The sequence below is a fragment of the Drosophila rhopaloa genome, unplaced genomic scaffold, assembly GCF_018152115.1.
Source record: "Drosophila rhopaloa isolate 14029-0021.01 unplaced genomic scaffold, ASM1815211v1 contig_115, whole genome shotgun sequence".
NCBI lineage: Eukaryota > Metazoa > Arthropoda > Insecta > Diptera > Drosophilidae > Drosophila > Drosophila rhopaloa.
Window position 1 is genome coordinate 9,999,194 of NW_025334990.1, and position 246,295 is coordinate 10,245,488.

Sequence of the window (246,295 nt, forward strand, 5' to 3'; positions counted from 1 at the left end):
CCCAGGCCCCTTTATTTATGCATGGAGTCCGGTCTGAAAGGATGTCGAAGTGAGGCGGCAACTCTTGTTGTGTTCCAAGTAATTTTAACAAATTTGCGAGACATTTTGTGGCCTCCTAGCAAATATTTTAGGCCTGACCTAACCACCCCATCATCGTCGTTTCTCCTGGCCTTTTGCGGACAAAGGCCAATTAACTTAAATAATTAGCCAAAAGTTTTGCCGACGAGATGAATCTCAGCCTACCAGATGTTTAAATAATTTCAATAGAACGTTATCATTCTGCTCCTGTCGAGTTGCCCATGAAAATCCAATCAATTATTACCGTAAAGGGGGAAATTCGAAGCTAAAGTTGAAGTTCCAGGGGAAATGGGAAATAAGCCACGCCGCCAACCAATAAACAGAGTTGAAGTCGACGAGGAGGTGAGGACAGAGCGTCCCCAGAAAAAGCAGCCAACGTCATGGCCCTTCTGGCGTCTGCTCTACTGGCTGGGAGTCCTGATCCTGGTGGCCAGCATCGGAGTGGGCATGTACTTCACCCTCAAGTCGGACTTTGGCGAGTGCTCCGCCTACGACGTGCGCTGCGATTGAAAGCTCCCGGCGATATACGAAATTTCAGAGAGATGCCAGTAGTACTGGCTTTTCACAGCCTCAGTTCAATTAGACTTCAATTAATTAGGACTGCTGTTTGCTGGTGGAGACCATTATTCTTAAATGAACAAAGGTATGTGAGCTATACGATATATTATCCAAATTTTGTAACTGAAAAACATACTTGGCGATTGTGAAAAATTCAAGCTGTTGTTAAAGCTTGCCCCTCTTTCATAGGTAGATTCCTAATTTATTTGGCAAAAACTTATTAGCCCAGATTCAGACAATAATTATTATTGTCTTAAGTCTATAAAAATATATTTTATATTTGCTAATTGTTTAGTGCTGAATATTACTTGAATTATCAATTATTATTAATTACAGCTTAAACATCGTTTGTCAATGTTTTTTACAGCCGGATTTTAAAACCAGGAGGTCACGGGATCGATTAATTTTGAAATATTATGTTATTCTACTCGATGTGATCATAATCATAGCCCACATATTCTGCTTATATGATATATACTCTTTAAGATCACTAAATATAGTCAATTTTGGGTAAGAAAAATTTTTAAAATATAACAAATAATTGTATACCTCTTTTTATTCCCTCATAGATTTATTTGTAAAATTCCTGTCATACCAACAAATACTTATGGTATTACTTTTTCGTTTTGCTATGAAGCATTAAGTTTCCTTATTATATTCCTATCAGCTCATTGCATTCCCTTACGTTTTATATATGGACTCTTCCAGCCAGATATTAATTAAGGCCCGACCTCCCACTCACCCACCCTCTTCATTGTTAACAAATACAAAAGCAAGGACGAAGCCACACTATATCCTGTTCAACATGCATATACGATTTGTGTATGTAGATGAGTGTATCTGTGATGCTATTCAAACTTATTGGAGCGCTTCCTTTTGATGGCGTCCTGGTTGACTCCTCAATGGCGAAATACTTTTTAGTTGAATGAAGCTTGTGAATGCACATATTTGGGCATAAATAAAAACACCATTTTGGTGCTCGGTCGATATTTATTTTGGGGTTAATTAATAGTCATCAATGATGCAAAAGTACAACGTTTTTATCTATATTGGAACGGCCATATTTTTATTAATAATGTTTGTACCTTTGCTTTAATAAACTGCTTTATTAAAATTCCAATTTAAGTACTTGGAAGGTTAGTTTCATTTAATTTTGTTTTTATGTAACAATTAACCTTTAAAATTTTACATTTTCAGAGCGCAGTTTGAGGAATTCATTCAGTTTATTTTTCTGTTTACTGCTACTTTATTCTTAAGAAAAAAAATTTGTTCTAAATTTATCCAAATGACTTCTTATGAGAGGCCATCAGTCAAGGTCAAGCTTAACAAAGATTTGTCGGCAATTCGAGCTTTTATTTCTTTGACACTTGCGAGACTTCTTTCCCTCACTCACAGCAGGTGAAATATAAATAAACTTTTTAATGAACTTCAAGATTTATTGCCGGCAGCAGGCGGAGCATCAAGTCTGACACTTTGTGGCTTGAAATTCTCGGTAGAGAATGTGTTGCTTAAATAAATTATACAACACAACAAACCCTAAAGACTCCCTTGAATGACTGAAATATTTAAGAGCTCCCCGCTTCCAAACTAAATACATATTCTGCAAATAATTGCACTCGGCATTGGTTGGATGAAGGAAAACCACAAATAATATATTAATGCCAGCTCTGCGTTTTACGAGCCTCTATTGGGTGCACACACTGCGTATGCGTAATACCGAGATAATAGCATTAGTATAATTGAACAGTCTTGCTGGCTGGGATTTAGACATCAGAGGTGGAGATCTAAAATTCACAAGGCGAGCTTCTAATAAGCCCCTTACAAAACGGATGTGGCTGTGGATGTGGAAACCAACTTTGAGGATAATTAACAATTTTCAGACATCAATTATACCAATCACGCAACGTAGCTAAAATTGAACTTGAAAAACTCAAGGACTCGGGTATTATTTCACTGGCTTTGACTCCTGCGACTATATATCTTTTCCTGTTCTTGTAGCTGTTTCCACTTCCCGTTGGCAACAAATCCCTGCCTTGTGCACAAGCGATTTGGCAGTGTATTGACCCAATTGTGCTTACTTCTCTCTTACCAGAAAACGAATGCGAATAGAAAAAAACTTTTGGTTGCAAGTTAAGTCGGACAAAACTTCAGGTTGAAAACGGTCGCCCAAGTGCTTAGCCAGCGATTGCTGAATCGAGTGCTTTTGGCCAGGTCCTTGATCCGGGCTTAATTTGTGCTCGATTGGCCAGTAAAAATGCGAACTAAATCCGAGCTGTGGCGCGCCAATTCAACAGGCACGTAGTGTTCGCCAGGACGAAAAACAACGGGCGTTGACATCTCTTCTCCCATAAAGGACAAACAAAACATTTGACATAATGTGAGATTTTTTGTGTCGCATATATCTGCTTTATAAATGGTGCCACAAATACAGTCGCACGTGCTGTGGTATGTAAATGTAAATATCATGAATGTGAATGTGAGTGTGAGTGAGTGAGTGTGCGAGTGCTTTGTTTGCGTTTCCGTCTGTCAGGATGTTGCTGCTGTGTTGTTTATGCTCATCGTCCTTGTAATGATTGTCGCCAGCCGCCTGCACGTGTTTCCCTTTCGATATTTGCGTTGGTCCTGCATTGTTGCCATGTTGTTCCATGGAAATGTGCTTAAAGTCGATCCCCGGCCCAAGAATGCATGAAAGAGTTCTGTGATTGTAAATGCGATTGTGTGCATTTAAATTCATTTCAAGTGACGAATTTTATGTTGAACTACAATTCTCAGCCTGTATTCTCTTTAAATTTAAGCAGGCTAACAAATATCCTGGTTAATAAATCGTTTAATTAACTTACTGACTCATAAATTAATTTCGAACATGCCTTATCAACAATCCTGAAAACAGCAAAACCTCAATTAATTTATTTTTAACTTTTAAAGACATTTTTTTTTTAGCGACCACTAAAAATTAAAGGTTAACGATAAATGAAAGGTGAAAATATAATAAGTTATATATATATCGCATAAAAGCGACAATCAGCACATGATAATATTAACATAAGCACCGTCAACTGAAAAAATGTTGAACAATTTTTTTATTGTTGACTTTTTGTATCAAACAAAATTTGGTGGCAATATTTCATCGGTTTAAATGTGGTTTTTGGAGAGAACAATGTTCGGTATTAATGTCATAAAATTTGAAAGTGAAACCCCGCGGAAGGTAAATATATATTGTTTGAAAATATTGCTCCTAAAAGTGCTTTTGGCTGATAAGTAATTTTTTATTTTCCCCAAATAGAAGAGGTATAACTTTTCACTTACTTTCACATCTATTTTTTGGCATTTACATGGGTTAACAAATATATTACCTTAACTGAAAAAAGATATTTCGGTGCTTTTGGGCGCTCGCATAAATCATATTCCCCAGCTAGAACTAGAGCTGCAGCTATTTTCTATCCATCATCAGCAAGCAGATAGCTTAAAGACCACTCAAGCACTCCAGAGCAGATGATTACCCAAACGAAACCGAAGGAACACATCCTGCTGAGTCTGCCCCTGCTGAATCCTGCTGCTCCTTGTGCTCCTTTGCTCCTTGTGCTCCTTATGTCCCCTGGTCGACCCATTGTGGCCTGCCCATGCATTTGTTGGCCTGCATCGGAAACAAGAAATTGTAAAGTGCATGAATACAAAATGAACTGCGAGTACATTAAAGTCTCCCAACTCTCTCTTTTGCAGCTAAAGGGGAATGAATACACTCGAGCGTAGTTCGCAAATACTTCAAATACTTCACATGCAATAAAATCGCAAAAAGAAAGCCAAAACGGAAACCGCAGTTACAGATACAGATACAGCTACAGAGGTACACATATAGAGATACAGATACAAAAGTGGAGATTCAGAGGGCGGCACTCAAACAATTTGCATTGTCTGCTGCCGGCCATTGCGGTTTGTTCGGGATTTCCGTTCGACGTTTTTTCCCTGCCTTCTTTTACTTTGTTTCGCCCGTTTTTCCCCATTTTCGTATGGTGTTACGGGGGCGGAATGAGAGATAAAACCATGAATTGAGGCATTAATTGAATTGATTGAAATTGGCATCAGTGTCGTGGGCAAAAAGATTGGACAACTCCAGCACCCAATCGGCCTTATGCAAAACCAAAAAAGTGTCCCATGATTTTTTTAAATAAACTGCTGCGCACAGTGGATGTTTGCATTAAAGGGATTTTTCGCCATAAAAAGAATTCAAAATAAATAAATAGTTTAATGCCGGGCGGGGAAAGACAACTTTGCTGTATGCTATTTTTTGCAAGCCAAATTACCAATATATAATTTATGGTTAATAAATATTATGAATCTTAAAAAAACATCCCTCACTTAACCCTTAAATTAATTTTCACTGTTCTGTATTTTAAAGTCTGGATTCCCAAAACTTTGATTGTAATATCTGATCAATATTGCCGTACATTGATGGCTTCTGCTCCCTTTCACTATATCATGCATCTATCCACCTTCCGGCTCTGCTCTAATTCCCATTTAACATAAAAAGTTTCATTTCATTGTTGAAATTTTCACAATCTTGAACTTTTATGCACTGGAGGCTATAGTACTATGGTACCATCGAAAATGATACCGCATCGTATGCATGGTGGGAAAAGTTTTCGCCAAAGCACTTGAACCGCTTCCCATATTTCGATTATTTACCAAATGGTTTCGATTGTTTAGGCCGCTCTCATCCTGGCCACTTCCTTGGGGCCATAACAAAATCCTGTCGATTTAGTGGGTAGGGTTTGTCATGGCAATGATTGCGGGCTGCTATTCAGTATTCTGTGGCTTGTCATACTCATAGTGCTCTATTGTTCTCGTGGCAAAGTTAATCGAAGCTTAATTAGTTGCCTTTCCAGTTGGGTTTGTTTTCGTGGGATTTTGGGCGTTCTTGTGGCTGTCAGCTGAGCGAAGCACAATTGAGTCACTGTTGTTAACTTAAGCAGCATAATGAGTCGGAAAACTGTAGCCAACTCGCAAACAGGAACAGCAGCAAACCAAAGATGCCCAATTAGGACCTGATATTGAGCGGAAACAAAGTTTTTCATCTACTTTTCTCTCCTTTCGGGCTTAAAGCTTAATTTGTTGCCAAAAACATGGCAAGAAGTTAAAGTTGAAAACTCCATAGACTTGAAAGGCAACTTAAACATGTTCAGGATTTTACAAGTTATACCTTTTTTGAATTATTCGGCATTTATATAAAAATATGTATTTAAAAATAATTTACCTTTCTATTTTTATTTATTTAACAAATTAAGCTAAGCATAACTTAATTGCAAAATTACCAAGCACTGGCTGCGGTGGCTTTCGACTAAAATTACTTTTCTAATTTAAATTGAACTATTACCTAACTAAATACGATGTTATTTTATTTAACCGGTTAAATTTATATACTTTCATATACATAATAATATATTTACTGCTTAAAGATATCAAAAATGTGAATTCTTTTATTATAATGTCGCATTATTTGGACCTGAAAAGATAAAATATAAAAGATTACCAATCGATCGGGACTTTAAATTATTTATTGGTTTTACGGTAGGAGAGAGTTATGTACATACATTATTTGGGATACTTACCCAGGAATTTTCACAAGAACTCAAATTTTTCCGCGAAAAACCATACAACAAAGGTGGGCTATGAATTATATAAGCAAAAATGTACGAAATGTACTCACTTGTATTTGCAATGTTCCCACGCACATTCGAACAAATTTCTTTTTGTTTCAGCATGTATGTATATTTAATGCATGGCTTTGCCTTGACTCAGACATAAGGGCGTCTCGGAAATATATATGTATAGAACCTTGCATGTACACATATAAAAATAGCTGACACGTTTTCGCCTCGGAGACAGCTGCACATCGTACAAGAAAATGAAATCGCTCAGAGTCGCATCCTTATGCTTACGCCTTAAATTCAGACCCAAAAAGTATGCCATTAAATGTTAAACTCTCTGGGAATTAAGTGAAAATGCTGATCAGATGCGGAGTGGAAATAAAATGAAAAAATAAAAACAATTAAATGACAATGCCACGGCCCATGGAGTTGATGGGTGACACACATTTTAACATCATTTCGTGCATCATCATTTCATTTGGGCTGTAATTTCTTTACACAAAAAGCAGTCATTAAAAATGACTGAATTTTATGGGGCTCTCTAATGAGGTTACATGCCACCCACACACACGCTCTCGTAAATTAGCTTAAATACGTGCACAAAGTTCTTTCATCTGTTGTTATTGCACCAGAAATCATCTTACGCACTGTTAATTTTATATATTTTTTTCTCACTCGAGTATTTTCCATTTTAAGACCAGACTTTTTCACATGCGTTTAACACTTTAATGGCATTCATTTAAATAAAATGCCACATATAGGATAAAATGGGAAAATACGGGACGAGCCGAATACAAAATCAGAAGCAATTTGTTGCCCTCAGACAACTGGGGGCCATGTGTTAGTCGACAGGATCTTCTGCTTGGATTTTTTAATGCGGAAAATGCATTTTATGTTTCACTCCACGGGGAGAATGGAAGGCTAAGGAGTAAGCAGTGGAAATAAGGACGAAGCACAGCTGTCGAAAGCAGTAGGAAACTGCAAACCAGTAACTGGCAGCGGCAGCTACTCAGATGCTCGCTCGAGTTGAGCTGAAAGGCAGTCAACAGGACAGTGTACCTAAGGCCAACATCTCTTTTTCCTCCCTGTTTCCTTTGGCTTTTCTGATTTGCTCCTGCCAGCTGACCACAATATTATTACCCCAGACGTTTCAGGAGCTTAGATGGCAGGCCAATATCACATTCAATTTTTCTCGAATGGCGGACAGGGTTTCCATATTTAATTAACAGCAAACAGGGAACCAAATGATGTGTAAATATTTCATATAATTGCGCTTTCAAATTTGCCTTTTGGCCTTTGAATAGTATTTTACCGAAAATCAACAACAATAACAACATCAGGCGGACTCAGCAGCCATAATAAACAAATTGTGCATGAGCCAAAAATATTCATGCAATTAGGCAATGAGTAAACAAAGAGCGAATGCCAGACGCGAGTCCTCACTCCTTTTTCCAACGCAATCACAACAGTAGAGTCGATTGCCAAAGGCTTGCCAACGCGTCGTATACGCAATGGTGTGTCAACTGGGTATCAAGAGGTATAATAGGGACCAGAAAAGGATATTTGGTTATCATAAAGGAAAATTAATAATTTTAAAAGGTTTATAATATCAGTAAATCCTTTTTTTGATATTTGAATTTAATAGATCAAGTTTAATATAAACTTTTAACATTATACAAGATAATACAAATGATTTTAGAAACATATTCATCGTTTTGGCAGCGTTAAATATTAATTAGTTAATGAAGTCAATTAGAATGTCAATTTAGAATGAAGAGCATTAAATAAAAATTAAGAAATATATTTTCTAGGTTATTTATAGTATGATCCCATTTAAATAGCAATCATCCGATATTCATTTATGCGTGCGCAAATAATGTTGTTGGAATTCGGCTGTGCACAACTAAATTAATCGCTGTTGCTGGGAAAGTCACAGTTTTTCAGTAGGAAATTGGAGCCAAATGGAAATAAATTAGGCGACAGAATTGATTGCCTCCAGACTGTTGACATAAATACGAGTCAACCACCAGAATAAGCCCCCACTCGACCCTTTCCTGGCAGACTCCTGATTATTATTATTATTATTTTTATTATGTCAAGCAAATGCGGGCAGTAAACGTAGCAGAAAACTGCACAATAAATGGAGAGAAAGCAGCCAACAAAAAAACAGCGGAAGAATTGAGAAAAAATGAGAATAAATTCGCGACGCATTGAAAATTCATTCACAGAAAGGACGACGACGGCGATGGCGGCTGCGGTCGTTTCCGCCAGCTGAAGCACAGGATGCGATTTTCATTTTTATTTCCGGCAATTAGCACTCGAATCGAGAGCGCAACTGCAACTCCTCAAAATGATTTTAAATTGCATTTTTCTTTCGTCTGAACTGCATAATTTTTAATGCCGCGACGGCCCTTAAGGCGAGCTTTTCCACTTTCCCAGCGATTTTCGCACTAATTCAAAGTTCTGTCTGCTAGCCACTTTCTCTTGGCCATTATTTTGGGGCGAACCTGACCGAATTCATGTTGCCAACTGTCTGTCCGGCTGTCTCGCTCACTTCCGCCGGCATTAGTATTTGCCGGAGAAGTGCCGAGCAGGACTTCCGCTCCAATCTGGGGTATAAGCTTTGACCGAAAATTTCAAGTGGCATTTTTGCTAGGTACACTTAAAGAAAGTGTGGTCTATGATATGTGATGAGTATATAATACGTTGAAAATAAAATAACTTTCAGAGAGAATTATTTAGTGTTGAAATATGTAACTGAATAGTATGTCTTTTATAAAACACGGTAACATTCACATTAACAGGAAGTAAAATTAAATAAAATTTCAGTTGCCAATTTCAACTGATTAAAGTACAATGACATATAATTAAAATTATCTTCATGTGGCATCACTTTCAATTGTTCTTATAAGCTAAAATACCAAACTTTTTTATGTGGTACCATTTATCTTCCCAGCAGAGTGTCAATTTTTTTCTCTGTAACAAAGCAAATATATTTATATTTCAAATTTATATTTTTTCCTTGTGTCTGTGGAAAGTCAGAATGAATATAGTGGCGAAACGTTCTGTATTCCGTGTGGGCATCTTGTGACAAACCGACTGCCGGGGCCAAATTGATGCCCGATGTCGGGAAGGAAGTTTGCCATAATTAAGGCAGCACATATCCCAAAGATCCAAGGCGAGGAGAAAGGAGCGAGGAGAAAGGAGCGGAGAGGAAGGAACGAGGAACGAGGCATATCAGCACGGTGGGTCTGGCATATTTATCAACTGGCCGCACAGACCGACAATTTGTTGCGCGCCGTGAACTACAAACCAGGCAGACAGCCGCTGATTTATGAAGGAGCCATCGCCAACCATCGCTGGTCGACCGAGCGTATAAAATATTAAAGCGAAAACTTCAGGAAGAACTAAAATTAACAGTCTACTGCCATCGAGTTTAAAATTACTTAAGCCAAAGGATTGCGGAGAGGACTTCAAATGGAGCTCTAAGGCAAGCTTACAAGACCAAAGCCAGATGTTTCGCCCCGTCCTTGTCTCACGGTTCTATGCCCCTCTCTTTCTCGTTCGCTGGGTCTTTCCGTCTGTCTGTCTTAATTGTAGCAACATTTTGAGTTGAGCTTCACAGTTTGGCACTTCATTTGGCGAACGGCATTTTGAACGGCAATCAAAATGAAAATAAAGCGCCAAGGATTTTCCACAGCTTAGAAGATGCTTTTCCACCCACTTTTCCTCCTGCCGCTGCTGATTCTGCTGCTGCTGTTGCAGTTGCAAAGAAATTTACAGCATCAAAGCATTTTACATGGCATTAGTTCTGTATGAGTGTGCTTTACGACTGAAACCCATTTAAGTGAATGTCGTGACATTGGGGAGCTAAAACCAAAACGAATATGCTTTGGCATCAAACCTTTTCTCAAGGGGTAGCCGCCGTCAACGGTGCGTATGTGTAATGCGCTTAGAGTATTGGGCTTTGGACCGGCGAACGAAAACGGATCCAAATGCTTTTCTAACCCAAGGGCAAGGGTTGATATGGCTTCCTGGGACATCTTGCCTTTGAGGGGCTTTTGTTTGGATTATCCGATGAGTCTCCCTTTTTGAGCTTAGATTTATTCCATAACAATCAAAGTGTTTAGTTTGCAATATATTTTCAAGTTCGCTGTGCTGTTGGAAAAAGCTAAATACCGGGGTCATAAGTCTAAGTTAAGTTGACTGACTAAATTATATCTTGCTTTAAAAGATGTTCACAATAAAATTACAATTCATTAATAGAGCTCTATATAGAGTTTAAGACTTTTTCCTATATAAACATTCTTTATCTTTATTTGTCAGAAAATAAAAATATATAGAATATAACTTGCGTTTAAATTTGCGGTTGCTTATTAATATTACTAATGTACGTATAAAAGTCAAATAGCCAAGTATTCGAAGCTTCATTCTCATAGTTTACTTAAAGAAAAGATTGAATTTTGTCTTTAATAGATTTTCAAACGTCTATTACTTAAAGCTCTTAAAACTTTCAAATATTTTTATTTCTTTTCAATAGTTCCTAAATGTCAGCCTATCTTAACTGTCAGAAATTATGCAATATGTCTGTTGACTTCTTGCAACACAGACGGTAGAGTAAATCTGTTTTTTGAAAATGTAGCCTGCTCTTTAACACCACATTGCACGTTGCTCATATTTGCATTTAAGACTGGCAATCTGTCATCAGCATCGGCATTAGCAATAGTTTTTTGCAGGATTTTTGTGTGCCATTTTTCAGCATATTTGCTTCTGCCTGATAAAACTGAAGAATGAACGAGCTGAGCACACGTGTGCCTGGAAATCCAAGTGACAATTGAATGCAGCAGCAGGTCCTGGGGTGAAAAGTGGTGCAGAATGGGAGTTGGAAGTTGGAAGCAGGACTCACACAAGCCGTTCCGACATCTGCTTGACAGGATTTTCAAACTGGCATACCAAAATATAGCTTATGGCTGGACAGTAAGATGTCCTTACTGCGCTGGCACACACACACACACACACACACATAATGTATACTGCTATACTTCTGAGCACGGAGTTGTGCAAAAATCGACAATACGACAAAATATTGTACGTTCGACGCATTGTCAATCGAACGGGTTGAAGGGGTTAAGGGGTTAAGGGGTTTTGGCCAGAAGATGAGAAGCGGGTGGTGTTGACTGAACGTGCCTGGCCAACATATTGACATGACACAAAAATGCTCGGCTATGATTTCTGGCTTATGCACACGAAATATGATTGCTGAATTTACAATAATTTGTCCAATTTCGAGTTAACAATAATAAAAGTATTTTCGTCAAGTCGAAATGAACATGTTTCGTTATTATTATTATTATCAACTTTTCCCCTTCGCCAAAAAGTCATTTTCAATTTGCAGTAGCCAAAATCCCACAGGTCTTGCCATTCTCATTATTATTTTTGCGCCAGACCGACAAAAGTGACAACAGTCAGTGGAAGAGAGACACAAAATATTAAAATTTAAATTTGTTTTCTAATAAAAATGAAAACAGGGCCAGAAAATCCCAGCGGTGGTGGGAAGGGGACGGAAGGGGGCGGATGGAGTCGGGGACCAACGAAATAATATTTACCCAACGTGATTTTGTTTACCTATCTTTTCAAGCCCAACTGCGAGCACCTGCAAAAAGGGCCTTGTATACCAAAAATGGAATATTTCAGGCAACCGCAAATTGTTTATATTTTGTTATTAGTTTGCTCCGCCCCCCCTGAGAGATGTTTGCATTTTGATGAAGTAAACTAACGTTAATCCAGTTCCAGCAACGACATTCCGATTCATTTCGTGAGGCGAAAAAGGAGGAGGGACTTAAAGTTTGGCCGACTTCACTTCAAGTTGCAGGAAGTTCTTAGTTGCACAAACGCATTGCTGGCCAAAAACTTCTGCCCCAGACTGCTACAAAAAATGGCAGCGACTTTATTTAATTAAAAACTTGCCGCACGCATGCAAAGGCAAAAGTTTTTTTTTTTGGCCCCCGAGTGTTGGATTTTTCATTAGGCGTCCTCGTAATTAGCCCCATCACATGTTGGCAAACTTTTATGGCTCACTTTGATGGACAGCGAGTGGGTCTGGCCAAATCCCGCCCAAAACAACTGTCGGAGTTAGACAACTGGCTGCCAAGGAACTAAGGAGCCAAGGACCATTCGCTTAGCCTTGTAAAAGTATCTGGGGAGCAATCTCTTTTGATGTCATGAGCTGAGCATTGCCAGTCTCTTTATTGTCTGCTCTAAATCTCTATTACAGTCCAAGGTGTACTTCGGGGTGTACTAATTTAATGCGGATAGCATGTAAACGGCACACCAGATGCCGCCCCCAATGAAGGTGAATTGGGCGTGGCAAATTTCCAGGAATTGCTCTAAGTAACTACCATCGCCTTTGGTATAATTCACTGTGAAATCTTGCGGTCAACTTGATTTAAATTGTGTCTACCAGCCTCGGGCTCCCGTGGGGTCAACAAGGCATCTGAAAAGTGGAATGATTTATCCAAGGAATCCAATTGGAATTTTGTCATTGGCATTTAATTACGCGTCAAAGGCATTTTATTACCTTAATGCCTGAAAAGTTCATGAAAATCCGCGTATATATATGCATATCGTACAGCGATGGAATGTTGGCAGCCGCCATCGAACTCTGCAATTCATTTAATTGATGGTTTTCCATGTTCGAATGCTTTTCTTGATAGCGGAACTTTTGCAAATGTTTTTATTTTTTCAATTTCATTTTATACCTCTGGTTAAAAAATATATATTTTTTTAGCTTTTGGCAATTTAGGTACAAATCTATTGAAATTAAATATTGAATAAAATTGTTTAATGAAATGTAAAAAATATAAGAAAAAGCTAATTACTTCAATGAATGTTTATATTATGTAAGGATTTCACTATCCTGCATTGTTTACGAAAAATTCTGTATAAATTGTACATTTATTTTAAGTAATGATGTGTATTCAAACATGACTTAAATGTCTTTTATTACTTTATAACCCTTTTGATGATGATTTATTTTACTCATCAGACATGATTTTCATCAAAAGAGACTTAAATATGATTATTATCCGCATTGATAGTTATGCTGCAATCGTATCATTTTCTTAAGAACCCTTAAGGATTCTTAGTAAAATGTCAATCAAATAAAAAAGGGAAATCACTTTTGAAATACTCCAAATTGCTTTTAAATTGTCTACCTTTAAATTTTAAATATATTTTTATTGCCATGGATACAAATCACATTTTGCCTTTTCCCTTTTGTTTATCTTATTGCTTCGCTGGAAAAACTCCTCCCGCCTTTTCCCGTTTTCTGATGACCTTGTCGGAAAACAAACATATGAGCATTTATGTATTTTACAGTATTTGTTTGCAGCTGTTGCGCGGCCAAAGTAAATGGTTTATGATTGCAACAAATGCGAATTGTTGAACTTGGTTATTTAAATTAAAACAAAGGAATAATGGGTATTAATGTGTATGATTTATGAGCGGCAAATGCGGCGCCTTAAAATATGCAATATGAAAATTAATAAAGCGCGAGGCTTAAAGCTTTAATACAGAGGTACAGATGCAAGGATAAACAAAACGAGGCACATATGCCTTGGGGAATTTATTACCCAGTCACCTGACCCGACCCCTACCACCCCGCAAAACCCCGCCCCCCACAGCTGCCACAATGTTTTCCGTAGATTTGGAAAATTATTCACATTTTATGGCATTAATTATGCGCTTTCAAGTTGCTCACGTTGCTGCTTCGTTGTTGTTGTTGACATTAATAAACGCGCATTTAATGAAATTGCAAACGTGCAGCTACATAATTAATTGTTTGCATAAATTAAATAAATGCTGGCCAAATTACAATCCGCCGGCGAAAGGATTGCCACGGCCATGAATTTCAAAGATGACTTTAAATGCGAAAATATTATTTAATTATTAACTTTGTGTTGCTCTTTTAATCCAAACTATTTTACAATTATTGCTTTTAATTTGTTTTTTAAATACCTTGTAATAAATCTCTTTCATCTGTAATAACATCTTATAACCTTAAACTTTAAGCTTTATAGTATTATATTAATTTATACAATTACCTAATAATATTATGCTATTTTCTTTCTATTATTAGTTTCCAATAAGAAAAGGTTTCTAAGTTGTGTTTTATACTAAATATCTTTTAATTTAAACCTTGCAATAGTTTCCTATACTTATATAACCATTAGCCCTAATTTAATTTGTTAATAATTTAAAATTGCAATCTACTTTTTCTATGCCAAAATTTGGCCAGGAATCCAATTTAAATGCTCTGCCAGAGTGGCGGAAACTCTTGTGCAATTTTTACCATTCTCATTCAAACAATTAGAACACTTACCTGGCCCTAGACCGGTTAATGAAAACTTTTCTGCGCATCGGGCCTGAATAGAGACCGGGGCAAACTTGAATAAGTAATAAACCAGTTGGCCTGGCCGACAATGAATGGCCTTCGTGGGTCGAGTTGGTGGCGGTTGCGGTACGGAGAATTATTTGCAAAATGCTTGACCAACTTCTGAACTTTGAGTAACTCTTGATGCGATTGCAATTGTTGTCGAGTTGAGTTCGGCCTGGAGACTTGGGCAATTTATTGTTGCAATCGCAAGTCCCCCTGGGCCTGTATATATTTCAGTGATGAATTCGCATAATATAGCTAATTTCATGGAGTGTCGTAGGCATGTGGAAAAGCATACACACAAAATAAAGCTATTCAAAGTGATTATGATGGGTTGATTTAGACTTAATGAGATGCCAAAACTAGATATATTGTCATTTAGATGTCTGGCCTGAGGCACCCCTGGATTATTATATAATTCTGAATGATTCACTGGCACGAAAACTGAAACCTATTGATTTTACTAGCTTCTGTAAAAGCTTAGCGTATGCAAATGCTATGAAACCAAATCTACAATTTATTTTCATATATTTCAGGACATTTTTTTGTTGTGTATAACAACACATCCCAACACATTCTCTTCCGATTAGATTACCTCGGCTTTATGGCCTGGAGGTCAATTGGCAACAGATGGCTTTGGAGCTGCATGTGGACTGCATTATAGCAGTGGGTGTCTTTGTCGACATATAATCAAAATCCTGCACAATTCGCACAAATTCTCCAAGTCGACAATAAATAATAACAACTTGATGCCGGACCCAAAGGAGATTGCAATTAATCTTTATTTAAATCGCACAACAGAAGAGACCAATATGAACTATGGTAATTCAATTTGCCGCTTCATAAGCCACATGAGCAATTAAATATATCATTTTATCCCTTTTTATTTAGCAAGTTGTTCATTTGCCGGCCGACAATTCCAACTTTGTTTATGAAATAGAAATTTGCTGAGGCTGATCGAATGCAGCTGTATCCTCTATCCCTTTATTTGGGTATAAACAATGAAAATAACATAACATTCGTTGTATTCTCACAAGTTTGGCATTTGCATAATATAAACATGCAATTTCAGCTCTAGTTCATTTAGTCCTGAATTTTGATACGTTCATGTGGGAGGACTGGTTGTGGGTGTTATAATTATAATTTGCATATTAACATCAGGTTTAATTCAAGTACTTCTTGTTGCCAACCGATTACGCTTTGATGTATGATGTGAATGAAATCAAATCAACATCATGGGACTTGTTTTGCCTGAAACTCCGGTTCATAGAACACAACTCTGAATTGACAAAACTGAATAATTAAAGTTGATAAATTTATGTTTAATCAGGTAGGAGATTCAATTTATTTTTAAAGGTGATGAAGGCCTTATTTATGTGGACAGATAAGTTGACTTTAATATTGGACTTTATATATAGTTTTCGAAATAAGAATTGAATAATCCTGCTAAACTGTGCAAACTTGCGGATATTGATGTTCTTTTAAGATTAGAATAATTTGTTTTTGAATATTTATTGCCAGACAGGAAGAGCCATTAATATAAAATTGAATTTCAAAGAATTTTATCGACAGCTTTATATGTATTCTATATGGAATTCCACTTTTTACGAAGTACGTTGAAATTTAATTCAAATTCTATATGTAAGTACATTTTCTTTGCGTTGCTGGAACAGGTATTTATTTAATGCATTTAAATTGAATGAAAATGCCAATTTTTGTTGCTGCCTTCGGTGAGTTGAAACCCCAGAGCTGTCAATCAAAGTCAGTGGCAAGTTTATTGCACTTGTAACGGAGGAGAAAGCCTGTGAAAGCGGTGAGTTCTGAGGTCTGTAAGGGAGGAAGTGTCTGTAGCCACAGAGTTATTTGTTTGCACATAAAAATAAGACAGGACGGAGCGTCCTGGGAGTCCTTGGAGAATCGAGACGAGGTAGCAGAAGACTCAGTCGTGTTGGCATTCATATATGTACACATGTGGGGCTCCACGACAAGTGCCTTCTCCCAAAAAAAGGGCATACATGTATACTTTATACATTTTAAATTAAACAAAAAAACATTTAAATATTACAAAAATATATATCTTCGCAGTTTACTAGGTTTACATTTTGAATAAAACATAAACCACTAAATCAAACAACTCTCGAGGTAATTGTATTATTATTTATTTACATTTAACTTCAAATTTATATTAATTTATCGAACAAACCCTCATTATTATTCCCAATTTGCACAAATAGGGCATTATATCAGATTTACACAGATTTATTATTAAACATATGGAAAGTTATATTCGCTTCTTGGAATTTTTGTATGAAAGAACAAGTCGCGTACCAAACAAACAACCACAAACCCCTTCCTCCAGAGGAAAATAACAAATAAGTTAGAAATAGGCAAAGATCAGATGAAAACTTGTAGACGGAAAGCGCTTTGTGTGAGTAGCTAATTAAAATTAATTAAGTGCGTATGCTTTCGACTGAAGTCATGGCTGATTGCCACAAGGAAATTGCATTTGTTTTAGCAAAACTTGGCTAGAACAATTCTGCACAATCAACACATTTAACCTTTTGCGCTATGCCCTTTCATCTGCTGCGCAGAATAAAACGAAGCACTAATTTATTAAAGCCTCGGACCAAAGGTCGCCCCCAACCCTCATTAGGAATCAAGTTGGTAAACAACTCATCTGGCCGGGGCTTAATTTTAAAACTCAACTTTATTGGACGGGCCAGTGACCGAGTTGACACCTTTATATATTTATTTCGCTAGACTTGCGACGACGTGACAATTTTAGCAAACGGGCACCCAAGTAATCCGCCGTCCTGATGAAGGTTCATGTTCAATGCCAGGCAAGCAATTATTATTAACTGTGCCCCAGGGAGCAATACCCCCGGGTCAACTGTCCACTCCTCAATCCATATCCTGCTTCCAGTGCTGCCCAACATGATATTTTGGATATTTTTGGAGTTTCAAGACTGAAAAAATATATTTTTTTAATCCCACTGCTAAAGGTTTTACGATAAAGTACATCAAAGGATTAAAATTGTTTTTCTTGGAATTGAAAGTATAGTATTAGATATTAACTAAAACGAAGTAAAAGTGTCAATCTTTAAATTTACCTTACCAGTTATGAATTAGAATAAAAATAAACAATATATAAATCCGTTGCTTAGAACTTTTAACACTACGATGTTTTATTTGACAACTAAATAAACGTTTTTAAGCGTGTCATTCGATATGTTATTATTTACTTTGCACATACCACAAAAGTTGTTTTTCTACAACCCATCTTCTGATGAATTATTGCAAACAATATTCTGGTTATTTTGTGGTGCATCAAACTAAATTCAAGCCTTAAGTGGAATGTTTATTTAAATGTTAAAATGTTTATGTTTATTCAACAAAGTTTGTTTTTCAACATTTATTTTTAAACAAACATTCAGTTTTCGTTGAACTCACAAATACATTGTGCCATAGTTTAGTTTCTATCATTCCTTCAAACGTAGCTACTTCCTTTAGCTGTACCTTAAAGTAGACATCTCCGATTACGTCCCGCTCCCAGCGAATCTGGCATTGACATTGTGAACAAACAGTGGAGCTAGGGCAGAAGTACGTGCCCGGAATTAGACATCACTGTAGGCGCAACTGGTGGACGGGATTTGCAATAAGCCCGGTGTGAGGGATCGAAATGAGCCTGCAGCGACACTCTAATTATGCAACTTCAAGCGGCAAGATGGCTTCAAATTTACCCGGTCTGCAACACCGGGCTCAGCGCTCATTACGCATACGACACGTAAGCCGGAAAGTGAGCAGGCTGGCAAATAGGTAAACGGTAAACGCTAAAAGCTAACCAGATTGCCGTAGTAATTGGCCATAATGGTTCATTATTGCCGGCCAACCACGAGTGTAGAAAATAGGAAAAAATGAAATCAATGGAAATAGAAATGGGAAAGGCATTGAAAATGGAAAATTCGTTGCAGACCTTGAAACATGGTTGCCAGGGCGATGATGAGGCCAGCTGCAGTTTAAATGAAAATGCCTTCAACATTTCCCAGGCCATTCGAAGCCGTTGGAGCGTGAAACCTGCCTGAAACTCATTCAAAAATATTGGATGGAGGAGTTCAAGCCAGTGGGAAGGCATTAAAGTGCCTTTAAGGTCGCCAGCCGGTGAATATTTGCATAAATAATTCAGTCAGCATAAACAGGAAGAGGAAGTCCAGGGCAAAGTCCTGAGCGGCCTTTTCTATGTTCCTACGATTTTTCCTTTTCCCACAATCCTGATTGTGCCCAACTCCTCTAGTTGCAGTTTCCGCCGACTAGAAAATTGCGGATGGTGAAAAAGGGGGAAATATTGCAGAAACTATGCAAATCGGAAGCTAAACGAGGGCCGTGTGTCCCCTTCTATTTGTTTTATCTGCTGATTAATGTTATTTATTATTATGGAATGCAAGGACCGGTTCCTGTTTCTGTTCCTGTTCCTCTTCCTGGTCCTGTTTCCCTTTGCCATCTCCTCACTGGCTCTATTCTAATTACATTTTCATGTTTAAGTCCTTTCTGTTCCCGGGATCCGCTGGAAAGTGCTTGCAAAATGTTTTTATTAAATTTTCCACTTGCTCTTCCATTGACGAAGAGCCATCAGGAGGAAAGCGAACACCCACTTATACATCCACACCCGGGCACACCCGCAATACATAAATTAAACGATATATCATGCTGACATCTTAAATATTGTTAAAAACTGTCACGTTTACGGTTTTCTTTGCTTACTCATTCAGTTGCCGCCGTCGGTGGGTTCACCTTGGCTCCTTTGGCCCAGGATCTGCTCGTTTTGGCCGGAGGATTTCGGTCCTGACAGTTAATGGACCATAAGAAATTCAATTAGAGACGTTATGCCGCAGCCAGTGGCAAAGCTGTTTTTGTTGCTGCCGCTTTGTATGAGCCCTATTCTTCTTGTGGCATTATTTTTATTAATGATACTCTATACCCCGCCGCATTTGTCTGGCCGCATTACAAAGCCAAGCCGAAAAGAGGCCAAACGGACGTCTGTCTGCTCCATCATTCAGATCAACAATGCTCGACTATCTGAATGGAAATTCCATTTCAAAAATAGACAGCCGCGCAGCAAAGTATGCTATGAATGTGGAATAAATAAATGCAGAGATAAGAGTTTTCTATGCTAGCGAAACTAATTAACCCTGCAACACCTAGTCGGGTTGATATCCATCACTGGGAGAAAAAAAAACATAATATATCAAATGGGTATGCCCTAAGGTTGTTTTGAATTAAATGATTAATTATCGTATTATACTATTTTAAACATAATTAAATTAAATGGCTATCATAAACAAGCTGTAGGAACTATTTCTGTTTTTAGATCTTGATAATAACATTTTATATTAAAATCTATTCTATTTTACTTATAATTTTTGAAAGACCACTTCCTTGAAGCATTATTTGTTTAATAGCATTATTTTGCTTATATATTGAAAATTAAAAATCATTTACATAACCTACTTTTTTAGTTTAGATTTGTAGCTTAGAGTAATGAATGTATTATCATCAAAGAGGAATAAATAATATCAATAAATTAGTGAATGGATTCCTAAATATTAATATCTTTTTTTCCCATCTTAATTTCTTTTGTGTGTACGTATGTGAAGCATTTGACACTTCCCCCGCAATTGGTAGAGAAATCAAAGCCAAACTGGCAATTGGCGAAACGTCAAGCGCTTTAATTAAGCTAAGCAGCGATAAGCTAAACGGCAAACAAAACTCTCAGCCCCTCGGAACATTGAAATACCGAAATACCGAAACACCAGACCAGCTGAACACCTGTACATCCCGAAACACCTGAAAAGGCTGACTCACCTGGCGGCTTGTTTGCTTATTTGCTTTCGTGATTGTGCGATGGCGTCGGCGGTTTCTTCGGTGCCTTCATTAGCACCCCGTCAGCGCCTTTCCCTTCGCACCTTTTCCCACCTTTTTCCACCTTTTCCAATGCGTGGGCCGCTCATTTACATAGCTCCCATTTCGGGATATGGGATGTAATCCCACCCGCCAGCCTGCGCACACGTTAATCAAGTGCTATCGACTTCAATCTGGGCGTTTGTCTTTGTGCTTTATGCGGTCATAAGTTCGGGCCAAGTCATCCGCAATGAAACTGGCGGCCAGATGATACGAAAGTGGCCGTAATCCGGGTCAAGTAGAGTCGGAGTCCGCATTATCGCCTCCTATTTATGGTCCGCAATTATATGGCAACTTCAACTGCTGGGCAAACATCACACAACACACAACAAATCGATCAATCGGTGCCACTTTGCCCGCTCCATTCGCAGCTTCGTTTTGATAGCTGCAAATTGGTTTTTCTACTTGATGCAATTGCAATACGATACAAAAAAATGAAAAAAGGAGGAAAATTGTGGTGGAAAATGGGGCAAAAGGGGTGAAAGAGACAAGCCAGAAAGCAGAAGGAGCCAACGCAGCGACAATGAATGCAATTTATAATGCAGTCGAGTTCTTAGAATAAGTACACAGCAATGCCGCCAATAGATAGAATCCTTTGACTCGACCTTTGAGTACCGATTAATTACCTTAAAACCACTATTTTTAGCCTATTATTCATACCATATAAAATACTTCATTACTTAAGTACTTAAAGAATAAATATTACTTTACTTTTTAAAGGTTTTTTTAAAGGATATTTAAACTCAAATAATATAAATATTTATGGAATAACATTTGCTTAAGCATTAGTAATGCAAAAATAAAACATCTGCTTATTTTGTAATTTCTTATTCATGTGTCCTTACTCGATCCTTCCAATTTGTTATAACATTTTAGTAACTTTTTTATGCTTTCCATTGCAGAAGTTTTCCTCCCCTTTAGATTGCCATTGCCTATGATGATATATAAAATATACGTGAATATTAAATTCTGTCATTCATGTGATTGATTGATTACTTGAGGTAAGCCCCTGTAAGTTAAAAGCACATTTTTCCAGCTAGTCACAATCACAATATACCCACCCAAAATGCCAAAAGGGAGTTTCTGAATGCTGCGCAGTGGAAGCACTTCACACTTCACGGCATTGGCATTTCAATTATGGCCAAAAGCAAAGTAAACTACTTAGCGGAAAGTGGCAAACGAGTAGGAATTCACTGACATTGTTATTTAAGCTAGTGAGATGGAGAAATTCCATTAATATTTATAAATTTATTGTTACTCCGCCAATGATTTCCAATTACAGAGGGCGAAGAGCCCGTCAAACTATCCCCACAGCATATCGCCATTGTTCAGGTCCAACCAACGTCGTTAGATTTGTTCAGTCAACTGTGCCGAATGTCGAATACTTCAATTAAACAAAATATTCGATTCGATAAGCAGACCAGGACCCGAATTCACATAATGTGGCTGTCGTAGCCGAAACGGAAAAGGAGCGACTCTAAAAAAGAAACCAATATTTTTGGCTGCCTCGGAGTTTTCGCTTCCTTGGAAATTGCAGAGGGGGCCAAAACCATTTCACCACTGTTCACTGAACACGAAATAACTTTCTCCCTTAATAATTCCCCTGTTTAAATTCTGAAAACAATTAATAAACATCAACAAATGCCAGAACTAAAATATTCCCTTTGCATTCCATATAATGCAGTCAGTTTGTTGCCTGCCCCCAAAAACTTGCAAACCCAAATATACATTGCGATAACCCACTTTTCCCAGCCAGTCCTCCCACATCTATTACATGTTTCCACTTAGTACAATTTCGCCAACTATTTCAATTTGCATAGGAAACATTTAGCAGGCCAAAAGTCTTTGTAAGCTCCTTCAACTTAATTTTGTTTATTTGCACTAATGAAAGTTTAATTTCCATTCGAAACCGGTAAACAAAGTAGTTAAGACGGCCTTTATTGTTTTCTGATTGACCAAAAGTACTCAAGCTTTGTTCTTTTTTTTTTTCTACAACTATTCATATTGCTAACGAACATTTTCTGACCACAAAATCACACGAAAGTGCAAAAAGTTAACTTTCCTTCCGAGTAATTGCGCATAACTCTCGTTTATGGGGCTATGTGCAAAAAGTTTCGAGAGCTGACCAGGAAAAAAACAAAGCTCCATTTATTTATTGTTGAAAGTGCCACAGTTAGTTTTTTGTTTTATACCCTCATAAAATAGGGATTGAGTGTGTAAAACATTCGGAAAAAGTAGTTAAGTCGGCGGTTTGTCCATACCGTATTTAAAAGAATTATGTATACAATCAGTCATTTATTATTTATTACTACTAAAATACAAAAAATCGAGAGATTAAGTATTCACAAATTGTTGAGCCATTTATGTTGTCTGATGTAATGGAATACCAGTTTTATCAGCACTTACTGAACAAGCAAATGCAATTGAATGAAAGAAAAACTTGTTTATTGCCAAATGATTCAAAGGAGCTGATATTCTTCCAGGTATTTAAGGATTTTGATAAAAGATGTTAAGCTTTTATAGAAATAACAAGCAACCATTTTATAAGAAAGAAAATGTTGAATAAAAAGGGAATTTATATTTATATTTTGTTAAGAATATTTACAAAGTTGGCCTCAAAGCTTTTTAATTGACCTACAAAACAGTTTGCAAGCGAAAGGTAACCCAAATAAGGTCTATAGAATTTTAAAGTATATGAAAATATTTACCTTTAGAAAATATATGTTAATAACAAATTAAAGTGGCAGAAAATTCAAATGACTCAACCAGAACAAATAAATATATATGTTTCCTTTTCCATATATAAAAAATAAAATAAATTTAAATTTAAACTCATATATATAAAGGTAATATTGAATATCACTGTTGATTAACTGAATTTTTAGATTTCTCAGCTTAAGTATTGATGTCATTTGCCTCTGGGGCCAAAATCGAAATTCAACCTTTGGCAAGTAGACAACTTACTTGCAACAGTCTAAGGATATTGAAAAAAACTGAAAATATTGCACTGCCTTGGGCAGAAAGATAATATTAGAGGGCCAAACAGGGATCAAGTTAAAGGGAAAGTGGACAACAATGGCTTAAACTTTTAATGGCAGCCATTTCAGCCAATTGAAGCAGGAGACTGGCTCAAAGGAGTGTGGCATTTATAATATGCCTTTGTGCCCGAGAGAGAAGATGTCGAAGGACTAGCATGGTGTAACCAAAATTGAAACCAACAAAGCAGACAGCCACAAAGCAAGAATCAATTGAAATCAACATATGGCAAGTGGGCGAGGGCAAAAATCATTGCCAGTGCAATTGCGATACAGCCGCATGCAGACTCTTGTGGTAATTCCGCAATTACCAATGCCCCCAATGGTCGGTTGTTTCAGCTGCAATTGCAGCAGAAAATGCAACAGAAACTGCTGCAATAGTTACCCATGTGCAACTGGGGCATGCGGGCTTAATGCGCACTTGAATATTTCATTTTGCGACGGCAGAAACTGGTCAACCGACCATCCAGTCATTCAGCCAGTAGCCAGTAGCCAGTAGCAGTAGTCCCGGCCATAACAATGACGGCCAACAATGGCAACAAATAAGCCCAAAAATAAACAGGAACCCAGCTAAACAAATAACAGTAAATAACAGCAGCCACATGGCAGTCTCTCTTGGCCAAGAGTGTATATGTGTGGATGACAATAGCTCATAAAATTACGTTTATGCGAACGAGAATGGCTACAAATTAATATGAATGCACTAAAATTAAGCTCTTTGCCCTATCACTAATTCAATTTAGAACTTCAAATTTAATTTTAGATAAGTTAGACTCATGGAACTGAATAATTCTTGGTTTTTTTTAAGATCTTAAACTTTTTGGCCATTAGACAAAAAGTACAAATAAATATATGCTTTTAGACTTAACAAAGATTTGTATTGTAGGATCAAATAATATATAAGTCGTCTGCTTGAAACTTATACTTCAGTAATAATAATTATAGTCTTATTAAATATTATTTTTAAAATTATTCTAATAATATCTGAATGCCAAGAAGATAAAAAATACTGTTAAGTACACTTTAATAATGATGTGCTTGATATCTCATCCTCATGATAAGCTAAACGTAGGTTTAGGCTGGATAGTTTAAAAACGAAAAGAGTCCTTAGTTTAATTATCTAATAGAACATTTAGCAGTGAAAAGGATAGATACTATCGTTTGAAAACAGTAAGCTCACTTTCAAACAAATGGTAATCTGCTTTCCTACTTTATCACTCATACGCACTGTTGGCACGTATCGAAAAAACAAGATTACCCCTTTTCAGTAGGGCTTTAATTCAGGTTTCCCCACCTTTTCTATTTTATCTCTAAGATAAATCTCAACTTTCCGCGCCGTATAAACAGTCGCTTAGTAAACGCCAGCCAAATGGTGCACTAATCGCCTGTGCATTGGTCGTAGTTTCAGTCCTGGGAACATTCGCCCATTCACATTGTTGGTTGGCTGGCAAAAAACTTTGCATGCAAAAGGGTTATTCCCTTTTAGGTGAGTGTGTGTGTTTGTGTGTGTGTTTGCTAGAGTATCTGTGTGAGCTTGGCTTTCGGCCTGGGCAGATACTGCGTCGAAATGGGTCAATGGAACTTTATAAAGAGCGCTGCAGACACCAATCTCCATAGCCATCGCCAGTTGTACGTAATCGTTGCAGCAAATAAATTTCAAAGGCTGTCACATAAATTCGAATGTTTTTTTTTTTTTTTTGGAAGCGCTTGTAGCTAAAATTAAATTTGACTGCACATTGTTAATAGGTCTGCAATGTGGCCATAAATGCCCCATAAATTAGTCTGGGTCGCCGGACAACTACAAGCGCGATAAGGCTAATGAAATATGAGGAGGAGAGCCAGGCCAAAAGAGTAGTAACCTATATACTTTATCCTGTTCTTTTTTTTTTTTTGGTGGCAGGACGCAGCTGAAAAGTGTGCAACGCCTAGGCTAGTTAATTACGAGGCTGCCACATAAACTGCGGCGAACACACAAAGAAATCACTTACTGTCATAATCAAATTGGCCAACTTGGAGGCCAAAGTTTGGCATAACTTGAATGCGCTTATTAAATTTATTTGCCCTCAAAAAGACAAACTTTGACGTGGGCCACGTAGCCTCAAGTGTTTCTAGACTCTTTGGGCCAAAAGTTGTGTTGGCAAATTTAAGGTTATCCACCTGCAAAAATCAATAGGCCAAATGACAGAAGTCCCGGCAACATGAGGCAAATAAGCCCCGGGCCCTTAAATAACAGTTTTCCCCAGTTGACTTTCCCAGGTTCGTGCATATATGGGGGGTAGTACCGAAAAGCGGGGAAAACGGGGGGGGTGGGGGGGGGAAAGTGAGCCTAGGCAAGGCAAAAGTTTTCCAACTCTATCATTATTTGTGCAATTTCAGCTTAGTGGGGATATTTGCAGAGACGTCGTCTGGCTTGATTTGCCTGGTATTTCTGTTTTAATTATGCCAACTAAACATCCTCAGTCGTGCTAAGCAGACATACAGCAAAGCCTCGGGGAAATGCAAACTCCCAGAGTTATTCGTGAAATGAAAACTAATAATAGGTGTGTGATTTTGCCTTTAAACACGACGTTGGTAAATGTACTATTTAAATTGGCAAATAAATTTAAAACGCTTACTATATTTGGTTATCCACTGTAGTTTTTAGCAGCTGACAATCGTCGTTGTCACTATGTCAACGCTGAATTTGTAATATTTGTAATAAACTGATTTAATTACTTCACAAGCACGTGTCTACTCCGATTGTACACAATTAGACACAATTGACTGCATATATTATATTAAATTAGGTTAATTGAAATTCCAAATAAGCAATGACAGAGAGTGCAGGAGAAGGTGTGAATCAGTACGCTATCAGCCCCACTATTGAAAGATGAAAACAAACACTCATCCTAATTAAAATGCTTTATTAACACAAACACCTTTGTTTAATTAAATACATTACCAATATTATCGTTTGGAATTCTTTGTCAAATTAAAGGTAATATAAATTACACACAGTTTATAAAATAATATTAGCTAATTAAAATTCAAAATAAAGGAAAATTGAACAACAATTATTATATTATACAATAAATGATTTAAAAATTGATAATTTTAGGCTGTCAAGGTTTAGTGCTTAGTATGCAATCATAAACAGGGCTTTATATATATTCCTTTGGCCACATCCAAATTCAATTAACTTGCTAATTCGCCGTTATTACTCTTGCCAATTGCAATCAAACAAGGCACCGTTATTCAGACAAACCAAAACAATTTAAATTAATTGTGTGTATATTTGAATATGTGGTCAAATGGTAAAAAGCCAAAATAGGTAATAATAAAATTGATTCTTTTTGTTATTTGTTATTTCTTTTGTACATGAAAAACCCCAGGGAGACAAAATCCAATAAAATTAGAAATTAATTATAAATATACGTATTTTCATTTGCTTACTTTGTTTAGCTGGAGGCCAAAACCATGTGGAGAAAATGAATGTATTTAAAAGACACAAAAGCGTTTTTAAACAGGCTTAACATAATCCATTGAAAATTACCTAATTTTGCTGGTAGTTTGCAAGCTGAGAAAACTATGGATGAATATAGGCCAGTAATGTGTATAAAATATGTATTTACAACTTTAATAATTAATGGGAAATAAATGGTTACAAAATGTTTTATTAAATATCAAATTAATGGCCTTACATTAATGAATTTATAACTATAATTGTGGGAATATCACATTTGCAAAATACGTTTGCTTATCTGAAGGTAAAGTAATCATAAAACCGAAATCAACAAGCACAATCTCAGTTTTCCAAATTTTATTTCACAACTTTAATAATTGATGGGAAATAAATGGTTTCAAAATGTTTTATTAAATATCAAATTAATGGCCTTACATTAATGAATTAATAACTATAATTGTGGGAATCTCACATTTGAAAAACACGTATATAAAGGGCAACTGCCAAAGTAACCATAAAACCGAAATCAACAAGTTTCCCAGGCGTTAAACACAATTTTCAGTTTTCCAAATATGACACGCATTTGCGTCATATTATGAATATTACGTGTATTTTAAATAACTAAGCGCAAACACACAGGCAAACCCGTAATAATGGAACCAGCCAACGAGCGGCGCTTATGCAAATTTTCTAGTTTCGCTTGTTTTCCGAAAACTTACCCTCGAATGAGGGAAAAGTGTAGAGAGAAAGCGACACTAATGCAAACATTTGCCGCCTTTTAGCAGCATAATTTTCACATATGTATGTAGGGGAGTACAAAAGAAAAGCGTGTGTTTATGTTTCGGATGCGTTGCAAAATGACATCCTGTCACATTTCCCGACCGCTTTTCGCATGTGTGTGTGTGCCAGCATCCGGCGTAGGTTTATACATATAAATATGTATATATATATATATATATATGCGTAACTCTCTGCGTGTGTGGGTGCGTGACTCTCAACTGTCAGTCCTGCCGATCCTTCCGTCGTCTGTCGTCCTTCGCCCCGTCACTCCGGTGAAAGACCTCAGCACGGCGGGAAAACGGCAACAGCTGCTCGACAATCGCACGTTTTATTTAAATTTCACGCACCCACACTCCGCAAAAAGAAAAATTCAGCACCTTGGGCCAAATCTAAAAATATTATGTAAGTCAAAAGAAATTATATTTATATTTTAGCTTTAACCTCACTACTGAATTTAAGATCATGATTTTTACTTTTAAAGTGCAATTCATTTAAATAGAAACTAAGATTAAAAAAAACATGGGCTTAAAATAAAATGCTAAAAAACAACTGATTTACAATTACACCCAATTCAACTAAATGTAACCTACTTTGGATACTTAAAATATACTCTTAGATATTTGGATAAATTAGGATAAGACTTACCTAATAAATGGAATTATTTTTAAATAATCCTTTTTCTTATTATATTATTGTCTCCCTTTTAACACACGTAGTTCCACTGTTCATTGGGGCCATCGCATTGAGGCAGGTTAAATGAACAAATTCCCCGCTTCCTTCCATCCGGCCATCACGAAATTTCTTTCATCACACACATGCTCACCGGCTGGAGTTTTATACACATTTAATGAGACAATATTGAAATTAACATTATTTTTTATGATTTTGATTTTATAAGTAGGCACTTTGGGCTGTCATAAAAGGCCGGAATACGGAAGCACAGGATGCCGGGATGTGTGCGTACATGTATTTATAGCCGGTCTTTTGGAAAATAAGGGAAATAATAAAAGGACAAAACGGCCCAGAGAGCTCCAACTAATCCTGTACAATATTGTTTTTAGGTTCAAATCGAAAGTCCAGGAATCCCATAAAACGTAAGCTGTGAAATGAATGGTCGCTTCGGCGAATGAGTAATAACCCGTCAATTTGTATCATTCAGATTATAATTCCCTTAATAAAGTCATGCATCAATTTAAATAAACTGAGTACGCGGATCATGTACCCAGTCTTCACACATTCACCCAACAGGACATAAATTATTTGCATAAAATTTTAATGTGTCCTGCCATGAACAGGACTCCTGGTGGGCAATTTGGCTAAGTAGTGGCAAAGGCCACGGAACAATAATCCAACGAGAGCCCGGCATTTGTGCAAAACCGCAAACTGCCAACAATTGGCTGTATATTAACTGCGAAACGTTACTGTAAATATATATCGAATATGCATATATTTACATGGGATATGCAAAGGCCAAAATTTGTGAATTAAATTAATTGCTTTGGCTGCAGGTTGTCAATAGTTACCGCTACACACTTCACCCATGCAAAACGAGTTCAAAGTGGCTTTAAGCCGTAAATGCAATTATTTCAATTAGGCCGCATCATTGTTAATTAAATTTGTGTTCATAAAATTTGATGTCACATAAAATAATCATCGTGCATCTATCAGAGCAGGCAAATATTAAACTAATAAAGGTTTTGAAATGAATATCCTTTTTTAATAAATATTAACATTTAAAATATTTAGATAAAAATAATCACTAATATTTTTTGTAATTATTTTTACAGGGGACAACATTTTCTTCCCTTTCTCTGATTGATATGTTACTATCAGTTTATAGTTGTCCTTTGATAATCACATGTTTAAAATGTTAAAGCTTATTCATTATTCTGATATAATTCCTTTTAAATTAAGTTTACAACAGCAGGGCATAAAAACGGAATATATAAATATCCATCGGCCTTAAAAACACACTCCCTACACATAAACCATTTAATTTTGCTTCGTAAGCCCTATTACTATCCCTGTTGAATACGATATAAAAGACACATCTAACTGCCTCTCCTACGATTTTATATACGCACATTTTTGTGGAAAAACTTTCCGCTACATGCGGCTTTTGCGAGAAATGCAATGACATTGCTGCCAGGACGCGCCGCACTCACGTTCATAAATGTAATGCAATTTCGAGCTGAACTTTATTTAATTGAGTATTTCGGTGTTAAGGTTGTCCCCAGCACACAATCTCAAACTCCCACGCGAACACAGAGATTCCGGCACATGTCAGTTTTATGAGAATAGTTGGAGCTTTGTCGAACTTTGCGTTTAATTTCCAGCAGCGACATGCTCTCAAAGCCGACGTTTGTGGTTATCCCACATTTTATGCGGAGGTTGTGTAATTTGCACGAGTTTATTGGATATTTATCTTTATGCAGCTCATTCTATTTCCCCGATTGCATCTTCCATTCGATTATTATTTCAATTGGTATTCCGTTGAAGTAAACTGCAAAGCGGATTGCAAGTGCATCAGGCAATAATGTGGGCCATAAATAGTCGCAGCAACTTGCGGCTTGGCCATAAAAAATGCTCAGCGATAAATAAGATACAAAAAGCGTTGCATTCACTGAGGCGCTTACAAGAGTTTATAATACCCGTACAAGGCATTATCCTCACATGGTCTCTGTTTCTTCTTCTGGGCCTGTGTGTGCAGTGGAGCATCGTTTTATTTATGCTCATAATGCTGCGCAATGAATAATTATGCAAATGGAGCGGCTTATGGTCAAGCCTCCTCGGTTGTTCCCATGTTGCCTTGGCCATGTAAGCTAACAAATTGCTAGATTTTCCACAATTTGCCGGACATTCGGGGATGGAAAATCTTGTAGTTTTCTGCAAAGAAAATAAAGATCAACTTCAGTTATGTGAAGCTGACCCAAATACATTCGGAAGAGAATGGGATCTTTAAGGCATAGTGGCTGTTTGACTTTCAGCTGAATACATTAAGTTTATTATGCTTTCTATCTATAAATTTCTTGTAGATAATCACAGCCTATTAAACTCTTATTTATAATTTCCTTCCTTTGTTTTCAACTTTACCTTTTAGTTATAGCTATTCGCTTTTATGATGCTTAACAAAATTAAAAAAGTGGTTAATTAAAATATTTGTTTTTAATTTAAAAATATTCTTTGAAATAGTTCATATGGCTATATTAATATCAGTTTTTTTATAACGATAAAAAAGTAAAAACCATTATTGAAAAATCTATTTTCGTTGTCCCATTTAACTTTTTCTTTCTAAGCTAGACAAATTCTTAAACGTCAGTGGCAAGAAAAATAATTATCCGCTGCGTTCAAAATGCAAAACGCAAAGAAAAAGTTCAACTTTCTCGCGCCTGGCAAAGTTTTGTTGTTTCCCTTGAGATGGAAAGTCTAGCACCCACTTCTTCCCAAGGCTATTTAGCCCCAACCAACTTTAAGCTTATAAAACTTAGCCAAAAGTCTGGCCGGATCAAAGCTTAATCGCTGGCCGTTTTATAAATCAAATCTGGGAATCAAAACGGAAAGTTTCGACTTGGACAACAAGTCGTAAGATTTCAAATATGTATTTGAGCTGCATAATATTTATTATCTCACAGCTGTTGACTGGCGAATAAATCAATATCGTATTAACTGCTCAGGCGGGCCGAAAAACTTTTACCTAAATACCCTCAAAGCACATAAATAACGAGAATGTCAAAAACTTTTGGCCCCTCAGCTGCTCACAGTCCGGAGTTTTTGTTTTTCCGGCGTCAAGTGGACCGGACAACCAGCGAGCGGGATTTTCCAGGGCGGTGCCTGTCACCAGCACTTCTTCACCATATTTTTCCGATTCCCTCTCGATTAACTTAAGACATTTGCGGTGCACTCCCCTGAAATTAATTAAATAAATCCATCCACCCTCCCATCAGTTGATTAATGGAAATTTCTGTGCGCTGCATTCGAGCTTTAATTGCAAAACCGCAGGCGATTAGTTGGCTAAGATATATGCCATTTTACTGACGTGGCTTGAACTTCAGCCAAAAGCCATCCTTGGGCTTAAGGCCATGTCCTCTGATGTCGTCCAGCAAGTTGTGGGTTGTCTTTTCGGCCGGGATTAAACTGAAGTTCAACACCAATTGATAGACAATACACTTGATCTCCATGAGCGCGAGTCGATTGCCAATGCAATTGCGAGGACCCACTCCAAAGGGCAGGAAAACACTTCGCTCAACCCTGCGATCCTCTGCAAAACGCTCTGGGTTGAAGGACTCCGGATCCTCAAAGTTCGCAGGATCGTGGTGCAGAGCAAAAATGGGTATCTGCAGGACATCACCTTTTCGGGCGGAGAATAACTTTTGACCATTCTCATCGCACAATTCGATATCCGAGCAGCATTCCCGATCTGTGGAAATAGCTGGTGGCCACTTACGCAGACCCTCTAGTACCACCATGTCCAGGTACTTCATCTTGGTCAGCTTGTCATAGTTCAAGGGTTGACCATTGAGCTCCTGGTGAACGGATAGGATCTCCTCAAAGAGCCTGTCCTGCACCTCGGAATTCAGACAAAGCTCATGGGTGAGGAAACACAAGGATGAGGAGATTATCTCGAAACCAGCGAAAAAGAACAACAGGCACTGGGCCAACAGGTCCTCGTCGGTGAATTCGGCATAGTATCGAGCATCCTTCGACTGATCCTGCAGATCGGCCAGCTTCTGCTGCTTGGCTTCCATCAGCAGGTGGATCATGTCTGGTCTGATCACTTTGTGCTCCTGTCTGTACTTCATCGTTACATTGACCAGACTGCTGAAGTAATCAACGTACGTGGAGTCCAACACCTGGATGCGAAGTAACTGAAGATAACAAAAAAAATGTTAGAAAGGAATAGCCTGAAAGGCGATCTGAGTTGTCATAAAATTAGGTATAGAGTTTAGGATTGCAACTTTACAAAAAAACAAGAAAGGAAAGCTAACTTCGGGCGGAGCCGAAGTTGATATACCCTTGCAGAATACTCTGTAAATTATATTCTCCAAAATTATTCATATGATGCATTCTTAATACTCATAAAAAATCCGAACTTCCTAACTTTAAGAACAACAAAGTTATGGCATTTCCAATCGTTCAGTTATATGGCAGCTATAGGATATAGTCGGCCGATCCTTATGAAATTTGGTAGGTCGGATTGATTGGCCAAAAATAAAATCCATAGAAATTCCCAACTTCCTAACTTTACAAACACCAAAGTTATGGCATTTCCGATCAATCAGTTATATGGCAGCTATAGGATATAGTCGGCCGATCCTTATGAAATTTGGTAGGTCGGATTGATTGGCCAAAAATAAAATCCATAGAAAATCCCAACTTCCTAACTTAACAAACACCAAAGTTATGGCATTTCCGATCAATCAGTTATATGGCAGCTATAGGATATAGTCAGCCGATCCTTATGAAATTTGGTGGGTCGGATTGATTGGCCAAATATAAAACCCATAGAAAATCCCAACTTTCTAACTTTACAAACACCAAAGTTATGGCATTTCCGATCAATCAGTTATATGGCAGCTATAGGATATAGTCGGCCGATCCTTATGAAATTTGGTAGGTCGGATTGATTGGCCAAATATAAAACCCATAGAAAATCCCAACTTTCTAACTTTACAAACACCAAAGTTATGGCATTTCCGATCAATCAGTTATATGGCAGCTATAGGATATAGTCGGCCGATCCTTATGAAATTTGGTAGGTCGGATTGATTGGCCAAATATAAAACCCATAGAAAATCCCAACTTCCTAACTTTACAAACACGAAAGTTATGGCATTTCCGATCAATCAGTTATATGGCAGCTATAGGATATAGTCGGCCGATCCCGGCCGTTCCGACTTATATACTGCGTGCAAAGGAAAGAAGGGTGTGTGCAAAGTTTCAATCCGATAGCTTTAAAACTGAGAGACTAGTTTGCGTAGAAACAGACAGACGGACAGACGGACAGACGGACAGACGGACATGGCTATATCAACTCAGGAGGTGATCCTGATCAAGAATATATATACTTTATAGGGTCGGAGATGTCTCCTTCACTGCGTTGCACACTTTTGACCAAAATTATAATACCCTCTGCAAGGGTATAAAAATTAATAAATATTCAAATATTTACAAGAGAGTTAATTGGGTACAACATTTACAAGAAAAAATGTAATCATTTAAAATCAATTTTGCTTATTTGAAATACGATTATGATGTTAGATCCCTCGAATTACCCGTATCTTTAAGTTCATAATTTAAACTGATTTAATCTTAATAAATACTTTTGGCAGACTATAATTAGCTGATGCTGAGAAAAAAACTAAACTAAATCTTTAAATAAAACAAAAAATAAGCAATATGAATTCCCCTTTTAAAGAGTTACTATTGTGTGTGCCTATATTCTTGGGTTGAAACACCCAGCTAGGTCTAGTAGAAAATCGATAAGGAAACAATAGGCAAATACCGAATGCCTATTGACATTTCCGTGACGTCTTAACAATAGGTACCTTCATTAGCCGTGGGAAAAGGGCGTGCAGCATGGCCTTGACCACCGACCAGGCGCTAATCTTGGACAAGGACTGTCCGATCCGAAAGAACTCGTTATCTTTGCGCCTGAACGAGTTGATGCTGAGTCCGAAAGCCACGGTTGCTATTACATCGTTGGCGAATCGCGTGAAGTAATCCTTCATTTCCAGGTCGATGCCCGCGTCCCTCGTACTCTCCACCTGCTCCCGGATGTGCACGACCCCCTCCTCGCTGCAAGACTTGATCAGGTCGAACATTATCCGCATTTTGCTGCCTGTGAAGGCGGGTGTCAGGATATTACGCATCTCCCGCCAGCGACCATCTCGCAGGGAAATAAGGCTCTTCGAGAGAATCGATTCCTGCATATTATTGTGCATGCTATGATGGTTGACAAAGTGGTCAAATTCCTTGATACCAATTAGTTTGATAAGCTCGGGGTCTCTAATGAAGAACATGGGATCTCTTAGAGCATAAATCCCATATACCGGCGATCCCGTATACTTTAAATTGAGCTCGATCATATGTTTAAGCACCGGAACTCGACCAAACATGGCTTTGATGGGTATATTACCGATTAGAGGCCATGGTTTTTCATGTGCCACGCCCCTTTCACTGAATATTTCATATTTAGCCACCGACCACTTATAAAACAAAACGAATAGAATTGAAAACAATGCGACCACTATCATCCACTGATCCATGATGTCATATATTCGCTTAATTTAATTTCCAATTGAACCGCAGAAGTCGAGAGCTGGAAAAAGACTGATTTAATAGAGAATATAGCCCTCGCAAAAAGCTACATAAAGCTTTTTTCCAAAGCTGTTCCCATTTTATTACCAAGCGATCACTTACTGACAGTTTTTTTGTACTACTATCTTTAATCGATAAGCCTTATCTATCTGTAAATAAAATATAGTTTATATGCTAATTAGACTATCTTTATTTAATGTACAGCTAAAGTGCAGTTAAATTATCAGAGAAACACATTAGACAAATTGCCAATCGAAAATGGCTACCAAATTTGTTTAATGAAAAATAAATGAAAGTGCTATAAGCTGGTATAACACACGTACAGTTGGTTTGTGTTCCTCTGCTCATAATTCAAAAAGAAATCAATATGTGGAAAATCAAATGCAGCGAATAAATTCTACAATTCAATGGCAAAAATATTGCAAAATCATCGGCAATTTAGGCAGAAATTGCAACTCAACGAGTCCAGCTGGGAGTCCGTGCCAGACGCTTCAATAAAAACTAAATCGAGAAACAAAACCTTGTTTTCAATACCCTGAAAAATACACCTTTGCCTTAATATAATAACATTAATACTATAACATTAAATAAACTTAAATGAATAGTGATTAATTACACTCATAAATTTCAGCTGCAAATGCAAATTCGCTTATTAGTGTTATTTTAGCCAGAGGATATACAACAATGTTAATAAAAATAAATTAAAATTTGTTTTAAAAATAAATAAATTGAGAAAGAAAGAAAATTAAGGTCTGAAGATTAAATTGTATATTGGTATTATATTTCTTTACCTTTGTTATGGCTTATTATACCCTTTCAAAAGTAAACCAACCAATTAGTTCCCCCCTCAAAAAGTCTATAAAAGGTTCAGGCACAAGAAGGAAAGCTCAGATTTGGATTAAAAACCTTACACAAGTTATTAGTCATGTTCGAGGATATTCAGTTGATCTACATGAACATTAGGATACTGCGCTTCTGGGCTCTGCTATATGAAAAGAATATAAAATGCTATATTTGCATCGGTCTGGCTTCGTTCCACATCTTCACCCAAATGTTCTACATGATGAGCACCAATGAAGGACTCATTGGGATAATCCGAAACTCCTATATGCTCGTCCTTTGGATAAACACGATGCTGCGTGCCTATCTTTTGCTGGCTGATCACGACAGATATGTGGCTTTAATCCAGAATCTAAAAGAGGCCTATTACGATTTATTAAATCTGAACGACACTTATATAACCCGATTGTTGACTAAGGTGAATCGAGTGGGTCAGTTGATGGCCAGGGGTAATCTCTTCTTTGGAATGCTTACCTCCTTGGGTTTCGGCCTCTATCCCTTAGCCTCCAGCGAAAGAGGTGAGTACGTCGTTAATCGATATACATAAGCATTAAATTTAAAACATTACATATTATTATTTGTATAATATAATATAATATTGTTTGTATAGATAATCGCACAAAAAAACATGAAAAAAAACTTTTTATGGGAAAATTTACACAGCATGGTTTTATAAAAGCTTTCTTTTATAATTTTTGTATTGAAGTGTTCATTTTTTATTTATTGAAATTAGTATCTGACTTGACAACAAATTAATATAACAGTCAAACTTGAAATAAAGTTCTTTATAAACCTTTTCAATAACCTCTTCCAAAATTTACACAATGTTTTTCTGATATTATCGTAAATTTTTCTTAAATATTCTCTTCTTCTGCAAAGTCCTTCCCTTTGGCAGTAGAATTCCAGGGCTAAATGAGTACGAGACCCCGTACTACGAGTTGTGGTACGTCTTTCACATGCTCATTACCCCGATGGGATGTTGCATGTACATACCGTACACGAGTCTAATTGTGGGCTTGATTATGTTTGGGATTGTGCGGTGCAAGGCTCTGCAGCATCGCCTCCGTCAGGTGGCCATAATGTATCCGTATGGAGACCGAGATTCCCGGAAACTGAAGGAAGAGATTTTCGCCTGCATTCGCTATCAGCAGAGCATTATCGATTATATGGATCACATCAATGAATTGACCACGATGATATTCCTCTTCGAGCTGATGGCCTTTTCAGCCCTACTCTGTGCACTGCTGTTTATGCTGCTTATTGTTAGTATATTCACAAAGGTAACAATATGTGGGGCTCATACATTACCAATTTTCCTAGGTGAGCGGCACTAGTCAGCTGATAATTGTTTGCATGTACATAAACATGATTCTGGCCCAAATACTGGCCCTCTACTGGTATGCAAATGAGCTGAGGGAACAGAACCTGGCAGTGGCCACCGCAGCCTATGATACTGAGTGGTACACCTTCGAGGTTCCCCTGCGCAAAAACATTATTTTCATGATGATGAGGGCCCAACGACCAGCTTCGGTGAGTGATGTATACAAACACATAAGGTCTTATTTATAAATACTTAATTTATAAATACTTAATTTACCAAAAAAAACCTTAAAACCCTGTTGAAACTTTCGCAAGCATTTAAAGTACAACAATTTAGTCAGAAATAAGCATTTCTGTTCGTCAAGTTAGAATAAATATACATATTTCTTATTTAATTTCTCAGTTAAATTGGGCAATTAAAAAATACAAGCAATACCCTATTAGCCCAAAAGTATTTTTTTAGACCTGTTTATTGCTTCGAACATTGCTAGCTCCTTCTTAAAAACAAAACCAATTTTTGAGATCAAACTCTAATTATATACATTAAATACTATCTTATCAATTTAAATTTTCAGATACTTTTGGGCAACATTCGCCCCATCACCTTGGAGCTTTTTCAGAATCTGCTCAACACAACCTATACGTTTTTTACGGTCCTCAAGCGAGTTTATGGATGAACGAACATGGGAGCAAATTGAAATATTTTATTAAATAGCTTAAACACGACATATGCACAAGCTCGCACGGCTCTCTCTTTTACTATTAACTCGGAATACAATCGAGCACTTTTTACAATTGAATAAATCATTATATCAAAAGAAAATAGTTTTTCGTATTTAGATAGAAATATTCGCAATGGCTTTTTTTTGCGCACCATTTGCGGTTGCCGCGTATTTCACGCTGCGTTGGCCATTTTTTCACATCCTCTACCACCGAAAAAAATTGTACAAAACTGAAATCAAATACAAAAAAATAAAACGAAGAGGTGTGGCAAGTGCGCGATAAAAAAATTTGTTTGCTGAAGTTGTCAACGAACTTTTTTGCTTTCGCTGACTTTGACTGGCAGTCGCCTAGGTGCGAAAACAGCGATTCTGCAGGATCCAGGATGCAGGATGCACACCCGGCAGGCAGGTGCCGAAAGGAGCGGGGAAAACACATTTCAATTTGACTGCCACTCTGCAGGTGAACAGCGGCGGCGAATCAGCTTCATTATAATAATGGTGATGGCATTAAAGCGCAATTCTACTGGCTCAACTTTGATTCTTTGTTGCAAAGCAAATAATATTAAGAGGAAACCGCAAGGCGAAAAACATAATACCCATAATTCACCTTTAAGTGAAGCTACTTTGCAAAAATATGGTGCTACAAAATGATATCCCTAACCATGCATTGATACTTTTTTAAAAGAAGAGGTATATCTTCTTTTATACCCTTGCAGAGGGTATTATACGCATCGAAATTGAAATATAGAATATTTGTATAAACTTCGACTTCGAAGTTTCCTTTTATTGAATTTGTCATATTCATGCTATTTATTTCTAAGTTTTCAATGCCCTGTAAAAAAGTGTCACACAATTGCACTAAAATAGTCCATAACTTTACCAAATTTTATCTGATTGCAAAGTGGCATACCTCTTAAGAATTTTATTTTAATTCTCTAAAAAACTGCATTCAAAATTTTCATTTTAACGTTGGTCAAAATTTTGACACATTTTCATGTTAGTTATTACCAAGTTTTCGATGACTTCAAAAAAGGGTCCCAAAATTGGACTTCCAGATTCCATAACTTTACCAAATTTAATCCGATTTCAAAGTGGCATACCTCTTAAGAATTTTATTTTAATTCTCTAAAAAACTGCATTCAAAATTTTCATTTTAACGTTGGTCAAAATTTTGACCCATTTTCATGTTAGTTATTACTACGTTTTCGATGACTTCAAAAAAAGGGTTCCAAAATTGGACTTCCAGATTCCATAACTTTACCAAATTTAATCCGATTTCAAAGTGGCATACCTCTTAAGAATTTTATTTTAATTCTCTAAAAAACTGCATTCAAAATTTTCATTTTAACGTTTGTCAAAATTTTTACCCATTTTCATGTTAGTTATTACTTAGTTTTCGATGACTTCAAAAAAAGGGTCCTAAAATTGGACTTCCAGATTCCATAACTTTACCAAATTTAATCCGATTTCAAAGTGGCATACCTCTTAAGAATTTTATTTTAATTCTCTAAAAAACTGCATTCAAAATTTTCATTTTAACGTTGGTCAAAATTTTGACCCATTTTCATGTTAGTTATTACTACGTTTTCGATGACTTCAAAAAAAGGGTCCCAAAATTGGACTTCTAGATTCAAACACTTTACCAAATTTTATCCGATTTCAAAGTGGCATACCTCTTAAGAATTTTATTTTAATTCTCTAAAAAACTGCATTCAAAATTTTCATTTTGACGTTGGTCAAAATTTTGACCCATTTTCATGTTTGTTATTACTTAGTTTTCGATGACTTCAAAAAAAGGGTCCCAAAATTGGACTTCCAGATTCCATAACTTTACCAAATTTAATCCGATTCCAAAGTGGCATACCTCTAAAGAATTTTATTTTAATTCTCTAAAAAACTGCATTCAAAATTTTCATTTTAACGTTGGTCAAAATTTTGACCCATTTTCATGTTAGTTATTACTTAGTTTTCGATGACTTCAAAAAAAGGGTCCTAAAATTGGACTTCCAGATTCCATAACTTTACCAAATTTAATCCGACTTCAAAAGGGCATACCTCTAAAGAATTTTATTTTAATTCTCTAAAAAACTGCATTCAAAATTTTCATTTTGACGTTGGTCAAAATTTTGACCCATTTTCATGTTAGTTATTACTACGTTTTCGATGACTTCAAAAAAAGGGTCCCAAAATTGGACTTCTAGATTCAACAACTTTACCAAATTTAATCCGATTTCAAAGTGGCATACCTCTTAAGAATTTTATTTTAATTCTCTAAAAAACTGCATTCAAAATTTTCATTTTAAAGTTGGTCAAAATTTTGACTCATTTTCATGTTAGTTATTACTTAGTTTTCGATGACTTCAAAAAAAGGGTCCTAAAATTGGACTTCCAGATTCCATAACTTTACCAAATTTAATCCGATTTCAAAGTGGCATACCTCTTAAGAATTTTATTTTAATTCTCTAAAAAACTGCATTCAAAATTTTCATTTAACGTTGCTCAAAATTTTGACCCATTTTCTCGTTAGTTAATACCAAGTTTTCGATGTCTTCAAAAATGGGGTCCCAAAATTGGACTTCTAGATTCAACAACTTTACCAAATTTAATCCGATTCCAAAGTGGCATACCTCTTAAGAATTTTATTTTAATTCTCTAAAAAACTGCATTCAAAATTTTCATTTTAACGTTGGTCAAAATTTTGACCCATTTTCATGTTAGTTATTACTACGTTTTCGATGACTTCAAAAAAAGGGTCCCAAAATTGGACTTCCAGATTCCATAACTTTACCAAATTTAATCCGATTTCAAAGTGGCATACATCTAAAGAATTTTATTTTAATTCTCTAGAAAACTGCATTCAAAATTTTCATTTTAACGTTGGTCAAAATTTTGACCCATTTTCATGTTAGTTATTACTTAGTTTTCGATGACTTCAAAAAAAGGGTCCCAAAATTAGACTTCCAGATTCCATAACTTTACCAAATTTAATCCAATTTCAAAGTGTCATACCTCTAAAGAATTTTATTTTAATTCTCTAAAAAACTGCATTCAAAATTTTCATTTTGACGTTGGTCAAAATTTTGACCAATTTTCATGTTAGTTATTACTACGTTTTCGATGACTTCAAAAAAAGGGTCCCAAAATTGGACTTCCAGATTCCATAACCTTACCAAATTTAATCCGATTTCAAAGTGGCATACCTCTAAAGAATTTTATTTTAATTCTCTAAAAAACTGCATTCAAAATTTTCATTTTGACGTTGGTCAAAATTTTGACCCATTTTCATGTTAGTTATTACTTAGTTTTCGATGACTTCAAAAAAAGGGTCCCAAAATTGGACTTCTAGATTTCATAACTTTACCAAATTTAATCCGATTTCAAAGTGGCATATCTCTTAAGAATTTTATTTTAATTTTCTAAAAAACTGCATTCAAAATTTTCATTTTAACGTTGGTGAAAATTTTGATCCATTTTCATGTTAGTTAGTTTTCGATGTCTTCAAAAATGGGGTCCCAAAATTGGACTTCTAGATTCAAAAACTTTACCAAATTTAATCCGATTTCAAAGTGGCATACCTCTTAAGAATTTTATTTTAATTCTCTAAAAAACTGCATTCAAAATTTTCATTTTGACGTTGGTCAAAATTTTGACCAATTTTCATGTTAGTTATTACCAAGTTTTCGATAACTTCAAAAAAGGGGTCCCAAAATTGGACTTCTAGATTCCATTTCAAAGCGTACCTGAAAAAATCTGTATTTAAATTTGTCCTTTCTTCTTTATAATATTTTTGTTGGCAAATGCTATTATTTTACTAACGTATTCGCTCGTTATTAGTTTAACATCAAAATATTTTTAATTAAATCTGCTTGGCTAATGGCATTATGCTAACAAATTTAACTCTGGCGGTTTTATTAAAATTTTAACAAAAATTTAATTAACTAAAAAAACGCCATTTATCACAGCATTTAAATGGAAAAGAGAATCAATGAAAATGTGGATTCTCCTAAACCTATTTATTTTAAATAATGTATAAAACAAAGACCACCGCTGCAAGTGCTCGGTAACTTAGTTATTAATTTTAACATTGTTATGCATTCTTTTTAATATATATACATTACAAATAATTTAGATTTTTTTCTTTTGAGTTTTAGATAAACTTTTTAATTTTCGGGATTCAGCTATTTAGGCAAATAATCAAATGATTTAAATAATATACGCTTTAGGTTTATTCCTCTTGCGCCTTAACAGTTACTTATTTAAATACTAAAATTTGGGTTTGGTTTTCAACTGTTTTGCTTCAATTTCGTTTTCAGAAAAAAACTGTTTAAAGACTTTTAAATGGACAGGTTTCAGACAAAGTTTGCAGAATAAGATGTTTCTAGGGACTTGAATGTTAGTCTGATGTCTATAAAGTACCGACTCTTTGCCAAAGTGCAAGTGTAAGGAAAAGTTTCTTTTTGTATTTTCCCTACAGCTTTTCCAATTATTGGTTATTGCCATTATTCGAGTGCCCCCATTATGTACCCCCAGCCTAAGAGAATCCCAGTTTCATTTGAATCCTTTCCTTTTTATTAATATTAGTAATTGGCTGTGGAATTGCAGGATTTGCCACTTCAGAAGAGGACCGGCAGGTTGGAGGAGTCGTAGATCTCGTTGACGGAGCACAGGTTGATGAAGACCGGATTGCGTCCGCTGCGGCATTCGGTGGCCGAACGGTCGCCGCTCTGGTAGACCGGGGCATTCACATCGACCGCCCGGACAAAGTTGCAGGTCATGTACTGGTGGACACTGGGCAGCCACTGGCCCGCCTCGTTGGTGGTGTTCTTCGTCTGCCGGAGGATGCCGCAGCCCACATGGGTGGTGCTATCCCGGACGAGCTGTGTGAAGTAGGCAATGCACTTGCTGACGCGCAAGCGGAGGATTCTGGTCAGTGGTCAGGTGAGGTGGTCAGGTGCTTCCTATGAGAAGAGGGGTGAAGCCCCACCTACCTGTTGCTGGGCGGACTGAAGGCGATGATGTCCCGCATGCTGCACTCCTTGTACTCGGCGAACATCTGCTCCAGCGTGGCCTTGATCACCTCATCCTCGGTGTGATATTCCACGGGGGTGTTGGGTTCCGGATTGGGGCCACCACCATTTGGATAGCTGGGCGTCATTGGATCTCCCTGCCAACCGCCCTCGGCCACCACTTGGGCCACATTCCGGAACTGCTCGCTATTCCGACAATGATCGTTGACCAGGGCACACCGCTTCACATTGAGCTCGGCGAAACTGGCCAGCTCCTGGTCCCACTGCAAGGTGGCCATCCGGGTGGCCGGACTGAAGCCCAGAAGATCGCCCCTCGCAATCCGGTCGCGGTACTCGTTCAGCTCGTTGAGGATCATGGTGCGGCGGGCCGTTGTGATCCGCACCACATGGGCATCCGGACTGCAGGTGTCGCCCAGCTCCTGCAAGGATCAGTCATCAGGGGATGACCACTAGATATTGACAGCTCACCGATCTTACCCCGAAATTGTTGCAGGCTATGTGCCTCTCGGGACCGGGACACAAGGTCGGATCGCAGTAGTCGAAGGCCTGCAGCTGCTGGCCCAGGAGCATCAGGAGCAGCAACAGCGGCGGCCACATGGTGTCCAACATCTCGACGAGGCAGCCAGTTTAGCCAGCTCCGGCCACCTGAGGCTACCTCTTATAGAGTTCGCAGGCAAATCGATTAGCGACCAAGCGGAGCTATCAATGGCACCCACTCACTGACCCCCAAACCAATTAGCCAATTGGACATGGCCACCATTAGACACACTTTCGTAGCTTTATTGAAGCTCCATGTTAGTCTCAACTGAACTGTCGCCTTTTTCATTTATAGAGCTAAGCGGCATTTTGGTGTCCAATTGCATGCTGTTGGCATCCACCTTCTCCGCCTCGTTGCACAGGTACTCGTACAGCTGGCTCGATCCGGTGATGCACTTCTCGCCGGGATAGATACCGAATTCGTACGGCGTTTGTTCGTTAACGCTGGCACGCGAGAAGTGGCAGAGCAGGATCACATTGGCCTCGGTCTTGGATCTGTTCTTCAGGCGAATGGCGCAGCCCATCCGGTCACCGCGGTCCTGGATCAGAGGTATATAGTGGCCCACGCAGTTGCTGAAATGGAAGCGAACGATGGTTATCAATTTAAATTTACTTTGAACGATCTTAACTCGATGTATTTATTATTAATATATAAACTTCTAAGAAATGGTTATTGATCTTTAAAATTCTTAAAAATGAAAATAATAATAATAATATAAGTATAAAAGGCAATCCTTTCAGCTTAAAAAGGCTTACAAGTGATTTGAACTTGTCTATTTAAATATATTGAGAAGGACCATAAAAGTAGCTTTATCTGGGAATTTAATTTAGCAAAATATCACATTTATTTACTATTAATATAAATGGAAAGCCAAGATTATTATTCTCATATATTTAGTCCTAACATATTAATAGCTCCATCTAGTCACTTACCCATCTTTGCTGGGCAGTATTCTGACATCCAGGAACATTTCTGGTAGCAGTTTATCCAGGATCTTTCGCTCCAAGTTGCTATGCCGGCTCATCGTGCTCCGGATCTCGGTGGTGGCCACATAGTGAAAACTCTCGGTGTTGGCGCAGTATTTGCCCTTCTCGTTGCACTGACGAATCTGGTTATCGGCCAATCTCTGCAGACTGTAATCCCAGCCCATCGTCGGCATGCGAGCGGCCACGACGTAGTTACCCGCTCCACTGGCCACAAAGTTGCGCAATGTGTTGATCCTGTCCAGAATGCCGAGCTTCAGGGCTCCGTTTACGTGCAAAACTAAGTTGCCTTGCCCACATTTATTGGCTAATACCTGTAACGTCCTTGGTTAAGTGCGTCCAAAGTGCAAGATTTACAGCTCCTACCTTGTGCTGAAAGCAGCCCACATGGACCTCCGAATTCATGCAGAGATCGGGTCTGCACAGGGTCTCATTCCCTGAGGACAGGGCCAACTGTGCTGCCAAAAACAGTTGCAGATACCACATCTGCATCTCGACTAGCCAGCGTAGCAATTAAAATTCAACTCAAGTCTAAAGCTATCTTAACTCCTACATTTATTAGCCGCGACGTGACTAATTTAATTGAGGGCGCCTAATTGCAGAGCATTGGGATTGACATGCTCCTCGGGCGAACAGAGACCCTGATAGGTGGAGTGTGTTCCCGCATAGCATCGACTTCCCGGATGCGAACTCTCCCGGTAGACCAGCTCATTGGCGATCTTTCCGCGGGAAAACTGGCACAAGAGTCCGTACTGATACAGTCCGTCGCTGTGGCTCCGTCGCATCATCATGGCACAGCCGACGTGGGCGGCCAGATCTTGAACCAACTGGGTGAAGTAACCACGACATTGTCTAAAATCAAAGTTTGAGTAACCATATTCAACTTGAAACCACAAATCTCACCCATCTTTGGGCGGTCTCTCGGCATTGATGTGCGCCATAGTGCAGGCCTTCATATCATCCATCCAATATTTCAACACAAATTCCACGATGGATCTGGGGGTCTTCTCCCGGTGCAGCCACCTGCTACTGCCGTAGATATAGGACACGTACTTGAACTCATGCGTATTGCTGCAGAAATCATCCATATTCTCACAGCGCCTCAAGGCAAACTTGGCCAATCCGGCCAGCTCCTTGTGCCACCGGAGGGTCGCCATCCGGGCAGCCGGACGAAAGGACGAATGCTTTCCCAATGCCACTGTATTACGGAAATCATTCAAAACGTTCAACAACTGGGCTCTCAGATTCATAGGGAACTGCATAATGACGGCTCCACTCCCACAACTTTCATCAAAATCCTGGAAAATGTAGGCAATTACTATGGATATAGTATAAGACTCCAGACTCACCCCATAATTTCGACATGCAATATGCGTTATCTGAGGCAGGCACAGATCCTTGTCGCAGTAATCCATGGATACCGCTCCCCGGCTGAAAAGGACTATTAAAAAGGGTGGAAGAAGGAACAACATCTGGTGGCAGTTGGAATAGTAAAACTAAAAATTATAATGGGGAAAACGCATTCACTAAAACGGTGCAAAATCCATTTGAACTGCTCAAAAACAGCATGACAAATGCTCTGTTTTATTTTCTACATTGGCTATTGATTTTCACAGTAAAGTTTATACTTTCAAATTTTAATTTCGAATTCATAAATAAATATACCAATTAGATTAATAATCAAAAGCGCAATTATACACTCCAGGACGAACAATTGATTTAACTAAAGCTGAACTAAGCTAATAAAAAAACCATAATCCCAACAAATTACATATCAAAAATGATACATGCAAAATATTGATTGCAATATTGCCAACATAAAACCACCAGTAATCTTTAGAAACACATTTAAGCACAGCCCTTTCATTGGCAACAACACTGGATTGGATAAAATAATTGAAAACATGTAGTCATTTCTGGTTTTTGTGCGTAAGTGCACATCGAAACAAACATGCTTCAGGTGTATTTGATGTGCACTTCACTTGTTTATTACATTTAACACTTCATGTAGTTCAGTTTGGTTTTGTTTTTGGAGTTTCTTAATGTAGATGTATAAATTAAAGTTAGGTTGCACTTAAGTTATATGTACATTTACAAACATCACAAGGAATATAAAAATGGCTCGTTGTGCATTCGCTTTCACTTTCGTTTTCCACCGGCCGCTGGGAAATGAATCGTTGACTAATTTTGAGTTCATTTTGGAAATACATGTTTTGACGAGGTAAAGAATCTAATATATCCAGCAAAGTATAAAAGCTATATCGACACGGAAAAGAAGACTCAAATTTAGTTAATCATTCAGTTCACAGTTGGCAATCACTGGCCAAAGTTGGGATTGTATGGCGCCTGCTTCTCATAGCCGGAGGGCATGACACTGGGACCCGGATTGGCCATGGCTAAGTCATACGACGGGGGGTTCATGTTGGCAGCCCCGGCGCCAGGATACGGAGGATAGGCCACGCCGTGCGTTTGCATGCTGTGTGAAGGATATCAATTAATATTTGCAATTGGTTTCAGCTTTAAAGGCAACTTACCCGGGCATCGGCATCTGCTGGTACTGTTGCTGTTGGGGCATCGGCATGGGCATCTGTACGGTCACATTGCTGCGTGGAAAAAGGAGATGAAGCAATAGTTTCCATGCCAATTTTAATCCCAACTTACCCGGTGGTCTGAGCGGGATACGAAGCGGGAGCTACGTAGACATTGCCCGCCGGATAGCCCGGCGGAGGCAGCTGTGTGACCGGATATCCGCCGGGGGCCGTGTGCGTGGCGGAGGTCACCACCACGGGCGCTGCAAAGAGCAAAAACAGAAAAGGAATATTAGAAACGGAAGAGCTGGCGCAATAATTCTGAGTCATCGTCCCACTGCCGACCACCACTCGAGTCGCAGATCCGATAAGCTCCAACTTTTTGATTAAACTCATCAATATGAAAAAAAAATTCCCCATTCAATACCTTTTTGCACTCAAAACAATAAAAATCAATATCTTTATTTAATGTTTCCTGGTTTTTGTCCTACAAGTGCTTAACCACTACATGTTTTTTAGAGTTTGTGCTATGAATTATAACAGTTAATAACAAGATTCAAGATTCCTGATATGCCATTCTTTCAGCAAATAAATAGGAACAAATGGCATGCGAGTATTCGTTTTTTTTTAAGTGCAGTCTTTTTGCCAATCTTTTCTTTATTCAGTCGATGTAATTACCACGGCCTTCGCTGATTGTGTAGCCAACATTTCGCGCTGCCTTCTGCCTGCGCCTTATGCAAACCACAATTGAGGTTACGATAAATATGGTAAATGCTATGGATAGCGCTATCCAGAATCCCAACATTTTTTGAAATACGATTGAATTAGCTTTAGAAACACAAACGCCTTTCAGACGAACACGAAACAGACTGAAAAGCTCTCATCTGACTGAACCACTCATTCGGCCCATGTCTAATCAATGGCCGATTATATGGCCAAGTCGATAAGCGGTTGGTGACATAGCCAAATACACACATTTTTTCCGTACTCTCATTCTGGTTTGTTTGTCACTAGTATTTGCAATGCACTACAGCTTCGAAGTTACATTACACAAAAACACTTTTCTTGAAGTCAATTATTTACCCGTGGTTTTGTACTTTTTGACTACGTAAAAGAAACATAGGCACATTAAAAATGAAATCGCCACAAAGATTGAGAACCCTATGATGGGAATAAGAAACGCCTCCATCACGAATATATTTGTATTTCAATTTGACAGCTGCTTCGCCAATGAGTTCACGATTTCGACTGATTATGATATTTAGGCTTTTTTGTTAACAACAACTTTTCGAAAACCATTGGCAGTGTTATCGATATTAGAGGGTAATTCCCCGCAAACACACCTACACCCTTCGTTAGTGCTGCTCTCTGTGTTCGACCACGGGTTAAAAACACCGCCGCGGATGTAATAAAGAATACGGAAAAGGTGAAAAAGAGTATCCAGTAGATGCCCGAATCATCCATGAATTCAGTTATTTACCCGTGGATTTGTGATTTTCGACCATGTAATAGTAACCTAGGCACATTAAAAATGTAACCGCCACAACGATTGAAAACGCTATGATGAGAATAAGAATCACCGCCATTGCGAATATTTTTGAATTTCAAATTAACAGATGCTTCGCCAATGGGTTCACGATTTCGACTGATTAAGATATTTTGGCATTTTTGTTAACAACTTCTCGAAAACCATTGGCAGTGTTATCGATATTAGAGGGTAATTCCCCGCAAACACACCTGCACCCTTCGTTAATGCTGCTCTTTGTGTTCGACCACGGGTCAAAAACACCGCCGCGGATGTCATAAAAAATACGGAGAAGGTAAAAAAGAGTATCCAGTAGATGCCCGAATCATCCATGATTTTGATATTGACTGAATAACAGGTGCACAAAGACTAAACAAGAGCGAAGAACTAAAGCTGCCGGATTGGCAATCGAAAAATGTGCAAGTAATGGCCAAAGAAAAGGGCAATCGCACTCATAAAGATAGCACTTATCAGAGATAACAGCACTTTCAACGATTATCATAACTTACCTAAATCGCCGAGACCCTGGCGACGCTTCCAATATATTGCAAACAAGCCGATCAATACCAAGATGAATATTTTGCAGGCTATGGTTATGTAGACTATATAGTTTCCCTGAGATTCCAGCAGATAACCGATCACCTGGCCCTCGTTATTCATACCGGGAATATTTTTACTAATGGTTTAAAAAGTGAAAATCGTCCAAGTCACGGGCAAGTGCTAATGCATATAACACAACCAAGGCAACCAAAACTGTCAGGATTCCCGCTTCGAATGCCAAAAACATCCAGTTTAAATGAAGACGCTGAAATATATCCTCGAGCACATCGAGAATAGTGGCATTCATGCTGAAAGCCTGGAACCCAACTAAATGGGTTCGGTAATCATTTTCTAGATGACCCAGCAATTCAGAATTTACGTCACCACGTAAACCCTTAATGTGGCCATTAGCCACTACTATCTACTTATTGAATTGCATTTAACAATTAATGAACAGTTTTATCACAAATTAGAATCACAGTAAGTTTAATCAGTATACATTTCACAAATATAATAAAAACCAACCAGTCATTTCCCACTTCATAACAAGTCCTAAATCTAAATCACCAAGATAGCAGTCATCCGGACTATTTCACCATAGAAGTCATTAAGTAATAGAAGTATTACAACTCAAGATATTGAATAACAAATGCAATCGTTGTTGTTTTAAAGAGTTTTATAAATTTGCTATTTTGTATTATGGACCTTATTGTAAGAAAATGTTATTAATTAAAGGTAGTTTCAGCCCTTTCCTTCTGTTGTTACCTTTTTTTACAACGCTTGAGATTACGATTTTTAAGAAAATTTAGTTGATAACTTAAATCACGCAGCCTACAATCACAAATGCTTTGTGGACAATGACTAGAATTTTTGACCCATAAATAAAGTTGACTTTGCAGATAGAAAGTACAAATCGTATAAAGTGGGTAATACCCATAATCGTATAAATATCATTTTACAAGATCGAGTTTATAAATCGGCACCAGAAGCTCTAAATGGCGTCATCGAAAGCTTGTTTAAATCAAAAAAAATCATGTTCCCAAGAATATTTGTTGCAGTTATTGATATCAGGTTTGCTTTTCCCCACCGGAATTACCTTTATTTACATGTAGCAAATAAGCAAGAATGAAATAAGTGATTTAAACCATTTTTTAAATGGTATGACTAACGATAGGGTTGAGTGAAATTTGTCTAATGATTTTAAGGTTCAGATATTCAAACAACGGAGACCGGACTATTTTGCTTTAAATTTATATATTTTTTAACGGGTTAACTGATAAGATAAATCTCTTTCGGTTTTCTATAACAACAGAGAAAACATATACGACAATAAGTCGAATTGGGATGCAATATACCCAATTACTAGACAAAAAAAAAAAAAACTTGAATGAAGGCATACTTTTGAATATATGTATCAATAAGCTTTTAGAGAATGAGAATGAATTAATACTGAGCTTTTCCCGGATATGAGTGGGCGATAATCCCAGAACGGTATGACTCATTGAAGAACTCAGACTCAGACGATTTAAGACCAAGAATTCATTTCAAGGTATACACGGATATCACTCTAGAAACGAGTGACAGAATCACAGATTAAAAAATTATTTGTTTTTAGAAGTAATAAGTATTTACCCGCTTTAGGCTTACATATTTAGTGTTGATTTATATTATATATATTCTTGATCAGCATCACCAGGAGAGTCGATCTAGCCATGTCCGTCCGACTGTTCGTCTGTTCGTCTATCCGTCTGTCCGTCCGTCCGTTTCTACGCAAACTAGTCCCTCAGTTTTAAAGCTATCTGATAGAAACTTTCCCAAAAGTTGTCTTTCTATTGCAGGTAGTATATATGTAAGTCGGAACGAGCCGGATCGGGCAACTATATCATATAGCTGCCATATAACTGAACGGTCGGAAATGCCATAACTTTGGCGTTTTTAAAGTTAGGAAGTTGGGATTTTTTATGGGTTTTATTTTTGGCCAACAGATCCGATTTTGGAGAATATAGTTTACAGAATATTCTGCAAGGGTATATCAACTTCGGCTTCGCCCGAAGTTAGCTTTCCTTTCTTGTTAATATTACCATAAGTATCTTGTAGAATTTATAATAAATCAATTAAATAATGTACTAATTAAACTTTCTAATTGACTAAAGACACCACAGAAATTGATAAAAAACTACGTGTCACCAAAAAAATTATCTTTTTATTTTTTTTAAAGAAATAAAAATCTTATACTTCCCAATCTCTTGTTGTTCGGTTCCCTATTCCCATAAAAAGTTCTCATAAAAAATAAATATACATCCAAAATTCATCTTCAGTAGTTCCCGCGTACTTTTTCTATTTTAAGAACTATATTATATACCTCTCACACTCACATTGTTTGAAAATTCCACTTTTTAATTTGCTTCTTCTTTTTAAAAATTCTTGGCATACACAAAGAGCGCCCAAAAAAAACAGAAAGATAAAAATCACTATCACAATGATTTCTCCAAACTTAATTTCATTGGAATTATCCACAGATGAAAGATCAATATAAAGATAATTCATTATTGCACTACACACGTTGCCGGCAAACTAACAGATCAGACTAAAGTTCACAGAATAGTTGGAGATGTAAAAGTTCGCTTATCTCACAAATAAGCTAAAAAAGGTCTTTTAAGTAAATCATACCTTCTTCATCTTCCGTTTTGGGGTTGCAACACATTTTCCAGCAGCACCGGATGACAAGGCAAATAAGACCGATTATAACTATGACAGCTGTAACCATCCTTGTTTCTTTACTTGAATAATGATTACCATAGTGATGAGACATTGTGTGGATATGGCAAACACGTTTGACCGCCACGAACTGTAAAACGGAACTGATCGTTCTTTCACTCTTCGCTCTCTTCTGGAGCGCTTAGCTTTTTTATTTAGTTATATTTATATTTACATTCGATATGATAACCACACGCGCCGAAGAAGAAATGTTGAAACATTTTCTTTATATTAAATCGGCATTTCATAGTTCCGACATGTATATTTATTTACTTTATTTTAGCTTTTAATAAGTCGGACAGATTTGCTTTAAAAAATTTTGAATAAATTATAGAAACTTCTACAAATTTTCTTAGGTTAAGTAAAATTTATTCACACTCGCATGAAGCTTGAGCTTCTTGTTTTGAAAAAAAATAACTTAAAAGGCGTTATTAAAAAAACAGCAAGCCAATCAAAAAAAATAAGAGCTCAGGGCCAATCGTAAATTGAACTTAATTTAACCAATACTGTCTGCACAAATTAATTTATCAACGAACGAACTGGAATTTCCGCATTGAACACAAGAATGACAAATTTTGTTACTATGTCAATTTTTCGGTTTAATCTCTTTTATAATTTGTTTAATTCATAGAATGGATGTTTCAGGGAGAGCAATATATAAAATAAATATATGATATATAAGTCTAAAGCAATTATATGTAGTTCGAATTAAAAAATGGTGCCAATGTTACTGCAGTATCTTGCAACATAATAAGTATTTTCTAATTTAAAAAAATACGAAATTCTTGAAATTCTTTTATTTATATTTTCACCTTTTTATACACTTGCACATTTTCGACCGTATTAAGAATTAGATACTAGATTTAAAAAGTACGCACCATTGCAATATTTGATATGATGGTTGCAAGCCCAAATTAACAGATAGTAAACCAAGAGTATACAGATTACAAAAAAGATGGTTATTATCCAGATCTCAGTATATGTAAGCATTTTGAAATTGCTGAACCGAAAAGGTGGACTAATTTTTCTGGCGAACTAAACGAGAATGTAAAACGGACCCAGTCACTGAAACATATTATTTTATATTATGTTATCAGTTCTTAGTTATCAAATATATACTTTTTATTGTCGCTTTGATGAATGTTTGAATAACACGAAGCAATTAAATGTTTTGCTTTTATTCTCTGAATTTAATCTGAACATACTTGTTTCCACGCAGGCTTTAGAAAGAAATATTTGCGCTTTATGAGTTTAAGATAATCGAGATTTTATTTCTTAGTTAATATCTTAAAATGACCATCAAGGGGGGGTAAAAAGTATTCAAATTTTTTTTGCCTTAAAAAAAAATTTTTTTTTTTTGAGTGCACAACATTTGAAGAATATTGCGTTAAAATTTTAGATTGATCTGAGTAAAATATCCGAAGTTATGGGTATCCAAAACTTTAAAGCGTTTTTCTCACACTTCACGTTTTCAAAGTCGGTGCCCCTCATAACTTCAAAACTCTTCCACCGATCCTTATGAAATTTTAAACACTATTTCTGTACATATTTTACAAGGTAACGCTATGGAGTTTTTTTTTCGTTCATAATTTTGATTTTACAATGATAAAAAAAGTCTTCGAAAAAATTCAAAAATTGGAATTTAAAAAAAACTCGACGGCGTTACCCGGGGAAAACTATTATCTAACGAATGAACATGGATTTTTTGATTTCTGATGATCCAGCACCGAGTTATGAGGGGTACCGCAATTTAACTTTTGTTTGAGACACGTCCGGACAATTGCTACCATTGCCATACGTTTGAATATTTCATTGTAAAAACTTGATAAGACATTCTTCGAATGTCAAAAAGTCTTTTAAGTAAATCATACCTTCTTCATCTTCCGTTTTGGGTTTGCAACAAGTTTTATAGCAGCACCGGATGATAAGGCAAATAATAATAATCATCATTATGACACCCGAAATAAATCTTGATTGTTTACTTTCATAATGATTAGAACTACCATAATAATGTGACATTGTGTGGATATAGCAAACACGTTTGACCGCCACGAACTGTAAAACCGAACTGATCGTTCTTTCACTATTCGCTCTCTTCTGGACCGCTTAGCTTTTTTATTTAGTTATATTTATATTTACATTCGATATGATAACCACACGCGCCGAAAAAGAAATGTTGAAATATTTTCTTTATATTAAATCAGCATTTTATAATTCCGATATATATTTTTATATATAAACATAAGTAGGTAGTGTATCTCTACATTAAATTTTCATATACATATTAACTTTTTTTAAGCTTTTACTAAGTCTGATTTGCTTTAAAACGTTTTGCATAAATTATAGAAACTTCTATAAATTTTCTTAGGTAAAGATAAAATTTATTCACACTCGCATGAAGCTTGAGCTTCTTGTTTTGAGGAAAAATATCTTAAAAGGCGTTATTAAAAAAAACAGCAAGCCAATCAAAAAAAATAAGAGCTCAGGGCCAATCGTAAATTGAACTTAATTTAACCAATACTGTCTGCACAAATTAATTTATCAACGAACGAACTGGAATTTCCGCATTGAACACAAGAATGACAAATTTTGTTACTATGTCAATTTTTCGGTTTAATCTCTTTTATAATTTGTTTAATTCATAGAGTGGGTGTTTCAGGGAAAGCAATATATGAAAAAAATATATGATATATAAGTCTAAAGCAATTAAATTAAAATTAAGTCTTAAAGCAATTCGAATTAAAAAATGTTGCCCATGTTACTGCAGTATCTTGCAACATAATAAGTACTTTCTATTAATTTAAAATTTTTGATTTGTATTTTTGACCCTATTAAGAATACGATACAAATTTATTTTAAAAAGTACCCACCATTGCAATATTTAATATGATAGTTGCAAGCCCAAATTAACAGATAGTAAACCAAGAGTATGCAAATTACAATAAAGATGGTTATTATCCATATCTCAGTATATGTAAGCATTTTGAAATTGCCGAACCGAAAAAGTGGACTAATTTTTCTGGCGAACTAAACGAGAATGTAAAATGGACCCAGTCACTGAAACATATTATTTTATATTATGTTATCAGTTCTTAGTTATCAAATATATACTTTTTATTGTCGCTTTGATGAATGTTTGAATAACACGAAGCTATTAAATGTTTTGAATTTAATCTGAACCTGCTTGTAACCACGCAGGTTTTAGAAAGAAATATTTGCGCTTTATGAGTTTAAGATAATCGAGATTTTATTTCTTAGTTAATATCTTAAAATTACCATTAAGGAGAGGGTAAAAAAAAAAATTTTTTTTTTTTGAGTGCACAACATTTGAAGAATGTCGCGTTAAAATTTTAGATTGATCCGAGTAAAATATCCGAAGTTATGGGTATCCAAAACTTTAAAGCGTTTTTCCCACACTTCACGTTTTCAAAGTTTGAGGGGCACCGCAATTTAACTTTGTTTTGAGACACGTCCGGACAAGTGCTACCATTGCCATACTTTTGAATATTTCATTGTAAAAATTTGATAAGGCATTCTTCGAATGTCACACTTTAATGTTTATTTCGTTGAGTAAATACATTTTAACTGTGTCGTCAGGAAAAAAATCACAAAAACGTTGCTTTTTATTATTTGACCATTAAACTCAATTATTTTTTCTATGTAAACAATTCGGTTTACTATCTCTTATCATTTGTTTAATTCAAATTAAACACATTAGCGATGTTTTGTAAAGTCTGCTTTTGGGCTTTTGAAAAAAATGACACTAAAGCAATCGAAGATGGGATATTTTTTGAAACTAATATATATAATATTATATATTTGAATCAAAAGTCTGAAGCGGTTATATATAGTTAAAATTAAAAAATTTGGACATTAATTACTCCACTATCTTGAAACATCTTAAGTATTTCCTTTTTTTAAATAAAACAAGAGAGAACGCTATAGTCGGGTGCCCCGACTATCAGATACCCGTTACTCAGCTAAAGGGAGTGCGAGGGAGATGGAGATAGAAACTTTGATCACGCATAACTTTTTAACGAATGGTCCGATTTGAAAAATTTCTTCTACATTTCGATAGGTATTGATAAACACAATAAAACTGCATTTTTACTTTTCCGAAATATTTAAATTTTTAAAATAGTATATAAGCGATTGTGGGCGTTAAAGGGGGCGTGGCACCAGTTTGAAACAAACTTGCGCTGCGTAGGAACTCCAAAAATCTACATGCAAAATGCCAATCTTCTAGCTTTTATAGTTTCCGAGATCTCAGCGTTCATACGGACGGACAGACAGACGGACAGACAGACGGACAGACGGACATGGCTATATCGACTCGGCTAGTGACCCTGATCAAGAATATATATACTTTATAGGGTCGGAAACGCTTCCTTCTAGCTGTTACATACTTTTGCACGAATACAATATACCCTTTTACTCTACGAGTAACGGGTATAAAAACAACTGCACAACTGTTTTGAAAATATATTGTGTAAAACTTTCTCACTATTTATTCAAATCAAATGAACAACAATTGTGACAACTGTACAGCCTGCTTTTGTGAAATTCTCTTCCTCATATCATTGTAATATCTTTATACAGCTTTGGTCTTATGTTTTCATTTTATAAGATCTTTTAATTAGACTTTATTTTTATTATATAGTAGCTATACAGGAATAAGATGAAATTCTTAAACAATAACAAACATAAAGATAAATAAAAAACAAACAAAAAAGTTAAGCGAAAAGGATACTTAGACATTTTGTATAATTAACAGGATTGTTCTCCAACATTTTGGACAAAACAACACAAGGGGAACTTGTAACACAAAGATCAGTCAGCGGGCAACACGGCAAGACACAACACAGGAAGAAATCAGAGGTCTTCTCCAGTGGACCATATACTAACTTGCTTCGATCACGCCCTTGTCGGCCAGCCGTTGGTTCCTTTTCCGAATCGCCGAGCGGATAATGAGGACCAGGACTCCGCAAAGGACCACACCGAATATGGAACACAGGACAATGGTGGATACCTCCAGATCCTTCTCGCCCGGCACATGCGGCATCTTTTCGAAAGCAGTTACTACTATTTAACAACAAGTTACTAACTAATAAATTCGATTGGCAGGCAGTCTTGAAGATTTTGCGATGGGTATTGAATCTACGCCACGGTAATGCGAAATTGCGCTCCGTTCCTATTGTACATTGCGCAGACGTTCGACGATAATTGAGAAATGGATGAACCTCCTCGCCGACTTTTGTAAGAGTCCAGACCGTCTTTGGATTTCCAAAGGCAGTTAAAAGCGGAGGGTGAAAAGACCCGATAAGATTAGCACCCATCGTTGTATCGGTGATGACGGTCTACGCTTTTAATCGGCTTAAAGACGCCATATAGTCCTGATACCGGTGCCAAAAGCTAGCATAGAATCGGGGGGGACCATAAAAATTCTCAAGTGGACATTTTATTTACAGCTGGAAACCTGCGTCAATAGTCTGCATCAATCAAAAAAGAAAATGGGTCTTTTGAAATTTATTACTTTTGGGGGATCCTCTACCTGATGCGATTACCCTCTATAATTCTCACAAATCTGTGATCGGCAATGACGTTAGTAGTAATCATATAACTTAATTACGCTTATCGATACAAGAGTGGATGGTAAACAATAAAACATTCTGCAGAAACACAAGAAATACAAATTTCAAGTACTGAAACAACAATCTTATTGCTGACAATCTACCAAGAAAGTATCTTATTTCTTACCAGTGCAATTTTTAGCAAATATATTTATCCTGGGGAGATTTAACTTAATTACTTGCATTGACTATCAAGTAAGGTTTTTAAAAGGTCTCTAATGAATTTCTGGCTATTTATTTTAGATATGCTTTTAACATAATTATAAGTAATGTGAGAAACAAGCTCTTTAAATCCAGACTTTTAGAATATAATATCTATTCAAAAATGTTCGATGTAAAATTAGTTTCATATTTTTAATTTAATTGGAAAATAAAAAATAAAATTTATAAAAAATAATTTTAAAAAAACCTATTTTCCGCTGCTAACATATTGTAAAAGCAGATTGTGGCGGTTTTCCCATGAACCTTGAAGCAACTACTTTTAGGCATCTAATCAAAACCCTATCGCCAAATTGGAACACCACTAAATATAATTTAATATCATAACATTAAAAGTAAGAAGAAAAAACACGACTTGACGTCAAACGTTTGCAAATTCAGATTATCTGATTCGATTTGAGGGAAATGGCAGCATAAATGATTTGTAAATTAAAGCGATAATTAAAGGTGCTCGATGCAAATGGCGACTTGGTCTCAAAGCACTTGTGATTAGATTTCGATAGTTCAGCTGTCTCGAGCGATTCCAAGAATCGGAGATAATACCATCGGTCATCTAAAGATGATTATTTAAAGACTTGCTTTTACCGGCAGTAGTCACAGTGGCGTTTCCCATTCGAAGTTGACGGGATCGACGAGCCCGCCACAAGATCAGTATCAAAACCACTATAAAGAACACCATAATAATGGGGAACCAGACATCGAAGTATATGTAAACCATTTTAAAAGTGTTTTTTTTAACGACGCGAACGGTTTTAAAGTCGGACGAATACTGGAGAAGGTATTTCTCTATGCCTTGGATACCATTGTCAGTTGCTTATCATAAAAATAAATCAATTTGTTATCGACAACCGCTACTGAATGAGTCATTTAAATTACTAGAGAAAAATATTAAAATTAAAAAAGAAACACTATATATAGCCATATCTGCAAACAAAAAACCAAATTTTGTAGACAAAAAAATGTTAATAAAAATGGGAAAATCCTGGCCAAAAAGAGACACATCATAATGTAGGATAAGATAAGATAAGAGTTCGATACGACCACTAATTAGATAATTATTTGAACACATGCTGATAAAGTAAATTAAGTTTATGGCTGTGCATATCTGATTTTGTTTACGAATCTGAGGAGAAGCAAAGACTTCAAGAGAGACAAAGAAAAAGCTCTCTCTTCCGTTTTTAAATCCCTCTGTTCATTATGACTGTATTTTTATTATTTATCACGACTTAGCACGAATCAACAAAAGTATACTAATCTCACGCACACAAATATGTATGAAACTAAAATTTGTTTTTCAAGCCGGGCAAACTCCACCCGTTTTTTTTTCTGGTGGGGAAATGACTCATCGTGGGGTTTTATATGATTAATAGCTCTAATTATATATATACTTACTGGACAAAACGGCACCCTGGCGTCTGCTGGTACAGCAATATCCGCAGCAACTCATGATGAGGAAAGTAAGCAGAAAAAACATAAATATTCCCCAGAAATCCATGGCGAAATTATCGGAGTCCTCCAATTCAAAGTAGTCCACTGGGCGGAGAATTACAAATACAGATGTATTATTACAATTCAAGGTCAATAAACCCTTCTGAAATACTTACGTTTGACAAAGGATTGCTGCTTCCCCTGTTTTGATTATTTAAAATCAAATATTCCACTTGTTGCAGTTTAATGCACAGAAATTCACTGCTAAGCTGTCGAAGTTTCAAAAATTTTGTTCAAATCACACGTGTAACCTAATGAAATAATGCCTTACCCAATCGAACGGTCTTTATTAAAGCCTGATGAAAATCAGCTATAATATCTTATCAACGTCTAATCTGTAAATAATACTTTTTATATAGCACGATAAGTGCTGTGCTGCAAAATGCAATTATCTGAGATGCGTTTCGCAGCACTGTTTGCGAGCTGTGTTTAGTGAACTCACGAGTAGCTGTGTTATAAAACTATCGATTGCAGTTAAGAGGGCAAAAAATAAAATTTGAAAAGGTGTTTAAAATAATACCTACAAGTTTTTGTTGTTTAATAAAGACGTTTAAGGTTGCTTACTTTTCAAATGTTGTGTGCCATTCAAAAGTGTTGAACATTGAAATTAAAAAAAAATTTTATTATTGTAAGTGTCGATAGACAAAATATTATGAAGACGAAAAAATTTTCCTTCATTTATTAAAGTTTAATTGTTTTTTGCGTATGGCTTCATGCCAGTGCTGTAAGCATCGTAATTTATGAATTCAAAAAACCATTTAAAACTATTGATAGTAGTGAGCAAATGAAAAACCAAACATATTACTTAATAATTAAGAAACTTTTTTAGACTAATTTAAAGAGCTCAATATTTCTATTAACAACTTAATTAAATATATTTTCCTCGTTTTCGTTGCCACCTCGTTAGTTATCGATAGTCAACACTGACGTTTAGTACTTCCTACCAGTACTACTCACATATACATACTGCTTTGCCATTTTTATCATGGCGATTTCTTTTTGACATTTGACTACAACTGGGCGCACGTGTTTTCGGGCAAGGCTCTGTGCTAAATTATAGTAAAATCAAAGTAAATATCAAATTGTGCGCTGTTCGATTGGGGTGTTACTAATCGGTATATTGTGTGTCTTTCGTTGAACAGATGAATCCGGAGAAGCTGAAGAAGTTGCAGGCGCAGGTGCGCATTGGCGGCAAGGGTACCCCCCGCCGCAAGAAGAAGATTGTCCACTCCACGCCCGCCACCGACGACAAGAAGCTGCAGTCGTCGCTGAAGAAGCTGTCGGTGAACACCATCCCCGGCATCGAGGAGGTGAACATCATCAAGAACGATGGCACCGTCATCCACTTCAACAACCCGAAGGCCCAGGCTTCGCTGCCGACGAACACGTTCGCCATCACCGGCCATGGGGAGAACAAGACGATCACCGAGATGGTTCCCGGCATCCTGACGCAACTTGGACCCCAGGACATCAACCAGCTGAAGAAGCTGGCCACGGAGATTGCCAACAAGAGCGCCGCCGGCGGCGCAGCCGGTTCCTCGGCCGTCGATGCCGGTGATGATGATGTGCCCGATCTGGTCGAGAACTTCGAGGAGGTGGCCATTGCCGGTACAAAGGAGGAGAAGTCCGGTGAGGTGGCGGCCTCCGCTTAAGCGGGTCCATCCTTGTCCACCTGGACAAATCACCTAAAAACAACACCACACACACCGAACACAAAAACACATACAAAACATACGGCTAGGGAGCAAACTGAAGGGGCGGCATACAGGACGCACCCCCCGAGCAGTCGGAATTACACCAACTTTACCCAGTACCACTCCCCATTCCGTAACCAATTCGGAACCACTCCGGACTGTGATGGTACGTGCCTGGATGGGTCATCCTTCGGTCTCCCTTTGGCCACTTTTTGGGGGTAATGCTACACACTATACTAAAATACAAAAAATAAAGGCATCCGAGTGAGCGCTGAACAGAACACATAAGCATAATAACTATATTTAACACTAAGGGAACCCTTCAATCTTAATCTAATAGTAATAGTTTGGAACCGTCAAATGTATTTTCCAAAGCGATTAAAGCACGTTTCCTTAACCAAAAAACCAAAAGTCCAAATAACACACACATTCTAATTTTTGCCGCCCTCCCAAGAACATACACAAATGTATCTATAGATATATGCGCTCGTAATACACTATATATACTATATACAGTTTTCGGAAGAATTGAAACGAGGTGATTAGGGGAATAACGCAGACACTCCAGGAAAGTCATTGCCAGGTCGCGAAGACAGAGGAATATATTTTTAGCATTAGCTCTTACCGATTTTCCCGAATTTCCGACTTCTCGATGTAAACCCCCCCTTCAACACTCCTCAATTCAAAACGTAAACAAGCTGAAACCATAACCATTATTTGATTTCGATTCATGAACGATGTACCAAAATTGTTGAAAACGTTTTTATAATTTGTAAACTATTGTTTTAGACCATCATACAAGCATTACATTAAAAGAACTGTAAAAAACATACGAACTATTCATATTTCTGGCATTTCATTGTTAGTTAGTTTGCTTGCATAATCGACATGTGTGTGAGTGAGCCTGTGTGTGTATGCATAGCAACGCTTTTGTGTGAGGGCTTTAGGGTGCGGGAAGGGAGGGGCTGGCAAAAAAGCACGCGGCAGTCAAAACTTGTTGACATTGAAATGAAAAAAGTTAAAAATCCAGATGGTACCAAACCCTCCTTTAAAAGGAACTTTAACCCGTTCGTAACATCATAATTATCTAGCCAAATGCAAAGGTGAAAAGCTGAAACATGCCGGCACTCGTGGGTTTTGATTTGAAAATCTTCCTATGCGTCACGTTTAAATTGGCTTAAAATTGCGATTAGGCCAGTTTAACCGGAATGTTTCTTGAAGTTTCTGTGTGTGCATAAACAAGCGATTGCGGTTCCTTATCATTTTTCGACGACCCATAAAAAATTAATAAGGTTGATGCAAATGTTTGCGTTACTATCAGTTGGCGAGGTCATATGAACATGTACTACAAATTCTATATCTGGAAAAATATGGAACTTGAATTGATATTTATTATGTGTCCAATTGGTTTTTTTATTTTGTTTGATTTTCGCACCAGTTAAATTTGCCGGTTGGGCTGCCAACTTGGTTTAAAGACATATGTATACAACAAATAAATAAGAATAAATGGTTTATTAAATAAAACATAATCTTGTATTAAAAAAAAAATGTATAATATTGAGAATATTTAAAATAGTTGTTAAAAGAACTAAACCTATATTTCTCAAAACTACTGTAAAACCAAACAAACTTAAAAAAAATAAGCGTTGCCAGATATTAATAAAACATTGATTTTCTTTAGGACTTCGATTAAAATTTTGAATTTCTGAAAACTCATAACCATTTAAACACTGTTGGATTGTCTATTTGAGAAACTAATTAATATAAAATGGATTTCAAAAACAATATTTTTTTACAATACACAACCACTGTATAACACATGCAAACATAGGAAGTAGCGTAGCCAGATGGCAAAAAACGAATGGCGCCATAAATTCAAATCAATTACAAATTTTTTCAAACTCTAAAAGGGTTTTAATTTCAACAACTTTTAACTAGCTACAGAGTACGCATCTCCTTATTACATATGCTACAAACGACCTTGCAGGCCACTCGTCCGGAGACAGGAGTGTCCACGCGATGAAACACTGGGGTTCCGGCCTCCGGAATAATTCTTTTCTGCGGATTCGCACGGATATTATTGGGCTTTCGCTCGCTTTCCACGCAGCAGCAGAGGAGGAAACTGAGGGGCACCGCCTCGCCCTCGTCCAAAGTTTGGGGAAGATTTCGGTTCCGGGTTTCCGGTAGAAGAAGACTGGCGAATCCTCCGAGAATCAGTAGAGCACCCATTACAATTAGCGGCAAGACGAGCATTTGCTGGCCCTGCAATGGAAAAAGAGTGAGAAATAGGGATCCCCGTAATACCCTTATCCGCACTCACCATATGATTAATCATGGGAATCACTATAGGTCCCACCATGGCCACCACCGAGCTGAAGCTCATTCCGAGTCCTCGAACCACCGTGGGATACAATTCTGATGCCATGAGCGGGAGGACCACGAAGGACGAACTAATGCCCATTTTGCCCACGCAGTAGAGCAGTAGTGTGATGTCCGGAAAGAGAAACGTGGCTACGCAGGCTAATCCGCCCACCAGCATCGAGATGAACAGGATCCATCGCCTTCCAAAGTAGCTCAATCCTGGCCAAAGCAACAGATACGTGGGCAGTTCCACCGCTCCGGCCAGAAAGAAGTTCCAGATCTCGTCACCTCCAAGAGCAGGAGCATAGTAACTTAATCCCACGTAGACACTTGTGTTGGCAAACCAAATCAGTGTGATGATCAGGGTCTTCCGACGCATATTGGGTCCACGGAACAGGTCTAGAATTCCGTAGTGGGTACTTGACGACGAATGCGCCTCCGCAGCCCTTTTGCTGACCAATTTCCGTTGCAGACGCTCCACAAAATCACGGTTTACTCGTACGCCATTTACTCTGGCCATCACTTTGAGGATTTTGATGGCTCTCCTGGTTTTGCCCACAGCCATCAACCATCGCGGTGATTCTGGCAGCACGAAAAAGCAGGAGAAGAGCATCAGCAAAGGCATGGAAACAGCCAAACTAAGTTCCCTCCAATCCCGGACGACGTAGATGACTCCGGCAAGCACCACCAAGCCCAAGGAATAGGCTATATTTGAGACGATGGTGCAGAAGACTCGCCTCTCCGGACCCACCAGCTCGATGGCCAGGACATATGGACTGGCCAAGATCGCTGGCACCGTCAATCCCACCACAAAGCGCAGTCCCAACCAGGTGTAGTAGTTCCAGGCAAAGGCACTGGCCGCGCATGCGGTGATCTCGAGCAGCAGATAGGCGTAGAATGAAGGCCGTCTTCCCCACAAATCCACTAGATATCCGAATACATAGTTACCCAGAAGTCCACCTACACCAAAAACCACCAAGGCCAGGGTGACCAGAAAGCTTCGATCGCAAACCAGGTTCCACTTCAAGGGGAATAAATAAGGTAGAGAAATATTTATAAAAATTTTAAATGTTATAAAAGATGTAAGTACCCAGAACTCACGGATAACCAAGTACATTTCAAAATGATTATACTTATATTCAAATTAGAAATACCCACCTCCTGAACAACCGTGCTAGAGTAGATGGACTTGTCGTAGTGCCATCCATGCTGACACGGAACTATCCTCGCCGTTTCCGGCTGCAACTTAAGCAAATCCTCGGCTTGTTGACGGAGCAAATCTGGAGGCGGGCGATACTCCAGATAGCGAACTATATCGCTGTAATTCCTCGCATACATGGAGCACTCGGCATAGGCTCCATTGCGATTGCGCGGGATGCTCAAGTTTTTTACCAGCTGCACGTAGTCCTGTGTCCAGGGTTCTAGCTCCGGAACTCGACAAAAGTGCTGCGGAGTGGCTGCTATGAATAACTGACTGAAAGATCACCGTATCATTAGGTAATTGTTTACAATTACTTTTACTTTTTATAAATAGAATTATTTTAAATTATTGACATTTTTACACTGTTTCTATTTATAGGAAACATGATTATTAGCCTTTGTTAAATGTTTTGATGATAAGAAGGGTATTAAATAGAAAATTCATACATAGCTTAGTCATTAAAATGTATACATTGCAAAAAATATATGCATTATTATTAACATTAATCTATTATATGTGCTTTAGGAGTGAATATTACGAAAAAAAAGGAGCTCTTAAGGATGACCCACCTATAGGCGTGGAACGCGCAGGGAAGGGCCGCCGGCAGTAGGACAGAGCAGATGATGACCTTCTGGTAGAGTCCAAAGGAGCCAACCTCCCGCAGCACCTCGTCGAAATCCATGTCCGCCCGTTAACCAGACGCTCGCGCAACTGACGATCTCGTCGATCACCTTGTCCACATCCAATCCGGTCCAGGAACTGCCGGCGCTGCAGGGGCTGATTGGACATAATTACATTACGGCCACTCGTGCGCATTAATTAATTGGACACCGCGGCGTGGACAAGGTTCGAACTAGTTGAGCGCCCCCAATCCCAAACCAAATCCCCAAATCAAAGCGAGCTCTCGACTACGTACGGTTAGTTAGTCGGTCTGTATTTCTTCGTGGCTAAGGTGGCACTGGGCACATAAAATTAAGTTATATATCTCTAAAACTGGAATGAAAACTACGGATCAGCATGTCCTGTCTATCGAGACAATCCGATGATGCTCAGTATGTACATAAAGATGTTGATGATATCCAGGTAGAGGTTCAGTGCGGCGAAGATATATTCCTCAGGACTGATGGAGTACTTATGATTACCACCCAGCATCAACTGGGTATCGTACACCAGGTAAACGGAGAAGAGCAGAGCTCCCAGGGAAGCATAGACCAGTCCGATCACCTTGCCAGGAATGCATATCGCGATGATGCCAAAGATGACGAACACCACCAGACAGGCCACCAACACTCCACCGCACATCGTAAAGTCGTACTTGGTCTGCAGGGCGAACAGGGTGAGTCCCAGGGCCACTGCCGCCGTGATTCCCACTGCCATCATGACCTCAGACGCCTCGTACTGTCCAGCAACCATTCCCAAAAGGAAGGACTCCGCCAAGGTGAACAGGAACAGGAAGATGAAGTTCAGCGGCGTCTTTCGGCGCACGCTTTCGCAGCAGGCCATGCAAATCATGGTCACGATCAGAACGGCCTAAAAATGAAGTTTTTATTATGTTACTCTAAAGACAACTTCTCTAAATTAATATACATATGTAAATACTTACCAATGCTATCCACAAAAGGGCAGGATTTTTTTGTACCCATTCCTGCGAGGCTTTCGAGAAGGTGAACACACAAACAAAACCGAAAGTGATCAGCAGTTGGCACTAAAAATAGAACACAAATCATAGATTAATGGCTTGAAAGAAATCTATAAAGCAATAAAACGTAAAAACAAATCAATATCAAAACCTTCCCTTTGTAGGTCATAAAATTTAGAATTCTTATTTTGTATACTTTTGATAATATAAATAAAAAAATTTTTTTTTAACTTTTTTCTCTGACGAATTAAAGACTTACCATCAATATCAAGTAGACCTTCCGGATAAATCCCTTCCGGATGCTCTGGTCATCAAAGGCGAAGCTCTTGTCCGCCTCCGCATCTGTATATGCGCCAGTTTCATCGCCTGTCAGGTTGGAGGACAATTCAAGGAAATATTAAAATTAATACAATGACTAACCGTACTGAAAGTGGTTGTCGCTGCTCATGGTTAAAAGTAAAGTGTCTCTCTTTGCCCGACTGCCGGCAACGTGTAAGTATATCAGCTTAATGAAACCGAATCGCCTTTTCAGGTGTCCCCATATGGGCGACAGATTAGCCGGGACTCGACTCTTATCACCAGTCCACACTCATACTTCAGATAAGATTCATATATCGATGTGGGTGAGTAAGTTACTGATATTGCCACCACAATATTTTAAACACGGCTATGCACTCTCCCTTGAAATGAATGAATCACAGTATTGAGCAGAACCTTTTCTGCTGTCTTATCAGATGAAAGTGCGCCGAGAGAGTTACATTTCATTTGGTCTTTTACAGAGAGAGCATATTGCAGTCAACTATATATTATAGCCGTACCGATTATCTAATCAAAAAACACTTCTTCCGCAGCCAAATTGGTCTGGTTTAGCCCGACCCGGACGGTACTTGCCTTGCTGGTAGTGATACATTTTATTGCTACGCCTTGCTGGAATTCACACGAACTACTGAACAGGTGGCCGGGTCAAAAGCATGTTGTGGGGCCAACCCAAAAATTAAAACACCCCGTCTTTTAGCTGTGGTGGTGCAGATAACAAAGGAAACTTAAGCAATGATAAAGCAAACAGTAGTCGATAAAGGTCTAGTCGTAATCCGACCATCAACGTTGCTCTCCCATTGCAGACTGAAGTTGCATCTCGTGGTGGCTGGTTGGTGGAACTGGATCAACCACTGACGGAAGCCCTACAATGCTGGGGTCTGTGGCGGCTTTAATAAATAGATGCGCTTTATTGTTGACTTTAAACTCAGTGTCGCTGCACGGTTTACAATGTTCGGTACTTGATTCATAGTTGCAAATATCGGGATTCCTTGGTGATTACACACGGTAAAATGTTTTTTTTAACAATTGCAAGCCATCTTGCTTATATATTCTCACATAAATATGTTTATACGTGACTATTTATTGTTTTTCTGTGTATCTGAATGGCATATCATTTGGTATACATATATAGTTATTTTTGGGGCAATTTTGAAAACACGCGCTAGATTCAGACCTCAACTTAATCAAGAATACAAATACATACATAACGAAAAGCAATTAAGTTCATTTACCCTCAACTGACATTTAGAACTAAAAGGAAACCGGAAATTGGCAAAAAACAACGCGAAGTAGATAGATCGTAAGTATTTGAGTAGTTCGTTAGTTGAAGATTGCCTCCACTGGGGAGGGTGTAAATACCGATGAGATTACGCGACAACATTCGTATTCCGGTTAAAGCTAAACCCGGTTAAACTGTAAACAATTTATGGAAATCGAAGAGTTTAGTCGCGCGATGCGCCGATTATAGTTAGAATGTACATAAATATGTTGATGATATCCAGGTAGAGGTTCAGCGCCGCAAAGATGTACTCTTCGGGGCTGATCGAGTACTTGTGCTCGCCGCCCATCATTAACTGGGTGTCGTAGACGAGGTAAACGGAGAAAAGAAGCGCTCCAATGGACGCATACACCAGTGTGATAATCTTTCCCTTAATGAAAATAGTCGCAATGCCAAAGATTATGAACACCACCATGCATGCGATCAGGATGCCGCCCATCATAGTGAAGTCATACTTGGTCTGCATGGCAAAGATCGTTAGGGCAAGACAAACAGCAGCCGTTATGCCAACCGCCAAGAGAACCTGAAAGAAAGGGTGAATTTTAATAGTAAAATACTCTGCCATAAAGACTTAAAGCACTCACCTCGTTCGGCGCATATTTGGTGGCCGTAACTCCCATCAAAAAAGATTGAGCTGCTGTGAATAAGCCCAAGAATATAAAGTTCGTCGGTGTCTGGCGGCGCACGCTTTCGCAGCAAGCCATCGACAGCATGGTCACTATCATCACGCCCAGGGCCACCCAAAAGAGCCACCTGTTGCGACCTGCGAAATCCTTGGTGCCCTGGTGAAACACAAACAGCGCAACCGCTCCAAAAGTGACGAGGAGTTGTCCCTAAAGAAAATACACAATTAGTCGAAATAAATATGCTTGCTAAGGTACTCACCATCAGAATCAGGTAAACCTTGCGTATGAAACCGCGTCGGATGCTCTGGTCGTCGAAGGAGAAGTTCTTTGGCTGGCTCTCCGGATCATCGTATGCTCCATAGCCGCCCGCCGATGGCGGTGGTTGGATAAAGCCCGGCTGAGGAGCATAACCACCGGGTGGCCCCTGCCCGTAGGGCTGTGGATAGGGCTGAGCACCTCCCTGGGCGTAGGGCGGATAACCCTGTGGAGGTCCTTGCGGCGGGTAGCCTCCCTGAGGCGGATATCCACCGCCATATCCTCCCTGAGGCGGATAACCTCCGCCATAATTGTACTGCTGGTTAGGATCTGTGGGATAAGACATGTATTTTTAGTTCGTAATCAAAATTAGAGCGTCCAAGATTTTTTCGCTACTGCTATCTGTCTACCAAGAACTGTAAAAACTAAATGAAACGCTTCGCTGTGACGAAGAGATGCGGTAAACCAAGATAGAACTCTCGAGCAAATATGTACATACAACCATGATAAGACAGGACAAATACTGTATGTTAAGAGAAAAGTAATGGAAGTGAATCATAATTCAGGGCGGATCGGGGAATTACGGGCATTCAAAGAGCCCACAAGCCCCCAGGGACAAACAAAAGCATGCGTTCATTAACCGGAAAGCAGAAACACTCGCTTAGAAGTCAAAATAATCAACCTTGGTACTGGGGATACTGGGGAACACTTTGCCACGACATTCTCAAGGGTCTTCTCTGCAGAGATTACTAATTCCGATACCGCTGTGGAGTAGACGTAGATCCAAAACTTTCTGTTAGTTCGGCTTGTTCTCTTTTCACTCACCTTGCATTGTTTCGATGGTTTTTTACCTGCAACGAAAAGGATGATAACAAAACATTAGCTAATTAAATTAGTGACCAAGAAATGTAAATAGTTTCTAGTTTCACTCTTTGGGGGCATGCAACTTTAATTATCAATCAATTTGGCACTTGCGTACTTGGTGATAACCTTTCGCAGTTTGGTTTTGTTGGGGCCATATGACGTGTGCCTTTCAAGCTTTTATGTGTGGGTTTCGCGGAGCTCTTTAAATGGTAAGCCCCCCTTAATAACTTAACATATACGTAGAGCTTACACGCTTTAATCTAGTCGCAGCTATTGAATTGGTTCAGCTGGAGCACCACTTTCGCAAATAGTACATACACAGCTAGAATGGTGACTCACTCATTTACCAGCTTCTCGAAATTACCGGGAAAACACACTATTACAAATTCGATTGCCTTGACCTATTACCTCCCATTACCCAAATTACGCTTTTGGATTGACTTATTACCTCCGGATTCCGCTCTGGATTAATCTAAACAAACGATTGGATGTTGTTTTTCTGAATAATATAATTGTTTCTGAAAACGAAGAGAGATGCGTCTTCTGACTGTTATCGAAACGAAGATGTAACTGTCGATGGGGATGGGGGAATTTTAAGTTTAAGAAGGTCCACAATTAAGCGATGATTACAAAACAATCAATTACAAAATACAAAATTATATATTTTACTCTTTAGTTTCAGCTTACAAACTAGTTCTTAAGTGAGAGTATATTTTTTACAAATAGGAAATATTTAATAAGCTCTACAACCTTAAAGTAACATTTTCATTATAAAATGTTTTATTAGATAAACAACATGTGATTTATAACATGGATACATACCTTGAGCTAAATAAAATATATTTAAATTGTCAAATTTTTTGTAATTATTATAGATTCAGTATTGTGTTTAAAACGTCTAAACTATTTCGGTAACAAACTCAGAAGGGCACTTAAAATGTGCGTCACCCTACAAACTGGCATGCACCTATCGATATTTTTCGACAAATTCCGATTAACAATCACTAGACTGCACCGCGCTGCTGGCATGTGCAATAGTACACGACGCTCGTGAAATCTTTTCGTTTGTGTATTAAAAGGGCAAAATCTAGCTGGTAAGCAGAGTGCACTTGAATGTACAATTGAAAAAATCAATAAGTGAAGAGGCAGTCAGTGAGTGTCATCATTTATTCAGCGAAAAAAGGTCTTCAAAGTTTAGGTTATGTGCGATGCCGCTTGACAAAGAGCTCTTCGGCCCCGGAAATCTTCTACGGACATATGGAATCCGTGGGATGAGGTCGGGTGACTGAACTGCAGCCCGGTAGCCAATGTCATTTATCCGCAAATGGGGCACTTCATCCGCCGAGTGCTATTTATAAACCATGACGCAACGCACAAAGTACTCCTCCTTTCGCCTGTTGCTTATCGGAACCTGTGGTTTACGGTCTAGTTTTGTGGCCCCATATTAAAATATACACCCTCGTTTCTTTACAGCCAATTTTGTGCATTCCAAGATGGTCGAAGACAAGGAGAACGTGGAAAATGGGGAGCAGGTCTCCAAGAAGGGAGCCAAAAAGCTGGCTAAGGCTGCTAAGGTGAGTCTCCGTTTTGTAGACGTGGCGTGCGTTGATTCTTGAACCTCTGATAACAGCTCTTATCTCTATCCAAACAGAAAGCCGAGCAGAAGGCGGAGACTGCCTCCGCAGTGGCCGCCAACAATGCAGGCGGAGATTCTGCCGAAGATCACGCCAGTGGACGATATGGACTCTCCGAGATGATTCAGTCCAAGGACAAGCGCAGCGAACGCAACTTCGTTCCGGTGTCCGAGTTGAGTGGCCAGGTGGGCAAGGGACTCGTCTGGGTGCGAGGACGCGTCCACACGTCGCGAGCTAAGGGAAAACAGTGCTTTCTCATCCTGCGCCAGCAGAGCAGCACGGTGCAGTGCATCCTGGCCGTGGGCGATGTCATATCCAAGCAGATGGTCAAGTTCGCGGGCAAGTAAGTGCATATGATGAAGTTTAACTACTCATAAACCATATGTATTAGGGTCTATACCGACTGCACGATATCGAATTCCAATTGCGTAGATCAAAAGATATTTACATCATTCATTTTAATAATTCAATGTTGTGATCTTGTCATATATCCTTAAATGTCATTTTCATAGGCAGATTAATGATTAATTAAAAATAAGATTAGTTATAAATTTTAAATCATTTTTGCAAGTTTTTTTGTGTAGCTAAATAACAAAGCCAAAAGTACAATTATGAATAGATAACTTAAATAATTCATTGCCATGTATGGCATTGAAAGGATTAATTAACGCTTTTTTAATATCCGTTTGCCATGTTAAACACCAAAGACTCAAAAACCTTTATTTTGATGAAAAAAAGGTACTAACCAAATATAAACACTGTGTTTAATAAAACAGAGAACTAAATCCACAATTATTTTCCTTTTTACAGTATTCCCAAAGAGAGCATCATCGATATCCAGGCCAAGCCAGTGGCGGTATCCGGCAAGATTGAGTCCTGCACAGAGCAATCTCTGGAGCTGTCCGTCGAGCAGCTGTTTGTGATTTCCCAGGCCAAAGCTCAGTTGCCTTTGCAAATCGAGGATGCCTCGCGGCCCGAGAACGCCGATGATGCGGAAGGTTTGAATATTCGCGTGAATCAGGACACGCGACTAGACAATCGAGTGCTGGACCTGAGAACGCCGGCGAATCAGGCCATTTTCCGCCTGGAAGCGGGAGTGTGCCGCCTGTTCCGTGACATCCTTACCGAGAAGGGCTTCACTGAGATCCACACACCCAAGATTATTTCGGCGGCCAGCGAGGGAGGCGCCAACGTGTTCACCGTGAGCTACTTCAAGGATTCGGCCTATCTGGCGCAATCGCCGCAGCTGTACAAGCAGATGGCAATCGCCGCCGATTTCGACAAGGTCTACACTGTGGGCGCCGTCTTCCGGGCGGAGGATTCGAACACCCACCGGCACTTGACCGAGTTCGTGGGCCTCGATCTGGAGATGGCATTTAAGTACCACTACCACGAAGTGCTGCACACGATTGGCAACACATTTACGGCCATTTTCAAGGGACTGCGCGACAACTATGCCCGGGAGATTGAGTCTGTGGGCCAGCAGTACAAGGTGGATGCCTTCAAGTTCCTGGAGCCGCCGCTGATCCTCCAGTTTGCCGATGGCGTGGCCATGCTGCGCGAGGCCGGTGTGGAGACGGGCGACGAGGAGGATCTGTCGACGCCAAACGAGAAGCTGCTGGGCCGCCTGGTCAAGGCCAAGTACGACACCGATTTCTACATCCTGGACAAGTTCCCGTTGGCGATACGACCCTTCTACACAATGCCCGATCCGAACAATCCCGTCTACTCGAACTCCTACGACATGTTCATGCGCGGCGAGGAGATTTTGTCCGGGGCGCAGCGCATCCACGATCCCGAGTACTTAATGGAGCGGGCCAAGCACCATGGCATTGGTAAGTTTTCCTTCTCAGATTCTGCAAGTTTATATTTTAGCTGTAGTTTGTCATATTTAGTCAACATGTTAAAAATTAATTTTTCGAAAATTTTAATTTTGATTTATTATAAGCATTTCTTTTTTTAAATATAAAAAATCATGCTTCTCATTTGTGTTAAAGTCAATACTAAATGCTAGTGCATAAACTTGAAAAAACTTAAGGTTAGCTAGTCACAAGATTTCCTACAAACAATGATTAGAACTCAATGACAAAATAAATTGCAGGGTAACAGTATCACTTCAGTGCTCATTCATAACTGCTTAAGTGATAACAAGAGATAACTCGTTTAAACAAAATATTGCATTATTTATTCCTTCTCTTTTTTTAGACACCTCCAAGATTGCGGCGTACATTGAATCCTTCCGCTATGGATGTCCTCCACATGCTGGCGGTGGTATCGGCATGGAGCGCGTGGTGATGCTGTATCTGGGATTGGACAACATCCGCAAGACTTCCATGTTCCCTCGCGATCCTAAGCGGTTAACGCCTTAAACATCTTTAAACTCAAACAACTCTACTCTTTAGATGTGAATTAAATTCGATGAAACATTTATTTTACTTTACCTGTGACTTTCCAAGCATTCAATTCTTTTTATTTTTACGCCAAAACCCTTCGTGTGTTTTTGCCCCATTTCCCAAGACTAACATGCTGCGGAGTTGTTAAACAACGTGAAAAATGTACGAGAAGACTGCCTAGAGTCAAATTTATTGAAAACTCGTAAGAAAATAAATATTTGCGCGTATGTTTTGTACTTTAATAATTGAATTTTAATTATTTGGTTGGTTGTTAAGAATTGGGCGCTCTACAAGAGAACTAAAGATATTGCATATCTACCAATTTTTATGAAGTAAGTAAATCTGCTCATGGGTCGAACAGAGGGTATCTTAAAGGTGATGAGGGCGTTGTTACTTATTTCTTATTGCATAGATTTAGGAGCCATGTAAATAAGATAGTTTGAACCTCTAAAATTAATACAATACGTAATATAGATTAAAAATAAAATCAATTAACTTATATTTTAAACTTTATGTTGTTATACCCAAACAAAAATTGTCTAATAAGAATACTTAATTGAATCAGCTAATATTGAAGATAACCTATATATTTTTAAAATGCTATTTTAAAAGTCTTTCAGTATTCTATTTATGCTAGAACTGACACTAATTGAGTAGAACTTAAACACTTAAAGTAAACCTGTTTTTATGCTAGATTATCTCGACAACACCATTGTGATGACATCAAAAACTCCAGTTGGGAGTTAAAGAAAAAAGTTTCCAGTTAGATAAAAAGAATGTTATAACGCTTGCGAGAGGTTTCACTTAGGTACACTAAATGACTACAGTATTTCAATGTCAAATAAGACTAAGATCCCGTCGGTGATGTTGTATGATTTATGATTTTTAACAGGTGGCTTTTAACAGATCTAAAAATTGTTTCAAATAAATTTTATTTTCTTTTTAAAGTATTTTTGCATATTTTTGCATATTAAACTTTTGTATCTTATTAGACAGAAAGCGAGAAAAAATCCTTATTATTAAATTATCATCTTTATTAGAGGCTAGGAGCACCTTTTAAACTACAAATAGCTTACATATTTAGCAGTGGCGTATGTAAGAGGGGTGTTTGGGTTGCAAGCCTCCCCACACTTGAAGAAAATTTTGTCTTTAAAAGTATGCTACAAATTTGTATTCAGAAAACCTATGTTTTATCCATATACACGTGCGTACACGAATTTTATTCAAAGTAGCACCACCGATAATGCTTCAATGAACCGTACTAACACAATTTGAGTACCATAATTATTATACAATATATTTATTGTAGATCTTAACTATTTTGCTAAACGTATTAACCATGCTAAAGCGGAGCTGTCATTTTAACATTTGAGAAAGGTGTTTTTCTGTTCTCGGTAGCCGGTTCCCATCGCGAATCTAACAATTTAAGGAGTAGAAAACCCGTCTCTCACTTCTCCGCATCCGCACCTTGTCAGCTCACAATCCGAGGCGAAATAAAGGCGAATGAACAGCACAATAAATTGTATTCATTTGCAATCAGATTATTATCAATACGGAAACGTCACGCGGTGGAGAGTTCATTGGGGAGTGGGGGAGGTTGGAAAATAAGGACTGCGGGGGCACTGCAAACACTGTTGACACAGTTGGCGCATACTTTTCGCTGCGGAAAGGAACAAAAGGACGAAGAAGAAGGCCCGGACGAATGTGAATTCCTTTCAATCTGTTTGTCGAACTTTAAAATCAGACGCACACACACACACATACAGAGAAACAGCAGGAGTTTCGTCTACTTCAGGACACAATTGAGACGCACTCCATTTTATTTTCACACCGATGTGGCATCGTTAACTGGAACTGGAAACAACAACTGCAAACGGCAGCAATCAAGTGGGCGGTGCCTTGTGCGTTCCAACACACCAGTTGTCTCGCTCTCGCTGAGGTCATATAAGCAGCGTGCGAGGGAGACAACTTGAGATGGGAAATTGCCATTTTGTTTTCGACGCTGCGTCGACTGCGCCGCCTGCGTTCTGCATTGCATTGCTTTTAGATTCACCGCTCCTTTAGCCAGTTTGTTTTTTCTCTTCCGATTGAGCGGCAGCCGGAGCTCTTCGTGTTTCTCCCTCTCCGCCGCGCGCGATTTTCTCGTTTCAAAACGAGAATCGCTGAAATTAAAACGAAATAAAATTCGAATATCCCAGTGAGCGATCGCGGCAAGTGCAGTTCATTTGTTTTCCAAGTGCCACATCGCAGAAGATAGAGATTTCCGCGGATGCTGCCATCGCAAAACTAGTGCCGTTCTCTTTCCGCTCCTAATCCCTCCCGCTATCCCTATCTCTTTCGCGCACTGCCAAGAATTTATGGAATTTGGCATTTTGTGGATTTAGCGAAAATATTTTCATTGAGTGCGCCGGGCAAATGTTTGCTGCTCGTTTTCGGTTAAAAATATTCGCACAAAAAGCTGCGCCAAAATCTCAAGTATTCACGTGCAAATTCCCCAGCGCGTATCGTTTTAATTACTATTCAAATTAACGACAACAACAAAACGATACAAGAAAAAAAAAGTCAAGATATGTTGTGAAATTGTTGAATGTTATCCAAAAAGTGAACGAATATTCTGTTAATATACGCAAAGGAAAACTGCTAATCTAGTTGGATTATACAAACACTTCTAAGTGGTAAGTTCTCATTCATGATACCAGGGTCAAATTAGATGTAAGCACTTTTCCAATTGGAATATATTCCGCTTAAGAAAGATCAAGAGTTTTGAGAGACATTTCGATCTATGCGCTAACGTGAAAACAATATATCAAAAATTAATTACTATTAAAAAGGCTAGCTTTAAATTGGGATAGGCAAAAGGTTGTCATATTCATATATATTATAAACTAATTTTGATTTAAAATAAATCGAATACTTTTTAATTTCTGGCCAAACTTTATTCGTTTTACCATTTTCCATTTACTATTTTTCTGCGCATAAAAACCATTGAACTTGTTGCTTTTGATGATGGAATAGTAAAAGGATTAAAAACTTTAAAAAATGAAGATTTATTACAATATTTATGTCACCCCTTAAATTTAAATGATGTAAGACGTACAAATTACACTTTGTAAGGCTGAATTATAAAGTTAGCGTTCAAAAGATTCTTATTTTTTATTCCCGACGGTCCTTTAATTAAGAGCTATTAATTTTCGCCGTCGGAATACGTGTGTATTTTTTTTTTAAATTCGGACCAATTTAAGTTCAGTAAGTTTTGTATTTGTAACCAGTTTCAATTCATAATTTTAATTACATTTGGCCCCTGTCAGTTTGACAAATCTAAATTTTTCGCATATTTGGTTTAACGGGTGCTTTTATTTCCAACAGAATATAAAAAAATGTGTAACTTTTCTTGTTCTTTTAATTTTATTGTTTTTTTTTATGTACCGACGGAGTATTTTAGCATATTTATTATAAACTCGTTCTACAAAACCTTTTACATAGTTTTCTATGCATTTCAAGCAAAACATTTTGATACCTTACATTGTTGGACTTATATTTTCGTAATTAATTTTAATGTGAGTTTTAATGGCCATATTTAATCCTTGTTCATTGTTTGTTTACATGCAATTACTTTGCAACACACTTTATGGTTCGAATAATCCCATCATTAAAGTCGGTTTTTACATAAATGCCAGAAATTGGCTCTTCAGCTTTGAATTTCTTTCCACAATTAGCAAATTGTTAATGCCTTCTCTTGCACTTTTCTCCATTTTCATTGCAGTTGGCAATTCTTCGGCGGAAACGCGGATGAGAAACGAAATTGACGTTCCAACGCCAAAGGGAATGGCCGCATAAAATAGAAAAAAAAATAGAAAACAACGACTAACAGCAATCAACAATGTGGAAATGATAATTGCAATTGCCTGCACAAGCAAACAAAGAAGAAAGAAACAAGTGAAGAAAGTTGAAGAGCGACGAGGGGAAGAAACGAAAACAAAAAGAAAAAGAAAATACCCACGAACGGGAATGGCGAATGAATAGAAAGAAGTTTGCGAAAAGAGAAAAAAAGAAAAAATTAAAAGAAACATAAACAAAAAAGACGAAAAGCAATTATAGCTCTTGATACAAACGCGATGGTGTTTTACAATATGTAAATATAATTAGCCGAGCGGAGTTTTCATTCCAGGAATTTCGCCAGCCAACAAAAGAAATAAATACTACGACTGCAACAAAAAACAAAACGCGCCTTGAGTTTAGAGCCGGTTTTATAATTACTCCAAGTTTTCAGCCTCTCTCTCTCTCTCTGTCTCCGTGTATCTCTTCCAATTCCGATTCGAACTACGGGTATTGGTATCACAATTCCCCGCTCAAGTGACAATACCAATTTAACTACCATTCATCGCAAAAACCGCAAAAACAGTGATTACTCTCCGGTCGCGAGTGAGTGTGAGTGAGTGCGAGTTGCAGTTGCAAGTGCGATTGCAACTGCGACAATGGCAGTGTCCTGCCCCGAAGTTATGTACGGTGCCTACTATCCATATCTGTACGGGCGCGCTGGACCAAGTCGATCGTTCTACCAGTATGAGAGGGTGAGTAGGTCTAACCGATTAAAAGCAATTAATCCCAGGCCATTGCATTGGTAGAGTTTCAGGCGAAAAAAACTTTCATAAAATCGTGTTGGTTCATACACAAAACGAGAAACACATCTAAACGTAGGGTTCTGCATGCTTTAAGGTACAAAAGAAAATGGAGTAAAAAAGTAAAAACCACCAAAAAAAGGTCTTTACAGTTCTAAGGGCGATTCAAATTTGTATTCAAATTTTAAGGTCCTTCTCTCACCCGCTAATATTATCCGCATTAAAAGCATACCATAAGGAACTTTTTGAAAAACATTGGATTTCAAGTTTATCACTCATACGCACCATTGGCTTTAAATGACATTTAATGTCGTATGAGCAATTTTAATAGAAACTTAAATCCATTTTTTTGGTTTTACTTCAAAACCTACATACTTGAAAACCTTCCATATTAAACGGTGAGAGTATGTTTTTTAATCACCCTAGTGGGCATATTAGTTTGCTATTGTTTCAAAAAAACAAATAATAGTTAACTGCTTCAACCTCTAAAGTTGCTTACATTTATATTATTACCCAAACTTTTAATTTAAAATGCATCCGATTTTTTTTTATCAAAAGAATGCAACGCTTTTTTACTTCTGAGTGTATACTTAATTCAATAGGTTAGCATTTATTGGAGCGATGTCATTTTATAAAAACTTATTGGCACAAAAAAAATGTTCGCGAAAACTCTCTGTGCAATCGTTTTTTTCACATTATAGTACAAGTAAATTTAATGAACAAAGACTGTTTTAAAAATACCATGAAGAAATGTAATGTCAAAATATAAAAAAATAATAATCATCACGAATGTTTTAATTAAATGCCATGTTTTATTTATAAAACATGGTAAGCTCAACATTAGAGGTAGGAGAACACACACAGTGTTAAATAAAAACAAGAAAGGAAAGCTAACTTCGGGCGGAGCCGAAGTTGATATACCCTTGCAGAATACTCTGTAAATTATATTCTCCAAAATTATTCATATGATGCATTCTTAATACTCATAAAAAATCCCAACTTCCTAACTTTAAAAACACCAAAGTTATGGCATTTCCAATCGTTCAGTTATATGGCAGCTATAGGATATAGTCGGCCGATCCTTATGAAATTTGGTATGTCGGATTGATTGGCCAAATATAAAACCCATAGAAAATCCCAACTTCCTAACTTGACAAACACCAAAGTTATGGCATTTCCGATCAATCAGTTATATGGCAGCTATAGGATATAGTCGGCCGATCCTTATGAAATTTGGTATGTCGGATTGATTGGCCAAATATAAAACCCATAGAAAATCCCAACTTCCTAACTTGACAAACACCAAAGTTATGGCATTTCCGATCAATCAGTTATATGGCAGCTATAGGATATAGTCGGCCGATCCTTATGAAATTTGGTAGGTCGGATTGGCTGGCCAAATATAACACCCATAGAAAATCCCAACTTCCTAACTTTACAAACACCAAAGTTATGGCATTTCCGATCAATCAGTTATATGGCAGCTATAGGATATAGTCGGCCGATCCTTATGAAATTTGGTATGTCGGATTGATTGGCCAAATATAAAACCCATAGAAAATCCCAACTTCCTAACTTGACAAACAATAAAGTTATGGCATTTCCGATCAATCAGTTATATGGCAGCTATAGGATATAGCCGGCCGATCCCGGCCGTTCCGACTTATATACTGCGTGCAAAGGAAAGAAGGGTGTGTGCAAAGTTTGAATTCGATATCTTTAAAACTGAGAGACTAGTTCGCGTAGAAACAGACAGACGGACAGACAGACGGACAGACAGACGGACAGACGGACAGACGGACAGACGGACATGGCTATATCAACTCAGGAGGTGATCCTGATCAAGAATATATATACTTTATAGGGTCGGAGATGTCTCCTTCACTGCGTTGCACACTTTTGACCAAAATTATAATACCCTCTGCAAGGGTATAACAATGATTTCACAGTTTTTTTTTCTTTTAAACGTTAAGAATTTATTATTTATATAAAAACTATCACATTAAAAACTTCAGGTGACAACCGACTAATAAAAGTTTTGGTGTCAAAACTTGTTTTTTGGACATTTTAGGCGAGCTGATTTTCTAGCTTTAGGCAAAGCGGTTTTAGTGTTTAATGCACGTAAAAAAGGTGTCAACAATTTCCAAACTTTTAATTCTCTATCCTAAATTTAATTTTATATCGAATGTGTAAGCTCGCGACATAAGTTATGAGATAATAAATGGTTATGCCTAATAATTAAAAATTTAAAAAATTAGTTATTAGTTTGTAGAAATATAAAAATGCTTCAATATAAACCATAACCAATTAGGAGGTCCTCAAGAGTATACTATTAAAAGGCTCTTCGACAATGGTTTTACTTAATTCGATGTTGAAATGTGTTACAATTTTAAGCTTGACTTTCAAGCTAAACGTCTGGTAGGTTTACATGAAATGAGACCGTTTTGCATAAACACAGAATGGCCTTAAAGGAAAACCACAAAACGTTTTGTAAAGATTCCTGTTGATTTGTTTGCACTTAACCAAAAAAGCGAACTGCTTCCAAACAAGTTTGAGGACAACTTTAAAAAGGGAAAGCACCGATGATGAGTCACGCTGGCTTTTTTGCTAGGACCCACATCCCTCGCTGATTGATGGCTCTCTTCACTTCTTGCCAAGGCCAAAAGCTACTGCCACTGTTACTGCCACTGCGCCGTCGCCTCCATCAATTTGTTTCGACCCGGTCCCGACTGAATAATTAGACGCTTCTAACAAATCATAAGAATTCACGCAGAACGCAAATCGATTTGGGAAACCCGAAACAATAAAGAAACAAGCGGGTGAAAAAAAAAAAGTTGGCAAAATAAAGGGAAACATTTCAAGGAATTCCGCGAGTCAATGTTGGCTTTGTTTCGTCTCTCCCGTTTTTGCTAACATTGATTTCGAAGATTTCGCTGTGATTTCTGTGACAAGTACAGAAAAGTTCTCACGATCGCAAGGGCTATTGGACCAGTGTCCAGGCCCGAAACTCTGACCGTCGACTGGCCATGGCCAAAAGGCGACGACTGAGGCTGAATCTGTGGCTAAGAACCCGAGGCAGTTGCCGTTGTCGCTGGGGCACAAAGAAATTCTTGTGTCGCAAGTTCCAATTATACAAGGCCGCGGCACCAAATCGAAATTGGCCTTTTATGTAAGTAACCGATACGACACGATTCTGATTCTATGCTTTTGCATGCCCATAAAGAGGGACCGCGATAAACCCTCCTGTATTGGGTTTCGGCTGCTCCTCCGCAAAGCCAATCGCAGATTGAGTCAGCAGCTTTAGCCTCAGCTGGATGACCGGTTTATTTCGGCCCCAAAAACGCACAATTTTCGTCCGCCCTTTCAACACTTTAGCCAAACAAAAAAAAAAAAACAACAAAATAAAAAATAAACAAACAAACAAAAACCTTGGACCGTTCGGTTAATTTATTGTGTGTATCGCCATTAGTTCTTGCCGATCTCGCTCTCCTCACATCCAACGCCCATAACATAACCATACCGATCGGATTCTTGGGGCCTTTTGTCAACCGATCGCAGATAAACCAGGGAGCTGGTAAAAAAAAGAACGCTGGGGCCTCCGAAATTTTGTCGCTGGTTCGTCTGCCGATCCCGGTGATTTATGCCGTGTGATCGGCGGTCTGACTGCTCGGCATAACCGACATATCGCCTGCAGCTAATAACACTGCAGCAGATACGGATACAAATACACGGAGAAAATTACGCCAAGCGAAGGTTGATCTGATTTCATTTGGTTACACATTGGGTTTCTATGGGTTTGGAAATTGGTATAGCTAAATATTTTATTCGACGTTCGATCTAGTGCCCTTCTGTAAGAAACTGTAGTATTTTTATGACGTGTTAGAAACATTATTATATCCTCCTTGCTCAGGATCAGTTCAAAAGAACTTTATGTCAAATAACCCATAAGTTCAAGAAGTTCAAACTAGTATTCTATTCCATGTTTAATCCTCTGCTTTTTGTTTAATCTAGTTAACAAATTGTAATTTTTGAGTTGAAATTGATATTTAATAAAGATCTAAATAGTCGTCACACAGTATAGCTTCCTTAGTTACAACTTCTATAACTCAATGTTACCTTCAATGGAAATATAATAGTCGTTTTGGCAATAGGAAGTATAAGTTAGGGTAACATCAATTTCTAAACTTAAAGTTCCAAGAGTGCAAAGAAATTATTTTAGGTGTCAGATGGTGGTTTGATATCTGAAATTTTGACTGAATATATGATATCTGTTTTTTCGGTGTACCGATACAATGCGGTTGCGACTGTGCATTTTGTATCTGTATCTGCGCATTGTTTCTCCTACGCTACTGCACTTGGCCACGATCCGCCATCCGCCATCCGCGATTTGGGATCCGCGGCTTGGGATCGGCCGAACGACCATACCGCCTCCAATTTGGGCTGTCGCCGCTGATAGTGTTGGCCGATAAGGCGGAACGTATTGATTATGTGGTTAAGCCAGGTGACAGATGCAGATACATGATCTGCCACATATTTGCGGCAAGTGCCTGTGATGCTGCACCTTTCGCCGCAGCTGTATCTCAATCAATTTGTATCTGTATCTATTAGCAAGTCGCTTTCTGCTGACTCAGCGCTTTCATCTAATTAAGTGGCCTGCTAAACGGGCAGCTGTTGTATCTGCGAGATACTCAATGAACGTCGTAAATCAGGGCCGCTGTCAATGCCCAAGATGCACTCTTTCAAATGGTTCGTGCCCGGTTAACCCATTATTAACCCTTAGACACGATCATAATTGGCATGCGCCTACGAAATGGAGGAAGCATCGGTTCGCCTCGCTTGGCTGGAAGTTAATACTTAAATTTAGAAAGATTTTCGGGGCCAAATGTGGCGTGGCGGGCTGGGCAGCGATTTTCATGGGGTTATCTATCGGGTAGGGAGCCACTAATGGGCTCATTAGGAGGGGAAGTCAGGAAAGGGGGGCGGTCGAAGGTGTTGCTCGTAAATCGTTGCCAGCGCCGCATTATGTTTGACACTCCGCAAAGCAGGAGATTGCGGCGTGATTATCGCCTTCTGGCCGCTCTCCTATTTCAGCTCACCTCCTCCCACTGCCAACGCCCCCTTTCCCATCTCCCATTATGCCCCATTTGGAGCGGTGCAACCTTGGCCCGAGTCCGTGATAATATGCGCCAAACGCTCGTAAATTTAATGGCCTCACTCGCGTTTTCCATCAACATAAATTTTCTTATTGTGTCATTTTCAATTTGCTGCAACGCGTCTCATAACTCATTACTTGCCACTCGCCGACCTTTTGAGAATCTGCCAGGGAGATCCACTTTTAAATCCAGAAAAATAGTTTAAGGGAGGGTGGTCAGAAATACGTCCTAAGCTAAGAAATCTTTTCATAATGTCAAAGTATGAAGCTAAGTTTTAATTGTAATGGGATTTACTAAGCGTTTTAATTTTAATAATATCTACTTCGATAATTTAGATAATCAAAACTTTGCTTACTGAAATGTTAAATATAATGACACATTTTATCCAGCTTTGCATATTGAGTAATTTTTGAAAACCTTTAGTTCTTCGTACAATAAAATATAATAAATACATTTAACAAAAAAGATTACAATTGCAAATTATATGTTTAATAAAACAAAAGAAAATCCCCTATTAAATACTAATCATATTACTTCTATTAAGCTAAAATTAAACCATCTTTTTCTTCGCTAATGTCGCGAACTTAAAAAATCACTCTTTGATAACGAATTGCAGATATCAAGTAAACTTGCAAGAATAATTTAGAGTCAACTTTTCAAATTACAATAAATATTTATACTCACTCAGCGAAATCTGGTTAGTCCATATTTTATGATTAGCTAACTTGAAATCTTTAAACGTTTTATTAAACGAATAATGTAACTTTTTACATATTCTATTATTCATGTTTTCATAAAAAACTTAAGCTACAAGGAATTTACTTGTATTTTATAAAACATTTTATTGTGAGTGATGGCAATCTTTCTGTAAATGACTGATTTTAAACGCTTATCAAATGACGAATATTTTACTAGTAAATAAAAAATGAAGACTTTAAAGTTGTGAATGTCTTTAATACAAGAATGGAATATATTATTGAATATAAAAATAAACCGATGTTTTTGGATATTTGCAGTTCAACCAGGATTTATACTCGTCCTCGGGCGTCAACTTGGCCGCCTCGTCGAGCGCCTCCGGCAGCTCCCACTCGCCCTGCAGCCCGATCCTACCGCCGTCGGTGAGCGCTAATGCCGCTGCGGCGGCGGTGGCGGCAGCGGCCCACAACAGTGCGGCGAACCAGGCCAGCTCCTCCGGACTCCAGCTGGTCAGCGGGGCAGGGATCGGGGGCAGCGGACTGCTCGGCAGCAATGTGGTGCCCGGCAGCAGTAGTGTGGGCAGCGTCGGCCTGGGCATGAGTCCGGTGCTGAGCGGCGCTGCTGGACACTCGCTGCACAGTACGCACAGGACGCACGCCCACGGCCACGCCCACTCCCATGCCCACTCCCTCGCCCACGCACACACGCACCCGCATTCGCAGACACAGACACACACGCACCCGCATACGCACCAAACCAAAGAAGAGGATCTCATCGTGCCGCGCAGCGAAGCTGAAGGTGAGTCGCATGGATCACAAAGGATCGATATCACAAAATAGTGTGGAAACTTCAATGTTCATACAACTCTATCCCAAATCTTAAAAAGTAGCATTTAACTAATTAGAATAATGGTCAACATTGTGTTTCATGTGCGTGTTTCCTAAAATCCTTCTGGAGAATCGAATCACAGAATAGAGTAACTTATTCAAAATATCAAGCAATTCAATCTCATATTTTAAAACTAGCCTTTATTTTATTAGAGGAAACATAGTGATATAGTTTCCTAAAATACTTCCAGAGAATTGGTTCTTGAATTTGATCTTTACATTTAGCACACCAAGTGCACTTTCAAAGGTTACATATTTTGTAAAAGTATATTTAAAAGAAATCTTGTCAACAGCTTTCAAAAAGTAATTTTAAGACTAAATTAATCTTTAGCGTTATCATTCTTAAGTAATGTAATATTTCCATGTTATTATATCAAAAGAAATCTAAAGATTCTTAAGTAAAAGTATATGTAATCACCATGATCAAATGGTTTTTCTGGCATAATTATTAAAAAGAGAAAATCCAAGGCATTTCGAGTTAATTGAAATTAAATTGATGTAATGATTCATTTAAGTTCGGGGTCATAAGGTCTATTTTATAAATTATTGTATTTAACAAGTTAGTAACTTAATTAGTACTTAAAAAAATGTCAGCTCCAAAGGTCACGTTAAAAATTTAAGAGGAATTTCTAAATTGAAAGTAAAAACTCTTTGGAAATAATTAATAATTCATTAACAGAGCGCTTCGTTGGCATGTGATTAGTTTAATGCTTCTTTACTTTGGATTTTATTGCTTTTCATGTGCGTGTTCATTGATATTGGCAATGTCAATGTTTGCATAACATTTGTTTTTTGGCAACACAATGAAATTCATCCGAGTGAAAGAGCCAAAGTGAGGGAGAGCCAGATAGCCATCGCACATTCGTAGCTAATTAATTTGAAAATTCTTGAAATTGCTGACGAAGCACTCGCATTCCAAACCAGTTAGCATTCAATAAATTATATCATATTTTCCCCCGTTGGATTCTCGCTATTATTTTGCGATTATTTAATAGTTTTTCCTCCACTCTCTTTGATTTTCCAGCGCGACTGGTGGGCTCCCAACAGCATCAGCATCATAATGAATCATCCTGCTCCTCCGGTCCGGATTCCCCCCGCCACGCCCACTCGCACAGTCATCCGCTGAATGTGGGCGGTGGAGCGACCGGCGGTTCATCATCAGCAGGCGGAACGGGTTCGGGGGGCGGCGATGGAGGCGGAACCGGGGCAATACCCAAGAATCTTCCCACCCTGGAGGCGCCGATGGGCAGTGGAGGTGGAGGAGGCGGCGGAGGAGGAGGCGGAGGGCTGGGCAGCAGTGGCCAGGGGCAAGCTCAGTATCTATCGGCCTCCTGCGTTGTGTTCACCAACTATTCGGGCGACACGGCCAGCCAGGTGGACGAACACTTCTCCCGCGCCCTCAACTATAACAATAAGGATGCGAAAGGTAAGTGCATTAAACCAAAAAAATATTAGAACTACAGCTGAAAGATGGAAATAGAGAATAATGATTTCCACCTAAAAGTGTCCTGGTTAATCAAGTGAAAACAAGTGATAAATCAGAAAATTAGAATTGGTTATCGATTATTTCGATAGGCAAAAAACCACAAATATCTTCAGTCCCTGCTTGGGTGCCCATCGGAAATTGATATACTAATCTGTCTTACTAAGTGTGTGAGGTTTAAATTTATTTATTTTATTATCTGTTAATATTGTTTTAACTACCACAAACCAATGGCATTTCGCTCACAACATACAAAAATCCAATAATCCATCTTAAATGGGTTTCGAACTTTTCTTTGTGTTTAATGGGATTCAGAATTCTGCTGGATTTAAAGCATTTGTTTCTCCTCGTGTATAAACTTGTAAACATTTATCCCAAATTTGTGTTTGTGTCAGTGTAGAAGGATAATCAGCTTGTTTTCCCGGCTCCCCGCCCTCTTTTCGACTCATTTGTGGCTCCGGCGAGTTGTGATCAAAGAACCGCTCGTGTCATGTAGTTGTCCCGGCTGTCAGTTTGCGTGTTTGCCTCGATTTGCGGCGCTGCCTCACTTGTCCCCCAAATGGGGGCATAATTAGGTGAAAAATACGCCAGCAGTTCCAGCAAAGTTATTAAAATGTTCTCGGGAAATTTACAACAGGCAAATTATGCCTTTCGGAATGTGTGAGTGTGTGGGAAAGAATGAGATGGCCGGATAGAATGGAGAAAATTCAGAATTTTCAGTGTGTCAAGTGGCTTGATGTCTAAACCACTTTTTGTTCTGCTCAATACTTGATTGATGACCTTGTATTGATAGAGAGTATGTCGGTTAATGTGTGAAAACTTTGAGAGTGCAAAAATTATGGTTAAGAAAATATGCAGCTTACCCTCCAAGATGGAAAAGTTTTTAGAAGTAATCGATACACAAATGTATGTATGTACTCTTGATTAAATTAAAGTTACCCGAAAATGAAAGCTTTTTCTTTCGAGATTTATGTTTGTTTCTAATTTGTTCTGGTTTTTTTTATATCAAAATTGATTTTATAGAATAAATGTCACTTCAATAAACTGCAATATATGTATATAACTAATTTCATAATATAAATAAAGTGTTTACCATTTAAAGTGATACCATTTAAATATTTTGAAATTTAAAATCCTATAAAAATGTGCTGTAAATTATATTTCTCATAAAAATGAAAGCTTTTAATCCATCTTTTCTATTGAAAACTATTCGAAATATTTAAATTTTCGTTCTGCTTATTGTCAGCCGTTCGGTAAAAGCATAGAATCACTTTAAGATGCCACTTTATCCCCTTCCCAAGTTTGTGAAATGTCTGTGAATGCGAAAACTCACAAGCACACACCAAAAACGGGCGCACAATAAAACAAATAAATCAAGTTGCCACTTGCCACTCGCTTGTTCTTTCGATTTCAAAATTAATTACCTCCTTTAATGAAGATAAACGTTTCGTTTGTTCATGCCTGTCTGTTTTGCCTGTCCGTCTATCTGCTGCATACAATATATACTCGAACATACTCGTATGTATATAAAGATACACCAACATGTGTATAATTTTTGCGCTTCACTTGATTTTTGTTTTTATTTTTAATTGCCTTGATGCAATTCTGTTCAAGCAGAACGAATTTACCCTTGTCAAGAGAAGTTTTTCATTATGATCATCTTTTCTCGTTTGTTAATTTGCGACCATTGCTCAATCAATCAATTATCCTCGCATTTGAATGCTGAGCAGGTGCCCCGTAATGCTAATGTTCCGTACGTGTCCCGCCCACCAGATTATTTTCCATTTCCCGCCCCATAGACTGGAGCACTTTGTGGTGTATTCCTTTGCCACACCGCCAATTGCAGTTAAACCTGGGATTTTATTGAGTTTCTGTGGCTGCCATTTCCTCGATTTTCCCCCAATTGCCCCGTTTTACCGTATGCTTTGAGGAAATGCCACCACTTTGATTGTGCGAAAATTCAGTTTCCATTCAATTCCCCATTCGTTATGCGATAATTGGAAATTTTCCGCAGGCTGCTTAACTACGAATTTACGGTGATTGGCTTTCCGAAATTTAAATCAAAATCAGTTTCCTGGCGAGCAATTAATAGACCGACAAACAACCGAAAATCCACTTGAATCAAAAAGAATTTTGACTCAAATGTTAGCTTAATTTTTGTCATTTTAGTTACATACTTAATGTACTTATTGAAGACTTTATTTTCATATTAAATTAATTTAAACAATTACATATAAATAGGCTTTAAAACATTTATTTTTTAAGATTCTGTTTTTAATCTATTTCTGTGAATTTGGAATTAAAAATAGGAAACACAAAAGTTAATTAATAAATAGCTTTTACTGTTACCTAATTAAATTCAACTATTTATTTTAACTTTTGGAATTTAAGATATGGTTGTCTATTCACAACTAAAAAATGGACATTCCAATTAGTTATCAATTTAATAGTTGATTCTCAAATGACAATCTAAATATTTTCGCTGTCACCAAATACAGTAGGGTGGCTCAGTTTTGCAAATTCCCATCTCAGTAGGTTGCTCTTAACATTTTGCTGCTGCATAGTGGCACACATTGCCGATTATAGAACTGTCCCTTTAAATACAATTTTACCAAAAAGTAAACAACGAAATGAATTTTGTTTAAATTTGTTTACTTTTACGCCTCTTGTTTTTCCCCCTTTTCGATGTCTGCTTAATGGTATTTAAAGTTCATTTTGGTCATTTGTCTATTTGAGAGCAGCCGCACACAGTTAAACATTTACATTTGTGCGCTTAAAACTATTCAGTATTTATATAGATTTTTTTCGTAATGCAATGTGCGGTGTCTATATATGCTATATGTACAGATGTATATATATCGCTGGTTGGAATGTGCTATGAAATGTCGCCGGAATGCGATGCGGTCGATGCTGATGTTGTTGTTTTTGGGTAGCCAGTTGTAGTTTTTGTTGTTGTTGTTGTTATTGCTGTTGTCGGACGGTGGCAATGCCGAATGCCGCATAGATTCCTCATTACGATTTTAAAATGCATTTCAATTAACTGCTCCGCACAGAAAACAAAACGAACCGAAAGAGGGCATCGCAGAAGATGATGAGATAGCAACGGCACGCTTGCACTTTTCTCTGTTTTTCCCCGATCCGTTTTCGTTACGTTTCTCGATCAAAAAATACCCGATTCATCAGGCAGCCTTTCCGTTCCGAGGAGCATTTAATTAGATGCCCAAAGAATTCGATTTAAAATTCCTTGGCACCCGCTGCAGGCAGGAGAAACCGAAAAACAAACCGAAACTGAAACCGAAACAGATAGAGATACAGATACATTTAAAGATGCGTTTGAAGATACGAGCACAAGTGCAGGGACACACAGGAAAATACTACCTGTCACTAAAATGCCAATAATAATTTAATGTAATATTAGGTTTCGTAAAACAAACATGTATATAGTTAGAATGTTTAAAAATATAAGCCCACAAATAGTAAGCAAAACATTCAATATGTCTATGTGTCTATTGGTATTGATATATCCATATTTTAAGCTATTTATTTATATTTCCGCTGGGCTTTATATACATACAATCAAAAAAACTTTTACCTAAGTTTTTTATTCAACTAATTAAATGGTATTATTATGATTGCCTTTTGCTTTATATGTTTTTTATAAACAATATTCATGTATAATATACGATTTATTTTTTATTTCCTGGAGTGATTTTCCTCTTTAATATTTTTACTGCAACTAAGAATGTTCAACTAGAACTATGGCCTTTTTTTCTGTGTAGTACTCTATGTGTCAACGTTGGCGATCGAACCTTATCGAGTCATAAATCGCCACGCTCTCTTCATTAGGCCAAAAGGTGAAAGGTGAGACAGGTACTGCGGCTTTCGCTTTTGAAGCCCCTGTTTGAAAGTGAAATGCTAACCGAAGGAGCTGCGGAGTAAATATCTTTGGCAGTCTGCTTGTTTGCACATTAATGGGAATTCCACGGCCTCAGCTGAGCGAGTGAGTGAATGGCAATGGGATGATGACGACTTCTGGCCGGGACGAAAAAAGGCACGCGGCATGGCATCCAGTATCCAGTATCCAGTATATTCGGTATCCCAGCCGCATCATCATCATCATCAGAATGCATGGCACACTCGCCAACGTGCCGGCCAAAGTTGTCGAATCGCGACGGCAGCCAAGCACAAACATTACACATACCCACAAGCACATCCACATCCATATCCACATCCACATCCAATGGCACATCCACTGGCACATCCTCCAGCATCATTCTCATCCTCAAACTCCTCCAGTTGTTGTATATTTTTCCCTCGAATCGAGTTTGGAATGTTGTCAACGCAAATGCAAGCCTATGCAAGTTTTTGGTATCTCCTGCCGCTCAATTGCAGTTGCTATTTTTGGGCCCCCGGTCTCCTGAGGGAGCTCCATTACACATAATGGAGATGTCTTGCCGCTGTTTGCTCCTTCCGCTGGTTGGCGGCGTCGCGCGATTTCATAAACGCGTAGATTTACAACCATTTAATACAAGTGATGATCCTGAACAACAGCGCGACAACGAGCACGAACGACAACCGAAAACATTCCGCTCAGTTATTTGCAACAGGCCATGGCGCCGCCACCGAGGCGGAGATGGAGATTCACACTGAGACCGCGACTGGAACTCCGAGGAGAGTCCCTAACCAATCCAGAATCCGAATCCGAGCCCCACAATCCCCCCAAGACTCGCACGCCGGTTTGCCAGTTAATCATTGCCGCAAGTGAATGGAAATTGCCCCTAGAGGCAAAAGCATAACACCTCCTTCAGGCGATCGCTTCTTGAGAATATTTTTTTATTGGGGACACTCGTGAATTTTCAGTATTAAATACCTACCCATTAACTACTTCACTTAATCAAAAGTCTATGATATAGTTTCTTTCGTTATTCCTTGTAACTCACCAAAAATCTTTCTCTATTATATTTGATTAATATATTATATATATTATTATATTATTGATTATATTTTCTTACTAGATTGCATTTTCAAGTTTCAAAGTACAAAAGCTAAAAATTCTTATTAAAACCTTCACTTATTTCCTTTAAAATGTATTTGAGATATTATTTGGTTTTAATACGCTTTTTATATACGTTTGAAATTAAAATTTCTTTCTTAAATGTGTCAGTAAGACAAATAATTTGTAAATATTTTGTGTTCTATTTAATAAACAATTAAACCAAGAACTTATTTAAGAAACATACCTTAAATTATTTATGAAACCAAAACTGCACTCTTTTTAATCCTATGATACTTACTTGGATCCTATTGGTAAAATAGTAAAGAGTTACTTAACTATGGTTTTATATCTTTTTGCGGCTTAAAAAATGGTTAGCGAAAGAAAATATTTACAATAAAAATGTCTGAATACCCCACCTTAATCCCACTCTATTGCCTCGGTACATTTAGCACGATTAAACAATAATTCGTGCACCATTATCATTTTGTGTATACATATGTTATGCCTGAAACGATTTCCCCATTTTGTGCTTGCAGAGAGCAGCAGCCCGATGTCGAATCGCAATTTCCCACCGTCGTTCTGGAACAGCAATTACGTGCACCCCATACCCGCGCCCACACACCACCAGGTGAGCATAGTCCAATAACCAATAACAATGCCAGTGGCTAAAAGCAAGAAGCCAGAAGCCAAAAGCCGATTACCGGCAATACGTGAGGCAATTACGAGTTGAAGAAGCCACCGATCCTGCTGCTCCATTCCCCCAGTGGTAAATAAGTTGTAATCCGATCGGATATCTATCTGCAGGTTAGCGACTTGTATGGCACAGCGACGGACACCGGCTACGCCACCGATCCGTGGGTGCCACATGCGGCAGCGGCTCACTATGGTTCCTATGCCCACGCAGCGCATGCGCACGCCGCCCACGCCCACGCCTACCACCACAACATGGCCCAGTACGGCAGTCTGCTGAGGCTGCCCCAGCAGTACGCCAGCCACGGATCCAGGTGAGTCACCCGTCGAACCACTCCACAAACTGGGTCCTGACCCAAAGTGTCTTACAGGCTGCACCACGACCAGCAGACGGCCCACGCCCTGGAGTACTCCAGCTATCCCACAATGGCAGGTGAGTCAATCCGCAGGATTAGATTTACATAGGAGCTCTAAATAAATGACTTTAGATAAGTTCTACTATTGGTAGTACAATTTGGTAGTTTTATTTTATTAGGAAGGTCGGTTTTCCATATTGTTTCGAAAATTATGCATACTAGTATATTCCGTACTTTTATTTAATCATGGAGAATATTAGTTTCAGTTGTATTAAATAGTAAAGTTCTTAACTTGATATTATCAAAAAGGTTTCCAAGTGAACATATATATTCGGAACTTTTATCAACATACAAAGAATTAACTTGATGTAAGACTTATTTGTGGGATTTTAATTATTTAGAGAAGTATATTTTAATATTTTAAAGTGATACAAAAGTAGTTAGCTATCCAGCTTTTCTTGTTATGACCTCAAAGCAAATGTTTGAATTTAAATAAAATACCTTATCCACTAAAATAACTTTTATTTCAAAAAGATTTTAGTTCATAACGACATAACGACCATGACAATTAATTTTTCAAAGTGAAATAGTAATCGAATTGGCTTACTTTTTAACATTTTAGAGTGAAGTTTCAAGTTTAATAAAACCGAAATATTATATAACCATTAGTTTTCTAAAATATTCTATTACTTCTCTTTCAGGACTGGAAGCGCAAGTGGCGCAAGTTCAGGAATCGTCGAAGGATCTTTACTGGTTCTAAGCATCATTGGGCGATGGATGGCCAAAAAGAACCTTCAGCAAATGTATAAACTCTGCCTGGGATGATGTTAGAAATCGTTTCTCTCGGCAGCCTCGTATACACAGCTCGACTTTCGGTCGGGCTTTTTGAAACCGCTTCTTAAGCAAAACTGCAGTCTGTGTTTCTGTGTGAGCAAAACAATAACAAACGCAAAGGATTTTGAAATTTAATTTAATTTTACAATAATGTTTAACGTTTAAATATAATTCATAAGCTTAAAACACCTTGTAAACAAAAAAATTATCGCGCATTCGAGACCATTTTTTTCAGCGTAATTTGATTTTGTAAGTTTAGCATCCCATATCAGCAATTTAGACACATACAATAATGAATATATACACTATATATATAAATATACACATACAAATATATTGGTATTCGTAATCAGCGTTGGTAACGTTTAATAATCGACATTTCTTGTATAGTTAACGCAAACTTTGACATACACTTAAAGCAAACAACAAAGTTAGAATTTATTTTGTTTAAACTTCAATTTTTGCAAATTTCAACAAACTAGGATAACGAAAATCAAATTGAAAAAAAAGCAAAGCAGAAAATCCAACAAAAAAAGATAAATAAAATAAAAGAAAAACAATTTGAATACAATCAACAAAACGTGTGTGTATTTCTACGGTTTAAAGTGGGGAGATAAAGGTAAGAAGCGAGTATCTACATGAGTTAAAATAAGTTTTTAATTAGTTTTCATATTCCCTCTGCTAATGATTTCATTCCGATTAACCCCAGAGACACAGATAAGAGGCCAAATTTCATAATCGTCGACTTTGAATGCTTTCCACGCCATTTAGCCAGGCGCCTTATTAATCTCGGGCTATTTATCATCCCGAAAAGAAGGCAAACCGACCCAAACCGACCCGAATCAAAACAAAAACGAAACGAAACGAAATCCCCGAAGGAATCTTGCATAATTAATGAAAACACAAATCTCAGATAGTAGCCAAGTGGTGGCACAAGTCATAAATAAGACGCCAAGCTCCTGTGACTTCTCCGATTGGAACTGCAGTCGTGACTGTGACTGGAAACGGTGACTGCTACCCCTTCACTCCACTTTTTTTTAACCGGATGGACGGGATTGGGGGTATTCTTTGTGCTCTTTTTGCACTATTATACAATGAAAGTAGGAAGAGTGGGGAGCACATATTATTGACTTTCAATGACTTAACGCACAGTTGGCCAACGCACCTCACCTTCACTCGGCGGACCATGAACAGTTGGTCCAAAACCGATCCTGCTCATGAATTAAAGAAATAAAACAAACGCGCGACATGCTCCCGCTCCATATTCTTTTTTTTTCGTATTTTTTTTTCTGTACCCCCGGTGTACGCAACAAATTTATTACTGATCGATGGAAGCACTAACGTGGTGGTTCGAGCTCAGGAGCCGGTTGTGGGTCCATTATTTTAGCATAAGAATTCCATAATTCCCCGGAAGAGTAGGAGGGCGGGGCGGGGGGGCGTACCTTTCCACAAGGTGTTCAACAATTCGCCAAATGCGTTTTGCTCTGGGTTTATCGCTTTTTAATAACTTCCCTCCGCGACTCATTCAATTCACCTTTTTTGTTGGCCCTCTTTTTTTGTTCTGGACATTGTTTCTGCTGCTGCTGCTGTTGTCACTCAAGTTTCGCAATCGGGACAGATGGTTCCGTTTTTGGCGGCTCTACTTCCTTCCTTCCTTCTTTTCTTAACTTTCCACTTCGAGCGGTAGCATTTGTTGTTGTTTGTGGCAGCATTGTGTGTTAATGAGTTCAGCTTGGCGGTGCATGATCTGATGGATAAGTTGCACTGGATAGTCGTATATCTAGTGGATTGCAAATAGAAAAGGGTTTACCTGAAACCTTAAATTGCACCCCGGAGTATATATAAAAATGAAGCGTAATTGTAGTGAACTTGTAGACTTAGTTTAGAGCATAAATAAAATAGTATATTCTACCAGATATCAAACGCATTATTTTCTTTCAATTTTGATTATGAGATCTATCAAGGTACTTAAGACACTGACATTAAGACCTACTTTTTATTTTCCTGAATTTTCATAAACTCTCTTTTTATTAGTTTGATTATACCCGTTACTCGTAGAGTAAAAGGGTATATTATATTCGTGCAAAAGTATGTAACAGCTAGAAGGAAGCGTTTCCGACCCTATAAAGTATATATATTCTTGATCAGGATCACTAGCCGAGTCGATCTAGCCATGTCCGTCTGTCCGTCTGTCTGTCTGTCTGTCTGTCTGTCCGTATGAACGCTGAGATCTCGGAAACTATAAAAGCTAGAAGATTGGAATTTTGGGCGTGGTGCCACGCCCCCTTTAACGCCCACAATCGCTTATATACGATTTTAAAAATTTAAATATTTCGGAAAAGTAAAAATGCAGTTTTATTGTGTTTATCAATACCTATCGAAATGTATCCCTTTACCTGAGTAACGGGTATCTGATAGTCGGGGCACCCGACTATAGCGTTCTCTCTTGTTTTTATTTAGTTTAACTTCAAGTCAAATTGGAAACTCTGTTGTCTTACGAAACATATTCGAAACCCATTTTAAGTGCTTTCTGCTTAGAACGAATAAAACCAAATTGAATTTCTAAGATACCATGTAGTTTACGATAATTATTAGGAGAAGTGGATAAGCCCCATTTTACTTGATAGAAATTCAATCAAAATTCCTGACAATACGATTTAAGAGAACTGCTCCATTTAGACAGCTCCGACATATCTCTTCATTCTGACTTCAACAGTTGCATCTCTAGCAAACAAATATCCCAATTTCCCCATAGGTTATTGGACCAAGTGTCAACAAGAAATTAATTTTACCCCAGATAAACAAGAATCGGAGGCCAACAAATTTTCCAAATTGGTATTCGGTTAAATTATGTTAACAAAAGGCGCGGAACCAAAGTTGGATAATAAATAAGATGGGAAAACAATAATAAAAGAGCGGCCACAGGGGCGAAGTGTGGCACGTGGATATTTTAGGAGGCCCAGTTGCAACCGATAGGGGAACTTTGACTTGACTCGGCGACACTTTATGGCCAGCGAATGTGCGTGACTGGCCGCAAAATATAAATAAATATATTTTCCCAGCGTCTTTGGGGAGAAGATATCTGCCACCTCCGCTGGAGAATGGATGGTTGAGTGGATGGATGGATGGATGGAAGAGCCTTTACGTCACGTACGGCGGCATACTGAGTGCAGCTCGTAAATTTGATCAAACCGTATTGGCTGCTAATTGCCGCTTGGAGTGGGGACTAAAAGAAAACAAGAGATAAGAAGGTAAAGAAATTATATTGAATATGGTTTTCAAAAATTACTTCTTTGTTACAAGCTACGATTACCATTGGAAGTTAGAGTTTGCTTTTAGTAATGGAGAAAGAGATATCTGAAGGGGAAGCGCAAATAATTAGTTCGATTTCAAGTTTAACACAATTGTGCCTTAGAATCTTTTTATTAAATTTAAACTAAACGTCACGTTTGGCTTCTATGTTTTGCTTACATTTATATTGGATTTCTAGTTTATGTCGCACTTAAGTTTATCAATGAACAAATGAAACCTAATAAATTATCAATTACTTAACCATTTGAAATACGACATAACTTCCAAAAGATTATCTAATGTTATATTACTTGTTTGTTTCGGGATTTCAAAGGTTATTGCGTATTAGATCTAATAACTATTAAATTCGCTCAACCTCTAAGATGGATTTAATTATCTTACTATAGTACAATATCAAAATATAATAATTTTGACTCTAAAGATCTTTAAAACGGTAATATTACATTATCTGAACAGATTTCAATGGTTATACAATATGGGGGTTACAAACAATTTATTTAGCTTTACCTATATGATGAAAATAATTATTTTGCTGGAATACATTCACAAAATCGAATGATACCGATGCTGTGCAGATATTGGTTGGCTGGCATCAGAGCAGAAATCAATTTTTATAATTAACGTGGAATCAACACATTTCGAGCACATGTTGTGTCCGCTTTCGGGTAAGTCCAATGCTCCCCACATGCGGCGCTGATTACGGGGCTCGAAACCCGGCATGGGCATCGAAATCTGAATCGGAGTCGGAATCGGCATCCTCCGCCTGAAAACCGGGGCTACTGTTCAATGTGATGCGATGCGATTGTGGCTCCATGTGGCTCCGGCGATTGCGCAGACAATCAGCGGCGTTAAAAAATCCATACATCATTTTCCTGCCCGCAATCCGGGTTCCTCGATTCCCCCTGATCCCGTTCCCCGATTCCCCGGTTTTGGGTTCATTTCGGGCTGCCTGCGGTTGCATGTGCATCTGGTTGGTTTCCTTTCCATTTGACTGGCTGGTAGGTTGGTCCGGTCATGTCAGTTTGTGTGGCGTTTATTCTGTGATTTATTTGTCTGTGCCCGGCCACGTCATCTGCCTGTGAGTCCTGCGTCCCGAGAGTTACCCAAAAGTCCCGACAAGGTGACATTTCCTGTGTATCGGAGACAAAGACAGCGCCCAATGCTCCATTGATATTCTAATTAATGTGTGTAAAATATCTTGTTGCTCCCCCCCCCCAAACGGCTTCCTTTCTGAGGTATTTTCTAATTTACACGTTTAAGAAAACAGAAGAAAATTATGAAACAACATTTTGCATACAAACGAAATGCTTCAAAGGGAATCGTTGGGAATTTCAAGTGATACCCCAGCTCCCGACTGCCTGAAGCGGTTCTACCTTGGCAAACTTTTGAAATTCAGACCGCGTTAAAATACTTTTCCTCCGTTTACCGACCGTTTTTCCTTACCCCTCCCCCTTCCCTTTTTGTCCTTTTCAATTTAGTCTCAGCTCCAAGGACCTCAAAACAAAGCTGTTTGTGTGTGTTGAAGTGAATTTTCCAGAGCTCCTGCCAAGATGTCGGGTTGATTCTGCACACCCCCAACTCACAAGGAAAATGGAAAATCCCCCGCGTTGCCAGGACTCTTTGCTCTGCCAATGGCCGCACAATAAACTTAATCTGCTCATAATGGGAAAATAATTCACAAAAATGCTCGACTTGAAGTTGGTAGCTGCATTTGCACTTGCTTGTCGGTCCATCCACCACCCCACAGCGCCTTTAAACAGCAATTATATCTATAAAAGGGGCCCCCGGAGTCGAAGACAAAGGCCGCAGACAAGATGAGGTTTCTGCGGCCCAAGGAAAGCCAGGAAAAAAGCAAGCAAAGTTTATTAGTTTGACCTGGCAAAGGATGCTCCGGTTCCGGATCCGGGTTAGAACTCCCGCCCTATCCCCACAGGACTCTAAAACGTTGGAAATAAAGGAGGCAGTCGGTGGATGAACAAACTGTATTAGGAATATCCCGCGCAATCAAATTTAATTTGCCAGGAGAAAGTCCTGTTAGTTAAGTGCGGTGGAGTCTTCACTAACTTAGTGAGATTTCTTTGAAGTTTAAAATAATACCTAATTAAGTTTTATAGTTGCGTAGAATTTATTCATATTGAAATGATAATAATTGATTTTTCAGTTCTTAAAGGGAAGTTATCATAAGAATGAATTCCTATAATTAATGTTACATACTTATTAATAAAAAAAGATATTTTTAGTAGCTCGTCTTCGTTTTTAAAATATAGCTATGTTGTTAATGAAATAATCAGGATGCTAATGAAATCTCTTCAAACAGAAATCCATCCGAAAGTCGATACGAATACATAGTTGAAAGAGATTTTCTTTGTATTCCGGTCTTTGTTTTCAATTTATACATATATATGTATTATGCATGTTTGTTTGAAATCAGAACTGGACTACAGGTCGTATGAGCAATCTTGTAAACATGTCATGTAGCTAGCGATAGGTTTTCTACTTTACTCGTATAGCCCTCACCTCATTATAATGAAAATTCTGGGAATAAACTATGAATAAAGTTAATATCTGTACATTTCTGTGAATATTCAATTATACTTCACCGAAATATGCGACTCCACTCTCAATTGATAAAAACCTCAACGCGAGTTAATTTTTATTGATAATGCGTTGTTTTATTTACATTTGCCGGGCAATTATTGCAAATTCACAAAAAGAATGCAACTTATTACCACATCACGTCACATCGTCGGAAAGGATATGAAATATGTGCAGAAAAAAAAAGAAGCGTAGAGGAGAAAATGCCATGAAATTGAGTTAATTAAAAGGGAATCCACTGTGCAACGCCCACACACATTCTCACAGCCGCACACACACAAATACATAGACAAGCAAACGGCATGAAAATGCGGTAAAAAAGAAAGAAGCAGAGTGCACAGCAGAGAGATGAATATAAAATATTTGGTTAATAATGCACACACGGAGGCATGTCGTTGCAATTCGCACATTTGTGTGTGTTTGCGATATGTACATATGTACATAGGTATGTTTGGCCATATGTATGCAGTTCATAACGGCAAATGGACGGGGCATTGTTGAAATTGTTGAAATTTGGTGAAAAAATATGCTCCCTATGCTTCGGGGGGCCTTTAAAATGCATTCAAGTGCAAGTGCCGCAAATGCAGTTCACTTCGCTGAATCGATAGAGCGAGATGGGTGGTTTTTGGGCCACCCCATCCGATAAGCCACCCCCACCCCCACTCCCACATCCTACTCCTACAACTTACTACTCCTATGAACAATTGCAACATTTTGGCAAAAGTCGGAAGAAGTAGTCGGCCCTCCTGCTCGCACTTCACTTTACCTTACTCCTCAGCCTGCGACTGAGCGAGACAACTGTAGTGTACTTCAGACCTGGCGTGATGTATAATTCGCACAAGGCAAACAATTCATTTCAGGTCAGAGCGAGAGGGGAGCGGCGAGGAGTGGAAAGAGAGAGATAAGAGCAATAGCAAGCTCAAGTCTCCGCCCAATGCGAAGAGGTTGAACCCCTTGCTCTCAGGAAACCGGTTTATTTCCAGTGTATTTGTGTGTGTGAGTAAGCAGCACAGTGGCTGCGGCAGACATCTTGCCAAGGGTTGGACTTTTGCCGCAGGATTTGCCAGCTGACCTTAAGCCCAAAAATGTGCGTGTACTGCTGAAAAGGGGCGTAATTAAAATCAAGGGGGGTTGTGCGGGGGCCTCGGGTAATGGTGGTGGGGCATGCAACCGCCAGGTCGCTCCTAAATACTTTCACCAACTATGCCATGTTGTCATAATTCTTCATCCACCTATAACGCGCACACACCCGAAAACCCAAAAAACCACACATAGGCAAAAAGAATAAAGAGAATAACGAAAAGTGCATGAAATATGCGCCCTGTTATTGCTAATACGCATTCCAGCTGCAGTTTTCGGCTCAACAACAGTGGACTCACAATGGAGTGGAATGCCACTGTCGTTGCTGCCGGCATGTCAAAGTGAATAACTCAATAGCCATATTGGGTGTCCACCTGTGCGAGAGAGAGAGAGATGGAGTCCAGGAGAGTGGGAGAGCGGGTGAGTGGCAGCTCCATCCATCAGATAGTGGGGTAGGGGTGAGGGCAAAAGGGGGGTTGCAGCACTTGCAATTCCACGTAAATCCACTCGATGAGAGCACTTACATGAGCTTGCGTTTGTCACACACTCACACACAAACACTCACTCAGATGGCCGTTAAAATTCTTGACAACCCGATATGGTAATGATAATTTCGCACATTGAGCCGCAATTTACACTTCTGCGGAATAAAACAAAAGCAAAGTCGAAGGCAATCGCCAATCCACGGCCATTTACAGCGCACTCGATATATACGGGTATCAAGTAGCCAGTGGCCAGTATCCAGTATCCAGTAGCCAGTATCGAGTATCCACCATCCAGTATTACCACCCAACTGGTAAACCCGACCATCAGCCATCCGGGGAATCCCATTTCGATCCGGGGAATGCATCGGGGACACGCGCAGCGCATAATCTTTAATTAGCAATGACCACAAACGCCCAGCTGAGCAATGTGAAATGCCAACTGAAAGAAAAGAAAAACCAACAGCAGCGGCATCAGCTAACAAACAAATATGCAAAATGTTATGACACACACCGAGCTCCACAGAGAACAATAAGTATAAAAAACACAGGGGCAAGTGAGACGAGAGTCGGTTTTTTATTAACCAATTTTCAATGTGAGCCCGTGGTGTATTTATTTTAGCCATTTTTTGGCAGTGTCTAGTATGTCCATTGCAAAATTACATACTGTTTATAGATTTGTGTTTAATTTCTATTTGTCTGCTTGAAAATCTTCATTCTTAATTTAGGATCCATTTTTCGAAGAATGTTCGCTATAATACTCTACATAAATATGGATCAGACATCAACTTTTAGACGCTAAACTTATCCTATTGAATTTGAATTTGTTGATTAAACTTCCTTATCACTATTTTTATTAGGATCCTTTCTAGCACTTCTCGAGCCACATATCATAATAGCCTAGATTTCGGAAGTTTATAGGTTTCAATATAAATTTGTGTTTTATTTTTCTGAAAGTGTTAACATTTATAGTTATAGTTTTTTAATAACGAATGAAAGTAGTGAATGTTCACTGTGCTTAGTCAAATTATGATAAGCTCAAGATACATAAAAGAAGCGCATATTTAACTGAAATTCGCCAACATTTAATATTAGCTAGTACTAATTTCAAAAGCAAAATAAGGCATTTAGTTTAGTTTTCGTCAGTGTAACATACTGGGCGCTCTTTGGTAGACAAGCACTTGAAAAACGAATTTAAAATAACTCGCGGGACCTGAGAAACCTCCGCGTGGATTGGGATTGAAACTGGAGCTGGTGAACTGGATATGCAGTATGGGATATGGGAGCTGGGAACTCGAAACGTTGCGCAGGTCAGTAGCAATTAAGATAAGCCGCTACAAGTGTGCCGATTATGTCCTGTCAATGTGTCGTCGATAACTCCGGCCGGCGCCCCCGGTGGCCGGGTAAATCAGGTAAGCCAGCGGCACCTGGAAACTGGGATGTTGGCCTGGAAAGGTGCACCGTCATGGATCCAGAGGCACTCAAGCGACGGACATCGGTAGCCGTTCGTTCGGCCGCGATAAGCTGTCCAAATGGAGGGAAGCCTTAGACTGTCTCCGTGGCAGGGGCATCCTGCTCATTCCATATGCATAATGCATTCATTTGACAGCTCCGAACGCGAGGACCACCGATCGGCGGATCAGCATCTGGTTATAGAGTTCGCTTCTAATGCCGCCTTTTGACTGTGCCGCACTTCCTTTTTCGAGCATTTATCCCCGCCGCTATTAATTAGAATGTATATGGGGTTTGAGCCGTTGTCCCCGTTCCATTCCCTTAATTTTTGGCATTTCAAAAGTTAACAGCACGCGACATTTTAAATATGTATGATGCGATGCCCTCGCCCTCGGACTGCGTGAGTAATTTGGGTGGCATTCCACAAATATTATTGTTCAAATATTTGAAACTTGATTTGCATTTTTCAGCACTCGCCTCGTTTGTCGAAATGGAGGATGGCGATGACGATGGCGGACGAAAGACGAAATGGAACGTCGACGGCAGGCTGACTGGGAATGGGAATGGGAATGAGAATGGGAATCCCCGGAGCAGCTGTTGAAATTGATGCCTGGTCGCGTTTGGCATTTGTGTCGAATATGCAAGTAGTCCTGGGCATGTTAAGACAATGAACACGATAGCTGGCCAGCACGAACAAGGAATACTCTGTTATCCGGGAATTTAGTAGTTCACTTCATTTCATTTTCAGCAAATATAACCCTCCAAAGCTTTCATACTCATTTTCGAACTACTTTCCTGTTTACAAACCCTTTTTATCGTAACACGAAATGTGAAAATGGCATAAATGTTTCTTGCAGATATTCTAACTTTAGGGTTGCGTTTTAAGTTGGTAATCTAATCAGTAAGTGTTATTTAATAAGTCTACTTAGTAGGTAGTGGTATGATCCTTAAAAGAAATATTTTGATTTTGGAAGTGAGCGTCTTATTCAAATTTAAACAAACTTTAAACTTTTAGACCACCTTACATTTAAATACGCAAATAAGTTTTATACAGAAAAGAGAGGCTTAAGTAATTCAAAATTATACAAAAATTTCAGCTATAAAACTAGTTAATAACAGTAATAACTTTAATAAAATATAACCTACACTGTTGCAAATAAATTTGTTAGTTATAACAAATAAATAAAATAAATAAATAATAAGCTATTTATAAAACTAAGACGCGGATAAATATCCCTATTCAATGCAATGTAGCATTTAACAACATCAACTTTGCTTTTATTTTGATTTTTAAAATTTATTGATTAGGGTTCTAGTCACAATAGGTCCTTTGGAATATACTTTACAAATTCCAAGGGAACATGGCACTCAATAAATTGCAGGCTGCAGGTGGAAAAGTCCCTTTCCCATATTTCCTGCCGCATTGTTCGCTCTTTTTAACCTGACCTCCGTGTGTGTGGGTGCCAAAAACATCAATTTTGCACCAATAAACTCTATTTTGTGGCATTCCGTTCGACACTATATTTTTTTTGCATATTCCGCAAGGTCAAATGCCCGCCCAGCCGAAGAGCTTGACAAACTTTGGATTGCACAACCGAGCAAATTAAATGCACAAAAAGTGGTGAAAGGAGTGCCGGCGGCAAACGGTATGATGAACTGCCAGGGTTTGTGGAAAGCCTTTTGCCATGGCAACTACGGGTAATTTCGGGCTCATTACCCGGGTAAACACAGTGCCCCTCTTCCCCCTTCCCCCGTTGGCCGCGTGCCGCTTGCGATTTTCCGCTTTCCACATCCCGCCGTGAAAGTTATGAATGGCGGCCGGGACAATCAAATCAGCCAACGAGCCAGACACCCGTCAAGCAGCCAAGATGACGACGACAAATTGGAGTAATGAAAATGTTTTCGAAGTATTTGCTTTGAGGTATACGCGGATGCGCACAGAAGTATGCTAGCTAGGCCTTCCCAAATCCGAAAATCCCCATCTCCGGTCGAATTCTCATCGCACTCTCACCTCAAGTGCCTACTTAAGACGGAGTATTCCTGCACAGGGAGAAAATACCTTATAATAAATACCTAACATTGATGTGGTATTGAATTCATAGAGAAAATTACATTTTATTCACTTTCATATATCTGACTTACTCACAAATTTAAGTCTTTTAATTAAAGCATTTCAACTTTGCAACTCGTAGACTAATGCTTCAACTTTTGCTATGTGATATTATTTTTGTGGATTTAAATAAGTTTTCAATTTTTTTAAAAGTTTAAACTTTAAAGGTTAGGCCTTTGAAAAGCAATATTTTTCACATTTCACATATTATGTTCCATACTTGGCAAAGCTAGTGAACTTTATTTACTATTACTACCCATCAATATTAAACAAATCATCAGGCCTAGAATTTATATAAGTTGTATTTTAACAGAATCTAGATCAAGCGAGTAATTGATTGATATATTTAACGAATTAAGGATGTAAGCTATATAAAATACTGATTTTAACATTTTACTACCATTTTTCTCCGTGTAACCGTTGAACCACTCCCTCCTGGGCTCCACTTCTTATCGCCAGCAATGCCAAATGTTTCAATATGTTTTTATGTTAGTTCAAACAGCGTGTTGAATGCTTCCAAATCGCTGATAAACAGCGAACAACTCGCGAGGTGAGCGGCGGTGGGTGGGGTTGGGTTATAGTTGGGGGCTGGGACTGGAGTAGGGGTTCGGGTTCGGGTTGGGGGATGGGGGTCCCAAACCGGAGCTACAAATACAATACAAAACGAGGCAGACGGAAGAGACAAACCCACGAACGGGCAGGGCAACGGCAACGGGAACGGCAACAAAAGCTACATGGAGCGAAGATGGAGACGATGAATTTCGGTGTCTTTGAACAGCGCCTTGTCCCAGGGAGATGGAGTCATGGGAACCAACTTTTCACATTCCGGGCGCGCTTCTGTTTTGCAGGCTCCGCTTTGGCCCTGATATTCGGTGCGTTTTTGCCGCTCTCCACCGCCAGCGGCGAACCCGTGCAGCGTCCAAGTTGCTCGGCGGCACAAAGACAAAGCCATCCGATGGCCAATCTCTGGGGTGCCGGGACGCAGATGGGTACGGGGATGCGGATGGGGATGAGGATGAGGTCGAGCGGCAGGACGAGAATCCTAAGCCCCCGTATCGGACACGATCCGGCAGCGACTTGCCCGGACTCCAGCGCACTGATAAGGCGCTCTTCCTATCCCGCGAGTTCTCGGGAAGAACCAGAACATGTAGAAGATTCAGCCGCACCGGGTGCACAGCGAAAAAATAATATATAATATAATAATAAATAATAAACACTAATTAATCATAGAAATATTTGAAATCCCATCAGTATTGGAAACTTTTTCAAAGAATACAAAAAATGCAATTACCGAAAAACTTGATTTAGTTTTACATCTATCATTAGATCTAGTCAATTTCTAGATCAGTATTTTTTGAAAATTTATCGAACGATCCATTAAACTTATGATTTTTGAGTACTAATATAATCCCTAAATTAATTAAATTAAATTTGATTTAAATTTTACTTAGCTTAAACATAATTTTACATTTAAAATGAACATATTTAAGCATGTTGCATAGTAAAATAGTTTGGCAGTCGTAATCAACCTACATAAAGTGCTTTTTACAAAAAGTTACATATTTAGAAAGATATCTGTAAGGATAAAGACAACATAAATATAAAATACTTACCGACTTATGAAGCTATGTACGTGTTTTTTCTCTGTGTCGGTAATCAAATTGTTGCTTTTCTAGTTTTTCCCAATTGCCAAGCAAATCGCGAAATTTCTTATCTCCTTGCGTCGGCAAAATGGCCAAACGAGCCGGGGAGCAAACAACTGCGATCGTCAGCATTAAATTGTTGCCCCCCGGACCTCTTCGACCCACCTCTTAGACCCCCCCCTCCCCCATCCCCCCTATTTTCCAGCTACAAAGATGATGAAGTCTTGCGTCGGCTCGACTGCAAAATGCTTTTAAGTTGTTTTTGTCTCTCTCTCTGTGGTGCTTTTCAACTTGCATCGAATGCAGTTGTTAGCAGTTGTGTCTCTGCCTCCGAAGTCCCTCCTTCCCCCCCTCCCCCGTCCCCCACATCCACACTATTCCAGATCCTGCTCCCAAATCGAACGATCGAACGGACGAGATCGAGAACGAGTAGCCACCAAATTTGTTTCTTGACAACGGACGAGGAGCTGCAGAAAACACGAGGCATTCATATGACGCACGATCGTTTCGATCCCCGATCCCAGGCCTGGGAAACGTTTACCCCCCAACCCGTCCCTTCATATCTCACGGGATGAAGGTGCACAGAGAGAAATAATATGAAGTATTTATTCTATAAGTGTAAGTATTCTTGTCCTGTTATTTAAATGAACACTGATAAATACCATAATGATAAAATTCTCGATTACGAAAATCCTTTAGATTATATAGTTACAATAGTCGATAAAAGCACTCTACAAATTGTTTATATACTTTCCTCTTAGTTTTGTTATTCATCTAAGTGGACATGAAAAAAGGGATAATTCCTTTTAATTAGTTAAAAATCTAGTAACGAGGACAAAGCACTTGTTAAATTCATTACCGTTTCAAACATTGTGACAACATTAATAAAATAGTCATTAAAAAACTTTTAAAAATTAGTTTGTATCCACTGAATATTTTAAATGAAGTCAAATACATAATCAATAAAAATAAAAATTGTTTACAGTGTAGAGGGGGAGGGGGGTCTGGGAATGCCTCCTGTGTACGCCGGGGTATGCAACTGCAAGATGCTGATGTCGATGTGGTTGCTCCTGCCTTTGCGTTTGCGGCAAGTTGCAAAACGCTTTGGACATCGCGCATTTTTGATGATCAGTTTCGTCTATTCGGAGAAATAGAAGGAAGCGACGAAAGAAAGAGAGAGGAACTGCAAATGAGAGGGGGAGAAGACATCAGAATTTTTATAATCATTGGAAAAAATTGGTTACTTAAGAGTACTCAATAAAGCACTAGCATTCCATTTCTTCGTGTCAATTTTTTTGTAGCATACTTTCTACAGAACCACACTTTTAATAACTTTTTACTCGAGTGGGATAGTTTTTTCTTTGGTTGAAAATTCAATTTATTAATGATTTCCCTTAAACCTCCTTGTAGACCTCGGAATAAGTAATTTCTGCGACAATAATCATAAAATCGGAGAATACCGCGATCTATTTGCTGTACAACTCTATCAAGACGTTCGGTAGCTGCCCCTTTGAACCGCGATCCTCCGAAAAAAGGCGATGCATTTGTGCAACCTTGGGCCCCATCATCCATTTTGTCAACGCCATTGCACTTTTTGCTCGCTTGCCACTTCGCTTATCGACTGCCGCCATCTGTGTCTTCTGGCCCCTTCTTTCTCCAGAAGAGGAAGAGGCGGAGGATCAGGTGGACGGGGAGGAGCAGGAGGACCAGGATGGAGTGGACCAAGTGGATGGAGTGGCAACGTCAATGAGTAGATCAATCAAAAACGCCGTCCGTCGAAGACGAGGCCAACATTAAATGCCAGACAATAATGACCAATCGGAAGAATCTTAAATGCATCATCACGTTTGCCTCAGTATCCGGTGTGGTTGTTGGGTTCCCCCCGATAAGAAAAACTGAATTTCATTTCGCAAAGTTTCATGTTTGGCATTTCATGTTGTCTCACAGTTGAACTTCTTTAAGAAATATTTTTAAAAGGTCGAAAAAAAATCAAGTTTTCCAAAAAACTAACTTTAGAGCATCCATTGTTTTTAATTTCTTAAAATAAAACTTTTTAACATGATAAAATGAAGTTTTCCTAACTCAATAATTAATTATTTGGAATTTGTCTTGAAATTTTTGCCTAAAGCTGTTATTAGTTATACTATTTTTTTGTCGAGGAAAAACTTTACACCAAAAGTCACACTTTAACCTTTTAAATTTCATCTTTAATGAACTTTGAATTTCTATAGTTTATCATACCTATATAATCAAGCAAATAAGAAACAACTCACTTCTTTAAAATTATAAAATAATAAATAGGGTTCACTATTAAAAAATAATAGTTTTATATTTCTATATTATCCCAGTTAGAGAAGTGCGACTGTATTGGCCTGGATTTCTGTCAGACTCGTCAATCTATCAATTCCCCCTTCGATTGCCTCATTTTACGCGAAAAGCGAAGATTATTTGCTGGCCATAAATAGAGGTAATTGGTCATTGCAGCCATATTTCATAACGCACCAGACATTTGCGGTGCTCAATCAATATCGAACGCTTGATCCCCCTGTTTTGCCCCATTCTGGATGGGTTTGTTTGGCTAAATTTAATTAAAATTTCATTGCTGCCCCTGAACTGTGCGCCACCCCTTGTTTCAGGGTGTCCATGAGCTCCTGATGCCATGACGATTAGATTTTATTAAAAAGCCAAATATGCACAATTATTATGCTACGCCAACCACTTGACAGTCCGCAAGCACGGAATATATATGCGAGGGGTGAATGAAATGAGGACGTGAGGGCGAGGGTGGGGCATCCAGCTCATCTAGGACATGCAGCCGCCGCCACCACCGTCGTCATCATCATCCACATCATCCGACTATTAACAATGCCTCAGACGCATTGCCCCCCGCTGTCTGCGGTGGTCCTTTTCCTTTTCCCCCCACCACCACCACCACCACCCAAACCCTCGACCCCCTCCCCCCGAAATTCTGTTATTTGCTTTTTAATAAAACAGGTGCTCGACCTTCAGCCTTCAGTGGGTGGTGGTGTGGGGTGTGTGTTGTGCGTTGTGCGTGTGTCACTGCTATCTTTTATCATTTAATTTCGCATTCAAACGTTTCGCACCCTCAGCATCAAAAGGATATGCAGTGAAAGGATCACGGGGACAGGACACGACACAGAGTCCTGATTCCGCTCCTGCTGCCGAAAGTGCGTGCGGTCTTCACTCCACTCGACATTTGGACGAAGGACTCCCAACGACGGACGACCCTGCGTTGTCATTTTTCATTTCGCTCACAATCCCCCGTCGCATAGCCGAAATTTGTATATGTCGAAAAGTCCAACATTCCATGCCGGCAAAGGGACGAGGCGGTGAGGGGGGAAGGGGGGGGACGGAGGTCCTGGACGGGGGAAAAAGCCAGGCAGCTTCATCCGGATCCGGCAATTAGGCCAAGCGTAAAGCGTGCTGAAACTATTGAAAAGGACAAGAGAGATATATAGAGTCAGCGCCCGACACTGCGAATGCGTGGAGTTGCGGGGGAGTAGCGGGGCATGTGCGTGTATGCCAAATCGTTTTGTGATTGCCGAAAGCTGTCTTCGGACTTTATTGGTTTTTTGGAGCGAGATTTCATCAGCACTGTCAGAAAGATGTGAGCGTTTCTATGCTCAATTAATTATTCTGAGCTATAGCTGGGAAATTACCGCAATTGCTTATAGCTGGAAAAAATAAGTGTCATGAGCAAAAGAAAATATGCGTATATTTGCATACTTAATTTTATTTTGTATATTAAATACTCAAAAGTTTTGCCATAAAGCTATCACAGATTTACGCAAAAAAAACAATTTGTAGATATTTTACAAAAGTTCATAAGTTATACTCTTCAAAATGGAAATTTATGGAAACCTACAACCATTGTAAACATATTTCTATCATAACTAAATAAATTATTACCTAGTGAGCTGAAGGTCTCTAGAACCAATAGCAACTATTTTTTTGGAACATAGTTTATACTATAGGTTCGCTTTATATAAATAAATAATATTTCTATCATATTTAAAATAAACATATTAATGCAGGAATATATCGTTTAAGATATAAATTGAATGTTTCTTTTGCTTGCAATTTAATTTTTTCTTTATTTCCTTAAAACAACATTATCAATTTGCTAATCCTGATTTACAGACACCGGAAATAGTGGTTATAAGTTTCCTAAATCATTTCCTGAAAGAAAACATTTTAAGTATGTTAGTCCAACTTTCTCGAAGTGCACTCGCATTGAATATTGTTTGAGCATATTTGGACAATCATTCCTATTATCAAAAGTCATTGACACCCTTTTATTTATTTTTACATTTATTGTTTTTCCTCGCATCTCCCCCAGATATCCTTGCGATAATCGCTTACATGCCACTTGTCCTTGTGCAAGGGGATGCTCAAGGATGCCGGGCAAAGCGGGGTCGGCGGGGGAAGGACAATGCCGTGAAATAAGGATTAATGGTGTACACGATTATTTGTGCCGGGTGACTGAGAGACAGACAGACGGTCGGACGAACAAACATATTAAAAAATACAATACGAAAACTGTCGCGAGGGCGGCAACAGGATGGGACCCAAGGATATTCATGGGGTGGCGTAGGTCGAATTTAATAAAACGCTCCTTCCGCCGGCAACTTCTCGAGTGTTTATCCTGCGGATGCGAGGGGATGCTGGTTGCGATTTCGCCACGCTTCTGGTTGGCTGGCCGAGTTCACTTGCCATCATCCTGTCGGCTTTTCTTCTGCCGAGGGGTGCTCACTGCTCACTGCTCACTGTTTAGTGCCTGACAATTGTTTTTCCCCCGCCCGCGACTTTCCCTTTTCTCGTATGATGAAGAATTTATTTGAAAATTAAGAAGACAAATTATTTAATTTCGACTTTATGAGCTTTTCTGCCGTCCCCCTTTCGAGTGCTTTAAATTTAAATGCGAAACGGACGCGAGCGATTTCTAGGAAAAGGGTTCGCTGGCGGCCATTTTGAGCGCGGAAAAAGGCGCTTTGCATTTTATGCCCGACGCGGTAATAAACACGCAGCTAAGGCTTAGAAAACGGAACGGAACGGAGTGAAGTGAAGTGGAGTGGGCAGCGGACTTGGCACGAGCACGCCACAAACTTAATTTCATTTAGTTTTATGTACATTTCATTAAGCAAAAAATGTCCAGGCATCGCGACGGCGACCAACATTGAAGTGTCCGGAGTTCGGACTAGGTCCTGCATATAAACCGACTGGGCGACTATTCCTATAGCGATGGCGACTTGGGGACAATCAAGATAAATAGCAAACGGAATTTTTATTGCCGAAAGGATACGACGAAGGGCGAAACAAAAGGCAGCCCAAAGAGTTGAAAGTGTTGACGTGACTGCTGTGTCCTGTGTCCTGCATGTCCTGTGGCCTTTGTCCTGGATGTGTGCAGCCAGGATAGTCTCACAGTCTCAAACAAACCGAACCAACACACACACACAAGCACACACGGCCACGGAAAATTGTCAGAATGTTTTGTATTTTCTAAATTTATTGCCGGTGGCCGCATTTTGTTGTCGCTGCGACCATAGATTATCTCATCGTTTAGGAGGGCCTAATATGCGCCGGAGGCAGTCGCAATATGATTTATCGCCGACCTACCGATATATGATCGTTCCGGGTTTGTTTACCTATCCTTTACCTTCACTTTATCCTTCCACCTTGACGCTTTCAGCAGCTCCAGCTGCGAGCCGAACATTTTTAATTACGCTTTTTACAAGAAAATTAAATGGCAACATGTCATCACTAATTAAATTGTTCTTCTCTTCGGTTTCCCAGTTCTTCATGGTTATCCTGCGAGTGTGTGTGTGGAAAACAATGAAGGAGTTGGGGAAAAGGGTTGTGCTAGATGACTGCGTTGATAATCCCAGGGAAATACATTTATCAAACGAGGTGATAGTGCGGCCTAGGGCACGGGTGATTATGTTGTTGCTGAGAGGCATATTTAAACTATATCTGTCAACGGTTCTTAATGATCAGTCATTTCAATTAAAAAAATTATGCTCCATATAACTATAAATGAATGCCATTGAAACTTTATGTCCTTCATTAGTGTGTCAGCAATTAACTCTAATTAAATAGAAATATTTTTTTGGAAAATTAACGAGATCCAGGCAAAGATATATGAAATGGTTAAATTCGTATAATGAGGTCAAAATAGGTTGGGCATCATGACTTTGATAAAAATTATATCCCCAGTAAATACAATAAATTATCCATAGACTTACTAATTGCAAGTACCTAACATAGTAAATATGAGAGCAACAAATATTTTCATTTTGAGATTAAGAGGTACTCATAATAAAACAAATAAACATAAATAATTTAGTTTTAATTATTTCCCAACCTACCAAAACCAAAAGTTTTTTATAATTAATGAAGTGAATTGAAATCAAATATTTAAATTTGGCGGGCAGTGAACGTTTTTCAACTCTCCTTCTATGCGTCACCATTCTCAACACTAATTATAATCGAACTGATTCGATAGACTTTGGAGATATCGATATTTCGATAATATACTATCGGAGTTAACCTCCTATTGTAGTAGCGAGTACACCCTCCGCATTAGCAAATACACCTTCCCATACAGCGTTGCCACCTTTAATTGGAAATAGTTTGGATTTATATTTTTATTTATGGGATTCCCTGAGCGACTCATAAATTTTAAGAATTTAAAGATTAAACAAAAAATGCTATTTATGAATTGTTAAGCAGCTGACCCATGTAACTGCTTTAATGTATTTTAATGTTTCTGCAACTCAATAAATTTAAATCAAATTTAGTTTTCTGAAAATTGAATTTTTATGGAACAGCTAAGTTGTTAAGGCCCGCCACCAATCATTTTCTTATTTTCAGAAACCATGTATTTTGGGGCCCTGTTTGCGAATAATCAATGTTAGCGAGATGAATGAATTCTTGAAGAACAAACGCAATACTGTCTTTTTTTATAATTATTTTCTAAAATAAAACAACAAAAGTTTGTGAAATATAGTTACTTTTCCTTCGTAAAGGTAATATTTTACGATTTATTATTTTGCCTTTTTGCAGTCTATTTGAAATGAACGCTTTAGTTGAATTTTCAAACAGATGTTTGAATTTTTTTCATTAAAATATACTCTCTAATTAATTTAAGGGTACATAATGCGTGGTGTAGTTGTTGAATTGCTGAATTTTCTCAAAATTTAATTCTTTTGGAACAGCAGTATTACTATTTAATCATTTATGGAATACCATTAATATTCATTTAAGAAATTAAAATGGTATAAAAAGTATAAAGTTCAGACAGTATCTTTTTTGGACCTATACGTGGTCACACTGTTTTTGTTCCAGCTCTAATTTCGTGGAACCTTTGCGTGATTTGCCATACGAAATTACTCAAGTAAAGGTTAGTAAAAATAATTTAAAAAGAAGACTACGCGATCGTTTTTCGTTAAGTTTAAAGGGGAAAACAGAAAGCATGCTAAGTTTCAAGTGGGTTTTTGAGATTTTAGCCTTAAAATTTTCCACGATGTTCAAAAGAAAACCGATTAGATTGTGTGTGTATAAGTGTATGTCTGTGTGCACGTCCTCGTTTCTTCACTGCGAAAAGTCAAGCTGTGAAATCAATAAAAGTGTGAAAGCCCAAAAGATGCCCTCGTCATTCTATCGAGCCTTCAGTTTTGAAGAATAAATAGGCGAAATGGCAGCAAACATAAAGCCAACTCAATGAATCACTTCGAAAAAAAACACACAAAGAAAGTTTCGCCCGCATGAGTGTGTGTAGGTACACATATTTATGCCACAAAATGGCGGCGGCACATCGGAAAATCTCAAATGCTGTTGACGTTGAGGCTGTTCGAGTTATCTGTAGCGAACCCCCTTCCCCCTGGAAGGCAGCCACCCCTGGTGTTGGAGTTTTATTCCATTTTCACAGCTTCACTTTTGGCGTGTGTCTTTTATTTGCTCTTTGATCTCCCGCACACTCTCGTAATTTTTGTTTGTGTCGGTTTACTTTGTTCGCCTTGCCTTCGTCACTATCTGGGAAATTGATTGCCCCTCCATAAGTTTTTAAAAGTTATTTGCTCTTGAAGCCCCCAAAAAATACATTTTTTAATGTGGGTGTGCCACTTGGATAGTTAAATATGCAGACAGCGACAAACACTTGTACACGAGAGCCGAACGCTCGAATTGAGGTCAAAATCATCCACAACTGGGTCTGGGCAGCAAGGGGAGGTTGTTATTTCCTCAGGTCGGGGTCGACGCCTCGCTGCAGCAGAGGGTGGGTTCTCGCGTTGGGGGTGTTTAGTTTGGCTTTTGCCAGTAGAATACATTATTGCAGGCTCAAAAATATGTATGTACCCTCCGCGCACAAAGACACTGCAGGGTTGTTGTCGCCACAACGAACTGGAGAAATGTAAGAAGAGACCTCATCCTATCGCCAATCAATTAAGCGGAATAGACGTGACTCAGCTAATCAGCTTTCCATCCCCTTCTTGTTGGGACTTTTAATTTCCCGGGGTCAAGAGACTTTAATTCCATGGCGCAGAAGACCAGCATCGTGTGTGAGCGGGATAGCTAACTGGCTGGAAAGAGGGAGAGATCCCCAAAGCTGAGGCCATAAACCCCAACACAAAGAAAGGACACTGACACACGGACGCAGGTTCTAGTTCTTTTGAGAATGTGTGTGTGAATGTGTTTGTGGGGAGAGCGAGCCCCAAACAAAGAAAGCGGGAACAAAGAAGTGCAGGCCATAACAAATGAGTCAATCAAGCGAAAGTAACTTGGCAAAAAAAAACGTTAGCAACTGCTTAGTTGAAGCTATCTGGCATTGACTAAGCCTGTGATTAATTAGAATCTTCCCAGCACTTTGTGTACAGCTGGCAATGCCACACACACATTAAAGTGGGGAGAATGCGGCAGTTGGCGGGAGAGAGTGGGGCAGAGAGTGGAATAAACTTGAAGGTGCTCACCGAGGTTATTTCCATTAAATGCATATTTTCCAGTTTGCATGGCAGGTGCTGTTTTTGTTATTGTTGTTCGCAGTGAAATCGAGTGTAAACAAAAACAATCTTTCGGAATTTGTAATCTACTGCCAATTAAATCCCACTGGTAGGCACATCAGTTTTCTTTTGTATTTTTGTCACAGTTGTACGTAATATAGTTAATTCGTCTGGTCCTAGATTTTTTTCGTGTACCCTGTATATTTTAGTCTTTTCTATTCTTATCTCTTCTTTATTAACTGGTCACGGTTATACCGGCCTATCCTGTTTCTCCCGATTTCCCTTCAGGATTCCCCGCGAAAACGTAAGGCAATACCCAGTGTGACGTAACCGAAACGGAGAGACCAATCCCAGGTGTTACCACGCAGGACTTGTCACTTCTATCCAGGAGCAAACCAGACACTCGGACTCCAGGACTCCGACAGGAAGAAACGAAACCGGAAGCAGCAGCATCTTAATCCTTACTATCGACAGGATATCCAACTATCCAAACCCCTCGTCTCTGTGTGCGTACGCGTGTGTGTGTTAGATTTGTGTGCGTTTCGTTGAGTGACCGCAAGGATCATCAGAATCGACCAGACCAGGATCATAGGACCAGATCCAGATCCCCATTCAGCGGGGAAACCAATCAAGACGCCAAGAGGAACCCACTCCGTGCACCCCACGCACGTACCCATTTCGCCCCCGAGTCGATCCAGAAAAGCATCCACCATTCCTCTATCAACGTACGACGCCGCTCCCCTTTTGCACTCTTACGACGACAGTCCGCAGCGTTGGGACCTATCCAACGGGCACCAGGCAGGCGTCATCATAGATCAGTTCCGGGGCGGTAAAGCGATCACCATTGAGGGAGGCACCAGCACCGGTGATACGGCGAGCATCGGCGGCGGCAGCGATTTACGACTGGTAATAACGGCCAATCCCAGCGAGATCGAGCGCAATTACGAGCAGCCAACCAATCGCGGTGGTGGCGGAGGCGGCGGCGTTATCGGCGTCAGCTGCGGTGGCCAAACCCCACCGACACCCACGGTCGGCAAAACCCTGCTGAACACCAGTCCCAATCTCCTGCCGATCACCACAGCGACGGATACGTTCAACAACCTCAAGAATCTGGTGAAGATCGACAAGGGCTCCTCGCCATCATCGGGATCGAATCCGCAGGGCGGCGGCAACTACCGCAAGGGCTCCAACGGCTCAGGCTTTAAGAGCGGCGGAGGCAGCAACGGAGGAGGATCTCCGGCCATAAGCGGCGGCAACAGCGAGGGCGGCAGAAACGGCAGCCGATCATCTGGCGGACCGACCGGACACTTTTCCACTGGCTATAGTAAGAATTCCGCCAAAATTCGCCAACACGACAGTGAGGTGAGCCCAAGACCTCGACGATCTTACCAGGGTGACTCGTCGTCGTCGCGTTACTATCCGAAGAATAGTGACATTTTGGGTCAAGGCTTAAGCGGCAGCTCCGACAGCTACAACGGCGGTTCCTCCGGCAGATACCAGCAGGACCAGCAAGGCGGAGCTCATCGTGGTAGTCGCAACAACTATCACTCCAACTCCGATGGCAGCTACAATCGATCAATAAACTCAAACTCCGCTGGAGGAGGAGGATCGGGGGCAGTCGGCGGCTCTGGTGGTGGCGGCGGTGGCAGCAATTACCGCTCCGCCCGCAACTACGAGAACGGCAATGGGAGCAACGGCCCACAGCCACGTTACGGCAGCGGCAACGGGAACGGTAACGGTAACAGCAATTCCAACTCCTCATCCGGCTATAACGGATCTGCAGCGAGCTCAAATAACAGCAAGTCGTCGTACGGGCCTTCGCGCGGTGGCAACGATGGAGGCGTGAGTGGCGGATACAGCAACAACTATCGCGACAGCTACGAGGACTCGCCATCGCACCAGCGCTACACCAACAGCCTAGAACGTAACGGAGGTGGATCGGGGGCAGGAGCAAGTGGAGGACCTCGCAGCTACGGCAGGTCGGAGCAGGATCGTTACGGAGCACCGGCCAGTCGCACGCCAACCCTTCGCAACGGCAATGCGTCTGCTCAGATTTCTGGCTCCAATTCCAACTCTTCGAACATTTCTCTGAACTCAGCAGCGGCAGCAGGAGGTGCTCCGCATTCCCAGCAACAGCAGCAGGAGCGATCACAGGCGAATAAGGCAAGCACTCCGCCACCGATCACCGGTCGCTGGATACCACCTTCGCTGCGCCCGCAGCATGGACTTACCCAGAGCGAGAAGAACGACGCCGTGTTTCGGCGCGTGAGGGGTATCCTGAACAAGCTAACGCCCGAGAAGTTCCAAGAGCTTAGCGATGAGCTGCTGAAGCTAGACCTCAACTCGATTGTTATTCTAAACGGCGTGATATTGCTGATCTTCGACAAGGCCTTGGACGAGCCGAAGTACTCGTCTATGTACGCACAGCTCTGTAAGCGACTGTCCGAGGAAGCCCCGTCATTCGACAAGGAACCGAACAATTCGTGCACCTTCCTGCGCCTGCTGATCGCCGTCTGTCGCGACAAGTTCAACAACCGACTGAAGCGTGACGAGAACGACAACCGTCCGCCGCCTGAAAATGAGGCCGACGAAGAGGAGCGCCGCCATCTGGCCAAACAGCGCATGCTCGGGAACGTCAAGTTCATCGGAGAGCTCAACAAGCTCGACATGCTGTCGAAGACCGTGCTGCATCAGTGCATCATGGAGCTACTGGACAAGAAGAAGAAGCGTACGGCCGGTGCGCAGGAAATGTGCGAGGACATGGAATGCCTGGCTCAGCTGCTCAAGACTTGCGGCAAGAATCTGGATTCAGAACAGGGCAAAGAGCTGATGAACCAGTACTTTGAGACGCTTGAACGTCGGTCAAAGTCATCTGAATATCCACCGAGGATACGCTTCATGCTAAAGGATGTCATCGAGCTACGCCAGAACCATTGGGTGCCGCGCAAGCTGGGCACCACTGAAGGCCCCGTCCCCATAAAGCAAATACGCTCGGACGACGACTCGATCATTCGCACCCCGTTCCCCAATCGCAACCGAGACATGCGCAACAACGATCGCGACTCGGACAGCTGGATGAATAGGTTCCATTTGAACATCCAGCCTGGCGGCTACAATGACATGTTTAGCGGACTGAGTGTCACAGGAGCTTCTCCGATTGTCTCGCCGTAAGTACTTTATTGTCATAAGAACGGTGTTGGTATATAAACTTTGTTTTAAAATAACCAATAATACTAAATCGTATAATTATAGAAAATGTAACTCCTTTTATTAGGAAAGTATCTAATAATAGTTTACCGGATTCAATATCCACTCAAACACTTAATTTAATTTAACTTATTTTGTGTGTTTTAGGTTTGCTACTAGCAATCGTGACCGAGATCGCGACAATCGCCAGTATAACAATCGTGGCGATCGCAACAGGGATCGCGACCAAGGCGGCGGCGGCGGAGTCAACTATGGCAATCGCTACAACAAGCACAACCAGAATGGAGGCGGAAATGGCGGTGGAGGAGGAGGTTCCTCCAACAACCGGGACAGGGACGACTCGCGTCGGAACAACGATCGCGACAGGGATCGCAATGACGGACAGTATGGGGGCAATCAGCTGCTGGGTAGCAAGGAGTTGGCACCGAGGTTCAAACGCAACTTGATCACCACGAACCAGGATGCGGTGGAGAACTTGCAAATGCGCCCGGCAGCCAACTCCTTGCTTTTCCGAGCGGCCTCCCAGAACCAAAAGTTCCCGGCCACGCTGCCCATGTCCACACCGCCCAACAGCAGCAGCAACAACAATCAAGGCAGCTCGCAGGGCAAGGATCAGGGCCAGCTGTCGAATTCGCACTATCCAATGTTGGGCACGCCGACCTCCCATCTGATGAATCCAACGCGTCCCTCGTCGACACCATCCGCTGAATACGCTGACAACCGAACTCTGCTGGGAGTGCAGAACGAGAGGGGTCTGAAGGCGACCTCTTCATCGCCAAACTTTGGATCAGGAGCGGACAAGTTGGGTGAGCACTTAGATGGCCCGGCGGGCAGGAAGGGCTCTCACGATGGTAAAGATCTGGCCAAAAATGGTTCCGTGGAAAGGCCAAGCACCCCTGTCGGTGGTACCGGCTCGGCCAAGCAGCAGAAGAAGGACAAGGGTCCAAACAAGGAGGAGCTGTCCAAAAAGGCGACTCAGTACTTCAAAGATAGGTTCTACTACGAAGAGGAGACGAAGCCAGATGCTGAGGTAAATGATGATGATGAGGCCAAGACGGCAGAACCGGAGTCTGTTCAAGCTGAAGATTCCGAGGAAAAGGAAGATGCCGTCGCACCTGAGGGTACTCCAGATCGCTTCACCGAGCTTGTTAATGGATTCCTCGAGCTGAAGCTACCAGAGAAGTCGCTGAAGGATGTGTGCATCAACCTGCTGATGGATGTGCTGGACCGCGTGAACGATGTCTACCTTGAACGTGTCGTGCGACTCTTGCAAACGTTGCGCAAGCAGGCCAACATTAAGTCGAACATCGTGGTCGAGGTTTTCAAGCAGCTGGTCAACAAGATGAACGAGCGGGAGGCGCTTAACCCCCGTATTGCGACCCTCGTTGCCAGTGTCCTGGCCAAGACCGTGTGCGAGCCGGCTCTGCTGAAGCTAAACGACATCGCCAACTTCACGGACAACGGACAGCACTATCCGCTGTTCCTGCTCGTGCTACAGCAGCTGGTTAAGCTCATCGGTAAGGATGCGCTGGAGGAGAAGTTCCGGGCGAGCAAGGTTGATCTGATAAACAGCCTGCCGGAGGCGGACCGCAACAAGGAGCGACTGGCCGCGATACTCGAGGACCGTCAGCTGTCCTTCCTCTACCCACTGCTTAAGGTGCAGGCCGAGATGCTGAAACAGCTGCAAAGCGACCCCAATCCCAACAACTTCTACAAGTGGGTCAAGGCCAATGTGGACAACAAGTACTACAAGGACCCGGGCTTCATCCAAGCTCTCATGACTGTGGTGGTCAAGTACGTGACCAAGGAGACGACGCTGGCGGCCAACCTCGACCCCAAGGAGCACCCGGAGAAGTCGGTGACCCAGAAGGAGCAGCAGTTGCTGGAGAATTACAGCCAGATGTTGCAAACCTTCCTGGGACAGAACGAGCTGCAGTTGATGGCTCTGTACGCCCTGCAGTCTGTCTGCTACAATGAGAATTTCCCCAAGGGTAAGAGCAAATTAATTATTAATCCATTCGAGGTTACTTACATTGATTTTTTTGTGCTTTAGGCATGCTGTGCCGTTGGTTCAAATATCTTTACGAATCTGAAATTATCGAGGAGGAGGCATTCGTTTTGTGGAAGGAGGAGATTTCCGACAAATATCCAGGCAAAGGATCTGCTTTGTTCCAAGTAAATGCCTGGTTGACTTGGCTGCAGGAGGCCGAATCTGAGGACGATGAGGATTAAGAAGCACCAGTCCCGCATAACAACGCTATATGTTTATCACTTCCAATATTTATTCACAAATCGATAATGATTACATGATGAAAAAGAACAAAACTAATACAAAAAAAGCAAACAAGAAATAATAAGAAAAAAGAGCAGCAGGATGGAAGTTTGAAATCGCGGTTGCAAATCTTAGTCAAATTATAGTAGAAGAAACAAAAAAAAAGAAATTAATCAAAATTATTTGATATCCAACAAATTCAAAGAACTTTAACAACCAATTATCAATAAATAAAACGCAATAGACGCAAACATAAATGATATTTAATCCATACAACATAACCAACTGCAAGCGAAATTAGTAAATTACCATTGACATTTCAAGCATACGAACGTAACTATAAATTAGTGAATTTCATCTACATTTTTTTTTTATATATAACAACCGGAACTGATCTTTAAATCGAATATCTCTGATTTCAATTGTCTGCCTTTATTTTGGTACTCTCTCGCCGATTTCCCGATTGTGTATTTAATTAAGTAGGTCAAATCAAAACGACAACGTAAACATTATAGAAAACAAAAACCAATCGACGCGCGCTGAAGGGAGCAAAAAAAATCTGAATGTAATTGTGAACAAAATATCGTATATATGTATTTTAACTCAACAAACGTAAACATTAATAATTCGCCCCCATTATATAGAGCCTTAATAAAAAGCAACCAACACTGCGAACGGCGAAAATTAAAAAGTTTTTTGTGTCTTAAAGGGGGAGTATCCATTTAAATTTGGCGCCGTGGGGATTTTGCAGCTGTTAATCGATTTCTCTTATAGGGAAGCCCTGGTTGTTTTCATCTAGTTTACCAACACTGGCGCCTTGAAAACCTGCATTTCATTGTTTTGTTTTGCTTATAAATTTTCCTTGTTAAATTGTTTGTAACTAGAAATACTTAATTAATGGCGAGTGCTAATAAAGATATTGTGCCGGTGAAGGAGTCCGGTCCTTTTACCTCGCATTGCGTCCACTTGGAAGCGGGCCCTTCGCAATTTACGGTGCGCGCCCTCAAAATGCAGGGCAGCACCATGCTGTTTGTGAATCCCAAGGAATCGGAGGTTCTCGAGGAGCTAGCGGTGGCCATGCCCCCTCGTAATCCCACCAGCACTGAGCCCCTATCCTCCACCATTCTGGGCGGCCATGGACAGACCGATTCCTCTGTTCTGGCCGCCAAACTGAGCAAACGCTATCGCCGGCAGTTCTATGTGAGCCTGAACCTCAAACTGGACCGACTGGTGGGCCCTCTGTTTGAGAAATCGCTTGTCACCTACATGCACGACCATCTGGAGCACTTCGCCTGAGTATGTAGTATAAATTTAAGCCCGCAGCCACATATATTTATTTCTGGTTCACGTGCACAGGGCCCGCCACCGATGACACGGCGCCGCGTGGGGGTCACCATCTATTTCGGGGACCGGCGGCTACCCCACGGACACAACTCCACCGTACTCCAGAAATCTTGCTATCTGGGATCTCCGATTCCCGATCTCCGCTCAGACGTCAGGCGGCGGCCGAGTGTGCGCGAACTTTAAACGTATCGCTGAACCGATTTTTCGTTCAATAAATTTATTGCCCTAAGTAAGTTTACAGACCAGACCGTCTTATCAATTGTGTCGCGATAGTAGAGTGCTAAAATGTAAGGGGAGGTCACCCGCTGTGGGAGTGATCGCATGCCGCCCGCATGCTATTCATGCGCATCTAGTGGCCAATGACGTGAAGGTCAGTTCGGCATCACCGATCGATCGATAGGTGGAAAATCTCGGAATTGCTTTTAAATTTCAATCTATATTCGCAATGCCCTGATTTGTTTATGTGATGATTAGCAGGCAAAACTTTGTATGCGGTGCCCTATTGAAAGTGAATTGTGCCCATATGTTTTCTAATATTCCAATTCGATCGCTCACTACATTACTCATCTCATGATTTCAGACATGATTATCTTTCTCGGTTTGTCTCACTTTATGTTGTGTGCAAGTCCCATTAGCATAACTTGCTTATTCTCTGCGTTGGAGTGTTTTAATTAATTAATTAAAATAAATGCGAACGTAATTTTATGCAGAAATATTCTCAAAGCCCCTATTTGAATTATGTGATGATTAGCAGAAAAATTACTATTGAACACTTCCAGATTAAAAAGTCTGCATGCTCATTGTATTTATCTGTACGAAATTATTTAAGAACATTTTTATAAGTGACTTGTGGTAAATGCGCAATCATTCTTAAACAGAATGAAAATCACCTTAGATGCAAGCATACTAAGGCTGATTTTTGATTTCAGCATTATTTATCCTTTATTAGCATTGTCAGAAAATAATACCAAGCATTTGAGAAGAATGGTTAATATTGGAAGTCATCCGACTATAATTAATTCATTTTATTTATTCGATTGAGGTAATGTTATAGGAATACATATTTGTCGCCTCAGTTATCCTTTTTTAAATTCCGCCCTTGAACGTTTGCTTAAAAAAAGGAGCATTAAGAAATTGACTGCGTCATTTAAGTCACAATCAAATATTTTATAAGAAATTGTGGATCACTCCCAAGTTAAAAGCTAAAGTCATTTCCTGCTTGATAGACTCAAATTTAATGATTATGATATCCAAAATTTCAAAGTCATATCAAGTCTGGGAAACCAATTTTTCGAAATTGTTTTGTGAGTTGGTACATTGTCCCATTAATAAGTCAAAACCTTTGCATTTTGTTTAGTTTATAGAGTTTCAATTTGTTAAACTAAACACGTTTTGGTAATACCTTTAGACATTCGCAGACTGGAAGTTGGCTTCTTTTCCTGCCCGACAATCGTAAATCTAACTCGAATGATAAGGTGCCTCAATTACCCCCGCCAAGAATGCCAGTCATATATAATGAAAAAGCCCCCAGCGGCGTTGTGTAATTGTTGTTGGATCATACCGCATGTATGTGCCATTGAAACTTTTCCGCTAAACTTCGAAATAGAAACAAAAAAAAATAATAAACACGTAAAAAACGAAATTTGCCTCTCATAATAATGCCCAGTCTAGACGAGATATTGTCAGGCGTATCAGCAGTGGTAACAGAAACAATAGCATATCGCTCTTAAATAGCAACACCCATTGAACTGGTATAAAAATAGAGGGACTGCCGGAAGGTCTGCGCTCCGGGGTCTGTGGGCTCCCACGAATGTCTGGAATGTTTTTTTTTATTATTTTTTTTTTCGGTTCCCCCAGTCGCCTAATAACTTTTCCTTTTCGGCCATATCAAACTGTCTGGCGATAAGCGGCGTATAAATAATAGATCCCAGTCGGCCGAACTCGAGCAGCCATCATCTGTGGTAAACGGATTGGTTGGAGATGCGTATGGGTTCCATGCCGCGGTTGCATGTCCCTCGGTGTGATGACTGGCTGGCCGGCGGTACATGGACTTTGGAAGTCTGTCGGTGGCGGCAACAAAGTAATTAGCCTTCTGCGGCCAGCATAGTCATATCAGCTCCCAGTGGGTTCCACCACCGCAGCGATAAGCAGACTGGACTTGGTCTGGACCCTTCTCCGCGGCGACTGCACGTATGCATCTTGGCGATAAACCCCCGGCTCGGGCGCACGCTTACCGGTCAACTTGGATCGGTTCGGATGCGATCTCGGGCCCAATCCAATTTGCCTTTGCCGGCAGGGCTTATCGGACCACCAGGCCACCTATGCCAGCCATCCAGACCCCGGCGGTTATCGGTCGAGTGTTGTTAATTTGATAGAAATATTGAACATCATCCCGCCCGGTGGACTGCACACGCAATCCGGATCGATCCGGTAACCAAAGCCTCGCCTCCATCGTCGAGTGTCTGTCGCCCAGTTGGGTGCGGATTTGTTTTTATTTACGCCGAGATTCGGACCACGGAAAATTAATAAGCGCACACGCTTTGCTCCCCAACAGAAATTCGCAAGTGTTCGTGGGTATTTTATTCCTTTTAGCATGCTACTGTTCTTATCAGTGCTGAGCTTCTGGACTTTGGGAATGTCCAAGGGGGGGAATATGGATCGAGGAGGATCCAGATCGGTGGAGGAGGAGGAGAGACAATGGGGGCTTATCGACAGCCGCTCGCGCCATTCAAAGTTCACACTGCCAGCCAGAAAATCCGGATTTTTTTTTACTCATATTCTAGGGGGATTTAATTGCCGCCAAGCGCTGGCAAAACATTAAAAATTAGGTTGCGCCTGGGGTCCTTCATCGCATGTCTTCGATTTTGGGTAGCGATACGGATTATATAGAAGCATCAAGGCCGCACTTTGGAAGATTCCGCTGAACTGACCTCGCCATGCGCAACTGTACTTTAGTCGGATGGCGAGCGCTCAGTGGGCTGATTACATATAAACGTACATATATACCCCCTATCTATTTATAAATCATGATTCCGCATCTGGTCGGGGGACTGGGAATTTCGAACTGCAAGTGGAACTGGAAATGGCAATGAGTCCACGTAAACGTCCACCTGTCGCAGTGCTGATAGAGGGCAAGGGCTTATCAAAGTCCCTGATGTCATGTTGTCTTTACGTAAGCCAGGGACCCCACTCGGCGGCCCGTGCTGGCGATCGGATTACGGGTGGATGGGTGGACTGCCACTGGGCGCGAAGGTGGAGCGAAGGTTGCTCCGCCAGTGATTCACGGGCCCAGACAGCGCCGCCGCCGCCGCCGCTGCCGCCGCTGCCGCCTGATAACGCCGATGGCTGATAGCCACCACCCAGCAGAGCGCAACTCCGCTTCCCGTCGTGCCATTCACGTCATGGCGCAGAAAGTTTCGGCCCCAAAGATATGGAGCGGCGACATGTGGCGGCATTTGTTGACTTGGCGTGAGATAACCACCTTATCGCAGCCCCAGACGCAGCGCCCACACACTGAGGTGAAAACGGCGGCCAAACCCAAGAATGAATTCTAGGTTCGGTATTATACGCTCAGATATATAGAAAGTTTACTAGGCCCTGATAAAGAGATAAAATTATTAATAAAAAGATGGTTCTAACAATTCATTCTAAAAGTGATATAAAAAGGCTTGAAGCGGTCTTTAGTGTATTGAAATAGAATGTGATAAACTTATCATATTGCAATTTTTCTCGGAGTTCTTCGTTTTTTTTAATACTTAATCCCTTCTTTAGCTTTGCTATAATGGTTTAAAAAATCTTTCAACATTTTCAAACCAACCAGCCTAAAAGAGGACCAGATCGGCATTTTAAAACTATTTATAATTACTGATGACAACAAATGTTTGATGTAATTCTTTTTTAAGATAAGGGGTATATGACTTGAAATTGCAATTTGTAATCTTTTTGTATATGTAGCTAATTGTCCTTACTTAATTCTTATGAACAGGACTGGAATATCTCCAAAAGTTTAAAGTTTATTTTTATTTAACTAAAATAAACTTGTGATTGGATTCTAATTAACATACATTTTTAAAAACTTTATTTATTATATCGATTTATTACTGGTAAAAAAGTGTCCCTTTAATCTTTGATTACAAATTACAATAGCTATTGACAATAATGAGCAGTGATCTTGTTAGGGGCTGTTTATTGTTTCTAGAATATGCAATCCAAAAGCTTGACTGCTTGTTCTGGAATCGAGATTTTAGATTAAGGAAAGTGTTCTCCAAGTGTTCACCCATTAAGTTTTCTTTGAGTGCACGGGCACAGATGTTGACGTACCTTCTTGAAGCGAATGGGTGGGGTTTGGGAGGGGCGGATTGGTTTGCAGGGTGGGGTTGCAGGGAATTCGCTTCGCGGTACGAAGTGCAAGTCAGGCAGACGGCACCGGGCGATAAGGCTTGCCCCCCAAAGAGCGATCATCGGGCACACACATGTACATATGTTGACTGGCTGGATTTCCACTTGTGCGTTGATAAGCGGGCCCAGACCAGATCCCCTGTCCCCTGTCCCCCAACCACCTTTCAGTACGGAGTTTCACTCACGTAGTGTGTGCTTTTGCCCCAGATCCACTTGTGCCAGCCGATTTTTTCCACCGCCTCCGTCCGCTACGCACCTGCTCTTCTTCGCTCCAGTGTTTTGGTTCCGTCTGCCGCCCCCCTGTCGCCACGCCCTCGGCGGACCCGTCTGCAGCCTTCGCCGCTGATAAGCGCTCCCTGTCCGTCTGGACGACCCCTTATCGCCGGCCGAGTTTCGCATATTACCCGAACGTCGGCGGACGAGCGGCTCATTCGATCGGCAAGCGCGTTAGCGAAAGCAACCAATTTTCTCAATTACCAAGCACCCACCATGGATATAGTACAAAAGTCAATCTTCAACAGCGGCCCAGCCAGAGGGATATACGAGCCGCCCGTCGGCTACTATACGCCGTACAACACACCGCCGTACATAGCTGCCTACTCGGATTCCGGCAGTTGGTTGGCGGCAGATCACCATCAGCAGCAGCAGCAGATGCAACACATCAGGTTCCCCACGCCGCCAGTCACGCCGCCGCGTCCTGTCGCCGGATACGGATACCATCAGCGCACACAGTCCGTGATCATGAAGGCCCACGGCCAGCAGGACGACCTCTGCAGGAGTCCCGAGGCGTTCCACGACGACAGCAAGTCCTGCAGCAGCGGCAGCGAGTGCGGCACAGCCAGTGATTTCGTATGCAACTGGATCGAATGTGATAGGTAAGCATCAACTTATAAATACATAGTAGGATTACTCAGAAGAAGGATTACCTAGTCACTTTCATAATGTTTTTTAAATGGGAGAAGTAAATTATCTGTGAGAAATTGTAGTTTTAGATTAATCCAAAAAATATTACTAAAGTTTTAGTAATTTAAAAAAATATATATAGGAAAGAAAATAAAATAATTCATTTCCAATTATAATTTTAAACTTATGGATATGAACATATGAAATATCTATGTCAAATTTCAATATATATGTACATACATACTTTAATATATTTTTATACGAGTAAATTGGCGATCCTATCAAAGTATACATTTTAAAGCAATCAAAATATTAATAATCCTAAAAAAATTAAACAAAGGGTTCAATAATTCTATAAACAAAATCAGACGATTTTTTTTTAGTAAATATAATACACAGCTCGGTAACTTATTATTATTAAAATTGATTACGCATTCAGCAGAAAAACCAGCAGCCTGGTAATTCTTGAACTCATGGACTGGACTTTCTGATAAACAAGTTGTATGTATCGAATAGCGATAATAATATGATTTTTTGGGTCAAATTGATAGGACTAAATAAAATTTATGGTCAGAAATATGATTTGATTTTGGATAAATTGTATATGAAAAAGATTATTTGTAATGCATAAAATATGTACATAGATATTATATATATATTTTACGAATGTTGTTCCCTTACTAAAGTCCGATTTTTATCTGATCATTACAGAGTTTTCGACACACTGGAGGCCCTTGCACAGCACGTGACCCAGCGACATGCGATCGCCTCCCTCACAGACGGACTCTACTACTGCCGCTGGAAGGGATGCCAGCGCAGCGAACGGGGATTCAACGCCCGCTACAAGATGCTCGTCCACACCCGCACCCACACCAAGGAGAAGCCGCATCGCTGCCACCTGTGCGAGAAGTCCTTCTCGCGGGCGGAGAACCTCAAGATCCACATCAGGTCGCACTCCGGTGAGAAGCCGTACAAGTGCAGCTTTGATGGCTGCCAGAAGGCGTACTCGAACTCCTCGGATCGCTTCAAGCACACCCGCACCCACTCCATGGAGAAGCCGTACATGTGCAAAGTGGCCGGCTGCCAGAAACGCTACACAGATCCATCCTCGCTGCGAAAGCATGTGAAGACTTTTAAGCACAGCATCCACCTGATCGCCAGCCAGCCCCTCATCCTGCCCAGCGCCCCCTGCCTCCTGGAGACCAGCAGCGAGTCCGCCTTCACATGCCTGCCAGCCGCCGGCAGCGTGGAGTCCACCTGCTCCTCCTCCTCCGCCCGCTACTACGATGACACCAACAATGAGCCCAGTGATTACTCGCTGAAGCCCAAGCCAGATGCGGTGTTCTCACCCGGCTATTGGATAAGCGAACGGCAACATAGTTACCTCCAAAGCGAGGACTTCTTCGTTAAAATGGACGTGGAGTCGCCGCTGGATCTGCGCATCCACAGAATTTGAACTGGCTGACCAGTTCGTCTCTCGTCTCTCTTCCCCCGTCTAGTCATTGTGCTGTCTTCCAGCTCTTGTCACTACACCTAGATTATTGTTTAACCTGATTAAAGACTGTTGTATTTGAAGAGCTCTAGTTTGAAATGTGGTATTTTGTGGTTATCAATAGAAGGAAATTTGTGCATTCTAGGAATACAATCTGCTTTAGTTCTGTTTATTAAGTTAAAGAATTTATATATTAATTTTTCCAAGAAATCTTTGTCTTTTTAATTTGTTTCTATTCTCGATCAGACTTTTTTGTAAATGTGGAAATATGATTTTCAGTTTTAATTTAGAAATTCAAAACGCACTGTACTTTTAGGTCGGTCACAAGGAATAAGATTACTCAGTCATATTGAAAATAAAGAAATGACCTTATGTTGTTGAGAAGATTATATTTTTTCATCTATTCTAATTGGTATAGAGAACTTTTGTCAACTTGAGCTAACCACTTGAAATTTAGTGAATAAAAGGCTTTAACTTACAATTGTTTAACGCCAAACATTTGCAAATATAGAAATAATCAAACAGAACCTTAAATTAGCTTATCGTTTGAAAATGTAAACAACAATCAAGGATTTTCGGAACCAAAGATCAAAGTATTGGAAAAAACCAAGAAAGAAAAAGATTCACCACAAAACTGCCGACAAATTGGAAAACGCCACGTGATCTTAATCTCTTTTGATAACACTTTATGAACCTAGACATATTGAACCTCAAATAGCTGTTGTTTCGGGGAAAATCCCCAATTGTAATGGCTAGACCCACAGAGCGCTAGATATTTGAAAATATTTATTGTTTAAATGCGCATCTAGACAAGTTTTTCACAACTGTTATAACCGATTTAATCTTTTTTGCGGCTTATAGGAATGTTAGTTGATCTAAATAACCTCTCGTTTTTATACAAACAACAAGAACAAACAAAATAAATAGCAAAAGTATTTCACATTTGAAATAGATAAATACACTTTGAAAGCGGTATCAGGGTGTACACTATATATACGCATTTACATATACTGGCAACATACTACATAGTAGAACAAAATATTAAAAATATTATTATTGTTGCACTCGCGTCGTTTAAGGAAACAAATAATTTGTATCTCCGCCATCCGGATTTGCTGTACAGTACAGTACAGTTGCAGCCGTAGCTGCCTTGTGGTGGCCCCCAGCATTAAACCATGTCCAGTCACCATTAGCCGTATCATTATGCTCTAAAAAACCTTACAACTCGTACAATATATTGTCGGCATATTGGGCACTCGTTTAGCACTTTTCCACAGCTCGTGCATGTTGCCATGTGGCCGCACTCCAGGAACACGCACTCGATTGGCGCATCCATGCAAATTTTACACAGCTCGTCCGTAGGCAGTTTCTCCACAGCTGCATAAATATTTTAAAAATTTAACAAGTGTTATAAAGGGCTGAAGTGAACCGCTCACCTGGAGACTCTTGCATGGTTTTCCACAGCCTGCCGACGCGGTCCAGCAGCTCCTGCTTCTCGCAACACCCTTTGTAGTCGACGCGGTGCAGCATGAGGACTTCCTTCAACTGCTTCACTGTCAAACCCTCCAAGTCTTTTCTGTAAATAAAAAAAAATGTATATAAAATCGGTTTCAGACTCACAATGAGATAAGAACACTAACAAATCCTCAATGTCTTCCAAATTGACAAAACGCGAATCAATGCCGGCGGCCGGCTCAAAGTCCAATGGTGCCGCATACACGTGGATGCCTTCGTCGTCGTCCCAGCGGATATCATCTTCCTGCGTGGGAGAGAACTCAATGGTGGGTGTGATGGGCATGTCTGGGGATCTACCGCCAGCAGCCACACTAATCGCATCCACGCTGAGAGGAGACACCGCGTGACTGTCCGCGTCAGAGGCATCCACCGACTTGGTGCGCTGCTCCAGGTACGTGAGGAACTCCTGCAGCTCCCGTTTGATGTCTTCCTCAGACATTTGCGAGTTCTCCAGATGGCGTCGCATCTTCTCCACGTGTCGACGGATGTTTGTCTTGTTCTTACCGCAGCGCTGGCAACTCTGGCGATGGGAGTGCGCATGGAGGCCGGGCTCAGGCTGTTCGCTTAGGGTAGAAAGACCCAGGCTCAGACCAGGTCCACCGGGTGTCACGGGCGACTCGTCATCACTGGAGTGATAGCGGCGATTCAAGTAACCATCGGATCGTCGGCGGGTCACCTTCTTTGTGCGCTGCGGCACGGCGGGATTAAGCGCGGGACTTGGGTTGGCCGGACGCTGCTCTATGTTCAGGGTTTGTGTGCTCTCGCCTATCTGGCCTTCGTCGCCCTCGACTGCTGGCCTGCTGCGCAACGTCACCTCCAAGATTTCCTCGGCGGCACTCGTGGTTGGCGTCTCCTCTACTGCCTCGATCCGGTTAACCTCTAGCACCTGCCACTGATCCAGGTGGCTGCTGTTGGTGTCCGTGGTGGCCTTGCTTTCGTCGGAGATACCTCCAATGGCGCCCAGTTCCTCGAAACTCGACTGTGAGGACGCATCTGCCTTGGAGCTGCTCGAGCCCGGCTTCGAGCAGCCCGGACTAGCTGCTGTAGCGCCTCCAGGGCCATCTCCTTCGGCCACAAGGCCAGCGGCACTGGGAGCTGCGGGAGCATTGGCCCCCCGGCCACTGGTATCAGTTTTAAGCGACAGCGAAACACGCTCACTGAACGTGGCCATAATCTCGTCGTCTGAACACTCGCAGTCGGATTTGCTATGCGCCTCCTCCTGCTCCTCTGCCTTCTTCTTCTGGTGGCCCACCTGGGCCTGGCTGCTGGTGCTGGCATCGCGGTTATTCGATGCCTGCGTGGAAGTTGAGGGACTGCTGCTGCTCTGGCTGCCTCCATTGGTAGTGGTGGCCGGCTGATGGACGTGGACGCGTTGTGGCCCGCCGTTCACGGCACTGGCATAAGTGGGAATCTCGCGCGTGGACACCCGCGGCTGCTCGAAGATGTGGGAGGGCGCCTCGGGCTGCCTGTTCTCCGGCGGTTTAGCACTAGTCTTGGAATCAAACGAGGCTAGCGAATCATTTATATTGTCAGACAGGTTTGAGAAGAAGTTTTGGCACGATTGTTTGATGCTGTCAATAGGGTTGGCCTGGCTACGACCCGGACTGTTGGCAGAGGCATTTGACCCGCGGCTCCTGTCCACCTGGGCCACATGTGTGAGGACTAGGCCCACCAGTTCCTCTTTCTCTGTAAGGTAAAATGTGATTCAATGGAACTTCTTGGGGCTTTTTCGATGTGTGACTCACCCAGACAGCCTTCAGTGGAGATGTGCTTGGACTGCAGATAGAAAATCAGGTCCTTGGGCTTGAGCTTCAACAGATCCGTCCTTAAAAGCGGACGCTGGGCAAAAACAGAGCACCTTTGGCATCTCCTTGCCGCAATGCAATTGGCACAGTAGTAACGTCTGTTTGGATAGGAACACAATTTAGGTGAATCCCCGAAATTTAGGATATACATGCATAGTTACTCACTTGCAGTCGAAGCAAGCGCGCTTGCGACGGAACACCGTGAACTCCACGCCGCAGCTTTCGCAGGGCATTTTTGACGCTGGTCGGTGGACAGCTGCTCCTATCGACCGTATCGCTGCGCTTTATCCTTGCCCTTCCTGGCCTGCTTCAGCTCCCCTTGCGCCTCCTTTTCACGCCCACTGTGCTGGCATTGCATTTGTTTTTCAATGTCAACGTCGTGAATCACTGGGTGGCCCACACTCGGCACGCGGCTATCACTTCCGCCTGGCGGGGATTCGGTTTTTGACGCCGGGGATCCACTCAAAACTTAATCATAGGCGGCGGCCAGCGATCGCAATGATTTTTATAAATTTTTATCAGGCAAAATAGTAATAGGGCAAGATGCAGTGTTACCAGGTTGTGAACATTTTTTTTACCAAATGCTCTGCAAAAACCGTATTTTCCACTAAAAAATCTTTTCCCACTAAATTCAAACACGACAAATACGTGTCAAAGTCCTTTACTTTTGGGAAGGATTTGAAGGTCCTGAAAGGTATTCCATTATTTTTTTTGTGGTGACGGACCGAATGGCGATTTTAAAATGGGAAAAAATGTTGCATGGGAATCAAGCTATTAAAGGAGGACATTTTCATTAGGCACAAAATGCTTATTTTAAAATCAATTTTTTACAGAAATCACTAAACTTTCCTCTTAAAAATGATTTCCCTTAAATCTAGAGGGAAAGTCCCTAATCAGCCACGGTTGCATGGATCTGATGTTATCGTTCTAATTTGCCGAGAATTACTCAGCCATTGGGCGCTTGTTTTAAATGTAGCCCCACCACCCTATTTGATTTCCCAGAAATTACAATTTCAATTAACTCGCCAGTACAATTACTCATTTAGTTTTTATTTAATTCACATCCACTACTTACAGTTAAGTATGTAATTGTATGCATTTAAATAGTTAAGTGCCATAAAATTTTGCAATCTTGTTTAAAATAATACATCAATTACTTGCTAAGTATTATACGGTCTGCCTTCTGCTCCGCCTTCAAGTCATTAGTTATATACACATGTGGTTTCCGATGATTGAGCTTTTCCGAAATTCTTGTCGATAAGTCTTTAATTACATAAACAAATGCGTCCGTTGCTCCGGCCAGAATGTTGGGCAGCCATAATCATAAGAGCTGGCTAATGATGGCAGTTGGAGTCCGTCTTCAAGCAGCGCCAGCACCGCATCGTTCGTTTTTCAGTGGCCACGGGTGTTTTTAAGGGGGGAAACTTAAGCAGCAGCAAGAGAGAGCGAGTCGTCAGTGAAGGTGAAAATGTACATTCTTTAATTTCTATTGGCGAGTTGAACGTTGCTTGGCCCTGAAGAGACTGGAGACTGCTACTACGACACGAGACCCGGATCCTCGGCCTTCACGTGGCTCTGCAGGGGATCATCGTTGTTGTTGTCGTCGTCGTGGATGCCCGAGGACACCAGCGCACGGTTTTTCTCATAGTCGACAAAGTCGTCGAAGAGACTGGGCCACGCTTCGGTGTCGTCGTAATTTTGTATATCACATTGTTCCGTAAAATTGAGGTACATGTTCCATGTATCCTTCGGTATGCGGCGAATATTCGGGTGCTTTTCGAGGAAGTGTATCCAGTTGGAGAAGAGATCAGGTGTTTGTACAGTGAACACTAGTTTCCACAGGTCAATGGCCATCTCCAAAGAGAGGACGCGCTGATCGGGCTCCAGGCCAAAGCTATAAGCAAGAATCGTTAGATATTTGTAACATTAAAGTAGGAAAAGTACCTACCGGAAGGTGAAGCGGTATAACTGCTTGAACATCTCGGCGTCCGCCTTGAGCATCTCGATCGTTTGCTCCAGTCGCACCCGAATGGTGGCTATTGTGTCCGCTCGCATCTTGTGCAAGCCCTCGATGAACTCGGCCTTGGTGAAGCGGCACATCTGCGAGGCATCCAGGCACCAGGCCAGGACGAGTATGGCGAACTCATCGGGCTGGTAGTTAAGGTCATTGCACAGCCGCTCAATGCCGTCAGTGAGTATCATGTCCTCGTCGTCCGGGTCTTTGTACACGTCATATAGTTTGTTCAGCGCCTGATGCGACACCTCCATGGATTCCTTGACAGCTATTTGTTTACGATTGCATGTGGAAAAACAAAACTTGAATGAGTACTATATTAAAGTGACTCTAACGACCGCTGACTCACCAGTTGTTATGATATCGCTCATGGTGGGCGCACTGCCATTCAGCAAACCTAAAGACTTAAAACTATTACGCTTAGTATCACAATTGTTTGCTTTTGCTGGCTTGAGTGGAGTTCGGCTAGAGAGCAGTTCATCGGTTTCTGGTCGGGGGAAACAGAAAAGAGTTAGCCTTTGGGCTGCCTTAGTTATAAAGTGGGAAATACTTACCGAGGGCGCAGCGCTCGTTGGCATTGGGATTAGTGCCCACCGAATCGTAGCAATTTGCAAGGCTGATGGCCGTCTGGCAGGCGTTGGAATTGTGTGAATTGGGGGACAGGGACGAGGCGTTCGTTGGCATCGATTGTTCGGCGGCAGACTGGAAGCATTTCAGGCAATTGCCCATAGTGCGGGAGTGCTGGGTGCACCCGGCCACTGGCCACCGGCTGGGACTTCTCCCCCTCCTGCTCCTGGAATTGCTGCCCTAGCAGGAGCACGCGATGGCTGCCAGTTTTGATTTGGCTAAGGCTGACACTTGTGATTTGTCGAGGGCGTGGATAACTGAGGTCTGGTCCTATGGCTCCTTGGGGATATGGATATTATCTTTATTGGCTGGGCATTGGCACTGCGATTCCCTCGTCCAATCCGTTTCCCACTGGCATATGGTTGTGGCGATTCCGATTCCAAATCCGAGTACGAGTACGATTCCGATTCTTTGTTGCTACTGCGATTGCTGTTGTTATTTTGGTGCCTCCTACGCAAACGCACACTCATCTGGTGTCTGTGTATACGTGTGGCCCTCACGCGTATACATATACATGTGCAGGTTGCAACTGCAGTATAAACTGCCACCGAATCGCGCTCGTCTGGTTTATTGGTCGTTTTTCTTACATTTTCCGTTCACCTTGTTCAAAACGTTAGCCTAACTTGAATTTATTTTAATTTTTATTTATCTCTCCTTTTTCACTTGTGTTTTTCAGGGCAATCGGACCAGGGCAGCACGAGTCGACCAGGGCGGCACTGCTCAAAGGTGGTTGTAAGCGATAGTTCGTTACAATTTCGAGGCTGGCAATGTCCTATCGGTGCTCAGTGGGTGGGAGAGAGAGAAAATGAGAGCCACAGTGGAGCCCAAAAGTTACAAGTAACAGTTATTCAAATAAATTAGTAAAAAAAAAACCAATTGTTAGGTATTATGATGAATCTCGGTAATTTTAGAATATGACACTTATGAAATGTATAACTTGACACATTTGAGACTTATTTAATTTTATTACAAATATAAAATGTGATATGACCTAAAAATTTTTAACTATTACCGATACATTTCTTTTGTTGTGAGTCTTAATAAATAGTAACTCCGTTGGTAAGGCTTAGATTCTCTTGAGTTATTTATTAAGTTTTGATCAAATAATTTGAATTATAATATATTTTTTTCTCCGCTTCTCAGGTGGGCCATACTTTTCTTGCCCACTGTGCGTAATGTGAGCGCCGAAGTTTGAGCCAAGTTAACAATTTCATTCAACAACATGCAGTCGGAGCGGTAGAAAGTGCTTCCGGGTAACGGCTTATGTACGTGCATATTCTAGCGATCGCAAAAGAAAACTTTCGGTTGGCTAAAAAGAAAAGTGTCAAGTTGCCCAGTGGGAAAGAAAATCCTGCATGTGAAAAGCGGTCTTGAACCGGGACAGTAAACCCGATGTGAGTGTTTGTTGTTTATTCGGGGGCAAGAGTAGTGTGTATCCGTGGTAAACGGTTGACTGCCTCGATTTTCGGATTTTTGGGCAATTCAAAAACCAGCCAGCAAGGTTGACTGAACTTGGTAGTTGGTATACGGTATGTAAGCCAACTTCGTCGTGTGCAGTAAATGGGTAATGTTTTGTGTGTGCGTGTGTGCCTGTGATTCTTCGGCTTAAGCTACACTTTTCTTTTTCTTTTTTGGATTATTAATTCACAACGTGTGAACGTTAGTACGAGCGCTGAAAAAAAGGCCATAATGAAATATGCCCTACGAATAACTCCCGATCGTCTTCGTGCTCATTTTAATTGCCCAACCACGGTAAAGTCATAAAAAATGGAATGTGACAAAAAAGTGGCATTTTATTGAAATGACATTTAAAATCGAGCTCCATTATAAATAAGCTCAACAAAAATATCAACCTAACTAATCCCCAGATGGTGTAAAAAATAAGATACACGTCTATAAAGTTGTGCAATTGATATACCATTGTCTTTGGTATACTTCGGATCAAGACAATATAGGCCATATAAAGTTTCTAATGGATTTTTGACTATGGTCTTCTCAACTTCACCTGGAATTTATAATTATTTCGACTTTAAAAATTAAAAAATATGTAAGCTTTATTTTTCCAAGTCGAACAAGATAAAATCCCTGTGGTCTACATCAGGAGTAGATCATGTCTACCATGGGCGACATTTTCTTGGGTATAATGGCCATATTGTCCAGGTAGCAGGCCAGCTCATTGACATTTTCTTCGTCTTGGTTCTGGAATTGATCTCCTCTTATTTCATAAAATAGAACATCCTCAAGCTTTTCGCATTCGCTTATCAGGTCCTTAACGTCATAAGCGTCTTCGGAGCCTACAACCTGAGAAACTGATGGAATTTTATTAACTTTTGTCTGCGACTTCCACTCATTTAAGTTTTTCAAGCCAATCTCCTTTCCAGAATCGGAATCGAGGCACTGATTTACATTTTCGCATTCCGCTATAAAAGCCTTCATTTCATAGGCTTTACAAGAAACTGTTTTGCTACCCGGTTTTTTCACCCAGTTAGATTCCTCTTCCTCCCCGATGCCAACATTTTTGTGGACCCACTCCAGTCCCTCCGCCCGAGTTTTACCGTACAGGTAGTTAAATCGAGGCTTTCGGAGTAAGGACTTTTGCTTCATTTGGTTCTTTTTGACCCCTGATTCTTTCAAGTGGGTTTTGGGACCCTCAGATGCCTCAGTTACAGAATCATGGATCCTAAATTCTTCAATGGGATTGTCCGATATTTTCATCTTGTGGAGCTCAAAGGCCAACTTCTTGAAAGGCATCTTATTTGCAATTGTTGCTACAAGTATTGCGTGTCAATGTGTCTGGTTGGGTATATATGACCTATGTTTGAGTATCTGATATGTGGGATTGGAAGGAATTGGAAGTATTATAAAAAGCCTATTCATAACATATTGGATTCCTTTTAGTTCGATTCGAGAGTTTCCATCGTAAGTCTGATTGAAAGATAACATAGACGAGAATGTCTTCGGATCGGTTTCACAAGTGAGTACATGCAATTAATTTCGCTCTATCTTATCGCTATTGGAATGCACAAGACTCATTAATTCTTCGGATCTCTTCTTTCAGAGCCGCCAAAGATGGGCTGTTGGATGTGTTGGCTGCAGCCACCCGCAAGGACACGAATGCCAAGGACAGTGATTCCATGACGCCGGTCATGTGGGCAGCCTTCGAAGGACGTCTGGATGCATTGCGTCTGCTGTGCGGAAGGGGGTAAGTAATGGCAACTTACGGTCTTCCTTTTCTTATCAATGTTTTCTTTATCTCTGCCAGTGGTGACCCCGACAAATGCGATCAGTTTGGGAACACAGCCCTGCACTTAGCCTCCGCCAAAGGTCATCTGCATTGCGTCGATTTTTTGGTCAAATTTGGAGTCAACATTTATGCTTTGGACATCGACAAGCACAGCGCCAAAGATCTGGCGGCTATTAATGGCAGGGACGAGATCCTACGCTATTTGGATGTGGCCTTTACAAACTTCGAGGCAAATGACAAGTAAGTCAAGAATGTCCTTTTTGTACCCTTTCTGAGGGTATTAGCCAAAAGCTAAATGAATTATTTAATTTATTTTCCTTCGTGTATTATTGAATTTTCACCTTTCAGAAAGAAGTCTAAGGCCTTGAAGGAGGTAGCCGAGAAGAACTGCGAAAAACGGGTGCGGGAGTACATGAAGCGGCAGCAGCAGCGCCAGGACTCAGATTTCTCCGACCTCAGTCCACCGACTGGCACCAGCAAGTCCAGCAACATGCTCTCCACTCTGAAACAGAAGATCTGGTCCAGCCAGGGTAATCTGAACAAGCCGCCGAGGGATCCGCCCCCTCATCTCGGACCCACAAAGTTCAGCGATCTGGTGGGGAGCGGTAGCAGTAGCAGCGGAGGTTCCACGATAGCCAGTCGAGCGGGAACGGTGCAGAAGAGACCATCGCAGGTGCAGAAGCAGCACAGCAGCACGTGTCCGCACTCGAAGAGTTCCGGCGACTCGGACGGAGGCTTCAAAGTGCGCGAACTGGAGCCGGATGGCAAGCGGACAATCACCTCATTGACGGGTCTGCAGCGGGACTCCGAAGTGATGTATGTGGGCACCTTCAGTTCCAACGAGGAGAGTGTCGGTAAGCGTGGCAAGATCAGCGATGTCTTCGAATGCTTGGAGGCCGATGAGACGGATCACAATGATAACCGCAGTGGCTACAGCTCGGCTTTGGCGCGATCTTTCTCCCAGCCAGACATTCTGGGTGAGGGTCAGTTAACCCAGGAGTTGAGCGAAGAAGTGACCCTGCAGAGACCCGTCGGACTGTTCGACAGACCCACCATGTTGGGCAGCATAGCCTTCCGGCGATCCGTGACAGCTGCCTTAAGCCAGCTACAACTGCACACGGACACCAGTTCCACATCCACGATGCGAAATGCGGGCCAACCAAAGCCACGATCTGCTAATGGAAAGGGTCGCCTGTATTTAAACCTCTCGGATGATACGGACTCCGAGGGTGGAGGTCACGATATTTATAGCGAGGATGAAGATGATGATCGGGAGGCAGCCGGTAGTGCCTTGCAGCGATTCCTGGCCGTCTGGGCCCTGGAAGAGTACCTGCCAGTGTGAGTTAATTTCTCCTGGAGAAAATCTGATGACGAATATCATTTAGGACCCATTTTTCAATTTAAAGTTAACGTGTTAATTGTAATCTGCTCAAAAAGTTAAATGCATTAACCAACAATTTGTTGTTAATCTTTCGAAGGACCAGTAATCATATCGGTAGCTCCAATTCGATATTCATTAAGATAAACTCAAAAATGTTATTCAGAAAATGCATTTTTTCGAAAAAGCCATTTAATTCAATTCAAAAGCTAACATCAGCACAAATTTTTATAGTGATAACCCCTAGAATCCATCTCTTGATGAATTCATGCGAATCCCTGTATTCCTTTGCAGATTTCAGAAACAAGAGATCGACCTGGAAACCCTGATGCTGCTCACGGAGTCGGACCTCAAGTCGCTGGGCCTGCCACTGGGTCCATTCCGCAAGCTCACCTTCGCCATCCAGGAGAGACGCAATGCCCTGGCCAATCCCGGACCCCTAGTAGACAGTCGACTGTAGTTTTTGGCCTATTCATTCTATTTTGTCGTAATACTTTTACATGTTCTATTAGCCTAGTGTACATACTAAATTAAAGACTAAAGATTATCACACCCACTCCGCTGTGTTAGCCGGCCACCTGTTGCATCAGGTAGAGATTGGCGTAGATGCGGTTGAGGGCCATCAGCTCGTCGTGGGTGCCGTGCTCCACCACCACTCCGCGTTTGAAGACGCAGATGAGATCCGCATTCCGCACGGTGGTCAGACGATGGGCGATCGTCAAGCAGGTGCGGCCGGATCGCGCCTCATCCAGCGCCTGTTGCACCACCTTCTCGCTCTCCAAATCCAGAGCCGAAGTGGCCTCGTCCAGGACAAGGATTTTGGGGTTCCTGACCAGCGCACGAGCGATGGCAATGCGCTGCTTCTGACCTCCGGAAAGCTGGGAAGACTTGCCCAGTGGCGTGTCGTATCCCTGGGGCAGAGCACTGATAAAGTTGTGGATATTGGACTTCTTGGCCGCCTCAATGATCTCCTGCATGGATACATCATCCCGGAAGTTGTTGCCATAAGCTATGTTCTCAGCAATGGTGCGATCAAAGAGCACTGGCTCCTGGGAAACCAGACCCAGTTTGGAGCGCAGTGTGTCCAGTGGGAAATCGGTGCTGGGCACTCCGCTCAAATTCACGGATCCCGAAACAGGATCGTAGTAGCGGAGCAACAGTTGCACGCAGGTGGACTTGCCGGAGCCGGAAGGACCCACCAGAGCCACCGTCGTCGACTTTTTGATGGTGAGGTTTAGGCCCTGAAGGATCGGAGTGCCCTTTCGCGTCGGATACTCAAAGCCAACATTTTCATAGACAATGTCTCCCTCGGATTTCTAAAAAGATAAAGCCACATGAGTTTCAATTGAATGTTGATTTCAAAACAAATGAAATAGAACAGTAAAATTATCAAAATCTTGCAAAGCAATATAACGAACAAATAGGCAAGTACAGATTGAGTGAAAATAATAAATAAATAGATTGCATTAATTAATAACAAAGTATAACCAAAAAAAATAAACTTTGGATTTTAAATTTAGGAAAATGGTCTACTCCTGCATTAATAACTTTGCTTAGTTTCAATTTTTTTTTGATCTGCCAAACAAATATTTATGTAATGAAAATTGAACCTACCTCTACTGTGTTGTAGGGATTCTGAGGAGGATTGGGCTGCGTTGAAGTGCGCTTGAAGAGATCCATTAGGCGTCCGGCGGACAGAATAGCATCATTTACATTGGGGGCATAGGCCAGGGCCTGTCCCAACATCCAGGAGCCAAAGATCAGAGCCTCGGCCACCTTGATGATGTCCTCATAGTCCATTCGATCATCCGCCACCAAAATACCACCATAGTACATGGAGATGCCATAGGCCAGGAAAGGAGCAGCTTGACCCAGAGCGAAGACCAGACCACGGAAGCGAACCTTGCGCCTGCAAGCGTCATTCACTCGATCGATCTGCAGGACGTACTGATCCAGAACCTGACGCTCTAGGCAAAGACCATTGACGGTACGGATATTGGTGATAGCTTCGACGGCCACTTGAGAAGCCTCCTCGATGGAGACCTTTGCCTTCTGGGCACTCTTCATGATGAAGCGACCCTCCAGGTAGACAGACAAACAGACCAACGGAAGGGTGACCAGAGTGAGGAGCGTTTGTTGCCAGGAGAAGACGAATCCGACGACCATTCCGACTACCAGAGTGGCCACAGCCTGGAGCATGGTGCCAACACGAGCTCCAGTTGCCTGGAAAATGAATAGAAGATTAGAATATTAGTTATATTTGTTTAATGTTTCCTCTTCTTTGTAACTTACCCCCTGAACGTTGGAGCAATCACTGGCCAGGCGGGAGCACAGTGCTCCCACCGAATTCTGCTCATCATCGAAGTAAGCGATATCCTGACTCACTATTGTTCCAAAGGCCCGTTTGCGCAGGCGCGTTGTCATCTTGACACCAGCCGCAGTGAACATGTAGGTCTGCAGCATGTTGCCTAATCCGGCCATCAAGCCAATGCCCACGAAGATCATCGAAATTTTCAATACCTCGGATCGCACCACATCATCGTCGCCGTTCGAAAGAATTCCAAAGAAGTCGCCAAAGAACAGACCCCACAAGGGGAATGTGGCACCGTGCATCACGGAGGCGATACTGCCCACCACAATGAAGCGCCACTCGGGAGCGTTCAATTTCATTAGCTGCGTGAAGGACACCTTTGACACCACTTCCTTTTGCTTCTTCTTCTTGTTGCGACGCTGAGAGCGACCTGTAAATAAGATAGATTCCATTAGGTTTATGATTTATTCAAAGGTACCATAGCCCAATAAAGTAATATGATTTCAAAAGAAAGATTAAAGAATTTCTTAATACAACATAATTTGTTTTTCTTGAACATGATCCCTAAATGTTCATAAAGCTGATTTCTTTATCATGGCACTTGGGGCAATTGTATTAACATAAAAGGTATTACTAGATTTCTTATCTATATCTTATAATTTTTCCATTATAAAAGAGGGTGCTATGATTTTTCCTGAAGTATTGTTGATAATATTCTTATTTATCCATACAAATGTTAAATAGTCAATTGAAATACCATTTCCAATTACAAGCTTGTTATATAGAAACATGATCCCAAAGTTTTTATAAAAACTATACTTTCACCACAAAGCTAAAAGCAATTGTAGCACAAATGTGGGTTTTATTAGACTTTACTTTACTTTTACTTTAGTAATTAAGTAATTTAGTATCCCTATAGAGTTTATGAATTTAAGTGAGGCAAAGTGTAATTATGCTAGGTCTTGGCAAAGAGAGAAATTCTTTAGAATTCTAAGATATTTTGCGCATTGCCCGCCCAAAGCTTTGTTTAGATTATGTTATAAAACTGATTTCGTTATCGTTGAAAAACATAACTTTAACAACCCCAATCTGTTTTAATACTTACGTTTGCGACGTGTGCTGGCTCTGAATCCGCTCTCCCTGCTGCTGCCCGTCTGCAGCTCCGGTGCCCCCTCCTCCTCCTCATCCTCCTCCTCGTCGTCGTCGTCGGTCTCCTCGTCAGACAGGTTCTGCGACTTCTGCAGAGGTCGCACGCCCACCGCCCCCTCGTCCGCCTCGGTGGCCTCCTTGCGCCGTGTTATGTTCACCAGTTCGCAGTAGAGACCGCGTCGCTCCATCAGCTCCTCGTGGGTTCCCTGCTCGGCCACCACGCCATCCTTGAGGAAGACGATCTTGTCGGCATTTGTGATGGTGGACAAACGATGGGCGACTACCAGGGTCGTGGGTCCTTGACTGGCCAGTTCCAGGGCGCTCTGCACTCGCTTCTCGGAGGTGGGATCCAATGCCGAGGTGGCCTCGTCCAGGAGGAGCACCTGGGGCTGACGCACCAGCGCCCGAGCAATGGCAATCCGCTGCTTTTGTCCGCCGGAGATTTGGGCTCCCTTCTCGCCCACCTGGGTGTCATAGCCCTTGGGCAGTCGACTGATGAAGTCGTGGCAATTGGCCGCCCGCGCCGCCTTCTCGACATCCGCCTGCGTGGCCGATGGCCTTCCGTATCGGATATTCTCGCCAATGGTGGTGGCGAAGAGAACCGGTTCCTGGCCCACCACTCCAATCTGCGAGCGGAGCCAGCCCACATTCAGCGTTCTGATATCCCGTCCGTCCAGTTTGACGCTGCCCGCCTCGGGGTCGTAGAACCGCTGCATCAGCTGGATGAGGGTGCTCTTGCCGCACCCAGAGGCTCCCACAAATGCCACCGTCTGGCCCGGAAGCACATCGACGGTGAGACCTTTGAGGATCTCCACATCTGGCCGGGCGGGATAGCGGAAGCGGATGCCCTCGAAACGAATGTGTCCGCTGGTGTTTTCCGGTCTGCTGCCCTTCTCGTCCATGGGATCCACCTGCGAGGCGCGATCGATGATGTTGAACAGGGTCTGTCCGGCTGCAGTGGCCACGGCAATGGCTTCTATATGGGGCGAGGCAAATCCGAGATTCTGGGCACCCATGATCACAGCAAACAGGACAATAACCAGAACAGCCGGAGTGTAGACACGATCGGGGAGATCACGCTCATCGAGGATGAGGGTTACACCGTACCAGAGGGCCAGGGCCATGCACAGGTAGATGATTAGCCAGGAAAGGGCATTTCCCAGGCCCGAATAGAGACCCTTCTTACGTCCCGTGTTCTCTGCAGGTATGAGCAGCTTTCCAAAACGAGCATTCTCCTTCTCCTGACCACTGAAAGCGAATACCGTGCGAATTCCACTGAAGACCTCCTCGGCCACGTTGGCTGCATCGGAGTAGGACTTCAGTTCCTTCTCGGCCAGCGATCCCTGGAGTCGGGCCACCACACTGGTGGCTGCGATGATGAAGGGCACGCAACTGAGGACGACCAGGGTCAGCTTCCATCCATAGACGAAGGCGGAAACTATGCCGATCACAAATGTCATGATCAGGAAGACCACGATCACCACCTTCTCGCCAATGCCCTCCTTCAGTTTGTCTAGATCTCTGGAAGCGGGAAAATAATCAAGAAATTTTTTTGTTAATTGGATAAAGCAAAGAAATAAAATTTCTAACTTCCATTGAAGAACTTTTTCATTTGTTTTATTATCACAAACCATTGGAAATGCATTAATTATTAAGAATAAAAAAAAATTTTTCAATTAGAAACCAAATTGCTAGAGAAATTGTGATAAATAAAAACTAAATACTTTCCCAAGAAGCCTATTTAATATTATGTTTGCTTAAATCCACATCCCCATCATAACATACTATTTAACGAGCTCTCTTTTGTAATGCAAGCTTAAAACTTAATTATAAAGTTCACATGAAAATCGATAAGCTTTTTAATATCAGGCACCTTAAATGGCATGGAATAATTAATTATTTCAAAATTGCGCAAGAGATTTGCCTAAATTTGCTGGGAACTGCAATTGTTTAAGTAAAAACTAGAACTGTTATTATATGCCATATTGATTAAAATAAATCAAAATGCTAATATGATTGGGTCGTTTTCTAATTTTGCTTATAAATATTCAAGTAATATGACTTCTGATTATATAAATACAATTAAGATTATTTGGTTATGAGAAACTCACTCTGTCATTTTGCTGGCGAAATTGGATCCCGAACTGGTGTCGTACCAGGCGATATCCTGGCGGAGCATGGCCTCCAGAAAGAGTTTTCGGATGCGGTCGATCTGGTTGAGGGCTATCCTGTTGGCCAGGTCGATGGCAAGGGTGATGAGCAGAAACATGGCCACTGATCCCACAAGACTGCCAATTCCGAAGGCTGTGGCATCATCGATGATGGCCTGTCTGTTCTCCTCCTTGCTGGCATTTGTTCTGCAGGCGCATTGATATTATAAACCTATCCTGGATTATGGTTTTCTAAACTACTCACAATTGCTTGCCGCCACCAAACATGGTGAGGGCAAAGGAGGGCGAGGATGTGCCCACTCCAACTGTACGATCCACGAGCAGGGATGTGAACTCTCCATAGATGATCATGAAGTAGGGAATAAATATGGAGGCGCCTGTGCCCACCAGTAGACTGAATACGAACAGGCATCGCTCACATGTTGTTGAGTATCTGAACTATATAGTCGAAATAGGAAGGATATAGAACATATACAGTAATGGGTATAGTTACCACTCACCAGATCAAAGTAACTGTACTTCCGAGTTGTACTCTCTTCAAGAACTGATCCTTCCTTTGCCTGAAAATCAGACGCCTGAGGCAACTGTGAATCCTCCTTTTTCGTCATTGTGTTATCTGTTAAATTACTTTAGCAATTAAGCCTAAAAACAAAGTAAGCAATCAGTAAAAAACACTTTATCTTTGGTTTGAAATGGGGTCTATAATTTAAAGACAGCCAATAAACAAATTTAACCATAAACACACCCAGTTGTTTGTAGGTCTTTTATTTACCAAATCAGCTATAACAGTTTGACTACTATCTTAAATTCTAGTTCACACAACAAAGTTCAGTGCACCAATAGCAGATTGCTTTTAATCCTTTGCGTTTTTGCCACTCTAATGATTTAATATTGAATTCCCTTTTATAATTCCAGAAGAATCTATATAAATTTCACAATTTTTTGCACTTAATTAAATGTTAATAAATGTATCTAAGCATCTTTTGAATAAGTTATTAATTAACCATTAAAAGTGAACATGTAGATATGGCACCATTTATCACGCTTAAGTGTGTGATAATTAATGTATCTTTCCGTATTACATAAAATATTGTAGAACTTATTAGACGCGGTGCAAAGGGCTGATTATACGGCAAAAACAATTTTCCCAAGTCAATTTAAGGAAATTAGTTCGATTGCACGAATGAAAAAGTGTCCATAAATTAATAAATTAACCGCAATTGGAAAGCGAGATAGTTTTTTTTTTTATTTATTGCAGTTGTCAATTGCGAACGGCTTGCACCCAAGATGCAAGGAAGTGGGAATTGCCCACTCCTCAGCTGCACTTAGATATTCTGCGATTTAATCAGATTCACATGTTACTGGAGCACACTCTTCAAATATAATCTAATACTTGTATGTTGATAGTAATTAAATAAATATGTGGCACTTACTCAGCACGTGCCGATTGTCCGACTAACTTAACTCGCGATCGGTTAATGAATCTATATATTTTTCTCCTGGCCTTTCAGCACTGCGAAGTGCAAGAGAAGACGTCTGAAGCCGACAAGTGCGCGATCTGAACTGGACAACCATCCACTTCACACTTGCGAAGACAGCTCGGTCTCAGAATCTCGGGTCTCGGCCGCGGATCGACTTTCGGCCCGGCCGAATCCGAATCGGGGCCGCAATAAAACCCGATCGTATACCTAATCGGGACTCCCCCTGGCAACCGCCTGCCTGTTGTCTCTACCTGTTTTTGGCCCTATCCTGTAACCCAAACAGAGTATTATGGCTATAATAATGTGCCATGCAGATTAGATAGGTACCATCGATTCGGCGTTACGCTCTGCTATTATCAGTCGCATAACCGGTATTTGTTTGCTCTTGGCCGTATCTATTGGTGCAGAGGAGTCGGGCTTAAGCCAAAAGATTGAGCGCAATCCATTTGCGTGCATGGTTTTCCCCTTCGAGAAAGGTTTTAAGCAGAAATCGTAAGATCGGGGGACTAACCGAGAAGAAATCTGTATCTGTATCGCGTGCGACAGCCATGATTCATCCCGCCGCTCAGGTGTGCTGTGAAATACCTGGATGGTTAAGCGTGGTAGCGGCATTCTCACGTTTTCCAGCGACTTCCCCAATCCAAATATAATCAATCGGCTTGTTTATGCGTATGATTTCACAATTTTTGTAAGGCGAATGAGTTAGCAAGTCTGCAAAATTTTCCTAAACGTATCTCAATCTAATCGGCACTTGTAAGCACTCTTATGACCCATTATCAAAATGAAATAAAATATATGTGCTTCTATCAAACAACAAACACATCCCACTGAATATGTTTTTCTCGAAAGCCAGATAACTCGAATTGTGGCCAATTTAGACAAGGTTTGTCGAACAGATAATTGCGGCAAGGTCTGGTTATTTTGACCATTTGCAATATGCTGTTGAAATAATAATGAGAACTCTTGAAATCGACACCATAAAAATGTTTCCTTGGTTACGGACCTAGTCCAATCCGGCTATGTTATCTCTAACAAACCAAATTATTACTCTATAAACTCGTGCATATTTATAGACGTGGGAATCATTTGGACAAAATCAAATATCGTTTAAAGGCGAAAGTGTTTCTTTATTTGCGTTTTTAATATTTGGTTAATCAGTACGTCTGTATTTGACTTTTGGCCTTATTCTTTTCAAACCATTAATATTTAATGGGATCCAATACTTCATATCAGCAATGCATTTCTGTCTGGCAAGATGCATCTTTTTTTTAATGGGTTCAAACTGATAAGGTTTTTAAAAAGTGAACATTTTAAATAACAACATTTTTTTTAGTTTGAAATATACCAATTTTCTTACCGCTACAATCTAAATAACTTAAGAAATATACACAGAATAGAGTGAAGAATTAGATTAATTTAAAAACGCTTAAAATAAATTTGCAGATAAAAATCATCTTTAATAGCCTGATTGGTTTGTCTGTAACTTGCCCTTTGAAAAATAGCCATGAAAGTAACAAGTGAATTTGATTGTTTTCAAAAGATATTGGGGCACGGATTGTTAAATATTAAATTTACTGTAAAAAACGATAAATGTTTTTAACGTTTTCTGAACTTAAAATCAATCTTAGGATCCATTCTCTTTCGCCAGTGTATTTTATGAAAACAAATCATGACGCAGTCGCTCATATTTACTCTTACCTGCTCTTTCTTTCTCGCCCGTCTCTTTCATCTTGTGTTGACGTTGAAAAAAACCAGAATCGTTTAAAGAAATCTTGTGTTGACCAATAACGGGTAGTTGTGGGAAATGCCGGTTTTATCTAACGATAAACCACATTTGGGTTCAAGGAAGTTTCAAACATATGGAGTTCTTTGGTGGAAATACAGCGTTTTTAGTTCCGCAAATTAAACCCACTTTTATGTCCTACGTGATACAGTTTTATTTTGACCTTAAGCTCTTGTGGCCAGAAATCAGTTAGTCAACATCTACTAATTGCAATTTCTCGGTTAAAGCGGAAGAAATCTGGTCTTTATGGTTTAGCACATCATTTTTTGTTTTCTACAACAAAATGGTTTTATTATATATCTTTAAAGAGTGCTTACAGCTTAACTACTTGTTGTATATTTAAAAAAATAAAAAAGGTTTTAAAAGTAAATTGAAACTACTACTACTAAAACTACCCAATCAAAACCATCTTAAGCATAGGGTTGCCAATCTTCAAGTTTAGCTACTTTTGTATATTTACAAAAATAAAATAGTTTTAAAAGTAAACTGAAACTACTACTACTAAAAATACCCAATAAAAAACCAACTTAAGTATAGGGTTGCCAATATTGACATTCAATTTGTTCATTTTCAGTTATTGATTTTGTTTAATGTTTATCTACATCTTGTAATGTCCATATTATAGGGACCTTAAGCAACCTTGAAATATTACACTATCGTCAAGGTAAGATAATCCCAAACAAAATAAATAATATAATCTACAGCTAAATGCAAGTCATTTATTAAGTAACCCACTTGAAAAAGGGCGTACAGTAGAAACATTATTATTGCAACTTTAAAAGTGAATAAATATAATTAATTAATTAACTCAATAATAATAAATATGTTTATTTAAAAAATAAGTGTATACACTTACATTATCGTCAAGATAAGATAATCCCAAGCCAAGCCCAAAATAAATAATAAAATCTAAATGCAAGTCATTTATTAAGTAATCCACTTGAAAAAGGGCGTACAGTGAAAACATGTTTATTGCAACTTTAAAAGTGAATAAATATAATTAGTGCATAATAAACTGAATAATAATAAATATGTTTATTTAATAAATAATTATATACATTTATAATCATGTTTTTTGGTAGAGGTTTAGACTTTGGTTTTTACAGAGGTAGCTGCGCTTGGAAAGTTTTGAAAATATATTACAAATAGAAGGAAAGTTTTAATAGATGAATAGCATCTAAATTTGATATGTATAATGTACATATAAATAATTATAATATAAATTGCATTATAATGTAAAAGAAAGAAGGTACATTTAGCTGCTTTCAAAAAGTGTAAATATTAAAATAACAGTGTATAAAGTTACATTTAGCTGCTTTCAAAAAGTGTAAAAGTGTAAATATTAAAATAACAGTGTATAAAGTTACATTTAGCTGCTTTCAAAAAGTGTAAAAGTGGAAATATTAAAATAATAGTGTAAAACTTTGTTTCCATTTAGCTGCTTTTGAATTTCTCGAAATGAATGGGATTATTAGGGTTCACTTTAGTAAACCAGGCGAATGGCCTGCTGTCCGTGGAAAATGTCGCTCCTAACCAGAACATCGTAGCTGCTCAGCCGGATCTCCTGACCTCCGAATGGAATCTGCAGGCAGCGGTTATAGGACTCAATCACGCCGGGAATCAAGCTTCCGAGGTAGCGACCCCTTCCAATGTAAAGTGGTTCTCCGGCGGGATTCCTTCCAGCAACTACAGCTCCGGGTGGAACGTTGCCGCCGTAGGAGGGCACCCAGTGGTACTTATCCTTGCCCACCAACATTTGATACGAGGGCTCCACAATCTCCCGCCCTCCGTGGGCAATATAGGCACATCCCTGGCTGGGAATCGCCTTTCCCGGAACGTGGACACCCCGATAATAGGCTCTGCACACCAACAGTTGCGACATATTGCTGTCATAGCCTCCAATCACAGCATCGTCGGAGTAGTAGAAGCCCGGTTCAGCGGTTATCCACACATCGTAGTTGTTGCCATAGCTGTAGGCATCGTAGGCCGAAGGTCCTGCACATTCAGCCGGAGTGTAGGAGGAGTAGCCGGCTTCGTAGGGATTGTAGGTGGCAGCGGGAGTAAATGATGGTCCCGCGGGAATGGACACGGCTGAGACCTCAGCGGCAACGAATGAAGGTACTGGAGCCACGGAAACCTCTGCGGGGGTGAAAGATGGTGGAGGTGGGGGCATCACCAGGACACCTCCGGCAGGCGGTGGTGTTGGTTGGGGGGGTGGCATTACCAGGACACCACCAGCAGGCGGTGGTGGTGGTGTGGGGCGTGGCATAACCATCACACCTCCAACCGGAGGCAGTGGATCCGGCGTGGGTGTATAGGCTGGAGGCCTGTCAGAGATGGGAAAAGGCATGGCCGCCAAATTCGGATAGGGATACGGTTTGGCGGACAGCGGAGGAGCCATTGCTGGTGGAGAAGGTGGTGGCGGCGGAGTGAGCGGGCACTTTTCCGGCTCTTCTAGAGGAGGAGGAGGGGGCAGCTGCCAACCCGGCACCACTCTTCGCTCCTCCACCAGAATTTCATAGGAATCTAGGCGACGTTCGGCCCCGCGGAAAGCGATGAACAGAGCCCGATGCACGGAGGAGATCTTGCCGATGATCAGGTGACCCTCGTAATGGCCACGACCAATGTACACCGGCTGGTCCAGCGAAGTGCGGCCACAGAGGATTGCGTTCTCGGGAATCACATGATCGTAGCACTTGATCCACACCAGATTCTGACCGCACAGCACCTCGAAGATGTCCTTGGGCAGGGCCTCTCCTCGCTGCGAAATGAATCCCAGCTGCTTGCTGGGCACCACCTTGCACACCAGCATGTCGCCCTCGTGCTCCGCCCTGCCCACATAAATCATGGCGCCGTCCTCATCGTTTCCGCCCACCACTGCCTCCTCGGGAAGGGAGGAGTAGGCCGAGGATTGCACCCACTTGTAGGCTGGAATAGGGGGAAGAACTTGTTAGTACTGGTAAACAAAAACTTAACAAATAAAGTTAAGATAATATTAAATTTAGACTTCATATTCTTTCATAATTAATTCCAATTAAGCGTTTTTATACACAAAATAAAAAATATTTTTTGGGTCAAAATCCGAAAACATCAACTCATGTTTGTCTTTTTGATCAAAACCTTGGGAAATAATAGTAAAATATTATAAATGTCTTATACCGTTGAATTCGTTATAAAATTTCCAATCAATTGGCATTCCCAGCTGGAAAAATTTAATTTCTTCCAATTTTTTGCAAAAAATCGTAAAGTAACCCCTTACAAAAAATGCAAAAAAATTAACTTTTCCAAAATAACCTGAAATTAATAGTTTAGAACCTCAGCTGCACGAAAAAATCTTTATTTTAGCTTTGCGTCTTATTTTTAGAAAGTTAGAACAAAGAACAAAGAAAATAACTCAAGTTTCGGTTTTTTGATAAAAACAATTGGAAATAATGATCAAATGTTGGAGTGTTATACATCGTTGAAATATTTATAAAATTTCTAACTGATAGGCACTCACAGCTTAACAATTGTTGGCCCCTTTGTAATGTAACCTCTTAGAAAAATGAGAAAATCGATTACAAAATCAATTTTTTCAAATCAAATTTTTATTGAGTTAGCTTTGCACTTCGTTTTTTGTTACCTATCTTTAAATATAATAAGGAAGCGAACTTGATGGTATAACTCATATCTCAGTTCATAAATTGAGCTTAGTTCGTTTAATGCAATCACCAATCAGGTAATTGTTTACATTAAACAACAATTGTATATTGCCCCCAATATAATTGGCAAGCAAGAACTTGATGATAGCTTAGCTGTAAGCAGGTAAGATTTGATATTTTGTATAGACAGATTTCTTGGGTATTAACAGTCGGTTTATTGGGTGCGATTACAGTTTGATCTGGGCTAAATGCATATATGGTAATTTATGGGGTTCCGGCAACTTATTGCCTGCAAAGGACCTCGTACGAGGAGAGGCGGATCTCCCGACCTCCATATGGGATGTAGAGGCATCGCTGGCTGGCCGAGATCAGACCAGGAGTCAGACTTCCCTCGTAGTGGCCACGACCGTAGTACAGGGGCTCGCCGTTCCGAGCACGGCCCGTGGAAACGGCATTGGGTGGAATGTGGTGTCCGGCATGGGCCCAAACGTATCCGCAGCCGGTGAGCACCTCGTAGCTCTGCTTGGGGAACTCGTATCCTCCAAAACAGACGTAGGCGGTTCCCTTACTGGGCACCACTTTGGCGGGCAACATCTCGCCCTCATGCATCGCCCTTCCGGCGTAGATGGGCGTCCGATCGGAGTCGTGTCCGGCTATCACTGCACCCGGAGGCGTGTAACTGGGCGAGGCACCCACCCAGTTGTCATATTGCTGCTTGATGAGCACCTCGTACGTGTTGATCCTGACCTCCTGGCCTCCAAATGGAATGTACAGGCAGCCGTGCGAGGGATGAACTTTTCCCACAGTCAAGCTTCCGGCATGATGTCCACGTCCCACGTAGAGGGGTTCTCCTGTGCGGGTCGTTCCACTCCTAACCGCATTCGGTGGCACTCCGCCACTGGCACTGGGCACCCAGGCGAAGCCCTGACCCACCAGCACCTCGTAGTGGCTCTTCTGGTGCTCCGATCCTCCGTAGGCCACATATGCGCAGCCCTTGCTCGGAATGACCTTGGCGGGGAGGTTTTCACCCTCGTGAAAGGATCGACCCACGTAGATGGGCGTGCGGTCCGAGTCGTGGCCACCGATCACCGCGTAAGGGGGCAGGGGGCTGTGGGGAGACGAGTGCACCCAGGTGTTTTCTGCAAGGAGAGAGGCGGTAAGGCGATAAGCTTCACACGACGCGATAAGATAACCTGTCTTTACACAGAGAAAAAACTGCCAGTATTTCATTCAAAATGTTTTAACGGTTTTTTATAATTGTTTAAAAAGTGAAAAGTGAAAACCAAAGATTATTGCACATCCTTAAAGTTAAATGTATATATATATTTATTTAATATGCAAATTATCTTGCGGCTAAATTGCAATTTTGTCAGACTTTGTCAATGAAAGACAAATTCAACTTTTGTTGATAAAACTTTTATGACTGAGATTATATTAACAGATAAAATTGAAATGATTCATACTCTTAAAGCTTTTTCTCTGTGTAGACATTTGGTTTGTGGGACTGGGTGGTCTAGGGCGGATATCAAGTGGGATTTGGGGGTTCACAGAGGCGTTGGGATTTCACCCTGGGCTCACTGCACTCGTCCTACCAACGGTCACAACTGCTCCTGGATGCACGGTGCCTGGAAGAGTGCAAAGAAAGGCGGAGAACCGTAGAAGTCACTCAATGCTCTTTGCAGGGTTTTTTTTGGTGGTGATTGTACACAGCGAAAAAATAACAAAGCCACCACAATTGGTCAGCATTTGGGTATTTTTTCATCCATACGTTTGGTTTGTCTACTACGCATCAATTTGTAATTATCTGAATAATGTTCTTATCACAAATTGCTAATGAAGTAATAGTAATAGTTTTGCGACTACATTAAACACCATTGTTTCAAAATCTGGCAGTGTGGATTAATTTTTCACATATTGATTGATAAAACTTTAACTCAGATTAACACTATTTTTGCATTTTGAAATATTCGTTTTTGCAACGTTCGACGCTTACTCATTAGACTTACCCATTTTGTGTAGCTTGTTAATGAGGGGTTATTCCTCCTTGAATATTGTGAAATCTTTATAATATATATATACTCTTTTGTATCCCGTGGGTGTTTCCACAAAAGGTCTGAACAGATTGAGGTTTGCCTTTTCACTGAAACGTTGCTCAACAACAGGCGTTTAAAAACCGAAGCAGACCCTTTTGTCACCGCCTCTTATCGGCGAGCTTTTATTTATCAATGTGTATGGGTATGACAAAACATATTCCAGTGATATTGGTGCCTTAATATCTCTGTTTTTCTGCTTCCAGTCTAGAAAGCTCAACTTCCAGAAAAAGGTTTCCTTTATCGATCGAGAATGAGTCATTGTCCCGAAGAGGTACTTTTTGGGGTATGGAAGGTGAAACATGTGTTTATTGTTTCAAGTGATATTGTTGTTGGCACTCAACAGGTGGAACCCCAATTTAATGAACCTATAAAAATGTGACGCCTGCTGATGGTGAAAAATCCCCCGCTGAAGTGCCGATAAGACCCACCCAAAAATATCAACTAGAAAAAGGATCATCGAGATGTTTTAGGATAGTTTATTCTACTTTATCACAGTAGAACATATATGTAATTTAAATAAATGGATTTAGATAAGCTCTATATACCACACACTGAAATCTGAAATAGATTTAGAGGGACTCATGCTTTATTTATAAGATATAAATAAACAAAAAGATATCTCTAAAAACAAAAATCTAAGTTTATTTGTCTGAGAAACTCGAGGTTATGGATCATAATGCAACGATTTTAATAAAAATATGAAATAAATTTTAACATTAAAGGACTTCTTATAATAATTCTTATATTGACTAGAGATTGAGCACTTGAGATAACCAAGCATCTGTTGATGTAAGATTACCTTTATATTAATGAATAAAAAAAAAATTGGTTTCAAACAAACAAAAATGGATAATTTCTTTTCTCAATTAAGATTATTTTGTTTATAAGGTCAAAGACCTTTTTATTTTGATAAAACTGATTCAGCATATTGAATACAATGCATTGGTCCTTCTTTTGTTGAAGATATCAATTAAACTTTAAAAATACATCTGATTCATAGTGGCGCTTAAGATTGTAATATCAGCACAGTTCTTTGGCAATTGACTCATTTCCTATAAAAAAGGGTTTTTTTTCTTTAAAACAGATGCACAAAATAATCACAAGTCAGTTGAGTCTCCTTTAATTTGTCAGTTTCATAACCCATATCGACTCATAATCCAAACATGTACAGTTTTCAGTGCATGCTGACATGCTGGGACTTATTTTTGTTCTAGAAATAAATTCCTCAACCTTAAAGTTGATCCATGGACAGCAACATACGTGTACATATATTTTTTTTACGAACTTATTGATCAAGTTTATTTTTGACTGCCGGTGATAAGATTCGTAGGCAACTGCTTATAGATAAAGCCGGTAATATGAACACAAAAGCACACATGTATAAGATCGATTGAGTAATTGTCATTTCCCTTTCTGTTCGGCATGAAATTTAAATTGTTTTGGCCAGGTAAATCAAACAACAGACAATCTGACACACCTGTCAGTTGGCCGCAATGACGAACGCAACTGTGAAATATAAGGATCCCTTTTGTTAAAAACATATATGTGCATATAGCAAATTTAGTCTGAGCGAGTGTGACTAAGATATCTTATCAAATTCGGTTAACATTGTCGACTGATAAGGCGGCCCAACAGCTTTTAAAGCGCAGCCCTTCTCCAGTTGGAGACCAGTCGTTAAAGTCAGCCCGAACCCATCGGAGCCAGCGAGTATATATAACTACGATCCACCCCTAAATCAACACAAACAGCCAAAAACACAACAGCAACATGGGAGGTGAGAATAGTTGTGATAAGTTATTTGTGACTAAAATTATTCCTGCGAAGAACCCAGTGACATAATTAGCCATGACAGGTGGCCAAGTGTCATCGATGGCTTGCTCACCTGACAGCCGAAATCCCCTGGAGCTTTGGAAGCTTGCCGACGATCCAACGATTTCACTAGCTAAATAAATATAGATAAGAAAATAGACAGAGTGGTTCAAGTTAATGGGTACAGTTGGTCGCCAACCATTTGTAACTTATCGCCACTGACCTTGCTCCAAATATTCCATTCCCTTGCAGACTACACCTGGATTAGCACCAACGTTTACGATGCCCTGCCAGCGGGAGCCATCCTGGCTGGTCATGATTCCGACCAGGACCCCATCTATGTGGGCCGTGCCTACCACAACGGGGAGATGCTACCGGCGAAGGTTGTGCCCGGCAAGCAGCAGGCCTATGTGCCCTTTGACGGCCAGGAGATCAGCAAGCACGACTTCGAGGTCCTCGTCGGCGAACACTTCTCCTGGATCCCCTCCAGCGGCGGATCCGTCCCGCCCTTCGCCATTCGCGTCGGCCAGACCGGCGACGGTGAGCCCCTGTACGTGGGTCGTGGCTACTTCCAGGGCAGCCTCACCCCCGGCAAGATCCATCCCTCTCACCAGTGCCTGTACATCCCCTACGGAGGAGGCGAGGTAGGTCTATTTCTTTAAGTTTTTCTGAACAATTAATTTAATTTTTAAAGTCAAAAACATATTGATATTTATCGCTTTCTAGTCCCTACGTTTCATAGCCATTTAATTGGCTGATTAACGTATAAATAAAAAAAAAAAAAAATAAAAATTTAAGTGTCTTCACTTAAATTTTAACCTTCAGTTAAATTTGTTTTAGGCAATCATTAATCCTAGCTTTGACTTACACCATTGAGTTACTTCTACACCTTCTTTTCATAAGATTTTAATATACTTTTCCAAAAATGTTCATTTTTTTATTTTTGTTCTATTGATTTTGTTCAGTTTAACTATAAATCTCAAAAAGTGTAACATAAGTTAAACAATAATTACTTTCAAATTGACTGATTTGTATAAAAATTACTTTAACTTTTCAAATACCAAACAAATAACGAATTTCCCTTTCGATTTCAGCACCGCCTGGAGGCCTATGAAGTACTGGTCCAGCCGGAGACCTGGGTCTCCTCCCACGGACGTAACATTGTGCCCGGAACAGTGCTTGGCGGACACGACTGCAATGGCGATCAGATCTATGTGGGTCGCGCCTATCACGAGGGCGATTTGCTGCCAGCCAAGGTAAAGAGACTTAAAGGCTTATAACTTTCCAGATTAAATTAAATTAATTTTCCCCTTTATTCCACAGGTGATACCCAACAAGGGCTGCGCCTATGTCCCCTACGGAGGCGGTGAGGTGGTCAAGCACGACTTCGAGCTGCTGGCCGGATACGGATACGGATGGGTGCACGACAGCCATGGCAATGTGCCCGGAAACGCCGTGCTCTGCGGAAGAACTGCCGACGGAGAGCCCCTCTTCATCGGTCGTGCCCACCACCATGGCAGTTTGACCCCCGGAAAGATCCACCAGTCGCACCAGTGCCTCTACATCCCCTTCGGCGGCGAGGAGGTCCGTATCGACCACTACGAAGTCCTGGTCAAGGGCTAAACTGCTCCCCCGTTTTGACTGACTGCCCTCTCTAATTTATAATTCATCTTGTTTCATTAAAAATGTCTTTCCACTAAACCACTTTGTCGGCGTCTTTCAATTGACTTGTGTTTAGCTTAGCAAATACAATTACTTTATATACTTTGTTTCGAATTCATTGGGAATTTTTGTATTTACTTTAAAGAGGTTGCTATTAACAGATATGAGCTTAAAGATTGACTAAAGCGATATTCCTCTTCAATGCCCATAAATTCCTGGAATTTTCCCTTAGTGCTTACCAGTGAACAAAATGGGTTGCTATGGGTTGACTAATACTGTATTAATAATTTTGTCTTGGAGAGAGTACAATGAAATTTTAATTTTTTTAAATATAAGTTTGTTTTAAATTCTTAATCAGGACTAAAAGCCGAGTCAAATTAGACTCTTTATTGGCTGCAACTTTTTAAAAATTGTTATTAAATTACAGCTAATTACTGTGTCCAGCTTGATTAAACTGGATTTGAACTTATTAGTGCCAATCCATTCTCATTAGTGTTTGTATTTGAACTTATTAGTGCCAATCCATTCTCATTAGTGTTTGTATCCTTTCATGTCAATCTCTTGAAAAGTTTTCGGCTGAATCAGACGAGACTTTGAATAGCTGGGCATCCCGCAGTGATTGCTCCATTCCCCAGTTGGTGCCCCATTGAATCTTGACCAACCAACCAAAAAGTCCTTGCCGAATTTTTCGATTCCGTAGTCGACAACAAGAGCTCCATGGTTTAAATTATTTGCGATGGATTCGGGCTCTTGATAAATTCTAGAGGAGGACGACTTAATCGTTTTGTAAGCGTCAAGAATACGGGTCCAAAAAATGGCATAGGCCATTTAGGCATTGTGAAATTGCACTCGTTTTTGACTGCCTTGTAGGGATAAGACTGTTTCGTAGCTATGCCATCACTGTCCTTTATCTGGGCGAAACCAAATACGAAATGACCGATGAGCAGTCCGAGTTTTTATACCCTTGCAGAGGGTATTATAATTTCAGTCAAAAGTTTGCAACGCAGTGAAGGAGACATTTCCGACCCTATAAAGTATATATATTCTTGATCAGCATCACCAGGAGAGTCGATGAAGCCATGTCCGTCTGTCCGTCCGTCTGTCCGTCCGTCTGTCCGTCTGTCCGTCCGTCCGTTTCTACGCAAACTAGTCCCTCAGTTTTAAAGCTATCTGCTTGAAACTTTCCCAAAAGTTGTCTTTCTATTGCAGGTAGTATATAAGTCGGAACGAGCCGGATCGGGCCACTATATCATATAGCTGCCATATAACTGAACGATCGGAAATGCCATAACTTTGGTGTTTTTCAAGTTAGCAAGTTAGGAAGTTCTATGGGTTTTATTTTTGGCTAATCAGTCTGACTTACCAAATTTCATAAGGATCGGACGACTATATCCTATAGCTGCCATATAACTGATTGATCGGAAATGCCATAACTTTGGTGTTTGTAAAGTTAGGAAGTTGGGATTATCTATGGGTTTTATTTTTGGCCAATCAATCCGACCTGCCAAATTTCATAAGGATCGGCCGACTATATCCTATAGCTGCCATATAACTGATTGATCGGAAATGCCATAACTTTGGTGTTTGTTAAATAAGGAAGTTGGGATTTTCTATGGGTTTCATTTTTGCCCAATCAATCCGACATATCAAATTTCATAAGGATCGGCCGACTATATTCTATTGCTGCCATATAACTGAACGATTGGAAATGCCATAACTTTGGTGTTTTCAAAGTTAGGAAGTTGGGATTTTTTATCAGTATTAAGAATGCATCATATAAATAATTTTGGAGAATATAATTTACAGAATATTCTGCAAGGCTCCGCCCGAAGTTAGCTTTTCTTTCTTGTTAAATATAGAATACTTTAAGAAAACTAATTAAGTTTAAACTAAAAACCAATATTATCATTTGTGGTGATAAAACAAGGAATCCTTGCATTTTCTAATCCATTTGTCTAGTAATTGAAAAGGATTGTTTAACCCCAATTTTAAAGGTAAATTAATGCAGTCAAGAGGTGGTAGATATCCAGGTCGACCCTAATGAGAATCTGTAACACCCCGAGTTATGCTTCATTTTGCGTAGCTTTTTAGAGCTTTCTGATTGTTCTCTACACGAGGTGTAGAGTTAATGTAGAGATATACCCCGAATGTCGAATATCTTCTAGTGTTTTTCGAGACCCGCACACTCACTTTCTCCCGCTCTTGCACATGCTTTCCTTCTCACTCGCGCTCGCGCCCTCTGCTCGATTGCCATTGGTCGTTTCATTCGCTCGTCGGCAGCGTTATTTTCTAATTGGCCGACTGAAAATCAAGCCGCTCCCCGGCCTCGAACTCCATTGGACTTTTGTGGCAAGTATCTCGACCTGTGGATGTGGCCAACTGCGTGTCGCAAGTAGCCAAAACGAGGCGGTCTTTGTTGTAATACATTTATTACATTACGTTTCCCCAAAAACGTTGGAAGATCTATTGATATTTACCGACTATATTTGGGAGATTGAATATGTTTTGGAATTAATTTCTTCTCAACAAACTTGAAGGAACATTTATAAGCTATCTGGGCGCTCCAAACTGGTTTTCTTGGCCGCTCACTTGGGGCCTGAAAATGCCGTCGCTTAATCGCTTCCATTCAAACTGGCTCCAACGAAAGCTGAAATCGACCAGTTGGACTCAAGGTTCTACAAACTGTTTTGACTGAGTAAATTTGACTTTATAAACATGTAAGCTGGCTTTCAAATAATAATAATTAATAGAATACAAATTTTCGAAGCTCATGTAAATTGAACAGATATCTTATACCTCGAAACATATCTCCTCAAAATATCGCTCATTGAATTAAGACTTTAGCTTATAAGTGACTAAAATTACCCAATTAAAGCTTAGTGTTTATTTCATTTCACCAATTCGAGGTAATACAAATTGTTGAAATTTCAATAAATAATATAGTCAGCAAAACTCATAGTTGGAAACAAGTTGCTCTAAGTTGAACTTAAACTCAAAGATACTTCAAATTAATCTTAAATAATAAATAATACAAATAAATTATCTTAAAGAAAAAATCAAAGAAATCTCAGTATAAAACAAGAAATGAAAGCTATATATTCTCCAAAATTATTCATATGATGCATTCTTAATACTCATAAAAAATCCAAACTTCCTAACTTTAAAAACACCAAAGTTATGGCATTTCCGATCAATCAGTTATATGGCAGATATAGTCGGCCGATCCTTATGAAATTTGGTAGGTCGGGTTGATTGGCCAAATATAAAACCCATAGAAAATCTACACTTCCTAACTTTACAAACACGAAAGTTATGGCATTTCCGATCAATCAGTTATATGGCAGCTATAGGATATAGTCGGCCGATCCCGGCCGTTCCGACTTATATACTGCGTGCAAAGGAAAGAAGGGTGTGTGCAAAGTTTCAATTCGATAGCTTTAAAACTGAGAGACTAGTTTGCGTAGAAACAGACAGACGGACAGACAGACGGACAGACAGACGGACAGACGGACAGACGGACATGGCTATATCAACTCAGGAGGTGATCCTGATCAAGAATATATATACTTTATAGGGTCGGAAATGTCTCCTTCACTGCGTTGCACACTTTTGACCAAAATTATAATACCCTCTGCAAGGGTATAATTTGTACACATTATTATAATGAGGTAATGTTTATGGACCAGGAAACCGTTGCTTATAATGCAACATAATTATATGTTGAATAAGCCGTATAGCCAAACAACTTTGTGGATTAGATATAATAATTGAATTTAATATTTTTTCCTGACTATGGACTCTAACCCCTTGCCATTAAAAACGTTTCTATTTGAATATCAGACACCCCAGACCTTCGCGCCAGCTTTTTAACTCACTGTCAGATTCAGGCTTCGCAACGACAGAGTCATAATTTCCAAGCCATATATGGAGTATGGGATATGCCACGACCCATACCCATACCCACCCTCAGCGCATACCCCTCGGCCAATATAAATTCTTGTAATTTAATTTTGCTATTGCAAGAAGAGGCGGCACACACACTCGTAATCCGGGCATCCAGCGGCAACACGTGAAGTCTCGCATCCATTTGGCCGGAGAGATATTAAAAGGCAACTCTGATTCTGATGCTATCGGAGACCAGACCACATCCCATTGAGCGCAGCTTCCTTTGCTTTGGCTGCTTTGTGCCGCCAACCCTCGGAATAACTGTGAAAATGCTCGGAATTCCAGGGCCCAAGCAACAACAATAACAACGGGGACGGGACTATCAGTTTCTACAGACGAACGGAATGACAAAATTTCGCCTCTGGGCTGTCACAGTATCTGCTGAACCGCTCTATGTGTATCCGTATCTGTACCGGCGTATCTGTATCTTTTTCGCAGGCCAAGCCGGTTAGCTGGCAACGAATGAAGCCGCTCTGGAGATGGGGTCTACTGACATATAGGTTTTCATATGCCCACGAGTACATAGGGAAAATGTCCTATGTACAACAAAGGCGATACAATTAGTTGAAAAGTCCAAGTGCGATTCGATGTTGGTAGATGTATCTGTGTCTGTGTTGTGTGAAAGGGAGGGTTGCTTTGCCGACGTCGCTGCGAGGACGTCATAGTCCTCTGGGTTTTTCAAACGGGGTGCGTGGAGCGGGGTACGGGGGGTCCCATCCTGCTTCGTACGAACGACCACGCAAAACGAAAAACTGAAAAATGTACATAAAATGGAAATGAGAGGCCTTTGTTAAACGCTCGGCGATGGGCGTTTCGGTATATAAATCGACACCGAAACCAAAAACCTTTCTCGAATTTAAAACCCCGGCACTCGACGCCTACGTCGATGCCAGCAGCGACGCCAGCGCGTGCAGCGAAGCTGTACACACAACAAAATTTCGATGTGAACCTAGAGTCTAGAAAATTCTAAAGTCAAATAAGTTTAAGCCATAGATTTTTTTAATCAAGCAAATAAGATTATATTATCTCAGAAATTATGAATATTAATCCTATAAATTATTTTGATATCAGTTCCAATGTAATTGTATAAAGTATGATTTAATCGAGTAACACCCTATTTTTTTCTGTGTAGCTGTATACCGCACGACTTAAAATACGGGATGAATTATAAGATCCTTACATAATTATATTTTTTGCAGTGTCGCTTCCCAGATTTGTCTTTAATAAGAAAAAAATAATATTTTTATTATAATTATTAGATCACATTATCTTATGCAGTGAAAGATAAAAACGCTAATAGATAATGACCATTAAATGCGAATCTGTTAATAAGAGCTTTTATTTCTGCCTGTGTAGTCGCCAAGCGAAGATTTCGAGTGCGCATCTTCTAATTAGTTTTAGGAGTCTAAAAATAAGTTTTGTGGAGCTACGGGGAAGCGGGTGCGAATGAGGGTTAGAGTGATATAGTACATATTTCTCATCTGCTGCGTGATAATTCAATTAGGAATGTGTGAATCAGCAACAACAACAAACAGCGATGCAGCAGCGTTGCAGCGGAAGCGCAGTCGAAAGAGGGAGAGCAAGAAGGGAAAGAGAAAGGGAGATGGAGAGAGGAAAAAGTGTCTTTCCTCAATAGAAAGGCCGGAGCAAAGAGGAGAGAGTAAAAGAGTGGGGAGAAGGAAAAAGAAAAACCATCCATGTCCATGTCCATTTCATGTTGCATGCAACCCTGTTCGCTTTTTATTTTGTTTGTACCAACGTGGATGTGGCAGGAACAGAAACTCACTCGCCTGTAGTTGTTGGTGTTGCCTCTGCTGCTGCCTTTTGCCACGGCAACAATTTATGTGCATGTATTTGTGCTGGTACATAAAAATAGCGGTCGAGGCAACAACGACGCCAGCAGAGCAAAAGCAGCGCTAAGAGCAGAGACAGAGGCGCAGGCACAGGCAAAAGCAGAGGCGGAGAGGCAGACGCAAATACACCGATGATAGGGGAGAGGGGGTGGGTACGGGAACGGGGACTGCAGAGTGGAACGCAAAGAGGTGGCTTGGAGAAGGGGACATCGGAGGGGTTCGAGGGCACTATGTGCGCAGCTTGTGCGCCTCGAAAATACATATTTCAACATGAAGCATGGGCATGGGACATTGAGTGGTGGCAGGGGCGCAGAGCAAAGGGGCTTAGAGAGTTCCGAGTATAAATGTTTGAGGGACCATGAAAATATTATACTGAACGGGTTTTTTGAAGGAGTGACGACATTTATAATCCCTTTTTTTGTTAAAATATCGATAAGAAACCTTTTTTGAACCGAGAAAGAAACTAATTTAACATCATAAAAAAATGTCTTTAAATAATCTAAGCGTTTTCACATAGTTCAAGACAGTTTTTTTTTTGTCTTCGCTAAAAGTTTTATTTTGGTGGATTAAATATATAAATATATCTTACATTTTCCGCAATCTAAATATTAAATACTTGAAACTATTTTTCTTAAATATCTTTATTTCCCTACCCCACCTCCATCTCAACCTCGAAACCCCTTCTAGATCGCCACCCCTGTCCGAGTATCTTGTATCTTGCAGTTTGCTGTGCATACACAGGCACATGCGACTTTGTATGTACAAAATGCCATGTACAGCATTCGGTACGTATGTAGCTGCATGTACGCTCGACTGTACATATGTATGTGCTCAAGAGTGCGATAGTGTCGAGGACGTTAACGTCCGACCAACAACAACGGCAACAACAACTGGCAAGAGTTCGGCAACGGTCGCATTACCAATTTAAATTCCCATCCAATGTCCGCACGTAAAACGTAACGAAAGCGGCGGCTGAACTGAAAGAGTATTTAATGAGCGTTGCCAGCCCAACGCAATATATTCGTGGCCTTTGTTGTTGCATTTGGTATATTGTTTGTATCTGTGTGCGCGCTATGTACTAATGTATGTGTGCGCTATCAAATTAGGTTCATTTGCTGCCTTTGGCAGTACCGCTGCCGCTTCTTTCCACACTTTTTGCCGCTCCAGTGGTTAAAAGCACCCTTCTTGCAGCTCCTTGGATTCCCTGTTTTGTTGTTCTTGCCCGTCAAGTGGGCGGGCGAGTGCTTATGCGTGTGTGTAAGCGTGTCTGTGTGAGCGTGCTTACCGCCTATGTAAACCGCACGGCTCACTGGCTGCGCGTTGCTTACGTTACTGCCTTCGTCACTGCGGTTTCAGGCTTTTTTGTACATACAAAAATACATAGCCAGGCATCGCCTGAGTGGTTCACATAGTCGCCGGTGCCCCCCTCACCACCTCGCAAAAACCGCCCTTCAAAACGCTGCGGCATGCTGATAATTCAATAAGCAAGGCCCATCAAACAAAAAAATTCTGGCCCAAGTTTATGAGTCGCTCCTGCGTAAAATACAGTCCTACTTCCATAGCTGGCTACAAAATGTGACCTTTTTTTATTTTTTAAAAAGAAAAAAAGTTTAGGTTTTTCTACTTAAAAAAAGGTCTAAAAAGGGTGACCATATGCTGACCCATTTTTTTATATTTCTATAAAAAATTTTTTAAGTAAGTGCAAACATGTTCTATGAAACCTGGAACTTATAAAAGAAAATATACAAAAATGAAAACTTTTGTCATAGATTAAAAAAAAATGATTTGTGAAAAGCTTTTCAAGTGGGGGTTTCACTTAACCAATATCATACTCTTGTAGAGAATTATGAGTTACGGCAAAAGGGGTTTGTTTTGAAATAATTAACTATGGCTTAAATAACCAACTTATGGTCAAAGCATTTCTAAGATGGGAGTTTTCTTTGTACAAGAAATATATATATATTTTCTAATATTGCCAAATAAGTTTGACATACGGTTTTGAAACCTATGGAATTAAAAAAAGAAGGCCAGCTTTGAAAAATGAAAATTCAACATATGTAAAGTGCAGCATCTAAAATCTGTTATCCCTGTTCTTGCAAATTACAGAATATTCGATCTGATAAAGTTCGGGTTATAGAATTTGTAAGGTACGTACAACCACAAGAACAAGCACAAGTACTTTGTGTGGTTGTTTGCCTTATTCCTTTGCGCTTGTGTGGACTCTCGACCAAACACTCGACATCATTATGGCCAAGGGAACGGGAAAAAACTCACTCATTCAGTCGGCTGAGCAGCTTGCAAATAGCAATGTCATGCAGCTGTCTCAGCATCAGCTTCTGCAACACCCTCCGCCCCCGCCCTTCCGTCCCACAGCCCAATGGCCCAATGGTCCCCTCACCCACCACCCCCTCGACCAACTGAAAGCGCCACCCAGGCGACGGCGGCGACTTCATTTGCAATGCAAACAGAAAAACAGAAAACCTCTCGTAGAGTAAAGCTTCGCTTCAGTTGTGTAATCAACTAATTACAACAGCCACCAAAGCTGGCGCCATTAGGCAATACCACCACCCATAGCCCCCTATATCCACCCATAGCCCCACTCATTTGTCTTGCCAAAGTGACTTTTAAACATTTGCGAACATTTTGCCAACGAAAATAAAAGCTAAATCGCCGCCTGTTTGAGACAATTGAGTAGCCCTGCCACTCAAATCAATCAATTCTCCGCAGTCTTCAGATCCACTCAATGGTAAGCCCCCCCCCCTCCAAAGAATAATACTTATTGCTCTCTCAGTTCCCCGAAATGAAACACTGCAAGAAAGTGGTCCAGAAAAGCTTTAGTTTCGAAAAGAAAAGAATACATTTAAAATAGTCTTATAAACCATAGATAGATCATATCTTCTTATGTTTTAAAATCGCAATTTTCTACACCTATGATCTCTAAAATCTTTGATTAATTTTCTTGTTTCACATAATTAAAAAAATTGTTTTTCTAATTTCTAGATTTGATTATTACTGATAATGTAAGGGGATAAACTTCGTTTGCTTAAATTAAAAAATGCAAATGCAAATGCTTTTTATGCATCCTTTCAGAATCAAGCTAAAAATTATAAAGAGGAAAAAATAAGTTGTCTAAGGGCAAATGGATGCGTAACACCTTCAATTCTTTACTGAAGTTTGCGAAACTTTTATTCCCACAGTGCACTCTTGCAGTTATTATTCCTGTTTCCGGTTCAGGATTTTCGTTGATTTCGCCTTGTCTCGAGTCCGTCGAAGAACTCCGGCGTCTCCTTGACGCAACGTTCCTTCTGCCCTCCACCGCTGGTAAATTGATACTTTTTTTTCGGTTTTTGGGATTCGCATTTTTTGTCAGGCACGCAAAAAAATAAGGCAACAGGGAGCGGGACAACTTGAGACGTGCGATGCGGACTACGAACCCATCCATATTCATAATGGCACACTAATTGGATCTTAATTCTGGCATTTTATTTGATTACACGACCGAATTATGTCTGATAAATTGAATTAGCATGCGACGGCAAACAGATCGAGAAAAGTGTTGCCGACATCGACACTTACTAAATAAATTTGCAAAATTATGCAATTGTGAAATTGAAAACGGGGGAAGTTCGGGCTTATCGTCTGGTAATTGATATCTTTTTCTCTTGGTGAGCTGTTATTTACCAGGAAGCGGGCAACCGTCGGGTAAATTAATATCAATCTAAACTAACAATTGTCTCAATTTTCTAATTTTCTCTTTTCCATATTCACTCGGCGGAGATGCTTTGATCAGATGCATATTCTGCGCCAGTCCCGCTGGCCAACTGTTTGTGATTAATGAATTCAGATTGAATTACACGGAACAACCTGTACCGAACAGTTTGCCCCCGTTCTCCTTAAAGCACACATGGAAACGAATCGAGGGGAAAAGTTTCCGAGAGCTGGCTTTAATTGATTTGGGAACAAAAGTTTCGACTTGGAAAAAGTTCTGGCCAGCCAGCTCCAAAAACTCGGCACGTCCTGCGTCCAATAACAATTAGTTTTGGGTGCTCTTAAACAGCAATTTATGTACTTACCATTTGTTATATAACGTCGATTAATTGATCCAAAGTCAACGACAACTTCAAGTGGCCAACAGATGAAATTTTATTAGCAATCACACGGCTGTCCGTGGATTGTGAGCTCTACAAGTGACTGATGGATGATCGATGTGCGCCACTTAACAAGTTGATTGAGTCAAATTTCACAATAGATCAAGCGCATTATATTCTGCAAAGTGTTTCATTGTTAATTCATTAGATTTTACTAGGTATTTCTAAGGACAATTACAATAGTAATTAATAGCTTCAATAAATCTTTTTACAATCCTTTAAAACTGAAATTAGTTTTGTTGTGTTCTAATTTGATCTATATATACCAGATATCATGTTTTTTTTTCTTATCACGTTGTATTCAATTTCCAAAAGTATCTGCAGATCCTTATTAAATATTAAAGGGGAAATAAATTAATAACAATATTTCATTTTACAGATAAATATCTTAATTAATTTTTAATGACATTCTAATTTAAGTCTAATTTTTTATATATCTATACAACACTATCCCCCTTAAAATTACCTATTATAATTACCTAAAATAACGATTCAATTTAAGATGATTGAAAATAAAGTGTGCTTAATTAAAAGAAAGCTCATATTAATCGTTTTAGTGTGCACAAAAATCTCTGCACTGAAGTTCTATATTTTCATTAAGAGCATAATCAATATTCTACCACCACTTAAAGTCCCCTTATGCCATTAATCTATCCAAGTGTGAATTTAATTATACCCTTGGGCGAGGAAAAATATCCAGGAACCACAAAGTAAGGTCGACTTTGTCAATGGATTGCGCCAGTTTTCCGATGTCAACGACAAATTGCCGTTGAGACACTTTAGATGCAACCGACTGGACTGGATTAATTCATTCAAATACAGCTGTAAAAGATTTAAGTTAACATCATGAAGTTGAAGGGAACGGAATTTTCTAGTATGAGAAACTCAATGAGTTCACAAGATTTATTAGCTTTATGTAGACAGCTTTAATTGATCGCAAAACAATCGGAGTTTTTTATTATAATTGATTGGAATGCTATAAATTGGGAAAAGCTATTAGCATCAGAGAATGATCAAAAAATTTCACTGAATTAAAAGAAGGTTATATTTTTTATGGGTTGAAAAAGTACAAACAAAGGTACTAACTTGCGTGACGTAACTTAACATCGTAATCTCATCACTAATTGTTTTTTAACATTATCCTCGGTATGAATCTGAAGGATCCAAATAATAAAAATTATCCTAAGTTTAGTATTAATAATATTTGTTATTTCTAATATTATTTTAGGTTCTCAAGCAAATCATTCCGTTAGTAAATTTACGAATGTAAACAAAGACTACCTAATATCTGTAAGGTTTTATATTAAATATGAAAAACTAAATAATTCATTACGTAATGATGTGTAAAACTGGTTGTTGACCTGCTTCTGCATTCTCATTCTTTGGGGAGCCATCTAAAAACATTGGAAAGTATGTTGTTCCTTTCAGTAAAGTCCGTTATGTATGTTCAACCACTCGTGTATGAAGTTGTATCTTGCTCACCATTTGAAATGTAATATTCATTATTATTATACCGAATGGCATATGGGAAGTATCCCACGTGTGAGGACTTTCTACCTGAGGGAACTGCTGCATTTGTAATTGCCACTGAGCTACCCACTTTCACGTCTTTAGCGAGTACCCGTACTTAGCCAAGTGATTTATAAATGCTCATTTAATGCGCTAAAAGCTGTACGTATTAAGCTGGTTTTCATATGAGCCCTGCCCATTTGGGGCGTTCATATGCGGGAAAGTGGAAATGGAGGTGGAAATTGGGGTGCATGCGTGTGGTTTCTCCTTTTTTGCGAGGCGGAAAAAGGTAAACTTTGCACCAGGGCTTTAATTATTGTAATTGGAGTTTTCGGCTTAAACCACACAATCGTATAAATTATGGAGGCCAGATGATGATCCCCAAGATAACTTTCCTTTTCGGATCATATGTTAATTGTTTTCGGAACAAAGTGGAGCCCGTTTGCGGAAGTTACCGCATTCCGCATGTGCAACATAAATCTCTTGAGGCGGAGAGCAATTTTCACCTAATCTCAACCCCTCTTGAAACATCTTTCTTTCATCCCTTTTCCCGATGCCTCCTATCTTATCACATTCATTACACGAATTAGATTCGAGACGTCGGATTGGGATTCTTTTGGGACACATTCGTGAAAATTGCCTATTTTTGAAATCGGAAACTTTGCCAAAACCGGCAGAAAAGCAGCCCAAAAAAAGAAGATAAAGGTTAAGAGGGCAAAGCAACAACAAAGGCCACAGAATTTCCAATCGTTGTTATTGAATTTTTCAAGCGGTGTCGAGAAAATTCAGCCGCATCCCGTCCATTTTCTCGGGTTCGTGGTGTCCGCATCCGTGCTGGCGAGAAACCCAATGTATAATCTTTATTCCCTTTGTCTCCGATGGTCGAATGTTCAAATGTTCGAATGTTCGGACATTTTTCATTTTAAAGACATTTTGACATTTTTTTTTGCCGTCGCCGACGCCAGACAGACAGTCCGAGGAAATTGGCAGATTATAAACGCTTGAAACGCAGCGGTCGGTCTACGGGGAAGGTCGACCTCTGACCTTGGACAGTTGATTAGCATTGGGATTGTATCCGTATCTGTGTGCGAGCTAAAGTCATTGGGAATTAGGAAAGTGGCAGTAAAAGACATCAACGTTTTAGGCATAAATTAGATTTGTATTTTTCCGCTTGATTTTACGTAGAAAAGATTATACAAAATTGTATCTTATGGCTGCTATTTACACTTAAGAATAGCTTAGCTTACGGCCATGAATAAATATAGTTCGTATATCTGCATATATCGATTCTGAATCGCTGTCTTATCCTCCGTTTTTTATTATTAATAGAATTCAACATCACTGTAAGATCTAGAAATATGTATGGTCTTATATATATTTACAGAGCGTTGGTTCACTACCAAAGGCAGTTTACACTCGGCTGGATAAGTAACATTTTTTTGGGTGAAGAGAATCCACCCCCAGGTGCAGGGGTTGGATTCCGTGCCACCGTAATTAGGGCGAGGAATTGGTTCTGGTCGTGGGCTCTGCTACAGCACCAACGAACGAACGGGTAACGTTAATGAATAACTAAAACAAGGTCTTTAAAAATTAATTAGAGCTACGTGGGGTGTTGCAGTCGCGACTCCTTTACTTGCTCTTTGTGGCCGGTGGCAGGGAAGCAGAGGCTGTTGCTCCGTTGTTGCCGGTGGCCGCCGTCTGTTGCCGTGCACCCGCTCCACTGCTTCCGTTTCCCTTGGTTTGGGGCGCCGTTGCTGCTGCCGTCAGCTTTCCGCAGGCCAGGGGGGGATGTCTTGGGGCTGGCTGCCGGCGGAGTGGCTCCTGGGCTGGGCAACGTCACCGTGGGCAGCATCGGCTTGTGCTCGCCCTCTGCCGGACCACCTCCTCCACCTCCGCTGGCGGCGGCACTCTTCAGCTTCTGCAGGTAATCGTTGAACACCTCGTTTCCGGCTCGCTGCATTCGCGACAATTGCTCCATGAGATACGCCTGTTGATAGCCGTACATCGCCGGGGACATGTGACCCATCTGAGCGAAATTGTACAACATATTCGACTGGTTTGCAGCGGCCGCCGCCTGGACAGCCTGTGCCGCCTGGGCAGCCTGCGCCGCCTGAGCACGCATTAGATTCTCCTTGATGAATGTGCTCAGGTCCAGTTGTCCGGAGGCAACGGCTGCCGCGCTGGCGCTGGAGGCGATGCTTAGTGGAGCATTCTGACCGTGCATGACGGGATGGGGCATCATTTTGCCCACCGCCGGAAGGGATGGAGGTGGTGGCGTTGGATTCTTGGACACCTTTTTACTCTGCTGTTGGCTCTTCTGCGGTGGACTGGGTTTCTGTGGCGCCTGCTGCTGTTGATTTCCCCCGTTGGTTAGCTTCAGTTGACCAGGCTGATGGGCATTAGCTCCTCCATTTGGTGACTTTTTGCTGGGTGGCACCTTTTTGCCGGTGACTGGGTTCGGAGGTGGATTGAAACCAAAAGGCGGTGTCAGAGTGGGCAGCTTGGGCGCCAACTCGGCATTCTGGCGGGGAAGGATGGGTCGGAACTTCTTGGCCGCTGGATCTCCATTTTGGCTGGCCACCACTGAGTTTGTTCCTCCTGCTCCACCCTTGGGCGACTTGTTTTCGCTGGCAGTTGGTGAGTGACTGCCCATTTGAGCGGCATTTCGCTTTTCCGGGCTGGGCGTCTTCTTATCCGCCTGCGTGGGCGTAAGCACTGGCTTCAGAGGCGTTCCTTTGGCGTTGGCATTGGAAGGCGGTGATGTTTTTGGTGGAGTAATCACCTTGGGAACACTTGGAGGTGGAGGTGTGGCCACTTGGGGCAACTGTGGTGGCGTCATGCGGGACATTAAATGCTGGGGCGAAGGAATGGCTTTGGACGGCGGCGGAGGAGGCAGCTTGACGGGCAGCGTTACTGGTCCGGCAGCAGGTGGCGATTGCCGTTTCTGGGCCTCCTTGGCAGCTTGCACCTGATCCTGCGGCTGATCGGGCAGTTTAACTATCTCAATGTAGTTATTGACTGGACTCTTGTGCTTGAGATGTTGGCCATTGCTGGGTGAGGAGGGGTCTCCATTGTCCCGGGAGATGGTGATCGATAGTGATGAAGGGATGTTGATGTTGCACGAGTTGAGCAACGACTTCACCTTCACCTGCTGTTTCTCGGGCGCATCTTCATTGGGCAGATAGAGATTGCCATTTGCATTTCCATTGCCTCCGCTCGGAGAAGCTGAAGATGATCCTCCTTGAGCAGGATTGGTATTCTGATCGGATTTTGTGGGTGGTGAAGGGAACAATCCACAAAGAGTTCCCCCACTGCCGCCACCCAACATGTTCTGCAGATAGCCTCCAGGTGCTCCCGTTCCAGTTCCTGGATTTGCCGTTGGCTTAGGCGTGTACTTGTAGGTGGGCATCGTGGGAATATTATAGCTGGGAACATACTGTGGCGAACTAGGCGAGTATATCGGCGAATTGGGCGTGTACATGGGCGTACGGCAGCCAGGTGGTGCCTCCTTGCCCTTGGACTTGCTGGAATTGAACAGCGCCAGATTGAGATAGTTATTGTTACCGTTGCCCTTATTGGGTGCTGACATCGGTAAATTGGCTCCCTGCTTTCCAATGCTTCTATTGGCCTGGGGTTGAGTTGCTCCATTGGCGGTGTTAGCAGGTGGTGGCGGTGGTGGTCCCATTTTAGACTCTCCCTTGGGACCATAAACATGCGACTTTTGCGAAGAGTTACTGGCATTCTCTCCAGATCCTCCACCAATCGACTTGATTTCGGTACCAGCATCCTTGAGCAATCGATTGACATCATTTGGAATATTGGCAAACGGATTTGGACGGGAAGCCTTGGGTAGAATGGGCTGATAGCGCTTGGCGATAGGAGTCCGATTTCCCGGAGCAGACATCTGCACTACGGCATGATGATGCATTGGCGAGGAAGGAAGGGCAAACTGGACGGTGGGCTGAAGTTTCCGGGGAGCCAACATCGGTGGCTTCGACGGTGGGGGCATCAGTGGTTTTTCTACCTTGGGCGCCGAAGCTGCTAGAGAATTACCATTAGTGGCGGGTAGGCGTATCTTGAAATCCTCCCTCGGCAGTGGAGGTGATAGCTTTGGCTTCTTGGTCAATGCCTTCACTGGTTCCTTGCTCTTTCTCTTCGAGGAAGCAATGGATTTGGGTGGCATACAGCTGGGCGGCTTCATCAGAATGCTGTCATCCAAATTACCCTTCGACTTGGGCGACGAAGATTGCTGCACTCCAGATGAAGGCGGGGTAATGGATCTGCTATTGATCTCCGACGATTCAACCTTTACTTTGATGGGCTTCAGAGCAAAGGATTTAAGAAACTCTGACTTCGGATCTTCCAAGAGAGCTCCACTGGACACTCTTGGACTCAAAGTGCTCACTCCATTTGGACTCATGATGCGTTCCGTGCGGATGGTCAAAGGAGGGACGGTCAGCGGGCTGGGACTCTTGCGCTTGCGGTCTCCACTCGAAGATGAACTGGAGCTGCTTGACGACTTTGGACTGCCGTCCTTGTCCTTCTTCCTAGACTTCGATTCCTTCTCGGGTTTCAGGGGCTTCACAATCTCCCTGCGTTCGGGATCGGACATATTGATAATAGTCACACTGTTCTGCTTGGACAGATCGATCTTCAGTTTGATATTGGGCTCCGAGGGTGACGAAACGGGCGTAGAAGGAGAGCTCTTCGATGACGATTTCGAGCTGGTTTGTGGGGAATGACTTTTCTCACGCTTCTCCAGCATAGTTCTATTGATCACTAGCTTGAGTGGCTCCGTCGTGGGTGGTGCCACCACATCTTTGACCACCTCCTTCACGATTTCTTTGGGCGGCTCTTGCTTCTCCAGCTTTATGGGAGTTTGGATCTCTGGCAGAGGCGCTGGTTCCACCTTTGGAGAAGCTTCCACTGCCGGCTGTTGCTCTTGATTCTCTTTATCCTGCTTCTCTTGCTTCTCTAGTCTCAGTGGCGGCACTCGGCGAGGAGCAGGCTTCACCAAGGGTTGGGGAGACTCATAAACACGGTAGTAAAACCGCATGGGTGCATCCCGCTTCCACGTGTAGATGTACGCAATATCCATCAAAGTATAATAGTCCAACAAAACGATAGTCTTGACCTTGTACATAATATCGATGCTAAAGCGCTGCGCATCAATTTCGAACTTGTCGTAAACGAACTTCTTAAGGTGGCTGACTCGGCACATGGCCGGACATTGAAGATACCGCGGACGCAGAGTGTCCATTAATTCGGACTCGGACTCAATCTTCAGTTCACTGAGGAAGAGAAGAAAAGATGGAAAGAAGACAAACTTAGATTAGTAACAGCATGAGATTGATGTTTCACTTTTAGTGCATTGGTTTTTATAAACTTAAACTAGATAAACTCTTAGGTACATACCCCAATTCTGCATATTCCAGCGATAGCGACATATCATCAGATGGACTGAAGATAAGATGTTCCGTATCATCGCCCCTTTGCTCGGGCGTGGCCAAGGCTGCTTCCTGCGGACGATCCTTGTAGAAGGCCCTTTTGCGCATCAGCTCCCGTTCGTAAAGGCCCGGCACTAGCTTGTAGACAATCGCCTGGAGCGTGGTATCCGATCTGCAAGAGAAGAAAAGCGTCGGATTAGAAATGTCGGCTTGGGGTTGGGGTAGCTGGCTGCATCATGCCCAGTCAAATGGAACGCAGACAAAGGCAGTCGGGAAATGGAAAAAAAGTCACCGTCAATGAGGACACACAGAAGCCAAAGAGTCGGGACAGGACTTGCAACTTCCTTGGCGCGGAAATGAGACACACAAAGCGAAAGAGGGAAAGAGAGAGGGACACCAGCCTGTACAAATTAGGCGGCAGATGCAATTTTCTATTACTTCAATGGCACGCAACAAATACAAAAACTGATATATAAAAAAAAATAAGGGAAGGGACTATTTCTTGGCATGCGCTGGTGACGATGGTGATAGTGGTGCTGTGGTGGTGGTTTCCCCCAGATATACTCACACTCACTCACACAACAGGGACAGGAACCGAGCAGCTCTGGCCCTAAGAAGCCTTTAAAAACATCTACGGCCCCGGGCAGCCAGGCGCTCACTTCAATCATTTCAACAAAAATAACGAAAGACGAAGACCGAAAAAGGTCTTGAATAGAACAGAAAGATGAGAAAAGAGGCAGGCGGTTAAAGACGGGGAATTAGGAAAGGGCGAAGCATCGGAGACTCGGGATCTGGGAATGGAATGGCTTTCTCATTTACATAACCCCGGGCTATAAATTTATCGATCATTGCCGTTTGGAAAATGGGCTATCTCTAATCGATCTATTTAGGGATATCCTTTCACAACCTTATAAATTTAACTATGAAATGAGAGATGAACGATGAACGATAAACAGTGGGCCTAATTAAAGTAATTTCGAGATGCCAAAACATTAACTAGATAGCGTGACTTTATTTAGTGTTTGAGCATTATGAAACCTTTTTGTGGTTTGTTATTTTATAGTTTCTTTCTAGACTTTGTATAATTATGAAAACGACGAAACTGTCAAAGCATAGGTTCAAAATTTTAGCAACATCGTTGGTGGTTTAATTAACTGAACTAATTTGAAATCATAAAGTTTTTAATTGGGTTTAAGACATAACAAAAATAAATACAATAAATTGAAAACCTAAAAAAATTGTTAAAATAACCGTAATGAACCTGTTATCTTTCTTTTTTTTTTTAATAATTCGATCATACTTAATTTAAATCCTCATTCAATGCAACTTTTATTCGCACTCTCTCTCAGTTTACTACCACTTTTGCCTGGCAGTTGCAAGGATGAAACAAAAGAAAAAAAAAAGAATATTAAAAAAAAATCCAACAGAAGCAGAAGGCCAGACTGTTCGGCTGTCGCTCTATCTCCCTCGCGCGCCTGTCACTCAGCCCAGTTGTTGTAGCTGTTATTATTATGGTAGTTTCATTATTTTTGTTGTTTTCCATTCGTATTTGTTGTTGTCAGCTGCTGCCAGTCGTCGTTGTTTTGGCCGACGGCAAATTCGAGCCAGCGCAAGACCCGCCCGTTAATTATCTCTGCCGCACTTGGATTTGTTTTCGGTTTTCTTGGAAATGCGTGTCGCTGCAGTTTCTTTTTGTTTTCTTCTCTTGGCTTTTTGCAGTTTATATCAGATGATTTTGGGGGCTGTAAAGCAATAAGAACATGGCCGGCCCCTGACACACATACAAAAGACTTGTTGAAACTTTCAGCTTAAGCTTTGGCTTTAGTTTATTTTATTATATTTTGTTTTACTTTATTTTGTTCGCAGCGCTTTTATTTTGTGTTTACCTTTGTAAAGACAAACTGAGCGGAGTTTTCTTTTGTGTTCGCACTGCTGTTTCCTCCGCCTTTCCCCGTTCCTTTTCCCTTCTCCTTTCCTGTTCCTGCTCCCTCTTTCTTGCGTTGGGTTAAACAATAAACTTTTGCAATAAATTTAATTGGAGACTCGAGACTACTACTACAATACTACTAAAAATTCATGGAAAACATAGCCAGCGGCATACAAAGGGCACTTGTTTGTAGAATTTACCAAATCCCCGCTATATCTTTCACTCTATATCTACACAGAGAGAAATAATTTTATAATTTAAGCTTGCAACTCCTCTCAAATAATATCAAAAAATAACTTGGACAAATCGAAAAGTACTGATCTTTATAATTCTTAGTACTTAAGTCGGTTATATAAAAAATGTATGATTTAAAGTGATTTAAAAACTATAGATGTAAATGGTTTACTACTTCAAGCTACAAACATTACAAATTGTAAGAAAATTAAGTTGTTGAAACTTCACTTATAAAAGAAATTATGTCGCTTATCGCATAGGGTAATCATTTTTCATTATTTTATCTCCGTGTAGCCGGCTTCATTCAATCCATAGGGTACCACTTCACACCATTTGGCCAGCAGCAGCAGCCCGAAAAGGTTCATTCATTCACCTGCTCTTCATTTACTTAGCCCTCTGCCCACGATATCGCCGCTCTTTGAATTTGTATTCATTATCTCTTTGTGTGTGCCAGCGATTACAACGTGCCACTTGATGTGGGGGATGGGGAAGGGGGGGGTGCCGCCAGCGGGTGGTTTTCTATACAGACTCCCATTAAAGTTGTGCGGGGGCCCAAGGCTTAAATAGATATATTCGCTGGTTCAGCTCTCGGAACATGAAACGTGTTTTTCATTACGCCCAGCGAAATGGAATGGAATGAATTGAAACGTGCCAGACGAGACAGTTAGACATTCCCGAAAATGCTGGAGCCCCTTCAAATAAAGTTAACCACAGGCGAAAACTTTACTCCAAGGTGCATGGAGAGGAGGCTTTCTTTTGCCCACCAACCACCATGCCACTTAGGCCAAAGGTTTTTGATCAACTTTTTCCCTCCGCCCACTTTGGCGTGGAGGAAAACCGCTGATACCACCGCCACCGCTACCGCACACCCACCGAAAATACCAAAAGTTGTGTGGTCCAAGTAGAAAAAACATTTAAGAAGAAACTACTCCGGTTCAGGAGTTCCTTTCCCCTGGGGAAAATCAATCTCGCAGGCGAACTAAAACAAAATTGCTATAAGCTACAGTGAGTCTGCACAGTCCGTGACGTTTTGTGGGCGGGAAAAAGCGGGAAAATGAAAGGAGCTAATCTTGTACTGATTTTCTGATTATATTAGTCAGCAGACGTCATCTAATAAAAAGCTTCAACAGACACCTTTTCATAGAACCCGTCATTTAGAATTGGCCCTTTGACACTGAACAAAAGTGGGATTAAGTGGAGTTTAAGACCTTTCCTCTTTACTTATTGGGGAAATAGAGCTACAATAAATTTTCTTTCAAAACTTTTATCAGCAAATGGTTTCTTAGAAATACTTTAACTAACTTCTTTAACTGATTATGAAACAGTGCAGAAAACAGGAAAATTGATAATTAAAAGCTGTGTAAATCCTCTTTCATTCTTTGATTGCTTTGCAACTCATAAAATATTGAACAGACCCCCATTTCGCTAAGAACTTGAATAATTTACTTAGCTCTCTTTTATCAGGCATTTCTGCTATCCCCATTAAAGATCCATCTGGCCTGTCAGAAAGGTTTGGCAATGTTTTTCCTTTGAGCCACCACTTACTTTTAGCCAGACAGCGACGAATCGCAATCTCAAGCACCTGGCCCCCCTGCCGGTCCCCAAACTCGCATTATGTATCTATCATCTAATCGCTCGTTGTCAAAGACAGACGATTGCGAGGAGCATCCACAGCTACTATATAACTCTAGAGGGCTCTTGCATACTCACTTGATGTTCGGTTTGGCGTTGTTGATGACCATCTCGCAGCGCGGGCAGAATCGCTCCTTTCGCAGGTGATTAATGAGGCAACTGTGGCAGACTGAAAAGTACAAAAAAAAAAAACGAGTATAAATAAGAGGGCTTTTGGTACACGAAATAGGCAAATTACGATGCACACGGCATTCGACATAAATAAACTCAACAGATTTCGATGATTCGATTTGATGTAAGACCATCTCTCCCACCCAACCACCCCACAGAACCGAACGGAAACGCAATCAAACCACCCACGTACCCCAAAAAAAAAAAAAAGAGAAAAAAATAAACGAAGGACGAAGCAAGGGGAAAACATTAAACCCAAACAGAACAGAACAGGGAAACACAACCTTCAAGGCAAAGTGAGTGCCGTGCTGCAAAAAGTTGTTTTGACTTTAATGTCAATGCCAGTGTCTCTGTCTGCGTTGCTCCCCCGCCCCTTCAACTTTTCCTCAGTTTTCCCCTGGATATCCTGCCCGCTACAACTGTCACCCAACTGCAGACCAGGGAAATTGCCAAGGGGGAGGTGATGGCAAAGGATAGACTGGGGGTCGCACAGTCAGTCAGTCCAAGCTGGCCCGCCGCCTGTTACGCTTGTCCGTCAGTTTTGGTCCAATGCCGAAATAATAATAATAAAAAAAAGTACGGAGCGAAATAAAAGGAACAAATTCGCACTGAGGATGTGGGGAAAGGGGCAGGAGGAAAATGTGGGGGGCTAGTTGGGCGGTTTGGGCGTGTGGGGTGATGGCGTGTGCAAGCCAGCAAAAAAATTGTTGTTACTGCCCGCCAAATGGCCTCGAATGGGGAGAGCAGCAGCCAGCATTCTGCAAGACTTGCAGCGGCATCAGCACACTGTGAGAAATACTTGAGTTTAAACAAATGGCTAGGAAGCAAATGCCTTTGCATATTTTTAAGGAAAACTTCATGCCCCGTTGGATTGATTATTTTAAAATTTATCGTAAAAAACCCCTACAGAATATAATAAACTAATATAATTTAACTGAATAAAACATAACTGTCAATATTGTAAAAAAATTCTCTAAATTCTTTATTTAATGTTCCTATTGGATACATTTTTAAAAATCTAAAAAAAATGCGTAGTTATCATTTAAAGTTTTATCATGATTCATAAATTTCTCACAGTGCTCGATGCGAAGGCAGCTGTTGCTGCCACAGTCCGGTTTCGCTTTGGTTTGCTTTGCTGGGGTTTGCTTTACTCACTGCCTTTGCTTTTGGTTTTGCCTGGGTCCCAGGTCCGGTCACCAGTAAACAGTCCACAGTCCAGCGTCCCCAGTCCGGTTCGGTTTGGTTCAGTTCGTTTGACAGTTAGATGGGACTCCCGGGTGCTCTACATACGCAAGCATGTATATATCTCTGCCTGCCTGAGCACCGTCCGTTTTGTCCCTGCCGGCCAACAGATTTAAATGAGCCTAACCAAATGTATCCAGTGTCCATTATCAACACATTGGTTTGCCAGATTTACGAACGGCAAAAAAAAAAATGCAAAAAAAAAGGAGCGAATGGGTCGCTTGAATGGAAAATTAACCTTACGCCGCAAAAAGGGGAACTTTTAATGTCTGAGCGGTAGTGATGTATGGCTGCATTTGCTAGTTTTATGGCATTTAGTCCCCGCCTGAATGCTAATGTCGTGTTAATATCTGTGTCGGTGATAACGCATCCGGGATTTCTGGGGGAGTAGAATGAGTCCCGAGATCATCTCTCGCCCGTCTCAACAGTTTCTCAATCAATCGAGCTAAGTACTTCGTGGCCGGGGCCATTAATGTGCCCACAAACTTATCGCCCGGCAACATCTGCGTGTCGTCTGTGGCCCAACCCTCCTCCGCCACCTTCTCCTCCTCGCGCAATCCTCCGCCCCCTGAAGCGAACATAACTCATCGCGTCTAGGCAATTTTGCAGAACAGCTAGACAGGCGGAGGTTGGGACTGGGAATGGTATTGGTATTGGCGAGGGGATGGTGCTCTCAGTCGGCAGTTGGCATTCTAATTAAGGCAAAGCGATTAGACGATGCAACGTGCCTTAATCCCTGGCCATTGAGTCACAAATAAAGAATGCTAATATCTCAAACCCAAATCACATTCAAAAATCAAAAAACCAAGAGAATGACAAACTTAAAACGGAAGAAAAAACTTTAAAAAGTGATTTAGGATTTTAAAATCTGTGTTAAGGAATTTCTTGCGTTTTTAGAAAAACAATTTTAATTGTAATCTTGAAGAGTTTTAACTGATTCTAAAATTAATTATACCCGTTACTCGTAGAGTAAAAGGGTATATTGTATTCGTGCAAAAGTATGTAACAGCTAGAAGGAAGCGTTTCCGACCCTATAAAGTATATATATTCTTGATCAGGGTCACTAGCCGAGTCGATATAGCCATGTCCGTCTGTCCGTCTGTCTGTCCGTCTGTCTGTCCGTCTGTCTGTCCGTCTGTCTGTCCGTCTGTCTGTCCGTCCGTATGAACGCTGAGATCTCGGAAACTATAAAAGCTAGAAGATTGGCATTTTGCATGTAGATTTTAGGAGTTCCTACGCAGCGCAAGTTTGTTTCAAACTGGTGCCACGCCCCCTTTAACGCCCACAATCGCTTATATACGATTTTAAAAATTTAAATATTTCGGAAAAGTGAAAATGCAGTTTTATTGTGCTTATCAATACCTATCGAAATGTAGAAGAAATTTTTCAAATCGGACCATTCGTTAAAAAGTTATGCGTGATCAAAGTTTCTATCTCCATCTCCCTCGCACTCCCTTTACCTGAGTAACGGGTATCTGATAGTCGGGGCACCCGACTATAGCGTTCTCTCTTGTTTTTACTTAAATTTAAGCATCTTCAATCTATTTAAGTTGGACTTTAAATAACAATTTAAAGTTATAAGAGTTTGACAGTAATTTTAAAATTAATTTCATCAAAGACCAAAGTTTTAAAGGTTCATCAGTTTTATCTTGTAAAGTTTTCCTTTTAAAACTGTTCATGTGAAAGGAATTTGGCGCTAAGAATAACGATTTCATTCTAGTAATAGGGTAGTTTGAATTAGGAACATTGAGAGGTTGGAGTGAAGGAGATTGAATTGTATAGACGTTGTATTTTTTGGCTACTTAAAGGTTATTGACTTGCGCAAGCTCCCACCCGAACCAGAATTCAATTTGATGAAGTTCAACTGCTGAAGGAGATACTTACAGGAGTGCAGGCACTCGACGATGGTAGTGGCATTGATCAGATATCCCTGGCACAGGTGACAGATGATGTGCGGATTAACGGCCGTTAAAAGGACAGGGCGTGGCCTTGAAGTTGTGGCCAAATCGGAAGTCGTTGTCGCCGTTGCTGACGACGCCTGGTCCTCCTCCGTTTTCTCCTCATCGGCGGAGGCGCCACCATTACTGCTGGCATCCTCAGAAGGGGCCCTTCTTGTCGTGGACCAAGAAGATGATGAGGACGACGATGACGATGAGGATGATGATGAGGATGAGGCCTCATTGGAATCGACGGCATTCGTGGCCGGAGGCGTTGATTCCTTCTTGATGCTGTTTTCTAATATTGTTTTTGCTGCTTTGCCGGGGGCAAGTGTTGTTGCAGTTGTAGTTACTGCTGCTACTGCTGTAGCTGCTAATGTGTTTTCACTTTTTACTTTAATGCTGCAGGCAGCAAAAAGTTGCTGCTTCATTTGGTGTTGCCTTTGCATTTTATCAACATTAGTTGTTGCTGTTTTCTGAGACAAAGCCAGCTTTTTGCTTGAATTGTTGCCATTGCTATTTGCATTGCTGACAACGCTTTTGGACGCCTTAGTTGTTGTAGTTGTTGTAGCTGCTGCTGTCGTCGTTGTTGTTGTCTTCGCCAACGTTGACAACTGCGACTTTTGTTGTGTGTGAGCCATTGTTGTTGTTGTTCCTGCCGCTGTTGGCCTTATTGTTGCTGCTGCTGTAGTTGTTTTTGTAGCTGCTGCTGGCGGTATTGCTTTCGACTCTGGCGTCATCATAGTAATAATACTCCCGCTGCTAAAATTCGCTTTTGTTTTTCGCACAAGCGTCAATCTGCAAAATAGATAAAGGAGAAGTTGAAATTAAATGCGAAATAAAACGAATGGAAAATGGAAAATAAGAAGCGAGTGTAGAGAGTGCGCTAAAGATTATAAATAAATCAGCGGCTGAGCTGGAAAGCAATAATCTGAACCTATATAGCTTCTTGGTGGAGAAAAGCTTAAAGCTTCACTCACCGCAGAGTTTACAAAAGAATGGAAGGCAAGGGAAAAACATTTTCTGGGAAAACTTCAAGAGTTAATGAACTCGGTGGGATCGTTTTTTCTTTAGTGCAATCTTTTTTTTTTTTGCATGATTCTTCGAGGTTGCTTTGCTAATCTTATATACAGTATGCTAATGTTTCAACAAAAGATCACTATAAAATAAAGATCAAATTACGGAACCAGTTTTCATTTACTTTATTTTGAATACATTTTTCAATTGCAAAACATCTACATAGAAACCATGTATGTTATCTATAATGAATATTTAAGCGCCAACAAAAGAGAAAATATTAGAAACAGACTTTAAATCTGGGAATTAAAGCTTTTGGGACTTAAGCAGTAAACAGAAAGGAGTCGTTGGGCATAAAGCAATCTGCCAGCTATTATTTGCAATCAGTACATGGATGCGGGGCCTTCGATAATGGATGTTGTAGTTGCCATGGGAATGCCTACGTCGAATATATTGAAATGCACAACACTCGGGGGAGTAAAAAGGGGAAAAAAGAGTTGCAGGAGTTTTGTTTTATTACGGAGTCGAGTGGAGTTTTAACCAGATGCCAAGTACATCCAAAGAGAGGGCGGATGGAAAATGTGTATTTCAAACAATTTGAAGTTGTTTTTGCATCAACGCGCCTGTAAAAAGTCAAGGTACGTACGGAAAACTTTTCCGAAAAAGTTTTTTAACTCCAGCGGCACACTGAATATGGTTTGGAGAATATGGAAATGGAATATGAATGAATAAATATGCAAGAGGGCGAAAAAAAGCCGCCGAATCCAGCAAGCCCTTTAAATCCTTTTTACATCAATGTTAAGTGTTGAGCGAAAAGGAGAGAAACCCTTCTCTTTTCCCCTTCCCACGTTTTTTGATCCCATTCCCATGATTTAAGTCTCAGGAATTCTCGCGCGCAAAAAAAAAGTGTGAGTGAGTACCAACATAAAAAGGATAATAAAAAAAAAGCAGCGGAATTTCACATTGTCGAGTGAGCGTGTGTATGTGTGTGTTTTGAAAGGGATGTGAAGGGAAGTACGAGAAAGGAAACGCGACAATGAACAACAACAACAAGCAAGCAAGCGAAAATTCGGAGAATGCAGAACATAGACTGCGGCTTTATCTCCTCTTTCAAAAACACACGCACACACACACACTGACTTATTACTTTCATTCAGTGAAATAAGTACATAAACAAAAAACGAAAACGTTGCAAAACCAAATAGCAGTAAATTCTCATGCTCCCCTTTTCAATTTCCGTGTGTCCAATCGAAATTCTCACTTCTTGTGGGGCAACAAAGGGGGGCGATAAAAGAGAGAAGAGAATCAAGACGGGGGAAGAGGGGGAGAGAGCGCAACAGCTGCCGGCCGTAGCCAGTGTTGGCAAACGCCAGTCATTTACCTCTGAATCCAATCTTTAATCCACTAATAATCCAGCCAGTTAATTGGCATCGCGGTGGTCGCCTCGTATACATATATAATCCAATGGCAGAGGAATAATCCAAGTAAATAATCCAATGAGTATCGGTAGTTGAGTTTTTTGAGTCAGCGTTTTTGCTTCTCTTTCTTCACTTCACTTTATTTTTACTTTTCTTCACTCCGAAAGCAACCACACAAACACGCGCTGGCACTTTCGGCGGCTCTGCTTTCGTGGGCACCTTTATTGTGTATTATGCTTTGCTCTATGTTTTCTGCGCGCACACACACAATCACTCACGTCGTATATAAGACAGCAGACTTAGTTGTCACACAAAGAAAATTTGCCTCTATCTTTGTTATTTATGATTATCATTTTCTAACTTAAGCTTAGAGCTCTGGTTGCATTTTTATCACTTGATTTTTTCGGGTATTTTTCGTTGTCGCTTTTAGTTAGCGATTATGGTAAAATATCCAACAACCGACCGACGTCCGTTCGCTTTGAGTATTTTTTTTCGACTGACGACCACGCTGCTTTTTATTATTTACTCTGCCTGCGTCGCACGCTATTTACTCTCTCTCGCACAAACACATACCCATATATATTCTTGCAGAGGCAGGTAGCCAACAGCTCTTGGCGAGTGCCTTTGTTTTCTTTTTCTTCGCTCGTACACACCGATTGGCTGTCTCGCTCGCTCCGGCCTTTTACTGGTCCAGCTTGACTGCTATCTCGTTTGCACGCGCACTCTAGCTCTTTTGTTGCTCTCGTTGCGGGGCGTCGCTCTCGCTCGTTCGCTCGTTATTTCTCCGCACAGCGTCAGCAAACCGTTCTCGTTGACTGTCAATTTTCAACTGAAACTGAACGCTCTTTCGCTGACTATGTTTTCGGTCGCCACTTCGGTCTCTGCCGGCGTCAGCGTCGACGTCGGCGTTTTTTGCTTTGCCAGCCGTTTCTTTGTTCATGTCTGTATGTACAAATGGAAAGGCAAATATAGAAAAGGAGGGGGAAAAGGGCTGTACATAAATGGCAGAGGGTTTTATGACTCTTTCGGGCTCTTATCCATATACAAACACTCTGAAATACATAAGACCATGTGCAAACAAGGTGGAATGAGTGCCCATGTAATCGCAACTTGCAATTTCCGTCCTCAGAAATCGCATATTTGCACGTAGGCGTACGGCTATATCTGCACCCCTCTCGTTCGCACACTGTATCGCCTCCAAATTGGAAATGTTGTTGTTTGTTTTCCCTTTGCCTTTTCCTTTTTGCCCCCACAACTACAAAAACAATAACAACGATAAAGAGCGCGAAAGAGCTCTCCAATCAGTGGCAGCCAACAACAATAAAAACAGCAACTTCGTTTCCGTCTTGGCGAATTAACAGTTAGGCTGCTCTTACGTAACGTAACAATGCAGATCTAACGGATAAATTACGAGAAAGAAAACCAAACCGTGACGGCACTTTCCATGCAAAATAAAACCGCAGTGATTATGTCCGTGGGAGTAAAATTCGTTCTGTTTATTTTTCCCCAGAGGAAACAGAAATTCTTTTATTTGTATGTAATACTTTTTCAATTCCAATTTTAAGATACTTTGTCAGAATTTCTTCACGGTTGGGCCATAGTATACCTATTTTAAGTTTCAAAGTGCTTACATTACCAGTTTTTTGTGAATTAATTTACAAGAAAAATAATAAATTATATTACATTGTCCTACAGAATGTAATGTATTCATTTCCCATTCAAAACAGATACATTCATATATTTAAGATTGAATAAATTCCCTTATTTTCAGCATTTTAGGTAAATCCATTCGGAGAAAAATACTTAATAACAGTACATAATAACAGTTATATTAATAAACATGTAATACTCTTTAAGGTAAAGCCGAAACTTACGTAAGTTTGTAGGACACGTTTTTTAAAAACTTTATAAAGCTTTATATCTGTTCACTTTTTGCACATTCTGGTTCTAAAACAATGAATACATTAGGAAAGCATATATGGGCATAGCCAGAAATTCCGTATTCATTAAGTTAATTCACACTCATATTCATAAGTGTTCCTGCTTTTCATGAACAATAGTTTACTGAGAATATTTTTAAATCATTAGGTCCGTTCTTAGATCTCTATGTTAAGTTTTAAGCTCACTGTTAAAATGATAAATCGGGCCAGAAAAAATGGTCATTTAATAGGACTAATTATTAGTTAACCAACTTTTCTTAGAAAACCTGTAACTGAGAAGAACTATAACTGGCACGATTTTAAAACATTTAAGGATCTATATATCAAAATATGTAAAGCTTACTGTCAGTATAAGAAAATGGGCAACCCTTTTTGGTTATAAATGGACATTTTCGTTGGACTCGGATTACATAAATAGATATTCAAGTCAATGAAGGAACAACAACTCGAGAAACCTTTCAAAACCAAACATAATGCGTCAACTAAAAAAAAACAATAGATGCCAAATCAACTAAATAAAGTCGACAGTGTGTTGATAACGATCCATTTCAAGGAGTTTGGAATTGGGTGACTTGTACAATGTGACTAATCCAATGTTATAAATTTGCACACTTATGAATCAGAATGAAATTAGATGAATAATACTTTTGGCAGGATGAATTAAGTCCATTGCGATGTGGTTTCAATTTTGAGATAACACGAAATTGGGAATTTCTTTCTCTTGAGTTAAAGATTTATTATTTTAGTTACAAGAAGGTAAAAGTCATATACAAATTCAAACTCTTCCGATTTCTAAAAAAAAAACAAATTATGTGTGAAAAATGTATGACGGCTTCAGATAATGTTTTTTTAAAAATGTTGCCAATTGCAAATCATTTTTAAATCTCGTCAAATTAAAATATGACATTTTAAAATGTGTTGCCACAGCAATCTATACCAAGTAAATTTGATTGAAATGTATATAAATGTACATTTAAAAATTCGCGATAGGCCAGGATTCAGCATTACTTATGTTTTTCTGTACAAATGTGGAATTTGTTCAGATAAATTGCGAGTAAAATAAAAAGACTTCTGCGGTTTAAAAGTCGGTGGTTAAAGGAACTGATAAAAAAAAGTATAAATAGACATAAGTTGTTTAAGATTTTCAAGGGACATTAATGATAATTACATCTAGCTAAGACGAAAGGAAAACAAATTGACTATAAAGAATATATCTTTAAAAGATACTTTTTATACCCTTGCAGAGGGTATTATAATTTTGGTCAAAAGTGTGCAACGCAGTGAAGGAGACATCTCCGACCCTATAAAGTATATATATTCTTGATCAGGATCACCTCCTGAGTTGATATAGCCATGTCCGTCTGTCCGTCTGTCCGTCTGTCTGTCCGTCTGTCTGTTTCTACGCAAACTAGTCTCTCAGTTTTAAAGCTATCGAATTGAAACTTTGCACACACCCTTCTTTCCTTTGCACGCAGTATATAAGTCGGAACGGCCGAGATCGGCCGACTATATCCTATAGCTGCCATATAACTGATTGATCGGAAATGCCATAACTTTGGTGTTTGTAAAGTTAGGAAGTTGGGATTTTATATGGGTGTTATATTTGGCCAATCAATCCGACCTACCAAATTTCATAAGGATCGGCCGACTATATCCTGTAGCTGCCATATAACTGATTGATCGGAAATGCCATAACTTTGGTGTTTGTAAAGTTAGGAAGCTGGGATTTTCTATGGGTTTTATATTTGGCCAATCAATCCGACCTACCAAATATCATAAGGATCGGCCGACTATATCCTATAGCTGCCATATAACTGAACGATTGGAAATGCCATAACTTTGGTGTTTTTAAAGTTAGGAAGTTGGGATTTTTTATGAGTATTAAGAATGCATCTTATGAATAATTTTGGAGAATATAATGTACATAATATTCTGCATGGGTATATCAACTTCGGCTCCGCCCGAAGTTAGCTTTCCTTTCTTGTTCTTCCTGTAGTGGTCGTTAAATCCAATTAGGCGATCCTTCTGTACTTCATTTTTACCATTCGCCCTTACAGGATGCAGGACGCCCCGCTGATTTTTATTACGTGTATTGAATATCCCGCGATTTTTCCCAATTTCTCCGCTTCTAGCAACGGCGGGAGTATCAATTCCATTCGCCATCAACTGTCCGTCTCTCTGGGCAATTAGAACCACTCGAACTGACGCTAATCCCCGAGCGAAATCATCCAGCGTGTGCCCGACATCAGGCGCATGTGGATATCTATCCGGATCCCGGATCCCTGAGCAGATTGGCTTTCGGGCGGACGCCATCTTAAGCCGGCCGTCATCAGCGGCTGATTGAGCTCATCCTGTCCAGTGGATACTGGACACTGTTCTTTGCCACTCGGTCGGGCCGAGCCGTAAATTATTGATTGGCTTTAATGCCCGGCGATAGATTGCCCCAACTGGTTTTAACAGCTTAATTGAGACCCCATGAAGCAATAAATGCGATAAAACGACGGACTTGCACTGGGATTCGGACTTGGAGTCGAAGTCGTGGTTACCGGGGAAAGAGAAACTACAGTCCGACTTGCGAAAGCCGAACTCAAAGTAAAATCAGTTAATTAAAAATATATATTTTTTTAACAATGGTTACCTTTTATATAGGAAAACATCATTAAACTATGTTTCCCAAATGTTGAGCACAGCATTAATTAAACATCACAACAACCATATTTAATTAAAATTAGTCGTTTTCATATCTCAATTTAAAATTTTTATTAAAAAAAAAATCCACCTATGAACGTTTTAAAGATACGCATAACAAATTATTCAAGAGGGTCATTATTAAAGCTAACATAATCAATACCAAAACAAAAATATATTCTATTTAAAAAATGTAAACTTAAAAACTTAAAAGTCTTACGATTTCTTTACGCTGTACATACGTGATAATTTTTTAGTTATGTATACGATTTTAATTGTAATTCAAATACATATTTTAAACTAAAAGACTTTTAATAAAAGCTTTCCAATAATTTGTATATTCATACATACATATAATAATTTTTTTTCGGTGAGTAATTTTGGAAAAAATGTTCCGAAACTGCGCAGTTCTTGAATACAACAAGTATTTATTAAGAAATTATTTTTTAATTTTAATCTGGGAAAACAAACTTTTTTGTATGGTATTCGGTCATTTGAAGATTAAAGATTGAGTATATGCATATGGTTATACATATATGTGGTAATTCGAGCTATGTATGTATAAATATAATACAAATATACTAAGTTTAAAATTTAAAGTTATCGAGTTTTGCATCTCTTTAAATTTCTTAATTTTGTACTCTTTCCAGATTCTAAATTTCTTATCCGACTGCTAGTAGTTCCTGTTATAGAAGTAAGACTGTAGGCTTGAGCCGCTGAGTGAAAAGACGATGGAACCAAGCCAAAGTCGTGTCCACAGCCGCAACAACAACTTAAACGGGGCGACTGCAATAGCAACAACAGCAACAGCAATAAGATTGGGGCAACAACAGCAACTCCGGTAGCAGCATCCCAGTGAATGGGGGGCATTTAAGTTTAATTTGTGTGCCGCCGTCGTCGCCACTCGTTCGTTTCCCTCTCTCTCGTCCTCTTCTTCTCCTCTCACTCTCCTTCTTTTTCGTGGAACGAAATCCCCACAAGCATTGAGATTCGTTGTTGTTGTCGTGCATTCAGGGCGCATGCCGAAAACCAAAAGCAACTTCTCGCTGTAGTGTGTATGTGAGCCCTGTACATGCACGTACCTATGTATGTATATATGTATCTGCCAGTTGAGTTTTCCCAATACGCACTGCTGTGACGTACAACAGCAGCAGCATCGTCATAATCATCATGTTCATCATCGCATCGCAATTGCCACAAAAGCAAAGGCAACGCAACAGCAGATGTTTATATGCCAGCGTGGAGTGTGTGTGTGTAAGTGGTGTAGAGTATGTGTGTGAAAAGGTGCATCTGTGTGTGCCAGCAAATAGTGCGGTCAGGGTTGCCAGCACACTTGAAGTTGGTATACAAATGCGGGTTCAATTAAATTATATTTTGTATACAGATGTAATAATTTAAAACAAAGATTTTGAAACACTTTTAATAGAACCTTGAAGTTCATTTATTTTTAGTTAAATATTTTTTAAAATTGATCTTTATATTTTACCCCTTTAGATACCTTAATTTGAGTGAAGCATCCTATAAATTTTCGATTATTGTGAAAAGTGCTTAACACTGTTAATTTATTGTTTGCTACATAGTAAGATAATAGTTGGACTATTTCCGAAAAAAGACATGATTAAAAGAACGTGTTTTGAAAATATAAAAAAAATCTCAGAAAATAGGTGAAATCGACCTATCCCATAAGCCCTCTACTTTTTTTTTATTTCCCCGCGCTTTTCGACAACCCTGGAATTTGTTATTGCCTTGCTTTGCTTTTATCTACGCGCACACAGGCCAACAGTCGAGTCAGAAATTCTGCTGCTTTGTCGCTGCGAGCATAATAATGAGTTTTCTAGCCTCTGCTTCGCCACCGCTTTCCACACACACCAAGTTTTTCCGGTCGGAAAACGGGGGATGGGATAAAATGGGCAAAAGGGCAGAAGGAATAGGGACAGCATAATGCGAAATAATGTTGGAATTATAAAGTGAGGTTGCCAGAGATGCCAGATATACAAAAACGGCCAAACGGAACGGGCCACATGCAGTACATACACACACACACCACATAGATATATACAATAGCAAACTGGTTGCCAGCGAGGGCACGAAGATGTGTGGAATGGAGAAGGGCAAAATAGCTGACGCCGGCAGAGCGAAGCCATATGCGAACGAGAGAGCGGCGAAGAGAGCGGAACAGGGAGAGAAGGAGAAGCCAAGGCAAAAAGCGAAAAGCAAGCAAGACAAAACTCCGAAATGTGTGTATGTATGTATGTATGAGGGTCGCTGGCGCCTATAAAGAGTAGAGGAGGGGGAGAATGCGAAAGAGTAGAGGTAGAGCAACTACAAAAGCGGGCAACCAGGAGGAAACGAGCTCAAAGCGGAGAAGCCGATACATAAGACCGAAATATTCGAGACTGGGAGGCCAAAAGGTTGGGTAACGTCAGCAGCGTCGCCGGCAGAGACGCCAGCAGCGACGTTCTCATGCTGAGCGCTGTGTTAAACAAAGGTAGCCGCTGCTGTTTCTGTTGTTGCTTCAGCCCCGACTCTCAATTAATCAAAAATATTTAGGCTCATATTTAATTATTTGATTAACTGCCACTGAGTTCCATTCATTCCAGCTGTCCTGTTATTATTTCTTACAGCAGAAGCCGAAACATAGAGTTGTTACTTTTATATGCATAATCTCAAGTAATCCTTCGAGCCGTCTTTCAACTTTTACAATTTTAAGATCGTAGGTGATCTTGCAGATACATTTTCTAAATGTATTCCATTTCATATTTAATCTTTTAACTTCTTATAAAATAAGATATTAGATATTTTTCATAACAAATAAGAGCCGATCTTACAGATATAGTATCCATAGGATATGAGTAGAATATTAATAATAATATTAATAATAAGAGAATTCAATTCAAATGTTATTAATATGCGTTTTTTAATCTTTACCCATTAATATTAATTTGAGATCGAACGGAAATACATATTACAGTTGGATATAGTGAAAAAAGCACCAATATCAATGAAATAGTCGTTGAAACTTAATCTTAATAAATTGTAAATACATTATATTTTGAAGTATCAGGAGAACATGTGATTAGCATCTTGTTATTAGCAAAAACACGGATTCTTCCATAAATTTTAGCATTTTTTGAATGATAACTTTCATCCAAACAAACCTTTAAATTTTAAATTTGAAACAAGGTCCTGCTTTGGACTAAGCAACATTAACATTGATTTTAGATAATTCATTTAATTATGACTTTCATCTGCTAGAAATTTTGGTTTACACTAAAAAAACCTTTTTTTGTTTGGGCGCCTGTGTAATTCGTATTATAGTATAAATTTGTATATTAATTTCAAATTTAAAAATGTCATATTAGAAATAACCAATTCTTAATTCTTGAAATAAATGTAGTGCAGAATTTTTTTTATTTATTTTGCTGTTCAATTAACTATTTTAACTTAAAGAAGCTTGACTTTATTTACCTTGTCCGTTCATGTGCTCTTGCCCCATACATACTCGTACCTTACCATTTATAAGTCGCAAAAGTTGAACAAAAAAAGTTACCTAAAAACTTGAACAAGCCGAGCCAAAGTTCACTCCAAGTCGTGCAACTTTTTTATGTTCACGCCGATTTTATGCGATGTCTTTGCCAGAAAAGGAAACGGATTTGAGGGGAAAAGAGGGGTGATGGGGATACGGCGCAACATGTAAAGGAAATCCGGCAGCGGATCAATGAAAACGGTTCAGAAGTTTGAAGATGGCAGGCAGGCAGGCCGTAAAGCGAAGAATCAGCCCATTTCACAGTTGAAAGCGGATTTGGACGCACTTAAAGATGCAAAATCAATTTGCCGGATTTGACGGCGGCATGTTTAACCTTCTCGGGAACTCGTAAGTCCCGACAAAAAATAAGAACACGATGATGAACTTCCCGGCAAAAGGCTTATTGAATTACCCGTAATACTTCCTTGCGATTGATTCACATGTTTATATGGGAGACCAACATCAAAGCATGTTTATCGGAATAAACAAATCAAAATTCTAGCTTATTTCAGCTGGATTTCGAAAAACTTAGAGGCTATCTGTCGCTTCACAAGATATCAGGTATTAAAGTAACACTATTTGTCAGTCCCATGTGTGTATTTTCGATTTAGCCAATTTTAAAAGGCAACCCAAAGTTTTTTGTTGACCTATCCATTAACTCTTTTTGTTTGTCAATTTTCTGTTACTAAAAGGTTTGAAATATGCCCAAAGTCTTTGTGAAGTATTTATTGTATTTAGAATTGTTTAATTAACATATTTATTTTACTGATGAAATTGTTTTTTAGAAAGCAAGACATACAGTTTATTGAATACTTGCCAAAGAGTATGATAAATAATTACATTTTCTCAAGAAATAGCAAATGGTTCCATACGTTTTCTTTGTTAATAACTCTTAAATTTTTATTTTTAGGAGTAAGTACTTCGTTCGTGTAATTCCTAGGAAAAATTCAAGTTTTTGGTTTATTATTGCAACATATAGATAGTTGAATAAGCAATTTAAATAAACAAAATCCAAATACTAAGCCTTTATTGTAACTATGGACAATCGAAACTTCTGACATCTGCAGATTTCCTTTCTCAATCAGAATCAAAAGACATGGAAAATAAGAGGATTATTTCAATTACATAGTTTTAAACATGGGTTTGAGGGTTAAACATACAAATCATACAAACACGCAGAGAGGGTGGCTTAGGGGTTAACGAAAATAAAGGCTAATTTTAATATGCGACGACCACAAGTAGACTATTCAAGAAAACTTTGAGTGGGTGAATTAAAATCTAACTTTGAATGGGTTTCAATTAATGGTTATCAATCCATTGAAAAATGATCTAATTGTGCTTTGATATAGTAGGCTATCATTAGGGAGCGACCTTAACTTCATAAATATGATTCACTCTTGTGAAAAGGAATAAGGTTTTAAAAAGTAAGAATCAATTTTTTAAATAATATAAATTTTAGGTCCGATTTCCCATTGTCATATTAATTTTTCACATAGATTTATTATGCTGCTTCGGAAACATTTGCTTTCTCTATATAATTTTAGGGTTTATGTGCCAGAGAACTTCTAACTCGAGGCAATATTAAAGTTAATATTTGTTTTTGAAATGTATTGCCTTGCTTACAAATTTTATCTCTACCGTGCTGTTAATACACAAAACGCACTTACCATTAATTAGGATACGAATTTATTAGTACAACCGGTCATCACCGTTTTCAAATGAACTTAAAAAACAAAGCATTTGATCTACTTTAAGAAAAGGCCCAAATAAATTGAAGTTATTTTAAGTCTATGATTTCACCCAAGCAAAGATAATTTTGAAAATGAATGTTTTGATGCTGCACCCACTCTGTTAACTTATTATTAGCCAGGCAAAAAGCCACTCGAACTGAATGCTGATCAAGGCGTAACCGAGTCACTGGGCATTTTATATTGAAAGTTTGGGCCATAATTATGCAAATTTCGGCGACGGGGCATTTGCAAAAAGCTCGACAGAAAGCCTGTTTCGTGCAATTTAAATCCACTTTAATTGGAATTTTAAAGTTAACAACGTCAGAGATTAAGCTGCAGCAACAAACAACAATTTAAGCTCTTAAATTGCAAATTTCGCAATATCCCCGGGGAAAGGCCGAGTCGAGTCGAGTCAAGTTGGGGAGAAAAGCCTGTCCTGTCCGTCCGTCTCTCCTTTTTACCCTGCCTTTTCCTTGCTGGCATATTTCAATTTCCACCCGCCAAACCCTCTTTAAAATTCTTCCGAACGTCGCTGGCATAAACTAATTAGTGACATAATTTCAAAAAGTCGCGACTGGTATTTGGGTTTGGGCCCGGTCTCCAGTTGAGGGGTGTGACAAATCCCGCAGGTTGTCAAAGGCGAACCAAATTATATTACACAATAATTATGAAAAATGGCTTTGTCATTACACGGATCTACAAGTTCCGTCCGATAATGGTTGGAAAAAGCGCCATTGCCCTGGGAATAATTGTTTTCGTTTTTGAAAAAATTAGTACTTTAAGTAAGTCGCTTATTCTTTAAATGTAGGAAGGACTTTAGGGTCTTTCTATTCAATTTTGGAATATCTACAAAAAAAGGTTTAAAACGTTTTGCAAATTAAGATTGACAGATGTCGGACGTCGGATGTCGGAGGAAATTAAATATACGTTTTCGGCTGTTGGTTGGTCAACTTTTAAAGCTCTCAGTTTAAGTATTTGGCCATCTGGCATTCGTCAAATAAGAAAATAAGCTGACACATTAATTGACGGCCCAAAGGAGCCATTCCTGCTTCTTTCATGAATTCATTTAAAATTTAACAGTCGACATTTTACGAAAGCAATAAATATAACTCATATTTTGGATAACCTGAATTTCTTCTATTATGATTTTGGCCGGAAGTTTGTAACGCAGTGAAGAAGACTTTTCCGACCCTATAAAGCATATATTCTTAATACAGGCATGTCCGTCTGTTTCTATATCGTTGAAAAACTAGAGACTTGAAACTTTCGAAACCGTCTTTCAATAAGTGTACGCAGATAAAGATTGAAAAAAGAACTGAATGGATGTCTTTACTAAAATATGTTAAATTTGCTTTTTTTGAAAACATTCCAAATCGTTTTTATTTGTGCGCATTAACTGTGTAAATAAAGATTCCCGATCCGACGACTAAATACTTTAGCAGTTTTAGAAACAATCGGATAAAAATGTTTTAATTTTTGAAGAGTTTTAAGTATATCTCGCTGTTCACTGCCCAAATTAATCCATCCATCCTTTGACTTGACTCGCAGTGCACGCTTTTATTCATTTTCGGTATGGCTAAAAGGGTCTGCCGAAATTAGTTAATCTTTGTTAGTAAAGTCTATAAAAAGCATATTATAGTCTTCGGAATGTTACGAATAGAAATTAAAACATGTATTAAAAAATAAATTTTTAGTATACAAAAAAAACATTAAAAATTTTATAAAACTTTACCCTTTTTAGGTATATTGAAAGTTTATAAAATATTTTACAAACTCGAGATGGAAAATACACAAAACATTTTAACGTTTTCATTTTTTGGAAAGCATTTGCGCTATTACCCATACATTTTCGAACTAACGCCTTTGTAAAATTAATAGCGTTTCATGCTATAAACTGTCCAGCCTTGAGCCTAAGATTTCAAAATGTATTAAACTAAATTCCGATTGTCTCAATATTATTTGGTTACTTTTGCAGCTTTTTAAGGCAATTACCAATTTAACTTAAATATGCCTATGAAAAGTGATTTCAAAGACCATTTAAATATCACACAAAAATCAGAAATGCCTAAATTCCAATGCCTAACCCAAATTAAAAGTGTTACGTAATCTCCATTTGCCTCAAGCGGCTTATCCCCGGGGGAAATATTTGGAATAGCTCAATTCGATATAATAAATAGATGGCTGATTGTCCAGAGATTATCGCATTTTGGTTCTCGCCGATTAATTAATCATTCGCCAGGTACATGTCTCTGCTCTCTTTGTTGTTGTTGTCTTGTCTCAATAAAACATCGTGTGATAAATCGAAACAAATTATAATTGGACAAAAGCGGATAGCAGACACACACATATACGTGCACGAAACGAATCGAAACGAAAAAGGAGAAAAAGAAAAAACAAAGACAAAGACAAGAGCAGAATGTTAAACTACACCCACGTACACACAAGTGTAGCCGTAAAATGAGCCTCAGCAGTTTCCCAATCAAAATGTAAATATTGCCCGACGGTTGGGCGGTCGCAGGGGGGTGGGGTTGGGTTGAGGGGGTTGGTCGGCCTGCAATCCAAAAGTAAATATTGTATCTCTGCCAGTTTTGTATGTGCGCTTGTGTGTGTGTGTGTGTGGGAGCGCAGTTTTGGCCAAGCAAATGCAAAAAACAGAAGAAGCAACAGCAAAAGCAAAAGCAACGCCATGTTTGCGCACGACGCGACGTCGCTGTCGACGTCGACAGAAAATATGCCAATACCAAAGCCATGCCCCCCGCCCCCAGCACCCGCCACCACCCCCTGCTCTTGCACTCGCCGACACGTCACGCAAAGCGAATTGAGGAAAACAAGGTACCCAGTTGGAAATGGAGGAGAAATAGGCAAGCTTTGCATTTTCTGTATCTGGATTTCATTTGTTAGGCTTATTGATTATATTTTTTTACCCGGAACAAAATACTGTTTTAAAACCTCTATGTACATTAAAAATACCAATGACGAAATGGGAATGTTTTCACCAAATTACAATATTTCTTTCTTTAAAACTAAGTGTGCTAATAAGTAATACTAATACTTTGGCGTCGCAATGGAAAATGTTTTTAAAACCAATTTGCCTAAAAGTGGCTGTGTGACTTACGAAGGCATAACACACCAAATTGTAAAATACTTTCCGCTAATGCTACAGTTTATAAAAGAGCAATTGCCAGCATAAATGCGAACTAAAACAACATAATAAACCGGATTAGAAAAAAATCGCCATCGAATTCGACACGGGGTATAAAGTATTTTCTGCTGTGCTGTAGATGGCATGCTATGCTGGCGTCGTAAATGGAACGATGAACGGCCAGGGCAACAACAAAGCACAGCAAACACAAGCATAGCCGTGCATCTGTGTTGGTGTGTATCTGTGCGAGCGACGGTTGTTGTAGCCTTTCGGTATCTTGCACTCGGATTCGAAATCGGAATAAGCACTATACCCCGCATTATCGTGTACCGTACCGCAAGTGCTCATTACGAATTCACGGCGAGAAAAAAAAAACAGAAGAGAAAAACTGTGCGGATTTTTTCGAGGGTTAATACAAAAAAATATATATTTCAGTGCGCTTTAGAGATTTACTCGCAATGCAAATCTTTCATCTTTCATACCCTTAATAAAATGCCCTTTATTTTTGGTTGCGGCCTCTTTCTCTCTTGCTCGCACACATGAGCGGAGAAATAAATTATGCTCCCTTTTTTTCATAAATGTCGCTTTGAGCATACATTTGCGACTAATTGCGGCAGGGGTGGGTTGCCAAGTGGGCGGGCAGAAAGTAATTGCTATAAAGCTGCGTAATAAGTGCACCTGTCAAAATTATTTCGGTTAAGACATGGGTTTTGCGATGAGCCTGCGTTCTATAATAAAGTAAAAGGTTGTTTCTGGTTAGAGTCCTCTTTGTCTGAGTGTATTAAAAAATTTCGAAAACTTGGGACTCCCAATTCGCATTTTCGATCCAAAAGCTAATGGTTTAGATTTCGGTTGGCTTGCATAACGACGAAACAAGTACCTACAAAAGTTTTAACAAAGATTCTGCTGAATTCAAAACAACTTTTAAGGTTGTAGAGATTTTTTTGGCATCTAGAGTCGATATGGGGTTGAAATCTTATTAAAAGAGAGTTATGAGGCATCCCTGAGAGGACGATTTTTTAATAATTTGATTTACTGTAGCCAAAACAATATTATAACCTATTAACAACTATGAATTCTGTGTTGTTTTCCATTTTATTCTTTTAAATATACTAAGAATCTTTGGCCGAATAATAATAGAGAAAGTGTTAAACATAATTATACAATTTTAAGACCAAAAATGTAAAGAGATAATATTTTTCTTATCAATAAACGCTTGTTTTTGGATTGTGCCCCCTCAATATTTTCGTTATTTGAAAAAAAAAACCTAACAAAAAAGTTCTGAACTCTCCAATTACCATTGCAATTGTATCTGTACTTCATTGAAACCCATTCGAAATTTATTTCCGATTGTAAATTACTTTCTAAGCGCCCGCAAGGTCAATGAATTACCCACAGCCCCCCTTTTTTCTCTCATTACAGCCCATGCAAGCGCAAATGCAATTAGTATCTTGCCACCCAATTCACACCCACCTTACTTCCGTGTATTTGCGTTTGTACTTGCTAACCACACGTACAAAACCACAGAACAGTTGCAACATTAATTATTCATTTTGCCAGAGGATTCTAAAGGATTAGCCCGCAGCCACATCGTGTGTCTGCTTTTCTACGTGGGTAGGTGCAAGTGCAGTTCACATTTTTGGGGACAGCATTTATAATCACTTTCCATACACATTGCAGAGGAAGTCGGGGTCAAAGGGTACTGAAATGAGTTTGTTAAATTATGATACAGAGACAAGGAGCGAAAAGGCAGTGTCGAATGGACATATAAAGGTCGGAAATGCTTAATTTATTCCATACTTATAGCCATTTTTGAACAAAGCTTGAAAGATAAGTGTAATAAAACAAAATAATTATACTAATTTCATTTTCTGAATTTATTTATTCGGGATTAAGTATTATTTTCCTGGCTTACATTTATGCTTATTACTAGTCGAACTTTTACACCATCGGTTTGACTTTTTGGTAACGACTGGTTTAAAAGTTGTAAATTTATATACATTAATTCTGAAGGATCCATTGCGTCCTGGTTTTTGGAAACTATATCTTACAGAACAAATTTCCTAGCAATTAATCAATCATTTTCGTGTCAGTTATTTCTAAGTTTCAGATGACTTGTAAAATGGTGACCCACAATTGGATTTCCAGAGTCCATAACTTTTCAAAATTTCAAATTTTCCTATTTCAAAAGGGCACACATCGTAATGTTCGTCATTTGATTCTCTAAAAATCTGCATTCAAATTTTGTAATTTAACGTTGCGCAAATTTTTAAACCACTTCCATGTTAGTTAATTCTTATTTTACGACGTCTTGTAATAAACTGGCTCAAAATTGGACTTCGAGAGTCCATAACTTTACCAAACTTAATCCGATTCCAAAGTGGCATACCTCTAAAGACTCGTGATTCGATTCTCTAAAAATCTGCATTCAAAACTTTCCATTTAACGTTGATCAAAATTTGGACCCATTTTCATGTTAGTTATTTCCAATTTTCCGATGTCTTGTAATAGAGTGACTCAAAATTGGACTTTGAGAGTCCATAACTTTACCAAACTTAATCCGATTCCAAAGTGGCATACCTCTAAAGACTCGTGATTCGATTCTCTAAAAATCTGCATTCAAAATTTTCAATTTAACGTTGATCAAAATTTTGACCCATTTTCATGTTAGTTATTTCCAATTTTCCGATATATTGTAATAGAGTGACTCAAAATTGGACTTCGAGAGTTCATAACTTTACCAAACTTAATCCGATTTCAAAGTAGCATACCTCTAAAGACTCGTGATTCCATTCTCTAAAAATCTGCATTCAAAATTTTCAATTTAAAGTTGATCAAAATTTTGAACCATTTTCATGTTAGTTATTTCTGATTTTCCGATGTCTTGAAATAGAGTGACTAAAAATTGGACTTCGAGAGTTCATAACTTTACCAAACTTAATCCGATTCCAAAGTGGCATACCTCTAAAGACTCGTGATTCGATTCTTAAAAAATCTGCATTCAAAATTTTCCATTTAACGTTGATCAAAATTTTGACCCATTTTCATGGTAGTTATTTCCAATTTTCCGATGTCTTGTAATAGAGTGACTCAAAATTGGACTTCGAGAGTCCATAACTTTACCAAACTTAATCCGATTCCAAAGTGGCATACCTCTAAAGACTCGTGATTCGATTCTCTAAAAATCTGCATTCAAAATTTTCAATTTAAAGTTGATCAAAATTTTGAACCATTTTCATGTTAGTTATTTCTGATTTTCCGATGTCTTGTAGTAGAGTGACTCAAAATTAAACTGATTTTCCGATGTCTTGTAATAGAGTGACTCAAAATTGAACTTCGAGAGTCCATAACTTTACCAAACTTAATCCGATTCCAAAGTGGCATACCTCTAAAGACTCGTGATTCGATTCTCTAAAAATCTGCATTCAAAATTTAACGTTGATCAAAATTTTACCCCATTTTCATGTTAGTTATTTCCAATTTTCCGATGTCTTGTAATAGAGTGACTCAAAATTGGACTTCGAGAGTTCATAGCTTTAGCAAACTTAATCCGATTCCAAAGTGGCATACCTCTAAAGACTCGTGATTCGATTCTCTAAAAATATGCATTCAAAATTTTCAATTTAACGTTGATCAAAATTTTAACCCATTTTCATGTTAGTTATTTCTAAGTTTTCGATGTAAAAGGGTGACTTAAAAGTGGACTTCTAGAGTCCATAACCTTACTAAAGTGGCATACCTTTGAAGACTTGTGGATTGATTCTCTACGTTAATAAAGTTTTTAACCCATTTTCTTGTTAGTCATTTAAATTTGTATGGTAGTTATTTCTAAGTTTCCGATGAATTGTAGAAAGGTGATCCAAAATTGAACTTCTTAAGTCCATAAATTTACCAAATACCGCCTAAGACTTGTGGTTTGATTATCTAAGAATATGTATTTCAATTTGGAATTTTATCGTTGATCAAATATTTGGTTACCCACAATTTAACTTTTAAAATCCACCTGGTTTGATTATCTAGTAATATGCATTCAAAAATATTTGCTGCAGGTAGTATAAATTTTCGTACTTGATGTTTAATTTATTTAAATAAATATCGGTCAAATTTCTTGTACTAACGGCAAGTTAAAATTATGTTTTAAACTGTCAAATCTGTGACATTGTCTGAGCGGAGTTCAAATAATCCATTCTTAAATATTATTTTACACAAAAAGTCATTATAATGGCATAATACGTAGACATAATTTCAGGCAATTAAGACAACTTGTTGATGGGATTTTAATTGCTGAACTTTGTAATAATGGATTTTAAAAGAGTTTAACTTAAACAATAATTTCAAATATAATTCAGTTTTCGTGAATACATTAAGATGAGTAGAATCCTATATATTCTCGCTGCCGGTATTATCTACTTAGTCATAGAGGTACAGTTCATACAAATGAAAACTTTACCAAAAACATATTTTTAAGCTCTACATTTCAGGTACATTCTCTAGTTGAGTTCACGAATATAAAATGTCAATCAGTGGATAAGAATTTTTCCGATTTCGAGTATTGCCACTTGAAATCTGTGAACCGGACCTACAAATACATTTCCTTGAAGGTTAATCTCTTCAAAATTCCCGTGTCCAAAGTTAAGGTATGTGGTGAAAAAATTTAATATTTACAAAATTCCTAAAACTTTTAAAATGTGTTTCAGGTTAATATCGAACTTTTAAAACGGTTCAATGGCTATAAGCCGTTTCTCTACAATGTAACAGTTGATGGCTGTCAATTCCTCAAAAAACCAAAGTCAAGTCCAGTTGCTTTTTACTTTTACAATTTCTTTAAAAACGTTTCCAACATAAACCACTCTTGCCCTTACAACGTAAGTACAAAAACAAGTAACAAGTAACATTTAATTTTTTATTATATCTTTTTTAGCATGACCTAATGGTAGACAAGCTATCAACACAACATGTAAATTATCAATTTACCAAAGTTCTGCCCTTTCCGGAGGGAGACTATATGTACAAAATGAATTGGATGGCATATGGTATTAACCGAGCTGTTGTTGAAGTATATTTTTCATTTTCGTAAACAAAAAAATGTTGTATTCGTTTAGTCAAATGAACCATCCATTTTATTAACGATTTTAGAATTTAAAAAAAAACAAAAAAAATATATAATCACCACAGTTGTTCAACTTGAATAGGTTTAAATTTAGATAAAACAGCAGCTTTGTTTCGCATGCTTGGTTCTTAAAATAGAGCTCACGATAATGGCTCTATATTGAATGGATAATGTCGTGGATACCTTACATATTTTATCAAAAATATTTAAGTAGGAAAATATGCTCTTTTATTTTTATATGAGTTCTTATGTATTTTATATCCACTTTCACTCTTTTCCACTTTTCACTGTTTCAGAAACATATCTAGGTAATTTAGAAAATATTTTAATGGGTATTTTGTATTTCGATAGTAATAAGTCAATGTTATGGCTCTATTATATATTTTCGGTATATTTAATGGTTTAATTTTGGGCAAAAATATTATAATTGCTCAATTTTGTAATAATGGATTTTAGAGAAGTAAACTTAAAACAATAATGTAAAATATAATTCAGTTCTCGTGAATACATTAAGATGAGTAGAACAGGATTTAAGGATTTTTCCGATTTTGAGTATTGCCACTTGAAATCTGTGAACCGGACCTACAAATACTTTTCCTTGAAAGTTAATCTCTTTAAAATTCCCGTGTCCAAAATTAAGGTATGTGGTGAAAAAATTGAATATTTCTACAATTCTTAAAACTTTTAAAATGTGATACAGGTTAATATCGAACTTTTAAAACGGTTTAGTGGCTATAAGCCGTTTCTCTACAATGTAACATTTGATGGCTGTCAATTCCTCGAAAAACCAAAGTCAAGTCCAGTTGCTTTTTACTTTTACAATTTCATTAAAATCTTTTCCAACATGAACCACTCCTGCCCTTACAACGTAAGTACAAAAACAAGTAACAAGTAACATTTCATTTTCAAGTATTTTTTTTAGCATGACCTAATTGTGGACAAGCTATTAACACAGCATGTAAATTATCAATTTACCAAAGTTCTGCCCTTTCCAGAGGGAGACTATATGTGGAAAACGAATTGGATGGCGTATGGTATTAACCGAGCTGTTGTTAAATTATATGTTTCATTTTCGTAAAAAAAATTAGTTTTTGTTAAGCCAAATAAACAATAATTAACGATTTTCAAATTTATAAAAAATAAAAGTAAAATAAAATTTATAATCACCACAGTTGAGCTACATGAATAGGTTTAAATTTAGATAAAATAGCAGCTTTGTTTCGCATGCATGCTTCATAAAATAGAGCTCACGATAATGGCTCTATATTGAATGGATAACATTATTTTTATCAAAAATATTTAAGCAGAAAAATATGCTCTTTTTTTTGTATCGAGTTCTTACGTATTTTTTATTCAATTTTAAATGTATTAGAAACATATTCATTAGAGATTATTGTAATGGGTATTTTATATTTCGATAGTAATAAGTTAATGTTAATGGCTCTATTATATCTTTTCCAGATATTTAATTGTTTTGTTTTGTGCAAAAATATTTTGTTAATCATTTTTTGATAGCGTCGAGCTATATTAAATATAAATCATGTCTCGTGGGTCCTTCAATACCCTAATATGAATAGAAAACCTTTTTCCAGTGAATATCAACTTGGTCACAAGGGTACAAAATCCATATATATACCTGTTCAAAAAATCTATAGTTAAGATTTACGGTAAACTCACAATACTCACAATTTTCGAGTGCCAATGGTCGCGTTGACCACTTTATAAATGATTTAGCGAATAATCCTTTCCTATACATTTTATTGTTCTGCATAAGCTAACAACAGATTACTTAAATAACAGATTGGCTAATGTTCTGACTGTTCTAATTGCACTGGATGATGAATAATATTAGGCAAAAAGTCTAAATATATTTATCACTTTCATAAATGAAGTTTATTGTTTAATAAATTATTTTTAAATAAATTACTTTTAAGTGTTATTCAGAACGTGAACCTTGAAAATGTGTTTGCTAATTTTTAATCACTTTTTTTCTATGAATAAACAGTAATTCTGGTTTAAACAGCATTAATAAGTCGAAGCTTTTATTAGTTCATGCGTAACAAAAATAAAAATAACGGAAAAAGAAGCTAAATTTGGCAAAAATCGTATCTCCTATAATAAGATCTAATATCATGTGGTTATTGGTCAAAAATTTGTAATCGACCAGAATCATTAGGCGATTTTAAACATTTTTGAATTTTCTACAATTTTTAACTTTTATGTTTTTATGGTTTTTTTGATTTGTTGAAATCTGTCATATATCTGCAATACTGGCCGTGTGGTTTATCCTATTACCTTTTCCTCGCAGTTTCTGACCTTCTAACTCGTTTTTTTTATGATTTGGATTTTAATTACAGTAATAAGTACAAAACAAAGACTAAGAATTTTCTATTAAACATTTACAAAATTCACCAAATTAATAAAAATCAAGAACAAGAAACAATAACTAGTTTTCAATATATTCTACCTGTAAGAGATCTAAATTATAAACATTTAAACATTTACTTATTATGATAACAAAAAATGTTAACACTTTCTAGGGTTGTATCTTCTGAATTTCCATAAGATTTCCCTTAGATATATCTATTCAAAACTTTGCCAGTAGAACAGTTTGAGGACTAGTAGAACAGTATTGGTCTATAAAATGGGTTTTCGTAAGCCGAAAACAAAATTTTCGATTTTTTACAAGTATTGCCCAATATTGAGACAAACTTATTGTATAAGTCCTGAAACGATTCCTAAAATAATAAATGTACATTTGTATGAATATAAAAGTTTCACTGATTTTGGGCGTTGAAGTAAAAAATCTGCACTTCGACCCGTTATATGGACATATATATTTTAAGTCCAGTTAGCACTTCAAATTTCAAAACAATTTGGATAATGCTCTTTGAAAATGTGTGGAAAATGGGGTGTCACGTCACGGACTTGTTTGTACCATCATTTATCTTCGTCATTCGATCAAACGTGATGCTCGGCAGTAAATTGTCCCCTTTTTGTTCTTACGTAAAAGCGAGCATGAAACATTTTGTGTGGGACGTGCGGCAAATTATTCAAGGATAATGGCAAAATCCTTTGAAATGCAAATTTGAGGACATCGTTTTTTTTGTTTTTACCATTTTTCTCAACGAAAAATCAAGTTGTGGCAAATGATGCGAACAAACGCACTTTGCATATGGCCAAAAACAGGTTCGCCGCGGATTTCAACAAAATGAAATGCCAGCGGCGGGACAAAAAAAAAAGCAAGATGAGGAAAAAAGCGGCAAAAACGGGCATTTTTGCGTTAATTATAAACGCCAAGGCCAATACACGGGCACACTGCACACGCACATGCATACATATGTGCGTTAATCTCTCTCATTTGACAGTTGGATTCAATTAGGAACGCCGCCACCCACACAGGCACATATAAGCCGCGTTCGAGAGAGTGCAACGGAGATGGCCTGCTGACTCCACGCGCCCCGCTTGCCATCCCGCTCGCGCAGAGACGCGGTAGGCCAGTTACTATTTCTTCTCTCGTGCGCACTCGTGTGGCTCTCTCGTGTCCGCCTCTCTCTCTCGCGCGGGCGTAAAAGAGCGAACAGCGCTTTTCGGGCAGCGACAGCGCCAGCAGGTCTAATCAGAATCAGTCTGTGGAAACTTTTCGTGCCGTGCACTTTGTGAAACGGAGAATAATTTTAACGTGGCTCGCGCTCAAAACGTAAGAGGGAGAGGGCGCGAGAGTGTGCGACAGAGAGGCAGTGTAAATCTTTGCGTGTACGAGAAATCGATAACAGCAGCTGAAGTGGCTAAAGAAGGAGAAGAAGAAGCAGAGTAATCGAAAGCGCGTGTGTGGGTGTCGGCAAATGGATTTATTTTAATGGAAAATCCAAAAAGAAAATGATCTGGAGGAAAAATCTTTAAATAACGACGCAATTGCTTTGAGTACGTATTTGGGGAAAATCAAAAAAAAAACAAGAAAATTTCCCTCTGCCTGTGTATGTGTGTGTACGAGTGAAAATTTTGTAAACACAGTTGACTTGGTGTGCGTGCGTGTTGTTCTCGCCGTATTGGAATTTTCGTCGCACGGCGAGAAAAACGCGACAAGGCGGCGAAAATGCGCCCGCGCAAAAGTAGAAAGTTTATTTGCCGTCTCTCTCGCCGCGGCGAATAGATACAAATTTGTGTCGTGCGCTCTCGTCTCCACGGCGAATTGACCGAAGTGGCAGTTGGATTTCGTCGACGTCTCGAATTGGATTTCAGTTGAACTCTGGACGCGGCCGCGGGAAATTCGTTCCCCAGTTGTTAGGATTGTTTTTCGTACGCTTCGCCCATGTTTTCGTCTTTTTTTGTGAGTCTTGCCAGCTTGTTGCGTGTGTGTGATAGAGAGAGAGAGAAAGAGAGTGGCAGAGAAAAGTGCGAGTGTATGTGTGCAACCACCCTGCGGGCGCTCGTGCCGGCCTAACTGTAATTGTTGTTATTGCCGACACTTTCAAGCTGTGACCATGTGTGTGTGAGTGCGCGCCTTTTACGAAATTGCGGCGTATAAACAGAAAGCGGGAAAAGAAAATCAAGAAGAGAGCTCGCCAGCGACGTCATCAATTTCACAGCGTCATTTTCCAGCTGAGTGGGCGTGGGCACACCCACACCACCACCCACTTTTCGGCTTACTTTTAGTTCAAGCCGCTCGGCCTTTTGTTTTTGTTTTGTTTGCCCTTTTGTTTTGCTAGCACAGCCTCCGTCGTTCTTCTTTTTCCCCCTTCTTTCCCATACTATCTCCCCTTTTTCGTGCCATTTTCGCGTGAGCGGCAAACGAAAAAGAATTAAAAGGCTTCGGAGACAAAAAATAGGCGAAGCGATGCGACTTTTGGTTGCGCTTTGCGGTGGGTGGTGGGCTGCTTTTCGGGCAGCTGTGGGATTAATAAGTGGTTTTGAATAATATTTAGTTGTATAATGAATAATACATTGCCAACTTTCAGTCACAATCTTCAAGTTTTCTAAAAACTATAAAAGCAACTTTTTAAGAGTAAAAAACGTAATCTTAGACAAACATCCATATATTTTGAATTTACCTTAAAGGTAACGGAATTCGCATTTATTTAAAATGTTCTTTTTAAAAAGCTAGTTTAATATCTATTTTTGAAAATATTGCTTAATTTCATATACCTTAAACATCTTGTTAGGAAATACACTTAAGTTTATTTGAAATAATTTAATGCCATAGTTTGGTTTTCAAAGCAATTCAAATAGTTATGCATTTAATAAATTTGACAACCAAATATGGATAACCTTTAAAGTTTTAATTAATTACATTAAATTATTATAAATTAAGAGTTGCAAATCAGTATAATTTTACAAATTGATAGTTCAAATAACAAATGGTCTATCTATTATAGAACCCTTTTCTGTACTTTCAAAAATAACTACAAAATAATAAAAAATATGATATTTAGTAAAGTTATAAGTTTAAATTTGTTGATTAATTATTGATAATAATCACACAGCTTGATATTCAGATAAATTATAAGTTTAAATGGGTTGATTGATTACTGCTTATAATCAAAGAGTTTTAAATGTTTTTAAAGTTTTAGAAACATGAAAGTATATCGAGCTATTCCTAGCAACCTTTAACTCCAGGTCTTCATACAACCTGCTGATCCACGATGCCCTGAACCTTGCCCTGAACTCTCGGCAGCCTGCCATCAACTCGTAATCATCGTCAGGGCATCGCCATAATGATGGAAATTCAGTTTCCCCTGGTGTTCAGGGCACAAAAGCGTAATTTTCGTAGTTTTATGGGAAGTGTGGGGAGTGGGTGGGTAGCGGGGGGTGTGGAGGGGAGGAGAACCAAGTAGAGAAGGGGCGCCAAGCTAAAACTAGCTTCAAGTACACCGTCGAGTGCACATCGCTTTCTGTGTTTTTCTCTCGGCTTTTCTCGGCTTCTCTCGTTAGGTGCCCTCTGTGGCACGAAGGGCGAACGAAAAACCCCACCTCCCAAATAAAGTACCCCCCACCCCCCTAACCCACCCACAAAGTTGCTACTTTTGTGCTCTTCTTTTCCATTTTTTTTTTTATTCATATTTTTGTGAGCTTGTAGCACATTGTTCCGATTCATGGATATGGATGGCTGCCTTACTAGTCTAAAGTTTTCTGTTCTGTATTGTGCGAGTGTGCTGACGTTGCCGTATCTTTTGGGACAAGATACAGATACACGGTTGATATATCTGGGCTCTGTGGCTTTCAGTTGACGAGCGACGACCACAAATGTCGACAACGATGATGGTGATGTGATGATGGTTAGGCGATGGGATTGTGCTGGCTGTTGGTTCTCACAGTTGTGTGTCTTTTTCCTACTTTTTGTTTGGCCATTGTTAACCGCTCTCCTCTAGCCTTTGTCATCATTATGGGGGGACCTCAACAGTTGATTAGCCATCATCAGTTGTCACTTGTCACTTGTTGAGCACATGCCATACATGGAAATTCCGCCCCTTAACCCCGATCTCTGTCCCTTTTTCAGGACCCCAAAAAAGAGGCTACTACAAGTTAGGATTGAAAAGTAGGCAGGAAGATGCACCTGCAAAATACGCACAAAACGGTGGAACCAAAGGGCTCGCATTCCGACATGGATTCCGCATCCCCAGCATCTCGGGATATCCGTCAGTTCCATGATCTAGTAACATGCCGACTTTGTCGCGGTTACATGATCGATCCAACCACAGTGGATTTTTGCTATCACACATGTAAGTCATTTTATATAAGGAATTAACAAACTTTGGTTCGGATTACACTATTGGTCTGGGGGTATTTAACCTTTAAAATTTGTATATATGTTATCAAACACATAATTAACTTTGATTTTAACAAGTTTTAAGGTTAAGGTTTTCATAAGAATGGTAAATCTTTATTATTTTCCATTTAAAACTCGATCTACATTATATGTTACTCTTATTACTAAATTATGTGTAGATTGTCCTTAACAAATAAACATCATAAAATATGAAAGTCGTTTAACTTCCGTAAATGGAATTCTTCTGACTTATTGCAAAGCACCAACAAAAATTCTTTTATTTTCATATTTTAGTTAAATGATATATGTAGATGATTATAGCTTGTCTTAGACCTTAAATATAACCTCTATTATTTGGTCCCTCCTACAATTTCTCCGCAGATTGTCGCAGTTGCATACTGAAACATCTGCTGAGGTCAGTTTACTGTCCGGATTGCAAGGCCAGTGGCGGCAAGGAGATCAGCGAACTCAATCTTAAATCGGATGATACTTTGCGATCGCTGATCTATAAGCTAGTTCCGAATCTCTATCGAAGGGAGTGCAAGGAATTGGCGGATTTCGAGGAGCAACATGAGGATTTGGTGGATGAAAAAACGTCTCACGAACAGGAGTTCTTCACCACCACGGAACTTGTGAGGTAAGTAAAGATAAGAGGAGGAAAGTCATGTCAAATCAATCAGTTAATCAAATTCTTGGCTTCCATTTTCTCTCTATTTAACAGCTTATCCCTGGAATACCATCCCGCCATGCTGCATCAGTGTGGTGCGGGCGAGGTACCACCCACCATTTACCTGCAATGTGCCGCTGGGTTGCGGGTGGAGCTGCTAAAACGCTTTTTGTGCACCAAGTACAACATTGAGGCGGAGAACAAGCTGGTCGAAGTGGAGGTCACCTATGAGGACGAGGTGCTGCCCTCCAATTTCACATTGATGGATGTTGGCTACTGTTACAAATGGAGTCGGGTAAGTGACATTTTTATTCATATTATACCCTGCACAGAGAAAATAAGGGGGCATACTCTTGTTTTTTTTTTAATGTGTGAAAGATTTTCTTATAATATAATAATGTAAAGTAGACTTTAGTTCTGGAAAGATATTAATTAAAGAAACCCTGAATACAAATAAGTATTTTTACACATTATTTAAAATATATACTACTTACTTATGTATGTTTTGTTATATTAGAAAGTTAATAGGGTTTCAAAATAGGAAAATATCCCAAATATCTAAATATCCTAGTTTAAAGGAAGTAACTAAACAAAACAAACCAAACCATTAAACAAATTAACTTTTTGTAAACACTATAATTTTAAAGTTTTTCACTTTGGTAGGGAAAACAGGGTTGAAAATCACACTTTGGCTTGCGGCATTTCGACTGTCAAAGTAGACCTTAAAACATATCCATCTTATCGTCTTTGGTCAGTTTTAAGTATGAAATCCGCCCTTTTTTCCTCTGTGTGGGTCGTCTATTGTCCCTTTTTGTGGTTTATCTCAATTACCCGATAGATTTTTGGGTAAGGGGAAACCCAATCCAATTGTGCCGGCAGTTTAGCGTTCAATGTCCACTTTCAATTTTCCACCCTTGTCAACCTGCCCTTTTTTTCCCATCTATTTCTCCCCTCTCCGAATCCATTTAGCAATCGCCCATGGCCTTCTGCTACCGGATTCTGCTCTACGAGAGCGAACGGGCAAAAAACGATGAGAACAACCTATCCAGGATTAACCAGGACATTGAACCGGAGCACCCGATGCGTCGCCCCAAGTCGGCCAAATCGGTGACCTTTGCCGAGGACCTGGAATCGGAAATGGATTCTGGTTCTGCGCGTTCCAAGGCGCGAAGTAAGACCTCGCCGAAGGTTTCACCCTCCTCGAAGAATAAGCGTGTGACCACAAGTAAACGGGAACCGGAACCAGAGAGTCCTGTTAGCACCTTCAAGAGCCTTCGCAGCAATGATATGCGCTACAGCGATTACGCCGTATCCAAAGTTAAAAGTGAACCGGAGCTGGAGCAGGATCTGCCGCCAAGGGAACTGGAACAGCAACCACTGGTGGCCAACACGAATATAGTGGTCAGCATTCCTCCTTCGCAGTTGGGAAAATCCTACAGCGATGCGGAGAATTTCGAGTTGAAGACAGCAAATCGAAAGGGAGTGGGCCATTTGCCCAAGCTAAAGATCGAACTGAATAGCATGAAGAGCAAGCTGAGTATGCCTCTGTCGGCTGGACCGCGATTGGAGGATACCTCCTCATCATCAGCCCAACAACTCGATCTGGAGACTTATGCCAAGAACATTGGCCTGAAGCCGATTGAGCAGCCTTTAGTTCAAAGTGTTTCAACTCCCGATAGCAAATTCAGTCCCAATGCCTCTCCCATGTCCTCGTGCTCCAGTTCGACCAATGGTTCCAGCTGTAGTTTGGGCACTGCCGATGCCAGTACCTCGACGACCACGTCCAGTTCGCATCGCAAGCGCAAGAAGAAGCACTCCAAGGAGCCAAAGGATGCGAATGGTAAGCGCAAGAAGTTGCACGCGGAGATCTCCTCGCAAACGGATGGCAAGATGAAGGTGAAGATCACGGCCAAGCCGAATCACAAGTTCGATTTGAAGAGGTCTCATTCGCTGGCCAGTGGTGAGTTGGCTTTGCAGCAGCTGAAATTGGATAGTACCAGCACTTCGGAGGCACTTAATCGCACGTTGGGGGAGGAGGCAAGAAGTATCAGCAGTTTGGTGGCAGGTGGAGCACCCACGCCCCCGCCCACGCCCACAACGGAACCGGCGGAGCAGCAGCAACAGCAACAACAACTACAAAAGATGGTGATGGCGAGAAGTAAGGACTTAATCCTGCCCACATCGCCACCTTTACCGCCCAGTTTGTTCAAGGCCTATACACCCAGCACAACGCCTTCTCCTCCAGCCACTGTGGCGGGAAAACCCAAGCAACAGCAACAGCAACAGCAACAGCAACAGCAGCAGCAGCAGCAGCAGCAACAGCAACAGCAACAGCAACAGCAACAGCAACAGCAACAGCAACAGCAACAGCAACAGCAACAGCAACAGCAACAGCAACAGCAACAGCAACAGCAGCAGCAGCAGCAACAGCAGCAGCAGCAGCAACAGCAGCAGCAGCAACAACAGCAGCAACAACAGCAGCAACAACAGCAGCAGCAGCATCAACAAACCCCTCAGCAACATCAACCTGTGGCACAGCAAACCCTAGCTAAAACCAACCCCGCCAAACCACCACTGAGCAGCAACATGCAACGCAAGCCATCGGTGGCCGGTGGACACTTTGTGGTGCCACAAGCACCCACCAACCGGAATATGTACCATATGCAACGCTACCTGTCCACACCCAGTTCCATTGCCAGTTCGGCCAACAAGCAGCCCAAGCGATCGCTCTCCGTGGACGAATCGTATCCGGCCAAGCAGGCGAGACTGAATCAGGCCCAGGCGATGGCCAGCTATGCGGCCAAGTTTCAGATGCAGAACAATAATCAGGCCAAATCGCAGGCGGCCGCTTTTTTACCCAATCCCCAGATGAGATCATATGGCCCAGAAATGGTCAATAAGCCAGCGCCACCACTTTTTTGTCCCCCCAACTTGAGTTTATCCCTGCCGAGTACGGCTCAAGTGACGATTACGCCGGCGGCGGCTTATACCTTTCCAGAGGCCAACAGCCATGTGCCAGCGTTGGAAATAGTGCGATTGTCTTCGAATAAACAGGGAGGAGGAGGTGGGAAAAACCTAACAATGCCACCTCTCAGCCCGCCGGCAAGTTCGGGTGGCCGCCTGATGGGACCACCAGCGGCTTTGCCCAAGCAACAAGGACACAGTGCGGCCAAGAGGAGCAGCCAGTCGCCGCCAATGCCCCTGCCGATGACCACGATTCCAACGATTGTCAAGTCGCCGCCGCTGTCAGTTGCTCTTAGTGGGCAAAGGAGCAGCAAATGCCACTCCACAACCAACTCCAATGCTTATCGCACATCGCCGCCTGCATTAATAAATCTGCGCAACAACACGGCCGCTCCACACTCGTTTCCATCAAAGTCGAGCCCAAAGGTAGAAGCCAATTCAAAGAAATCCCCGCCAGCTGGCTGCCAAAGCAAAGCCAATGGCACTGCCGCATTATTGGACAAGTCGAAAACGAGTTTGCGCGAGTTTCGGCCGGCAGTAACAACAACAACAACGGCAGGAGCAGCAGCGGGAACAACGGGAGCAACCTCGGCATTAGCCAAGGATGCCGACATACTTGATTTATCAGCTAACCCGGGAAGGAATAGCAACAGCAGCAGCAACAGTACCGCCAAATTGGCGCCCACATCACCGCCCGCGGGCAACAACATTTCGAGCAACAACAGCCTGGAGGCAGCCTTAAACAAAATCAAACAGAATATATCCGCCAACAGCAATGGTGGACCGACGACCACAGCGGTCAACTCGAATGGGAACAGCAGCAGCAGCAGCAACGGCGATGATCTACAGAATTTGCAAATGCTCTCGGACTCGGCAACGTCCAGGGAGAAGATCTCCATAAAGACGGCCAGCAGCAGTGCTAGTACTGCCACCACCACTAAGCCCAAGAATGCCAATGCGTTGGTGAGACCACAGAATGCTTCTGTACGGAGCATACCCAATCCCTCGGCTCTGGCCTTTCGCAATCAGCCGGCAGCAGCGGTGGCAGCCACTACAGCAGCTGCCATCACTAAACCACTGACTGTGCGAGCCGAGGAAAAGTCCAAGATGTCCACGGGTAATCCGGGATTACTTAGCCCCACCAACAGCAGCAGCAGCAGTAGCAGTAATAGCAACTCTGGATGCAGTGCAGCCACATCGCCGCGGGCAATGACCAAGAAACCCACGACCATTGATCAAGTGGCAGCCCATTTGAATATTCGAGCCGAGGCCAAAGCCGCTGCCCTCGCCGAAGAGGCGCCACCCGTACTCAGTTGCAATGCGGCCAAATCGCCGGAATTGGCCAAAACCACGACAAGGACGGAGCCCAAGGAGACGGCCATTACCGTTTCGGCGGCCAGCACCCTGCTGCCCATGCCTTCCGGCGTTTCTGGTGTGTCCGGCGTACCCGAATCGCTGGCCAAGCCGCCCGTGCAGATTGCCAATGCTCCGGTGGCGAGTTCCGCTTAGTCACAAGGTGAGTGTCACTGCAATTCAAGTTGTATTTAGGTTAAGAACTTGAGATATGCGATGTCATTAGGACCATAGTCATCCTTTATCGATTATCCAATGTTAAGGTTTAGTATTTTTCATACATAAACGACAATGATCCACGATTTGGCTAAACTTGTTACTACCAAATAAAAAAGATCCGAAAAATTTCCCATCCTTTCTTACTTAATCAGTTTATCAGAAAGAGAATATGAAAAATTACATTTTCAAAAGTGTTTTTGAACGGCCAAGAATATTTGTTTTATTAGATTTTGGAACTTTTATTAGAACTCCTTCATTTTCATGAATAATTTTGTGATTAGTGCTTGAGTCATATATTTGTTTATAAAAAGTTCTTTAAGAACCCTGAATTTGTTTTAGTATCAGCGTAAATTCTTAAATAACTTGAATCAAGTGCTTGTTTTTAACCCTTTTTTTTTAATTTTTTTATGTTTTTATTAACTTTAAGAGCTCGTTTTTATATCAACTTTTTTGAATGAGTCTTCTTTACTGAATTTGAATTTTTTTTTAATAAATGATTTCTTGTTAATTACTATATTTTTCCGTGTAACATTTAATATTTATTGTTATTTTATATCTTATCTCGTTTAAATAATCTTTACTTATCTTCTGGCTTTAATTTTTCTTTTGATGGCTTTTCTGTTTAACGATCTATTATGACCTTTTAAACTCTACGCTACATTAGCAAAGCAAACTCTTTGTTTGAAGCCAACTTTCCACAACTTTTCAACTCTCTAACTTGGCTAGTTCTTCTTCGCGTTTCTTCTTTCCCACTTCCTTTATGAGTTGGCCATATAATTTTTCTTTTTGGCGCATTTCCCACACTTGATGGAATTGAGACTCAAATTATACAAATTACATTTCGTGTTTTGCGTTTTCTTGCCTCGTTTTTTGTTGTTATTTCTTTTCTGTTTTGGCTTTTCTCAAGTAGTCATTATACACAAATAATGTATCTTCTTCTACTTGTACTCTCGCTCTCTCTTTCTTTTTCCCCCGCTCGTCATCCATCTCCCTCTCTATTTTGTCGTTCGTCACTCGGCAGCGGTCGTGGTCGGTCATTCATACGACGCTTTGCTTTTATTTTAGACGTTACTACACTGAGTTTTGACTTTTTCCCTGTGTTTTTTCCTATACTCGTTAATCGTAGAGTAGAAAGGGTATATTGAATTCGTACTAATGTTTGTAACATGAAAGAAGGGAGATTTTTTTCTGCTCTTTAAAGGATATATATTCTATGTCTAATTTAAACACATGTTGGTATATCATTTTCCGTCCGTACGTTTGAACATATGATATTATAAAACCTACGAGTACCACACTTATTTTAATTTTAGCCATGCCCTTTTGTGGCCCCAGAATCAGCAAAATATTATATCCTAATACTATATCAGATTTATGATGATAGAAAAAAATATTGTAAATTTGATTATTTTTTAAAAAAAGAAACCTTAAAAGCACTTTTTAGTAAAAGCCCAAGATCAGTGAGTAATAAGTATCTTGTAGTCCCAACTCTAAACATTTTTGATGCTAGAAAACTTTTTTTTTTAGTATCAACCCATTTACCAAATATTATATAAATTGCATTATCTCTCAAAAAAGGCTACCGTAAAAAGTAGTTTTTAAATAAAAATCCATGATCAACGAGTAATAAGTACCTCATAGTCTCAACACTAAATGCTGTTTATTTTCATTTTGTTTTTTTTTTTATTTTGGCTTTTGGTTTTTGCGCCTTCCCTACGATTCGTGTTTGGTTTTTTTTCTGTTTTTGTTGGCCTTTTAATGAACATCGGCCGAGTAGAGTCATTACATCATTTTGTATTTTCACCCATAGAAAGGCGAATAACATTTTCATTCATTCTTCGTTTCTTTTCGTATCTTTTGCAGCGTTTCTTTGGCTGTGCGGAACGCAAATGTATCTTGTGGCGCCACTGGAGAATCTACAGAATACCGACAACATCTGAGGTGATGAAAAAGAAACAAAACAACAGCAACAACAACAACAACAAAAGAAACACAGCAACACCTGCAGCACAAGTTTTACTAACCTCGCTCCCGAAGAAAAAAGTGCAATTTAATTAATCAGTAGAACGATCGTAAGCCTTAGAACTAACCCGAAATACACTCAACGCTAAGCAATATCTACACATGCCAACAGAATGTATCTGTTGGATAGGGAAACCGCATCATTTGCATATACGCAAACATTTGCAATCGAATTAGTACGCGACTAAATAAATAATCCAAGCAAATTTCAAAAATGCCATCAACAAAATTCATTAATAAATATTCCAAGAGAGACCGAGACAGAGAGAGAAAGAGGAGCGGAGAGGAGAGGAGGAGAATAATAATCAAAAGCGCTGGCGTTCGCTGGCATTTTCGAAAGCAGGCGATGGCAACAACAAAATTAATTATAAAATATCAACAGCAAATATGTGTTAAACCGAGATAAGGTCACACACAAACACATGCCTTTAATAGATAGATCTTCGGTTGGCTTTTTGCTTTTTGGGGAAAGTCCAAACGAAACCAAACAAGAAAAAATTAAATAGCAAATTATTTTAAAATGGGCGATAGTAAAACTCTTTTTGAAAACAAAATATAAAAAAACCAACGAAAAAAAACCACAAACTGATAGGAAAACGAAAATCGCATCAGGAATATTTGATTACACAGTGAGTGCCGAAAGTGTTTGGCCCACACCCTTCGGAAAAACTGCCACGAAGTGTGAAAATTCGGTGGTGGTGGTGGCTAGATTGTTCAGAACGGAACACACTCGCACATAGCGAAAGATACAGCCCGATACCCGATACACACTCACGTTCTTCATCGGGGCGATAAAATTTTAACGATTTTGCGCCGCTTTGAGCGAGCGTGTCAGGCATAAAGATACAAAACAATACTTGGGCATATAAACAAAAGCAAACAAAAACGGAATAATGAAAATAACAAACTCGCACTGGCACACATGCGTATATTTATATACATATACCCAAATATACATATATCTTGTAGATACTTTTTCGTATTAGTTGTTTAAGCAAGTTACGTTTAATTGCAGCACGAACTTTGTACATAAATTTAAAAATCGAAGCCAGGCAAAAAACAAAAAAAAAAACGAAAAACAAACAACCCAGCACCCTGCACTTGGAAATGAATTTTAATTTTTAGAGCTTCGACCAAATGAAATACTATATATACACACAAACACGCATTATACAGATATCGCGATATACTCCTTCTTATATTTACGATTTTCGTACACTCGAAAAAGGCTTTAGGTTTTCGTATTTTTATTCTCTTCTTGCTCTTAGCTGATATTTTTTGTTTTGTTATTTATACATATATTGTCTGTACATATTTTAAGCGAAGAAAGAATTATAAAGTTTATGAGGGAGGAAGGGAAACACTAAATTGTATGAGTTTCATAGAGGAATAGCTGGATTGTAGAATGGTGGTAGAGCCACCCCCTGATTTATCCGTATCTTTTTGCAACCCCCTGTTAGTTCACAACATCCCTCGTGATCGGCGAGAAATTAACATAATTTCCAGGCAATCAAACAAATTGAAAGGCCTCGGATCGACCTCCAGCTATTCCAAACACTTTGGCTCGACTCCTGATTGTTGTATATTTATTTATTCCTATTATTGAGATATATACAAAAATATATATAAATATATCTAGTTGTATATGTGAAGGCTTTGATCGGAACGCTCGACTTATTTAAGCGGATATTGTACTGTTCGGACACCTTAACTAAATAAACCTATGAATACTTAAATATAAAGCATATATGTTTAGAAATCTGATTGTATGCACCGTCTGTATGTAATATTGTTAGAAAACCCTCGAAATGTAATCCAAAACAAACACAAACACACACAGACACACACACACACCCCTCACACACTAAGTTAAATTAGCTGATTTTTGAAAACAATAAAAACATGAAAATGGAACACAGTGTATAACAAATACGAGTGAGGTCTTATATTTTTATGGGCTGTGGATAAATCAGAGCGCACGGCGTCGTCGGCGTCGACAGAAGGTGTCGCCTCGACCGAAGGAAGTCGGCTCGAGTTACAGACCCATCGTTCACATTGCACCATCGCTCCTTCGCATCCCCCCACCACCCCCTGCCCACCCAACCCTCGGGGTCCACAAATCACCGATGTCTTCTTGCCACCCCCGCTCGGCCCGGAGTTACTTGTTGGCATTGCGGATTTCAACGCTTTTCATGCCTCATAAAGGAGTGGGTGGCGGTGGGCGAGCACTTGCCGGAAACATATGGCAGCACGCTAAAACCAAAGCCCTTTGTCACCGCTCCTGTCCACTGCACTGCAAACAATTGCGGTTTTTTCATATTGAGGTTTAAAGAAATGAACAGCATTAAGTTAACGTACAGAAAACACCTTATATACGATTGGTGTTTCCACTTACAACTCTTGTTGGTAAGTACATACATATGTGGAGGAGGGCTAAGAAATAAATTAATTTTCTATTCAATTTCATATTACAAAAAGGTGTCAAAAGGTAAATTTAAAGTTGGGCTGTTCCAGAATGGTCTGGAATTACATCAAACTTGATAACAACTTTTTAGTACATTTCACATATATTTAAAAAGAAAATTTGTATAATTTTTTCATCCTTTTATCAATTACAATTAAAGGACAGATATACATCTATTACATTATTATCTACTATTATCTCAGGATAACTTTCAAAAGTGTAATCCCGGCAAGGTCTGCACATTTTTCCAGTGTGGTCACTGATTCCCCCACAAAGCCGCAGAGCCTTGCCACAGTCGCTTCCATATAACGGGACACGTGCCAGAGAACCACCCACCCAGCCACCCCTTCACCCATCAATTCCAGCCCAGTGGCGTAACCTTCTGCAAGGGCGACTGTCGCCGAAGCCAAGGCAGCACGAGGACGTGCACAAGGACGAAGGACGAAGGCGAACCGAAGGAAGCTTCACTAAGCAGCAGCTTTTGAACAGTTTTTTTTGGCCATGTGTGCGGTGCACCAGCCACGGATAGCAAAATATTTGGCTCAGCGATGGGAGCGTGATAAGGTTATATGGATCAGTAAATTATAAATAAATTATTAAATGCATTAACCATATATATACAAATTTAATTAATAAATCTTTGCACCTTAAAATGATTTAGAAAAGCTCTTTCAAGTATTGTTATTGAAATTCGCAGAACTAAATTGTTTTTTCTAGAAAAAGGGTAAAAATTGCTTAAAAACTGTGAAGCAGGTGATTGCAACGATGGTTAAGTTATATATAAAATCAGAGTGCTATTATATTTTGAAAAAATTCTGTAAATTTAAAAAAAATAAATAAAAATATTAGATTTAAATATTTTAAGTATGTTAGAAACTAGTGTTCAGAAAATGGAATTAAAAATCGCAGCTTTACAAATCATTAGCACTCACGAAAATCACTGGCGTGTCACGCTGTCATCGCTATTTCAGACAACTTGTTGTTTTATTTGCTCGTCGTACTTTTATTAAAAACGAACGCTACTTAATCAGCAGCAAAATGTCGCACTTTACTGCGCACCCCCGGAAAATAGAGAGAGAGCAAGAGCCAGAGAAAGCAAAAAGGGGGCAGTAGACGCCGTTTGACTTTTTGCTGTCGTTGCGAAAACAGACTTATCGGCTTTATGTTGTATTTGTTGCCTCCGCTGGCTGAAAAGCTTTCCAAATCGCCTTGTCCCGCTCCATCCGGCCACCCGTTTGGCATGTGCCGCCCCCTTAACACCCGCCCCTCCCCCGCAACAAGGCCCCCTGATAAATGGCATTTAAGCATTAGTTGCTGCGACTGTTTCAGCGGGAACGTGCCCAGCTTTGCGATTCGCGATTGGTAAATTGGGTAATTGAAAACACTTGGCTGTAATGATTTATTATCTATTTGTTTTCCCCAGTCGCTGCTGATGTAACTGATTCGCTGACACTTTATATGCCAGATCATTCAATTAATTGCCATCTTTTTTTGTAGAACTAGCTTAATTCGCAATAGATAGAACGTGAAATGTGTTCTTGAAAATCAAAGCCATTCGCGGAGTTTTAAATAGTTTATAAAGCGTTTTTAAGCCCATCTTCTTTTTTCGAAGATCTTAACATCGAATCACGTTTTGCATTTCTAAAGTAAAACTCAATTTTATTAGAGAATGGATTGCTACTTAAAGATATATCTTAGAGATTTCGGCAATACTTAATTTTTGATTGGGAAACTGGTGAAAAAATAATTATATAAGAACGTGAAACTCCTTAAAAGTCTTCTTAAAAAAGGATACAAACAGTAACAATATAATATAAATAACAAAAAGTAATATTTCAATATTCTGATACATATATTGATCGTTTCTACCGCATTTATATTATAAAGTTGTTTGCTTTTTAAAATGTTAAATACAATATACCTTCTGCAAGGGTATAAACATTATCACATTTCTAATTTAAAGTTGTAAGCTATACGGCAAATTATTTTAAGGGTATTGGTATTAAAAACCAATTAATCAAATGTCTATCGCCCATGACAAACACACTCCCTGATAAGTAATTTAATATTTTAATATACTGTTGACGAATGTGGCGGTAAACAGCTAATGCCCAAAACTATTCTTTTGTTTTTAAATGGGAATGGATGACTAATGGAATAACCGATTTTTGCACCTCAAAAAATTAACGTTTTGCATATCAGCTGAGTTCCATCGATTGTTAAACTTGTCTATGTTGTAAAAAGCTGGCAAAACGAGCAAATATTTTGCGACGCAGTCGCTAAAATAAATATGCTAATTAATCACGTGTTTTATACTTTACTAACCTAGCTTACGTAACTTATATTATCAATGTGTAGCGGAGCAATTTCGCTGGCATTTTTGAGCTCGTGCCGTCGATTTGTCGCGCAAAGTTATTAATGCTAATGGATTGCACTCATTATATGCATAAGCAATTAGTATCGAGTGGGTAGGGCAATCTGCATAGTTTAATAACTTGTTGCTAAAGGCAATATTTAAATTATTAATCAATAGGTCTAAATTCCTGCACATACGTGGGTAAGCAGTGTTCAATCGTTAATGATGTCGATTTACACTTTGTGTAAAAGAACGATGAAAAAAATAAAAATATATTCTGATTCGCTTTTAGCTTATTATAAAAACGGATCATAGTTTTAAAGGCCTCAAAAAGAAGTTAGTTACCTCAGAAAGATAACAATTTGATTGAAAGAATATACAAAATGGTATCAATTTGATAATATTATCAGCGTTATTATCTGTTCAAGGAAAATGTGTACTTACTCTGGAATAGTTAGGATTCTTTGTTGAACTTAAGATTATAACAGATCATGAACTTCCAGTCGTGGTCCAATATTTATTAAATGGATGTATATACAACTAATTCCTTTTGAACCATTTAATTCGAGTTGTCGTTTCTTTTAATTTTAAGCTCGAAGTTTTTGCGCAAATATATTTCTTTACAAGAAAGGAAAGCTAACTTCGGGCGGAGCCGAAGTTGATATACCCTTGCAGAATACTCTGTAAATTATATTCTCCAAAATTATTCATATGATGCATTCTTAATACTCATAAAAAATCCCAACTTATTAACTTTAAAAACACCAAAGTTATGACATTTCCAATCGTTCAGTTATATGGCAGCTATAGGATATAGTCGGCCGATCCTTATGAAATTTGGTAGGTCGGATTGGCTGGCCAAATATAACACCCATAGAAAATGCCAACTTCCTAACTTTACAAACACCAAAGTTATGGCATTTCCGATCAATCAGTTATATGGCAGCTATAGGATATAGTCGGCCGATCCTTATGAAATTCGGCATGTCGGATTGATTAGCCAAATATAAAACCCATAGAAAATCCCAACATTCTAACTTTACAAACACCAAAGTTATGGCATTTCCGATCAATCAGTTATATGGCAGCTATAGGATATAGTCGGCCGATCCTTATGAAATTCGGCATGTCGGATTGATTAGCCAAATACAAAACCCATAGAAAATCCCAACTTCCTAACTTTACAAACACCAAAGTTATGGCATTTCCGATCGTTCAGTTATATGGCAGCTATAGGATATAGTCGGCCGATCCCGGCCGTTCCGACTTATATACTGCGTGCAAAGGAAAGAAGGGTGTGTGCAAAGTTTCAATTCGATATCTTTAAAACTGAGAGACTAGTTCGCGTAGAAACAGACAGACGGACAGACAGACGGACAGACGGACAGACGGACAGACGGACAGACGGACAGACGGACAGACGGACAGACGGACATGGCTATATCAACTCAGGAGGTGATCCTGATCAAGAATATATATACTTTATAGGGTCGGAGATGTCTCCTTCACTGCGTTGCACACTTTTGACCAAAATTATAATACCCTCTGCAAGGGTATAATAACGATGTGAATATTACTTGTCAAATGCTCCGCGTGGAATCACAATTCCTTATATAGGATTTTGTAGTATTAAACGCAGTAAAGAATTCCAAGGGGCATGGCCAACTTATACCAGTTAAACTTAACCCGGCCTGCTTTGTTTTATAAGCTTTTGATGGGTTATAAAATTATTTCTTGGCATTATGCCAATCTCGTTAGCCGTAAATCACTCCCAATTAAGAACGTATTAGTTTTAGGGTGCCCATAAAATGGGAATTGTGCGAATCTAATCTACGTCGGCAATTTTCGAGTGTCGAGCGAGATCGGTGGCGGGCGATAAGTGCCAAAAATAAACGAAGTAAGCCTCAACTTTGATCCCCGATCCGAAGGCAATATGCTCGGGTATAACCATTAAAATTAATGAAGAGGGAAGGCAGATGCAGGGCCCCCGAGAACGAGACAGCGATATATATGTTTGTATGTTGATGGGAAGGGAATAACAAAATGAGCGTTAACCAAGCGAATCCTCGGCACGTTTTGGAATTTACACGAGGCCAGGAGTTACGGGGACTTGGGGCAGGAGGGGCGGTAGGTGGGGGGGTTTGAGGTTATGTTTCGACAAAGGTGTGTCTGGAAGTCAAAAGGGGCGGGTTAGGAGGGGGAGGGGACGCAGACGTTATGCGAAACACGCAAAACGAATTTGATTTCGTTGCACCGATGCTGAAGCGCTCAGTTCAGTCTGCTGTGAAACTAACCGACGAACGAACACACCCCTCCTGCCCCCGATCCCGATTCCAAATCCGATCCCTCCTGACCATGGATTGCATGGCTAGCATGGCAATTTGCCATTTTGAACACAACGAAGCGAAGCGCCGAGGGTTGGGTGGGTCGCCGAGGGGTTAAGAGGGGTGTTACACGGGGTAGCGGAGTGCCATAGAGAGGGGGGGTGCCGATGGGAAGAACCGGGTAGCAAAGGGGGTGAAGGGGTGAGGGGACGGACAAACCCGAGCGAGGAGGCCGAACCGCAGTTTTGCGGCTTCATTGGATGCCAAAGGCGGCGACTGTGCCACGTGGGAGGGGGGTCGACGGGGTTGGAACGTGGCATTTTCGGCTCTCCAAATATTTTCTGTTTTTCGCTGAGCTTCGAACTTCGAAGGGAAGTTTGGTTTTTGGTCAGGCAATACATATAAAAGAAGAGTGACAGCCAGTTTATTAACTTTCTCGGCATAAGCATCTTAACGCTAATGTGCACCTGCTGGCCCATAAAGGACCTCAATAAACATCATTCCCGAATGACTAAACAATATGATTATGTTAAAATAGCTCATTAAAAAGCAAGGTAAGTAGAGTCGCTGCTTAATTAAATGAAATTGGAATAACCAAAAAATGGTTTTTGAATATGTTGAACTGGTATAACAAGTTTTTGGGTGCCTTTTAATCAATGTCAGTTCAAGTCTATAAAGATTTATAGTACTTGTCGCAGATCTTAACTTGATAAGACAGCGATAAGCCGCCCATTCATTTTTGTATTTCTTTTATTACCAGAGAAGTCACTACCAGGTAAAGCTCTTATTTATTTTAAAGTAAAATTGTAAAAATGAGTGCTTATTTTTCCTTACTAGTATAAAAGGTCATATAAAATATAGTGTTTCTATAATTTTTAAAGGGTTTAAATCTTTGACATTTCAACATCACCTAAGAGTGTTTATATCATTGATACATCGGTTCATTAAAGGTTTCCAAGTGTTTACCTTTTATAAAATCAGATCAAGTCGTCTATATTTTTGAAATGTCCAGTCTAAACGTATTAGTTTTTAGGTGTAACTTAATTATTATGCTTTTTTAGCTTATACTATGACTTCATTAATTCTGTTAATATCTTTTGAATGTATCAAACCCAACGATTTGGAATAGTTAGGATAATTTATTGTTTTAATAGTTACAATAGTCATATATTACGTTTCTAGCAGGGATTGTGGTGATATGTCAAAAGCGAAAAGATCACAAATCACAGTCTTTTTTTGTAATCCCTCTCTGTCGTCGCATCTTCAGTGGCGATGATGGGTGACGAGATGAGGTAAACGGAAGGTGTTTTAATCAGAGCTCGTTGTTTATGGATGCCTGTGTGTGTGTGTGTGTGAGTGTTCTGTATCTGTGAGTTTGTGTGGGAGCGTGCACCTGTCGCGGCTGCTGCTGCTTCCTCTTCCACCAATTCCGTTCCTCTTTTTTCATATTCGCTGAACTTTGCTTTCCCTGCGGAACTTCGGAACTTCGGCTTTTAGCCGACGGTTGCTGGCCTGGTGTGGTCTGGTTTTTGGCCTGGTCCGTGGCAGTCACCTTGTTGGTTAGGATGCTCTGTCGCAGGGCGTAACTCGTATAAAGGTTATATTGCCGCTGCAGGGGAATTCGAGTTAATCGAATAATAGGCGCACACACACGCACTGTGAGATACATATGTGTGTGGAAATATATGTGGATGTGATGTGGCCCCACGGAGGTCGGAGTCATGACCAATTGGCGTGTTTTTCAAAAAGCGGGAATGGAAGATGATACGAGAGTTGCTCCGTTCCTCTGTTTTATTACCTCTTTTGCTCCTCGGCCTCGGTCAAAATGATGTGCACTCATTTGTGAAGTGCGCGGCGTTTCTCTGATTCTCCAATTCTCCGTTTCTCGGGAGCTTCTTGTTCGGTCGGTGCGTGAGAAAAGACGCAGCCAGTTTGAGTTTGAGATACTTATGTATCTGTATCTGCAGTACTCAAGTGGCGGTGCTACTTGAAAGCATCGCGCCGAGTTCCTCAAATTCACATCTAATTGATTCAAAATTGCTTTCAATTGCAGCAAGCTCCCTTCGATCGCCCGTCAATTTCATTTCAATTTATGTCGGACCGAAGTCAGTGCATTAATTGCATACAAATCCCCAAGTCGAATTGTTACAACTGCATATTTAATTTCCTCTTAGCTATCAAGTCAATCTCTTGATTGAGACCTCATGTTGGTTTCGCAATAAATTATTGATACTTACATACATGGCTTACTTTTGATATATGCAGTGTGCAGCATGTTTCAAGTATTTATCCTTAAAAGTGCAAATTCAGTTTCATGTCTGTTGAATAGCTATTCATTAGGCGAATGTATGCCCAAAAGAAGAATAAATATTTTATTTATACGGCTAGACATTGGCATGTGCATAAAATATAAATGGTTTTAAAACTCAGGTATGAACTTTTAGTAGCCTTTTCAGGTTTTCTCCCAAAAGGTGAGTTAATACTAAGCTATACTAATACTTCAAAACTAATTTTAATAGAGTTCATTTGAGTTTTCGGTCACGTAGCACCCAGATAAAGAGGATGCCATCCAAAATTCATGGAATAAGCCATGTTATATCTTAATTCAAACACTTTTTTAGAATAGCCCCTGTGTAACATTTTTGTTCCTTCTGCATTTTATAATTATTTTTGTTAAGCATTTCTAAATTCTATAAAATATGTAAAAAAAAGTAAATGATTGATAAAATCAATTTTTTCTCGACGGAAGCCAATAATTTTTTTTTATGGAAATATTGTTATTCGTAAACTGTAAAGCTAGCCTTAAATAAATTTTTTTAAATACATGCTTTTTATTGAAAATATTTTTAGTATTGCGAAAAATTCCCCAGAATTCGGGAGTACCAGTTCAAAAGAGGATTGCAGTAACCTTTTGGCGATGAGCTGACAATCTCACCAAAAATCGTTTTAAATTATATTGTGAAATGAAGCGATGATTGCCAAATTCTTTCCATGAATTCATTATAAATGTGGTTTATGATTCAGTGTTGAAGCGTATTGAGTCGCGCCTCCATTTTGCATTTTCCCATCCCTTTTTGGGCGATGTCGCAACCCTCCGCCGATGAGCAATAAATTAAAATTCGAAACATTTATCGCTTTTGATCCCCTTTTTTTTCATTTTCTAGTTTGAGCTGTGTTGTTATTGTTATAATTTTGTTTTATTTAACGAGAACATTTATTTTGCACTTTAGCCACAAAGCAAAACGCGAAAAAGTTTCGGTTTCGGTCGAAATTCCAGAGCGTCTCGGACAAGCGATAAATTCGTATGAACAAATTGAAAGCGATGTGCTGTTGTATTTTTTATTTTTTTGTAGTGTTTTTTTTGTTGCTTGTCCCTGGCGTATTTCATTTCATGACTGACTGGCTGACAGCAATTTTAAATTGCAGTGCGCGCCAAAAATGGAGCAGCACTGCTGTTGTTGTTGTCTCTTGTTTATGCTTCTGCTTTTTTTGTTTTGTATTATTTTTATTTGAGTTTTCACAGCTCAAGGTTTTTGCTTTTGGCTAAAACAGTTGCTAACTCACTCACACCCGCATGCAGACATTTTATTTTGAATCGTCGCAGTCGGCGTCGCTGTTTGCGCCATTTGTCATGTGTCGCTATTGTTGCTTTTCCTTGGGTAGTTGTAGTTTTTGTAGCTGCCACTGCTGCTCACCCACTCCACCCCTTTCCGCTACTTTATCCGCCCACAACCCCTCCCAATTCTTAGCTACCATTCATCAGCCGTTGCCTTGCTATTTCTTTTGCTGTTCTCAGCAGTTGCTCAGTGCCTTGCACAGAAAACAATGTTTACACGACGAAGTAAGACATACAGAGTTCAATTTAATAAAAGTTTTTAAAATAAGTTAATATAAAAATAAACTTCAAATAAAATAAAGCGTAGTTAAAAACTACTATTAAACTAATTTGGTCTACTTGATACAGCCTATTAAGATTGGAAAATGATTAGAGCTACACTAATGACAAATATATACCATATTTCTGGACACCGTAAAAAATTTGTTCGATTTGTAGGACTTGGGTTTGAGTCACGCTATGAAATCGAATAATTTTATTTAAGAGGTTAAACTTGATATCATTTTAAAATAAGCCATAAATAAAGTCATACTAAAAATTGATTTCTGATTCGCTTAAAATCACGAACTCGGTCATGACTAAATCTTATGATTCATGTGTGACAAATTACTTCTAAATCGGTTTTATTCACGTAATCCATATTGTGTATGCCATACTGTTTGTTAGTTTTGAACGCATAAACGTGGCAATGCTAGCAGTAAAACTTTTTCTGACTCTCTCCACTGCTGATCTCCCCATCCCCTTGGCTATCTCATCAACCTCATTGCTCTCTTTCTTTGCCTGCTGCTCTCCCCCTCACACTCTTTCTCTTGAGATCCCGCTCCACTTGGCAATTTTCTAGCGTTTTTTCCTCTCTTGTTGAGTTTTTGTTGGGCGAGTAGGTGGTTGGTGGGAGGGAGTGGGGCAGCAACCCGAGTAAATTGTAGGTGTGTGCGTTCGTGTGCTTGTCTGCTAGTGTGTGTAATCAGCCAACGGCTTCGCTTTATTTGGCATTTCATTTATTTTTTCATTCGCCCCTTCACCTCTCTCTTGTTATTGTTGGCAACTTTTTGCGCAGCGAAATTTCATTTTAAATTTCATGGAAAATCGTTTTAATTATATTCGTAAAGTTTCCTTCTCCCTGCCACTTTTTTTCAGCTCGACGGATAAACTTTGCCGCGAGCTTTTCATTATTCAGCATTTGAAGAGCATTTCATAAATTCAAATTAACCGCAAGTGTTAATGTAATTAGTGTCTCGCCTGGCTTTTTAATTGCCCGCTTCTCGATGGCCCTTTGAAAATATGGCACAAACCACATTCTCACTCTAACATGCTGAGAAAAATATATTGGTGTAAATATTACGTGGTACCTAAAAGTTCACCCATGTTGTAAAACGATTATTCAATTCTATATTGAAGATATTTCATGAGTTTTATAGGTAACTATAAGTTATTATAAGTTGTTGGTATCATATCATATTTTGTCTGGAATTTTAAGCTGTTAATAATTATTCACACGTTTCTTACAAATATTAATTTATTTTCTATGTAAAACATACTTATTTTAATTAAACTTCAAAGCATTCAAATGTTTTTTTGTTGTCGAAATACAGTCGCGTTTCCATAACTCTATCTTTTTTGAAGTTTTTTGAGTCGAATTGGATTTTTTGGCAGTCGAGAGTTAGACTTTTACATTTTTATTCTTAACAATTATAATTTCAAAACAATTTTTTTGATCGTCCTTGTCCTTGATAACGTCCTTGTCTAAAAATTTGTTAGATTTTAATTAAAGTGAATCACAGCATATCACTTTATACTCAAGTAACCTCGAAATATATATAGATTTAATTTTCAGAATTTCAAGAGCTATTCAAGTGTTCATAGCTTAAAGAGGATTTCTGAGTAAGTTTAAATGAGTCATACTTTTAATAAACATTGTCATACAAAGAAAAAAAATTTAAATTTGATTGCCTTAGAGATGGTTTTTGATCGCTTTTTAAAATTGAATTGTCATTCAGTCGAAATAAAATCAAAATAATTACCGAAAATAACAAAATTTCAAATTTTTCCATTGCAGAACTCAATATTTCAATAGCTTGAAGTCTCTTTAACTTGTTTATGTTACAGACAAATTGCTATTTTATTTGAAAAAGTTTTTCTGCATTATTTGCAAGTAATACGATTTGAAATGATATTGATGTGATTACAATTGCTGCAAAGGTAAGAGGTATGTTGCACAGCAGTCTGCTGCAGATGACTGCTATGAAAATGGCGTCACATCCCGCATCCGCTATACTTGGCATTCCCCTCTCCCCTCTGCCCTCTCCTGACAGCCATTTGATGACGCCTCGTGCACGTAGGACCCGGGCTCCCAGCCCATATTATAGCCCCCTGGAGCGACGTGCGCCAATTTGATTGGCATTCAAAGGAGCGTCGGACATCAGGTGCAGCAGTCAGGTGCCGTCGTTATCCAGCTGCAGACGTGGCTGCATCTGTATCTGCCAGAATTCAGGAACTTCAATTATGCATGCGATTTGTTCGCCCGGCGCGCCGCTGAAATTGATTTTTTAAATCTCTGAAAGTATTTTATGAGCTTTGTTTGCCTCTCCTTTAGGGCTTATTAAATGCACACACATTTTCCATAAATACATACGTATATATGTATATGTGGCAAGTTTACAAACTTTAAGCTTAGTAGAAACTTTTCTGATTTTGAAGTGTAGCATATTTGTGGCGCAGACAGCTTGCAAGGGTCAAAGAAATGTGAATCAGGAAGCATAACTTCTTCAAGGCTTATTTATTCGGACTTTGGTCAAGGCGGAAACTTTTGACGTGGGCATCAAATTTGCATATTTATGTACCCACATCATAGCACAAATCAAAAAGAATGCCAATGAGTTGAACGCAAGTAAAATGAATTTTTGCTGAGTATCTTTAAAGAATGAAATTCTGATGTTGCAAACTCTGAAATAATGCGATGATATCAATCACTGAGTTGGAAAATAATGGGTTAAGATTAGGCCCACATTTAACATTAAATTAACTTGAGCTTTCTTTAATCCGATTCTTTATTAGAATAGTTTTAGTAATTATAGTGTGATTCGCATAAAAAATTATTCTTCTTAAGGATTGATTAGAGCAATCAAAGCTCCACAGGACCATATATCTTACTATTTTAGTACCATCTTCCCATATAAAGTGAGGCAATTTCCTTAGTGATGGCCTTTGAAATCGGGCCTTATAAGTGAAGACGCAAATGAAAACCAGCTGCGGCCATTTTGAGACGTTTTTTATTGGTCATAACTCTTGAGTTATGACAAATATAGAAACCGAAAGCATTAAATTTGGCGACAGCCAGAATATCCATAAAAAAAACCCGACTCAACGAATTGATATTCAGCTCGACGAGATGCACGGAAAGAGGCCTTCGAAATTGCTGGGTTGCCTTATAAGCAAAGATGAATAAAACAGGCCGCGCTTTTGATTGAGTGTGTGCTTTGCTCATTACATTCATTAACTTTAATGAATTGAAATTCAGGCAAACTTGAAGGCCGTCAGAGGCCTACGACTTATCTGAAAAGTGACTATGAATAAAAACGATTATGGCCACAATTTTCTAGGCGAGGCTTTTATTTTGTGAAATGGCTATAAAGGAATTTGACCATAGCTGCATAACTGGAATGGTTTCAGTACGTTCAATTCTCTTTCTTTTACTTTTATGTGTGAGATGAATATATTTTCTTTATTTAGGTATTCATATTTCTATTACTCTTATTTTCACAGCTTACTCATAACGACCTTGTATAAAGGCACAAGGTAATAACGTTATCACGTGGTAATTCTGAATATTTTATTACAAATGTTATTGCTTATTTCACACAAGCAATTCTCACACGTTTCATTAGAATCTCTATATCAATTCCCCAGAAATGTCTTTTTGTCGTTTGTCGACAGGGGCGAACAGAACCATAAAACCCATAAAAGCTGACACTTTGCATAATAATTCCTCGGCTAATGTGAATTCAATACCCGTTCAAGCACATTTCACAATTTGTTGGCCCCAAAGCGTTGAGTGTAATTCCCAAACACCTTTGCCGACAATTGCCATCATTTGCTTAGATATATATGCATAGTGCCCATTTTCACCAGTCAAGCTTGGTAATCGGCACGTTTTATCGCCGACTACACAACCGCCCAACCACCCACTCTCCCATATACACACGCACACACTAAAACTTCGACGGTCGCCGCATAATATCATCAAATTTCAATAGAGGAACTTTTCCCTTCGACCTTTTCCACATAAAATGGCGTCGGCAAATGACGCTCGTGGCTCAGTTCTCTAACCAAATCCACACTTTCCGAGGCCTTACAACAAAGTTATATCCCCCGATGTTGTCGTTGTTTTTGTTTTTGTTTTGGCTGCTGTGTTAATGCTTTTGAGAGATAAAATGCCATAAAAACGCCACCGCCCGCCGTTTATTTAGTGTGTGGAGTGGTGGACCCGCAGGTAGAACCCGCACACACAGCTATATATAAAAACGATTCCGAAACCGACAAAGTCATCATCAGACACAAAGTAGAATGAATGCAGGCGGCGAGAAGAGGCGCGTTGTAGAGCAGTCGCTCTCCCTCGCCCATTCATTCACTTATGTATTCATTTTAACGATGACGACAGGTAAAATCGGACGGACACACACTTGTGGGTGGGCTCAATGTGCGAAGAAAACATAAAAAAGTAAAAAAAAAACTGAAAGGAAAAAAAGAACAACCGAGCTGATAAAAAGAAGCAAATTAAAATCACTACAAAAAAATTTAAAACGAAGGAGGCAGGATTAGCCTGGGGCCTCGAAGCTTGGAATACCCTTGCAGTACAGTCATTACGGAAGGAACTAGAATATATAAATGTCTGGAAACCGATACACTGCTTTTATAAACCACATATGTACCGAAATTATGGCATTTTTTTGCTATGGGATATAGAAATTGGATTTTGATGAAGTGTTCATTTTAGAACAGTTATTGACACTTCACTTCATTTGTATAACTGATAATCAATGTCGGCAGAGCGCCAAAGTTCTATGATAATAATATTGCAATACTCATAAACATGAAAGCAATGCTTCATAGATTTTATATGTGTAGTCGCATTGGTCATATCAATTCGCTTATAGTCCCAAACCTTCCATTTCATATGTAAATACTTGAACTATCTGCCCAAGCTAGAAATATTTTTGGAAAGTTTTAATAAGATAGTTTTAAAAAGTCCCATAAGTTTGGGGTTTCCTCCCATATTGCGTTGCAAGCATCTGGACCAAACTATAAGACCTCCTGAAAGGGCATAAAATGTAATGAGGTTCCACCTTGGACACAGATTCTTCGCGACATATTGCTAGTTAGCGACTTAACGCTCAGCTCCCCTTTTTCTGCCGATGCCGACGTCAGCTGCTTTAGCTTTTTGCGACTTTTCGGCAGGGCACTAAAGATAAGAAACTTTTGCGTTGCTGCTGTTTTTCGTATTATTCGCACTGTTGTTGACTTGTTTTTATTTAGACCTAAAGCTATGCCGTGCAATAAAAACAAAGCCGTAGAAAAACTTATTTACTCTCGCAAAACACTGTGCGCGCGCGTCGTCTGATATTCGTACATACAATAGCGGTCAAAATAATAGCACTTTCATTTAAAGTCTTATTTGATGGTCATCTTTTCTCTTAACGAAATTCGAATTTTCAGGTTAAGCGTGATTTAGCATTGTAACAGTTTCCAAGCAGCCTGTTTTGAAAATTTTACAATTAGTATCTTAATAAATCTTATCTTAATCTTGAACTGGAAATGCAAAAACAAGTGTTAAGTATTATAAATTTAAACCTGTTTTATTTTAGCTTAAGTGTAAGATAAACTGAGAGTTAAAGCAGAGAGTTAAATGCTAGTTAATAAAAAATAATAAGTCAGTCCTAAAAATATAGTTATTCTGACTGGAAGTCAATAACTAAATTATTACGAGTATTTTATTAACCCTAATTTATACCCATAAATATGTCCGCAATAATGCTGACCGCAACTGTGTGTATTTACATAGCCATATACTCGGCCAGATGCTCATTTGTATGCTTTTAGTTTTAGTGGCTGCCTTAGTTTCGTTTTGTGCTCGCTTTTTTTTTTTTTTTGTATTTTGGCGTTTTCATTGTTCTGCCACTTCTGCCGCCTTTTCAGCCCTCCTCTTGGCCTATCTGTGCGATGTTATTTAGCAGCTTTTTCTCGGGCGAGGTTCTCGGTTCTCGGGTCTTGGGTCTTTTTGTCTGGGGTCTTGAGGTTTTTGCGGCCTGTCCAGAGTAGAAAATTTTAGCTTTGTTCCTAGCGCGTTAAATGCCATGAGATGGCACAAATTTTCCAAAGCAATTTCTGCACGTCTGCAATCTTAAGAATCTACTATAGCTACGCAGCTACACACGTATTTAAACATATATCAAAGGACGGTCTTTGAACAGGTTGAAGTGGAAAGTAGTTGGTTGAGACCTGGACTGTTTTGAGAACTTCCAGTTTTATTTTATTATTTAGCTAGTCCGCTTTTAAATACGGGCAAATATGTGCGCAAATGTTTACCACTTTTCTAGCGAAACTCATTTGCATTTGCCAAAAACTAAAAACAAAAATCACTTTGGACTCATTAAGCTCGTTCGTGTGGAGAAAAAGCAGGCTGAAGTTGACTTTACTGAAACTAAACTATGTTTGTTTGATATTCGAGCGCAAAACAAACTATTTGGGTGGCCAGAGCTTGGAGTGTTTTTGTCGCTCTCAGTAAATGGTTTCCAATTCCGGAATGTGTTGGCTTAGGATAAATTCACACTGTTAACCAAAAAAAAAAAATAATATTTAAGAATAACTGGGCAAAATAACTAGCAGACAAATGAGTAATCCTGTTTACCATTGCAGTGAAATATGGCACTTCTTATATTGGTATTTTGATTGACATCTGATTAAACCAACAATATCTTTTTCTATTATGTCAATTGTTTTTTAAAAACTATTTTGGGTCTCTTTTTTCCCATTTCTGAGGTGCCAACAAATGATGGTGTACATTTACAAAATGCTATATCAGAAAATATTTTAAAAAAATTTTGTACAATAAATAGAATTAAATTAAATTAAATTCCAAATTTCGATTCCGATGCTTAAAAACAATAAAGCTAGGGCAACTTTCCGATCGTTCCTATATGACATACTGATACCGATTTTTAAAAAGAAATTTTATTTCTCTTTTTCCCGATTGTTACTAAGGCACCTATATGTTAAGGTCTTCTGATTTTGATAAAACTAAAACATCATTTCTGAAATTGCTCAAACTTACTAGTACTACTAAGTTTATCCCTGCAAAAGAATGAAGACTTTTTGAAAAGTTTTATCCAAATAGCTTTAAAACTGGGGGACTAATTTGCATAGAAACGGACAGAGATGCTGATTAAGAGTGTTTATAATTTGCCCTTTACAAAATTGCAAACCTTTAACTTAAATTATAATACCCTCTTCCAGGGATTGAAAAATACGCTTATATTCGTTTAATATCTAACTATCAATATAAATGATATATAATGGCAAATCAATGAATATGTTAAGGTTTTTCAATTGGCTTCCTCATTTACATTGATCAAATAGAAGATTCCTTTCCCAGAATGAAAACAAATGAAGTTGATTCATGCTGCCGATTGATATCCAGAGTTTAACAACAATGGCGACTTTTTCAGACAAGACTTGGACCTGAAGCTCTGCTATCTTAAATCTGTTTCTTGAAATTCAATTTGCTTTGTCCTCTTCCGGGGAAATGTCCTCGACTCGGTTGGTTTTTTGTGTGCTATTATTGTTCGACATTTCGGGGGTTGTTCGATTCCGATGGCATGGTACTTTAGAGGGTTTGTTTTGGGGTTGCTAAACGGCGGCTAACGATGTGCCAATCTAATCCACTGAGATATCAGTGTTAACTGGGATTTAACTTGGGGCATTTGCGTAATGTTCGCTTGTCTATCTTTTTTATGGTTTTGGGTTGTTTCAATGGCTTATTTATAATTAGAACATTACCCTTTCATTACTGCAATTTATTACCGAATATTACCAAACTTAGTCTTCCCAATAAACGTTAAGCAGACTGCTATTTGTATAATCCTTATGAATTTTGTTAAACATTAAAATGTATGCACAGTCTCTAGAACTTCTATAAGCCTGTTAACGGTTAAGTATTTTGCAGAACACATTTAAATTTCTCCATTCGACGTATAGTTTAGCTTTATACACAAATTGTTAAAAAGCTACACAGATAGAATATTTCTAGTACATCTTATAAACAATTTGAGTTTTTTTAACATCAAATTATTCGTAATGTAAGTCCAAATCAAACATATTTTGATACCCAATTTCGTAGGAATTCCCTCTGTCTATGAATAGAATTAATAAACATTTAAATGAATTTGGTTCCGTATCTTTTTTAGATATTTATTTAGGACATGATTTTTGGAGTGCTATAAATCTGTCGTAAAGTAAAGGAATTCTTTAATATTCTTTGCAGAACCTTTTCTTTTCGTGTACACACTTAGAAATGCAGTAAATCCTTCTTCTTTTCCTGCTGCTTCTGTTCAAAAGCCGTGATTTTTTGCGAGCCAAAAAGCCAAGGAAATGAAATAAATGGCAAATAAATTCAATCTGCCTGTTGGCTGGCTTTTTTCTTATGCATGATTGCGAGCGTGAGTGTGTGAATGTGTGTGTGTGGAGTATCTGTGTGCGCATTAGAGATCCAGTAGCTGCGATACATAAATCAAGGCCATAAATGGCAACAGCGCCAGCAGTCGGTTGATTGGAGGCAGAGACATCGAGACATCGGTGCATTGTGTGCTGCCCGATGCCGAAAATCCCGGGGAGCGGGCTTCATTTGCAATAACTTTGGACTTGCTGCCCGCTGGACTAAGCCTCGCTTTTTTTTTCCATTTTTTTCTTATTTTTTTCATCATTTTTTTTCCAGCTTCTTGGCCGACTCCCCACCGGCAGACCGCAATGTGTGTAAATCAATCTTTATTAAGTGCAAGCTCGCCGGCAGTAAGAAGCTGAAGAAAAAAAACCTGTTTAAAGTGCAACTTTGAGGCAAGTTTTTTTGTTGTGCTGTGTCAACGTTGTGTTTGTTGTGTGTTGTGCCCGCAATTGTCGCTCATACGCCGCGTGTGCCACCGCAATTGGCAACTGGCTTTCGGGGCAACGAATTTCGAATCTCGAATCTTGTGGCTCTCGTGGTATCGCGATTGAAATCGCAATTAAGTTTTATTTTGTGGCGAGCATTTTTTAATTAGCAACGACGCGACTGCCCCATTTGCAACGGCTGTGCGGTGCTGCCTACGCCAAAAGTAGTCGCCAGAAGTCGACGACGACGACAACGACGACGACGACTTCCACAACCACATTGGCAATTGCTAATGACGCTGATTGCTGGCCCTCTCTTTCTTTGGCACTCGCCCCGTCTCTTTCTGGGTCTCCCCAATCCCACATCCCCATCCCCCATCCCCACTCTTTAGCCGATTTTTAGCCCGGTCCAGACATATCCATATCGCCGCATGTATCTGCGTATCTTGTGTATCTGTATCTGCGCTAAGTGGGCGCTACAACTGCAGGGAATGCAATGCACGAATGCCCCGGTTCAGTTCAGTTCAGTTCGGTTCGGTTTTTGTAGTGTGTCTGTGCCTGTGAGCACGGAAATTTATTCGCCTCTCGATTTTTTAACACCCATGGGGGCACATGGGCATCGCAGATGCGGCAGAAAGTAAAAATAAATAAATAAAACCAGAGTGCCCACAAAATGCAACTGCAGCTCATTGAAATTCCTGTGTCGCCGATTGTGGCTAAAAACGAAACGGCGGCGCCACGGCTCCTAAATCGATCGTTTCGGCCAGGCTTCACTGCGGTTTTCCCTTCTGTTCTGTTCTGTTTTGTCCTGGGCTGGCCCAAAAGCACGAGAGCCAACTAAATTGAATTGCGGTCTGCCAGTCCCTCAGTGACCGTAATGGGCAGGTTTGATTGGAAGTTGCGACTGCAAATGGTCCACGATACTCGGAAATGTCTGGGATTGCGGGAAAATGTCCTGTAATTTGCAATCAGTTAATGGTCAGTCCTACTTCATTTGGTTTTCCAACATTACCCTTAATCTCTCTCTATTTGTTACTTCTTTTTCCATTGAATATTTGACTTATTTTGTACTGTGATTTTGGTTTACGTTATTTGCTTCATTAAATCTGTTCTGCCATTGATTTTGGCTTAAGTTATAAAACTATCTAAGTTGAAATTCAATGTGTTACTAAATCTGCCATAAATTTTGGTCTACGTGTTTTAATAATTTAAGCTGAAACCAAACCAAATGCTTTTTTTAATCAGAACCATAGCAAAATGCGCATGAAATCAGCTCCATTTTTGTGTTTTTTTACAGATACTTCACATAAACGTATTCCGAACTGACAAAATCAGAGAGATGTTTCTATTCACCTAAAAATCTGCTGAATTGAATGACGCACTTATAAAAAATGAATACTGAATAATATATTTTATTTCTCTCTCGGTTAAGGAGCTTTGTTTGTCCCGATTTCTCGTCTTTATTGCAATCTTAAACTAAGACTTCCGTGGGAAAAAAGCTATTGAAGAAATTAAAAACAACTTTTATTGGATGGCTATGAACTACTTAAGTAATAAAATGTAAACGAGCGAATTGCATTAAATACCTATTTACAAGAAAATTAATTGGTAAGCTGGGAAAGAATTAATTGGGCATTGAATTAATGTAACACTTAAAATAATAAACATCAAGATTGATTTTGGCAGAAAATCTTTTTGGACAGTGGCTGTTATCAGAAATAAAATACAAAGCAGCAATACCGATAAGTCTATAAGTTAAATTAGAATGAGTCACCACACATTAAAAGGAAATAAGTTCACAGAGATTAACTTGAGTGTGATAAGACAAGTATATTAATAAATACGGTAGTCTGCGAAATGAATAATGTATCTCTGACTGAAAATAAGCAATGACAAATGGAGTGCTAGTTTACACATCTGAAAAGTTATTTATTAATATTATACATGTTCATTATTACGTGTTTTCTTTTTTAATTGGTTGCTATATTTTTGGTAAAGTCAAGTTCACATTATGGCTCGCCTGATTTGATGCCATTTCCCATTTCCCTCCAAACATTTCCTTTTTATCAATTTGAGAATGCATTTTCCGCAAATGTTTTGCGTCTCTCGTCACCCGAGGGATTTGATTTTCTTTGTTGTTGATTTCGGCTGCATTCGAAACATGAAACAAATTTGCATTTGACTTTTATTGACATATTCGCATTTTTATTGATCGTTTTAATTTGCATTTCGATTTCAATTTTGCTGTTGTTGTGGCTGTTGTACTTGCAAATAAAGCGAAGGCCTTTTGCATTTATTTGCGCCGCCTTGTTGTTGTTGTTGTTGTTCTGTGCACTCGTGTTCTGTATTCGTGTATTCAAGAGTATCTGAGTTTTTTTTTGCATTTTATTTTTATTTTTGCCCCGCCATAAACTGGTTGCTGCCGTTGGCGCTGCCACCTCACGCTGGGTGCAACAAAAACACACATTGGCAATATTTATAAAATTTTATTGCATTAATTATTTAATTTATGACTTTCTTTTCGCTTTACGACTTGTGCATTTTTGCATTCAGTTTCAGTTTTATGGGGCGTTCGGCCCGCTCCGCTCCATTAATGCATTTCGCATTATTGCGTATTATTGATTGCCGTCTGATAATTTCCACAAACACAATCGGCCGACTGTTGACACTCTGATTAGGTAATGTTTGCCATACTCAAACACTCGATTCCGATTCCGATTCCCATTTCGATTCCATTTCGTATTGATTTGCTTTTGGTGGCAAGGCCGCAAAAAGTTTATTTCCTCGGCAACTGAAAAACTTGGCAAGCAACGTCGATTAGATACATAAATAGAGATACTTTGGCCAGAATAGTGCCGTCGAAATCGTTTTTGAATTGTCTGGCTTCCGCTGCAGCAGTGAAATTGCTATTTAATTGTGTGAAAGGGAAATTTGCACAATTTTGAATTGGTTCTTTTGTAATACTTCTACATTTAGGTCACGTTTTGTAAATCAGTTGTAAAACCGTACTTATTTTTCAAATACAATTTTTGGAAATAAACCATGGTAAAAAAAAAAAGAAACTTATATTTTTTAAATACCACTGTTTTGTTTCTAAGTTGTCTTATTTTTCTAAACTTTGAAGAAGAGTAAATGGATATTTTGTTGCTTACCAATTTGCCTAATAAATTAAAAATCACTATTGTGAAGTAAAAATCACAGTTGTCTTTAAAAATAACCGCAACATAGTTTTTGGTCACTGAGGAAAAACTACACAAAACTAAGAGTAGATTTTGGAAGTGTCGGATAAAAGATATTTTTCTAACTTTTTAATCAATTCGTTCACAATTTTTAACGTGATTATATTACTGATAAGAATCGGCCTATAATTAATTTGTAAGATTTGTCGAACAAATTTATCTTAGAAGCATATTTTCTTATTATGCCCTTACAGAAGGTATTATAATTTCAGGGACGAGTTTTCAACGCAGTGATTAAGATATTTCCGACCCTATAAAGGGCATATATTACTAATCAGCATCAAAAGAGTTGATGCTATCTAGTTCAAAAAATGTATCGAAAGATGTACATATAAAAACTAGAAAATAGAAAAATATACTCATACAAATCATTTGTAATAGCTGCAAAAACTTTGGCTTGTCGAAGCTTGCTTTCTTTTTTGCTCTTTATTTGAATTAACTTAAATGTTATGGTTTTGGACCTTTTAAAACAAACTTTATTTGTAGGTAATCCTTAAGAATTGTTGCAATCATTATTAATGTATGATAATTAATTCAGTAGGTTGTTTACTTCGCAAAAATATGGAGAAGCGCAATGTTTCTTTTGACGGGGATAACAAAGGATGAAGTCAGTGCCGTCGGGGCGCATTTTCCCCACTTGACAAATAAACCTTATTTCCTTTCCGAGGCAAAGGCAATCTTGTAAGAAAAACACAAAAATAATACAGCCAAGATACCCGAGACCCAAGCGGGAAAGTAGAAAATAAAAAAAATAATAATCATATCGAGGGCGATAAGAGAGGTTGAATGCCAGCGGAACGACAATAGCAATCAATCCGATGGAAGGGCACTTTCCGGACGAAAGTTAATAACTCTGCCATTAAAGTTATGCCGGGCCAGAAGCCCATTATTATTTCATGACTTAAAGCAATGTGGCCAGACTCGGTGGATAGCCACGCTAACACAACATTTCTTGGCCAGTGTCCGCTCAAGCGAATAGAACACTGCGAGTGCGAGCGAGAGGCCAGCAGACCTAGTGAGTGACAAAAGGAAACCTTTTGTGGTTAATTGCACCACCAACAACATCAGCGCCGGGGGTACTAATACAAAAAAAACAAGAGAGAACGCTATAGTCGGGTGCCCCGACTATCAGATACCCGTTACTCAGGTAAAGGGAGTGCGAGGGAGATGGAGATAGAAACTTTGATCACGCATAACTTTTTAACGAATGGTCCGATTTGAAAATTTTCTTCTACATTTCGATAGGTATTGATAAACACAATAAAACTGCATTTTTACTTTTCCGAAATATTTAAATTTATCGTATATAAGCGATTGTGGGCGTTAAAGGGGGCGTGGCACCTTTTTGAAACAAACTTGCGCTGCGTAGGAACTCCTAGAAGCTGCATGCAAAATGCCAATCTTCTAGCTTTTATAGTTTCCGAGATCTCAGCGTTCATACGGACAGACAGACAGACGGACAGACAGACGGACAGACGGACAGACGGACAGACGGACAGACGGACATGGCTATATCGACTCGGCTAGTGACCCTGATCAAGAATATATATACTTTATAGGGTCGGAAACGCTTCCTTCTAGCTGTTACATACTTTTGCACGAATACAATATACCCTTTTACTCTACGAGTAACGGGTATAAAAACAACAAAAAAAACGAATGAGAAATGGGTAGTTGAGGGGTCAAAAGGCAACGCCAAATGTCAACTGCCAGGGTGCCCCGTCCATTGTCCTTGGCAACCTGCTGTGGCGATACAAAAAACAGCAGCGACTGTGGCGTAACCCATTGACGGGCTTCCGGATTAGACGGAATGCGGAAAATTAATCGCTCGTAGGCGAGGCACAACCAAATCCCTCTTCGTTAGTATCTGTATCAGACAAAAATATCCTTTTTTTATCATTTAAATCATTAATGAAAACAGTATTTCCGTGCAACTTCGAAACTTTGCTTTTGTTACCTAATGCTAACCTTATGAAATGGAGTTTTTAATGGTTGAGATCAGTACTCTGTTCTAAAGAGATCTAAGAGGCTTATAATCAATCTTAATTATGCCATTTACTTCCTTACCTTTCATGTCTGGCAAAATCTAAGTTAGGCAAAGAATATGAACCGCTCAAATTCTTATTACACATTAAAAATCAATTTTTGTTTTGTTTGGTAACTCTGAAGATGATCATCTAATAATATATGTTTGTATGGAGCTATATTTTCTTTAACATAAAACCTTTTAATCTTGTAAAATCCATACGTGTTTTCCCACTAAACTAATAGAGTTCTAGAAGTTTTATAAAGTAAGTAAATACTATATTAATGACTTTTTAATTACTTATAAGCTAAAGAATTCTAGAAACCATATAGACAGAAGCAGATGTTTAAGTTCGTTAGAATCTTGGATTGAAGTTTAATTTCTTTCACACATTTTAATAATATGTAGACTTGGTGTACATATTCTGATTTCCCTCTGGTTTCCACAGTTTTTCTATGACTCTTTTTTCATTAAGGTTACGATCAACATTTACTAGTATTTATCAGTAATTATTTTGGTGTGAGTTGAGCTTTGATTAGAGTATTTTCGATGAAATTAACCAACGGAAGCGAACAACTTTACTCAACCCAAAGCCTTCGGAGATTAACAATATTTTTTCCCCTTGCCAATTAGGCAACCAGCCAGCTAATTAGGATCTGTGTGTGAAACGTTTTTATTATTATCCCCAGCACTTTGCCGAGCATTATTTTTTCTGGACAGGGGAATGCGGGCATAAATAAATGATTTCCATTTAAAGCGGACGACAGAACGGGGCGAGATTTAAAATAAATTATATCTGGTGAATTCCCAGGGGCGCTTTACGGCTCACGAGTGACGTGTTCTCCATGTGGGCAGCCCATTCCGATTTTCATGCCGTGTTGAGTGTTTTACGAGTGTGTGTGTCTGATGGTGTGTGTGTTTGTGTGCTCAGCCCACTTTTGGAGCACCCACACAACGACCTCGTCACACTCGACACGCCAATTCCATATGTTGCATACTCGCTCCTTGTCAGCCCCGCAATCCTTATTCCTCGACATTCCCGACTATCTATCCACCCATCCATCCATCCATTCCATCCATCTATCCATCCACATCCACCCGAAACATTTTAGATGAAGGGGTGTGGAGGGGAACGAGGACAACCGCGTTGCATGAATTTAGCTTAACCCCGAAGCATTTGGACTATCCGGACCAGGACTCTCTCTCTGTTACTCTCCATAGCGCTTTGTGGACTGTCTCCACAAATACATATTGGTATATGTATATCGGGGTAGTAGCAGCGGCAATTCAGATAATTGAACATGTTTCCGCTGTTCGTCGCGGCTTCGGCCTCGTCCTTCGATTCCGTTGTTCAGTCCTCGTTCTCGTCCTCGTCCTCGGTCCCCTTTTAGCATTTTTCGAAAGTGCCTTGCCTACCTTCCCTTTATCCACCTCAAGACCCGGGCTCGGTTTCGCCTTTATTTTTGGTTTAGGTATAGGTAAAGGTATAGGAAAACGAAAACGAGCGAGCTGAACGGCATGAATATGAATGCCAGCCAAGGCAAGCCAAGCCCTTGGTACCCTCGAACACGCTCACAAATAAAAAGCATCACACGTACGAAGGCAGGGCAACTCCATTTTGTAAGTGCCGGCTTAGGGTGACCAGAGCTGGCAAAGTTTTGGAAAACTTTTTCGAAAAGGGATGGGTTGTATAATTCAATGAATATGTAAATCAACTTTAGATTAATTTGAATAATATGTAAGTAAGTTGACGTGACTTAAAACAATGCCACCATGTTGCGACCCAAAATCATTTAAGTGGTATTAAAGTTGTACATGTATTTACTCCATGTATTTTAAAATGTAATCCTGTTTTAAGAATTTTCTTTAATTATTGTGTTATTTATTGTAGCCCATAAAACGACTTGTCCATATATTATATTTTGTATATTTATTTAACTTACTTAGCTAACCTATAAGTTCCATTATTCTTTTTTCTATATTTATTCTTAACTTATCTAGTAGTCCCCACATTTAATATTTCCTTGAATGGTAAGCTAAGGGCTTCATTACACGTCCTTGGTCACACTGGCGTGCACAGCCCTTAATAAATGGGCTGTTACCTGTTATGCCTGCAAATGAAAAGGGGCAGGACACACGTAAAGCTCGAAGAAGTCGCAAGTCATGTATTTTACGACAGAGCCTATTCAGGGTCTTTACTTATTTAGGACTGAAGCTAATAGAGAGAGACATGCCACTCGTACCCCCCTGAATTTCGTCAACCCAAACTCCCCTTTCAGCTGGGTCCATTTTATCCCTGAGCTAAGCTTTCGGGATATCCTCTGCAGTGTCATAAAGTTTACATTTTATGTGCGTTTGCCGTTTATCCTTTAATATTTTTAAAGCCCAGGGAGCCTTTCTAACCCGCACACACACACACACACACACAAAAAAGAGGGCAGAGAGCATGAAGGCTTTATAAAAATTAAATATTTGCCCAGGAGAAATGCGAGTGCGGGAGGGGGAAGGGGGGGCTGAGGAAATATAACAACAACAACAGAAAGTGCGACAGAAAGTTAGAGCAGCAAAAACTTTTCCTTCTCTTTGATGCGCTGTCCTCGCTGCTGTCCTTGTTCCTGTTCCTTGCTCTTTCTCCTAGTGTGTGTGAGTGTGTCCTACAGCTACGCGGGTGTGTGTGTGTGTGTGTGCTTGCTGTTTTACCGAGGCTGGGCAAACGGAACTTTTCGACGCGTGCTTTATACCCGTTCGCTTCAGGCATTCTTTTGCTCTCATTCACCCATTCCAACCCACTCGTACACCCACCCACAAAAACAGACCTACACACACACACACACACACAGATAGCTCTCGTTTGGTTTTGACTTTTTGTGTTAAGGACATTATTGCATGGCCTGCTAGATGCACTTTTGGGGGTGGTTCTTCCACCCTCCTCGACTCGGACCGATTTCAATTTCCTTTCCTTTCATTTCCATTTTATATGTTCGACATTTGATTGTATTACGATAGATATTTTTCGGATTTCTTGGCCCGCCGAGGGGCGAATCCCCTGAGCTACAATTAGGCGAGTTAATGATTGCTTCGGAAAATAAACTTTTCCGCCGTCGTTGTCAATTTTCCAATGGTCTAGTGGGCATTTCGAAATGAAATTTTGGTCAGTCTGAGTATCTATAGTAAGAATGAATCTTTAAAGAACGCATGAATTACAGAAAACGTTTTCTTGATTTCAATATTTCACGGTTTTCAATATGCTGGAAGTTAAGAAAAATCATGATATAGACCTTAAACTTATTTATATAAAACTTGTGCATGAACTATGATTTAGAATTTTTATTAATCAAAAATTATTTTCTGGCCAAGTGTTATACGATTTCGTCCACCTTCAAACAGAAATATCTTTAAGATTATTGAGAATTTTAAATCAAATGAATATTCAACATATATAGGTTAAAAACAAAGTTTTCCCGGGAGTATTGTTTAAAACATTATTAGCTGTGAAAGTTTTGAAAAAACCATTGGTTTTCCTATGCGTAAAATTAACATTTTTGTGTTCATATTTGCTTGCATTTAAGGACTAAGTAATTTATAATTTTAAGGCCGTATTTATTTGAACGCAGCTCTAAATCTTTCAGTGTTTATTGGGAAGTTTTAATTTACAATGACATCAAAACTTTTCATCATTATGTAATCTATCTGTACACGGGGAAGCACAAGTTTGATCGTTAACCATTATATCCTTACATGTTTTAATGCAGTACTATCATAGTAAGCAGAAAGGATAATTCCAATTATATAGCCGAGTCATGGAAAGAATTTGAGGAGTAGAAGGTTTGCATTTATTAATATTCTTTGGTCAAGCCTTTATCTTTTTGATACCAATAGAGTATACTTTTATATATATTCTCTTGCGAAATCATCTTCCAAATTAAATTAGGCGTTTGCGTTGTCAGTGCTCGATGATCAATCTAATTTTCCAAGTAGTCCTTTTTCCTTCGCTCACTCCCATTCTAAACATCCTTGTTTTTCGCTTTACCTTTGTTCCCTCGGCTGCAACCGGCTGTTGATTTATTGTCATGTTCTGGACTCCGGACACCTTGGTATCGTGCGTGTTGCCTGATTTTCCCCACTTTTCCTTCCCCGCTGCGGTTTTGCTGTAGATGTGTTTTTTTTGTCTTGCCGGCGAGTCCCGTTTGGCCGTTTGTCGAGACTTAACATATTAATCAAAGGCATGAAATCTTTATCAAGTTGTCAAGCGGGACTGCGGAGTCTTTGCAGCATAGTCTGTGGAAACCCGTTTGATCCTTAACACGCATCCCATCCCATTGCATATCCCATTTGGCATTTCACGTTCTCATTTGCGATTTGCACAATCGAAAAAAGCTGAAATTGCGCACGAAAATGCGAAGAGTAAAGAGAAGAATAAGGCAGAAGAAGCGGAAGAACAGTCTACAGATTTTGTCACCAGAACTTGGTACTGCGATCCGAATCGCCGGCATTAATATTCACATGTCGTTTTTGCACAGCGAAAAAACATAAATCCAGCAGTAAATCTAAATTGGTTTATATCGTTACTGTCAGACAGTCTACGTTTTTGATTTTCTAAATTATGCATTGCTTTTTTGAATGACCTTTTTAATTTAGGTGGTGTACATGGATTAAATATGTCCTCAACTTGATTATCGGTATGTTAAAATTATACCCTATGTTTCGCATAATAAACCATCGATCATAAATAAATATTATAAATATAAGCGGAAACTTAGTGCGCAGATAAAAATCTTTTAATTTCTTATTGATATATTTCGAATTAAAGATAGACATTTTTATTTAACATAAGTATACATTTTTAACATTTTGCTTCTTAAAATGGTTTCAAGTTACCGTTATGTGGAAACTTTACTATAGATTCTAAAAAAAACTGTTATGATATCATAAGGTAAGATATTTGTTGATGAAAATTCTAAATCGCTGATCGGTTTCGGTGAGATATGTATGTATTTCTCTCCGTGTCGTTCTTTGGCTGTAAGGCCTCAAACGAAGTTGGTGGAATTGGTTTGAAATTCAGGCTCTCTGGTCCGAAGTTGGATGTCTAAACAGAGGCCGCCGTCTGTCTGTCTCTGTCTCTGGCTCCCCAATCCCCCTTCTACAACACCCCCCTGGCTAACCCCCTCGATTCTACAGTCTCTTCTCAACTGGCCGCAT

At 39.8% G+C, this 246,295-nt stretch overlaps 28 protein-coding genes and 3 long non-coding RNA genes across 49 annotated transcripts; 16 read left to right on the top strand and 15 right to left on the bottom strand.

Moving 5' to 3' along the window:
* The first annotated feature begins 306 nt into the window (after positions 1-306).
* Positions 307-1,629, top strand: LOC108049446. 2 transcript variants are annotated; one of them, XM_017130622.2, is made up of 4 exons: positions 594-721; positions 973-1,146; positions 1,206-1,246; positions 1,304-1,629. In XM_017130622.2, the coding sequence occupies exons 1-4, from the start codon at positions 621-623 to the stop codon at positions 1,357-1,359; spliced, it is 372 nt and encodes a 123-aa protein (XP_016986111.1). In that variant the 5' UTR covers positions 594-620; the 3' UTR covers positions 1,360-1,629. The 2 variants fall into 2 exon arrangements, with proteins under 2 accessions (XP_016986112.1, XP_016986111.1); XM_017130623.1 differs by having other exon boundaries at positions 307-721; positions 1,004-1,146; positions 1,206-1,629.
* A 30,256-nt stretch (positions 1,630-31,885) lies between these two features.
* LOC108049433 (probable cytochrome P450 9h1) lies at positions 31,886-35,217 on the bottom strand. Its single transcript, XM_017130610.2, has 2 exons — positions 34,473-35,217; positions 31,886-32,792 (listed from the first exon to the last, which is right to left on the bottom strand). The coding sequence occupies exons 1-2, from the start codon at positions 35,190-35,192 to the stop codon at positions 31,956-31,958; spliced, it is 1,557 nt and encodes a 518-aa protein (XP_016986099.1). The 5' UTR covers positions 35,193-35,217; the 3' UTR covers positions 31,886-31,955.
* Positions 35,218-36,169: 952 nt separating this feature from the next.
* On the top strand, positions 36,170-38,081 carry LOC108049434 (odorant receptor 49b). The gene is made up of 4 exons (XM_017130611.1): positions 36,170-36,602; positions 36,964-37,346; positions 37,405-37,614; positions 37,980-38,081. The coding sequence occupies exons 1-4, from the start codon at positions 36,170-36,172 to the stop codon at positions 38,079-38,081; spliced, it is 1,128 nt and encodes a 375-aa protein (XP_016986100.1).
* A 4,591-nt stretch (positions 38,082-42,672) lies between these two features.
* Positions 42,673-43,794, bottom strand: LOC108049484 (antigen 5 like allergen Cul n 1). Of its 2 annotated transcripts, none has more exons than XM_017130669.1 (3): positions 43,631-43,794; positions 43,115-43,572; positions 42,673-43,049 (listed from the first exon to the last, which is right to left on the bottom strand). In XM_017130669.1, exons 1-3 carry the CDS (start codon positions 43,760-43,762, stop codon positions 42,740-42,742), a joined length of 900 nt encoding a protein of 299 aa, XP_016986158.1. In that variant the 5' UTR covers positions 43,763-43,794; the 3' UTR covers positions 42,673-42,739. The 2 variants fall into 2 exon arrangements, with proteins under 2 accessions (XP_016986158.1, XP_016986159.1); XM_017130670.2 differs by having other exon boundaries at positions 42,673-43,028; positions 43,631-43,793.
* Positions 43,795-43,903: 109 nt separating this feature from the next.
* LOC108049487 (antigen 5 like allergen Cul n 1) lies at positions 43,904-45,238 on the bottom strand. Its single transcript, XM_017130674.2, has 3 exons — positions 45,041-45,238; positions 44,624-44,988; positions 43,904-44,263 (listed from the first exon to the last, which is right to left on the bottom strand). The coding sequence occupies exons 1-3, from the start codon at positions 45,164-45,166 to the stop codon at positions 43,933-43,935; spliced, it is 822 nt and encodes a 273-aa protein (XP_016986163.1). The 5' UTR covers positions 45,167-45,238; the 3' UTR covers positions 43,904-43,932.
* On the bottom strand, positions 45,205-46,435 carry LOC108049486 (antigen 5 like allergen Cul n 1). 2 transcript variants are annotated; one of them, XM_017130672.2, is made up of 3 exons: positions 46,024-46,435; positions 45,578-45,972; positions 45,205-45,526 (listed from the first exon to the last, which is right to left on the bottom strand). In XM_017130672.2, the coding sequence occupies exons 1-3, from the start codon at positions 46,144-46,146 to the stop codon at positions 45,253-45,255; spliced, it is 792 nt and encodes a 263-aa protein (XP_016986161.1). In that variant the 5' UTR covers positions 46,147-46,435; the 3' UTR covers positions 45,205-45,252. The 2 variants fall into 2 exon arrangements, with proteins under 2 accessions (XP_016986161.1, XP_016986160.1); XM_017130671.1 differs by having other exon boundaries at positions 45,578-46,435.
* A 152-nt stretch (positions 46,436-46,587) lies between these two features.
* On the bottom strand, positions 46,588-59,767 carry LOC108049488 (protein shisa-5). Of its 6 annotated transcripts, XM_017130680.1 has the most exons (6): positions 59,633-59,767; positions 59,478-59,570; positions 59,266-59,406; positions 47,336-47,465; positions 47,209-47,277; positions 46,588-47,150 (listed from the first exon to the last, which is right to left on the bottom strand). In XM_017130680.1, exons 3-6 carry the CDS (start codon positions 59,366-59,368, stop codon positions 46,991-46,993), a joined length of 462 nt encoding a protein of 153 aa, XP_016986169.1. In that variant the 5' UTR covers positions 59,369-59,406; positions 59,478-59,570; positions 59,633-59,767; the 3' UTR covers positions 46,588-46,990. The 6 variants fall into 6 exon arrangements, with proteins under 6 accessions (XP_016986169.1, XP_016986164.1, XP_016986165.1 ...); XM_017130675.1 differs by lacking the exons at positions 59,266-59,406; positions 59,478-59,570; positions 59,633-59,767 and adding an exon at positions 53,896-53,989; XM_017130676.1 differs by lacking the exons at positions 59,266-59,406; positions 59,478-59,570; positions 59,633-59,767 and adding an exon at positions 51,938-52,120.
* Positions 59,768-60,302: 535 nt separating this feature from the next.
* On the top strand, positions 60,303-61,336 carry LOC108049473 (transcription factor BTF3 homolog 4). Its single transcript, XM_017130655.1, has 2 exons — positions 60,303-60,431; positions 60,504-61,336. Exon 2 carries the CDS (start codon positions 60,504-60,506, stop codon positions 61,011-61,013), a length of 510 nt encoding a protein of 169 aa, XP_016986144.1. The 5' UTR covers positions 60,303-60,431; the 3' UTR covers positions 61,014-61,336.
* Positions 61,337-61,416: 80 nt separating this feature from the next.
* Positions 61,417-65,447, bottom strand: LOC108049469 (beta-alanine transporter). The gene is made up of 4 exons (XM_017130646.2): positions 65,187-65,447; positions 64,575-64,890; positions 63,376-64,437; positions 61,417-63,317 (listed from the first exon to the last, which is right to left on the bottom strand). The coding sequence occupies exons 1-4, from the start codon at positions 65,297-65,299 to the stop codon at positions 62,994-62,996; spliced, it is 1,815 nt and encodes a 604-aa protein (XP_016986135.1). The 5' UTR covers positions 65,300-65,447; the 3' UTR covers positions 61,417-62,993.
* An 83-nt stretch (positions 65,448-65,530) lies between these two features.
* Positions 65,531-67,279, bottom strand: LOC108049472 (protein lifeguard 1). Of its 3 annotated transcripts, none has more exons than XM_017130653.2 (4): positions 67,148-67,279; positions 66,516-66,622; positions 66,221-66,322; positions 65,531-66,147 (listed from the first exon to the last, which is right to left on the bottom strand). In XM_017130653.2, exons 1-4 carry the CDS (start codon positions 67,164-67,166, stop codon positions 65,644-65,646), a joined length of 732 nt encoding a protein of 243 aa, XP_016986142.1. In that variant the 5' UTR covers positions 67,167-67,279; the 3' UTR covers positions 65,531-65,643. The 3 variants fall into 3 exon arrangements, with proteins under 3 accessions (XP_016986142.1, XP_016986141.1, XP_016986143.1); XM_017130652.2 differs by lacking the exon at positions 67,148-67,279 and adding an exon at positions 66,677-66,935; XM_017130654.1 differs by lacking the exon at positions 67,148-67,279 and adding an exon at positions 66,677-66,921 and having other exon boundaries at positions 66,516-66,598.
* A 197-nt stretch (positions 67,280-67,476) lies between these two features.
* Positions 67,477-73,867, top strand: LOC108049470 (aspartate--tRNA ligase, cytoplasmic). Of its 3 annotated transcripts, none has more exons than XM_017130649.2 (5): positions 67,477-67,579; positions 71,072-71,172; positions 71,250-71,575; positions 72,043-73,067; positions 73,438-73,867. In XM_017130649.2, the coding sequence occupies exons 2-5, from the start codon at positions 71,092-71,094 to the stop codon at positions 73,599-73,601; spliced, it is 1,596 nt and encodes a 531-aa protein (XP_016986138.1). In that variant the 5' UTR covers positions 67,477-67,579; positions 71,072-71,091; the 3' UTR covers positions 73,602-73,867. The 3 variants fall into 3 exon arrangements, with proteins under 3 accessions (XP_016986138.1, XP_016986136.1, XP_016986137.1); XM_017130647.1 differs by lacking the exon at positions 67,477-67,579 and adding an exon at positions 70,571-70,692; XM_017130648.1 differs by lacking the exon at positions 67,477-67,579 and adding an exon at positions 70,729-70,750.
* Positions 67,636-70,172, bottom strand: LOC108049471 (protein lifeguard 1). 2 transcript variants are annotated; one of them, XM_017130650.1, is made up of 5 exons: positions 70,047-70,172; positions 69,417-69,498; positions 68,739-69,064; positions 68,438-68,686; positions 67,636-68,376 (listed from the first exon to the last, which is right to left on the bottom strand). In XM_017130650.1, exons 2-5 carry the CDS (start codon positions 69,454-69,456, stop codon positions 68,017-68,019), a joined length of 975 nt encoding a protein of 324 aa, XP_016986139.1. In that variant the 5' UTR covers positions 69,457-69,498; positions 70,047-70,172; the 3' UTR covers positions 67,636-68,016. The 2 variants fall into 2 exon arrangements, with proteins under 2 accessions (XP_016986139.1, XP_016986140.1); XM_017130651.2 differs by lacking the exon at positions 69,417-69,498 and adding an exon at positions 69,560-69,585 and having other exon boundaries at positions 70,047-70,168.
* A 2,302-nt stretch (positions 73,868-76,169) lies between the features above and the next one.
* On the top strand, positions 76,170-93,821 carry LOC108049500 (protein vestigial). The gene is made up of 8 exons (XM_017130701.2): positions 76,170-76,300; positions 77,389-78,196; positions 84,414-84,891; positions 86,005-86,406; positions 91,996-92,087; positions 92,264-92,463; positions 92,521-92,582; positions 93,207-93,821. The coding sequence occupies exons 2-8, from the start codon at positions 78,101-78,103 to the stop codon at positions 93,263-93,265; spliced, it is 1,389 nt and encodes a 462-aa protein (XP_016986190.1). The 5' UTR covers positions 76,170-76,300; positions 77,389-78,100; the 3' UTR covers positions 93,266-93,821.
* Positions 93,822-102,223: 8,402 nt separating this feature from the next.
* LOC108049453 lies at positions 102,224-103,126 on the top strand. Its single transcript, XR_001769544.2, has 2 exons — positions 102,224-102,660; positions 102,731-103,126. It is a non-coding gene; the product is annotated as an uncharacterized LOC108049453 (long non-coding RNA).
* A 10,216-nt stretch (positions 103,127-113,342) lies between these two features.
* LOC108049468 lies at positions 113,343-115,537 on the top strand. Its single transcript, XR_001769545.1, has 2 exons — positions 113,343-113,433; positions 115,316-115,537. It is a non-coding gene; the product is annotated as an uncharacterized LOC108049468 (long non-coding RNA).
* Positions 115,538-115,576: 39 nt separating this feature from the next.
* LOC108049431 (eukaryotic translation initiation factor 4 gamma 2) lies at positions 115,577-121,197 on the top strand (the record flags this gene model as incomplete). Its single annotated transcript, XM_017130608.2, has 3 exons — positions 115,577-118,194; positions 118,382-120,225; positions 120,288-121,197. Coding segments are annotated over 3 exons (4,641 nt in total), but the record flags the coding sequence as incomplete, so codon positions are not given.
* A 75-nt stretch (positions 121,198-121,272) lies between these two features.
* LOC108049466 lies at positions 121,273-122,083 on the top strand. Its single transcript, XM_017130645.2, has 2 exons — positions 121,273-121,802; positions 121,863-122,083. The coding sequence occupies exon 1, from the start codon at positions 121,404-121,406 to the stop codon at positions 121,800-121,802; it is 399 nt and encodes a 132-aa protein (XP_016986134.1). The 5' UTR covers positions 121,273-121,403; the 3' UTR covers positions 121,863-122,083.
* A 4,574-nt stretch (positions 122,084-126,657) lies between these two features.
* LOC108049465 (zinc finger protein GLIS2 homolog) lies at positions 126,658-128,726 on the top strand. The gene is made up of 2 exons (XM_017130644.2): positions 126,658-127,123; positions 127,863-128,726. Exons 1-2 carry the CDS (start codon positions 126,738-126,740, stop codon positions 128,605-128,607), a joined length of 1,131 nt encoding a protein of 376 aa, XP_016986133.1. The 5' UTR covers positions 126,658-126,737; the 3' UTR covers positions 128,608-128,726.
* Positions 128,727-129,411: 685 nt separating this feature from the next.
* On the bottom strand, positions 129,412-132,513 carry LOC108049464. The gene is made up of 5 exons (XM_017130643.2): positions 132,129-132,513; positions 131,904-132,061; positions 130,284-131,844; positions 130,080-130,219; positions 129,412-130,020 (listed from the first exon to the last, which is right to left on the bottom strand). The coding sequence occupies exons 1-5, from the start codon at positions 132,194-132,196 to the stop codon at positions 129,845-129,847; spliced, it is 2,103 nt and encodes a 700-aa protein (XP_016986132.1). The 5' UTR covers positions 132,197-132,513; the 3' UTR covers positions 129,412-129,844.
* Positions 132,514-132,980: 467 nt separating this feature from the next.
* Positions 132,981-135,460, bottom strand: LOC108049477 (DCN1-like protein 3). Its single transcript, XM_017130660.2, has 4 exons — positions 134,532-135,460; positions 134,327-134,464; positions 133,912-134,245; positions 132,981-133,857 (listed from the first exon to the last, which is right to left on the bottom strand). The coding sequence occupies exons 1-4, from the start codon at positions 134,704-134,706 to the stop codon at positions 133,500-133,502; spliced, it is 1,005 nt and encodes a 334-aa protein (XP_016986149.1). The 5' UTR covers positions 134,707-135,460; the 3' UTR covers positions 132,981-133,499.
* Positions 135,461-135,747: 287 nt separating this feature from the next.
* LOC108049476 (Usher syndrome type-1G protein homolog) lies at positions 135,748-139,782 on the top strand. 3 transcript variants are annotated; one of them, XM_017130657.2, is made up of 6 exons: positions 135,748-135,998; positions 137,503-137,578; positions 137,663-137,806; positions 137,867-138,088; positions 138,197-139,186; positions 139,521-139,782. In XM_017130657.2, exons 2-6 carry the CDS (start codon positions 137,556-137,558, stop codon positions 139,684-139,686), a joined length of 1,545 nt encoding a protein of 514 aa, XP_016986146.1. In that variant the 5' UTR covers positions 135,748-135,998; positions 137,503-137,555; the 3' UTR covers positions 139,687-139,782. The 3 variants fall into 3 exon arrangements, with proteins under 3 accessions (XP_016986146.1, XP_016986147.1, XP_016986148.1); XM_017130658.2 differs by having other exon boundaries at positions 135,748-135,869; XM_017130659.2 differs by lacking the exon at positions 135,748-135,998 and adding an exon at positions 136,007-136,133.
* LOC108049478 lies at positions 136,641-137,472 on the bottom strand. Its single transcript, XM_017130663.2, has one exon. The coding sequence runs from the start codon at positions 137,353-137,355 to the stop codon at positions 136,702-136,704; it is 654 nt and encodes a 217-aa protein (XP_016986152.1). The 5' UTR covers positions 137,356-137,472; the 3' UTR covers positions 136,641-136,701.
* On the bottom strand, positions 139,682-146,425 carry LOC108049474 (multidrug resistance protein homolog 49). The gene is made up of 8 exons (XM_017130656.1): positions 146,291-146,425; positions 145,358-145,499; positions 145,102-145,295; positions 144,798-145,043; positions 142,643-144,207; positions 141,519-141,967; positions 140,841-141,449; positions 139,682-140,542 (listed from the first exon to the last, which is right to left on the bottom strand). The coding sequence occupies exons 2-8, from the start codon at positions 145,463-145,465 to the stop codon at positions 139,793-139,795; spliced, it is 3,921 nt and encodes a 1,306-aa protein (XP_016986145.1). The 5' UTR covers positions 145,466-145,499; positions 146,291-146,425; the 3' UTR covers positions 139,682-139,792.
* A 2,649-nt stretch (positions 146,426-149,074) lies between these two features.
* LOC108049489 lies at positions 149,075-153,881 on the bottom strand. Its single transcript, XM_017130681.1, has 2 exons — positions 153,769-153,881; positions 149,075-151,049 (listed from the first exon to the last, which is right to left on the bottom strand). Exons 1-2 carry the CDS (start codon positions 153,770-153,772, stop codon positions 149,605-149,607), a joined length of 1,449 nt encoding a protein of 482 aa, XP_016986170.1. The 5' UTR covers positions 153,773-153,881; the 3' UTR covers positions 149,075-149,604.
* On the bottom strand, positions 151,958-153,885 carry LOC108049490. 2 transcript variants are annotated; one of them, XM_017130682.2, is made up of 3 exons: positions 153,769-153,885; positions 153,355-153,387; positions 151,958-152,901 (listed from the first exon to the last, which is right to left on the bottom strand). In XM_017130682.2, the coding sequence occupies exons 1-3, from the start codon at positions 153,770-153,772 to the stop codon at positions 152,045-152,047; spliced, it is 894 nt and encodes a 297-aa protein (XP_016986171.1). In that variant the 5' UTR covers positions 153,773-153,885; the 3' UTR covers positions 151,958-152,044. The 2 variants fall into 2 exon arrangements, with proteins under 2 accessions (XP_016986171.1, XP_016986172.1); XM_017130683.2 differs by lacking the exon at positions 153,355-153,387 and having other exon boundaries at positions 153,769-153,882.
* A 173-nt stretch (positions 153,886-154,058) lies between these two features.
* On the top strand, positions 154,059-154,489 carry LOC108049492. Its single transcript, XR_001769546.1, has 2 exons — positions 154,059-154,138; positions 154,199-154,489. It is a non-coding gene; the product is annotated as an uncharacterized LOC108049492 (long non-coding RNA).
* A 1,012-nt stretch (positions 154,490-155,501) lies between these two features.
* LOC108049503 lies at positions 155,502-157,368 on the top strand. Its single transcript, XM_017130708.2, has 4 exons — positions 155,502-155,629; positions 155,917-156,308; positions 156,759-156,920; positions 156,988-157,368. Exons 1-4 carry the CDS (start codon positions 155,623-155,625, stop codon positions 157,285-157,287), a joined length of 861 nt encoding a protein of 286 aa, XP_016986197.1. The 5' UTR covers positions 155,502-155,622; the 3' UTR covers positions 157,288-157,368.
* A 12,558-nt stretch (positions 157,369-169,926) lies between these two features.
* LOC108049483 (polycomb group protein Psc) lies at positions 169,927-184,618 on the bottom strand. The gene is given in 6 exon segments (XM_017130668.1): positions 169,927-170,566; positions 170,568-174,072; positions 174,197-174,400; positions 178,100-178,190; positions 181,319-182,169; positions 183,770-184,618. Coding segments are annotated over 5 exon segments (4,752 nt in total). The 5' UTR covers positions 182,115-182,169; positions 183,770-184,618; the 3' UTR covers positions 169,927-170,410.
* A 16,582-nt stretch (positions 184,619-201,200) lies between these two features.
* LOC108048601 lies at positions 201,201-201,909 on the top strand. The gene is made up of 4 exons (XM_017129370.1): positions 201,201-201,254; positions 201,314-201,469; positions 201,530-201,697; positions 201,754-201,909. Exons 1-4 carry the CDS (start codon positions 201,201-201,203, stop codon positions 201,907-201,909), a joined length of 534 nt encoding a protein of 177 aa, XP_016984859.1.
* Positions 201,910-202,456: 547 nt separating this feature from the next.
* LOC108049429 lies at positions 202,457-203,020 on the top strand. Its single transcript, XM_017130605.2, has 3 exons — positions 202,457-202,582; positions 202,643-202,810; positions 202,865-203,020. Exons 1-3 carry the CDS (start codon positions 202,457-202,459, stop codon positions 203,018-203,020), a joined length of 450 nt encoding a protein of 149 aa, XP_016986094.2.
* A 2,570-nt stretch (positions 203,021-205,590) lies between these two features.
* On the top strand, positions 205,591-217,865 carry LOC108048644 (protein suppressor 2 of zeste). 3 transcript variants are annotated; one of them, XM_044459434.1, is made up of 6 exons: positions 205,591-205,866; positions 208,439-208,661; positions 209,090-209,345; positions 209,430-209,670; positions 210,345-213,855; positions 215,775-217,865. In XM_044459434.1, the coding sequence occupies exons 2-5, from the start codon at positions 208,490-208,492 to the stop codon at positions 213,846-213,848; spliced, it is 4,173 nt and encodes a 1,390-aa protein (XP_044315369.1). In that variant the 5' UTR covers positions 205,591-205,866; positions 208,439-208,489; the 3' UTR covers positions 213,849-213,855; positions 215,775-217,865. The 3 variants fall into 3 exon arrangements, with proteins under 3 accessions (XP_044315369.1, XP_044315365.1, XP_044315376.1); XM_044459430.1 differs by lacking the exon at positions 205,591-205,866 and adding an exon at positions 206,178-206,272; XM_044459441.1 differs by lacking the exon at positions 205,591-205,866 and adding an exon at positions 206,373-206,434.
* Positions 217,866-246,295: the final 28,430 nt, after the last annotated feature.

Bases quoted from the DNA above. Each gene is read 5' to 3' on its own strand.
- LOC108049446 (XM_017130622.2), top strand. From the start codon at position 621: ATGCCAGTAGTACTGGCTTTTCACAGCCTCAGTTCAATTAGACTTCAA. The intron at 1,147-1,205 runs GTAAGAAAAATT...ATTCCCTCATAG, and splicing joins CTAAATATAGTCAATTTTGG to ATTTATTTGTAAAATTCCTG. The intron at 1,247-1,303 runs GTATTACTTTTT...TATTCCTATCAG, and splicing joins CATACCAACAAATACTTATG to CTCATTGCATTCCCTTACGT.
- LOC108049433 (XM_017130610.2), bottom strand. From the start codon at position 35,192: ATGGATCAGTGGATGATAGTGGTCGCATTGTTTTCAATTCTATTCGTT. The intron at 32,793-34,472 runs GTACCTATTGTT...TGTTATCTTCAG, and splicing joins TTTTCCCACGGCTAATGAAG to TTACTTCGCATCCAGGTGTT.
- LOC108049434 (XM_017130611.1), top strand. From the start codon at position 36,170: ATGTTCGAGGATATTCAGTTGATCTACATGAACATTAGGATACTGCGC. The intron at 36,603-36,963 runs GTGAGTACGTCG...TCTTCTGCAAAG, and splicing joins CTTAGCCTCCAGCGAAAGAG to TCCTTCCCTTTGGCAGTAGA. The intron at 37,347-37,404 runs GTTAGTATATTC...CAATTTTCCTAG, and splicing joins TGCTGTTTATGCTGCTTATT to GTGAGCGGCACTAGTCAGCT.
- LOC108049484 (XM_017130669.1), bottom strand. From the start codon at position 43,762: ATGTTGGACACCATGTGGCCGCCGCTGTTGCTGCTCCTGATGCTCCTG. The intron at 43,573-43,630 runs GTAAGATCGGTG...TGATCCTTGCAG, and splicing joins TAGCCTGCAACAATTTCGGG to GAGCTGGGCGACACCTGCAG. The intron at 43,050-43,114 runs GTAGGTGGGGCT...ACCACTGACCAG, and splicing joins TTCAGTCCGCCCAGCAACAG to AATCCTCCGCTTGCGCGTCA.
- LOC108049487 (XM_017130674.2), bottom strand. From the start codon at position 45,166: ATGCAGATGTGGTATCTGCAACTGTTTTTGGCAGCACAGTTGGCCCTG. The intron at 44,989-45,040 runs GTAGGAGCTGTA...AGGACGTTACAG, and splicing joins TGGGCTGCTTTCAGCACAAG to GTATTAGCCAATAAATGTGG. The intron at 44,264-44,623 runs GTAAGTGACTAG...CTTCCATTTCAG, and splicing joins ATACTGCCCAGCAAAGATGG to CAACTGCGTGGGCCACTATA.
- LOC108049486 (XM_017130671.1), bottom strand. From the start codon at position 46,146: ATGTTGTTCCTTCTTCCACCCTTTTTAATAGTCCTTTTCAGCCGGGGA. The intron at 45,527-45,577 runs GTGAGATTTGTG...CTTTGATTTTAG, and splicing joins GAGAGACCGCCCAAAGATGG to ACAATGTCGTGGTTACTTCA.
- LOC108049488 (XM_017130676.1), bottom strand. From the start codon at position 52,079: ATGTCTCATCACTATGGTAATCATTATTCAAGTAAAGAAACAAGGATG. The intron at 47,278-47,335 runs GTAAGTTGGGAT...TTTTCCACGCAG, and splicing joins TATCCCGCTCAGACCACCGG to CAATGTGACCGTACAGATGC. The intron at 47,151-47,208 runs GTAAGTTGCCTT...TCCTTCACACAG, and splicing joins CAGCAGATGCCGATGCCCGG to CATGCAAACGCACGGCGTGG.
- LOC108049473 (XM_017130655.1), top strand. From the start codon at position 60,504: ATGAATCCGGAGAAGCTGAAGAAGTTGCAGGCGCAGGTGCGCATTGGC.
- LOC108049469 (XM_017130646.2), bottom strand. From the start codon at position 65,299: ATGGATTTCGACGAGGTGCTGCGGGAGGTTGGCTCCTTTGGACTCTAC. The intron at 64,438-64,574 runs GTGGGTATTTCT...TTCCCCTTGAAG, and splicing joins CTAGCACGGTTGTTCAGGAG to TGGAACCTGGTTTGCGATCG. The intron at 63,318-63,375 runs GTGAGTGCGGAT...TTTCCATTGCAG, and splicing joins TTCCCATGATTAATCATATG to GGCCAGCAAATGCTCGTCTT.
- LOC108049472 (XM_017130652.2), bottom strand. From the start codon at position 66,704: ATGAGCAGCGACAACCACTTTCAGTACG. The intron at 66,323-66,515 runs GTAAGTCTTTAA...TTCTATTTTTAG, and splicing joins AGGTCTACTTGATATTGATG to TGCCAACTGCTGATCACTTT. The intron at 66,148-66,220 runs GTAAGTATTTAC...CTTCATTTTTAG, and splicing joins CCCTTTTGTGGATAGCATTG to GCCGTTCTGATCGTGACCAT.
- LOC108049471 (XM_017130650.1), bottom strand. From the start codon at position 69,456: ATGTCGTGGCAAAGTGTTCCCCAGTATCCCCAGTACCAAG. The intron at 69,065-69,416 runs GTTGATTATTTT...CTTATCCCACAG, and splicing joins CCAGTATCCCCAGTACCAAG to ATCCTAACCAGCAGTACAAT. The intron at 68,687-68,738 runs GTGAGTACCTTA...TATTTTCTTTAG, and splicing joins AGGTTTACCTGATTCTGATG to GGACAACTCCTCGTCACTTT.
- LOC108049470 (XM_017130649.2), top strand. From the start codon at position 71,092: ATGGTCGAAGACAAGGAGAACGTGGAAAATGGGGAGCAGGTCTCCAAG. The intron at 71,576-72,042 runs GTAAGTGCATAT...TCCTTTTTACAG, and splicing joins ATGGTCAAGTTCGCGGGCAA to TATTCCCAAAGAGAGCATCA. The intron at 73,068-73,437 runs GTAAGTTTTCCT...CTCTTTTTTTAG, and splicing joins GGCCAAGCACCATGGCATTG to ACACCTCCAAGATTGCGGCG.
- LOC108049500 (XM_017130701.2), top strand. From the start codon at position 78,101: ATGGCAGTGTCCTGCCCCGAAGTTATGTACGGTGCCTACTATCCATAT. The intron at 78,197-84,413 runs GTGAGTAGGTCT...GGATATTTGCAG, and splicing joins CGTTCTACCAGTATGAGAGG to TTCAACCAGGATTTATACTC. The intron at 86,407-91,995 runs GTAAGTGCATTA...TTGTGCTTGCAG, and splicing joins TAACAATAAGGATGCGAAAG to AGAGCAGCAGCCCGATGTCG.
- LOC108049466 (XM_017130645.2), top strand. From the start codon at position 121,404: ATGGCGAGTGCTAATAAAGATATTGTGCCGGTGAAGGAGTCCGGTCCT.
- LOC108049465 (XM_017130644.2), top strand. From the start codon at position 126,738: ATGGATATAGTACAAAAGTCAATCTTCAACAGCGGCCCAGCCAGAGGG. The intron at 127,124-127,862 runs GTAAGCATCAAC...TGATCATTACAG, and splicing joins AACTGGATCGAATGTGATAG to AGTTTTCGACACACTGGAGG.
- LOC108049464 (XM_017130643.2), bottom strand. From the start codon at position 132,196: ATGCCCTGCGAAAGCTGCGGCGTGGAGTTCACGGTGTTCCGTCGCAAG. The intron at 131,845-131,903 runs GTGAGTCACACA...TTTACCTTACAG, and splicing joins CTCCACTGAAGGCTGTCTGG to AGAAAGAGGAACTGGTGGGC. The intron at 130,220-130,283 runs GTTAGTGTTCTT...TTTTATTTACAG, and splicing joins TTGGAAGACATTGAGGATTT to AAAAGACTTGGAGGGTTTGA.
- LOC108049477 (XM_017130660.2), bottom strand. From the start codon at position 134,706: ATGGGCAATTGCCTGAAATGCTTCCAGTCTGCCGCCGAACAATCGATG. The intron at 134,465-134,531 runs GTAAGTATTTCC...TCCCCCGACCAG, and splicing joins CAACGAGCGCTGCGCCCTCG to AAACCGATGAACTGCTCTCT. The intron at 134,246-134,326 runs GTGAGTCAGCGG...GTAAACAAATAG, and splicing joins GAGCGATATCATAACAACTG to CTGTCAAGGAATCCATGGAG.
- LOC108049478 (XM_017130663.2), bottom strand. From the start codon at position 137,355: ATGCCTTTCAAGAAGTTGGCCTTTGAGCTCCACAAGATGAAAATATCG.
- LOC108049476 (XM_017130657.2), top strand. From the start codon at position 137,556: ATGTCTTCGGATCGGTTTCACAA. The intron at 137,807-137,866 runs GTAAGTAATGGC...TATCTCTGCCAG, and splicing joins CGTCTGCTGTGCGGAAGGGG to TGGTGACCCCGACAAATGCG. The intron at 139,187-139,520 runs GTGAGTTAATTT...ATTCCTTTGCAG, and splicing joins CTGGAAGAGTACCTGCCAGT to ATTTCAGAAACAAGAGATCG.
- LOC108049474 (XM_017130656.1), bottom strand. From the start codon at position 145,465: ATGACGAAAAAGGAGGATTCACAGTTGCCTCAGGCGTCTGATTTTCAG. The intron at 145,044-145,101 runs GTGAGTAGTTTA...ATGCGCCTGCAG, and splicing joins TTTGGTGGCGGCAAGCAATT to AACAAATGCCAGCAAGGAGG. The intron at 144,208-144,797 runs GTGAGTTTCTCA...TCCCGCTTCCAG, and splicing joins TTCGCCAGCAAAATGACAGA to AGATCTAGACAAACTGAAGG.
- LOC108049490 (XM_017130682.2), bottom strand. The intron at 152,902-153,354 runs GTAGGACGAGTG...CTCTCCTTGCAG, and splicing joins AGGAGCAGTTGTGACCGTTG to AAAACACCTGGGTGCACTCG.
- LOC108049503 (XM_017130708.2), top strand. The intron at 156,309-156,758 runs GTAGGTCTATTT...TTTCGATTTCAG, and splicing joins TCCCCTACGGAGGAGGCGAG to CACCGCCTGGAGGCCTATGA. The intron at 156,921-156,987 runs GTAAAGAGACTT...TTTATTCCACAG, and splicing joins GCGATTTGCTGCCAGCCAAG to GTGATACCCAACAAGGGCTG.
- LOC108048601 (XM_017129370.1), top strand. From the start codon at position 201,201: ATGAGTAGAATCCTATATATTCTCGCTGCCGGTATTATCTACTTAGTC. The intron at 201,255-201,313 runs GTACAGTTCATA...TCTACATTTCAG, and splicing joins TTATCTACTTAGTCATAGAG to GTACATTCTCTAGTTGAGTT. The intron at 201,470-201,529 runs GTATGTGGTGAA...AATGTGTTTCAG, and splicing joins TTCCCGTGTCCAAAGTTAAG to GTTAATATCGAACTTTTAAA.
- LOC108049429 (XM_017130605.2), top strand. From the start codon at position 202,457: ATGAGTAGAACAGGATTTAAGGATTTTTCCGATTTTGAGTATTGCCAC. The intron at 202,583-202,642 runs GTATGTGGTGAA...AATGTGATACAG, and splicing joins TTCCCGTGTCCAAAATTAAG to GTTAATATCGAACTTTTAAA. The intron at 202,811-202,864 runs GTAAGTACAAAA...TATTTTTTTTAG, and splicing joins ACCACTCCTGCCCTTACAAC to CATGACCTAATTGTGGACAA.
- LOC108048644 (XM_044459434.1), top strand. From the start codon at position 208,490: ATGCACCTGCAAAATACGCACAAAACGGTGGAACCAAAGGGCTCGCAT. The intron at 208,662-209,089 runs GTAAGTCATTTT...ATTTCTCCGCAG, and splicing joins GGATTTTTGCTATCACACAT to ATTGTCGCAGTTGCATACTG. The intron at 209,346-209,429 runs GTAAGTAAAGAT...TCTATTTAACAG, and splicing joins ACCACCACGGAACTTGTGAG to CTTATCCCTGGAATACCATC.